Source organism: Typopeltis vanoorti, chromosome 7 (assembly GCF_054136105.1).
Source record: "Typopeltis vanoorti isolate ZY-2024b chromosome 7, IOZ_Tvanoo_1.0, whole genome shotgun sequence".
NCBI classification, from domain to species: Eukaryota; Metazoa; Arthropoda; class Arachnida; order Uropygi; family Thelyphonidae; genus Typopeltis; species Typopeltis vanoorti.
In genome coordinates this window covers 41,237,269-41,525,626 of record NC_143555.1, presented here as the reverse complement: position 1 = coordinate 41,525,626, position 288,358 = coordinate 41,237,269, and the positions used below count along the sequence as shown (strand labels likewise).

The 288,358-nt window shown below is 34.3% G+C and overlaps 9 protein-coding genes across 10 annotated transcripts; all 9 read left to right on the top strand.

The window, feature by feature from the left end:
- The first annotated feature begins 16,390 nt into the window (after positions 1-16,390).
- On the top strand, positions 16,391-23,770 carry LOC150104619 (aldose reductase-related protein 2-like). Its single transcript, XM_090395596.1, has 6 exons — positions 16,391-16,496; positions 20,640-20,807; positions 21,151-21,267; positions 22,709-22,831; positions 23,425-23,537; positions 23,623-23,770. The coding sequence occupies exons 1-6, from the start codon at positions 16,431-16,433 to the stop codon at positions 23,768-23,770; spliced, it is 735 nt and encodes a 244-aa protein (XP_090251722.1). The 5' UTR covers positions 16,391-16,430.
- LOC150104618 (1,5-anhydro-D-fructose reductase-like) lies at positions 22,710-27,844 on the top strand. Its single transcript, XM_090395814.1, has 6 exons — positions 22,710-22,831; positions 23,425-23,537; positions 24,518-24,590; positions 25,258-25,341; positions 25,820-25,911; positions 27,257-27,844. The coding sequence occupies exons 3-6, from the start codon at positions 24,558-24,560 to the stop codon at positions 27,297-27,299; spliced, it is 252 nt and encodes an 83-aa protein (XP_090251940.1). The 5' UTR covers positions 22,710-22,831; positions 23,425-23,537; positions 24,518-24,557; the 3' UTR covers positions 27,300-27,844.
- A 17,860-nt stretch (positions 27,845-45,704) lies between these two features.
- On the top strand, positions 45,705-77,112 carry LOC150104617 (1,5-anhydro-D-fructose reductase-like). Its single transcript, XM_090395813.1, has 10 exons — positions 45,705-45,775; positions 53,256-53,423; positions 53,769-53,885; positions 55,050-55,163; positions 55,539-55,655; positions 60,636-60,748; positions 66,911-66,983; positions 67,694-67,777; positions 75,781-75,872; positions 76,631-77,112. Exons 1-10 carry the CDS (start codon positions 45,710-45,712, stop codon positions 76,671-76,673), a joined length of 987 nt encoding a protein of 328 aa, XP_090251939.1. The 5' UTR covers positions 45,705-45,709; the 3' UTR covers positions 76,674-77,112.
- Positions 77,113-87,360: 10,248 nt separating this feature from the next.
- Positions 87,361-114,757, top strand: LOC150104616 (1,5-anhydro-D-fructose reductase-like). The gene is made up of 10 exons (XM_090395811.1): positions 87,361-87,458; positions 93,517-93,684; positions 95,180-95,296; positions 99,009-99,095; positions 99,447-99,563; positions 100,381-100,493; positions 103,977-104,049; positions 109,677-109,760; positions 111,613-111,704; positions 114,027-114,757. The coding sequence occupies exons 1-10, from the start codon at positions 87,393-87,395 to the stop codon at positions 114,067-114,069; spliced, it is 960 nt and encodes a 319-aa protein (XP_090251937.1). The 5' UTR covers positions 87,361-87,392; the 3' UTR covers positions 114,070-114,757.
- Positions 114,758-116,899: 2,142 nt separating this feature from the next.
- LOC150104615 (aldo-keto reductase family 1 member B7-like) lies at positions 116,900-137,884 on the top strand. The gene is made up of 10 exons (XM_090395810.1): positions 116,900-117,039; positions 122,755-122,922; positions 123,272-123,388; positions 126,888-126,974; positions 128,238-128,354; positions 130,268-130,380; positions 131,233-131,305; positions 133,766-133,849; positions 136,270-136,358; positions 137,377-137,884. Exons 1-10 carry the CDS (start codon positions 116,974-116,976, stop codon positions 137,417-137,419), a joined length of 957 nt encoding a protein of 318 aa, XP_090251936.1. The 5' UTR covers positions 116,900-116,973; the 3' UTR covers positions 137,420-137,884.
- A 5,821-nt stretch (positions 137,885-143,705) lies between these two features.
- LOC150104614 (adipocyte plasma membrane-associated protein-like) lies at positions 143,706-164,097 on the top strand. Its single transcript, XM_090395809.1, has 9 exons — positions 143,706-143,914; positions 144,642-144,772; positions 145,545-145,660; positions 146,453-146,545; positions 147,717-147,836; positions 148,367-148,529; positions 153,864-153,998; positions 156,500-156,764; positions 163,816-164,097. Exons 2-9 carry the CDS (start codon positions 144,666-144,668, stop codon positions 164,005-164,007), a joined length of 1,191 nt encoding a protein of 396 aa, XP_090251935.1. The 5' UTR covers positions 143,706-143,914; positions 144,642-144,665; the 3' UTR covers positions 164,008-164,097.
- A 15,872-nt stretch (positions 164,098-179,969) lies between these two features.
- On the top strand, positions 179,970-198,303 carry LOC150104613 (adipocyte plasma membrane-associated protein-like). Of its 2 annotated transcripts, none has more exons than XM_090395808.1 (9): positions 179,970-180,076; positions 180,728-180,858; positions 182,195-182,296; positions 182,635-182,727; positions 187,275-187,382; positions 187,608-187,773; positions 187,939-188,073; positions 192,081-192,345; positions 198,018-198,303. In XM_090395808.1, the coding sequence occupies exons 2-9, from the start codon at positions 180,834-180,836 to the stop codon at positions 198,207-198,209; spliced, it is 1,086 nt and encodes a 361-aa protein (XP_090251934.1). In that variant the 5' UTR covers positions 179,970-180,076; positions 180,728-180,833; the 3' UTR covers positions 198,210-198,303. The 2 variants fall into 2 exon arrangements, with proteins under 2 accessions (XP_090251934.1, XP_090251933.1); XM_090395807.1 differs by having other exon boundaries at positions 182,181-182,296.
- Positions 198,304-205,029: 6,726 nt separating this feature from the next.
- LOC150104612 (adipocyte plasma membrane-associated protein-like) lies at positions 205,030-248,855 on the top strand. The gene is made up of 8 exons (XM_090395594.1): positions 205,030-205,179; positions 215,826-215,914; positions 219,996-220,111; positions 220,454-220,546; positions 225,784-225,943; positions 226,109-226,243; positions 241,760-241,946; positions 248,673-248,855. Exons 1-8 carry the CDS (start codon positions 205,030-205,032, stop codon positions 248,853-248,855), a joined length of 1,113 nt encoding a protein of 370 aa, XP_090251720.1.
- A 27,492-nt stretch (positions 248,856-276,347) lies between these two features.
- On the top strand, positions 276,348-287,163 carry LOC150104611 (adipocyte plasma membrane-associated protein-like). Its single transcript, XM_090395889.1, has 8 exons — positions 276,348-276,390; positions 279,755-279,870; positions 280,256-280,348; positions 280,454-280,567; positions 283,311-283,479; positions 283,663-283,794; positions 284,748-285,021; positions 286,707-287,163. The coding sequence occupies exons 1-8, from the start codon at positions 276,362-276,364 to the stop codon at positions 286,917-286,919; spliced, it is 1,140 nt and encodes a 379-aa protein (XP_090252015.1). The 5' UTR covers positions 276,348-276,361; the 3' UTR covers positions 286,920-287,163.
- Positions 287,164-288,358: the final 1,195 nt, after the last annotated feature.

Here is a 288,358-nt window from a genome sequence, read left to right as displayed (position 1 = left end):
AAGTTTTCGCGAAGTCATTTCACAACTGGACTACTCGCGTATTAAAGGCTGATGACTTCTCATCAATTGCCTTAGTATCTCATAATTGAGCGTACATATCCTTATGGATATGCCCAATACTATGCATTATGTGAAGAGTCACTACCCAGATCAGTTTCGACGTTTATTGAGGCCGGCCTCAGGGAGTCAAGTCTGAGATGGGAACCAGACGCAGAAGTGATTCCAAGGTTGCAGTAATTCAGAAGTCATATTTCCATAAACAAGTAGTTAAAAGAGGTCAAAACTTATTACTAAAATTCTCTGGATTAGAGTCAGATATTGAAAGGGTTTTTTTCTCTTATTTATAATATAAATTAAAGATGTCAAGAAATTATATTCTTCGTTTCATCCTTTATCTAAGTGTAAGAATACAAAGTTTGCGACTGAAGTCAAATGAAGATGTCATTTGACTTCAGATCAGATAAAACCAAGAATATGATTTCTTGGAATCTTTAATTTATATTACAACCAAGTGAAAAAAAATTTCAACATTATGTTTCAGTTTCATGTTAGTGATTTTAGACAATTTTCATATAAAAGAAATTTGTAGACAGTTTTTCAAAAGTTATAATTATTTCGGAATAAGTCACAGTAATAAGCCAAATTCTGCATTATTTATTCGATGAATTATAGTACTGCTTATTCAGTTACACTATTGACAATATCTTTATACTTGTGAGATATTTTAAATCATTTGTATAAATAAATGCCATGAGCTTTCTTCTAATATTAAATTTATTCTATAAAACTGTTCTTTAGTGATGAAAATTTAACATTTTGATGTTTATCAAAGGGATCATGTATATCAATGGTCACCAGGCGATTGTGATATTCTGTATTTCGAAAGTAAATGATGAAGAAAATAAAGATTCAGTGCCTAATTGGTCTCATAATTTGCGTTCCTTTCACATCTTCCACTAATCTTAGAAATCGATTAAATGCAAACAACAAACTCGCTGCATGATTTACAGATTAAGATGGTTTGTACAATTAAATAATTTTGTATGAATATTTAACCTTTGAAATTTCAAACAATTCGTTCCTTCTCTTTGTTCTTCTGGAGAAAAGAATCTTCTATCAAAGTATAGGACGTGGCTGCGGGTATTGAGACAGAATAAACGAAGAATGGATGATAATTAACCATTGCATAACGAGGGTAAATGCACAAAAAATATTTTATACATGCATGTAACGGAGGAGGGGTGGTATGTATAAGCGTATATAATAGTATACGCTTATATTGAATTTGCTACTTTACAGGCTTTTCCAGTTACTCTCAACGGATAGTCCTGGTCACAGGACAATGTATTGCATTCAGAATATGACTTCACACTGCCGAAACTATTTGTTGATTTGCTATATATATATATATATATATATATAGCAAATAAACAAATAGTTTTCGACAAATATATATATAAAGCCGAAAAGCCTCCCTCAAAGGGTGCAGGAGGTGATCGAAGCCAAAGGTGGACATACCTGATATTAGGGTTCAAAATTTTAAAATTGGTGATTTTTGTCTGTTTTTGTTTTTTCCCTTAGAAAATTAGTGTTTTATAGCATGGCTGGCATCGGTTTCTCTTTCAGTCGTTTCCGACTCTAGGTGACTTTGTAGGCATTTCTCACAAAGTGTTCTTTGTGAAATTTTTTACAGAGTAATTCACCATTGATCCCCCCCCCCTCCAATTTTATCCAGGCTCGGGATAAAATTTGAAGGAGGAATGGAGATAAATTCCACCTCATGTTAGCCGCATATTGGAGAAAAGCCTCCCTCAAAGGATACAGAAAGTGATCAAAGCCAAGATTGATATACCTGATATTAGGGTTCGCCTGCTGGTATCAACTGTGAATTTCTAAAGTGTCCAGACAATTATTGGTAGATAGTGTATAGTTTAAATAGCTACAAAAGGTACAAGAAACGTAACTAAAAAAACCCAGCGAACTCGAGTTATAGAGGTTACTGAATATATTGAGAAAGATATTAAAAATGGTTTAACTCCTCAAAAATTGAGAAGTTAAAGCGGATTATTCGTCAGAGCATGCGGGAATTACAAAAAGTCGAGAGGCGTTTAAACGAACATAGGCAAGATAACAAAATTAAGCTGCAAAATAAGAAGAAACAAAGCACGGAATCAGGAAAATTAGATAACGTTAATAAATTTAGTTTAATCCTTTATCCAGTTTAAAGGATTAAACTAAATTTATTATAGTCTAACCAAGTGAAAAATAAACTTTCAACATCTTTCTCTAAATCTGGAGTCAGGCTAGAAATACCAAGATTTTCGTAATACAGAGCTTATAAGTATTTTACCAGAACAAGTTACCATAAGGTGTTTTAACCTTATTAAATAAAAATCTCAGGAGAAGATATAAATGTAGAAAGTATTTTACCTTGGGTCTAACCAAGTGAAAAATAAACTTTCAACATCTTTCTCTAAATCTGGAGTCAGGCTAGAAATACCAAGATTTTCGTAATACAGAGCTTATAAGTATTTTACCAGAACAAGTTACCATAAGGTGTTTTAACCTTATTAAATAAAAATCTCAGGAGAAGATATAAATGTAGAAAGTATTTTACCTTGGGTATAATAAATGTTAAAGATACCAAGCTATTTTAAACCTGGTTTTAATCCATTTCCCAAGTAAGCAAACAGACAAACAAGTCAAGTTTGCGCCTACAAGTGTTGCAAGTCTGTTCTGGCAAAATATTTATAAGCTCTGTATTACTAAAATCTTGATATTTCTAGCCTGGCTCACACTGATGAGACCTCAATAAAGATCGAAACCGGTCTGGGTAGTGGCCCCTTGCTTTTAATACAAAGCATCATACATCTCCTCCAGGAGATGCGCTTTGCATTATGGGTAAATATTAAGTATAATATTAAGTCTAAGTATAAAAATATAAAATATATATATATATATATATTGTGATTGTTCATTTTTACTCGGTAGAAAATATTACTAATTTTATACTCATATATATATATATATATATATATATATTGCTGTCTCATCCCATACAGATAGAAAGCATCGATGATAACAGGCTCCTTTTCTGCAAACTCTTTAAAAATAAATTTAGGTTTTATATTTAATAACAGTTCTATATTTTCGTTTTTAAAACACGAATATATTATAATATATTATAATAATGTTTTAAACAGTGCAGTTTTCATAACTGCATTTTTCATAACTGGTATGATAATATCAACATAAAAATCAAAAACTATGGCCTTTAAAGGACAAGATCCAGCAAGAACTAAAATATTAATAGATAACAAGATCTTAGAACAGGTGAATTCATTTAATTACCTAGGATGTATGATTACATATGAAAATGAAAAAGATATAAACGTAAAAATTGCAAAATATTTAAAAATAACAGGTGTAATTATCTATATTTAAACCAAACTTAGTTCAAAAACAAACCAGGCTAAACGTATACAATACATTAGCCCTACCAGTCTTAATGTATGGAAGCGAAATCTGGACAATAAAACAAAAAGACAAACAAAGGTAACGACAGCAGAAATGAAGTTTATGAGGAAAACTGCAAGATATACCCTATTTGATCACAAAAGAAACGAAGAAATTATGAAAGAATTAAACCAAGAACCAGTAATAAAAAAAATTAAAAACTATAAACATAAATGGAAGGAACACGTTCAAAGAATGAAATCAGAAAGCTTACCAAAACAAGCCTTAAAGTACAAGCCATTAGGGAAAAGAAAACCAGGACGTCCTCTTCAACGATTCAACGATGACTTCTAAAGCAGGAACAGGCCACACTAGGCCTAAATCCTTGATATGCATGATGATGATGATGATGAGTTTTCATAACACCGAACTTTTTCGTCGCCTATTAACCGCCCTCCAATACCTATTACTGTAAGAGGTATTGCGAACATATTACTGTAATACGAATAATAATTATGGAACGAGATGTTTTCCAGGTCTTTCTTGCAACATAGTAAACAATTACGTCTATAGACATATGTCTGTGTGTTCACGAGGCTGGTTTGTCTATTTGCATGATGAAAAACCCTTCCACTTCTCATGATACTCACTTTCAAATGAAGAGCCCGGATAAAACTTGATCGCGTCCTAGACGAGAACAACCGGTTGAAAGGTAGGGTCAGTTTTTTTTTTTTTCTGACCTCACCTTTCATCTCATAAAATACTACCGTTTCAGGGTTAAACTATACCTTGAGGAAGTTCAAGGTACGTTCATAAAAATGACGTGCGTGTTCTAGAAACAAATTCATTTTAATTCTTTTTTTAAACCCAACTCTGTGTAAATTTATATTTTTAGTGGTTAAATTGATTAGTTCTGTGCCTGAATGAGTATGCTAAATTTAAGTAAGGGAAATTTATTCTGTCGGACCTTCAATACTGATCCTCTTCAATTTCCTGCGCATAGTTTGGCGAGATATGGGTCGGGAACAGCCTTCTTTAAATACTTCGGTCAAGTGCTGCCCGCAGAAAATTCTGTTAGTCCGTACAAGAGTATCCAGAAGCCGGCATTCTCGCTCTTGAAGACTGTCTTAGGACCACAGTTAGGCAATCAAAGTGGGTTATTTTTCCACTGATTAACCCTTTTGATAAACCACGTGCATTTCATGACCACCGAATGCTGGTCATGAAATGCACGCTTGCTCTTGTTATCATTCAGGGAGTGAGTGAGTGATTTAAGTCTGATTAGCGGAATAATGAATTACTGACCATTTAAAACTATATAGTTAGAAATTTATGTACATTTAATCATATTTGTAAAATAAATACAACATTTATTTTACAAATGATATTCTATCTTTTTCAATTTAGCTTCTTGAATACAAATTCTACCCTTCGGTTCTTCTTTATGAACTGGTCAATAACAGCGTCATAAAAAGTTAGTTGCAACTTAAATTTCCCAAGCAACACGCACACTTGTAAGGGTTGCTAAACTCACTGGCTACAGCTACTTTGACTGCGTATGGCCTGTGTTTAAGACGACGTGAAGGGAACACGAAATGGCTATGCGCGCGCATGAAATCACAGTGCTGATGTGAGGACCTGGAAACTCTTACAACCGAGCAAGCCAAGGTAGCTTTGATTAGACGAGCAAGCATCGCCTTCGATACACAACGCAAAGCTCAATTATTGCCGCGTAAGCTTAAGACGTCTTCTCTCTACAAAAATTAAAGCCTAAATGGAATGCTTATGGATGCATGCATTTATTAACAAATAAATATTACTTCTTTCTCAATTAATGAGAAAGAATTAATATTTGGTGAAGCACAACAGTGATGGAGAAGACAGGAGCAGATCTGAAGGGAGGACAATAATACTATTCTTTAAGAAATCACGCAATATAATATTGAGAACTTTAATTGCTGTAATCAAAAAGAAGAAGAAAGAAAGAAAGAAAGGAACATTCTGTTAAACATTTTCAAGTTATAATATTAACATGATGATATCAGTAATGTTCCCTCTAATCTTTGCCAGCCCCTGTGCGCGATATATAATAATAATAACAATACTTTTTTTCTTTTTTTTATTAGAGTCCGAATTGTTTACAAATAGAATTTTGAATAATAATAATAATGATAATGATTACAAAAGAATACTCATAATAATAGCAATGAACAAATAAAAATAAATAAATGATAATAATAACAACAAAAACTGAAAAATAAAAATTAAATAATAATAATAATAAATAAAATTAATAGCGCTAAAATATCTTATATGTAACATTAATTTAGAAAAAAAAAATTACCCAATAGACGAATTAAATCAATGCGATAAAAATAAGAAGAACCAAAAAATTTTCAAAAGGTAAAACATAATAAAGAAAGCAAAAAATGAAGGAGAAAAGGAAATACAGGAATATCAATATGATTAATATAGAAATCAGGAGAAGGATAGGTTCCATAAAAAGTTCTATATTTGAACCATCCATAGGCAGTTTACCATTCATTGTTTTCCGATCATCAAGATCAACTTCTTTTCCATCCTCATCAGGAAGTTCTACGCTAGGGATATTAATATCACTCAATTCCAGCAAATCGCTGTCAATACATTCTATTTCTGGTAAAAAAGCATCAATAGAAAGTCCCAAATTGTCTTCTTCACATGACTCCTTGCGATATGAGTCGCCAGTAGTTGATTCTGTCTCATCGCCGACTTGACCTTTGCTTCCTAGCAAAAGAGCATCAGGAAAATGTCCCAAATTGTCTTCTTCATATGAATCCTTGCAACGTGAGTCGCCAGTAGTCGATTCCATCTCATCGCCGCCTTGACCTTTGCTTACTAGCAAAGGAGCATCAGGAAAATCTTCCAATTTGTCCTCTTCATATGACTCCTTGCGACGTGAGTCGCCAGTAGTCGATTCCATCTCATAGCCGCCTTGACCTTTGCTTGCTACCAAAGGAGCATCAGGAAACTCTTCCAATTTGTCTACTTCATATGACTTCCTTGCGACGTGAGTCGCCAGTAGTCGATTCCATCTCATCGCCGCCTTGACCTTTGCTTGCTAGCAAAGAAGCATCAGGAAAATCTTCCAATTTGTCTACTTCATATGACTCCTTGCGACGTGAGTCGCCAGTAGTCGATTCCATCTCATCGCCGCCTTGACCTTTGCTTACTAACAAAAGAGCATCAGGAAACTCTTCCAATTTGTCTACTTCATATGACTCCTTGCGACGTGAGTCGCCAGTAGTCGATTCCATCTCATCGCCGCCTTGACCTTTGCTTACTAACAAAAGAGCATCAGGAAACTCTTCCAATTTGTCTACTTCATATGACTCCTTGCGACGTGAGTCGCCAGTAGTCGATTCCATCTCATCGCCGCCTTGACCTTTGCTTACTAACAAAGGAGCATCAGGAAAATCTTCCAATTTGTCTACTTCATATGACTCCTTGCGACGTGAGTCGCCAGTAGTCGATTCCATCTCATCGCCGCCTTGACCTTTGCTTGCTACCAAAGGAGCATCAGGAAAATATTCCAATTTGTCTACTTCATATGACTCCTTGCGACGTGAGTCGCCAGTAGTCGATTCCATCTCATCGCCGCCTTGACCTTTGCTTGCTAGCAAAGTAGCATCAGGAAAATATTCCAATTTGTCATCTTCATATGACTCCTTGCGACGTGAGTCGCCAGTAGTCGATTCCATCTCATCGCCGCCTTGACCTTTGCTTGCTACCAAAGGAGCATCAGGAAAATATTCCAATTTGTCATCTTCATATGACTCCTTGCGACGTGAGTCGCCAGTAGTCGATTCCATCTCATCGCCGCCTTGACCTTTGCTTGCTAGCAAAGTAGCATCAGGAAACTCTTCCAATTTGTCCTCTTCATATGACTCCTTGCGACGTGAGTCGCCAGTAGTCGATTCCATCTCATCGCCGCCTTGACCTTTGCTTACTAGCAAAGGAGCATCAGGAAAATCTTCCAATTTGTCCTCTTCATATGGTTCCTTGCGACGTGAGTCGCCAGTAGTCGATTCCATCTCATCGCCGCCTTGACCTTTGCTTGCTAGCAAAGTAGCATCAGAAAAATCTTCCAATTTGTCTACTTCATATGACTCCTTGCGACGTGAGTCGCCAGTAGTCGATTCCATCTCATCGCCGCCTTGACCTTTGCTTGCTAGCAAAGAAGCATCAGGAAACTCTTCCAATTTGTCTACTTCATATGACTCCTTGCGACGTGAGTCGCCAGTAGTCGATTCCATCTCATCGCCGCCTTGACCTTTGCTTACTAGCAAAGGAGCATCAGGAAAATCTTCCAATTTGTCCTCTTCATATGACTCCTTGCGACGTGAGTCGCCAGTAGTCGATTCCATCTCATCGCCGCCTTGACCTTTGCTTGCTAGCAAAGAAGCATCAGGAAAATCTTCCAATTTGTCTACTTCATATGACTCCTTGCGACGTGAGTCGCCAGTAGTCGATTCCATCTCATCGCCGCCTTGAACTTTGCTTGCTAGCAAAGAAGCATCAGGAAAATCTTCCAATTTGTCTACTTCATATGACTCCTTGCGACGCGAGTCGCCAGTAGTCGATTCCATCTCATCGCCGCCTTGACCTTTGCTTACTAGCAAAGGAGCATCAGGAAAATCTTCCAATTTGTCCTCTTCATATGACTCCTTGCGACGTGAGTCGCCAGTAGTCGATTCCATCTCATCGCCGCCTTGACCTTTGCTTGCTACCAAAGGAGCATCAGGAAACTCTTCCAATTTGTCTACTTCATATGACTCCTTGCGACGTGAGTCGCCAGTAGTCGATTCCATCTCATCGCCGCCTTGACCTTTGCTTGCTAGCAAAGAAGCATCAGGAAAATATTCCAATTTGTCTACTTCATATGACTCCTTGCGACGTGAGTCGCCAGTAGTCGATTCCATCTCATCGCCGCCTTGACCTTTGCTTGCTAGCAAAGTAGCATCAGGAAAATCTTCCAATTTGTCTACTTCATATGACTCCTTGCGACGTGAGTCGCCAGTAGTCGATTCCATCTCATCGCCGCCTTGACCTTTGCTTGCTAGCAAAGTAGCATCAGGAAAATCTTCCAATTTGTCTACTTCATATGACTCCTTGCGACGTGAGTCGCCAGTAGTCGATTCCATCTCATCGCCGCCTTGACCTTTGCTTGCTAGCAAAGTAGCATCAGGAAAATCTTCCAATTTGTCCTCTTCATATGACTCCTTGCGACGTGAGTCGCCAGTAGTCGATTCCATCTGATCGCCGCCTTGACCTTTGCTTGCTACCAAAGGAGCATCAGGAAACTCTTGCAATTTGTCTACTTCATATGACTCCTTGCGACGTGAGTCGCCAGTAGTCGATTCCATCTCATCGCCGCCTTGACCTTTGCTTGCTAGCAAAGAAGCATCAGGAAAATCTTCCAATTTGTCTACTTCATATGACTCCTTGCGACGTGAGTCGCCAGTAGTCGATTCCATCTCATCGCCGCCTTGACCTTTGCTTGCTACCAAAGGAGCATCAGGAAACTCTTGCAATTTGTCTACTTCATATGACTCCTTGCGACGTGAGTCGCCAGTAGTCGATTCCATCTCATCGCCGCCTTGACCTTTGCTTACTAACAAAAGAGCATCAGGAAAATGTCCCAAATTGTCCTCTTCATATGACTCCTTGCGACGTGAGTCGACAGTAGTCGATTCCATCTCATCGCCGCCTTGACCTTTGCTTTCTATCAAAAGAGCATAAGGAAAGTGTCCCAAATTGTCTTCTTCTTCTTCTTCACATGAATCCTTGTCACCTGACTCGAGTTTAGTCGATTCCATGAAATCCTGCACTTTCAATTCGTCTTTAAAGGGGTCCCCATTTTGTACTTTCAAGGTGTGAGAAGAATGTTCCTTTGTACTTTCGTCCGAGTTTTCAATTTCTGATGGTGACTCACATCTTGAGCAAATGCCTGCATGAAAAATGAAAAGCCTTTATATTATCTCCGTGTAATAACATCAGTCGCATTTTTTACAAGTAATTTTTTCAGAATGAGAGACTATTACACTGAGCTAAAGAGTAGAAAGTGATTAATAGATGCTGCGTGTATTTTGAAACTTGATATGAAATGATGGAGAAATCCGGAGATGGTAATTTGTCTGCAATATGTAAACGATTAAACAGAAAGGAGAAGTTTTTATGTGGAAATGACGAATGTGAGTCATTGTAAGAAAAAGTCCTGCGAGGAATGCAAAATGAGAGCCATTTTAGTGTGCATCATATTGTAAATTTTAAATATCGTATAATGTGACCTTTACTTTCCAGTTTGTGTGTGTGTGTGTGTGTGTGTGTGTGTGATGAGGGGCGAGGGTGATTTGCAATTATCCAATGGCACAGTCAACTTTTCATATATTGATATAATCCGGTGGAGGAAGCAATGCGGAACTGCTCATTTGCATAGCCGATAACGCATTTATATTAATCAAACAGTTAACTTTAGTTGGTTCTCTCAGAGGTAAAACAAATCAAAGTTTAGCCTTGATTTGTTAAGTTTAAAGGTTTGTTAGGGTAGATCAATAAAGAATAATTTTCAGGCGTTGGTTAAATAAATTCACACAATACTCTTGAACCATGTTTCATGGCTAAGATTGCACATGAGAAAAAAATAAATATTTCGTTACTAAATACAGCACTTAAAAACCATCAAGTAGTCTGTCAAATACTTACGTCTTAAAAATGTCAACACGGCCCCCATATTACATGATTCTGGGAGCAAATGGCACTGTCTTTATATAAAATCTTCAAATTAATCTCTTGAAAATCGTACGCTTCAGTATAGCTGAAAAAAACACTTCTGTTGCGCATAGAAGTAGTCAAGGAAATGACACTGTGGCATTGTTACAAATGATAAAGTAAACTACAGACTGACAATAAACATTTGTTTAAACAAACATCGCAACCATTCATTCATTCTATTGTTGCCCCACTGGATTCGAAATCTGTTTGAATATCTTTGTTAGAATAAATTCAGAAATATGTGTTTTTATCTGAAAAGTATACAGAAATTAATATGGACCTGATAGCAATCTAATGATATTTTGATGTTGCTTTTTATTTATGGAAAAAAAAATAGAGATTTTGATTTGAATTTGTTCATGAAGTTTCAGTCATATTTTAACGAAATAAAATATAATTAATTATATCTATATAACACTGAATTTTAAATCCTATTTCCGTTTGGCTTGTATCCATTGTCCATCGTTTTGTGTGTGTGTGTGTGTGTGTGTCTCAGCATCTCACCGCACATTGAAGGACATCCCACGGCAGCGAATCGGTTGATATCCGCCGAATTCACCTGCCATTCAAGTTCGGTGATATCCTACCGAAGTGTTTCCTTCATTTTCCTCAATTTTCACATCAGAAGGCTGTTCGTGCGTGTGTCTATGTGCAGGTATCTACTTTGAGCTGCGTACTACTACAGAGTAGTAGTACGCAGCTCAAAGTAGCAATACCTTGCATCGTGGTTTTGAACAACGCAGGTTTCGCTATAGCACGATTTATAACTTTTAACCATTTGAAAATTGATTTTGATTTTTTTTAATTAAAAAATTTGGAGAGTCGTTCGGTACTGTACTGAATTAACATTCCGACTCCACGAACACAACACCGTAGTGATTTAACACCGCACAGTTAGCCTAGTGGCTGTGCACTTCACAACCATATGACTTTGGAAGGAGTGTCACAGGTTCGATTCCCGTCGAAGACGTGAGGAATTTGAGGATCTTCCTCAGCCATAGCCAAGTTACCGGTTTTGGGAGAGTGCAGTAGGGTTTTTTCCACCAGTGTATCTGGCGTTTTTCATCCCGCAAGCAGGCAAACCGGCCCTGTGAACACACACGGATCTACAGCCATAAATATTTAGCCCCTCATGAGGGGGGGCTCAACGCGCCCTATTAGGGACGGGGAAGAAAAAGGGAGGAAACTCCATACGAATAAATAAAGTGATTTAACATATCGCAGTAACGCCCTTAGTATTATTTCAGCTTTGGTGCAGCAAAATTGCGGTCGCTCGAAGAAATATTTATTTTTTATTCCATACGAGTAACCTTCTTGACGCACTTATGAGGGAAGAGGAATTGGAACTAACAAACGTAAATGGCTGACACTAGAACTAAATATGAAGTAGGTGAAGATAAATTAGACCAAGCTTTCGCTGAAGCGCCCACAAAAGAATTCTCATTAAATGAGCTTTTTGACACGAGCAAATAAAAGCTCGTGTTCAGCTGACAATAAAAAAATCTTTGCTATTTCATCGTTTCATTTTAACCCTTTTTAAATTTTCTGTGCACGTTAATTAATATTTCTAATGAGCTTGCAGTAAACAAATGATGCGTAATTATTATCCTCTCCCATCACCAATACTGTAATTGCACAGAAAGTGTCACACTAATATATTATAATATATTATAATAAAATATATAATATAATATTTTATAATAATGTTTTAAACAGTGCAGTTTTCATAACACCGAACTTTTTCGTCACCTATTAACTGCCCTCCAATACCTATTACTGTAAGAGGTATTGCAAACATATTACTGTAAAACGAATAATAATTATGGAACGAGATGTTTTCCAGGTCTTTCTTGCAATAGTAAATAATTATGTCTATAGATATATGTCTATGTGTTCACGAGGCTGGTTTGTCTATTTGCATGATGAAAAATCCTTCCACTTCTCATGATGCTCGCTTTCAAATGAAGAGCCCGGATAAAAGTTGATCGCGTCCTAGACGAGAACAACCGGTTGAAAGGTAGGGTCAGTTTTTTTTTTTTCTTTCTGACCTCACCTTTCATCTCATAAAACACCGCTGTTTCAGGGTTAAACTTCACCTTGACGAATTTCAAGATACGTTCATAAAAATAACGTGCGTGTTCCAGAAAAAAATTAATTTTAATTCTTTTTTTAAACCCAACTCAGTGTAAAATTATATTTTTAGTGGTTAAATTGATTAGTTCTGTGCCTGAATGAGTATGCTAAATTTAAGTAAGGGAAATCTATTCTGTTGGACCTTCAATACTGATCCTCTTCAATTCCCTGCGCATAGTTTGGTGAGATATGGGTCGGGAAGAACAGCCTTCTTTAAATACTTCGGTCAAGTGCTGCGCGCAGAAAATTCTGTTAGTCCGTACAAGAGTATTCAGAAGCCGGCATTCTCGCTCTTGAAGACTGTCTTAGGACCACAGTTAGGCAAGCAAAGTGGGTTATTTTTCCACTGATTAACCCTTTTGAGAAACCAGCAGGGGCGAATGCTGGTCATGAAATGCACGCTTGCTCTTGTTATCATTCAGGGAATGTGTGATTTAAGTCTGATTAGCGGAATAATGAATTACTGATCATTATTGACCACTGATGTTATTGACCAGTTCATAAAGAAGAACCCTTCGGTTCTTCTTTATGAACTGGTCAATAACATCGTCATAAAAAGTAACTTAATTTTCCCAAGCAACACGCACACTTGTAAAGGCTGGCTGAAGCTCATTGGCTAGAGCTACATTGACTGCGTATGGCCTGTGTTTAAGCAACAGAGTGAGACGACGTGAAATGGCTATGAGCGCGCATGAAATCACAGTACTGCTGCGAGGACTTGGAAGTTCCAACACCAGAGCAAGCCAAGGTAGCTTTGACTAGGCGAGCAGGCATCGGCCTTCGATACACAACGCAAAGCTCAATTATTACCTCGCAAGCTTAAGACGTCTTCTGTCTACAAAAATAAAAGTCTAAATGGAATGCTTATAAATGCACGCATTTATTACATATTACTTCTTTCTCAATTAATGAGCTGGCAAAGCAAGCATAGCAAGCATGGAGAATTCGCCCCTGCTGTGTGTGTGTGTGTGTGTGTGGTGTTCTACTGTTCCACTAATTCCATTCGGAGTACAAACGTAAAGCGGAATAATTTACATAATTACACAGAATAGTTATTAGCCATCTGACCTCTGTTTCGAGATTTCATAAAGAGTGTTTCACTTGGCATTCTCGGTATGCAACGAATAGATCAGATTGGGTTTATGTGGAGCATAAAAATATCTCTTACAATGTGATGGCTAATATGACACTACTTGTTACTATGGCTGCTCTCTATTGTTTAAATATATTTTTATATGGATAAACCAATAATCATATTTTGCAATGCCAGCTAATTTAGTTAAAATTAAGTTGTATTACTAAGTTGGTTTACGTATCATGCATATCCTTCTAGTACCGAAATGTACATTTGAGTACCATAACGATACCTATATTGGCTATCAGTTATATCACGACTGCTTTATGAGGTATGTGAGAACGATTAAGATGGCTGTGTGCTCATTTGGAATTCTCCTCAGCAATAATTGGAAAAACCTATAATGATAACCTATTACGAACTCATGACAATGACCTACGAAGAATCTGTGATGATGATTATAAAGATGATAATCCTGTCTTTTTTTTCTTAAAAAAAGAGACCGGGTTTATCATCATCATCGGTTTCTCCAACTATTGCTAAGGAGATTTAAAATAAGAATACAGGCAGATTCTAATGTCCCTTCTCGCATACATTATAAATCAGCTTTTATACGACTATTAAATAATCGTCTGTAGCGGTTAAAACTATTTGAATACTTGGTTTAGACATACAAGTCTGTTCATATCTAGATTTAGCGACTGTTAGAAGCTGAAATTGTGCACACACACACACACACACACACACACACACACACACACACACACACACACACACACACACACACACACACACACACACACACACACACAGAGTGACACAAAAGCCAGCCTAATTTACCAGGGAGATGCAAACTGCATAACTTTTTTTTTCTGCTTGATGTAAAAATGTAAACTATTACGTTAATTATTTTTGTCTGCGTCTCAAACTATTGTTATTAATTAGGATTTCTTATATTTCTTTAGAGTCAAAGCACATCATGACTATCCTTTCTACAAACCGTATTAAGGGTTGTTAATCTATATTTGAAGTCATTTTTCAACGAATCTGCACAACACGTTTGAAGCCTAATTATCTTCATTCATATGAACAAATTTGCGCATCTGCACTTAAATTATTTGCCGTTTTCATCGCTTTTGTTTTAATGGATTGATATTGAAGTTTCAGATCAGTCATTTCAAATGACATTTAAATAACGTGTGTATTATAATGAATTGTTATTCAAAGCTTATTATAATATACAGTACATTATTGCCATGTACTTAATTAATAATTTTCCCTTTCAATCATACTGTTGATAATATATTTGTCTTTATGCGATATTTTGAATCAATTGTATAAATCGTTGTCATTACATGTCGTGTAATATGAAATCTATTCTATAAAACTATTCTTTAGCTGAGGATTAAAACTGAGATTTGTTTTTATTTATATAACACAGGTCTCCAAATTGTTCTGATATTCTGTATTTTCTAATTAAATTTAAGAGAATAAAGATTGAGTACAAAATTGGTCACTTTTGATCTAATCTGATCACTTTATATCTCTTTTACGCGTTCCACTAGTTTGAAAAATTGTACCCATCCAGTGCTGTTCCCATGGTGATGAAACACGTACAACATACTTGAAGTATGATGTACATGTAGCGATGGTACTCATGTACTCTGTGTGTGGAGGAGGTGGGGGGGGGGCAAACGGAATCTATCGTGTTGTTGCAAACTGTTATGAACCTTTCTGAATTTCTGCTCCTGATGCGCATTCCACATTGTTCTCATCAGATTCCTGAGTCACTTCGTTTCAGTTCCTTTCCTAATTCTGCACCAGAAGTTCCTCATTAAATTCACTGAAATAAAACGAACTGTCACAAAAAATTCTAACGAAGTTTCGTCACGTTTCATTTTGTCGAATGCATGCCGACTGTTTCTTTGCTTTGAATGATGTTTTAAAGTACAAAGTGCCTGCCAAGGAAGTAATTGTGCAAATATATAAAGTGTGTTTGTTCTTATCTAATGTCTTGTTATGATTTAAGAAATAATAATCATTCGTAAGTTTGATTGTTTCATGCCTTGCTTGCTCACTACTCAATCAATTAACAGTTTCCCTAAGTTCAGAGTTAAACTGTTGGACAAGAACCGGATTAATAGGCTTCGGTTCTGATTTGGGAACGGGGAGGACGAAATTGGTCCTTTTTTAAATTATTATTTTTAATAGCCTAAGCTCGAAGAAGGAAGCGCCCATAGTAGCAACACTTGACTGTGGGAACATCCCTTATTAAAATAATAGTAATAATAATAATAATAATAATAATAATAATAATAATAATAAACATCTTGGGCTTTAATTGTATATTACGCAATGTTGTTAAACAAGAACAAAAAGAGACTTTTTTGGTAATAATTTGGAACCTATTATGTGAATTATATTTCCATAGTTTATACAATATAAACAGCCGAAAGTATACAAAAATTCGACGAACAGCATTATGTAATATACTCGCGAATTCCTTCAATTAAAGACAAGTAACAATATACTCATGAATATGATCAAGAATATTTTCTGTCCATATTAATTAAACAGAAATTAGATAGCTAAAATTCTGGCAACCATATCAATAACGATTTAAAATACAGTTTCCATATTTTATAGAACAAGAATTCATTTCAGGGATCGTTAACATGTATTAAACTGGTTCTTGTTTCAATTAGTTCAACTATCACAGAAGAATTGAAAAACATTCTATCGGTATTATTAAAGAAGAAAAGAAAAGTCAGGGGAGGCGGATTCGAGATCATAGCGATAGACAATTGCAAAACTTGACAGAAAGGTCGTAGTAGAGATAACTGCGAACTCCCGCTTCAAGGCCACCTAGAAAAGCCAACTCTACTGTTGGCATTCTGCTAAAGCTTCCTGTTCGTTTGCCAGATAGCTACGATACACACAGTTCTAGTTCGACATGGCTACATCTGTTCAACTTAACAATGGAGCGCAAATGCCCATAATTGGAATAGGAACCTGGCAGGTATGAACAATGTTTTCTTTTGGTCTTGATATAGTGGATTCGCGATCAAATGTTGCGTTCTACATTTTGCACATCATTTTCATGTGGTTGTTTAGTGAAAGTTGACTGTGATAAAATGACAAGAATTTATGAAAGATGTTTTTACATATTACTTTCAATCTGTGTGTTTTATAACTTATTCGCAATTCATTTGTAAAATAACAAACCCGTTCCGGCTAGTGGACAGTTTTATGAAAAGTAATGGAGGAAGTGCTGGGATTGTATTAACGAAAGATAGTGATAGGCAATTTATAGACACCTCTCATTTAAAAATTATTTTGTAACTTTCTTATATCGCGCGTGGAAACTATTTTAAACCACTTTAAAGATGTTACTTCAATTTCTGACGAAAGCAAACAAGAAAATGTTATTATCATTACATCAACTGCAACATTTTTTAACAATAAATTCACCATGACCTTTTAGCACCCTCCCCCTTGTAATACATGTACTCATGAAATAATGAGTGTGTGTGTGTGTGTCTGCATATCATCCCATCCCTGTTCTACATTAACACGTAGACACACACACACACACACACACACACACACACACACACACACACACACACACACACACACACACACACACTCATTATTTCATGAGTACATGTATTACAAGGAGGGGCTGCTTTTCCATTACTCATAAATGTAGTTTCTGCTCACGAAGTCAATATATTACTATGAAAACATGACTCGTCTGGGTGCAAAGATTTGCTCTAATTATTATCTAGACTGAAAGACGCATGTTTTGCATTGTTGGAGCATGTTCTCGATGGGACTTATATACTGGATAGATCCTAAACGCGCGCTATAAAGTATAAAATTATAAAGGTAAAAAATTATAAAACCTTTTGAATGCTGATGGAGGGTAGAAGACGGGAGGGAAATTTCCTTATTGAAACTAAAATCAGCAATGCAAGCCGCTGTTATTGGCGAACTGTGCTATCGTCTTCACTCGCATGCTCAAACAGGAAGTATTATGTTAACTCATAGATTGTTTGTGGTTATTCAAAAGTAAATTAACAAGGTTAATTGAACAGAAACGCTTTATCGTCATCATTTTCTTTTTATTTTTTGCTTTCTTTACTCAGAAACTTGTTTTACGACTACACTGCCAAAAGAAAACATTCGCTGTTTTTTTATATCGATGAAAACATTGTTTAATTATAATAAAATTCATAAGGAAATGGTATTTTCATATTTAATTCTAATAAATCGAAGATAGAATTTTTTATCTTATTAAAATATGTTATAATTATTCTATCAAAATAAAAACGTATAAAGACAAAAATTGTTTATTTATGCCTAGCATAATACTTGAAAATAAGTTTTGCCCATATCGTATAGGTTTAATGGTTAATTTAGCATCAAGATACTTCAGTTCCACTAAACCGCAAAACCAAAATTTGCTCAACCAAGGTTAACTGAACAGAAACGCTTTATCATCATTTTATTTGTATTTTCTGCTATCAAATGACAACTTATCATTGGATAAGTTGTCATTTGATAACTGGATAAGTTGTCATCTGGAACCTTTATTTTTAATTTAAAGTATTATATAATTTAGCCCTATGTTGTTTACCTGTTTCCTATTCTATCGCATATTTTTTAGTTTAAAATTTTTATTAGAAAAATTAATTTGGAAAAAATCATAGCAAAACTGCTTTGAGTGCATTGAATTGAATTAAATTTGATATTCAAAAATAGCTTTTTGACGTCTTTGTGTTATAGATTCAATTCTTGTAATGATGAATTTTATTGAAATCGGTGAACAGATGCAAGATGCACCTTTTCATGAATCTTTCCATATTTTTTAGTTCAGCAAATGATCTCCAAAGTTGGTATAAAGATCCTTATTTTTCATGCAAGCAAATGCAAATAAAAATTTACACAGAAAGTTCGTTTCTCTGAAAGTGATTATTCTGTATATGAATAAATATTTAGTTTGCAACTAAAACTTAACTCGAAGCACAAGGTGATCTGTTGTTAACGTTCCGCCACATGGACTTGGAATATTTAGCAAGTCATGGTTTTAGCGTATCACTTGGGGATTATAGTTATATATTAATGGCGCTGTTTTAAACAAAAGATGACGTTGTCATCTACATAATTCACATCCATACAATCCCATTCTTCATTCCTGAACTGTGTAATAAATTATTTGACTGTCTCAAGGTCGCCTTTATAATAAATTCAATTTTAAATGTAAATATATACTCTATTTGTAAAATTAAAAATTTTCCTTTCCCCCTCTTTTGCCTTGCGGTGTCGAGGGTTTATTAATCATCGGACCTAAACAGTTCACAGGATAAGGTGATCAGTCTACACCTCGGTATATCCTATGTCCGCAGTGGTGTTGAGTTCTCAAGGCTGGTTTGCTTGCTTTGCGGGATGAAAAACCCCACATAAACTGCGGAGAAAAACCTTACTGGCCACGCCCAAGAGCAGCTAACTTGACTATGGCTGAGGAAGATTCTTCAGCTCTTCACGTCTCCGACGGAAATCGAACCTGGGACACTCTTTCCCCAGGCATATGGTTGCGAAGCGCACAGCCACTAGGCTAACCGCGCGGACCGGTTTGAAATATTAAATATAAAAATACAAAACAAAACTTTCATTCACAAGCTGCATCTATGTAGTTATCTATATGCACCTGCAGATGCTTAAATGCAGGTTTATGTTTATATATGCATTTAAAGGTCGAAAACCGTTTCTCCTCCATTTTTACAAGCACTAAAATATAAAGGATATGACGATATACATCAAAACCGTGGTTGATACAGGTCTTAAAGGAAGCATACTATGTTGTAATCTTCCATGATTTTGATAGACAAATATTAATAGCAAAATGGACCGAAATGAAGAGCTTAGTGACTCAACGTGTCACTATCACAGAACGCCACCTTTACAACAACTCGTTCGGAATATTTCTGCCTACTACAGCTGTCCCGATCACATGTAAGTGGTATTATTATGAAGTAGGAACGTCTAAGAGCAACACCATCACGGTCTGGTTGACCATGTAAAATCACGGAGCGGAAACGCCGAGTGCAGAAGCACGTAGCAAGAAAAAATTGACCTCTGTTGAAACACTCGCGACTGAGTTCCGAAGTGCCTCTGCAACCAATGCAGAAACAACAACTGTTCGTCGGGAGTTAAAGTACATGAGTTTCCATGGTCGAACCTAAAATGAGCAAAAGCAACGCCAAGCGTCGCGCGGACTGCTTTAAAATTCGTCGCCATTGGAATCTAGTGCAGTGGAAATGCGTTGTCTGGAGTGAAATCAGTCTTTCACCATTTGGCATAATGCTGCCTGCTCGAATTTAGTGTGTCAAATATACAGTTTTTGAAGTGGTTTGAGCTGGGTCCCTTTGTTCCAGTGACAGGGAATCTTAACGCTGCCGCTGCAATGACATCCTAGACTCCTGCTTTCAGCTTTATGGTAACATTTCGGTGAAAGCCCTTTCCTGTATGACAACGATAATTCGCACCTCCACAAATCGAGGTCTATGCAGGAATGGTTTGATGAGATCTGTGTTGAAGAACTTGACTGGCTACACATAGCTCTGATCGAATACCTGTTAGATGAATTCGAACGGTGATTATGAGCTCGTCCCTACCACCTTCTTAATGCTATTCTGGAAGAATGAAAAGGGAATTACCTGAACAACGTACTAAAACCTAGTGGAAAGCTTTCTCAGAAAATTAAGGCTGTTATAGCAGCAAAGGGATGGACCAACTCCATATTAGAGTAAAAGTAAGGATGCTCAGGTGCAGCATATTTTTTTTATTAGATAATATATTTCTCATAGTGACTGTAACTTTAACTCACTTCTCAATTTCACTGAAATGCTAATTTAATGAGTATGGACAGTGACCAATGATGAAGCGGAAGTTTATATATCGAAAAGTATGTTTTATCTTTTAAGAGTTTTTTTTTAAAGCATTTAAACAATTATCTTATATAGAGTGACTTCATTACTACGCTATTACTATAACTCTAGATATTTGTTTGAGATATCTTTAATCTATTTTGATATATTTGCATTATTATTATTATTAATATTATCATCGCATTTAGTAACTTTATTCCTTAATTTAGTCAACTCCCCAAGAAATAGATGAAACCATTGAGGCAGCTTTGGAAGCAGGTTATAGACACATTGACACAGCTTATATGTATCAGAATGAACCCGACATTGGAAAAGCTCTAAAGAAAGCTTTCGATCAGGGGAAAGTCAAGCGTGAAGACCTTTTCATTGTGACCAAGGTAAGTCTTCACAATTTTCATGAGTAAACGAATGTTTTTCTCGCAGTGCAGTAAGTATTATAAGGTGACTGTTTTCTCTGAAAGGGACCTCAAGGGAAATAAATATACGAATTTAGTTGTTTTTTTTGGGTGCTTACTTCGAGAAATAACATATTTAACTGGTTTGCTTAAACTGATTTTTACAAAAGAATTTTCAAATATTTCCGTATTTATAGTTTTAGCAAGAATACTGAATTATATATCTCATTGCTCCTTCCATGCACTCTTATTAAAAAGGAGATAACAGTATCTTGCTAAAAAAGAATTGACATTGATATAAAAACAGTGTTTTTCTTTCCCACAGCTTCCATTACATGGACATCGCCGACATTTGGTGAAACATTTTCTGGAGAAGTCTTTAGCGAATTTACAGCTTGATTACGTTGACCTTTATTTAGTTCACACTCCGTTCGCAATGCAGGTACGTCATACGGAAAGGATTTAGGCTCGTATTTTATTTATATTTCTGTTATGTTATGCAGAATGCTATTGTTGCTCGAATAGGACGCCATCTACAGATATAAACTGCACATTTTATAAACACACGAAACGAATTTATATGTCAATTTAAAATCACGATCATCGAAAATATTCATCCTTATGTGTCTATCAGAATATTCACCGAACTTCTTTTCTCCTCTTTTCCTCTATCTTTCTTTCTTTCTTTCTTTCTTTAAAATAGTTTCGTAACGGCTTTAAGATAAGAGATAACTGTTTATATAGATTTATCGTACCTTACGGTGTAATAATAATAATAATAAGCTTTATGGCTTAAAAATCTCAACATTAAAGCAAAATAATAATAATAGTTTATATTAAATATAAAAGCTAAACTTATTTTAACATAACTTGCGGTGAAATTTTAATACATGCAATATAATGCATGCATTCAAATTCGATCAAACCAAACTGAATTATTAAAGCATACAGGACAACACTTACGCACAGCCCTGATAATAATGTACTCGACAGTCTCTTTAAATAAAAAAATCTACACCTTCTCTCTCTCTTTTTTCCCTCACTTCTTTAACGCAGTAATTGCGTTTTTTTACATTTTAATGCTACTTTCATACCAAATTGCAACAGGTCCTTCTTAAAAAAACGATATTCGTAGTGTGTGTGTGTGTGTGTGTGTGTGTGTGTGTGTGTGTGTGTGTGTGTGTGATGTAGCGTTTCATTACTGATCGTTGTCTATTAATTGTTATTCTTCTGAATTTTTTATATTGTGATGACCAATGTTTCGATTTCGATATCCTACAAAAATTTTGATACCATAAAAGTGATGAAAAAATAGAAAAATATTTCAATTATTAAATAATTCAAGGATAAAATATGAATAAGAGCTGACGGTGTTAATAATTTCTCCCCACTAGCATATGAAGGATAGTGAATTCTTACAAATAGTCAATACTGGGCAGGTAAAATACGATATCTGACCTATTGGACGTATGGAAGGTGAGTTTACTTTCAGCAACGGCTGCACTTTTTATGTTAATATATTCTATCCATTATTATACTTTCAGGTATAGATAGCGCTTGATCCGCTCATGAATTGTGTGAGCGGGTCAGGAGTTTTGTTGAGTGTTAAGGATAACCACAAAAAAATCTTTTCTTTTATATTAAAAGCGATCATAATCTAAAGTAAAATGTTGTATCTACTTTCTGAAGTAGATACAACATTTAGTTAAATGTTGTATCTACTTCAGAAAGATTTTTATTATTTTCTGGTTCATATTTTTATATAAATATACATAAACCTTCAAAACATTTAGAAAATGATCACTAGTTTTAGAACAAAGAAACCAGCTGTTTTCTGGTAGCGCTAGATTCTTTTTTTATTTATATTATATTTTAATTTTCAGGGTATGGAAGACATGGTAGATGCAGGAAAGGCTAAGGCAATGGCAATTGGAATTTCTAATTTTAACTATAAGCAGATTCAGAGAGTTTATGATAATGCTAGAATCAAGCCAGCTAACATACAGGTAAATATATGTTGAATTCGTTTTAAAAAAATGTAATTGAAAAAGAACATAAATTAAACATTATAATAAAATATCAGTTTCGTAACGTAAACGTCGCTTTAGTTTTGCACCACTTAAAATTCATTCGAATCCGATGATTTAAAAACTACGAACACTTCTAAAATTTCTTAGTTTTCCTCAGGAAGACAAATATCAATTTGAGAACTTAATGAGAAACTGATATTATTTTTTTCTTCCTATGACACCTTAATCGCTAAGATGTCAGAGTGTGATCAAAAGCATAATCAAGATTAAAAAAAAATAAAAACTTAAAATTTTTATTATTCTAATATTTGAAAAACATTATATATACATTTTTAAATTTTGAGGTATTATTACACGACTTCATTTTAAGTACCTTTGGACAGCAAACGTTATTCCAACTCAATTTATTCTGCATATACTTTATACACTATTAGTACAGTAATACTATTTGCCAACTAATGAATTCAGCAATTTCGGTACAAATCTGTATAATTAAGATCATATTTACAGAGAACAAATCAGTATTATCAGCGGAAAAAATCTGATTTACCTTCACTTTTGTTTTCTAGGTTGAATGTCACATATATTTCCAACAAGGCAAACTGTTCGATTTCTGCAAGAAACTTGGAATAACTTTCACTGCATATTCTCTTTTTGGTTCTCCAGGAAGTCCAATTATCAAGTACGTCTAGTAGATATTAGTCATTGTTTGCACTACTGTCAATGATAATAATATCATTTTACAATATTTAATGATATTTTTGTAGAGAGTTAAAAGTTGAATACGAACAGCATTCTAGCAGTGAGCTTGCTTTTCATTTTACCTCATTACTTGAAGCAGTCATAATTCATTCCTCCAGTAAGCGCATATTTGCTAGGGATAGGAAAGTTCTCGTTTTCATAGCTCAGTATTAGGACTGTAACTATGAGGATAATTTGTGCATGCTGATAAGTAAACTACGGTCGTTGTGCTTAATTTGCAGTAGTAGTTGTAGTAGCATATTTTAATCGCTGAACAAGTTAGGAATGGGCACATTTGTCTCTCATATACCTGGTATTTGTGGTGTGGATTCGTTTTCTATGGTTTTGTTTAGTAACGGGATTAAAATTTCCCAGTTTCTTCCCAGAGTAAAACATGTGACTGCCTTAATGATGAACTGAAAACTGAGGATTAGAAAATATCCAGTCATGAACTAGAATCAAATCTATAAGGGACACCCATCCTTTATAGATTCGATTTTCTTCATACCTGTCATGTTGAAAATCATTATAATCACGAGACAACGTAGGCATTTTTTGTAATTATTTAACAATACTTACTGAAAGAAAATAAATATAAATTTTAAAATTAAAAAAAAAATAATAATTTCAACATTTATTAATGTTCAACTACTAAATGACCCACCGCTAATAGAGATGCTTTACCCCCTAATATGTATTCTGAGGAAAAGTAATGGACGATATTTAATAAACATAATTAGGTGCGACTGTTTATTAAAATGTCCTTATTCGCTTAACAAAACTACACGTTAACCATCTGTTTTGTAAAATTATGAAGATTCATTTCAACCATATCCGATAATTGTAGATGTGAATCCGAATATCATTTCTTTAATTTCTGGAAAATATTGGAGTAAACATGAAGAATTTACTGTTTTTCAGAGACAAAAGTAATCCTTTATAAGAACCAGCTTTACAACCCATGTGTAAGAAATATAACAAATCTCCAGCACAAGTAAGTATTTTAAATTATATGAAAATTAATAATTTCAATCTTTTAAATTCAAAAAGAACTGAAATTGAACATTCATTTAATGATCTATCGTTTTGAATGATAAAAATTTATAAGAAAACAGAAAACTTTGATTTAAAATGCTCAACTTTCATTTTATATATCAATACGTGACTGTAATTTGTGTCAAACCTCAATTTTATCTTCGTAAAGAACATTGAACCCAAGGAATTAATGTTCTTTAAGCAGAAAATCATTAGGTCTGAGGAAGTAATAAAAGATTTTGAAGATATTCTTAAATATACGAGTATTGTATAAGTCGAGTATCTCCCATCGCATTTGCAGAGAAGCAGCAACCATTGGAAAATGACTGTTTTTAATTTTTGTTATATTCTAGATAGGGTATATTAAAGTATACATTATCTGCCTACGTTTAGTACTTTTCTCACTATAGTATATATCTGATTACTGTTCGTATATTTTTATATCTTTAGAAAGTGAAATATACTATTGTAGTTATTTCATACATTTTGTTTTTCAATAAATACATATGAGGGTGAAGATTTATAGAACAGAATATTGTGTCAACATAAAATTAAAAATAAATAAACATTTATTAAATCATTATACCACTTATATAAGAAACATCGCCACATGTTTTTAATTCTAAATTATTCTAAGATGGTTCATCCAGAGAGGAATAATTGCTATCCCTAAAAGTACCAATCCAGGAAGGATAAAGGCCAATTTCCAGGTACGGATCTGTCCCTCTTTTTCTCTTTAATAATTAAAAATTATTTTAAATTTTCTCTCTCTCTCTCTCTCTCTCTCTCTCTCTATCAATCAATAAGTAATTGAATCAATCGAAATTGTCTATTGTTGTTTCGTTGAAGTTTGCTATAAATTTATAGAAATACACTTTCTAAAATTTGCACATCTAACACTTTATGTGGAAAATTTTAATTCTACGCAGCATGGCAAAATATTTACATTTTCTGATATTTGTGTGACAAAAATAACCTTTTGATACTCATCTACAATGCTGCCATCCACGGCTCCAAATGTACAATAGGCTTTTATTCTGTTAGAAATTTGGTTCTGGGATAGGTATGGATTATATAACTTCAGAATCCTACTATGATATAACTACTTTGGTAGTTATATCATAGTAGGATGATCGCAATATTATATTTTAGGAGTAATTCTAAAAAAATGTTTGTTTATTTTTACAGGTTTTCGATTTTACATTGACTGACAGCGAAATGAGCACCATCATCAATTTAGACACTGATTTACGTTTTATTGATATGAAATTTTTTAAAGGGTAAGAATTATATTTAAATATCCTGAAATGTTTAAAAGAAATATGTATGAGTGTGTGCGTATGGTGTTATATTATTCCATTAATTCCATTCACACTACAAAGCATACAACATAATACTTTAGATGATTAATAGAATGAACCTTATCTGTCTAGCCTGTTATTTAGGGTTTCGAAATGAAAGATTATATTGAGCATTCTCAGAATGCAGCGAACAGATAAATTTAACTGAACGAGAGTGATCTGGAAAGTTCTGATAAACACCTAGAAGAAAAATGTTTTTACTATATATTTTGTTTTCATATAAAATGCTTTCTCAGAAAATATCTTTTCTTTTAGGATATGTAAAAAGTTATAAACACGAAGAACAAAAATTAATTAATTCGATCAGAAAATTTCAGATCCCCTCTATATCTGCTGAGTAAAAATGTCTGTTAGAGTTTAGCCTATGACGATGAATGTGACCATTTCTGAGAAATGCGTATTACATTTTTTACACATGGCTTCAATCAACGATTTAAATATATAAGAAAATATTTTTCATTGTCAAGTTCTCTACTTGTTGAAGTTGTAAGATCATGCTGAAAGCTATTTTCTCAAGAGTGATGAAAAACTCACAATTGCATATAACCAAGACTAGTTATATAATATAATTAATATTGGTCACATTTATGTGCGAATGTTATATTCATATTTAATTTACAGCTTTTGTGGCCTACTAACCATAATCATTTCATCTTCTTTATAAAGTATGTGAAAACAGATGTTACATGTTGCTCTGTGGTCATTTGGTCATTCATAGAAATAATTAGAGAACACTTTCATGATGTAAGTTCTCTTTTTTATTTAAAGACCGGGTATTTTTATAAGTTCATAGGTCATAATTATCATATTAGTAATAGTTGGAGAAACCTATGATGAACTTATGATGATGAATACAAGTACGTATTTCAAACTCAAATAAGTTTTCTCTAATTACGGATATATATGATGGTGATAACCAATAATTAATCTGTGATTATGGCCTGATACTTTTCAAAAAAAAAACTTAAAAAGCACCGCTTTTAATATAAATGAATAAGATATTTGACTTCTCTAGTTATGGGTGAGGAGAATTCCAAATTAGCACACAGCCGCGTCTAATATTCGTTCTCATGTAGCTTATAAAGTAGTCTTGATATGACTGTTAAAGAGTGTATATCTATTAAAAGTTATTCCCATATTAGATATGTTTAAACGAATCCGTTCAAGTAGATATAATGATCTTTGATAGCAGAATATTTGCACGATCAGGCATGCACGCAATATACGTAAAAGGAATAGTTGTTAATCTGCATTTTTTTTCCAGAATCGAAGGACATCATGAATACCCTTTCAACATCCCATATTAAGTTTTAACACTTAATACACCAGCTGCCATTCTTCTACGAGTTCGCGCAATCTGAAGCATAATCTTCATTCACTGAGGATGAGAAATTTGCATATTCGCTCATGAATTATATGTAGTTTTTATCGCGCTTGCTTCAATAAATCGATCTTGTACTTTCAGATGAGTAATATCAGACAATTTTTGTATAAAAGAAATTTGTATATACACTTTTTCAAAAGTTATCGTAATGATTTTGGAATATGTCTAGAGGAGTAAGTTAAATTCTGCATTATTTATTCAATGAATTATAGCACTGCTCATTCGGTTACACTAATGACATCTTTGTACTTGTGAGATATTTTAAATCATTTGTATAACTAAATGCCACGAGCTTTCTTCTAATGTTAAATTTATTCTATAAAAGTATTCTTAAGTGAAGATAATTTAACATTTTGATATGTGTAATAGAGATTATGTGTTCTTTTGTGTATCAGTGGTCATCAAACTATTGGGATATTCTGTAATTTGAAAGTTAATGTGAGAAAATAAACATTCAGTGCATAGTTAGTCTGATAATTTCTGTTCTAATGGTATTAAATGCAAACAACAAAATCACTGTGTGATGAAAAGATAAAGATGGTTCGTTGAATTAAAATTTTTCTTATGATATTTAAACTTTTAAATTTTAAACAATTCGTTCCTTCTCTTTATTATTCTGGAGAAAAGAATCTTTTGTCAAAATATAGGACGCCACTGCGTGTATTGAGACAGAGTAAACAAAGGACGAATTATAACGCTTGTATGGTGGGTGGATGCACAAAATAGATTTCATACATGCATGTAACGGAGAAGGGGAGGGATATACGCTTGTATAGAATTTGCTGCTTTACAGGCTTTTGCAGTTTCTCGCAAGAGAAACTCCTAGAAAGTCCCGTTCGAGGCTACATTTCGAGTGGTAGGTGTATTTAGAGCTTTTTTAAAATTGGTGATTTTTATGTATTTTGTTTTTCGTCAGAAAATTAGCGCTTTATACTATATTAGTGTAAATTTTCGGTTTAAAGAGTATTCCATCTTTTATGAAATTTTTATTAAGATATTGCAATAATAAATACAGTTTAAAATGACGACGCGGGAATTGCAGAAATTCGAGCGGCGTTTAAATGAACATATCCAGGATAACAAAATTAAGCTGAAAAATAAGAAGCTACAAAACACAAATTTAGGTAAGTTAGTAAATACGGCGAATTATAAAAAGAAGGATATGATTTGGTATGTTGACTCTACCATAAAACATACTACTGATGGGCTAGTTATAACTTAAAGTTTTCCGGTAGCAAAAGTTAAATACATAGCACATGTAAGTGTTCAGTATAAGAGAAGATATGAAATGATCGTAGGAAGAAGCGAGAGCGAAGAGTGAGAAAGTGAAAATCGTGAGTATACTACGTCCTCCTCCTTTCACGTAGGCTTAGTGGCCCCTTACGTTCGTATTAGGCATGATCTATTACGATTTGAAACCGCGACCACTTCGAGGACAAGATGGTTAGCCCTATGCCTCCCGGTTTGTCCTATGTCTAGGTGCGTGTGTTAACGCAGCCAGTTTGCATGTTCTGAAGACGAAAAGCCAGTTTTCGGGTTTAAAAATCCCCCTACCTCCTTATGAGAGACCGGCTAACTCACCTTTAGTAGAAAGAGACCAGATAAAGCGAATCGAACCCAGGACTTTCCTGCCCAAAGGACTTTACGACCAAAGTCCATACCGACTGAGTTACGGAGGCTCAAGTATGCTACCTAGATATGATATGATGCAAATAAATTGAGAAAATTAACCATAATGCAAACGATTCGATGCGTAGGCTGTGTAGACGGAATAGATGCGAGTTTTAGAATGTGTGGAGTGAGTTTGAGGGAAGATTAGATTTGTATAAGAGGGATGGCCTACGCTTGGATGCAGTTGGCGTCAAAGTGTTGAAAAACTAATAATTGGTATGAGACCTAACACAGAGTTAGGGAAACTAAATTATAATAGGAGGAATGGTGAAAATCTGGATAAGAGCGACCATGTTATCTAACAATGATAATAATTAGAATGGACATTATAATGGAAATGACTATGAGAAGAAAATGATTTCGATTTTGTCTTCGTCCGGTTTGGACCCATTAAGCATAAGCAAGTATGTCTGCGTAAACAAAACAACTAGATAATTAGATCTTGTGTGTACCTGCGTGACACATTTGCCAGGTAGGTACACACAAGAGTACACAAAAGAACATTCAGGTAGCTTATTGTCTGTACACAAATTCTAGGGGTATCATAAACAAAGGGGTAGAGTTTGCCTTAGTCAATACGTTGGTACATCAGATCGTAGACATTACTAAGACTTGATTATCAAAAGCAGAGATTTTGACTGGTATAGAGTGTAAAGAGTACAGTAAGTTTTTAGGAAGGATTGACGGTATTTAATAGCAGCAGTCGTGCTGGTAATGATACTAGATGACTTAAATTGAGTTGGTGTCGAGACCTATGAAGACGTGACTATTGAGTTATGCATTCATTGAATTTGAAGCTATCTGGTGTGAGGTGAAGGTTATAAAGTTCAAATACAAAGTGTGGTGTTATTATAGATATAGTGGATCGGTTGCTAGTAACGAAGAAATGCATTACCAAATGAAGACTATAGATGCAAAAAGAGTAATCATAATGGGAGAGTTTAATTAGCCAAATATTGATTGGGTAGCAAAGACAGTAGAATCACATGAGAAGAATGAAACTGAATTTATTGAGCTGTTGCGAATCAACCTCTTCAAGCAGCATGTTACAGAAGGAATTCGACGTCAAAGAGTGTTCGATTTGATTATAGTGTAAGAGGGGATTTCAGTTAAAGACGTGACTATTCTGCCACTTGTGGTGACAGTGACCATGCGGTACTCACTTGGGAAATAGCTGAGTTTATGAATGTTCCACTTAGGAAAGATTACATGAACTACAAAGCAGAAGGTTATCACCAACTGAAGACTATGCTGGATTCTTTTCCAAGGTGTCAGTTGTTGGATGGGTGCATTGGGCAATGTTTAAAAATACTTAAATGAGGCAATATCAGAATGTATCCCTAGAGTTCAAAGAACAAATAGAGTTTGAGTGAAATGGACGCGTAATTTTTTACTTGATAAGAGATTATAAGAAAAAGATGACGTGGAAGGAATAGCAAGCGCATAAGGATAATGTCCGTTATGAAAATTATAAGCAACATGCAGAAGAGTAATTCAGCAAGTCATTCAATGAGAAGATGAATACGAAAAGAAATTGGCTATGCAAGTTAAATAAAGGCAACCTCAAAGAAATCTATCTTTATGCTGCAAGTCAAAGAAAAAATGAATATGAGAGAATAAATCTACTAAATACAGATGGTGCGAGGGTGACAGATGCAGAAGAGGCTCTTCAAGACATGAATGAGCATTTTGATAAAAGTTATCAAAGTGATTTATGCAACACTGCGTTCACTGCAATGAAGAAACTGAGGTGTATGAGGAGGAGGAGGTATTAAAACTGCACAAACTGAATGGGAATTCAATAATAGGATCCGAATTATGAATTCCTAAAAATTCTGAAATCTGCTAAAAGAGTGGTCAGCTTAACTGGCTATTCCTTTGAATAAGCTATGTAATTTGAGTCTCAGAACAGGGAAGATTCTACAGGAGTAGAAAGAATGCATAATAATCCCATTGCACAAGGATGGTAAAAAACTGATATATCCAACTATATACCTACTAGTATCTTTGGCGTGGTGGGGAAGATTTTGGAAAAGTTGGCTAAGTTACTCATTCAGAAAACGGAGGGGGGGGGAAATATTTACTTTGCAATGAACAGCATCGGTTTACTAAGATAAGGTAATGTAAGAGCAACTTATTTGCAAAAGTATCATGGATACACCATGGTTATTTTGGATTTTGCTGAGGCTTTTGTCAAAATACATCAAGGAAGACTGTTGCATATAATATTAGCGTAGATAAGAGGATGGCTGACTGACAGATATCAAAAAGTGGTATATGGGAGGGGGTGAGTCTGAAAGAATTTAACTGACCACCGGTGTACCCCAAAGATCAGTTGGTCCATTGTTATTCAACCTATACATTAATTATATTGGGAAGATTTGACAGACGACATACATCTATTTGCCGATGACGCAAAGAGAGGCAGGGTAAACAGGAATGCGGTTCAGATAAAGCAAATCATTCTGCAAGACAATACTTGCAGAATGATTTGAGTAGGCTAGAATTGCGGACCTGGGAAAATGGCCATCAATTCAGTGATAGTAATTGTAAAACCATATACTTTGGTGAGATTAGATATCCAATGTCATATTATAGTTGTGAGATTATGCTAGAAGAAAAAAGACTGCCAAAAGAAAATGAATACTGAAATACAACTAAGAGGATATTTATAATGCTGAAACGAATTTTGACATGTAAATAAAAGGATGTCATTTCATATATACATATATACATATATACATATATATATATATATATATATATATATATATATATATATATATATATATATATATATATATATATATATATATATATACAGGGTGTTCGGGATAAATTTGACAGTTTCGTAAGGAAAAAGAAAATCTTCTTTGTTTTTTGTCTATTAAATTTAATGAATTGACAAAAAAACATTACAGGCAGAGTTAATTACAATACTATCAACAAGATTTACTCAAAATAACCACCATTAGCATCGATCACAGCTTCAATTCTGCTTCGGAACCTCGAACAAGCTGATGCTACAGTCTCCCTGGGAAGGGCCGCAAAAACTGTTTTAATTTTATCCATTAACTGGGCTTTTGTATTACTGGAAGTGCGATTGGTGTCTTTTTCAACTGCGCCCCATACAAAATAATCCATGGGGTTAAGGTCTGGGGAGTTTGGAGGCCAAACATTTGGACTGGTGAAGTCGTAGAAATTTTCAGACAACCATTTTTGACTTTTCCCGGAGGTGTGGCAAGGGGCCAAATCCTGCTGCCATACATACGGCCTACCATTGGCTACCCTTGTTATCCAGGGCTTGACTACAGTTAGCAACTCCACGAACAAAGCCCGAATTCCAATGTCAGGGTTCTTCAACACCTGTTCCTGCAGATTTGCGAGGAATTCTGCTGTACGAACGCAATCAGATCGTCTGCTAGGGATCTTTCTTCTTGCTACATCCTCGTAGTCACCATTGCAAGTCTCTAGTTCATGCCTGATTGTTTTTACTGTATTCAGGGAGCATTGGGCAGCAGTCGTAATATCCTTATTTTGATGGCGGGCACGAATCATCATGATACAAGTTATTCTCTTCCATGATTCAGGTGGGTTCCAGCTATCCATCCTTTCTGACATCTTGTATATGAATGAAGAAGGGTCCAAACTTTTAAATGAAGAGAAGTGTGTGTTAATACATGTAACTTACGGAAAAATATAATTAATTATAAATATGTCAAATTTATCCCGAACACCCTGTATATATATATATATATTTTTTTTTTTTTTTTTTTTTTCAGAATTCATTTTTACTCGGTTGGAATATTATGAAAAAGCTTTAATGACTGATACCGAGAGAAAAAAAGTTGAAAAGATACTACTAGTTTACTAGTTTCCTTGAATAGAGCAACATCTTCAGGTATCACAATCAAAGAAGTATATAAAGAATTACAGAGACTTAAAATTGTAATAACAGAACAAGTACAAAACGACAGCGTGTTTGAAATCAAAACGGAATTAAATGGAATTAATTCACTGGTTAAAGAATATCAGAAGAATCTCAGAGAGATTGGATTTTACATAAACAGACTTGTATTTCTCAAGAGATGTAAGTGCAATTCTATTATTCCACGCTTCCTTAATTTTAAAGAATCGATAAAAACTGCTAGAGCTGAAAGGATTTACAGGAGAGCACAACTGGATCTTTTATCGGAACGTATTTGTGATACCAAACGTTGTCTTTCCTCTTATTTCTCTAAGTAGACCTATCATGAAACACGTTTATCTCATTCTCTAGACAGTTCACCTCGGAACTATTTAAAAGAAATTAGCACTCTTAAAGCTTCTAAAATACAGAATTTAAATAAGATCAACCGCATTAGAAAATATTATTCTCTTAAATATATACAGGATAGTAAAACTTCTCATTTTGACTCTACCTATTTAAAAAAAATTGTTATCAATAAGTCTTCCCATCAACTATCTTTGGCAGCAGAAAGCATGCTTGCTAAAGGTCTCAACTTTGTCATTGCTCCTACATCCATTCCCAAAGAACATCTCTTAACAAAGATAGAAAAGGCAGCTTCTTTATTACCTAACAAAGAAGCTAACCTCCTCCGTATGGAAGCCATTTTCTCCATAAATAAAGCTAGACCTCCACCAGTAAGCATTTCGTACTCTGAAAGAGCAGCTATTAAGTCTTTAAAAGATAATAATAACATCGTTATTCTTCCGGCTGACAAAGGGAATGCAACTCTCATCTTAGACAAGTCTGATTACCATAATAAAATCGTGGAACTTTTAAAGTGATACTTACTCAGAAATTAATAGTGACCCTGCGATTGAACTACACAATAGAATTAATAATTTATTAAAACTCACCTTTGTGTTACAAAGAAACATTCGTCTTTCTCTTAGGTCGCTCCATCCCTTGATCTCTCGACTGTATAGTCTCCCCAAGATTCACAAAACAAACTGCCCACTCAGACCTATAGTTGAGGGCATACACTCTCCTGCCTATCTCCAAATATCTCGCGAGGTTTCTAAGAAATCTTTCTTGAATTTCCTCTTCACATATTAAAAACTCTGCAGATTTTGTTTCTAAAATCAAGGATATCAAACTTAAAAAACAGATTTAATGGCCAGTTTCGATATTGTTTCTCTCTTTACAAATGTACCTGCTCAAGAAGTCCTCGATCTTCTCAAGAACAAATTATCAAAAAAAAAAAAAAAACCTCTTTGCTCTATTCTCCCATTGCATAAAGTCAGGATACTTCAAATATGACAATAAGCTCTACTTTCAAAACTCAGGTCTGGCCATGGGCAGCCCACTCTCTCCGATTCTCACGGATATATTTCTCAACGATTTTGAAGAAAAAGCTATTAACTCCTTCCACCTTAAACCAAAATTCTGGTATCGCTATATATTGATGATATTTTCCTCATCTGGGGAGATGGTGTCAACTACCTCAATTTATTTTTAGACCACCTAAACAAGTGTCATGAAAAAATCTCTTTTACCTTCGAACTGGAATCCGATGACTGCCTCCCCTTTTTAGACCTGAAACTTACCAGATGTGCTGAGAATATTAACATCTCAATTTTTAGAAAGCTTACCCATACTGATAGATACCTTCATACTTCCTCCCATCTCTATCCCCCCCCCCACACAAAAAGTTGGTATTGTTTCCATCTTAGCTCACCGAGCAAAATCTTTACTTACAGAAGAAACAGAAATTGAAAATGAACTCCTTTTTCTTAAAAAAACTTTTATTAATAATGGTTTCTCTCCTAAGAAAATTGACAAATTTCTTTTCCCAGTCGCTCAACTACTTCTGAAGATCCCTCTTCCCCCAGAGCCTTCATCTCTTTGCCTTACATCAGTTCTCTTTCACCAAAACTGGCAAAAATTCTCACGAAGTTTACTTTAGAACTTGCTTCACTACGCTCTCAAAACTTCGTTCAATACTTAGTAAACCTAAACAGAAACATTATTTAAATTAAGGGGGATATTAAATCCCACATTGTTTTAAAACCGAATAAGAAACTCAAAGATTGGAATCAGAGAGTTTCATGCCGAATATAGTAAACTGTAACTTGCATTAGCTCGCGCTAGTAATCGCCGATACTTTTATAGTATACTATATTCGGCATGAAATTCTCTGATTTCAAACTTTGAGTTTCTTATTCGGTTTTAAAACAATGTGGGATTTAATATCCCCTTAATTTAAATAATGCTTATATCGCCGAAATGAAGCCTATTGGCTCTTTATATTTAAATAACTTAATGGGTGCACCTTTTTGACAACTCGTATAGCAGAGTATATAAGTTCTTTTCGCTATACCCTTTGGTATTAATTTGATCTAGCTGCTCACTGATGAAGCCTCAAAAAAGGCTGAAACCAGTCTGGGTAGGGACCTCCCACCATAATGTAATAACACATACATTTCCTAGGAAATGTGTTTTTACATTATGGAAAATACCAAGAATAGCGATCAGAACTTTACCACCTTTGCTGCGAGTTTCCCGGTATTGTACTACGTACTAGGACTACTTGCATTAGGACTACTTGCATGAGCTAATAATGCTAATTGCATTATTAGCTCACGCTAGTAATCGCTGATACTTTTATAGTTTACTATATTCGGCATGAAACTCTCTGATTCCAATCTTTGCGTTTCTTATTCTGTTTTAAAACAATGTGGGATTTAATATCCCCTTAATTTAAATAATGGTTATATCGCTGAAATGAAGCCTGTTGGCTCTTTATATTTAAGTAACTAATCAGTTTCCAGGAGTGTACAAGATTTTATGTGATTGTGGAAATCCATACTAAGGCCAGACTGCTAAATCCATCCTTATACATTGGGAAGAACACCGTAGAGATGTCTCCTATAACAGGACTAGAGCCAGTGCTCTCTCTAGCCACGTTCTCTTTTCATTTAACTCAGACGAAGGCCGCCAACACATTGTGAACTGGACTCAAACTTCTAACATCCAGGTGTGCTATGATGAACTCGAGAGAAAGATTGTCGAATCTAGAGAAATTTCTCTAGATTCTTCTCATATTAATAATAGCCTAAGTTTCAATCTCTCTGACTCACACGTTGCCTCTGTTCAGTATCGGCGCACTCGCGACAGCGCGTAGCACACGTTTGTTTGGAACCCAAGCTCGCATTTTGTTTTCAAACACGTTACTGTCTTTTTGTACTTGTTCTGTTATTACAATTTTAAGTCTCTGTAATTCTTTATATATTTCTTTGATTGTGATACCTGAAGATGTTGATCAATTCAACGAAACATAAACTAGTAGTATCTTTTCAAATATACCATATCATCTTTTTTTTTCTCTCGGTATCAGTCATTGAAGCTTTTTCATATATATATGTATTAGGGTCTTTCATTGAAGACGTGGATTTTAATTGATTTTTAGATAATTTTCGCAATATGACTTTAATTTCGTATTTTTCATTTTGGCAACATTGCCTAAATTTTGTACTTCACTTCGGGTATTGATGCACTTTCATATTAAAAAAGGTACTGAAACTATTCCACTAAAAGAGAACAGATGCTGATATAATATTCTTCCTTCTTGACAACAACTTTCTGTGCATGAACATCGTAGACATTTAGTGAAATATTTCTTACAGAAATATTTAGGAATTTACAGTTTGTTTACGTTCGCTTTTATTTAGTTCACAGTCCTTTCTTGGTGAGCAGGTAAGTAACCTAAGTGATTTATTCTTGCGTGTGTGTGTGTGTGTGTGTGTGTGTGTGTGTGTGTGTGTGTGTGTGTGTGTGTGTGTGTGTGTGTGTGTGTGTGTGTGTGTGTGTGTGTGTGTGTGTGTGTGTGTGTGTGTGTGTGTGTGTGTGTATTTCTTTGCTCTTTTGCAACATTTTTACGACACTATCTTCAGTCATAAAGTGCACATTTTACACACTCACATATATGGAATTTATAGGTCAATATAAAATAATCAGCATTGAAATATTCAGCCTTACGATAGATCCATTAAAAAGAGTCATGTGAGTTTCTCTTCTACATGTACATGTTTTTATCTTTTTTTTTTCTTCACAACGCAGTTGCAAGGGTAACTCAACAATTTTTAATGTGATTGAAATGAATTGGGTTCGAATTCCATCAATGATAATTATTTTCACTTATTTTTTTCTAAATACAAGATATACGGTTTCATACTACGGTAGCTGAATCTAATGGAGGATAGTGTTATCGCTGTCACCAAACATATAGCAAAACCGAGTAGAATTAATGATATAACGATGCTGCAATGCTACATTAAGCATTTTACTGCTATTTTTATTTTAATAATTTATTTTGGAATTCGAAGTCAAAGAGTGTTCTACTTTGTTACACTTTTCCTTCGAATGCAGAATTGTTCAGATATCTTTTACATGTCCTTCATATTTGTGGATATCTATTTCTCCAATTTTATTTTCTGACATTATTATCTTCATTTTATTTGATGTCATCCTTATCTTTTATGATATTATAAAAGACATCTCCATAGAGATCCGAAAACTTACCTTCAGTTGAAGAGTAATCATAAAAATTCTTCGCGTTATGCACGAGGTTCGAGTTCAGATCTTTCTAACTAAAGGGCTAATCTATACTGACTGAACTACGGAGACTCCATTATTATTAGTAGTAATAGTAGTATTAGTATGTGACGTCCGCACACTTACCAGTTATATGGAATGAATTTTACTCCGATTCCAAATCTGAAATTTGGTAAAGAAGTTTGGAAAGGATATTAATCATTTCGCTCTAGCTGGAAGAAATTTAATGAAAGTTTATAGATAAGATATGTATTAGATTTCAATCTGATGATTGTTGTGAAAAAATCGTGTAAAACGAACTTGGTCTAGAGATGAATCGCTATCTACACAATGAATTAGCAGGTACGCTTAAAGAATAATGTTGTAAAAAACAACATAATTATAAAGTCTCAATGACTACCTACATACATTGCTTACATCACCCAATATGTAAGCAACTAGGTATTCTTACCGAACTTAAAGTGTTCGGTAAGAATTAATGAATTTCTTCATCGAAAAATTATGGGTGAATTGTTTTCTCGATCAATTGCATTTGAGACGATTTGTCGTGCGATCAACTGTGGTTCGACGAATTGTTTATTTGATAAGTTGCTTTTTCGATGAATTGCCATTCGTTAAATAGTTGTTCGATTAATTGTTTATTCAATGAATTGATTTTGAGATGAATTGTCATTCGGTAAACTGTCTTTCGATGAATTTTAATGAAGTATCTTAGCACTTTTCATTTTCAATACCTTTTTCAACTGTGTTTCCAAAGGATTCTGGAAATTGTGAAATCATATTTCCTGTATATCAATCTCCAGTATACAGCTTTTGTACCCGATCATGCATTTGTATATTTTCTGTAATGGCAATCTTGCTGCAAGACTAATTAGATGATCAACTGTCCCTTCTTTATCTATGGACAGTCGGTATTTGCTATCCTTACAGATCCTTTCAAACTTCGCCTTTATTGCATTCGTTAGTAGCGCTGGTTCTTGAGCACTAGGTATCAGACTTTCTCTCTGTTTCTTGATGCTGCTCTGATGAGGTCATTGCCAAGTTAAGTGACTGTTGAATTTCCCTTCAATGTCTTTCAAGTAATTACCATGGAGTGCTTTATTTTCCCAACCTCCTGATCTTTTTGCTATTTCTTTCTCCTTGTCCTGCTTTTTTGAACTACTACATTCACAATATTGCTTTGCAAGCTTCAATTAATATCTTTTCTGTGCCTTCGCAGATGTAATCATTCAATACTCGCTATTCTTCTTCTTCTTCTACGGTTTGCTTCACTTGCAAAATACCTCGTCCTTCTCCACTTTTCCTGGCTATGTATAAGCGATCCACATCACTACGTGGGGGTGCAAGGGATGACTCACTGTCATTAATTTCTCTGTTACGATCAAGTTCATCTAAATCGACTTGAGTCCAGTCAATTATCATTGCTGTGTATCTTATTACTGCCTCCAATCAGCTTGGACTTTAGAACTTCTGTAACTATTTTCGGATATTGACACATCGTTTTCTTTTTGACTTCTGAACTTAAAATGTCGTGTGCCTCAAGAATTCCTAGATATGTAGAGGATTCGTGCTGTGGCAAGTTTCTAATTTTCCTTACATATGCAAATGTGATTCATTTGTTGACTGTTATTTTCCCTGAAATTATTGAGAGTGTTGTACTCACATTTCTCAAGTCCAAAGTCCATACAAATGTCTTCACTGAGAATTCGGACTGTATTGAGCAATGACTCAATTTTTCAGGATGATTTTCTGTATAGCTTGAGGTTATCCATGTATAACAAATGAGATCTTTTACCCTGCTTGCTTTGATGTTTGACATCCAAAGTTAGTTTTCTTTATAATTAATCTTAGATCAATTAGTGAAAGGTTGAACAATAGAGGTGGTAGTGAGTCACCTTGAAAAATTCCTGTCTTGATATACTATACCCAGATTATCTCTCCGTTGATTATTAACTGAGTTTTCCAAGTGGGCATGATAGCTGTTAGGAATTTTTTGATGTTTTTACTCACTGTAAAAATTTCTAAACATTTTATAACCCAGCTATGGGCAAACAGTCGAATGCTTTCTGGTAATCAATTGATGCCATACAAAAGTTAGCTATTCGTCATTTCGAATTTTTCGAAATCAGTTTGTCAGTTAACTGGTTTTTTGTTCCTCTCGATTTTCTGTAACAAACAACACCCCTTTTGTTTAATAGGAAGAAGTTGGTGCCGTGATAAATATTGACTAATCGAAGTAGCTAGGTGCCCAATTCAGTAATGCTACTAGTAGGAAAATCACTGAGCAGTAATTAATTGGAACAGCTACCTTTTCTTTGTTTTTCAAAATTAGAACTGTCCTTCATGTTGTCATCCACTCTTCAATTGAGTCTCTTTGCAATTATTATTATTATTATTACTGTACCCATTTTGTATTAAAATTAAACCAAAATTAAAAATATTATTATTATTAATTATTAAATATTATTATTTAATAATTATTAAAAATTAATAATTATAAAAAATTAATAATTATTAAAAATTAATAATTATTAAAAATTAATAATTATTAAAAATCATTATTAAAAAATTTATTATTATTATTACAAGAGAGTCTACTTTTTGATATCAGTCAATCAGCCATCTAGTATTTCATAATCCAATGACGTATTCTCCAACTTATGCACACACTTCCTTGCTGAATTCTCTCAAAAACTTTAGCAAAGTTCAAAAGTGTCATAGTGTGCCAACCATCACATTATTATAAAATATGAACACGTACCCAAACATGACTTTCCCTTATAAAACTCGTACTGGTGATTGCAAAGTATATATTCTCTGTTAGCCGAATTCTGAACGTGATTTCTTATCTACTTATCAAACTTGTCCCTCAGACACCTTAGTCTCAGCACAGGAAGATTTCACAGCAGTGCAAAGAATGTATGGTAATTCCATTGCACAAGAATGGTGCAATAACTGATGCATCTAGCTATCGACTTTGCACTATCTTTGGAGTAGCAGTTCTTTTAGTTTGATTCTTTTAGTCTTGCATCGCTTGAGACAGCCAACCCTACGGTTATGCAAGTTACTAAAACTCCTGCAATTTAATAGAAGTTTCCTTCCGTAAATCGAAAAAAGTGTTTGTAACCATTACTATTTATTTTTCATTTCTAATTTAGAGCACACAAGCACATACACGCGCGCGTCCAAGTATGCGAAAAAAAAAAAAAAAAAAAAAAAAAATCTACTAGTAAGACTAAATACCGAGGTAGACAAAAGTGATTCAGGAACAAAAAATCGAATATTAGGATCTCGAGTTTGACTATACTTGTAATTTCATTTCTTGAATTCGTTTAAAAAAATATCAATGTTCCAAACGAATTCAGTGAGGTAGCTCATTATCTGCCATATTATGTTTTAAAAAATGTTCTAATAATAATATTGACATTTTTTAATACAAAATTCTATGGAAAAACATAAATTTTCTAGGTAATGATATCTTCTGATCTAAAGAACTTTAAAAGTGTTAAGCGTTTTGTGTAAATAGAATTTTACGACTTTAAAAACAAACACACAACTACTAGCAGTGCGATTTCAGGAATAGTAAGACGTTTCCTGAATGAGAACCTGAAATAAACTTCAGTTCTTCGCAACTGCACGTACTCTCTGTTCGAAATAGCAATTACAGATGCAGCCGGAAGGCATTTAAGTATATACATTACTGCGTATATATAACTATACATTAAAAAGACCTTGAGCTCCGAAGCACCATCTTCAGATTAACTGCTTTATTATGTTGGGTGAGAGACGCTATCAGGATACAGGTTGTGCAGTTTAGATGCAAAATCACGTGAAGATGATTCGCTCTATGATTCAAATAGGCAAAATACACATTCACATTGAACCGAGACAATATCCATCACCTTTCGAAAAAATTAAGAATATGAAGAAAAAAGTAAGAATATAATAGCAGTAGTTGACTTATATAAGTTCTGTAGAAATTTCTGTATTTCATTCTTATGTATACCATGAAAATAAAAATTAATAAAATAAAATAAAATAACATCTGTTAAGAGTCCTATAGATCTCTTTTGGTTTTAATTTAGAAATATATTTAATATAGAATATTTGCAAATAATTTATAAATTGAACTACTTAGCAATGGATACCATAATTGTATAATCGAAGAAAATAGTATTTTATCTATGTAAGAAGATGTAAAATACATATATTGTACTTTGTTTTCCTATTCATTTTATACGTTAAACAGTACAGTATTAATAAATCTAGCTATCCATAAAATGATTATTAGGAAAGTAACGAAAAATCAAAGTATAATGCAAAATGCAGATCGCAATAATTCACATAAAATATTTCACATCACATGAAAATTCAGTATTTTTCATACATGAGATCTATGAATTTCGCTTTATTTTTGAACTATCAGTTGATTCACATTCTTCCCAGTGTTAAATTGTGAATGAAGATATTTGGGAATAGTAATACTTCATTCACATTTAACATAATCTGCCATAACTTAAGCAAGACTTGTAAATAGCATTTGTTGTTAGTCTCTTGCTTATAAATTATTATTCATATAATTACTTTGAGTTTGTTTATTATTGTTTAATTATATAATTTTGGAATATGTATTAGTAATGAAAGGACTCTGTGTTAAAATGTCATTCAATTTATTTTATTTATTCCTGTGTTAATTTATAAGAAGCTGTGCATATATATTATAAGAATTTGATTTATCATATTTAAATGTATTTTATGTGAACTACGGATTATTATTTTTTATTTGTTATTTCAAAGAGAATGTAAACGTGTGGAATTCTGCTGATCTTTTGATTGGTTACAGTCGGAGAACTGAGTTGTTTTTAGTTAGCGCGTGCTTAGAACGTGAACGGCTATGTGTATAGAGTAGGATGTAGGATGGCCAGTAGGATGTCAGCTGAACTGGTTAGAACCGGATTTTTGGCGGGAAAGTATAAGCATATTTGATTGGAAAACGAGAGTAAAGGGAAGAAGCGTTCAGGAATAGCAAGGAGTTAAGTAACTGATGGCAGTAAGGGGATTTGGAAATGCCGTAAATCGATTAAGAAAGGGCCGAGAATTAATAGGCAATTCGGAATATTTCTACCGAATTCTAATATTACGACGAATTCCAAATGTTTTGAGGAAGAATAGTGCAAAGCTGAATTTAATGCATAGAAGAAAGTAAAGAATTAGTAGATTACTCGAAACGAGTGTGTCAAGAATTGTATAACTCTGTGTCTAAAAATTCAGTTATTATAGCGAAGATTTCTTTTGAATAGTGTTACTTCAAAGTAATAGTTAACTACAGTTTTAAGTGCCTATAGTGAATCCAATGTGTAAAAGGTGTAACCTGGTAAGAGCAATCCTTTTTATATTTCAGCGTGAAGAAATAAAAGTTAGCTCCGCCTGATATATCTTAACATTAACTGTGGTGTTCTACTAAAAATAGCCGAAGTACGGAGCTTTAAAGTGTTTCCCCTTTGAAATAATAACTGTCTCATAATAAAATTAAGTGTTTGTTGACACTTAATTTAATTATGAGTGAATTAGAGAATTCTACTTTAAGAATAATTACTGTAAAATTCTATTCTGGAACATCGAACTGTGTGAACCATTTTCAATTATTCGGAAGAATATAAAATTGACAGCTGAATGTTTGATGCCTAATGCATTATGTTTGTTATGAGTATTTGAACTAAGCTGATGTATAAAAGAATTGAATTACCTCATTGAATAGAGTCAAGTTGTGATAATAGTATTTAACCGTAGAAGAATAAGATCTGTAAATTTTAACTTTAAACCAAACCGAGTGGCTACCAGTGTCTCAGAGATATTTGGAATATTGTTCGATTAGATTATCTTGCTTAGAAAATTATACTTAAATGTACATGTTTTATAACCCTGCATTAAATGTTTATTTTATTGAATTCAATTTGTTGTTTGCCTGATTTTTCTTCATTGCACTGCTCATAAAATTTATTCTAACCTTGCAGAAACCTTATATGATATTAGTAACCTCGGCCTGTAAAAGAAGATAATATATATGCAGTTGAAGGTTGATTCCTCTATTTTACTTAGACTAATCTGAATATAGGGTGGCGCAGTATAATAAAATTTCTCTATATTTGGATCAGTAATCAACCAACAATTAAATAAATAAAAAAACCGGATAATTTAAATAAGAATAACGTTCCAACAAAATGGCGGGTTCAAAGTCAGGATGTAATCCAACAGCAGTACTAAATATTGTTAACGAGCTTTGCGACAATGAAAAGTATAATTTGTTACATACTAAAAGTGCAAACTATTGTGAAGAAATCATAGGTACCTACTGAATTATTCTAGTTTAAGAGAAAGATTATTCGTTAATTTTTTTGTGATTGTTTCGATATGGGTTTACAATAAATATCATATACTGTTTTGTAGCTACCACTGGTGAAAAGAAAACAAATGGAGATGATCGAAGTTCTGAGATTTTCATAGTAATCGAGTCTGTATTAGCATTCTTGGCATTTCACTAACATTAATTGATCTGCAACCAAAACAATACAGAGAAGTATTGTTTCTTCACGAATGTAAAGAAAATGAAGCAAAGTGAAATTTTGGACTATAGTTCGCCCACAGTTTGTAGAGCTGCGCTTGGCTTGGTGCCAAGGATAGTCGATTCATGCTGAAGGGTAGAAAGAAATGAAGGAGGACGTACGAATTGGTTGCTAACATGCAAAACCAATTATTTTTGGTTTGCTTTATAGATAAAATTTCCCAACTGTTATACAAACAAAATAGTTACCACTTTAAAAACTACAATGATCATAAAAGAGAAGTTAATTTTCCGACGTGTAATAATAAAAAACTTATCCCAGAAGACGGAATGGATTCTCCATTTGTGACATGCGCAGAAGTATCGAAGGGTTTCGAATCTGTGGGCGTACTATAACTGCACTTAAAATGCAGTTAGTTATCATCCTTGAAAACAGTGTGTTATGTAATAAACGAAGTAAGGACTTCTCCAGTCTGTAATATCCTAATTACCCGAAATAGGCAGAAAAACAAGAAAGAAACAAAGAAGTATCGCTTCTGAAAAAAAATAACCAAAGCAAAAGTAAATAAATAATTAATTAAAATAAAAAGTCGTAAGTTTTAAATAACTAATATAAATAATAAAATCTATTCTAATTTCCACTTAGATTCTGGTGCAACACCTTACGAAGGAAGAAAAGTTATATCTTGGCAAGTTTGATCTTTTCCTGCACAAATATAATCATTTTCAATCGTGATTATTTTCCTGCACTAAAAAAAATTATGCTCATACAAAATGGTGGAAAAGGCGTGGCAGTTGGAATTGTATAGTTTGAAGTCGCCTAGGAAGTTGACCTCACTATCTGGATAGATTGGATTGCAGATGATCAATTTCCTTCATTTCTCGAGGACAAACCATACCATCGAATGGGACAAAAGCTCCATGCTCTATTTAGAGGAAGATTTCCGCTCCCGATTCATCATAAAGAAGTCATCCGTTCTAAACACAACCTCAATAGAAACCAAGGATTAATTCTAGCTGATATTTGGAAGGCCCTCATAACATCATTAAGCAGGCCAGTGTTAAATTTTGCTGCTAATTACAGAACGTTCTTACATAACAACAGTTGACATCATACACGCTCCATGTGTTTGATGTATGCGTTCTTCTGTATTGTAAAAAATACAATTGTATTCGGTTCATTACTTAATGGACAGTTTAAGTGTTTAAGTTGTTTTGTATGAAGAAACCAAACAGCTACATGTTGTATTTCTTATCTAGTATCAATTAAAATCCTTCGATAAATATAAAACCCAGTTTATGTCAATTTTCTTACATTCTATCGGTATTATTAAAGAAGAATAGAAAACTAACGAGTGGGGAAAATTTGATATGATAGCGATAGACAAGTGGGTAAACTAGGCAGAAAGGGCAGTCGTTTAGATAACTGCGAACTCGCGCTTCAAGGCTACCTAGAAAAGATAACTCTGCTGTTTGTATTCTTTAAAGCTTCCTGTTCGTTTGCCAGATATCTACGATACACACAAAGTTCAAGTTCGACATGGCTACATCTATTCAGCTTAACACAGGAGTGCAAATGCCCATAATTGGAATAGGAACCTGGCAGGTATGAACAGTGTTTTATTTTGGTCTTGATAAAATTAAATTAAGTGTGTTCTGCTAAGCTACGAGTACATTCTCCTCTCTGTTAAACGATTGATTACTGTTTAGCAGTTTCAACATATGGAAGTGGATGATTGATTGGCCAGCAAACGTTGCAGTCTATATTGGGCACATTATTTTCTTGTGGTGTTTACTGAAAGTTCATCATCATCATCAAATTCCTGACATGCATCCTCAATGGAGATACAGGATATGATAGTACTACATGAAAAATTTACATCATTACTAACTTTCTATCAACAGTTTTCCTCCAAATCAACCTCTAAAGACTCCCACATTATGAGATCTTATATTTCTGTCTTCTAAGGCACTTTTTAAAGCATCAATCTTATATCTTAGTCTTCCTCTGGATTCTTTTCCTGCCAACCTGGCAGAGAACACTTATTTTGCTAATCTTTCCTCTCCCATTCTGTTTATGTGACCACCTGAGATTAGCTCTGCTAACGCATTCCTGGATGCTGACAATGTCAAATTCTTTCCTAATATCTCGTTTGTATATGATATTCCCATTCATGCCATCTGTTTATGCCCCTAATCTTTCTCAGGAGTATCACATCTGCGATCTTTGGTCAAGTCTTTTACTTCTGATCCAGCGCTAAGATCTCAGATCAAGTTAAAGTTAGTTTGAACACTGTGTTGTATACAGCTAACTTAGTGTTTTGACTAATTTCTCTCTTATTCCATATAAATTTCTTCAGTTGACTTCCTACCATACCAGCTTTGTTCAATCTGTTGTCTATTTCCATATTTAATTTACCATCTTCACTAAAGATTGTACCTAAATAACTGATGACGATGATGATTACTGAAAGTTGATTATGAGAATATGACAAGAATTCATGAAGAATACTTTTACATGTTACTTGCTAATTTGTGTATTTCATAACTTATTCGTAATTAGTGCTTGGATCGTATTAAGGAAAAATAGTGATCGGTAATTTACACATACTTCTAATTTAAAACTATTCTTCCTTTAATATATTTTGTAACCTTCTGTATATCGCGCGTGGAAACTATTCTAAACCACTTTAAAGATGTCACTTCAAACTCTGACGAAAGCAAACCAGAAAGATGTAATTATCATTACATCAACTGTAACATTGTCTTCAAGAGCATTTTTTTATTTTATTTTTTTATTTTTAAGTTGTTTGGTTGAAAGAGTATGTTAAAAACCGTTCCAAATGGTTGAGCTGAGTATTTATCACTGTAGATCCGTGTGTGTGTTCACGGGGCCGGTTTGCCTGTTCTAGGGGAGAAAAACCTGAGTGTCCGGGTGAAATAAACCTTATGTGACCAGATGTACAGCATCTGGTATATGCTGTATTGTACAGCATTTACCGGTCCTGTACAGCATTAGTATGTGTACAGCAAAACGTACAGCATTTGAAATATTTTATTCACCTTAACAGAAAGAATAAATTACGAACATACATTAGTTGTTTATTCTGAGGATCGTTTTCATGTAAAATTATTTTTTGATTATATGCCAAACTTTTAAAGTTCGACAAAATTATCATCGTCAATCAATGTAATCTAAATTTATATAATACCAGCGTTTTATGTTTTGTTTTTACTACTATAATTTACATAGTGTATGTTTAATGCATGTAATTTGTATTCTGTTTTGTAAAACTATTTCCTATTTTTACTGTGCAATTCATAACCATCTGTAACAAATTGTAACTGGGATAATGCCTGTAATAAACGTTATTATTATTATTATTATTATTATTATTATTATTATTATTATTATTATTATTATTATTATTATTATTATTATTATTATTATTATTATTATTATTATCATAAAACAAAGTTTAGATATGATATCTTTTGCTCTTAAATTTCATTCATAAAATAAACAATTCCGCGTGACAGAAAAAGCTGTGTTTTCTCTTTTTTTAATAATAAAGACAATTTAAGTTATTGTTAGTTTGAGGTCTTTCAGTACTTCACTCATGTCGATACAAAATCGATTGTGGAGCAAAGGAAACCCGGAAACGATATATTGACCATGGTTATACTAATGGTAATTTAAAGAATGATATTTTGTTGTATGTTTCAAAATCAAAGTTTTACCTGTAGACATAGTATTACAATGTTGTTTTTGATATTGTTTTTGATATCATAGATCCCAGGTATTCGCAGAAGTGATACTTCGCTATATCTTTTTTATATGTTTAAAAATTGGAAAGTTTGTAATTATTTTAAAAAATTTAAATAATATTTAATAATCAAGTTTAAACCATGTCAGTAAAAAGAAAACGAAGGGATTGCAAACTGACAGATAATTTGAAAAAAGAGTATCCATTTATTAAGGAGTATGAACAGGAAGGATATGTTTCATGTACAATCTGTTTGGGAAAATTTTCTGTGACCTCTGGAGGAAAGCGCATTTAGCTTCTGATAAGCATAAGAAAGCTTTACAGGCAGTTTCTTCATCTGTAAAGATGACCAATTTTCTCCGTCAAACTGAATTTGGGATGAAAGAAAGAGAATTAGCTATTGCAGAGGCTGTGTTTTCTCTCCATACCATATATCACAATCAAATTTTAGATCAATTGACTGTACATCCAAACTGATCCGCAAATTATTTGACAGCAAATTCACATGTGCACTGACAAAAGCAGAAGCTGTAATCAAGAATGTATTAGCACCACATGCATTGAAAGAGCTTGATAAGGAACAAAATATAAACTTTATATCTGTGTTTTCTGATGCATCAAAACCATAAGATGTAAAACATTTTCCTACTATCATTCGTTATTTTGATTCAAAAAGTGGTGTGAAGAATAAGGACACAAAATTATTGATTTTGTGTCCCTACCTGGGGAAACTGCAGAGCTTATCAGCAATTCTATCTTAACTGTTCTTAAAAAAACAATTTATCTAAGACGGTTATTGCATATTGTGCTGATAATGCAAATACCAATTGTGGTGGTGTGGTATAGCTAGAGAGGGTATTAACAATGTCTTTGCTATACTGAACAGACGTTTAGAGCAAAATATTATTGGACTAGGTTGTGCAGCTCATATAGTTCACAATGCCATTCAAACTGCTGCTGATATTTTACCACTAGACATAGAGTCTCTTGTAACAAAAATTTATAGCCATTTTTACATTTACACTGTCAGAGTAGAATCTTTGAAAGAACTCTGTGAAGAAGCAGAAGTTGAATATCACAAAATACTAGGCTACAGTAAAACTAGATGGCTAGCTTTAATGCCTGTGATTGAGAGGATTCTGAAATTATATAGTATATTGAAGTCATATTTCTTATCCTTGATAAGTGTCCAAGAATAATTGAACTCTTTCTCAATGATAATACCTCTCGGTTGTGGTTAACATTTCTTCATAGTCAGGCATCAGTATTTGAGGCAGTAGTCAGAAACATTGAAGGAAATTATTGTACAATAACGGAAGTCTCAGAGGAACTTGATATGCTAAAAGCAAAATCCAGAGAATGTCTCGAATCAAACTACGTTCCTATTGGCATAAGAAGAGATTTAAGAATTTTAGAAAATAAGGGAAGCATAAAACAAAAATTGTTTATTTCTCATGTTAAAACTTTTTACTGTAACTGTTTGGAATATTTGGACATGTAGTCATCCCAGGTCCTGGAAATTAAGACATTTAAATGAGTGAACTTAAAGGATATCATGGCATGATTTTGAGGTATCGTTGGAGTATATAGATTCTAATTTTGGAAAAAATCATGGAATATATGAAAATAACCTTTTTGATAAGGTTTATTGTTTAAAGAAGTATATAATTGATTCAAAAATTGAAGAATGGAAGGAGAAAAATACTCCCACAGGAGATAGATGGGTTGAGATATTTGCGTTTTTTGAGAAACAAAAAGTGCCTTATGGTAATATAAAAAAACAGTGGAATTTGCCCTTTGCTTACCTGGGATAAATGCTGTTACAGAAAGAATATTTTCAGTTGTGAATAAATTATGAACTACAGAGAAAACAATTAAAACTTAAGACAATAAAGACCATTCTTATTGTGAAATATAATATGGTTGATTCCTGTGAAGATTTTATTAGTGAAATATCAGAGGATGATGAATTATTGAAAAGAATTCGTTCTTCCGAAAAATTTGTTTAAATTGTTCATTTGGAGAGTTTTAATAGATATTAATTGTATAAGATAAATAAGTTTTGTGTGATATATACTTTTGCATATATTATTAAGAATTTAAATAAAAGTTGCTTTTAATAAATATCTATTCATTGTATAAATAAAATAAATACGTTTTTTGGAGTATTTACTTTTGCATCCATTATTGAGAATTTAAATTAAAATTTCTTGATAGTTTAGCGGTAACAATATTATTAATTAGTAATAATAACAAGAATAAAACCAGAATATTTAATTGAAAAGGTATGATTATGTTTCTGTCGGGATAAGAAGAAATACAACAATTTTAGAATATACGCCTGGAGGGAAGGCAAATCTGCAAACAAAATTCATGTAACCAGTGGAACGTGTCCAGCATTGGTCCTTGGATAATCTGGGTACTATAAATAAATCCTACCTCCGTATGAGACCGGATAACTCACCTTATTCGTCGAAAAAGATCAGAAGGGGGTAGGGGAATGCTAAAAGTCATGATGAATTTACTCAGAAACTTGTTTTACGACTACATTGCAAAAAAAAGCAGCATTCACTGCAGTTATGTTTTTCTTGTTGAACAAAAATGTTATTGTTTAATTATAATAAAATTTATTAGGAAAAGTTACTTTCATATGTAATTCTAATAAATAGAAGATAGAATTTTTTATCTTATAAAAATCTGTTATAATTATTCTATTAAAATAAAAACTTATAAAGAAAAAATTTGCTTATTTATGCATAACATAAAACGTAAAAATAAGTTTTGTCCATGTGGACATATTTCTTTACTGATTTATAGGTTTAATGGTTAATTAATTTAGCTTCAAGATACTTCTGTTCTACTAAACTGCAAGACCAAAACTTATTCAACTGAAATTGTGGCAGTCTTGAAAATTCATCACAAGAATTATAAACATCTGCTGCCAAATGATACCACTGCCATTACAAAACATTGAATTGCAGCTCACTACACTATAAAAGTTTTGCATTTATACACCTGTTAATTCACATCGTCAAGACTGTACCATTCCCTAAATCTCTTTATAATAACCAATAAAAAAAAAAGAGATCAACAGAAATCAGGTCTTCTATTTCGTGGACCAAAACATAAAAAAGGGCAAACTATTTAATTATATACATTTTCAGTAATCAAAAATGTTAGTTGCATTTAGCAAAATGCATATGATGTGTTAAAATGGTTTCGTCCGTACGCATATTATTCCTCAGCTCTAGCTTGTCTAAATATTTAGTTTGCTACAAACATTTAACTCGAAACAAGAAGTGATCTGTTGTCAACGTTAATATGGACTATGTATCGTGAATATTTAGACAGTTATACGGTCTTAGCGAATCATTGGGGATTATCGTTATAAATTAATGACACTGTTTAAACAACAGATGACATTGTCATCTACATAGCTCACATCCATACAATCCAATGCTTCATTCCTGAACTGCGTGATAAATTATTTTACTCTCAAGGTCGCCTTTATAATAAATTCAATTTTAAATGTAAATATATATTCTATTTGTTAAAATTAATAAAGAGTTTTTCTTCTGGAAAACCTTTATTTTGAAGTGTCAGTATAATTTCACGATCTCACGGTATTGGTGTATCATAAAAAGATTAGAGAGCTTCACATGAGTCCTATGTTGTTTGTCTGTTTCCTATTTCGTAAGATTTTTTTCAGTTGGAAATATTCAATGTAAAACTACAAAACAAATACTTCATTCACAAACTGTATCTATGTAATTGCTGCATACACCTGCAGAAGCGTAAATGCTGGTTTATGTATGCATCGAAAGGGCGAAAACCATTTCTTTTTCCCATTTTTACAAGCGCTTACGTATGAAGGATATGACGATATACATCAAAAGCGTGGCTCATACAGGTCTAGAAGGAAGCAAACCGTCTTGCAATCTTCCAAGATTTTGCTTGGCAAAATGTTAACAGCATAATGTGCCGAACTGAACAGCTCGGTGACTGAACGTGGTGCTATAATAAGAAGCCACCTTTGCAACAAATCAATTCGGGAAATTTCTGTACTGCTGCAGCTGTTCCAATCAACTGAAAGTGATGTTATTGGGACAGCTGCAGCAGCACGGAAATTTTCCGAACTGATTTCTTGTAAAGGTGGCGTCTTATGATAGCTAGGAGTAACACCAGCACCATCACCACCTCTAAAACAACGTAAAATCACGCAGCGGAAATACCGAGTGCAGAAGCGCGTAGCAACTGAGTTTCGAAGTTCCTCTGCAAACAATGCAGGAACTCAACTGTTCGTCAGAAGTTGAAGAAAATGAATTTCCATGGCTGTGCAGCCGTACTCAAGCCTAAAATGAGCAAAAGCAATGCCACGCGTCTGGTGGACTGCTTTAAAACTCGCCAGCATTGGAATCTAGTGCAGTGGAAATGCGTTGTCTGGGGTTGAAAATCAGTCTTTCATCATTTCACAGTCTGGGTTTGGCGGATGCTAGGAAATGCTGCCTGCTCGAATTTAGAGTGTCAAATGTACAGTTTTTCAGGAGGTTTGGGCTGGGTTCCATTGTTCCACAGGGAATCTTAACGCTTCCGCCTATAATGGCATTCCAGACAATTTCTGCTTTCAACTTTATGGCAACAGTTCGACGAAGGCCCTTTCCTGTATCAACACGATAATTCCCACCTTCACAAAGCGAGGTTTGCGCAGGAATGGTTTGATGAGATCTGTGTTGAAGAACGTGACTGGCCTACACATAGCTCTGATCGAACACCTGTTAGGTGAATTGAAACACCGATTGCGAGCCAAGCTCTATAGCCCATTAGTGACGGACTAATGGTATGGGAAACCGGAAGGGAATTACCTCACAAATGTACCAAACTATAGTGGAAAGCTTCCCCAGAAGTTTAGCGGTGTTATAGCAGCGAAGGATAAACCAAATCCATATTGATGCCTTTCATATTAGACTGAGAGTAGGGATGTTCAGGTGTTAGCATATTTTTTATTTTTAAATCAGGTAATGTATTTCTCATAATGACTGTAACTTTAAGCCAGCTCACAATTCTGATTTAAATGTGCCATTTATTACGTTTGGTGAGTAGCCAATGATTAAGGGGCAGTTTATATATCGAAAACAATGTTCTGTGTCTTAAGAGTTTTTAAAAGCATCTAACTAATTATCTTATATACCGTGACTTCATTACCACGCTATTACTACAACTGTGAATATTTTCTGACATCTTTAATCTATTTTATTATATTTGCATGATTATCATTATTAATATTATCATGGCATTTAGTAACCTTATTCCTTAATTTAGTCAACTCCCCAAGAAATAGATGAAACCATGGAGGCAGCTTTGGAAGCAGGTTACAGGCACATCGATACAGCTTACAGGTATCAGAATGAAGCCGACATTGGAAAAGCTCTGAAGAAAGCTTTCGAGCAGGGAAAAGTCAAGCGTGAAGACCTTTTCATAGTGACCAAGGTATAGCTTCACAATTTTCATGAGTAAACGAATGTTTTTCCCGCAGTGTAGTAAGTATTATAGCAGATTGTTTTCTCTGAATGGGGCCTAAAGGGAAATAAATATACAAATTAATTTTTTGGGTGCGTACGTCGAGAAATAACTTGTTTAATTGGTTTGCTTAAACTGATTTTTACAAAAGAATTTACAAATATTTCCGTATTCATCATTTTAGCAATAATACTGAATTCTATATCTCATTGCTCCTTTCATGTACTCTTATTTAAAAAAAGGAGAAAATAGTATCCTGCTAAAAAGAACTGACGTTGATATGAAAGCAGTTTTTTCTTTCTTTCTTCACAACAGCTTCCATTTAATGGACATCGTCGACATTTGGTGAAACATTTCCTGCAGAAGTCTTTAGCGAATTTACAGCTTGATTACGTTGATCTTTATTTAGTTCACACTCCGTTCGCTGCGCAGGTACGTAATCGTGAAAGGATTAATATTATATTTACACAAATAAAGAGCCAAAAGGTTTCAGTTCGACGATTCAAAATTACATAAGCAACGTGGATATTAGATCCATCATTATTTCGAAGTCGAATGTAGAAACTATGTGAAAGTTTCGTAAAAGTTCCGTAAGCTATCGGGTCAACATATTTTTACGAATATTCCATAGTTTCTGCATTCGGCTTTGAAATAATGCTGGATCTAATATCCACGTTACTTATATAATTAATCTTCTATATTTATCTATATTTCTGTTATGTTATAGAATGTTGCTTTTGCTCATATAAAACACTACCCTGGATAAAACTGTACATTTGATAGACACACGAAATGATTTTATATGTCAATATGAAATCATCACCATCCAAAATATTCAACGACTATTGGAAAATTCATCGAGCTTAGTTTCTCTTCTTTTCCTATATCTGTCTTTCTTTCATTCATTTTTTCGTAAAAAAAGTTTCGTAACGGATTTAAGAAATGAGAAGACTGTTACTATGGTTTTCTCTTATATTTTGGTGTATTAATAATAAACTCTACGGCTTAAAATGTTTAACAGTGAAGCAAATAATAATAATAATAATAATAATAATAATAATAACAACAACAACAACTATAGTTTCTATTAAACATAAAAGCTAAATTGATTTTAACACAACTTTCGGGTGAAAGTTTATTGCATTCATTCAAATGCGATCTGTATTTGACGAATTATTGAAGCATACAAGACAACACTTAAGCACTGGTCTGATAATAATCTACTTGGCAGTAGTTAAATTAAAAAAAAAAAAAAAAAACTACTTCTCTTTCTCCCTCACTCGTTAACCCAGTACTTGCGTTTATTAACATTCCTTTTTCATGCTACTTTCAAAACGAATTACAATAGGACCTTCTTAAAACAAAAGCTTTTCGTAGTTTGAGTGATGTAGCGTTTAATTACTGATAGTTATCTTTTAATTTTTAATAGTCTGAATTTCCCATATTCTGATGAGCAATGTTTCGATTTCGATATCCTACAAAAATTATCATACCAGAAAAGTGATGAAAAAAATAGAAAACAAATTTCAATAATTAAATCATTCAGGTATAAAATATACATATGAAATGAAATCGTTAATAATTTTTCCCCAATAGCATACGCTGGAGAGTGAACTCATATCCAATGTCATTACTGGAGAACTCATATCCATAGTCAATACTGGACAGCTGAAATGGGATATGGAATCTGACCTACTGGACGTATGGAAGGTGAGTTAAATTTCAGAAACGGCTGCACTTTTTATATTAATATACTCCATGCATTATTTTACTTTTAGAAGTAAATAACTTGTGATGAGCTCACAAACAAATTTATAAACTGGTCAGGAGGTTTGTGTGTGCTAAGGATACTCAAAAAAATCTTTTCTTTATATTAAAAGCGGTCATAATATGACGTAATTTAGTAAAATGTTGTATCTACTGCAGAAAGATTTTTATCATTTTCTATTTCATATTTTTTATACAAATATACATAAACCTTCAAAAAATATAGAACGTAATCACTGGTTTTAGAACAAAGAAACTAGTTTTTTTATGGTAGGGATACATTCTACTTTTGTATTTATATTATAATTGAATTTTCAGGGTATGGAAGACATGGTAGATGCAGGAAAGGCTAAGGCAATTGGAATTTCTAATTTTAACCATAAGCAGATTCAGAAAATTTATGATAATGCAAGAATCAAGCCAGCTAACATACAGGTAAATAAATATTGAATTTGTTTTCAAATTAAACAAAATGTAAATTTGAAAAAGACATAAATTGAACACTATAATAAACGTATAATAATATCAGTTTCGTAATGTAAACATCGATTGCTATATGCTGTCGGAAATTTCGGAAGTGTCAGAAGTGATTGACACCTTATGGCATACAATTAGTCGCTTTAGTTTTTCACCACTTAAAATTCACTGGAATTTTAAGTAGTGCAAATAATTGAAAAACTACGAACACCTCCTAAAATTTCTTAATTTTCCTCAATAAGTTTTAAAAGAGGTAAACCGTGAGTAGACATAACTATACATAAAAATATAACGAAAAAACTCACGTAGAAAAATTATTTAATGGTATAATTTTCACCCGTGTGTCACAGGCATCTTCAGTACAATTAGGCACGAAAATTAAACATTAACTGACAATTCCAAAAAGCGCCACCTAAGTAGCTGGTGTAAGATAACTAAAAAGGTCAATAACTTTCCTAAAAAAAAAAAAATAAATAAAAAATAAAAAAAAAATAATAATAATAATAATAAAAAATAATACAATAAAAAGTTAGGAAAGATTAGCTGATTTGTAAAGTACTATCTCCCATAAAGGGGATAGACGTAAGCCGTCGGATCTGTTTAAGTTAGGAGAATGAAGTAGAGTTTCACATGCTTCTTTATAAAGGCGTTCCATGAGAAACTGACTTTTGTGAAGAACTCTTGTCTTTTTCCAATGAACTCTGTGTCTAGTGAAGATGGCATGTTCTGCAAGTCCAGACTTTTCAGGTTTAAAGTATTCAATATAAGATTGGTGTTCTTCTAGCCGAATGGAGGCAGATCTTCCCGTTTGTCCGAAATAACATAATCCACAAGAGCACGGAATCTGGTAGACACCTGGATGATTGAGATGTGGAAGCTTGTCCTTTGGAGAAGCGAGAAAGGTGGAGATTTTTCTAAACGGTCGAAAGGCAACAAAAATATTCAGTGGTTTTAAAATTTTTGCTATACGTTCACTGATGCCTTGTATATAAGGGATGGTAATGCGCGTTATTTCCTCTGTGTTTGAAGAGGGAGACATATTAAATCTACTCAAAGTTCTTTTAATGAAGCAATTCTTATAGCCATTAGATAGAAAGGAAGAAGTTATATATCGTATTTCTTTCTGTAAAAGATCGTCTGTAGAACAAAAGGAGTGGGCACGATGAACCAGTGTTTTAATAGTTCCTGCCTTTTGACTGGGATGGTGATGAGATTCCGCATGGATATAATGGCCTGTATGAGTCTTCTTTCTATAAACTGAGAAATGTAGGTTACCATCTGGTTGGCGAAGAATTAGAAGATCTAAAAAGGCTAACTGCTTATTTGATTCTACTTCTAGGGTAAACTTGATCCTAGGATGAAATGCGTTTAACTTATTGAGAAATTGTTGAAGTTCATCAGAAGAGCCATTCCATACAGCAAAAATGTCATCCCTTTATGGGAGATAGTACTTTACAAATCAGCTAATCTTTCCTAACTTTTTATTGTATTTTTTTTTTTTTTTTTTTAGGAAAGTTATTGACCTTTTTAGTTATCTTACACCAGCTACTTAGGTGGCGCTTTTTGGAATTGTCAGTTAATGTTTAATTTTCGTGCCTAATTGTACTGAAGATGCCTCTGACACACGGGCGAAAATTATACCATTAAATAATTTTTCTACGTGAGTTTTTCCGTTATATTTTTATGTATAGTTAATTTTCCTCAGGAAGACAAACATCGACTTGTGAGCTTAGTGAGAAACTGTAGTTTATTTTTTTTCCTTTTAAAATAGTCTCGCTCAGTCAGTATAGACGAAGCCCTTTGGTCGGAAAGATCCGATTTCAAATACCGTCCCGTCACTGATGGTAATTGAACTCGGGTAATTGAACTTCGGGACAAAAGTTAAGTTAGCCTGTTTCATACGAATGTAGGGGGTTTTTTGTTCACCTGTAGACTCGGGTTTTTCGTGTCCCAGAACAGACAAACCGGTCCCGTGAACACACGCTTCTAAAACATAGGTCACCTTCAGGAATAAGCATTGACCAACTTATTTTGTAGGATTTCTGTTGCGAATGCCTACACGGTAAATCGCGTGAGCGTAAATTAGGATAGGAGCCTTTAAAAGTAATTTAAAGGTACTAGGCGTGATCAAAAGCATAATCAAGATTAAAGGAAGAAACAGAATTTTTATTATTCGAAAATTTGCATAACATTTTATAAATTGTTGAACTTTTAAGGCAGCATTACACGATTTCATATATATATATATATATATATATATATATCTTAGATGTTAAACTCACCAAGACGCCTGAATCAATAAAAGTCTCTATATTTAGAAAGCCAACACACACGGAGGACAGATATCTGCATGCGTCCTCACATCACCATCCAGCGCAAAAGTTGGGTATTATATCAACTGTTGCGAATCGTGCAAGATCTGTACTGTCAGATGAAGAAGAACTAAAAAAAGAACTACAACATCTTAAATGGACCTTTAAAAACAATGGCTACTCTTTAAAAAGTATTAACAACCAATCATCCCACCGTCAACGTAGCAACGTAGAGACACAGGACGACTCCAAAGGTCATATCGTCTTGCCATATATCAGCACACTATCCAAAAAGCTGAGTATAATCCTAAAGAAGTTTAACATACAAACGTGCTTCTCGACTCTGCCAAAAATAAGATCACGTTTCAACAACTATAAACAATCTCACAACCTTCTACAATTCCCAGGTGTATACAAGGTCACATGTGAGTGCGGAAAGCCTTACTATGGGCAAACGGAGAAATCTATCCAACTGCGTCTCGAGGAGCACCAGAGAGATAATGCTTATAAGAGAACCAGAGCTCTGTCGGGCCATGTCCTGTTTTCAATAAACACGAACAACGAAAGCCGCCAACATGAGATAAATTGGACATCAACTTCAAACCTACACATTTGCCATGATGAGGTGGAACGCCGCATTGTGGAGTCAAAAGAAATCATCTTGGACCCGCTTCATATGAACAAAAATCTCAGCTATAATTTGTTGACTCTTTCAGCTCTACTATCAGATACTGGAGATCGCGTGGTTCCACACACACGCACAAGTGTATAACAATAGAACTTTAACACGGACTATACAACTTCATAATAACTGTAATTCACAGTCGAATATTATAACTTTATAATTGTATAGCTTTAGAGTGTCTCAATGTTATTTTCAGTGTCTTTTAATATCTTTCTATGTTCTTAACGCCTGATGAAGTCAATCTCGACGAAACATGTTGCGTTTTCAAATAAATCTCATTTTGTTATAATTCTCGGGTTTTACGTCAGTTAATATTAAAAATGAATATATATATATATATATATATATATATATATATATATATATATATATATATATATATATATATATATATATATATATATATACACGGTAATACCCCGATGATTCCTAGAAGAAAAAGCGCCATACGAAACAGCTTTAAACGGGATCATTTTAACACATAGTAAATAGGGATCGGGGAACAAGCTACCAAGATTAAACAAGTTTTACTTTAATTTTAAGTTATTCTTATATTATCTTGCAAAATATACATAGCACTTATACATACGTACACAGAAATACGAAGTTTAATTTTGTGCTGTCGAAGGTTCTGGCTGTTATGAAATTCTTGATTTGTTAATGATGAAGTCGTCCAGTGCCATTTGTCATCTGCTTTTTCTCTCATTAGCAAGCGATCGCATCACCTTGCTTTTCTACTTCTTTCAAAATCTGGATCATTCGCTACAAATTAATCAACGATTTCGGTTATCGTCACTAAACTTTTACAGATTCTGAAAACTTCGTTTTCAGAAAAACTATTTTCAGGTTCTGCATGAATCCCTTGTTCTATCTGTTCTTGGTCGTCGTCGGTGTTGAGCAACGGTTTTAATTTGAAAACACCGTTGGTGTTACTGCCCAGAGGAATGGTTAAACGGTCTTTTGCAGCTTTAAATCCTAGTGCTCCCTTTTGTTCGGGCGATATTTTTTGCGTTTGGCATTCTCTTCACGAAAAGTCTACTTTCATCAGCATTAAAAACTAGTTCGGGAGGATAATTGCCTCTTTCAATTATGGCTCTTCATGTTGATGGAAAGGCTGAAGCAGCTTCAGTACTCGCCTCTTCTCCGGTGATTCGAATGTTGTGGAGGTTGCTTCTTTTTTTTCAAATCTATCGAACCAACCTCTGCTAGCTGCAAAGATTTCGCTCGTAGTTTCTCTTTGTTTCTGAATATGATTAAAATACTTCTGGCCTTCTCCATTATTATTGCCTGACTTAATGGAATATTGCGTCCAGTTTCATCAGCAATCCAAATAGAAAGACGTTTCTCCATTTCCTCTAAAACATCGCTCCTGGATCGGGTTACCTTTGTAGCAAAAGGCGTTGTGGTTGCTGAACACGTAATTTTGTCCTTGTTTTTTTAAAATCGTTGGTATAGTAGAAGTAGATAAATTTAAAGTGGCTGCAATGTCAACTTTACGTTCACCTTTTTCTAATGGCCTCAGCACCTGCATTTTAATGTCGTGCGAAATGTTTTTTTCGTATCAATTTTGTTTTATCATCTTTACACCCACTCATTTTTAATAATTTAAGAAATGATAGTAATGATTAATTTTAATGAACAAATACAATTTTTGTTGATTTCCTTGGTTAATAATATCGATGATTACAGTAGTACCATTATAGTAAATTTAGCACATAAATAACGTTTTACGCAGCACTCTAAATCGTATTGATAGCGTGAGTATTATTTCACTGCCAATGAACAACTACACGATGTACGGAGCAAACAAATGCACGGGACAAACATAGATTTAGGATTTAGGGGAATTACAAACTTATTGAAATAAGAGCATATTTACAGAGAATAACGCAGTATTATCAGGGAGAAAATTCTAATTTATCTTCATTTTTCTTTTTTTAGGTGGAATGCCACATATATTTCCAACAAGGCAAACTGTTCGATTTTTGCAAGAATCTTGGAATAACGTTCACTGCATATTCTCCTTTTGGTTCTCCAGGAAGCTCAATTATCAAGTATGTCTAGTAGATATTAGTCATTTCTTGCACTACTGTCAATGATAATAATATCATTTTACAATATTTAATGATTGTTTTGTAGTGACTTGAAAATTGAATACGAACAACATTCTAACGTCGGAATCACGAGTCTGCTTTTCATTTTACGCTATTAAGGTTTTAATTCATAACTTAACGTAGTATTATCTCATACCTTAAGTAAGTGCAAATTTGCATTGTTAGACAGGAGAAAGATTTAATTATCATGGCCAGGGCCGGTTTTATCATTAGTCAAACCTAGGCAATCGCCTATGGGCGTCAAGACTTTGGGGAGCCAGATTTTGCTACATATAAAACTATGTAAAACTAACAGGAACTCCAGTATTCCATAAAATTCATGTATGTAAGCGTACCATTTCTTTGCTGGACGTATATGCACGTCCAGCAAACCTGGATAATATTTTGTCCACATGCTGAAAGAACATGGATAAGAAGTGTAGTTTGACAGTCATGGCGTACTGTACATGTTACTGCAAACTGAAACGTTTTATATTTATATTTAGATCCATGTTGTAATTCCATAAATATAATGATTTTTGCTACAATTTTTATTACCGAAAATTCAAAATTTTTATTTTTAGTGAGAATATCTGAACTTTACAGTTGATGAAGTTCCCATTTTTACCTTGATTAGCAAGCTTAATTTGATTGCATTTAAATTCTTTTCTTTTCTTTAAAAAAAGAAACTTTTATCCTTATACAATTATTTAAGAGGAAACTTGCACCAAAATAAAACAAATGACCTGTCGTTATTATGCATTGAATCAAATATAACGGACTCGATTAATTATGATGACATTATAGATATATTTGCTAAAACCAAAGCCAGGAAAAAAAAAACACTTTTAGTTATTGATTTTTTTAAATTTAAATTTGAACTGATTTATTTTTATACTTTTTTTAAAATGCAAATATATGTATACCAGTGTTGTATTGTGTTATTAAAATTAGTTATCATGGAAATGTTGACTTTTATTTTCAATAAACTAAAACAAGTGCTTATTTTTGAGGCCTCATAATGATGTTGCGCCTTGGGTCTCCAAAAGTATAAATGCAGCCCTGGACACTGCCTGTTTGTAATGCTAGCGGTGAACACCCATTTTCTGTACTTAAACGCTTTAAAAATATTTACACAATTCGTTAAGTCAGATGCATTTGAGAAATTTGTCAATTATGTTCATAGAAAACGATATTGTTGAATTATTAGATTATAAATGTATGATAGATAAGTTATAACTATATAACTTAAGGTAGATATAATTGATAAATGCTTCATTAAGTAAATGTATAAAAATTTATTTGTGAATTACTAAATAGTTTAAAGTCCATTTTTTTATAATTATGTTTATTTTTATTTATAAATATTTCTGTTACTGGATTTTGAAAATGGATAAAAAAATCCGGTTTTCAATATCGCAAACGTAAAGCGGAAAAGGAGAAAGTTTGAAAAAACAAGAAGGTGCATTTTTAAAATATCTTTGCCGATGAGATCGTAATCGCATACAAGAACACTACTGTCAGTGATAATAATATCATTTTACAATATTTAATGATTGTTTTGTAGTGACTTGAAAATTGAATACGAACAACATTCTAACGTCGGAATCACGAGTCTGCTTTTCATTTTACGCTATTAAGGTTTTAATTCATATTTCCGAAAGATAACAATAATAGATGATTTTCAATGACTCATTATACTCGAAGACTATTTAACGGCGAGACAATCTTCAAGATTATTCGTTGGATAATTCGTCTATAGTTTCGATTAATGAATTGGAGGAGAATTCTGCATATACCAAAAATTGGATTAAAACATCGAAGGTGAAATCTGTAGATCATGAGTATTGTTGATTCTGAAGCTGGTTGTTCTACAGATCCAATCATAAAAGGATTTGATTTTACAAATTTAAATTATAATGATCCAGCAACTTGGTGTCCTGTGAAATTTTCCAATATCAATCAATTACGTCAACTATTAGTTGAACATGGACCTGAACAGATTCATTTTGATTTTCCGAAAGATAACAATAATAGATGATTTTCAATGACTCATTATACTCGAAGACTATTTAACGGCGAGACAATGCAGCGTTTGTGGTTATTGTGCAAAATGTAAAATCCACGGATTCTGCATTTTGCTTCTGCTGTTTATTATTTGATAATTGGCGGATTAACCTTGCTGATTCTGGATTGAGGGACTGGAAAAATGCTTCTTCTATTTTAGCTGCGCATGAAAAAAGTCAAAGACACGTTGAAAATTACCATCAATTGAAAGAATTAGAAATTCGAATAAAAGAAAAGAAAACCATTGATGAAAAGAACTTGCTAGTTATTAGAAAAGAGGAGAAACATTGGGTGCAAGTATTAGAACGACTCTTTGCTTTAGTTCAGACGTTAGCTATTCAAAATTTGTCATTTCGAGGAACAAATGAGACATTGGTTTCGATGGAAACGGACATTTGATTGAAATTTGTCGAATTTCTAGCCAAGTTTGATCCAATAATGAATGAACATCTTCGAAGAATAAAAGATAAACATACATATGTGCATTATCTTGGAAAAGATATTCAAAATGAAATAATAAACATCTTCGCCAATGCGATAAAAAAGAAAATTTTAGAATCTGTTGTTGCTGCAAAATATTTTTCCATAATTATTCACTGTACGTCCGACATTGGTCACACGGAACAAATGAACATAGTACTTCGATTCGTAGACACTAGTAATAGTACGGTTTCCATAAAAGAACACTTTTGGGGATTTATAGAAATAATAAAATACCACTGGAGAATTTTTATCAAATGAAATACTAGGAACTCTAGACAAATTTTCATTACCAATACAAGATTTACGAGGTCAAGGATACGATAACGCCAGTAATATGAAAGGTGATGTAAAAGGTGTGCAGCGATGAATTTCAAATATTAACTCGAGAGCAATGTATGTACCCTGTAGTTCAGATGCATTAAATTTAGTAGGGAATTGCACTGCTAATACTTTAGATGCCACAGCATTTTTTGACTCTGTACATCGTCTATATGTATTGTTTTCCGGTTCGACTCGTCGATGGGAATACCTCAAAAGACACATAAGTAATTTTGTACTCAAACCAGTCTGTGATACACGATGGGAGAGTCGAATTGACTCATTAAAGTTCCCTAAGATATAATTTGTCCGATGTTTGCGAAGCACTGAAAGAAATATCTCAAGATGATAGTTTGTTGATTAAGTGGAAATACCATGAAATTAGACGCAAGTAATCTTCTTAAAACTTTAAGGAAGTTCAAATGTATCGCATCCTTAGTAATGTGGTATAATATACTTTTTGAAATAAACTTTACAAGTAAACAACTTCAGAATGCAAGCCTTGATATAAATGGTGCCATAAATTGTATTAATGATACAAATAATTTCTTAATGAAAATCCGAAATGAGGATGAATTTGAAAAGATGTTAACAGATCTGGAAAAAATCGCTGAGGTCAAGAAACAGTTAGACTTAGAAAACAAAACAGACCAATTTGTGTACGAAGCAGAGGATGAATTCATAAAAGATTTTAAACAAAAATGTAAGGTAGATTTTTAATTTTCAATTATTGATACTGCAATTACATATGTTGATGAAAAATTCTAGACATGTCTACAATTAACGAAAAGTTTGGTTTTCTTTTAAATATATATGAAATTCAAAAAATTACTTCAGCAGAACTGATTAAAAAATGTTTGATATTGGAAAATTATTTAACACATGATAATTCTAGAGATATTGACGGAACAGATTTATGTAGTGAATCACAAATAATAGCAAGGCGAATTCCAGAAAATACTTCCTCATTAGATGTCCCGTCATATATATGTAAAAATAATTTCGAAAATAGTGTTGCAAATGTGTTTATTGCTCTGAGATTTTTTTCGACATTGCCAGTATCGGTAGCAAGTTCAGAAAGGAGTTTCTCGAAATTAAAACTTACAAAAACTTACACTCGCTCTACGATGGCTCAGGAACGACTCAGTGGTCTAGCAATAATATCTATAGAACATGAAATTGCATATACAATCAATATAGATGAATAAATTCAAAACTTTGCCAAAGCAAAAGCCCGAAAGATTAATTTTTCATATTTTTTGTATTTAAGATATAATAATTTTCTTGCTATACAGATATTAGGAGTAATCATATATGTATACAAATGTATTGGTTTTGATTAATAAATTTTATATATAAATGTTCATAATGATATTATTTATATAAATATCCACATGTATAGGTGTACGTGTGCTTGTGTGAGTATGACAAAATACATATATATACAGCAATCCCTCGATTAGTGCGCCTAATGCGTTCTTTAAAACAGGCGCATTAATCGAATATAATAACCTATGGGAAAAAATATAATTCGTTCCTCAAATTTCTTTTTTGAACCTTAATTTTTTTATAAAAGAATTAAGGTATGTCTCAGGGCCTAGTTAAAGTAAAATCATGAAGCTGAAAGACTATAAAACATATTTAGAATATAAATATTATTATTCCTTCTTAACAAAGAATTGAGCTAACGTAGTTTGGCGGGCATTTTGGTTCTTTTTTTTTTTCATAAGACCGACGGTATGGCTTTATTGCCTCTTCTGCAAATTTTACTGCTTCTCTAATCATCAGGGTCGGCCTGTGCATTGCTGCTTAAAAACTTCGCTTGTACGAAAAATATTATACGCCGCCGATTGTTATAATCCGCTTGCAGGCAATTTTTATGATCAGATCATAAACAGCGGTATTCTCTTTCCCAAATGTTGAAAGGTTTCGATGTGAGAAAATTAACGATACATAAATGTTATTAGGCGTTCTGGGTCTGAGCTTTTCGACATATTCTCGAATATTATTCTCCTCAGAATATTTCCACTATAAAATATTTATTCATAAAAAATGCTTAGAAAACTAAAATGACAAATTCCAGGAACTTCCCGCAGAACACTTATTCACCTTCCGCGGAACACAGTTTGGGCAACCCTGGTATTCATTGTGTACATGGGAGTAGTGTAGTATGCCATTAAAAATAACTTTGTAAAATGTTTTAAATCGGTAACTAAATTATTTTATTCTGGTGAGTGATTTTTTAAAATAGTTACGTCCACACTTTTACGTCCACACAAGTTTTACGTCCACACTTTTACTATTCTGGCTTCGTAGAAAACAGGTCTTGATTACTGCAAACAGGTAAACATTTTTGACATTTATTAAAAAGATCCAGTAAAAATTTCATTCCATAGTTTTGGAAGAGTTACAGTGAAAATACTTACATTGCTCAAAGGTCTAATGGAAATATTGCAATTACCAAATCGAGTTGTTTTTGGAGCAGTTTCCATTTACAAAGGGGAGAAAAAATGCAGTACTCTTTTAGGTTTCTTTGGAAATCGCCAGGTAGTCTATTGTAACCTCTGAAAGAGTTAGGAAGGGGCACGCGATCCCTTATCTACCTGGTATCTGTTGTCTGGATTCGTTATGTTAGTAACAGGATTATAATTTCCAGTTTCTTCCAGGAGTAAGACACGTGATTGCCGTAATGATGAACTGAAAATTGAGGATTGGAAAAGTTCCAGCAAGAAATAGAATCATTTCTAAAAGGGATACGTTACCCTTGTAGGTTCGATTTTCTTCATACCTAGCATGGTGTACGTCATTATTATCATGAGGCCACGTAGGCATTCGTTGTAATTATTTAACTATACTTAATGAAAGAAAATAAATATATATTTTGAAATTAAAAAAAAAAAATAATTTCAACATTTTGTTAATGTTCAACCACTAAGTGATCCACCAGTAATAGAAATGTTTTTCTTTTTTTTTTCGCCTAATATATATTTTGAAGAAAAGTAATGGACGATATTAAATAAACATGATTAGGTGCGATTGTTTATTAAAATGTCCTTATTGACTTAACAAAAGCTACACGTTAATCTTCTGTTTTGAAAAATTGTCTAAATATTTATTCTGATTACTTTTAACTTCCTAGGAAATCACTAAAGATTCATTTCAACCATTTCTGAAAAATGTCGATGTGAATCCGGATATAATTTCTTTAATTTCTAGAAATATTCGAGTAAACATGAAGAATTTATTGTTTTTCAGAAACAAAAGTAATCCTTTGGAAGAACCAGCTTTACAACCTATGTGTAAGAAATACAAAAAATCTCCAGCACAAGTAAGTTTTTCAAATTATATGAAAGTGAATAATTTCAATCGTTCTTTTAAATTTAAAAAAAAAACACAATTGGAACTCGTTTAATGAACTGTTTGAAATGATAAACATTTAAAAGAAAACAGAAAACTTTGATTTAAAATGCTCAACTTTCATTTTATATACTTAGCTGGACCTAGTGTCTAATCGCAACAATTTTATCTGCTTAAAGAACACACCGAACTCAAGGAGTCCATGTTATTTACGCAGAAAATCATTAGGTCTTAGGGAATGCTAAAAGGTTTTGAAGATATTCTTAAATATACTGTATAAGTCGAGTATCTCCCATCCCATTTCGCAGAGAAGCAGACCATTGGAATACGATTTTAATTTTTGGTATATTCTAGATAGTGTACAGCATAGTTTAATATCTCACCAAAGTATAATATTTCCAACTGAATATTTCATGAAACAAATATGAAACATGAATAACCGAACAGTAATTTTCATGTTAATGAAAATTATTGTTCGGATATTTTTATATCTTTAGAAAGTGATGTACTATCCCAATTATTATTTTTTGTTGTTTTTTCACTAAATACGTATGAGGACTAAGATTTGTAGAACATAATATTGTGTCGAACATGAAATTAAAAAGAAAAGATAAAGATTTGGTAAATTATTATACTACTAAGAAATGAAACATCACCAGTTATGCATGTTTTTAATTCTAGATTATTCTAAGATGGTTCATCCAGAGGGGGATAATTGCTATTCCTAAAAGTACTAATCCAGGAAGGATTAAGGCCAATTTCCAGGTAATGGATCTCACTCTGATAGTCTTTAATCATTTAAAGCTATTTTAAATTTGCTCTCTCTCTCTCTCTCTCTCGCTCCCTCAATAAATCAATATGTTATTGAATGAATCGAAATTGTCTATTGTTGTTTCGTGGAAGTTTTCTATAAATTTATAGAAATACACTTCTAAAATTTGCACATCAAACACTTTATATGGAAAATTTTAACTCTACGCAGCATGACAAAATATTTACGTTTGCTGATATTTGTATGACAAAAATAACCTTTCATGACACTCATCTACTATGACATCCACGGCTCCAAATGTACAACAGGCTTTTATGAACAATTCATTGAAAAATGAATTATAAAGCATGAAGTGAAGTGTATTTATCAAAAGAGAAGTGTAGTTTTTATTGGATTAACTTCTGATGCAGTTAACTCTTAGCATGATATATGTGTGGTACTTTTTCTTTCTTTCTTTCTTCCGTTTTTTTTTTTTTTTTTTTGGAGAGATATAACTTTCAATGTGTAAGGGATATGAATATTTATATATCAGATAAACTCAGGACAATTTATTGCTAAATTAGAATAAATGTGTTAAAGGTTAATGCATTGCTAAATATGCAGCGATTTACTGACGTTCACTTTGGTTAGTCCAAAATACATGGTTTATATACCAAAATAATTTCTCTCTCTCTCTCTCTCTCACACACACACACACAAAATTATCTATCTCGCTCGCGCGTGTGTGGAAATCTAGAGAACATAAATCATTGAAGAAATGCATAAATTGATAACACATGTAAGCTTCTAGAATTGAAACGTGTGGCTGCAGTCAGATCAATCACACACACACACACACAAAATTATCTATCTCGCTCGCGCGTGTGTCTAGAGAACATAAATCATTGAAGAAATGCATAAATTGATAACACATGTAAGCTTCTAGAATTGAAACTTGTGGCTGCAGTCAGATCAAGTCTTTGTCGATAGGCATTTTTTGTTCTAACATAGTGATTATTTAAAGAGGATAACCAATTGACTTGGAAATGTTCAATGGTCTAGAGCAGCGCTTCCCAAACTGTGGGCCGTAGGTTTTGTTGAGGGGTGTTGTGTCGCTTTCTTCCGTATTATAACTATTTTCAACCTTTGTGTTATAGCTCCATAATACACTCTATCGGGTAACATGTGTTACCCCTGAGGGACAATGGAATTTCCTCGAGATCGAGGCAGTACCAGAGTATCCGAGATTTACCCCTCGTAAAATGCCAAGAAATTTATTTGTTTCACTGCACCACTTAGCGCTATTAGATTATCAATATTAACAACCAAGAGGTAATCTCAGGACAGTACTTAATGATACCTATCAGCTCTGCAGGTGGCCAAAATATACCCTTTTAATATCTCGCTTAGGTTCGCATTAATATTTTATAAGCGCTGCATCGGATACCAGAAATCACAGAAAGTCTTTGTTAGAATCAAAAGCAAGGTTTATTATACTCAAAAGTTGATACACATAATAACATAAATTAAAATCCCATCTTAAGGGAGTTCCAGACAAGGTATATAATAATCAAACACTACTATTACACTTATAAAATATTATACAGTAGCTTCCTAAAGTAAGAATTATATTAACCTTCACTAATGCATTAGTCATGTACTATTATCACAATCAATCTAAAACTCTGTAGTTCTGTCAGACTACACAAGATAACATTCATATCTTTCACAATCTCTTTATATTATGCCAATTCTTTACTCTAAAATATCCTAAACTTCATTCAATATAAAGGCGAAGTTAAACACAACGACAGATATTAAGATTAAATTCAATATCCCTCTAAACTGATAGCAATACAATCTTATCCTATATCATTAATGTTCCTATTCCATAACATATTAACATGGCACATATCTTTCATTCATATTCTGTGAAACACAAACAAAGTCTACTTATCTTCCTTTATGGTTCTTTATGGCATCATAGGTTCACAGGAAACTCGCCTTCCATGAACAGCCGGACTTGCTTCTTTTCGCGGGGAATACAGCCGCCGAGAACCTCGACTGCCTTAATCGGAATCTCTAAGGTACGGGGGGGAAATGGCACCCTTCGCCACCACGAGAGGGGAACACACAGGAGATTCAGGAACAAAAAGCCTTGTTTCAGGGTCGCATGACCCTTATATTTCCCTCTTTCCTTCTCGGCGATTTTCGCCCTTTTCGATGTCCAGCCAACTCACACGTGCTACTACGTCATAGCGTCCATATCTCTCCCCCGCTATCGCACGTACGCTGACGTCACATTGTTTGCTTGGGGTGAGCCGCTCCCTCGCGTACGTCTCCGTAACCTTTGGACTTGACTCCCCCCAACTTGAATTTCTGCTTACATTCCATAATTCTTTTATACATGTTAATTTATAAAGTTCTGGTAATGTTTTACATTTTCAATATTAATTTAACTTCATTCGCGAATGGCACAAAATATATACTTATTTAACCTTTTCATAACAGAACACACTTCATTTACATATACATATTACTTATTTTACACTTAGAGGCAATTTACTGTATTTATTTCCCTTTTTTTTGTTTGGAAATGCATGTTAGATTGTGATAAGATAGGAGTTCATAAAATTCCACCCTATCACAATCTAACATAGGCCTCCCCTTCCAATAAAATTTTTTCCAAAAATTTTCTTCCTCTCAAGTGTTCCTCCTTACTGTTTTAAAAAAGGGCCGGTCTCTCTTTTAATGGCATCTCATATCTTCATGTTGTGGGTCTCTCTTACTCTTGAAATAACGTGTGCCCCTGTGATAGTTTGCATTCTTACTTAGTCTAATAATATGCATTCTTACTTAGTCTAATAATATGCATTCTTACTTAGTCTAATAATATGCATTCTTACTTAGTCTACTAATATGCATTCTTACTTAGTACTAATATGATTTCACTCACTCCATCCCCTTTCAACCTTTTAGAGGTGTTCAGTTTGTCAAAAAATTGTCTTGTGAATTGGAGGCATCTAGTTCTGCCAATTTCTTTATCACAATGGAGACTTAGTTTTCTTGCCATTTTCCCTTTATCTCTTCTGTCTTCATCCTCCTCTAACCTTCGTATAGTTGGCCAAGGCTTGCTCATGAGTGGGTTCCCATTTTTCGGGTTCCTTTTTTCAAAATCTTGCTCACTCAAGGGGTATACTCTAGATCTGTGTTCCACTTTACCGTTATGCTGGGGTCTGAGGTTGTATTTACTTTGTCTTGATACTTCACCTTCACTCTCATTGTTACAATGTTCTTCTCTAATTTTGGATGAGGTTCTCTCGTTCAGGTATTCTTTATGTCTGTAGTACCCATTGGGGTGGTCACCTTCAACTAGACCTTTCTCACCCTCTTCTAGATCATTCTTACCTCTCCCTCTTGCTTTGGATTTCTCATTTGATTCTTGACCCTTCTGGAGGAATCCTCCCTTCTTTCCATAAACACTCTCTATGGAGTCTCCTTGACAGACCCGTCTCTCTGATCGAGTCTTATATAACTTGAGTCTGTCAGAGTGCACTATCCAGGTTCTTGCTCTGTCGGAGGTTTCCTTGATCTTAAATGTCACCGGGGATAATTTCTCTTGGATCACGAATGGCCCAATGGCACTCCTTCCAAATTTACCTCCTTTCTTATTTACAGAGCCATGTTCCATTAGGACTAGGTTGCCTGGGTTTAGATCCTTGTAACTCCTTATTTTATTGGCATAATCTCTGGCTCTTTTGGAACATGCCTTGCTTGACCTGGCTACTATGTCATAAGCTATCCTGTTGTTATTCACCAGATCCTTCAGGTAGATGTCAATATCAGGAAATCCAGAGTCCACGTGGGTATTCCTGACGTCACAGGGAAAAGCTGGCTCAAATCCATAAAGGATACAGCAGGAGCTTCTTTTATGGCAGTATGCAGGGCGATTCTGCATGCAAATAGGGTGTGATCTAGGAAAGTATCCCAATTTGATATATGTTCATCGACCAGTTTGGATAAAGTAAGTTTCAAGGTTCTGTTCAGGCACTCACACATCCCATTTCCCTGAGGATGGTACGGTGTGGTGAACAGTTTCTTTATCTTTAACAGCTTACACAGCTGCAACATTACTTCTGCCTTGAAGTTAGAGCCCTGATCAGAGAGGATTGTTTGGGGAGTTCCATACCGGGAGATTATTAGTTTAAAAAATTTATTGGCCACTGTCTGAGCTGTCTGGTCTTTGATGGCTACAGCATCTGGATATCGGGAAAACACATCCACAATCACCAATATGAATTTATTTCCTTTCTTGGTGACTGGGAGGGATCCCACAATGTCCATGGCTACAGCTTGGAATGGGCGACAAGGTGTCGGTGTCGATTGAAGTGGGGCTTTACCCAGAACACCTGACTTCTTTTGGCACAGGTGACAGGAAGACACATATGCTTCAATGTCACCCCTCATTCCTTTCCAGATGTATCTGCTCCTGATACGGTTCCATGTTCTCTGCACTCCTTGATGGCCTACCAAGCCGGAGTCATGGAAGGTGTAGAGGACCCAGGGGATCATGAGTTCTGGTACCACAATCTTGTCCCTCCACCTTCCTGTAAGATCCTGCCTGGAAAGTAAGAGCCCATCTTGATCGAGGTGCAGGGTGTGATGAAAAGACCTGGTATCTAGTGACTCCTCCCCTCTAAGGATCTTCTCATATAACTTTCCCCATATAGGGTCTCTCTTCTGCTCCTCTACGATGCGGAGCTTGTCCCAGATCTGGTTTTCAAGGGACGTACTTCGCTTCTTGCTCACTTCCTTTATCATACTTAATGGGAAGGACTCTTCTTCCTGACTAGCACCCTCTCTGCAAGTGGAGTCTAGAGACCTTGATAAGTAGTCTGCTACTACGGTGGTGGACCTGGGATATATTTTACTTCTAGGTCAAACGCTTTAATTTCTAACGCCCGCCGGATGATCCTCTGATTCCTGTCCTTCATTGATGATATGAAGGACAGAGGTTTGTGGTCAGAGTGCAAGATGATTTGTTGGCCCAGTAACCTGTGTTTGAGTTTCCTCAGGGAGAAAATGATAGCAAGCGCCTCCTTCTCAATCACCGAATAGTCAATCTCAGAAGAGGATAGCTTGCGGCTGATGAAGGCTATGGGCCTAAATCCCTCTCCCTCCTCCTGCTCAACGACCGAGGCAATAGTGTCCTTAGAGGCATCTGACAAAAGATAGAACACCTGACCTAACTTGGGATAGGTTAATACTGGTGATTGAGTTAGGGCTAAATTTAGGAGGCGGTATACCCATTGCTTTCCCCCCCCCAACACACACTCAAACTTCCCTCCCTTCTTTGTAAGTTTAATAATTGGTTGCATTAGACTCGAGCACTCAGGTATGAATTTCCGATAGAAATTTACCATACCCAGATATCTCCTAACCTGCCTGATGGTGGTGGAAACCTTAGCGTTCAATATGGCAGTTACATTGGCCTCAGTGGGATTTACCCCATTCTTACTCACTACATGGCCGAAATATTCCACTTCCCTAAGGAAAAACTGGCATTTTGAATATTTTAGGGAGAATTGGGCCTTGTCTAATCTATCTATGATCTTTGACACCAGCCTACAGTGCTCCCCTATGCAGGATGAGTATACCAGAAGATCGTCCTGGAAGCAGATTACCCCTTCCCCCAACAAATCAGATAGGACCGAATTCATCAAGCACTGGAAACTCATTGCAGAGTTTCTGGCTCCCTGAGGGAGTCGCACATCTGGTACTTTTGCCACCTTGTGGTAAAGGCAAAGTACTTTCTGTCCTCCTTCCTCAAGGGGATTTGGAAGTACCCAGAGTTTAGATCTAGTTTAGAAAAAATTTTGGCTCCTCCCAGGCCTATCAGTAGGGCCTCTATCCTGCACATGGGGAAGTCCATAGGCTTAGTGACTTTATTTATTTCTCTCAAATCTAGGACAAATCTTGAGCCACCACTTGGCTTTTCTACAGAATGAATGGACTATTCCATCTTGAATTTGATCTCTCAATAATGCCTGCCCTTTCATATTCTGATAGCAATTTCTTGAGCTCATCCGTGTGCTTCAGAGGCGTCTGGTATTGTTTTACATGTATAGGCACGTCAGATGTGACCTGAACTGAGTGCTGCACCTTACTGGTGCAGGAGAGTGAACTGATCTTTTCAGTAAACACACGAGGGAAGCGGTGAAACAGGGTCTCAAAAAACTCCTCAATTTGTCTCTTTTCTGTGCCCGACCTAACTTGTTTAGTGGCCTCTTGGATCAGTTTCCTCCTCCACTGGTTGGTATTTTCCTCACAATCTCTTATTCCAACTTCCATGGCTTCGTTCCGTTCACTGGTACCCCTTTCTCTGCAGTCGAGTTTGTATCTCATTCCACATAATGACAGAGTCCTGCTGCCAAAGTCACACGCGAATTTGTTTTTTTCCAAAAATTCAAGGCCCAGTATGACCTGGTCACCAGTGTCTGCTAATTCGGGAAGAACAAACATATCATGTGTGGTGTTTACCGGAAGCATGGTATATGGATCGCCACCTTTGCCTTCAGTACAGATGAGAGTTCGACTCTTGCTATCCCCATGATCCTTGTAGGATTGCACAAACTTGTAAAGGCATCAGGAGTAGTGTTCCGGAATGCTTTCACTAGTTGCATGGGTATGACAGATATATGGGCTCCTGTGTCAAGGAGAAACTTGCAGGGAACCCCTTCTATATAACCTTCCACTAGGGACAATGGTAGTCGTTTTCCTACTTGTGCCAAGGAAACAGTCTGCATTCTATGACCCTTTTCCACTATAGATTCCCTTCCTTTCAAATAGAGCAAGGCGGGTACCTTTTCCCTATAAGTGATTTGCTGTTCATGGTCTACAAGGATGGGGGTTAGGTGTACTGCTGGACTCATTGTCTAATGCAGCTCTCAAAGAGAGGTTTGGGTCATTTCCCTTATTCTCGTTTCCTGTTCTAGGGCGAGATTGAAACACCCTTCAAATTCCCTGGCTCCCTTCTTAAAGGTCACTCCCCTTCAGTTATCTTTTAATCCTATTTTAAATTGTTGAAAGGCCAGCCATCTTAGATCGGCGCCTTCTTCTGTATTTAATATCCTTACAGAATTTGAGATGGCCAGTACCCTGATGAAGAAGCTGGTCACTCCTTCATTAGGCAATTGTTTGCCTGTAACGTTTTCAAGGGTTTAAAAAGTCTTCTGACCATCTCCTCCTGGGTCTTCTTCTTGATCGGTGTCCTCCCTTTGGTTTATATTTCCAGGCAGTATTTGTTATGTTAATTATGGCTAGCTGCTTTTTTATTTCTTCGTTGCTTATCTTGTCTATTCTTTTATAGCCTGCTAGTGGTCTTAGGAATTTATTTCTGCAGCTTCCCCTTGTCTTTCATCTCGTTCTCTCCAAGTCCATGTTTCACTGCCATATTTCAGAATTGGTTTGGCTATTATTTTATATCGTTTTATTTGGGTTGTTCTGGACATCTGTTTACTGAAGTGTCCGTTCAAAGTTTCAATGACTGCTAGGAATTTTTGCTTTTTATATGCAATGTCGATTTCTCCATTGAGGCTTATGTAATTTCCTAGATATTTAAATTTTTTCATTTGTTCTATTACTTTGTTGTGGATGACTAGTTTGCACTCTTTAATTTGTTTACCGTGAAATGCTATTGATTTCGTTTAATTTATCGAGATCATCATGTCATACTGTTGTATTGTTTTGTTCAATACGTGTAGATTTTTTTTTCTGTAATCGGTCTTCATTTTCGAATAACCACATAATCTGAAAATTTTCAATGGTCTAGAGCAGCAGCAGAGAGAGAGAGAGAGAGAGAGAGTCCGCTATCTACAGACACTGCAAGGATTTGAAATATTTCAAATTGAATGATAATATTTTGTTATAATACATAATAAAATACAATAACTAACTTATCGCCAGATTATATTTAAGAGTATCTCTGAAAAAATTCTGCTTTCGTTTATTTATACAGGTCTTCGATTTTACTTTGACTGATAGCGAAATGAGCACCATCAACAGTTTAGACAAGAATTTACGTTTTATCGATATGAAATTTTTGAAAGGGTAAGAATTGTATTTAAATATACTGAAATATTTAAAACAAATATGTATGTGTGGGCGCGCGTGGTGTCCTACTATTACAATAATCCCTTTCAGAACACAGAGCGCTGAGCGGAATATTTTAGTTCAGTTTTAATAATAGAGATAATGTTTAATTATCTATATTACCAGTTTTACCATGTCTACAATCCACGGTTTAATATGAATAAACCAGCTATTATATTTTCAATGTCAGCTTATTTACTTGTCGAAGTTTAATATATTGCTGAAAGCTATTTTTGTGAAGCTGATTAACAAAAATCACTGCATATTTAGAGAAACCTGTGATGATGTCGACTCGGTTTTTTTTTTTTAAAAAAAAAGGTCGGATCATTATCATAAGTTCATCATAGATCATCATCATCATGTCAGTCATAAGTGGAAAAACTTTTGATGATGTATATGACATATGATTACCCAATGATGATGTAGATATGTGCATGTTTCAAATTTTCAAATAATTTCTTTAATAATGGCCGATATATATGATGGTCATGACTGATGATGACCTTAAAAGATGAAGAACTAGAACTATTTCCGTATTAGAATTATTTATGGAGTCTTTCAGCTTGATACAACGGTCGGAAACTGATTTCGTGTGCGAACAGGCATTCACGCATTCACAAATTTTCCACTTCTACTTACTGTGAATTGTGAGTTAATTATTTTCAAATACATGTATAAGATTAGTTAATATTCAGAATTTCTTTTTTTTTTTTCAGAATCGAAGGACATCATGAATACCCCTTCAGCCTCCCATATTAAGTGTTATTATTCTTCACCTGCAGTTATTCTCCAAAGGATCCGCGCAATCTGAAGCATAATCTTCATTCACTTGAAGAATTAGAAATTTGCAAATTCACTCATAAATTGTATGCAGTTTTTATCGTGCTTACTTCAATAGACTGACCTTGTCATTTTCGATGAGTAATTTCAGACAATTTTCGTACAGAAATTTGTATACACTTTTTCAAAAGCTATCATAATGCTTTTAGAATATGTATACAGGATGATTAGAAATTCTGGGTATTTATTAGGAATTATAGCACTGCTCATTCAGTTACAGTAATGACAATATATTTGTCCTTATGAGATATTTTAAATCATCACTAAATGTCATTAGCCTTCTTATACTATGCAATTTATTCTATAAAAATGTTCTTTAGTGAAGATAATTTAAGGTTTGGATGTGCATAAAAGGAATTGTATTCTTGGGATATCAGTGGTAATCAAACTACTGTGATAGTCTGTATTTTGAAAGTAAATGAAATAAAATAAAGATTCAGTTGGTCGCATCAATTTGTTTCTTTTTACGCCCAATCTATAACATTTATAACCTTCCGGTTGTCGAAACTATTCGTTTATTTGCTGAGACCTAGCTTTGTTACTACCTACATTGGATGAGACATGCTTTGCTTTGGAGAAGCGATGTTTTCGTTTATTGCAGGAATCTTCTGGAGGAAGGGGCAGGTTGATTTTATAATGCACAAATCCTATCCATGCGTTTTGGAAAAAAAAAGTATAAATTTATAAAATTATTAAAACACTTCTGCAAAGTGTAATTTTTGCAATGCAGGAAAGATTGACGTATTTCCTTACAAAAATAAGAAAATGTGCTGTTTTTGGAGAACTCTGCTATTGTCACCATTCCATTGCCCAAATAAGTCCTTTAAGTGCTATAGTATGTGTGTGTGTGTGTGTGTGTGTGTGTGTGTGTGTGTGTGTGTGTGTGTGTGTGTGTGTGTGTGTGTGTGTGTGTGTGTGTGTGTGTGTGTGTGTGTGTGTGTGTGTGTGTGTGTGTGTGTGTGTGTGTGTGTGTGTGTGTGTGTGTGTGTGTGTGTGTGTGTGTGTGTGTGTGTGTGTGTGTGTGTGTGTGTGTGTGTGTTCAGAAGTAATTTACCAAAGTAGTCAAAGAGAAACACTTCATCATCATTCTGTCCTATCTTAAATTTTTACAGTATGGAAGGAACAATGCGATCTCTTAAAAGCAGCAGTTATTTGTTATTCATTATGAAGAGAAAAAAAGAACGGTTGTAGGACCTGCACTATGTCAGATGTCTCGTATATGTTGCCCTATGGATCACCGATGGCGGTACTATCACTGTTTAAAGTTATTATCAGTTTGGGCCAGTTACTCTGATTGGCTAAAGGTGGCGATTGACTAACTACTAAATGTCTAAAAGATCCGGCTAAAATTTGTATAAAATTTATTTATATATTTTATTTTTTACTAGAATAAAATGTCTTCGGAAATATCACTCTCCATATGTGACTTTATAACTCGGAGATGGGATTTATATATCATAAAAAGCTATTATAATATTTTTTATTATTACAGAAATAGCTTACAATGTTCGCGCGGTTAGCCTAGTGGCTATGCGCTTCGCAACCATATGCCTGGGGAAGGAGAGTCCTAGGTTCGATTCCCGTCGACGACGTGAGGAGTTTAAGGATTTCCTCAGCTATAGCCAAGTTAACCGGTCTTAGGCGTGGACAGCAGGTTGTTTCCCCAGTTTATCTGGGGTTTTTCATCACGCAAGCAGACAAACCGGCCCCGTGAACACACAGGGATACAGTCAGGAATACTTAAGACAATCCCTCCAGCCATAGGTCTGAATTTTCAGCTATGCTGGTCCCGAGCCCGGATAAAAATAGGGAGGATTGAGGTGGTGCCGTACCTACCCGTAAAAGGGTAGGAACGGCACCACCTCACGGCCGTTGAATCACCATACGAAATAAATGAATGAAACTTATAATAACAGAATAAAGATAAAAAAATAATTTGCTTATTTAAAAAAATGGCTGATGCCTAACAGTCTTTTTGGAAATAAAATTTGCCAATATGAATGTATTCAATGATTTATAAGCTTAATGATTAACTAATTTAGTTTGAAGTGGCTTCAGTTTTACAAAACTGCAAAACAAAAACTCATCGCGAGAATTATGGACAGCTGATATCAAGTCCGACACTTCCATCATAAGACGTCAAATTGGCTAAAGTGTGACATTTTTACAATTACGCAGCTCTAATTCATACACCCTCAGCAGACTGGCACCATTCTTCCTCTTCAATTCCCGATGACTAATGAGAACACTTCAAACAACAATCAGATCACTCCATTTCGGAAAATCATAAATATATCAGACTATTTAATTATCGGATGCTGATCGACGTCTTAGATGCATTTAGCAAAATGTGTGTCGACTTATTAAATTATTTTTGCCACTTTTCGTACACATATATAATAGTCTTCAGTTTGAGCTGGACGAATTTAACTGAAATTCAGTATTAGAAAAGTAGTCTGCCCATCTGAAATTTTATTTCAATAGAACCACTTAAAATTATGACACTGGTTGGAAATTAAATTATATATTAAGAATTTACACTTTGCATCATCTCAGTTTTAGTTTAATTTTACGTTTATTTAACTGTACCTTTTCTGGCCTTACTGCATTGATAATCAATTATTTCATACATAAAATGACATATTTCCAGCCTCCTTTATACTTTATGTGCCGTCATAAAGTCGTATGGTTTTATATTAATACATTCTATTTTAATAACCCATTTATGGTTATTAAAATATTACATGGTTTCCTGTTCCCAACAAAGTTGGGAAATCGTATAAAGTGAAACATTCCGCATCTTTAATTTCTGTTTTTTTCCTTTTTTTTATCATCCACCAAAAGTACTTCTCTGCTTCCTTACGCTTTAAATACATCATTGACATTAAATTTATTTATGGAAACTTTATACTATTAACCGACTCGACTAATTGTTCGTAGAAGATTCATTATTGCTCATTGAGAGCTCAATCATAATTCGTACGAATATTGAAAATTTCTTCGGAAGGAATAATCTTATCATTAAAAAAAATATTTTATTTAATTTGTAGGGTATGGAATATGTGGTGCATTTTAACCATAAGCATATTCAAAGAGTTTATGATAATGCAAGAATCGAGCCAGTCAACTTGCTGGTAAATATATTAAATTACTTTGCAAAATGAAAGGTGTAAAATAAAAAGAAAAAAAAAAGAAAGAAATTAAAAAATATATATATATATATCAGTTTCATAGTGTAAACATCAGTTGATATTTACAGTACGAAATTTCTGAAGTGTCAAAAGTAATTCGCATGAGATTCTGTTAGTCTAGCATCAGTTAAAAGACAGCCGAATCCTATGGGTTTAAACATTACGAAAACACCTACTGCAGTTTAATAGAAATTTCCTTCTATTGACACTTGACTGCTCAACTGACACAGTAAAACATTAACTGCATCCACAGCTGCAATTGCATATACATTACACTATATTAAAAAGACCTTCAGCCCCTCAGGGCCATCTCTGGATTAACTGGTCTATTTTTTCGGGTGAGAGACACTATCAAGATATACGTTGTGCAATTGGGACACGAAATCACTTGAGAATGATTAGCTTTAAGGTTCAAATAGGCAAAATAATATTCTGAAACAAACGCGTATTCACATCTTTTTCGACAAAATCAAAATATGAATCTAATAACAGTTGTAAAACTGCTGTCTTTCATTCGTATATATGACATCAAAAATAAAATAAAGAAACATCTATTAAGAGTCCTATAAATCTGTCTTTTTTTATTTTAATTCGGAAATATTTTTAATATGGAATTTACGAAATAATTTATAAAGTGAACTACTTAGCTATCGAATTTATTTTATATGTAAAGTAGTCTTAATAAATCAAACTATTCATAAAATTATGCACGTCTAACTGTTGGACATTGGCACCATTACGAAAAACAAACAAACAAAAAACAGAACAAAATATGATGCCGAATGCAAATTGCAATAATTCCCATAAAAACATTTAACATAATATGAAAATTCAGTAATTTTCATATATGAGATCTAAGTATTTAGTTTTATATTTGAAATAACAGTTGCTTCGTATTCTTCCCAGTACATATTAAACATTATTCACGCGCCTTGCAACAATGAAAAGTCTAATTTGTTACATACTAAAACCGCAAACTATTGTAAAGAAATGATGTGTATCTGATGCATCTCTTCTTGTTTAAAAGAAGTATTATTTGCTAATTATTTTGTGACGGTTTCATTACTTGGTATACAATAGAAATGATATAGTGTTTGCAGCTGTCACTGGTAAAAAGAATGCTAATCTCCATATTAGCATTCTTAGACTTTTCTCCAACACAAAATGACGTACAACCGAAACCATTATATTTGTACTAAACATTCACTTTAAACAAACATTCAAACAGAAATGTTTATGTACTAAACATAAACATTTCTGTACTAAACATTCACGAATGTTTAGTACAGAAATGCAGTAAGTGAAATAACAAAATCTTTAGTGTTAGGACTTAATATCACTAAGGTAAATATATGGGGATATCTGAGCTTACTGAAAAATGGCTCTCCTCCAGCTTAACCAATCCTTTCTAAAAGCTAATAAAAAGATTAAATAGCTTAATTTTGATAAAATTTATTTTGGCAAGAATATTGATAAAAAAAAGTATACCTGGATATTCTTTGAAATGAAAGATAGTTTCTTTACTTTGAAATTAAAATTTAGTTACTTCTAGGATTTTATCATCATTATTATTATTTAAAAAGAACAAGAAATATAATTGAGCCTTCTACTTTAAATTAATTAAAATTTATCACTCGAAACTGGACTAGAACATATAAAAATACTGCCTAATTATGTTTGGCAAAATCCTAAGCAGAACGAACAAATCACAAAAAAAATAATAAATAAAATAACAGATATGTGGACTTTGACAAGTATAATAATCTATCAGTGGAAGAAGACTTGCGAATTGTAAGAGATATTAAAAAAGAGTGTCAACGTAATAATTGAGAAACAACACAATATAATCTAAAAAAAGAGGTCCGTGCACTACGCCAAAACTTAGCTCTTTAAAATTACTATTAAAATTTATATAAAATTTATTAATCGTTAAAAAATTAAACAAACAACAGCTCATGGAAGATCTTATCATAGATGTAAAGTTAGGTCACACTATTGGCGAACCTTTGCAGCTAATTGACATCCAATCCTTAAATCGACTACCCAAAATGAACAACAACAAAAAAGGCTTACCACGACCCGCTCCTGTTATAGTTCGTCTAATAAGTAAGACAACAAGAAACAGTGTCATAAGTGCCAGCTATCTGAGGCCAATCACTATAGATCTAAATATATCCATCAATGTAACCCTCCAGTCATCTTGTCCGAGTATTTAGCATCATTCTACCAACAGCTATAGTACCAAGTTAGAAAAGCAAAAACTATCAATTTTTATAGATCAGAGATGCAAAAATATACATCAGAATGTCACAAAACTCAAAGGCAATACAAATCAAGAGCTTCAACGACATAAACAAGCTACCGCAATGAAAGCGAAGTACTTTTAACAACAGCAAAAGAGAGCATGACTACTTTTAACCAAAAGGAACATGGGCTATCAAGCAAGCTTAACTCCTTCACGAAAGATAGCAATGCACTGACAGAGTGAAGGGGTTCTATTCTACACGGTAATATCAGAAGTATACGAACATATTGGCTTGTGCTACAAGCTTATATGAAATATGACATTGGCGTTGTTGGCATATCAGTCCTAACTGAAGTATCCGCTTCTACTGATGAAAATTCCAAACTTCCAACAACATACACACTGCCAACAAACAAGGCGAGGTGGTGGAATACTTATATTCACAAAACAAAAATTAATAGTGAAACAAATTAATGGTAAATTTAAAGATACTAAAAACATTTACATCCAAATAATACATGGAGTTCGTCGACAGCAGCTATTATTAAATGCTCCGAAATTTCTACAAGAATTAGATAGTTGGCTCTCATGCCTAGAACTGTTCGCAGCCGACAGATGAATATTGAAGATACAGATCACAACAATACTGCAAAATATTTAGGCCTGCTATAGTCTGATACCAGCATAATTGCATATATAGGGAAGAAATAGTTGGAAATAATATCACAACGTCCTGCATAGACTATATAAACACATACGAGCACTAACAAATAGCAACCCATAATATGTAATGTTACAGATTATTATTTCACGGGCCTAAATCAGCATAATAGTCTACAATCCTTGCAATGTTCTGAATCTGAAAAGAAGTACGAAAAAATAATGAATGAGGAAGGAATTAATCAAGAAATGATATGAAATAAAATAAAAACTGATTGTAAACAAGTGGCATTACGAGACTCTGTGCATTTTGCTTTTATTTATGGCTTTCTCATATATTTTCTCTACTGTGACTTTAATGTTTTGGTATAAAGTATGTACACACAGTAAAAAACCTTGGATAACACTAAAAGAAACTGCTATAGAGACGGATTGGTTTCTGCACAAAAGAATATGAAACAAGCCTGGCATCGTGAGATGCTGGATTGTATGTACTCCCGAACCTACAAAAATGGCTTCAAGAAAGTGACCAAAGCGAAAGTTTTGGTCGCTTTCGTGAATCAGTACTCGGTAGGCTCCATCAGTCCATCAGTACTCTGTAGGTTCCATCCTTGAATTGCAGAAAAAAATGTCCTCAATCAGTACTCTGCAGGCTCCATCCATGAACTGCAGAAAAATATGCCCTCCTCTCCTTCCACAAAACGTCATCGCCTACTTGATCACAACCAAATCAGACATTGCAGTTTCCAACAATAAGAGAAGCAGAACTGTCCTCTGCAGTCAAACAAATCAATCCAAACAAAAGGACAAGGACTCAGAGACATAAGGCCCAAACACATTAAGCAATACGCAGTTAGCCCAGGTCCGATCATACGATTATTAATGAATAATATTTTTGAAACTGGACATATACCCGACACATTAAAGAACTCAAAAATTACGCCTATTACAAAAAAAAAGGGAAAATATTTCAAACAGCATTTTGATTTTAGAGTCATAACCACACTAACAGTTCTCAACCAATTTATGGAAAGGATCGTTCTTAAAAACTTGCTACACATACAAAACATTTGATCTTCTTCTTCTTCTGCAGCTTTTCCCACTAATTTGATATCATTCCTAAAACATTCCAAAGTACGATTTCCAGAGTATTTCATATCAACACTGCTATAGTTAATAATGTTACGGTGGTCTTTATTGACCTGTCTAGAGCATTTGATACACTACAGCATGAAACACTTCTAGCAAAGTTAACACATATTGGAATAGGTGAACCTGTGTACTCGTAATTTAAAATAGGAAGCGAAGAATGCGCATTGGATCATCCCGTAGCCCGAAGTTATAACCTTTAGAGCTCTACAGGAAGCTGTTCTATCTTATTTTCTCTTTCATATCTATGTGCAGGCTATCAATCACCCAGTCTCCCAAAGGCAAGATCTGCCACATCGACATAAGCACCGCAGAAGCAAACATTCAACACGACGTCAATCTAAACACCAGGTGGCTCACCATAAACTCAATTCATTTAAACTGCTCTACATGAGGTCTAATGCAATTGCATTATACCTCATCTAGAACCAACATTATTAAAAAGGATATCACTTATTGTAAAAAATTAATTATTGTAAAGAAGTTTTTACCTACTATACATATAGCATTATAAAAACGCATATAATTTACAAAATGCAGCTTTGTTATCATTATTATTTATGTATATTTATATAAAAATTGTTACCTAGGGCCTAGGCTTCTGCTCTTAATCTGGGCTGTATATTTGTAAATATTTTGAATATATATGACGATATTAATCAATGATACTTGGTTGGAATGTTTTAAATTAATTTATTTAAGTTTAAATAAATCAAATAACAGCCGATGCACATATTAATACGTCTTTTTGAAGGAATAACCTCTTACAGCTCAAATCTTAGTGAAGCATTTAAAATATTTTAAGAAATAATTTTTTAATTATTTTTTTCAGCTTTAACTTTCCAAAAAAGATCGAAGTTCCGTATGCTGTTAATAAACGACTAAGCAACTGGGAAACTTTACAAAAGTCAAATTAATGAATTGCTAGTATTTTATCAAGGTACGAACTCGATATTGCTTTCATTAACAGTGTTTATTTCATGGATAAAAAAAATGGAAGATTAATTTCAATTATAATTGTAACATCTTAGATTTATGCAGTTGTGTTTTATTGTTTCAAATATTACAAATTTGATAACAAGGAATTGAACAGATTTTAGACTTCGGCAATGCGAAAGTACACTTAAAATGCACGTAGTCAGGAAAACATAATGTTATATAATTAAGGAAGTAAGGAATTAGCTAGTTGTTTAATGAGCACTTTCTTCTTCTAGCTCAGAATATACCAGCCTAATGATGTTAGCCAGTTGCAGAATTTCCACCAAGTCACGCAGGTAAATGAGAAGTTTATATCACGTTAAATAGCGATATAAGTATAGGGGGACATATCAGTATTAAAGAAGAAGCAAGGAAAAAGACCGTTTACAAAATTTGGAAAGTTCCCTCTAGGATGCTTACAATCCCACATTACGTCAACGTAAATGTAACAGGACTTTTGTATATCAAATTAGCGTGTACTGATGAAAGAAACGAAGTGAGTATGTGTATATGAAATATCGAAAAACAACTGATTTTAACGAAGCATGTTGGTAAGTTAGCGAGATATTAATGATAGCTTATTGCTTTCATTCATATTTCATATTCATATTTTATTGATAAGCGTACATTAATTATCTTTCTGTCGTCTTTAACAAGTAAATATATAATGCTGTAACACATAATACAATAATGTATAATTTAAGAATAATACTAAAATGTAATGTTTGGTTTAATTTTCAGGTTTTCGATTTCACGTTGTCTGACTGCAAATTGAGAATTATCAAGAGTCTGAGTAGAATTATATTATATTTTAAATATACTAAAAAATTTTTTAAAGTGTGTGTGTGTGTGTGTGTGTGTGTGTGTGTGTGTGTGTGTGTGTGTGTGTGTGTGTGTGTGTGTGTGTGTGTGCGTGCGTGCGTGCGTGCGTGCGTGCTGTGCGGGAACATAAATTGATATCTCTTTTACACCTTCCACGAGTTTTAGAAATCGATAACCAACTAGTGCTGTTGCCATGGTGTTGAATTGCAAACAAAAAACTCTCAGTGTGATGCACATGCAACGATGGTATTCATGCATTTTATGGATTTTAAAGTGCTTCTGTTCCTGATGCGTATTCCACATTGTTCTCATCAGATTCCTTAGTCGCTACTTTTTAACTGTTTTCCTAGTTTCTGCACCAGAATTTCCTCATTAAGCTATTTACTGAAACAAAACCAACTTCCTTACAAAGTTCTAACCTAAAAGTTTCGTCACCTGTCATTTACTATATGATGACAGTTTTATTGCCTTGCAGGATATTTCAGAGAGCAAAGTACCTGCTAAGAAATTAACTGCACAACATGTAGGGCTTATTCTTATCTCATGTTGTGGGATTTAAGAAATCACACAACAAACAGAGCAACATCATTCTTAAGTTTGCTTGCTCTGTCTTGCTTCCCCATTACTCAGACAAACAGCATTTGAGTCATTTAGCAATTAACTGAAGTTCTCAGATAAGGTGCTTAACAAGAACGGATTAGAATAATTATTTATTATTTTTTTTTTTTGGTTCTATTTTGGGAAGGACACCAAAGCACCGGTCCAATTTTAAAAAATACACCACCAATCTCGAAGCGGGGGATTCTTCGAGTGGCAATTTGGCCACTGCTGGAGCATCTCCCTTTTTGCGAAGAAATTAAAAAATAAAAAAAGGATAAAAAATCTCAGACTTAATCACATTTCACTTAATGATGTTAAAGGAAGAAATAGAAGAACGAGCGAGAGAAGAGAGAGAGAGAGAGAGAGAGAGAGAGAGAGAGAGAGAGAGAGCAAAGTACCATTTATATGAGCTATAAGCTGAGTCCCATTTTATATGCAACTCTTGGTGACGGTGGAAAGTATATAAAATACAATAAACAGCATTATGTAATTTACTGACGAACTCTTTCGGCTAAGGCAAGTAGCAGTATACTCAAAAAAAAAAAAAAAAAAAAAAAAAAACGAGAAAGGTTAAAGAAAATTTCCTGATCCGTATTAATTAAACACACGGAAAATAAATAGATAAAATCCTGTCAAACATATTAACAATGATTTAAAATGCAATTTCTATAATTTATATGACAAGAATTCATTTCAGCGATCGTTAACTGTATTTAACTGCCACTAATCTAACTTAGTTCAGCTGTCGCAGATGCATTGAAATATTGTTTTCCGTCGATATCCGGAAGGAAGGAGAGAAAACTGGACAACAACACCAGATTAATATCACAATGACAGGTGAGTGGTATTACCTTGACAGAAAAGGCGGCAGTAAAAACAGCTACCAACTTGTGTAGGTGAAGGTCACCGCGTACAGGTAACTGTACTGTTTGCGTTAGCCTAAAGCTTTTTGTTCGTTTGACAGCGACGAGACACACACACGTTTGATTCGACATGGCTACGTCTATTGAACTTAACACTGGAGCGCAAATTCCCGTAATTGGGATAGGAACGTGGCAGGTAAGTAAAATGTTTTCTTTCCGTCTTGACATAATTAATTAAATGTATTTTGTTTCTTTCTTAAACGATTAACAACTGTTTGGCACTTCAACATAAAGAAGCTGACGGCGGATCGGAGAGCAAGAATTGCGCCCTCTATCGCAGACATTATTTTCGTTACTATTACTTAATTATAATATTTTTTGTGATTTGTTAAAAGTTGATGAGGACAAACTGACAAAAATATTTGAAGAGTGCTTTTACGCGTTACTTGCTGTATTTGTATTTTGTAATTGATTTATAAAATAACAAAACTGTTCAGTCCAGTGGTTAGTTTTCCGAAATGTGATGGATGACAGGCCGAGATCCTATTAAAAAATATATTTATAGGCATTTAATAGACGTGTCTAGAGCCTCCGTAGCTCAGTCGATATAGACGAAGCCCTTTGGTCGGAATGACCTAGTTCGATTCCGGTCAGTGACGTGAGGAACTTTATGTGGTCTCTTTCGACTAAAGGAGAGTTAGCTGGCCTCATACGGTGGGGGAGGGGGTTCTACTAGAAACTCGGGTTTTTCGTCCTTCAGAACAGGAAAATCGGTCCCGTGAACACACATCTTCACGGGGCAGTCAAAAATACCCCCTTGGCGACAGGCCTGCTGTGGGTTGTACTAACAAAGTCGTAGCTATGTAACACGCGGACCCTGCATTGGAAGCAGGAAAAACGTGCAGAGGAAGAGGAGATTTGTCTCTAATTTTAAAACTATTCTTTCTTTAACATATTTTGTAACATCCTGTATATCGCGCATTTAAACAATTCTCAACACTTTAAAGTTGTGCGAAGAAAGCGAACCAGAAAAGAATGAACAGTGTAGTTTTATTATTGCAGCAATATGAAACATTATTTGTTCAATGAGGTGTTTTTTTTTTTTTTTCTGCTGTTTGACTGAAAGAATAAAAGTAGGTTCCAAGTCACAAAAATAATTCCGTGTTAACGTAGGCATGATGAGAGTTAATGTACACACATATTATTTCACGCGTACATGTAATACAAGAGGGGAGAGGGTGCATATAAGTCGTGAAGAATTCACTCACGGAATTTGCTGCTTTACGGGTTTTCCCATTTACTCATGACGAAAGTTTTACTCACGGGATAATGTATTAGTCTGAAAGAACGATTCTTCCGGTTGCGGAGACTGTTGTAATTATTACGTAGTTTGGAAGAGGCATGTCTTGAATTGTTGGATGCATGTTCTGGATGGGAAGAGGCACTGGACGTTTATAATTCACAGATTCTAACCGTGTGTTATAAAAAGAGTACAACATTATAAACTAAAAAAAAAGTATAAAACATGTGCATCCTTTTCAGCGTGCTAAAGAAGGGGATTTCCTTAGTAAAAGTAAAATCAGCGATGCAAGCCGCTGTTTCTGACGAACTGTGCTATTTCAACATTCGCTTCCTCAACCAGGAAGTATGACGTCCTAGTTTCGTGTGTGCGTATGTGTGTGTGTGTGTGTTATTCAGAAACAAATTACCACTGTTAGTCCAAGAGAAAAACGCTTCATCATCATCATTATTTCCTGTATCTTTTTTTTTTTCCGTGTTCTCAGAAACCTGCTTTAAGATGACACATCATGAAAGGTTTGATCCATTCTTAGAAAAGTAGCATTCACTACGGTCTTTTCAGTAGTAGTATTATTATTTTCATTATTATGGGAAAATATTATTGTGTCTATACAATAAAATCTTACTGAAACGAAGTACTTCAATATGTGACTCTTGTAACACAAAGATAGGAATTGTACCTTATAAAAACCTTTTATATTATTTTAAAAAATAAAGACAAAAATTTGCTGTTTTAAAATGACTGATGCCTAACAAAATATGTGAAAATAAGTTTTTCTCATGTGAATACATTTACTGATTTCTACGTTTAATGATTAATTAATTTAGTTTAGAGAGCCTTCGGTGTTAGTAAACTGAAAGATCAAAATCTACTCAACTGAAATTGAAAACTGATTGGGAGAATTATAAACAGCTGCTACCAATTCCACCATAAAATATCGAATAGCAAAAAAAGGTTTTTTTAAGTATTACCTTGTGCGAGATAAGGATTTTTTTTCTAATTTTTATTTATTTTATGTCTTTTTCGTATTTTATTGATATTCACATTTATTTTGTTTCAATTGCACAGTCTCAAATTATACCACTGTGGTTGAGAACATTTATTTTATTCTCATATAATCCAGTCCTCTGTTATTTGCGTACTTCATATTACGTCGCACTTTTTCTTAAAAATTTCCTGCTGAAAAAGTTGGAAAGTTTTACAAAATAAAAAGTTGAAATAATGATTAAAAATTATAGTAAAAACTCTGGCTTTGACTGGATCGAAATGAATCAAATTTAATATTGAAGATTGCTGCTAAAATTTGTGTGGTCTTAATTTCACTTTTAGTCGGACAATTTTAGTCGTTAAATTACATGAAAGAAAATTATAAGGAGATGATTGGAAACAAATCACGGGCCCTTAAGCGCCCATGGTAACTGTGGATTTCGTAACCATGATTCCAGGATAACGTTAGCCTTATGCCTATAAGTGTACTTTGTATGTCAAATGCGTGTGTTCTCTTATCCAGATTGCCTGTATACCGGATGAAAAACTTGAGTTTCCCAGAGAAACTCTGCTCCTACCGTATGAGACTATCTAATTCACCTTCACTTGAACAGGTCCTGATAAATGTTCTTAACGTCCTAGACGGGATACAAATACCGGTATTTCCAGTCGAATGGGATCGTTGAAACCGACTGAGTTATGTAGGCTCTATCTGAAATGCTGTAGGTTCAATTAACTTTTAATAAAATAGGAAAACAATTCAAAATTCGTCTTTTCATGAATGTTTCTATACTTGTTTATTTAGCAAATAATCGGAAATATTTTATTGAAATGCGATGGCTGTTTTGTTAGTTTTATATTGTTTTCTGTCAATTAGGACAAAGAGCTTTATTTTCTATACAAGCAAAGACAAGCAAAAATTTACACGAAAAAAAAAAAAAGCCTTATCTGTGGAAGTGATTATTCTATATAAAAATAGAGTCATTTAGTTCACTATAAAAACTTAACGCGAAGTAAGAGTTAATCTCTTGTTAATGTACAGCGACAAGAGCTACGGCGCAGTAGTTAGCAGGTTAAGATATTTTTGCGCGTCGTTTGAGGATTATTGTAATAAATTAATAACATTGTTTAAACAACAGATGACGTCTTCAACTACGTAACTCACATCCGTACTATCCTATTATTCACACTTTACCTGTGTAATAAATAATCCTCCCCCTGTCTATTATAAATTTATAAATGATCAAGTTCACCTTTGGAATGAATTCAACTTTTAAATTATTTAAACTATTTCTTAAATTAATTAAAGCGATCAATTTATTTCGAAAACTTTTATTTTAAAATCTCGTACGATTTCGAGATCTCACACGTATGACAAGGAGATTAGAGAGCTTTATAACCAGTACCGTCTTGTTTGCCTGTTTCCTATTCCGTCGCCATTTTGTTCCAGTTTGAAACATTACATGTAAAACCAGAAAACAAACTTTCATTAACAAACTGCGTTGTAGCTGTGCAGCTGTGGGTATGCATGAAAGGATGCATCTGTTCATAATTTCTCTCTAAGGACGCACTGTAAATGTAAGAATGCACTGCAAGATGTGCCGGTGTATGTGCATTTAACATTCAAGAAACTTTTTTTTTATTTTTACAAGCACTTACTTTTTTAAAATACGACTTTCTGATCGGTGTCCAATATATCTTTTTAAATATAAATAGTGCTTGGGATGAATTAGTTTTTAAAACAAACCTTTAAAAAACTAAATCATAAAATTGAGACTCATAAAATCAGATTCTTCGAACTGAATTGTCGAGTGCATTACCGCTTAAGAAGATCACGCATATTATCTGATCAAAAATATCCAAAGGCCTTCATCACAAACATGGTTCATACAAATATAAGGAAGTAGATGTTGTTTTAAGGATACTTGCGACATAAGACTGAATGATATAATCACGTAATCACAAGAAAGATATTTATTTAACCAAATATTTCGGTCTGGAAATAGCAGACCATCGTCGGTGGTATTACAAGAACAGTTTAAAAAATATACAAGCTAGAATACTAACAATAGATCGTTGAAATTAGAACATGCCGCGTGATGTTATATCACTAAGTATGAAACGAAATATTTTGAAGTAGAAACATGATTGAATTTGCTATTAAAAAAAAAAAAAAAAAAAAATTAATGAGTAATCTTGATTAGGCTTTCCCAGATTTTTGATATAGATATGCAGTCATTACGATTCAGGTTGGGATGATGGAGCAAGGCCTCCACGCTTTCCTTGAACAAACGTTCGAACCTGTAACGGGATCTATGTAAGAGGTAATTCACACAGGTCGTTATATTCTGAAAGAATCAGCCCATCATCCATGTCATAAAACAGGAATTATAAAATGTCTCATCAAAAGAGCCAAAACTAATTGTTCTACTTTTGATTATCTACAGAAAGAACTTTCTACTATCCAGCAACACATGAAACTCAATGGCTTTTCTGAAAAAAGTATTCAACGTCTTCTTACATCTTATAATCCTCCACAAAACAACAAAGATTCAATACGTCGAGTACCTATTCCTTATATCTCCGGTATTTCAGAACCTATCGCAAGAATTTTGAAGAAATATGATTTAACAGCTACGTATTCTCCTATTAACAAATTGTCTTCTCATTTTCCTTCTCCTAAAGACAAACGCTCAACTTTATCTCTTCCTGGAGTTTATCAAATTCCTTGCAACTGTGATCTCTCTTACTTTGGACAGACTGGACGTTCTCTTGAAAAAAGAATCCAAGAACATCAATCATCCATTCTTCACAATAAACCTGAAAAGTCTGGTTTGGCTCAACACGGGATTGAAACTGACCACAGCATCCTTTGGTCCAAGACGCGCCTCTTACATAGATCCCGTTACAGGTTCGAACGTTTGTTCAAGGAAAGCGTGGAGGCCTTGCTCCATCATCCCAACCTGAATCGTAATGACTGCATATCTATATCAAAAATCTGGGAAAGCCTAATCAAGATTACTCATTAATTTTTTTTTTTTTTTTTTTTTTTTTAATAGCAAATTCAATCATGTTTCTACTTCAAAATATTTCGTTTCATACTTAGTGATATAACATCAAGCGGCATGTTCTAATTTCAACGATCTATTGTTAGTATTCTAGCTTGTATATTTTTTAAACTGTTCTTGTAATACCACCGACGATGGTCTGCTATTTCCAGACCGAAATATTTGGTTAAATAAATATCTTTCTTGTGATTACGTGATTATATCATTCAAGGAAGTAGATGGTTTTGCCGTCTTCATAGACAAACATTAACACGAGCAATATAGTGAAGAAATGAGTGATTTTCGATGTGGCACTATCATAGGAAACCACCTTTACAACAATCAATTTCGGGTAAATTCTGCCCTGCTGGAGCTAACGTTATTTTCAAGTCGAAACTACTTGACCTCAGTGGCCTACCTCACTAATGCTTGTCTGAAGAATGGAAGGAAATTACTACAGCAACATACTAGCGGAAATGTAATGTGTTGTTTATGGCTGTTATAGCATGAAAACATGGACCAATTCCATGTGAATTCTTTTTTTTTTTTTTTCATATCAGAGTGAGAGTCGAGATGAGCAGGCGTCCAAATATTTTTCATCAGATAGTTACTTCAAGTCACTTTTCATTTCTCGCCGAAATCGTAAGCACACACACACACACACACACACACACACACACACACACACACACACACACACACACACACACACACACACACACACACACACACACACACACACACACACACACACACACACACACACACACGCGCGTGTACTGAAAAATATGTCATTAACAGAATTAGCCTATGCACTGTAACTTCATTACCTCCTTATGATAACTACTGTTAATCCAGGTTTTGTTATTATTATTAATTTTTAATATCACTGTAGTTAGTAACCTTATTCCTTAATTTAGTCAACTCCCCAAGAAATAGATGAAACCATTACGGCAGCTTTGGAAACGGGTTATAAACACATTGACACAGCCTACATGTACCAAAATGAAGCCGACATTGGAAAAGCGCTGAAGAAAGCTTTCGATCAGGGGAAAGTCAAGCGTGAAGATCTTTTCATTGTGACTAAGGTATGCCTTCACAATTCTTAAGAAATAACTAACGCTTTGCTTGCAATTTAGTAAATAATACAATATAAATATGAGATAAACTAATCTATCTTATATATAATTATGGATTCATTTTAGGTACTTGAAGAAATATTTGTTTGGTTTGCTTAAACTAAATTTCACAATACACTGAGAGTTAGCTTTGAATTAGAAAACCCCCATCCATATACATATTCGGTGCGATAACTATGTAACACGTAGTATCAACGTCACGTGTGGGGGCAAACCGATCCCCTGTACGTAATCAGTAAACGTTTACCAGTAATTGGGAAACGTGGCGACGTCAGCCAATATGCCCGATGGTAGATAGTTGGGGCCCAGAAGGCAGACGCCAGTATTTCGGAAACAGCAGCACTTGTTGGCTGTTCCCGTACTGCTGCATCAAGGGTGTATCAGAACTCGATTAACCATGAGCGACATCCAACAGAAGGGCTCATTGGTCAGCCACGCGTGGTTGATCCTAGAGGTGAGCGTCTGGTGTCACGACTAGTATCTCTGCAACGACGTGCACAGTCACACAGCTCACCCATCAGTACGACAGCCGAATAGTTTGGCCCATTTCCACATGCACAATGCGCCGTACCTTGCTTCGCCTGGGGGTTCTACAGCCGGAGACCAACAAGGGCACCCGTGATGACGGCCAGGCATCGCAAACAACGCCTACCATAGGCCAAAGTACGTCGGTATTGGACCACTGACAGATGGAAAAAGGTCGTCTAGAGTGACGAGTCCGTTTCCTACTGCATCATGCTGATGGCCAGGTTCGCATTTGGCATAAAAAACACTGTTGGGGATTAACAGGCTGCTGGAGGTGGTGTTATGGAGTGGGGAGCTTATTACTGGCATGACTTAGGTCCTTCGGTTTATCATCCTACACTGAATGGTGAAGCTGCAGGGACATGTTAGTCCACCATCGCCATCCATATCTGCAGGAGGTCTACCCCGACCACAGTGACATCTTTCAACAGGACAACGCACCTTGTCATCAGGCTCGTAGAACAGTGGTTGGAGGAACATGACAACGAACTTGCCATATTGCCTTGGTCCCCAAACTCCCATGACCGTAACCCAATTGAACATGTGTGGAATATGCTAGAACGGGATGTGAGAACTGTTGATCCTCCTTCACAGAATGAGCGTGAAATGACGGAGTTGCTGAAGCGGACATTGGTCGAATTACGCATAGAGGATGTTCTACACCTTGTGGAATCTGTTCTTAAGTGTCTGCAAGCCGTGATTGCACAGTCAAGTGGACCAACGCGCTATTAGTTGTGTGTTCCTAATGCAAAGCTAACTCAGTGTATACATTTGAAGCATTCCATATTTATTTATAATTTTTGGCAACAGTGACTAATTTCTGTAACTCTGTGCTCCTTTGAAGTACTCTCTCTCATTTAAAAGGAGGCTTGTGGTATTGGCATTGATATAACAACATTTCTTTCTTTCTTTGCAACAGCTTCCAATCCATGGACATCGTCGACATTTGGTGAAACGTTTCTTGCAGAAGTCTTTAGAGAATTTGCAGCTAGATTATCTTGACCTTTATTTAGTTCACACTCCTTTCGGAATGCAGGTAAGCAATCTTGAAAGTATTTAGTATCGTATTTTTATTTATATTTCTGTTATCTTATATAATGTTATTGTTGCTCATATAAAACGCCAATCTCAGATATAAACTGCATATTTTATAGACACACGAATCTAATTTATATGTGATATAAAATCATCACCATTGAAAATATTCAGCTTTACAATAGGCCCATTAGAATAGCCATCGAGGTTCTTTCTTCTTCTTTCTTTCTTTTCTTTTTTTTTAAACCAATTAGCGAGGATGACACAACAATTATAAATTGGGTTAAAAAGGCCTGGTTCGAATCCAGTCTACAGCGCAATGAAAGGAAATGACATATTAAACTGAAGGCGAGTTATCCTGACTCGTACGTAATTTACGGGATTTTCTTTTTGCAAAATTGTGTTTTCGCTGCCAAAGAGCAGACAGCAAAGCCTCTAGCGCACTCATGCAAGTGACAGACATAAAAATATGGTATCGTGTTCTTAGTGTGCGGTGCATCAGGTCCCTATTAATGATATAATAATGATGCTAGGCTCTACCGAGCATTTATTGCTTTTTAGGTCTTCATTTTATATTAATTTTTCTGGTTAATAATTTATTTTACTTCAATTTGCTTTCGGCTGTTAATAATATACTTTATAATTCTTGGTTATACTCGTAGTTTCATTTCCATGCAGGATTCTCTCTCTCTAGATATTTCAAGTGTTCAGCTTTCTTTCATTTGTTCTTCTTATATGCGTATATTTTGGTTTCCAATTTTTTTCTGTCGTTATTATCTTAACTTTCGTTTATTATTATTATTATTATTATTAGTAGTAGTAGTAGTAGTAGTAGTAGTAGTAGTAGTATAGTATCTCCATGGAGTCAGAAGCCTCTTTGTGGGAGAGCCATTGTTCACACAATACCTATTATACCTCTCCTAAAACTCATTCACCTTTCTAACCATATTCTTACACAACATCCACAGGTAACCCCCCCCCCGTTCTCTCTTCTTACTATGTAATGAAAAACGTCTTCAGTGCCAATCCTATAAAACCCCCTTTAAATACTTATATGCTTCTTTAATGTCTCTTTTTTTGTCTCTCACCTAGTTTTTGAAGCCCACAGACCGTCAATCTATTCTCATAGGGAGCATTCCATAGACCTGCCGCAATCTTTATCACTCACCTCCGGATACTCTCCGCCACTTCTTCATTACCACGAAATTCGGTAGTCCAGATCTGTCCGTAGTTGTCCAGATGAGGCCTTATTAAAACTTTATATACAAGGGAACAATAACCTCTCTATCCATGCTTGTTAGTGTTTTTTCAACAACCACACAATCTGATGTGCTATTTTGGTTATCTTCGCAATATACTCTCTAAACTTCCATTCCTTGTTCCACAATCACCACCATTAGCCTCATCAGTTTCTTGCAGTTGTTCCATTAATATAGAACACAGGTTTGATCTCTTCCCAAAGTGCATCACCTTACACTTAGTCACACTAAACTGGTAGCCATTTTAGTGTGACTTTACCTTTGCCCATACTGCTAGTCTGTTGAAGTCTTCCTGCAGGATCTCTGCATCACCTTCATTTGCCATTAATCTTCTCAGTTTAGCCTCATCAGTAAACAACTGAATATATCGTGTCAAATCATTTCCTATAACATTGATATACAAATTAAATAACAGAGGACCAAGTTCTAAGCCCTGTGATACACCACTGGTCATTTCCCTTCTCCTCGACTTCTATACGTCTCCATAAATCACACTTTGATATCTGTCCACCCTCTAATACAAGTTATCAGATTCATATCCATCCTCATTTTCTCTAATTTATGCAATAGAGTTCTATGTGAATACCAAACACTTTTGCAAAATCTAGCAATATTACTGAGTAGTCATTTTACTTATCCAACACCATTGCCACTTGATAATAAAAAGTAAGCAAACTCCTCAATTCTTTCCTTAGTTGTTGTTCCATGTTGTTTTTAAAGTATCCTATTCCTATCCACTCAGTCCTGAATTCTTTCTTTCGTTAATACCTTAACCACCACTCCTGAGATGTTGATTGGTCTATAATTTTATATTTCTGTCTTAGGGCTTCCTTTATGCAATGGAACTATTTTACTCCTCTTTCCACTCCATTGGCACCTTTCCAATATTGAAGCTTAAATCAAACAGCTTGGTCAGAGGAGATGGTAATTCCCTTGCACATTCTCATAATATACTGACGAATATTCCATCTAATCTCATGGCTGTGTTTGTATTGAGGTTCTGCAATATTTTGAGCACCTCCATTCTCCTATCAGTCAATGTCACATCTAACATTTCAATGTCACCACCTAGATGGTACACTCCTGCAAAATGCTCACTCAGTAATTCAGCTATTTGATTTGGTTCTGACCTTCCCATCGTCAGCACTTATCAAAGTCATCCTTCCATAGCCATTCGTCATTTTACTTGCCACATAGCGAAAGAATTATTTAGCATTTCGTTTGCTTTCATAAGCTAGTTTGATCTCATGATTATCTTTGACTTCCTTAACATACTGGTCACCCTTCTTCTCTGTGTCTTATATTGTTCACGGGCATGCTGATTACCTGTTTCTTTATAATCCCTCCACAACCTTCTCTTTGTGTGTAACTCCTGCTTAATGAAGCTATTCATCCATCTAACTCCTACCTGATTTATCCTTCTGACTGTATACATTCTGATACGACATCCTCCAAACACCTCTTGACAACCTCCCATACTCCACCTACTTTCTCCCTTACAAATTTTTATGGTGTGGCACTGCTGGACGCTGACTCCTCAGCTAGTCAAAATCGCCTACATTGTAATTCCCCCATATGCCCCTTTTTAGCAGGAAATTCTACATGTCTGGCAATCGCCCAGCTGAAGACTTCATGATCGCTTTCTCCAGGAGGGGGCAGCGTAGCTAGATTGGTTAGTGTTAAGTTCTCTGATGCAGTGAGTAGATCCAGCACTCTTGAACCTCGTGTTCTTTCCATTACATGTTGCCTTAGATAATTATTTGTCAGCAGCTGTATAAATTCCATTTCCTTCCCTGTCGAACCATGCCTTCTCCCAGTCCATGTCCCCATGCTTGAAATCCTCAGTAATAATTACTTCTCTAAACAGCTGGCTTTTTTTTAATACAGATTAATTTTCTTTAGACCATTGTTACATATTCCCATATTTTGGATTCTATTTGATTTCATTCTCAAAAATAAATTCATCATCGCGTTCTCATGCGTTCTCATCTGTCATTTCCAATTTAAATAATGATTGAGAACACAGCTGCCTTTTAAAATACCTTATTTCCATACGCGCGCGCGCGCGCGCGTGTGTGTGTGTGTGTGTGTGTGTTAAAGAAAAATTACTTGATTAACGCAGGCTTTTGTTTGTTTACATTACTTTACATACTTTAAAAATAAATTACAAGTCTTTCTCAAAACTCGAGCGATTTTAATTTCGAATAGCTGTTATCTTTAAATATTATTGGTCAGAATTTTGTTTATTCTGATGAACATTGTTTAGCCTTTATCCTAGAAATATTATCACTTAGAAAAGTAAAGAAATAATAGAAAAAACATTTCAATTACTGAATAATTCAGGGTACATATTTGAAATATTTCAGAACACATCATTCTTTGAAATATTTATGAAATATTATAAAATTTAAAATAAAAGATGTAGTATTAATAAGATTTTTGTCTACCCAATAGTATATGAGCGATAGGGAGATAGTGCCCAAAGACGAGAACGGGCAGATGCTCTGGGATTTGGAATCTGACCTATTGGATGTATGGAAGGTGAGCTAACTTTCGGAAAAATTATTGCACTTTTTATGTTAATGTGATATATTCATTATTTTAATTTCGGGTGTATAATATGTCTAATGGAAAAATATTATTTTTATATCCTGGTTCGTATTTGTGATATATATATATATATATATATATATCATATATATATATATATATATATATATATATATATATATATAGAGAGAGAGAGAGAGAGAGAGAGAGAGAGAGAGAGACCGTTAAAAATAACCAAAATATTAGACATCAATGATCAATGGTTTTAAAACAAAGAGAAACAAGTTGTTTTCGGCTATGGATCGACTCCCCTTTTTCATAATGATATAATTTAATCTGCAGGGTATGGAAGACGGGGTAGATGCAGGAATGACTAAGGCAATCGGTATTTCTAATTTTAACCATGAGCAGATTCAAAGAGTTTATGATAATGCTAGAATCAAGCCAGCCAATTTACAGGTAAATATATGAAATTATTTTTCAGTGATCAATTTCTTAATGTAAACAGTTGATATTTGCGGTAAGAAATGTTTGAATTATCAAAAGTGATTGATACCTTATAACATTAAGTCGCTTTAGTTTTGCATCACTTAAAAGTCATCTGAATCAAATAATTGAAAACTACGAACACTCCTAAAATGTCTTAGTTTTCCTCAGGAATAAAACATCGAGTTGTTTACATAAAGAATTTTATTTTTCTTTTTAAAATCGTTTAATCCCTAAGGTATCAGATCATAATTAAAAACATAATCATCCTTTTTTAAATACTGAAAAATTAGAATTTTTATTCTGTAAAAATGTGGAACGATTTGCATAAATTATTAAACTTTTTAGGTAAACAGTTTAAATTACTGCAACCCAATTTTATGTATACATATTCCGTATACAATAAGACTATTTGCTAATTAATGTATGCAGGCATTCCAATACAAACCTTTTAAATAAACAAATGCAGATTTAAGTGAAATATTCCTGGAAAATATACATATGCACTTATCATAACAATGATAATAGTAATTCGTCTATCCGGATTCTTCGAAGAATATGAAATATATTAATAAAATATTTCTGGTCCAACAAAGCAAAATTGCGGTTTTTGTTGAACCAGAAGTGTAAAGTTTGTTTTTATTTATTTATTTATTTTTTACTAAGGACATTTTTTTGTCCAAGGCAAGAAAATCTTATTGTTCCTTCCTTCAAAACTTTTGAACAAAATTTTTGTATATCGTATTATACCGACATAAAATCTAGTTCATGTCAATTTCTTTTTTCTTAGGTGGAATGTCACATATATTTCCAACAAGATAAACTGTTCGATTTTTGCAAGAAACTTGGAATATCTTTCACTGCATACTCTCCTTTTGGTTCTCCAGGAAGCAGTTTTAGCAAGTACGTCTAGTACATTTTCGTTGCACTATTGTTAATAGTTAATGTCGAGTTGCATGTGAAAATTCTAAGACTGGAATCATTAGCTTACTTTTCAGTATTTACAATTAAGTTTTCAGATTCATAAATTGGAGTCAGTATGACGCCTTTGGTCGGAAAAACCTGGGTTCGATTCCCGTCAGTGATGAGGAACTTTTATCTGGTCTTTTTCGACTAAAGATGAGTTATGAGCCGGTCTCATATGGAGGTAGGGCTTTTTTTTTCACTCAAAAACTAGGATTTTTCATACCCTGAACAGGCAAACCGTCCTGTGAACACATGGATTACAGTCATGAATACGTCCCTACCATATGCGGGTCCCGAGCCCGGATAGAATTGGGCGGTTGAAGAAGCAATGGTGAACTACCCTGTAAAAAAATCTCGCCAGGAATACTTTGTGGATAATGCCTACAAAGTCACCTAGAGTCGGAAACGACTGAAAGGGAAAAACCACCAGGTTCATAAACTGGCGCAATCATCAGTCCAGTAAATGCGCATTTACATTGTTACAGAGGGTAAAGTTATCATTATAAAAATGAGAACTTTGCTTATTATTAGCGATAAACCACGAGGAATTTTTGTGCACAGTGATCAGTAAACTGATCGATTGATGTTTCGACTAACATCTTCGTATACGTAATAAAGCTGCCAGAATATCATCAACCTGCGTCTATTATTCTAGGACAGGAGTTACCAAAATCTGGAAAGCTAACAGTATTTTAACGATCTGCGGCTTATTTATAATTAGGTGAATTATCTGTGTGTAAAAATTAATTTTTTTCTCGTAAACTTGCATTTGATTTCATTTTACACTAATTAGTAGTTCATTGATTTGATTGCTTTTTTTTATTCATTGAGTAAGCGTGAGGGTTTACACACTCTCTTGAATTATTTAACGTTTTTGTATTTAAACTTTACAAAGTTTTTGCCTTATAAAAAATAAGTTTGGATTTCTACTAAAAGAAAACATATTCAACATTTACTACAACAATCAATTAGAAATTCTATTCCATAATTTTTGAAAACTTGCTGACAAAAATAAGTGCGATTTTTCAATTACGGTATTTTTCCGTGCATAAGACGCCCCTATGTATAAGACGAACCCTACTTTTTTCGAACCCAAAATTAAGAAATCAATATTTTAAACATAAAACAGAACACATTTGATATTGTTTTGAATATTTAAAATATATTTAGTAATTAGGTAATATTTTTAAGATACGTAATAAGAAATTATGCATGACTCTCAGTTCCGGGCATATTATTTTCTTCATCACTATTAGTTCCAGACATATCACTTTCTTCAACCTCTACTGCATCACTGCTGTCTTCTGAGTCAGTCTGTAAATATGAGATCATCATCAGTTCCATCCATGGCATTACTGATTCCACATTCTTGAAGGACTTCGCAACCCTCTTGCTTGACTCCATTCCATGAATTTAGGACTCATTTTCATACCTCAGTAATTGTTGGTTTTTTCACTCTTCCTGTCAGTGTCAAGTTATTACCTGCTTTTTGCATTCATTCATTCATTCCATTCCTCTTTCAACAGTGCCTCGAAGGGCTTGTCGATAGAAATATCTAGTGGCTGTAATAGCTGACCTGTAAATCTACCAGGAATAACTGCTAGCTGTGTTCGCAAATCCGCTGCAACCCTTTTTGTCTTTTCTGTTAAATTTCCTCGGAACTAATCAAACGCGAGCAGAGCTGGCCTCTTCGAGAGCCCTCCAGGTCTTCTGGACCAAATCTTTGCAAACCAAATAGCCATGATCTCTTCATTCATCCAGCCGTTCTCATGAACGTGGACAAGAACGCCAGGTTGATGCTCTCTTTAGGATACTTTTTCCTCTTAAAAATGAGCATAGTAGGCAGTTTGGTACCATCTGCACAGCATGAAAGGACAGCAGTGTAGTGTGTCTTTTCATGATTTGATTGTCACTAGTTTGACCCCTTTCCTATTAAGAGTTCTGTTGGAAAGCACATCAAAATTGAGAGGCACCTCATCCATGTTTGCAATCTGACTTGGTTCAAAAGCATATTTTTTCCGAAGTTTTATGACATAGGAGTAAAACTGTTGGATGATTTTATCGCCACAAGCTGGTGATATTTTCTGGGCTAATTTCGTTCGTGTTCTCATGGCTAACCCTTCTCTCATCATAAAGTTGAAGCATCATTTTGCCTTTCTTGTGAAATCAGCAATGTTCATTTCTCTTGCAAACCCTTTTGCCTCATTATTGAATAAGTTTGGTTGACACACATATCCCACTCTGGCGCTGCTCCATAATCCAAGTCTAAAGCCTCTGCTCCGAGTCTGGCCATTTTGCTGGTTTTCCTCTTAAGGCCCTCTTCTTTTTTGGCATCTTGAGTAGTTGTTCTTCCTGTTTTCTCCACTGCCAAACATACACTCATTGGGAGGAGGTCCAAACTGTCTCTCTGAAGCTTTATTTCCATTTTCTTTTGAGTAATCAATTACGGTTTGTTTCCGGTGTATAAGACAACCCCCAATTTTTGGTTTAAAATTTTTAGAAGAAAGGTATCGTCTTATACATATTAATTAGTAATTAGTGCTTAAAATTATAATATAATCGAAATGTTAGAATTGTCAGATCGATCCTTTGAAGAATCAATTTGCTGGATATTCGATCGATTCACTCTCAAGAGGGAGGAGGCGGTACTCTTTAAACCGTTATTTGTATTTATTTTATGTTTTTATTTAATTTTGATTTTGAAAATCGTTAGACAGCTGAGCTTTAGCTTTAGACGAAGATAAGAGAAGATGTGACTAATCCTGACTAGTGTTTACTGTATGGATTCGTCATATTTCTACAGACCACTTTTCCTTAGTTTCAGGATTAAAATCCCGAGTTTATTCCTGGAGTAAAAGATGGCACTGCGCTAATGATTAACTCAAAAGAGGTGGTCAGAAAAGAGTTCTAGCGATGAACTAGAGTCGAACTTATAAGGGAAACTCAACCCTTATAGATTCGATTTTCTTCACACATGACATGGTGAAAGAAAATCATTATTATCAGGAGCCTACGAAGACATTTGTTGTAATTATTTAACGATGCTTAATGAAAGGAAATAAATATATTTTGAAATTAAAAAAACGAACTTTTATTATTGTTCTGACACTATGTGATCCGCCCTTCATAGATACGTTTTTCACTAATACGTGTTTTGAAGAAAATGAATGGACGTTATTTGAAAAACATGATTAAGTGCGACTGTTTATTTAACTGTCTTATTCGCTTAACAAAAACTACAAGTTAACCTTATGTTTTGAAAACTTGTCTAATTTCTAAATGTGATTACTTTTAACTACCTAGGAAATTACTAAAGATTCACTTCAACGATATCCGATAATTATAGATGTGAATAGGAATATAACTTCTTTAATTTCTCGAAAATATTCGAGTAAACATGAAGAATTTACTGTTTTACAGAGACAAAAGCAATCCTCTGGAAGAACCAGCACTACAACCTATGTGTAAGAAACACAACAAATCTCCAGCACAAGTAAGTATTTTAAATTATACTAAATATAATAATTTCAGTCTTTCTTTAAGAGAAGAAAGAACTGAATTGAAATATTCGAGGAAAATTTCATGAGAAACAGTTTTAAAAAAATCATTCAACAAATACAAGAAGTACATAACAGCTGTTATGCAGTATAAATCGCTTTCATATACAGTATACCTCTTCCTCAGGATTAAGACAAAAAAGTTATCGAATTCTTAGGACTTTCTTCGGACATTTCAAACTTGTTTTTTCCTTAAACTGATATACATAATTATTTTACCGAGGGGAATCTTTTAAATGACATGGTATTGATATTCATATGTGGTTTTTCTAGAAAGAAAGACAAAAGATAAAAAAACGTTACACGATCTTGAATACTTGATAACAAGAGTGAGTAAGTTTGTAAAAAAAAAGAATAAAAGAAATCACAAAAATGTAGAAATCGCATTTTAAAATCTATGATAAAAACAGCAAAAAAATCAGAACTGTAATACTATATCATAATATTCTGGGTTAGTTTTTCTTTGGCTTTCTTTGTAATATTTTGATTATAAAATTAATTTTATAAATAATATTTAACAATTTAGCAAAAGTATTAATTAAAAATAAATGATCTTGAAATCTAATAGAAGCAGTAGCCAGTAGTTTGGGAATTGATTCAAAGGGGAGGGAACTCATAAAACCACTGTAATGGTTTCATGAGTTATATTTAGTAGTGAGTATGGAAGACTTTTAAGAAAAAAATCAAATGATAAAAAAGCATCATGATCGTTATCAATTTTCTGATATATGCTCTCAAGGGGTGTTCAGGCTATTATGACAGCACTCATAATTAAGTGACATCTAACATTTCGTGCTTCTAAGCCACTTCTGACTGAATCAATCCAGCAATCGACATGGCCTTCCTCTTGGTCTTTTTCCTACAATCTTGGTTTCAAACACTTTTGCTAACCTTTCCTCTCCCATTCTGTTATGTGATATAGCATCTTACATTAGATATACGTACACATTCTTGACTGCTAACAATGTCAACTTCCTTTCTAATAGCGTCATTTTTAATATGAACCGCCATTGATGCCATCGGTTCACTTCCCTAAGTTTTCTCAGAACTCATATTTCTGTGATCTCTAGTCTTTGATCGAGTGATTAAATTCTAACCCAATTCTCATATTCGTAACTTTAAACTGATTTAAACACTGTCTTGTAAACTGCTAGTTTGGTGTTTTGGCTAATTTCTCTCTTACTCCATATAAATTGATTTAGTTGACTTCTTACCATATCAGCTTTGTTGATTCTATTGTCCATTTCCAAATTTAGCCTGCCATCTTCACTAAAAATTGTGCCTAAATAGCTGTAATCTTTTACTTGTTCTATAGCCTCGCCATTTAGAATGAAGTTAACGTGTTTTATATTTCTGTCTATTTTCATAGTTTTGGTATTTTTATTGCTGATTTGCATATAAAAAAATTGTTACAGCTAATGTTCTATTTAGTTAATAAAGGAGAAATCATCTTGTACAAAACCATCTGCATAATAAAGGCGAGAGCTGAGCTTGACATCACCAAATCTAATATCACGCCCAATTCCATTTTCTTTCATAATGTAATCCAGATTATGAATGAGAGTGGGAAAATGTGCGTCCTTATCTGACTCCTGATTTTACATGAAACCATCTTCCTGTATTTCATTCAATTCCAATTGCTGACTTACAACTTAAATATAGACTATGTATTGCTCTGCATAATGTTCCATCTATCCCATATAATTGCAATACTTTTAAGGTTTGCTCTGGATACCTTGTCGTGTTGACCTGTAAAACTTAAATACAGATCCTTGTTATATTCCCAAGATTTCTCAACAATTTGTGAAAATCTGATCTTGACAACCTCTGTTTGGCCTGAACCCATCTCGTTCTTCTCTAAGTTTCTCTTCCAGAATCTTTCTCAACCTCTTTTCAAGTATGGTTGCATAAATCTTATCTGGAACACTAAGTAGAGAAATTCCTTTGGAATTCTCAGATTAGTTTTGTTCCCTTTCTTATAGATGGGAACTATGATAACTCTACTCCAATCATCAGGAATTCGATCTTCGAGTAGTGTAGTGTATTATCATCTACTGCAGATGCCTTTCCGCATTTCTAGTTTTTGATGGCTTTTTTCAACCTCAATTATTTATTTATTTAGCGTATGGCTCACACATGGAAAGTTACATTATATTAATCCTTAATATACAGGGTGTTCGGGATAAATTTGACAGTTTCGTAAGGAAAAAGAAAATCTTCTTTGTATCTATTAAATTTAATGAATTGACAAAAAAACATTACAGGCAGAGTTAATTACAATACTATCAACAAGATTTACTCAAAATAACCACCATTAGCATCGATCACAGCTTCAATTCTGCTTCGGAACCTCGAACAAGCTGATGCTACAGTCTCCCTGGGAAGGGCCTCAAAAACTGTTTTAATTTTATCCATTAACTGGGCTTTTGTATTACTGGAAGTGCGATTGGTGTCTTTTTCAACTGCGCCCCATACAAAATAATCCATGGGGTTAAGGTCTGGGGAGTTTGGAGGCCAAACATTTGGACTGGTGAAGTCGTAAATTTTCAGACAACCATTTTTGACTTTTCCCAGAGGTGTGGCAAGGGGCCGAATCCTGCTGCCATACATACGGCCTACCATTGGCTACCCTTGTTATCCAGGGCTTGACTACAGTTAGCAACTCCACGAACAAAGCCCGAATTCCAATGCCAGGGTTCTTCAACACCTGTTCCTGCAGATTTGCGAGGAATTCTGCTGTACGAACGCAATCAGATCGTCTGCTAGGGATCTTTCTTCTTGCTACATCCTCGTAGTCACCATTGCAAGTCTCTAGTTCATGCCTGATTGTTTTTACTGTATTCAGGGAGCATTGGGCAGCAGTCGTAAGATCCTTATTTTGATGGCGGGCACGAATCATCATGATACAAGTTATTCTCTTCCATGATTCAGGTGGGTTCCAGCTATCCATCCTTTCTGACATCTTGTATATGAATGAAGAAGGGTCCAAACTTTTAAATGAAGAGAAGTGTGTGTTAATACATGTAACTTACGGAAAAATATAATTAATTATAAATATGTCAAATTTATCCCGAACACCCTGTATATGGACATAGTAATAGACATATATACAATAATAATAAATAATACAGTCATAAAAGAGACACTCAAGAATAGCTACAACTGAATGTCTGGGTTGATTATCCAGTCAACTGCACTTGGTGTAGCATGGATGAAGTCTGACAGGTTTCCACTGTATGCACGTAAGACACATTCTGCTGTAATATGATCTTATTGATATGTACTCCTCTTTGAATATCTTTTGAAAATGTTCTAATATGGTTCTGTCACTGCTTGTTTCGTTTAACAATCTTTCAAAGTAATTGCTCCAGACATCTAGGATATCTTTATCTTCCGTTTTCATGTCACCATTATTATCTTTAATTCCTTTTACAGTACTCTTTCCTCTATTTCTAAGCCTTGTACAATAACCTGCAGAACATTTTGCAACCTTCCTGATATTTATTTTTTTATATATTTTGATAAACCTGTGTACTGATAAAACTCAGTAGAAGTGGCGTTTGACCGCATGACGGAAGACTTGGGTTCGAGTCTAGTTGCCAACTAGAGAAACATTTTGCCGGCCTGGTTGGCAGAGTGGGGAGTGTATCCGCTCTCCAGTCAAAATTCTGCGCGTTCGAATCCCGCCGTGAGCATAGATGTTTGTGATTGTCTGTGGAAATATCAGTGGTGGTCGGCGGTAGATGGCGTTGGTGTAGTTGCGGTTATTTGGCGATTGAATGGTGGAGATGGAGTTGTATGGCAGGTGCCCTCCCTCGATGAGTCCTTGGACTCCCTGGCGGTGTCAAATAATAATAATAATAATAATAATAATAATAATAATAATAATATTCTTACCAAAGTCTTCCCATGACTTCTACACACAGCTTAGCTCTCCTACGTTTTTCTCTATATTCTTTTGGGGAACCTGACTCATTTGCAAGGAACTTTTGATTGCCTTCTTTTCCAATATTTCTTCTTTAACTTCTTGTGTCCACCATAAGGTTCTGATATTTTTATCCTGACTTCACCAAATATCTTCTTAGCTGAATCAATCAATGTTTTTCCAGAGTTTGACACTGAGACTCCAGTCTTGTTTTAAAACTGCTTCAAATTTTCTTCAATAGCGTTTGTTCAGTACCTAGTTGATACCGAATAACGAGGTGCATCACCTGAAGTTGAGGACATCAGGTCAGAAGCAACAGTCGGTTCTCCATATTCCTGAAAGGCGATGTGATCTCCTTCGAGTTATTTGGTTTTGGTCCATTAGCGACCCAATGATAAAAAGTCGTCCACATTTTATCATTAGTTGAGCGTGTCATCTCATTATTATTGTTTATATTTAGAAAATATCTGTCGTAAGGAAGTTATTATATCATATTTTTTTCATATTTTTTAAAAAAGATTATTACATTTGATATCTAATAATCATTTGATCTAATAAACATTTGATATCTTCAAATATAGCTAAATTCATAATGAAGGGGATACAAATCCTTTGATGTTTATCTGCCAGTAAGCGAAACTCTAAGAACTAGGACTAAGATCTATGAGTTTCATGCCGAAAAACTATCGGCAAATCCAAGTGTAAGTAACCACTTGGCAGTACAATACCAAGGCAACTGCCAGTAAGCGAAACTCTAGTTCTTAGAGTTTCACTTACTGGCAGATAAGCATCAAAGGATTTGTATCCCCTTCATTATTATTAAAGTTTGCCAGAATAATAGCCTTTTGGCTTTTATTCTATAGCTAAATTCAATTTTTTGCTCTAATTCTCTAAGTTTCAGGAGACTTCCTTTACGCTGAATAGCTCTGCAAGAAATATGCGGCAATTCATAGTGCTTCGAGACCAATCCGTGCTGCAATTCCAAGTCTAAAATATAGGTTTTTGATTCGTTTTTTTATTAATGACCCTATATCTCGATGTTCATTGACAGGAAAAGCAGAAACGAAAATACCAAGTTATCGGAATTAACTTGGTATTTTTAAATACCTTCAGAATGATGTCGAATAAGCAACAAATTCGAAATGGCATCGAATAGGAAACAATTTTTTCTAAATTTACCCGAATGGCAACACTTTTATCTGCTTAAAGAACGCGGATTACTTGGGACCCACATTCTTTAAGGAAAAAATCATTAGATCTTACAGAACATTTTCAAGGGATTTTCTAATGTATATTGCAACTCAGTTCCGAGATTTGTTTTTATAAATTTGTCTTTAATTTTGCTAAATTCCAGATAGGGATTCTTCTTATATTTAGCCCTTTGGCCTTCTACAAAATAATATCTGTTGCATCACATTCCGACATGAAAATTACTACTCAGATATTTTTATATCGTTAGAAAGTGATATACTATTGTAATTATTTAATACTTTTTTTTTTCACTAAATACGAATGAGGGTCGAGATTTGTAAAACATAATATTATATCGAACATAAAATTAAAAACAAATAAAAATTTCACAAATCAATATAATACTAAGATAAGAAACATCTCAGTTATGCATGTTTTTAATTCTAGATTATTCTAAGATGGTTCATCCAGAGGGGGATAATTGCTGTTCCTAAAAGTACCAATCCAGGAAGGATTAAGGCTAATTTCCAGGTAACATATCTGTCCCTCTTGTATCTCATCATCATTAAAAGTCATTTTAATTGCGCTCTCTCTCTCTCTCTCTCTCTCAACCAATTAATCCAGTGTTACTCAAACTGTGGTACGCGTAACCCCCGGGGTACGCGAAAGGTCTTCATGGGGTACGTGGTTATGCAATTTTCGGTTATGCATCATTAATGCATAATCATTATACAGTATATCTCAACAAATAGTACAATTAGAGACAACTAAGATAAAAACGGCACTAACTAATGAATCACATCTCCCCCAACAGAAACTGCTCTATAGATTCAAACAAAACCATATGCTGCCGGTGCAACATGGTTTTGCTTGACACCACCCCGTCGTGAACGTGTTAAAACTAAGAAATATATAGTGAATGTGTTTCAGATATTATGGAATTCAGTTAAAGAGAATTAGCATTTCAACTCAACTGTTGAAATGCTAATTTGTCTTTGGTTCGCGCGATCTTTTGTTAATACCGCACCAATCATATGCATTTGGGTAGATGACTTTTGACATTGCACACAAGGACAAGGAAACAGTTTTCGATGCCTAAAGTAGCAATAGCGAGTAGGAGCTTCTTGGTAAGTCACACCATTTGCATTTGTTCCCGAAAACTTCAGTTTACGAAACTCCCCGCATATATCTCGCAACACGATTTTTTAGCCTTAATTTTGGGAAAAAAGTGCGAGTTATATTCGAGTAAATATGGTAATTTTTTTTTTGCTTTCAAATTCGTAAGTATGGATCACTGGTTAAAGATTGGATTTATAAAACCCACAAAAGAGAGCAATAAAGCAATTACAAGTAGCTGTAAGCAAACATTGACATTGCATCTGGATCAAATGAAATTGATAAGGGTGTGTCGTCTGACATCTCTAGAGAACCAACTAGGAAGAAAATGAAAAATCTTCATAAGTATGATATGAATTACTTGAAATGTGGATTTTCATGGACGGGAAATGAAGAAGAACTTATTCCAAATTTTGTTCTATTAAAAATAAATCATATATTTTGTTTACATGAACATATAAATTCAAATAAAATAGACATTTACAATGAAATATACTTTATTTATTTATTTATTATTTGATAAGGGGATACTTGGTAATAATGAAAATTTAAGAAGGGGTACACAGATATCTGAAGTTTGAGAAATACTGAATTAATCAATCTATGTAGAAAAATTAAATTTTCCAAACAGCATTGCGAAATATTTTACCTTTTGCTGATGTTCCCAATGTTCTTGAAAAGATTCAGACCAAGATCTTGTTCTTCATGAAATGCTCGATAGTAAGTATGAATATTTATTTATTACAAAATTCATTACAATTTAATAATACATATAATGAGCATTAATACATTATTGGCATTGCTGGGTTCTATTTTGGTTCAGTCCAAAAGACTATTTTTGTTCCAAAATAATTATTTCTCTTTCTCTATCTGCCTCGTGTACGGAAATCTAGAGAGCATAAATCATTGAAAAAAGTCATAAATTCCTAGCCTATATAAGCGTCTGGAACTGAAACTTTTGGCTACACTCAGATCAAGTATTTACCAACAAGTCATCTCTTCTAATACGCGAACTATTTGAAGCGGATAATGACTCGATATGGAAATGTTATATGATCTGTAGAGCAGCAAGCGACGAACAGTCTACTGTTGTCCTACTGATGTACAGACTCAAAATATTTCATATTTTAATAATATGCTTATATTAGTTACTTTTCTGTCTTCCTTAATTTGTATATAATATAATGTTATAATACATAATAATAAAAATATATAATAGAATTCAACAATATAACCTGTATTAGATTTATGACTGATTTTCTTGCAGGTCTTCGATTTTACGTTATCTGACCAAGAAATGAGCACTATCAATAGTTTAGATAAGAATTTACGTTTCCTTGACATGAAGGGTTTTGCTGGGTAAGAATGATTATGTTATGTTTATACATCTTGAAATGTTTAAAAGAAGTGTGTTGTATGTGTAAATGGTAATCTACTATTCCACTAATCCCGTTCCGACTACAAAAATGTTCAGCAGAACTGCATATCACTTTGTTACCATGGCTACTACCCATGATTTAAATATACTTATAAATAAACGAATAATCAATTTTTCTAATGTATTTAAAATGAAATACATTAGAATACAGCTTATGCATTTAAAATTAAGTTGTAAGATCATACAGAAAGTTATTTTACGAAAAAAGATCTTCCAACTTGCAACTACTGAAAATGTGATTAACAAAAATCAAAGCTGCAAATTAATATAACAGTTTGGTTACATAATTTACCGTTAGTCGTAGTCGTGTCTGGTAAAAAGCAGTCATTAAGTCTACTTTATATGTTGTGCGAAAAGAAATTTTTTTTCGTTTAAAGAAACTTAGAGTTTAAAGAAACGTATATAATATCTTTCTCCAGAAGATGGAATGCAAGTGGAATTGTTTAAATTTGGAGGGAAGACAATGGCTCACTAAACTATTCAAGACTCTTCACTTAAAAAAAAAAAAAAAAAACAGAAAAAATCCCAGAATATGGAACAATACATTAATAATAATTGTTATAAACAAAAAGGTAAAAAGGAGAATATTAAATATTGTAGACACATTAATTTATTAATAACACTATATAAAACATACACGGAAGTCATTTATTTATATATATATATGTATATAGAAGCCTTGAAATATATCTAGTGATGTTATCGCTGTTATTAAACTGCTGAAGAAACGTGAAAGAAACAGGGTGACACAGTATTTTTCAAATTCTTTACATTTGCCTTACGAGAAGTTTTTTCATAGATTGAACTGGAAGAATAGAGAAATTAAAATTACCGAAAGATTTTAATTTCTTTGCCTATGATATAGTTCTCTTAGTAGAATGCGAAGATGATTTAGAATTACAATTAAGAGAATTAACTCATGTATCCAGATAACGTCAGTTGAATTTAAACAAAAAAAGTAATGATGATGACAATTTAATACCACAAAGAATGATACTTTTAGATAGAGTAGTGGAGAGGGTAGATTCATGTGTTTATCTGAAACAGATAAAAATTAAAGATGGACAAATAGAAGAAATAGAAATGAATATCACAGCTAAGCTGGATGGCATTTGGGAAGATGAAAAATATCTTCAAAGGCAGTATTCCTATTAGTTTGAAGAGGAAAGCTTTCGATCAATATATCGTGCCTTGAACTGAACTAAAATATGATTCACAGATTGAAAGTTACCAAGGAAGAATGGATAGGAGTAGATCTTGGTGTGACACTTAAACACACGACACCTTCCCATACGATAAGATCGAAAACAAATGTACAGGACATCATCATCATCAGTTACATAATACATTCTAATCGAAGACTGGCCGGATAAATTGCAAGATATATAACAACGTAAGTTGGCCTAATCATTGAAAGAATGGAGGCAGTGGACCAAGGGAGAAATGGCAAAATTAAATAGTTAGGATTGCTGGAATGTAATGAAGAAGAAAAGCTTGAAAAAGAATGGAATGGATAAAATTATGAGAGATGTTCGTTTAGCACTGAATTGATCCAGGTTCAAGAAGAGAACAGATGTTATAAGCTGTTTTGTGCTAGTTTCGAATTTTTCTTTGTAATAATTAAAGAAATGTATGGAGATCATGACTCCCTTCTTTTTTTTAAAGAATCGGGTCATTATCATAAGTTTATCATAGACCATCTTCATCATATCATCCATAATAGAGAAACCAATGATGGTGAATATACTGTATGAGCGTATTTCAAATCAAATTCTAATAATTTGTTTTTCTAATTATGGCCCATATATGATGATGACGCCGGCCTATGATGAGTCTGTGTTGATGATGACCCGATTCTTTTTTTAGAACAGTGTTTTCATCATCCTCATGAAACTATGAGGATGAAGAAAAATCCAAATGAGTACACAGCAGTTTCTAATATCCATTCTCCATTCGCACGGGCGGCCGCGCGCGCGCCGCACGCGCACGCACGCACGCACGCACACGCACGCACGCACACACACACACACACACACACACACACACACACACACACACACACACACACACACACACACACACACACACACACACACAGTGTATTTAATGTGTTGCCAGGATCACGTAAAATGGGTAACTTCTTTTCCTGCTTCTTCTTCGTGTGAATTGTTAACTGTAACAATTATTATTTCAGCATATGTTTAAACGTTTAGTTATTAATCAGAATTTATTTTATTTTTCAGAGCGCAAGAACATCATGAATACCCTTTCAACATCCCATATTAAGTGTTGTTAACCTGCATCTTCAGCCTTTCTTCAATGTATCTGCACAATCTGAAACATAATCTTAATTCACGTCGAGAATAAAAAAAATTCAAATTGTCGCTTAAATTACATGCGTCTTTTATCGCGCTTATTTCAGTAGATTGATTTTTTAGTTTCATATTAATGATTTCAGACAATTTTCGTGTTTAAAAACCTTCTCTAATGTGTTAAAAATTATAATAATACACAGTTTATTAAAGGGATAAAAATCCTATGTTGTTAAAATTCAGTAAGGCTATATAACAACATAGGATTTTATCCCTTTAATATCTATTAAGTTGCCAGAAAACTAGCCGTTTGGCTTTTCATTTTAATTACAAAAATACACAGTAGTAAGCGAAATTATTCACCAAGTATTATTCACCATGCTGTTAATGCACTACTCATTTAATTATACTGAAGATAGTATATTTGTCCTTAGGAGATATTTTAAATCCCTTGTGTAAAGAATGCTATTAGTCTTCTAACAATATGAAATTTATTTCATAAAACTGTTTTTTAATAAATAATTAAAATCAAGATTTCGATATGTGTGCACAAAAGGACTTATGTGTTATTTATATATATATATCAATGGTCACCAAACTATTGTGATATTCTGATCTTGTGATATTTTAAAAGAAATAACAAAATAAAGATTCAGTGCATAGTTGGTGTGATTACTTTTGCTCATTTCCACCTTCCAATAGTTTAGAAATTGCAAACCAACTAGTTTTGTTATTACGGTGGTGGTTAAATGCATACAACATTCTAGAAGTATGATGTGCAGATGGTTCGTTCACTTAAATCATTTTCATATAGAATTTTAACCTCCATTCATATAATTTTCAGTACTTCTCTCTGTGTGTTTAAGTGACACATAACTGACCAAAAATTACTTTGCTGACAGCATATCGTTGTTAGTTTCGAATGACTCGGACTTGTTAGGATTTAAATAAAGGTTTACCATAACTGGCTAATCTTATTCAAACGCTGTTGTTTTTTAATGTTTCAGCATTCGCAATGTGTTCATTTTTATTCTTTAGTTATGACAAGAATCTTCTGTCAGACTGTAGGGCGTGATTATATGTATTGAGGCAGAAAGAGAATGTTCTGCAGCTCAGGATCAAATCGATTTACAAATATTAAAAGAGAAAGATGTGCGTCTAACTATAACCTAGTATTCTTAACAGTTAGAAGAGTACAGAAATATTCGGAACTGAAAAATAGTGTTATCTCCTTTGAAATAAAATTTTTAATGTATGCAGCAATACCAGAGATTTGCAATCTTTGACCAACTGATAGATCGAGATTCAACTCCATTAGAGGCATAGATGGTTATGAATGCTGGTGAATTTCATTGGCAGGTGTGAAGTATTGATCTCTAGAGTACGTTTAGGATGATCTAACCTATAGTACACGCCATGGTGAAATATCTTGCAGAAATATCTCCACTGTATAATATCTTTCAAAATTATCCAGCAAAGAACTTTTTTTATTCATAAATATCGTTTTTGTGTGTGTGTGTGTGTGTGTGTGTGTGTGTGTGTGTGTGTGTGTGTGTGTGTGTGTGTGTGTGTGTGTGTGTGTGTGTGTGTGTGTGTGTGTGTGTGTGTGTGTGTGTGTGTGTGTGTGTGTGTGTGTGTGTGTGTGTGTGTGTGTGTGTGTGTGTGTGTGTGTGTGTGTGTGTGTGAATTCCATCATTACCCTGAACAAATTTCTTATTACGATTATAGGGCTTCAAATATAAGAACACGAATTTCCTCTTAAAGTTATTTACCTAAACTAAAGGCAACTCCAACGAAGTTATAAATGAAGGAGCTTCGCCACTCCTCCCTTTCGGACATGTTCCAAGTATTATGGTACTCTGGTTATATTTGCTTTGCGTGATAATTTAGAGAGAAAAGGACCGCTATGGATGTAACTGTGCAATATGTAAAGTGTGCGTTCTTATCTCGTGTTTTTTGGATTTTAGAAGTAATAATTGTCATCTTAATCATCTTAAGTGCGACTGTTTTGTGGGTTGATTCTCCATTACTCAGTCAAATAGTACTTAAGTTAATATAGATTAATATAGATCTTCGGATCTATATTGGCAAGGGCACCTTCGCTATGTAAAAATTGATCAATCTGGGAGAATAGAATGCTTCTGCACTGTCAACATGTGTAGAAGCATTCTGTTATTCAAAATTAAAAAAAAAATACTATCTCGGTCTTAATTATATTTCACGTAATACTGTCGAAGGAAGAAGAAGAAGAAGACGAAGAAGAGAGAGAGAGAGAGAGAGAGAGAGAGAGAGAGAGAGAGAGAGAGAGAGAGAGAAAGAAAGTACCGATTATGCAAAACACTTGGTGACAGCTCAAAGTATTTAAAAATACAATAAACAGCATTATGTAATTTAGTGAAATCTTCTTCCCGTTAAGGACAAGTAACAGTATACTAAAAAGTATGATAACGTAAAGAAAATTTCCTTATTGTGGCAAGTAGACGCAGAAAATAAATTACTAACGTCTGCCAACCATCGAGAAATGAATTTTAAATACAATTTTAATTTTGTATAGGAGAATAATTCATTTTAGGACCGTTATCTCACACTAAACTGGGACCTGTTTAACCTAGTTCAGATGTTGCAACTTCTCTCAATACTAGGAAAGTAAGAACGGGAAAACGTTGGGGGGGGATGTAACAGCATTAATTTAATATCACACTTATAGGTTAGTGTCATTACCTTATCAGAAAGAGTGATAGTACAGATTACAAGTACAGACTCGTGCTTCAAGGACACTTAGGAAAGCTAAGTATATGGTCTGCGTTTTGTTAAAGCTTCCTGTTCATCTTCCAGACATCTACGATAGACTTACGCACACATACAGATCCGATTCAACATGGCCACATCTGTTGAACTTAACACCGGAGCGCAAATGCCCATAATTGGGTTAGGAACGTGGCAGGTAAGTACAATATTTTCTTTGGATCTTGACATTACATAAAATATATTAAATGTATTTTGCTAAGCTACACGCATTTTTTTTTATTTTAAAAGAAGATGGATAACTGTTTAGCATTTCAACATATGGAAGTGGATGGTTGATTGGAGAACAATCTTTGTGTCCTCTACTGGACACTTTATTTGCGCCAGTACTTATAGACATTTGCTTATAGCATATTTGCTTATTGCACATTTACTTATTATTATTATTATTATTATTATTATTATTATTATTATTATTATTATTATTATTATTATTATTATTATTTAATGCCTACAGTGTAACAGATAGAGATGTGGGCATATATGATTATGATGAATTCATACACAGAATTGGCTGCTTTACAGACTTTGAAAGGAAAATGTCTCATATTGTCACGGAACAATGAATTACACTGAAAACGTGTTCCGGTTGCCGAAACTATTTGTTTATTTGAGAATTATTTGCTATTATCTAGATTGGAAGAGATATATTTATCATTGAAGGGGGAGGAATGTCTTCGATTTGTACAAAGATTCTATCCGTGCTTTTGAAAAAAAAAAATGTAAAAAAACGAGAGTAAAACACGACTATAGAATGTACACTTTTTTTTTTTCCAGTCAATTGCATTTGGGACGACGAGATGGAGGAGCTTGTCTACTGTACTCTCCTCACCAGATGCCGTTTATTGATAGTTTGGGCCAGTTATCCGATTGACTAAGGGAGGAGATAGATTTTTTTCCTGCTCTCAAAAAGTTGATTCGGCTAAGTAAAATATTTTACTTATTTTAAAAATGATATTTTCACTAACATAGTATGTGAAAATAAGTTTTGCGTTTGCATAATGACAGATTTAATGATTAACTAATGTAGTTCTAAGCGGTTTCGGTTGGGTGTCTTGAAAACTGACCACATGAATTATGGACCGCTGTAACAAATCCAATATTGCAGTGTTTCTCAACCTGTGGACCGTGACGATGAAACAGGTGGTCCGCAGGCAGGCGTAAATAAAATAAACAAATAAATATATTTTAATTATCCAAACAAAACAAATTAAAATTCAATAGGTACGAATAACTAAAAATTATTAAAATAAAATGGATATTAAAAGAAACCAATAAATAGCGGCAGAATGACGAGTAATAAAAGAGGGGTGAAGTGAACAAACAATATGATTTTATTGCTTCCTCCTTCCCTTGCTGTTTTGTCAGATTTGAAGTGAACATGTATTATCCACATTTCAACTAATTGCTTGTTATTTATTGATTTTTATTATTGAAGGTTTTCCTCCTTCAACCAAGGCTCAGTATATCTTCAGAAGTTCTAAGTGATACTTGGACAAAGTGTGTCGTGAGATAACCCCAGTATTTATATATTTTTCGGACACGCTTTTTTTAATAATGGAAAAGTGGCTTAGAACTAGGACTTTGAAAAGCAAAGCAAATGAAACAGGCGATGCTAACTCTAATTCTGATGTAACGGTGAGAAAATCCGATACTATTAAAGTAGAAGAAACAAGCAGTTCAAAGAAAAAATACAGTAGGAAATATAACAGTTCATATTTGGAATTCGGGTTTACTTGGTGTGGAGATGAAAGTGAACAGAAACCTCGATGTATTTTGTGTTATGAAGTGTTGTCGAACGAGTGCATGAAACCTGCGAAACTCCGACGACATTTAGAAACTAAACATTTTGATGTTAAAAATAAGTCAATTGAATTTTTTCAGAGAGGCTTAGGGACATTAAATCATGGCAAAGATATAGCTTCGGCCATGGGTTCGATTAATAGCAAGGCACTGGAAGCATCCTATCTCTTAAATTTGCGCATAGCGAAAACAGGGAATCCTCATTCCATCGGGGAAAATATACTACTTCCAGCCATAAAAGATGTGGTAAAAACTATTTTCGACAACAAGTTACTAAAAATGTTGATTTGATTTCTCTTTCAAATGACACTGTCGGTCGCAGAATTAATGATATGGCAGGTGACGTAGAATCTCAGTTAATCGAAAGAGTTAAGAAGAGCCCTTATTATGCGTGTCAAATAGACGAGACCACTGATGTTACTAATGATGCGCAGTTAATATGTATAATAAGATATGCACATGATAACAACGTTAACGACGATATTCTGTTTTGTAGAACTTTGTCATCCTGAACAACTGGAGAAGAAATATTTCACACTCTCAATATTTACATAATACATAAAGGGATCCAGTGGGGGGAAAATGTATGGGTTTCTATTCAGTTGGAGCTCGCGCCCTTACAGGCAGGCATAGTACGGTCGTTTCTAAGGTCAAGGAAGTAGCTCCGGATACGAATTGGGAAAATGTTTTCATAGATAGGGAAACGTTAGCCTTCAGGAATGCCACCAGAATTTAAAACTGTACTATACAACGCTGTAAAGCTAGTTATTTTTATTAAGGCTTGCAGTTAAATAACATGTTATTTGCGATGAAATGGGCGTTGAATATATACAACTTTTGCTTCATTCTGAAATTTTCTGGCTTTCCAGGGCAAAGCATGCGAAACATGGTTACCAACAGTATCCTATCTTTCAGACATTGTTTCGAAATTAAATGAATTAAATTTAATTAAAGAATCTCCCGTCAGGGAAATTCTTTAACTGTTCTTGATGCCTACGACAAAATAAAGGCATTCGAGAAAAAATTGCTGTTATGGATTAGTTATATAAAAGACAGACAATTTGCACCTTTTGCAACATTGGAACCCTTTTTACTGGAAAATGATATTTTTGCTGATTTCGAGTTTCTGGAAAGGGTTCGTGAACACCTCAAAACTCGGAAATAGAATTTTGAAATATATTTTCCCAATAACTTCTATAAAAAATTTCTGTGGCTTCGCGATCCGTTTCAGGCTTTCAGTTACGAGAACGACCTTTCGTTATCGAAAAAAGAAGCTCATTGAGCTTCCAAGTGACAGTGGACTTAAAATCCAATTCCGTGATCTTAGTTTTGGCTCGATTCTGGATCTCGCTCTCAGTGAGAAGAGAATTTCCCGAATTGACTGAAGAAGCATTGACAATTCATGCAGTTTTATACAACCTATCCTTGTGAGAAAGGATTTTCATCACTCCTTCAAATAAAAACGAAATATAGAAATATCCAGCAACTCTTCAAGGGCCGAGAAGCTCAATCATCTCATTAAAAGAAAGTAGTAACATATATATCATATTATTTATTTGTTTAATAAAAATTAAAACTTTGTTCAATGATGATACACTTTTAATCGTTTACTTCCAATTTAATTAATTATGTTTCCCTATGTATTCAAAACATGCTTTTAGATTTATTATGTTATAAATGGCACAGTTTTTCCCAAATGTTGGTAATTCCCACATAGCTTTTTTTAAAAATTACATAACTTAGTGGATCGTAGAATTGCTTCAGGCATTTTACTTTTTCTTGGGGTTAGAAAGATTGAGAAATTCTGCAATGCTGCAATCATAAGACATTAAACTCGCTAAAGTGTAAATTTTTTACGATTACACTGCTATAATTAACACCCGTTCGACAGACTGGTACTATTCTCTCCGTCCTCCTCACGATGACTAATGAAAACAGTTCAAACCACAATCAAATCACTCCATTCAATAACCTTAAAGCAAACCATAAAGAGAATCCCCTTAGGGGAATTTGTGAAAATGTATACAATATATTTGATTAATTTTGTCCACTCTTTCGCACACGCAGATAGTATTCCTCAGATCTACCTAGGAAATAGGAAAACAGATGCAAAATGCACTTTTCATGAATTTTTCCATACTTGTTTATGCTGTATTATGAAATAACTGGAAACTTTGGACTAACCATAAAGGATTTTTTCTTTTTACATCCTAATTACGGTAAATGTATTATAAACTCTCTCTCTCTCTCTCTCTCTCTCTCTCTCTCTGTTTTACACTTACGTTCAAACCAAAACCGTAATATAGGCCTTCGAAATCAGATAAGCGAATCATTATAACCATAATCTGTATAATGCGTATGTTTTTCTGGACGATGTACGTGTTTTTTTGGATGAAAAAGCCCAGTTTCCGGGAAGGAAAATCCTCAACCTCCGTATGAGACTCGATAATTCACCTTTAATTGAAAAGTCCTGATTGAAAAGTCTTAGCGTTCTAGATGGAAAATCTATGCAAGAAAAGTCGAAAAAAAAGTTTACACAAAAGTATTTTATTTAGAATTGAATATCCTCTGTAAAATAGTTTTTCTTATTTCTTTATATTAAAAAAAAAAAACTTAACTCGAAGCAAGAGGTGGAGGGGGCGGTGCTTTTTGTGTTAATGTAGAGCGACGAGGACTACGGCGCAGTGTTAGTAATTTATTTCAGTTTTTGTGCGTTGCCTGCGGATTATAGTTATAAATTAATAACCCTGTTTAAATAACAGATGATGTCTTCATCTGTGCAGCACACATCCATATAATCCTATTCCTTCATCCTTTCAATGTGTAATAAATAATTTTACTGTACGCTCTCTCCCTGATAGCTTTTTGTGTTTGAACAGTTTCTGACTTGTTCATTGTCGAATTTTATGTTTGGATTTCGGTTCCAATATATATGTATGCAGGATATGATTCTTCATTCCTGTTTTTGATTTTCTTTAGTAATATTTCGTTTAATTTCTTATGGGGGATCGCTTCAAATGCTTCATTGTAATTCATAAAACAAAGAGAAACATCTCCCTGCATTTCCAATTTCTTTCTGGCATCATTCTGATGTTGAAGATACTCTCTCTTGTTCCTTTCTCTCTCTCTCTTATAAATTCATTTTGAGAGGACCTTTTAATTTCTTGTTTATGATTTTATTCTTTCCTGTATAATTTGTAATAGTAATTTTATTACACGACTCTGATATTAGTCTTATCGGTCTGTAATCTTAACTGCATTAATCTTAACTCCTTTTTCGGTATATTTATAAATATACGATATAAATATAAATATATCTTTCATAAATATTTTTTTCTTAGCTCTTCTATTCAAGATACAGAAATGCAGGACTTTTTAGCATATTTTGAATATCATCTTGACGTGTTGTGTCTTTCCCGTCTTTGACTGAGGACCATGTTCAAGAATATAAACTCTTGAATTCCACAGTCTTGAAGATTGTAGAATTCAATGTTCTCAATGAATTTTCTAATGTGTTTAAAACAATTTCGTTGCATAATTATTTTTAATTGAGTCATTCTTTAGGTAACCGAAATCCAGAGGAGAATTTTTCCTACTCTTAATCCTTTTATTCTTATTAAGTGCAATAGATAGATAAATAAAAGGGAAAAAAACTGCAAAAATCTGTTTAACTTCTTTCTCGAAAAATCTTTACTTTTTTCCCTTTTTTTTCAAGCACTTAACTAAACTTTTTTGAAATTCTTCTCATTAGTCCCACTGTACACAGAAAATAAAAAAATCCCTTTGCAAATTTTGAAGATGAAAATACCGGAATTGCGTATCTAAATAAGCTCTTTAAAACCTACAACCTGAAAATCTGTGTCAAAATCATACCCTTAAAGTGGAAGAATCGGTGGATTAGCTCAATTCTGATTGAATTCCATAATTTACTGTACCTTATAACTACTGCTGTAGTCCTCCTTTTTTGCAATATATTTAAGCTATTTGTTATATCTTACATAATTATTATCATAATTACCATCGTAGTTAGTAACCTTATTGGCTATTTTAGTCAACTGCCGAAGAAATAGATAAAGCCATTGAGGCAGCTTTGGAAGTAGGTTACAGGCACATCGACGCAGCTTACGTCTACCAGAATGAAGATGCCATCGGAAAAGCACTAAAGAAAGCTTTTGATCAGGGAAAAATCAAGCGTGAAGATATTTTCATTGTGACCAAGGTATGTATTTCTCCACATTTTACATCAGGAATCAGTGCTGTGCTTGCAGTGTAGTAATAAAATAAATATTTTTTCTGGATTATATTACGAAGAACTAACATTCTTGGGTCTTATTGCAGATATATCGTTTTCAACTGGTATTCATAAGCTTATTTTGGCAATATAACTTGTTTTGTTAAAACAAGTCATTGTTGCCAAAACGTATTTTACGTTTTGGCAACAATGACTAAATTCTTTTTCTCACTTCTCCATTGATGTACTCTCGTGCTAAAAAAAAGTAAGTAAAGGTATTTCACTAAAAGAGAACTTAAATTAACGTCAAAACTTTTTTTTTCTTTCTTGAAAACAGCTCCCTCTGCACGGACATCGTCGACATTTGGTGAAACATTTCTTGCAGAAGTCTTTAGAGAATTTGCAGCTCGATTACGTTGACCTTTATTTAGTTCACAGTCCATTCTCACTGCAAGTAAGTAATCATGAAAGTATTTAGTCTCGTATTTTTATTTATATCTCTGTAATCTTATACAACATTTTTATATTTATTCGTATTCTTAAGACACCACCTTCAGGTTTAAACCACACATTTTGTAGAGTCAGGAAAAGAATTTATATGTCAATATAAAATCATTACCATCGAAAATATGTAGTCGTACAATTCGATTACCGTATTTTTTTTATTTTATATTAATTTTTATAGTTAATAATTCATTTGGCTTAAAGTTCTTTTTTAGCCCTAGATAACCAACGTTTCCATTCTCATGTAGCATTATTTCTGGTTGAAGAGTTCAGATATCTTTTATTTATTCTTCATCTACAGAAATCCCTCGATTAATGCGCCTAATGCGTTCTTTAAAACAGGCGCACTAATCGAATATATAATAATCTATGAGAAAATGTATATTTCTTTCCTCAAATTTCTTTTTCGACCCTTAATTTTTTTTATAGAAGAATTAAGATATGCCTCAGGGTCTAGTTAAAGGAAAACCATGAAGCTGAAAGACAATAAAACATATTCAGAATATAAATTTATTATTCTGCTTCTTAACAAAGAATTGAGCTAACGTAGTTTGGCGGGCATTCTGTTTCTTTTTTTTATACAACTGACGGTATGGCCCTATTGCCTCTTCTGTAAATTTTACTGCTTTTCTCTTCACCAGGGTCAGTCTTTAAGCATCGCTGCTTAAAAATTTCGATTCTACGAAAACTATTTTCAAATTGTTTCTGTGAAACCTCTTTGGGCTTGTCAGTGATTAAATTTTCTTAATGGTCTTCAGGATCTTCCCGCTGTGCATCTAAATTTAGCAGGTGGAAATCACTCAATTTCTCAGAATGAGATTTAATTAACTCAGATTCATTTGAAAAGCCTCTAAAATCATTTGCACAATGTGGAAGAATGTGCTTCCAAACGGCTCGCATATTGCTAGCAGTCATTTCATTCGACTTTGCGACTTATAACCTGGCTGAGATTTCTCTGATTTGGTTAGAAAAGTCTTGGAAGGCATTCGCTTGCAAACAAAAGGCCGGTTTCATCGACATTAAATATTTGTTGATCACAATTTTCTTCAAAATCTCTGGATATCTCCTTATCTGCAATTGCAGCTTCGCTTGTGATTAGAACATTATGTAGGCTATTTCTCTTTTTTGAAACGCTCAAATCACCCAGCACTAACATGGAATTCTTCTTCTTTTCCATCATTGATAGCCCTTTCTTTCCAGGTTACAAAGAGACAATGCTTTTGATTTAATAAGGCCAGTGTTTAGCGGGATCAGTTTTTGGTTACAATCTTCGATCCATGTAAAAAGACGTCTCTTTAATTCAATCATTATAATACTTTGATTTCGAGTGCATGCATGATGAACTTGAAGCTGCCTTACCTTTCTCTTTTTGTTCAGCATTTGATTCACCCATTTTTGTTTTCTTGTCCTATCTTTGCTCTGGACTCGCCTTGTTCATTTTTCTTTATTATTTCAAGTTTTTCTTCCAATCAGAATACTTTTCGAATCATTTTCACATTTCTGTTTTTTTTGCTCACTAATTCTTTTACTCATGATTAAAGGTTAGGAAAATAATTTAAAATAAAAAAGTAAGGAAAAAATTGTACGAGATAAGATCAACAAAATGCTATGTAAAGCAGACGACATAAATGTCGGCGGTAAATTTGGAACATAGTGTACATGGAAATAATGTAGTATGACATTAAAAAATAACTTTGTAAAATGTTTCAAATCGGTAACTAATTTATTTCATCCTGGTGAGTGCTTTTTTAAAATAGTTAGCCATAAAAAATGTATAAATCGAAAATTTTTAAAATCTGTAACATTTATTTTTAAGATGTATATAGGCGCACTAATCGAATTTGGGTATCGAAAAAAATGACGCGCTAATCGGGGACGCATTAATCGAAGGATTGCTGTATGTGTATAATTTTGGTTTCCAATAATATTCTTTTCTGTCCGTTATTATCTGAACCTTCATTTTGTTTGATGTTACGTTTATCTTTCATGGTATTATTAACGACATATTTATCTACTCAGTTCATTAAATGTATTGAATTACCAAGGTTTCTCAATATCGCTGAGACATCACATGCACATAAGAAATCGTGAATGATAAATTATAACACTCTCCTTGTTCCGTTGGCTCGTTCGTTCAGTCTCTCTTGTAAGCTTTAGAAATTCAATTTAATTATTTAATAGTATTTCATGAATGCATTCAAATTTCACTAAAGTTCCCTTAAAATAAATTCAGCTTTATATATATATATAAACCTTTATCAACAGGCTTCAATTTCATAACATGCACATTATCTAACACGAGCTTTACTCAACAGATTTCGTTTTGATAAAGAAAATGGGTAGGGGGAGAATCAGCCAAGTGGATCAATGGAAGAGATCGATTTCCAGTCTTACGGCTAAAATGAAGTGCATGCGATGTTTTCCCTTTCTTTAAATAAATCAAAAATAAATAAATAAACAAAATTGGTCGAAAGAGTTTTGTAGAAAAGTTGTAAAAAGTTTTAAAATCACACATGAAGTGTACAGAAATATGCTCAACAATACTGCAGTCTTCGAAAGAAAAAAAATCGATCTCCTCTCTCTCTCTCTCTCCCCTCTTTTTAGTAAGGAAAATTATTTAATTACCACAAGATTTTTGTTTGTTTACATTTTAATGTGACTTCGTAACAAGTTGCAATAGATCCTCAAAATCCAAATTTGTTTTTGTGATCTAGCATTTAATTATTAACAGTTGTTATTCATTAATTTCTATTGGTCTGAATTTTTTCTACACCGGTAACGACGAATGTTTTTACATTAAACTCCTAAAAATTCCATATTAGGAAAGTTATGATAAAAATAGTAGCTACTGTATAATTCAAAGACATATGCATAAAATATTTCAAATCATTTTTGAAATATCATCATTATCTTCATCATCCTTCTGATATATACCGCCGAAGGGGTGTTCAGGTTATTACGATAGCACTACATGATTATGTTTACATTATTGTTAATCTGCTATTCACAACTTTCCTCCAAATCAGTATATTATTGTCAGCACTCCAGTATTGTCATATCTGACATTTCTTTGTTCTAAGTCGCCTCTGACAGCATCGATTCACGTAGAGCTTGATGAATTGATCTAGATCTTGACCTTTGAGCCTCTTTCCTGCCATCTTGGCATCAAACGCCTGATTTCCTAATCTTTCCGTTTATTCTATTTAAGCCATTCCACCTTAGATTAGCTCTGCTGACACATTCTTGAATGCTAACAAAATATCAAGTTCCTTTCTAATATCTTGTTTTTAATATGATTCTGACATTGATGCCATCGGTTGACTCCCCTAATTCTTCTCAGAACCCTCATATCTGGTCATATGTGGTCTTTGAGCAACTGGTTTTATTTAAAAATATTTATGTTATAAATTTGTGAAGATAGTATCAATAATGTTTTTTTACTTTAATAGTATCAGAGCGATGGTGTGATTGTGCCCAAAGACGAGAACGGACAGGTGCTCTGGGATTTGGAATCTGACCTATTGGATGTATGGAAGGTGAGTAACTTTCAGAAACTGCTGCATCATATCATCATCATCAGACTTACATGGAGCCAAAGACTCATCATGGTGTCCCACTATCGTACAAGCAGTTCATCACACCGTTCCTTAAATGCATTTACATTACTCTGCAGACACTACACTTCCGTGCAATAGATTCCAAACATTCATTACCTTTCATGAAGAGAGAGAGAGAGAGAAACATGCTTTTCACTCTCTTGTTCACATCCTCCTTACAACTTCCAGAGAATACGTCTTCTTCAACCCATCTGTTAACATTCTTAAGAAAAATCTCTTCAGTGTTAATCTTATAAGAACCCATTACCAACTTATACGTCTTTGTCATATCACGTTTCCTCCTCCTCTTCCTCCCAACCACTAGACTATTTAATTGTACAAAGACACATAGAAAATCATTGCCTTTTTTCCTAACAATGAATGAAGCTTACTCTCACAATCTGATGGTTGTTAAAAGTGTGAGAAATTCACAACAAATCATGCTTGGAACTTAAAAAAATGGGAAGTAATTCTGAAGCCGTGGTCTCTCTCTCTCTCTCTCTAATAAGGAGGAAAACTATTTAATTACCGCAAGATTTTTGTTTGTTTAGATTTTTCATGTGACTTCGCAACAAGTTGCCGTTGGTCCTCAAAACACAAATTTGTTTTGGCTCAAATATGGCTCTTCCAACGTCCAAAGGACGTTATAGCGTTGCTATGTTTACTTTGTTAGCGTAAACATAGCAACAAGAGAGAGGCAGTCATAATATTTTGAGTGAACATCGTAATGTAATACAGTTGAATTTTCAATGGGTCATCGAAGAGATCAGTGAAAGCAAGCGAGTGATTTGAAATAAAATTTCGAATAAGGTATTAAACTAAACGATTCAAAATGTTTGGAAAAACAATTAACTGTAATTTAAAGATGATGCATTAATTTGGCAATTATAAAATGAAGAGTACTCATTAGTCCGTTGATGTAATAAAGCTAAAAAATTCAGAAGGGTTTTTAAATTTTATGGATGAAAATTATAATGTCAAACATCATATTTCACCTTGATAATTACCAAAGTTCATTTCGCTGTACCATCTCTAGCCCTACTGAAATTTTATTCGCTTACCTCACTGAATTTATTGTTCGTTAAAGATTTATTATTGCCCATTGAAAGCACATTCATAATTCACGCTCATTTTGAAAATTCGTAGAAGAGAATAGAAAATAATCTTATACTTGAAAAAAAAATTACATAATTTAATTTACAGGCCATGGAAGACGTGGCAGATGCAGGAATGGCTAAAGCAATCGGTCTTTCTAATTTTAACCATGAGCAGGTTCAGAGAGTTTATGATAACGCTAGAATCAAGCCAACCAATTTGCAGGTAAATATATTAAATTAATTTTCAGAATAAAATATGTTAATTAAAGAGAAAAAAGAATGAAATTTAAATGTAATAATAAAATAGCACTTTGTTAGCGTAAACATCAGTTGACATTTGAGATAAGAAATTTCGGAAGTGTCAAAAGTGAGTGACATCTTGTTGTTCGGCATGAGTTGCTTTAGTTTTGCACTACTTAAAACATCCGAATTCCATGATTTTAAAAATGATGAAACTGTTGAAATTTAACAAATGTTTCTTTCAGGAAGACAACATAGGAATTGATTACTTAATGATAAAATGATGCTTTATTATAATATACTGTTTAAAATAATTTAATGGCTAAAGTGTCAGAGATTAATCAAGAAATTGTGAGATTTCTTTGTAAAAAAGGTCAGAATTTTTCTTCTTTGAGTAATTTCATACGTTTATCTTTTGAGGAATTATTACATTGGCAATTATAAAATGTTACAGTTTATGTTAATTTTCAAAACAGTTTAAATATTTCATGTATTATACAGTTTGTATTATACACATGTATTATACAGTAGGACAAAGCCCTGTAAACATGAGTACTTAGAATAAAGCAATATTCATCGTCATCATCAAATCCCCGATATGTTCCCGCATGGGAAGTAAGGAACATGAAAAGGTTGCACACTACTAATTTCCTGTGCAGAATTTTCCTTCAAATTAATCTGTCAAGACTCCAATATTATCAGATCTTATATTTTTAAGGCACCTCTTACTGTATCGATTCACTTCGTTCTTGGTCTTCTGCCTGTTTGCCTGTATACCAATCTCTGATTCTTTTTGTAGTTATCTTCTTACACTTTTTTCTGTATTCTCTCAGAGCACCTACTGAAGAACTTACTTGTCAGGAATTTTGTATATGCGTTCTCCTTGTCCTTGACTGCTCCTTTAACTTTCTGACTCCACTATGGAGTTCATTTTTCTTTTCTTGCAGACAATTTCAGCAAATTCCTGTCTGGATGAAAATCAATGTTTTTTAGAGTCTGGAAATGAATTTCGAAATTTTGATTCTAAGTTTCAAACTCTTTAAATTTTCATGAATAATATTTTTGTATTTGAATCTACAGATTACTTCTGAAAGCTGCTCTACTTTGGTTCAAAACTTTCTTACACGTTTTTCTTTTCAGTATGATATTTAATTTTATCCTACTCAAAACTAGTTGTGATCACTTCTTATTTCAAATTTTCTGTATACTTCTTATATCCTGAACCAGCGAGAAGATATTACTATCAACAATGAAATACTCAGTGAGACTTGGCTTATTTTTTGCATTTTCTCTTCATGTACATTTGTGTGATGTTAATAATAAATTGTCCCTGTCCTTAAGGAACATCCAGCATGAGTTTATTATTATTAAAAGTGTTGTTCTTTACTCCAAAGTTTTCCAAAATATTCTTATATATGGTAATAATTTCCAAACTCCGCTGTTTTATTTTGATCTCGAACAGTTCCTTCTCTTGCAGAACTTTCAGTGGGACCATAGTCACAAATTAGTCTTCATTGTCCAATTCTCATTATGATGGTATGAATCATCACGCGCCTTGATATTTCCTATCATTTAATATGAAATTATCTTTGCCTTGAGTGTTGAATATTATAGCCACGTTTTCCTTTCTCTGATCATTACTGAATATAACATCTTGTATATTATGTGCTATTCGAGTGAAAATTCTATTTCCAGTGAAAGTAGAATTTTTCTTGAATTAGAAATCTAGTTTTCTTTTTTTCTTTTTAATTAATTAATTATTTTTCCAAATCATATTTTTCCCTTTGCAAAGCAAGAAAGACTTTTTTTTTTGCTCCGTAAAAATTTGCAGCAAAAATTTTTCATATCGTACTATATCTAAATTCAGTTTAATTTATTTTCAATTTTATTTCTTAGGTGGAATGTCACATATATTTGCAACAAGACAAACTGTTCGAATTCTGCAAGAAACTTGGAATAACTTTCACTGCTTATTCTTCTTTCGGCACTCCAGGAAGCAGATTTTTCAAGTACGTGTAGTAAATATTACATTACCCATTGCTTGTGCTATTCTTAATATTTCATTTTATTTGCGTAGTGAGTAGTTCAATGCATAGGAACACCTGAACACTGGCAGGATGAGCATACTTTTTTGGTTTTTGTTACTAGGGTTTCTAATTGATAATTTGATGCTGTCATATCTCCAGTAAATACTAATTGATTTGTTATAGATGCACGTGAAAAGAGTAGACTGTAGAGTTACCTCGTTCGTTTTCAAGTCGTAGTATTATCGGTAGATGGCCTACCTACCTACCTACCTATGAGGAATTTTTGTGCTTGCTTAATGTTAAAATGCGTAGTTCCATTTTTCAGCTGCCATCTTTGACCTAATCACTTAGTTGCTTGAATAATAATCAAATAGCATCTACTATTTTGATTATTGAACAATACTTGCTAAGATGAGGACATCCAACAAAGTTTCACGAACCACAAGTGCTTTGAGCGCAGCTCAATAACATGTACATTGCTTGAAAGAAGTCAACGGACACTATGTAGTGTGGAACAAACAGCTGAGGCGCCAACTTTTATAAGATGTAGGATCTCCTTTCGCTGCGATGACTGTAGAAATCCTACTTACGAAAAATTGCTTACGCTACGTATCCCTGTGTTGTAATTATTTAGCGATAATTAATAAATGGAAATAAAACGTTTTGGAATACAGAATTAAATTGAAGTTTCATTAATGTTTTGCTACTATGGGATCTGCTCTCCCCCCCCCCCGCAATATGTAATGTGAAGGAAAGTAATCAGTAATGCTTGACAATGATTATTGAAATTTGTGAAAATATTCGTGAAAACATAAACAATTTTCTGTTTTACAGAGAGAGCAGTGCTCCTCTGGAAGAACCAGCTCTACATCCCATGTGTAGGAAATATAACAAATCTCCAGCACAAGTAAGTATTTTATATGCTATTACAATCAAAAAAGCTATATTCGATTAGCTATTTGATAATACCCAAAAGTAATAATTAAAAATGAGTAATTTCATTGCAAAAGCTCGTGTCAGCAGAAAAACACTTACTGCATTGATAGTCACTTTTTTGGCTTAACAAATCCAAATATTTATTAAAATTATCTAAATTATGATCCAAATAATTATTTTATTAAAATGAAAACTACTGTCCCTTATAGAAATGACCGCTGGTGAAAACATGTGTGTGTGTGTGTTAAATATCTTCTTGAAGATGATCTTTGCCATATAGACAAAGAAACGTCGCATTACTTTATAAGAGAAAACTCTAGCTTTCATCTCCCTTCTTCACTGCATTCATTTTCAACTTCCAGGAATGCCATTTCGTCCTCTCTCTCTTCCTCTTCCCTAAATTGAAATATTCCGTCCACTGGTATCAATTTCCCATTTTCCCTCTCCATTGTATTAGCATATCATGGAAACCACGAACGAGAACAGATCTGTATGCAATAGTCCGCTTGAGTTCTTACTAAGGAAAGAGACAAAATGGCTTCCTTATTCTTGCACGTCAAGGTTCATTTCAACATTGCAATTATCTTGTGTGTTGTTTGAGGGAAGGCTAGAAAGTTCTGATAAACTTACCAGACTTCTCTCGAATAAAATTAATTAATTGTATGTCTTTTTATATATCCTAAAAGAAAAGATATTTTCTGAAAAAAAATTATATGAAAACAAATTATAAAAAAAAATTATATGAAAAACATTTTTGTTCTTGGTGGTTTTATCAGAACTTTCCAGATTCCCCTCTCCTCGTCTTTGCAATCATTGTTATATGACCTTTCACTTTATACTTCGGAATTAGATGTCAAAAATAACATTAAAAAAGCTGATGGATAAATCCTCATGAGCCAAAACATTATAACCACTTATCTAATAGTGCACTGGGCTTCCTTTGACTGAGATAATCACTTCCACCCTTCTAGACATTGACTTCGCCAGACTATGAAAATGTCCTGAGCTATTTTAAACAGAATAACGTTCTGGAGTTCAGAGACCGAGCCAGGCTGTCATTGACCGGCGGATACTCTCATCCACATGATCCTACTAATGGTAAATGGGATTCAAATCAGAACTCAGGAGATATGGAAGCACATGGAAGAGAATCTTCGGAAGCATAGTCTGAAGATTCTCTTTGGACTATGCTTGCATAATGCGAGCCTTGTGACTCGAGGTGTTTTCTTTCTGGAAGAGACCACGTCCATTGAGCACAGATTCCCACTGTCACCTTTTACATCAATACCAAGTTCAAAACAATCCCCAGGTAAGATTTAGCAATCGAAGTATATTCACTGGGGATGAGAAGACCCAGTGGTATCCATGATAGCAATCCCCATATGAGGATATCGCTATGGCAAACCTGTTTTCGGTCCAACCGTGTAGTTGAATGGCCGGAAACAGGTTGGTTGGTCATAATATTTTGCTCATAAGTGAGTATTTTTAAAATGAGCGGAATATACGAATGTACTAAAATTGGGCTTCATTTCAAAGTGGATTTAGCTACATTTATGTTTTGAATAATAAAATAAATAACTAAAAAAAGGGAAAGAACAATTTCGTTCAGAATTCGAAGTGTGGTTTCAAAATATAAGATCTTCCATTTCCTACAAAGGATCTGTATCATTTAAGAAGAAAATCATTACACCTTGGAACCCTCGATTGATACATTGATTAAAGTAAATTAAATATTTATTGTAGAACTATTGAAATGATTCTAACTACAGCCTCTCATTTTATATTTGTTCATTTATATTATGAGTCCTTGGACTCTAGAGTATAAAAACCTAACTTAACTTATCAGTACTGCCATTGTAGTGAGTTATGTAAAGGGATCACGGTTAAAAAAAACTGTAGTCTAAATAGCACTAAGGGATTTCGAAAATATTTTCAGATGTATCCACCAGTTGATACTAATGACACTGGATAATAGATTATTTTTTCTTTTTTTTAATTTTCGCTGAATTCCAGTTAAAGTTAAACATATGTTGTCTTCTTGCATTTGGTACTTGAGCACACTGCAGCATAATATCCGATGCTTGACACTAATTTTAACACGAAAATTACCGGTCTGAAATTTGCATGTCTTCAGAGAGTGGTATAGTATTGAAATTGTTTAATACTTTCTCATGTACTCACTAAATCCAAATTATAGTTAGATGGACAGAACCAAATATTATTCTAGATTCTTAGAACAATATTCTGTTCGAAAGATATTGTTCTAGATTCTTAGAACAATATTCTGTTCGAAAGATATTGTTCTAAGAATAGATATGTTAGAACACCTTTATCTAATTTATATTAGTTAGATAAATATGTTCTTTATCTAGTTTATATAAATTTAAGTTAAATAGAGAACATTATTTGTTATGCATGTTTTTAATTCTAGATTATTCTAAGATGGTTAATTCAAAAAGGAATAGCCGTCATCCCCAAAAGTGTCAATCTTGGAAGGATAAAGGCCAATTTCCAGGTAATAAATCAATCTATCACCCATGTTTTTAATTGTTAAAAGCCACTTTAAATTTGCTCTCTCTCTCTCTCTCTCTCTCTCTCTCTCTCTCTCTCTCTCTCTCTCTCTCTCTCTCTCTCTCTCGCTTAATCAGGCAATCAGAATTGTCTATCGTTAATTACATAGTGCATTTTCGCGTATGTTTATAGAAATACAGTTGTTTACAGTTGTTTCTAAATTTTTTTCTGAGGTCATATTGAAAGTTATTTTCTGAAATGTAAGTAGAAATATTGCCGAAATATCAAGACAAATATTTTTCAGGTTGGTTATGTAACACATCATTATAGTGCTAGCAAAGAATAGTCGTATTAAACTTAAACTATATCACCATGCTGCTCAGAGTTAACAGTTTTAACTCTGAGCAGTATGCCAATATAGTTTACGTTTCTCTGATATTTGTATGACAATAATAATATTTAAACCTATTGAAATGCATATTTCAATAAGAAAATTTGTACTAAAAACATAAAAGAAAATAACTATTTTTGTGATAATTGCATCTTCAAAGGGCTATTAATTCCACATTGGCAAATATTCGATTTCTACCTTTTTAGCCTATCTTACATTTGTTACAAATTGGCTGGGAGATAATACGGGAAACCTTCCCTTCTGTTATTAATTTACTGTTCCAATATAAACCAAGGATGATATCTTTCAAACCCCTTCAGGCCCTCATTATAAATAAACTGAAAATATGGCAACCACACAGGTAGATGAAATCATCTCCTATCTGGTGGCTTTCACACCCATCCATGTCACAGATAATCCACACTACAAATATCACTCTACTAGGAGGGGAATGATGTAGCATTTCGCAATTATTTCATCGGTTATATATTATCAAAAATGAATGTCTTCAGTTAGATTGTATGAAGAAAGCTGAGAGTTTCTTTAAGTAGAAGCCAAACCCCTTAACCTGGGAGCGAAAACTGAAGTTTGCGTAAAAATCATTAAGAACTAGTTCCCAATGTCCTGAAGAAGATTTAAAGCCAATATTCTTTCCACCATGAAATGCAAATTTAGTGAATGATGAGTATGAATATTTATTTTTTACATTAATTCATGTAAAATTCATTACAACTTATTGCTAAATTGGAATAATCAAACATTACTAAATTGCTAAATCCACAGAGATTATTTACTCCCATTGTGCAAGTCTGAAATATATATATATATATATCGTATTATATATATATATACAGGGTGTTCGGGATAAATTTGACAGTTTCGTAAGGAAAAAGAAAATCTTCTTTGTTTTTTGTCTATTAAATTTAATGAATTGACAAAAAAACATTACAGGCAGAGTTAATTACAATACTATCAACAAGATTTACTCAAAATAACCACCATTAGCATCGATCACAGCTTCAATTCTGCTTCGGAACCTCGAACAAGCTGATGCTACAGTCTCCCTGGGAAGGGCCTCAAAAACTGTTTTAATTTTATCCATTAACTGGGCTTTTGTATTACTGGAAGTGCGATTGGTGTCTTTTTCAACTGCGCCCCATACAAAATAATCCATGGGGTTAAGGTCTGGGGAGTTTGGAGGCCAAACATTTGGACTGGTGAAGTCGTAGAAATTTTCAGACAACCATTTTTGACTTTTCCCAGAGGTGTGGCAAGGGGCCGAATCCTGCTGCCATACATACGGCCTACCATTGGCTACCCTTGTTATCCAGGGCTTGACTACAGTTAGCAACTCCACGAACAAAGCCCGAATTCCAATGCCAGGGTTCTTCAACACCTGTTCCTGCAGATTTGCGAGGAATTCTGCTGTACGAACGCAATCAGATCGTCTGCTAGGGATCTTTCTTCTTGCTACAGCCTCGTAGTCACCATTGCAAGTCTCTAGTTCATGCCTGATTGTTTTTACTGTATTCAGGGAGCATTGGGCAGCAGTCGTAATATCCTTATTTTGATGGCGGGCACGAATCATCATGATACAAGTTATTCTCTTCCATGATTCAGGTGGGTTCCAGCTATCCATCCTTTCTGACATCTTGTATATGAATGAAGAAGGGTCCAAACTTTTAAATGAAGAGAAGTGTGTGTTAATACATGTAACTTACGGAAAAATCTAATTAATTATAAATATGTCAAATTTATCCCGAACACCCTGTATATATATATATATATATCGTATTATATATATATATATATAATACGATATATATATATATATATATATATATATATATATATATTCGTATTTCATATTTAAATAATGAGCGTATGTTAGTTACCTTTCTTTATTACTTAATATAATGTTATAACACAACATAGATATAAACATATATAACTTATCCCCAAAATTTAGAATAAATCGCAAAAAAATAAAAAATAAAATAATAATAATAATAATGTTTTGGTTTCTTTTATAGGTCTTCGATTTTACATTGTCTGAGAGCGAAATGAGAACCATTAAGAGTTTCAACAAGAATCTGCGGTTGGTTGACAAAGTTTTTCCAGGGTAAGAAAGGTTTATATTATATTTACGTGTTCTGAAATTTTTAAAAGTGGGAGTGCATGGTGTTCCATTAATTCCATTAATTCCATTCAGATACAAAGAGCACAGCAGAATACTTGGATAATTAAACAGAATGCAATAATCACCTACTTCTCCTCTAGTTTAGGATTTCATGAGGAAGCATTGGGATCTTTACGCAACTGATAGATCAAGGATTAGCTGTGTCTACTGCATAAAAATCTCAGTTTCATGCCGCTTGGAGGGCTATTGTGTAATGGATGGTTACTATCTACGATTTAAATATATGAGTAAACCAATAATCATATTTTCTAATACAAGATTATTTACTTAAAATTAAATTCTGAGGTCATATTGAAAATTATTTTCTGAATTGTAAGTAAAAATATTGCCGATGCATCAAGATAAATATTTTTAAGGTTGATTATGTAACTGTTCAATAAGTAATGTTAGAACAATAAGAGAAGTTGCTCATTTGGAAATCTCCTCAGCTATAACCGGAACCTATGATAATGATGATATCTTGAATTGAATAAGGCTTTATATTTCAAATCATCATCATAGTTATTTGAATGACTATGTTTCTGGTGACGTTTTATAATAAAGGTTATCAGAGACATCGTCAAATGTTCACCATAGGTCATCGATAATAATCAATGATGACCAATGATGAATCGTGGATAATGCCTCGTTCCTGTAGAATAAAATAAAAAGGACTGAGTCCCCATAATACATTTCTCCAATTATGGCTGAGGAGAACTTCTAATGATCATATAACAATTTCTAATATCTTCACATATAGCTTATAGAGTAGCTTTGATATGATGTGTGTATGTATGTGTTCGTGCGTTGCACGCAGAAAAGTGCGCACACACGCGCGTACTTAATTTTACCAAGGATAGCAAAATGTATAACTTTTTCCTCCACTTCCAATTCATATGAAATGTAAAAAATGTAAAAGAATATTGTTATTAATCAGAATTTCTTTTCTTTTATTTCTCAGAGTCGAAACACATCACGAATATCCTTACAAAATCCCGTATTAAGTGTTGTTAACCTGTACCTGCGGTGATTCTTCAATGGATTCTCACAACGGGACGAAGAACAATCTTCATTCAACTCTTGAGGAAACACTGTTTCACTTCTTGCATCAGTTATATGCAGTTCTTATAGTTTTTATATCAATAAATCGGCCTTGTAGTTTGTTTCAGATTCATTACTTTCAGGCAATTCTTATACTGTATTTATATTCAAGAAACATGTATTTTTTTTTTATCAAATACGAAGTAGTAGTAGTAGTAATCACAATTCTTCATCATCTAACCATGCAATTAATGAAGCAACCGTTCCTATCATTGATGATAATATTTTGTTGTATAAAATATTGTACGGTGAAGATTAAGATTTTGATGTGCATAAATGGACTTATATTTCCAAAGGTCACACCAGATTGTTTTGATATTCTGTATTTTCAAAGCAAACCTAAAAGAATAAAGATTCAGTGGCTCGTTTGTCTGAACACTTATGTTCCTTTCACGCCTGCCTCTATTTCTGGAAATTACCCTACTCAGTGTGTGTGTGTGTGTGAGAGAGAGAGAGAGAGAGAGAGAGAGAGAGAGCAAACAGAAGCTATATTGTTGTTTCCCAATGTCATGACCCGTTCTGTACTTCTGCCCCTGATGTGTGTATCCGCATTGTATTTCTCATCAGATTCTCTAGCCAATGCCTTTTCTAGTTCCCTCCACTCGTATTTTCTATTTTCTCAATAACACTCATTAATGAATATTAATAAGAAAAAACTCGCAGAAACTGAAAAATAACATCCACAGCGAGATCATGTGGAATCAGTTTTATCACCTCTTCTTCCTAACAAATTCCAGGTATTGCACGCTGAGAGTTCTTTGCATGATATTTCAGAGTGTAAAGCATATCAAGGAAGTAAATGCGCAACATGTAAGGTTTGTGTTCTTATTTAATGTCTTGGCGTGATTTAAGAAGTAATAATTATTCTTAAGTGCGACTGTTTAGTGTTTTGCCTCCTCATTCTTCAGTGAAATAGCATTTAAGTCGTTTAACAACTAACCGAAGTTCTCACATGAAGTGCTGGATAAGAACTTGATAGGAGTGATTATTTTCTCTTCTGTTCTGGAAAAGGTTCCGATGTATCACTATATTTGGAACAAGGTTTTTTCTTCAACCCCCCCCCCCCCCACACACACACACTTGTGACAGCCAGCTATAAGCTGGCTGTCACAAGTGTATAAACTCTATTTATAAAAATAATAATAAACATGATCGCCAGATTATTAGATGAAGTCTCAACTTACAACTTAACATTTTACTTTTCTTATAGACCATAATAAAGCATTTGACTCAGTTGAAAAACAAACAATCCTAACAGCAATGAAGAAATACGAATAAGCCAAAATTATATACAGCTAATAAAATATATGAAAACACAACTACAATATCCTTATACAGGGTGTCCCAAAATTCACGCAAGATTTAAATTTAGCGCCATTTGTGCGGTAAAGTGTTGCCAACGAGAAAAAAAGACAGCGTGACAGCTGACAGTTCAGGGTTATTAAAAATGACCACACACAGCGAAGAAAGTTCGTTGAATGGATTATGGAACAACAACAAGTGGATGCTTATTTTTCGAACAAAATCATCTTCAGCGATGAGACTCATTTCATCTTGATGGCTTCGTTAATCGACAAAATTTTCACATTTGGGGTTCAGAAAATCCATGAGTGATTGTTGAGATACAAATGCATCCACAACGTGTCACTGTTTGGTGCGGATTTGGGGCTGGAGGCATCATGGGTCCATTCTTCTTCGAAAATGCGACATGATAATCCAGTTTTTTGTGCCTAAATTACAAGATATGGATGTGGACGACATGTGGTTTCAACAAGACGGTGCCACATGCCATACAGCCCGAGAAACAATTCAATTACTGCATGAGTCATTTCCTGGTCGTGTAATTTCCCGTTTTGGTGATCAGAATTGGCCGCCCAGATCATGTGACTTAACGCCGTTGGACTTTTTTCTTTGGGGTTTTTTGAAGTCTAAGGTTTATGCCAACAAGCCCACGACCACCCACGCTTTGAAGGAGGAAATTGAGCGCTGTATCAACGAAATTCAGCCACATTTATGCAAAACGGTCATGGAAAATTTCGACAAAAGAGTGCGTATGTGCCAGCAAAGCCGTGGAGGCCATTTACCCGATATGCTATTCCATGCATAACCCTATACTGTATACTTTATGAATCAATAAGAAATTGCAATTTTTAATTAAAAACCTGTGTTTTCTATTAAAATTACTTCTTGCGTGAATTTTGGGACACCCTCTATAACCAATCGTAAGACGCTGGTTTGGACTTCACAGTCCTCTTGTTGCTTTGTCTGACTCAAGCATTGACAGCTGTTTGTAGTCACATTTCAAATGCTAACTTGATGCTTTCTGTTTATCAAAACATTCTCAGTATATTGGACCTGGCTCTCATAACAGGGAGACAATTTCCGATATAAAGTTATTGGCCCCTCTGATTTTCACTATCATTCTAGCTAACGTCATTTCCATCACACACACACACACACACACACACACACACACACACACACACACACACACACACACACACACACACACACACACACACACACACACACACACACACACACACACACACACACAGATATTGTCTCAGAGTGGCAGTCAACCGTCTATATTTGGATTCCATTTAACATGGAATATATTCAATCACTATAATAGTTAAAGGCATAACAAGGGACGAAACGAGGAACATCACATATTTGCATATCGCTAAGTTTAGAATCGGTGAAGAACCCAATAGTTGAACTATTTGCTCGCACGATTTCACCATTGCACATTGCTGTTAATGGGCTGTATATGGCTAGCAAAATATCAAGTAGTCCTTACTATGCCGGGAATAGCTGGAACTACAAAGAAGAACTAAAAATCTGTTGAACACGAGATGTACAGATTTTCAATTAAATGTGTATGTTTTCCGGGCAGTTTGTTTTTCATGGAGTAAAAACCCCATTGAGGGTTCGAACCTTTTTTTTTGGTTCAATTTTGTCGCATCATGCTTTCGATTGCATTACAAAAGCACTGACTCTGGCATGTTGGCAAACGTGTATATACAGAACTACACAGTTATTTATTAAGTTTATTTGACGTGATACTAGAACAGAGCTTGGGTTTGAGCATAGACTTGTAGGTGATCATACTGTCAGTTATATTACAGATTTAAATGCAATATTAGTTTGAGCAAATAAATTTTGCTTAGAACTAATACTTCTGGTTAACTGCTGAAAATCTCTCTCGTATTTAAAGGTTGATGATATTCGGCCAACTTACTTCATACAGTTAAAATGCTACAAGAATAACTTTAAGACGTTTTGTTTTCTTTGCAAATTCAGATTTTAGAGCTACTCAGTGCATGCAGAATGCCACAGAAATGAACGTCCGCACAAATGTTGAAACAAGAACCAGCTGACTGCATATTTTTAAAGAAAGAGATTAAATAGTATTTAGCCGATTAAATAATGATGCATCTACAACTACAGAACTCATAGAGGTGGAAGAAGAAAGTGAAAAGTTCAAGGCCATAATATATACTCAAAGAACATTGCATGATGAATTCAAGATGGCGTAAAAAACTGGTCAATTGAGGATATTTTCATTGAATAATTTTTTAAAATTCTATTTTACATGAGAAAGGGATTCTTCAGCTTAAACATCTCACAAACCACTAGACTACTTTTATGCTTTCTAATATAGACCAACAGCTTATTAATAATGATCAAAAATTAGTCATGACGGTGAAGAATAAAAATATTTGTGTGGATGTATTCACATATAGATATTTGAATAGTCGCAAACGCCCACTAATTTGATACTCAGCGATTCTAATGTCTTTGAGCATCGCTTTACAAATCACCTGATATCACTCATCCATTCGAAAAGCTAATCCTTTTTAAAAATATCCACGTGTTGGGCATTTTAAATAATGATTAGCATTTTAAACAATTAGAAATGTTAAAATGTCTAAAGATATTCAAGCATTATACCTGATAATACCTGATACATGATGCTATATCGCCAGCATCATTTAAGTGGCGCCATCTACCGTTATCTTCAACAGTATATGATCAGGAGAAAGAGACTAATGAAATAAAGTTCAAGATTAAATGTAAGTAACTGGTTACACAGACTTGAAAAGATGAATGTTTTGAAAATGACAAATTGAATCACCGAATATACCAATAACTAAGAAAATCTACAGATTCTGTAATTTTTATAACAAAAAACGAATTAAAATAATTGATAAATAAATAAATTATTAAATGTTTAAACCTCTTCGTGACATGGGCCACCCTGTATATAACTCGGGAGTTATCTATAATTCATTAGGTGCTGAATAAAAATTAAATCATGGCATTAACTGTAGCAAGAGATATAATTAGTTCAATAATTATAATATAGATCATGACCTTCAAATGCAAAAGAAAAACAACTGGCAATCAGGAAAATCACTCCCCCCCGACACATATCGTAATCTGCAGTAATGAAGGTGAACCGCATTTATAAAACTTCGTCGTAAGTTTCGGATCTTTTATATTTGCTGAAAGTTTATTTTTCTTTCTAAAACAATATGATTTTTTTATTGTAATGTTAATTTTGATTTTCTTTTAGCCTCTTTATTTATTCATTCGTATGGGGTTCCCCCCGCGCTTTCTCCTCCGTCCCTTTAGGCTGACGGGTTCACCCCTTCTAATGAGGAATTATATTGTAATTATATCCATAAAAATTACATATGTAGGAAAGTTGCGTTGTTGGATAATTAAAGAAGTACGACTGATGTTAAACTTGAGAGTTTTCTTAAGAGAAAAGTGAAATCCTAGTGGTGGTTGAATATCCGAAGTTTTCAACCTTGAACTGTGCTCTCGACTGATAATACAACGTTCATGTTTCCGGTACGGATTTAACCGACTATACTATGCTTCTCCAAGACAGTCAGAAGACTTCTCAGCAACCAATGAAGTCACCCAGATATGACATAATTAAGCAAGTTCAGCGCTTCGTTATAAATGAAGCCCCCAATCACTTAAGAAGCCAGAGCTCGAAGACTTCTGAAAAGGCGTGATCATTAATTATGTTAGTCAGATGAATCAAACGATTACGACGTTATTTTTTAATAACAATTAACTAACCATAGTTCTAATTCTTATCCTATTCACTGCACTAATACGAATGTAGTATAGGATTACAGCTCTTCATGTTTGGGATTTACATAAAAGACTCATCATCCCACTGATGTCCCACAAGACTGATCCACTGGATGAAGTCGACGATCCTCTTCAAGCGGGGAATTGATTATTGCTTAAAAAAGAGGCACCACTACATACCAAGCGTCTCTGAATATTATCCGATTAGCGCAACCTTCCACAAAAGCTCGTAGATGACTTTTAAGACTAATGGCTAATCATGGGTTGTGCAGAAGACAGTTCCGGTTTTTATGATAACATGCAGTATATCAGTACAGTTTACTGATAATCGGATTTCTAAGCATGAGTATTTATTAATGTTACTAATTTAGAAGACGAAAAGAGAAGAGAAAATCTATTGATAAGAGTAACCACTGACAGACGAACGCGATTCGGTGAGAAAAAAAAAAATCGAATACGAGGCTTTAAAGTTTTACTCTATTTATAATTTCGCTTCTTTATTCGTTTACGAAAAATGATTAGTCTTCCCAAAATAACTCTATTAAGTAGCTGATAACGGTCATATTACTTTCTGTAAAGTTTCAAAAATATTTAAAAAATAATAAAAATATTGCCATAGTTATCGGTCGAAAATTCTGGAGTTTGAGTACAAAACATGTGTTTCAAATAATGACTCCTTATGTAAAGAGTTTTGCGTTAGCATTTTGTGCAAATAGCAGTTTATTGACTTTAAAAACAAATCACACATACAAACAGTGCAGGTTCCGCTAAGAGAACGTGTAACAGACAGCCATTTTTTCGCAGCTGCACTTACGCTCTGTTCATTTTAGCAAGTATTGTAATACTTGAATCGGCTGTAGGGTTTGTGCAGCTGCGAGAAAATGGCTGTCTGTTACACGTTCTCTTAGCGGAACCTGCACTGTTTGTATGTGTGATTTGTTTTTAAAGTCAATAAACTGCTGTTTGCACAAAATGCTAACGCAAAACTCTTTACATAACGAGTCATTATTTGAAACACATGTTTTGTACTCAAACTCCAGAATTTTAGTAGTATTTTTTGTATACCGCTCAACTAAAAAAAAAAAAAAGACCTTGAGCTCCGTAACGCCATCTTTAGATTAACTGCTCACTATTATCTCGAGTGAGAAACGCCACGCGCGATCAGGATACACGTTGTGCAATTTAGACGGGGAATCACGTGGGAGATGATTCGCTATAAGGTTCAAGTAGGTAAAATAACTTTCTGAAACGTGCGAGTGTTCAACCTTTTTCAACAAAATCAGGTAAGAATGTAATGACAGTTATTGACTTAGAAAGAATTCTTGAGTAAATGCTGTATATAAGTAACAGAAATTAAAACCAGTATGTCATAAGAATAAAAATCTAAAAATAAAATAAAAATGCATCTATTAAGAGTCCTACAAATTTAAGCCTTTTTGTTTTAATTCAAAAGTGTTTTTAATATAAAACTTTTCCAAATAATTTCTTAACACTTAGCAGTGTTAAGAAATTAAGCTATCCATAAAACTATTATTATGAAAATGTACACGTGTAACTATTGCACAACAATCTCCATTGCGAGAAACAAAAAAGCAAAATATAATGCAGATCTAAATAATTCACATAAAAACATTTCACATACTGTTAAAATTCAGTAATTTTAATACTGGAGAAATATCTGTGAATTTTTTATTTTTTTATTTTTTAGCGACCAGTTGCTTCACGTTCTGGGAAGAACGTGAAGCAACTGTTAATACCAGTATTCAATGAAATTCACGTGCTTGGCAACATTAGAAGCTTAATTTGTTACACACACACACACACACACACACACACACACACACACACACACACACACACACACACACACACACACACACACACACACACACACACACACACACACACACACACACACAGCTAAAGCTTCAAAATATAGAACGAATGAATGATATGTATCTGATGCAGCTGTTTCTGTTTAATAATATATATACATGTAATTTTTTTCAGCTACCATTGGTAAAAAGAAAATAAATGGGGCTGATCAGGTTTCTTTTGACTTTTTTCACCATAATCTTCTCTGTATTAGCATTCTTGGCCTTTTCTCCAACACTTGTTGATGTACAACCGAAACCGTACAGGTAAGTCACGAATTTTTAGTACAAGAAATGTAGTAAGTGAAATGACTGTCTTTAATGTTAGGATTTAATTAATACAATGAACATAAATAAAAACAAAAACATATTTTGTAGAACTTCTCATGACTGGTTTTATCTTCTTCTATAATGTGTTTTTCTAGTTTCTAGTTTTATGTTCCTCATCAAGTACCATCTATCATTTGAACAACATTTGTATGTGTTTTTATCAATATTCTTTCCTAATTAATTAAACGTTTCAGCAATTATTTAAGTTAGTCGGTTTTTCTTAGAGTTGATTACAGTAGATGAAGTTATTGACTTAGAAAGAATTATATATATATATATATATATAATTTCCAATGCTTAATTTCCAATAAACTTAGTTATTGTTACTTTGTATCAAAATCTTATGAAATTGCACGAAACTTACTTTCAAAAATTCCAAAGATTATAAATGATTATAAATTAATTACTTACATATAAATTTAAACGCATTTAATTTAAATTAAATACATTAATTATTTTAATAGAAATGCATTAAAAGAATTAATAGATTAATATATTGGCATTTAATATTAACAAATTCTTTTTTTATTTCGGAAGATTTTTTATTGGTGTGGAAACGAGCCTCAAAATTACGTTATCAGCAATACATCAAGTAACTCGCAATGCACATATGAATGCGTCCTTGGGAAAACACCTCTTGGTACTCAAATCTTAGCACAACATTTAAACTATTTTAAAAATATGCATGTTTTTTATTACTTTTTTTCAGTGTTAACCTTCCGGAAAAGCTCGAAGGTCCGTACGCCCCTAATAACCGACTAAATGCAGCAGAGAAACTTTACGAAGGTCAATTTATCGGTCCTGAATCGCTAGTATTTCATGAAGGTAAGAATTTGAAATTCTTTTATTAATAGTGTTTACTTTAAAGGGGAAAGAGAAAGAAAATTTAAATTATAAATGTAACATCATCAGATTTTTTTTGTTGCTTTTATTGTTTTTAAAAATTACAAATTTTATAACAACAAATATTCGAGAACTTTTAGATTTCGACAATACTAAAATACGCTTAAAGTACAGTGAGTCATCATCCAGGAAAACAGCGTGTTATTATAATTAAGGAAGTAAGGAATTAGATGGTCCTTGAATGAGCACCGTCTTCTTCTCACTCAGATCTAGCCTAATGATGTTCGTGAGTTATATAATATCGACCAAGCCACACACAGCTAAAAGGAGTAAATGCACTGTATTCAATAGCGATACGAGGATACAAAATAAAATGTGAATCTTAAAAGTGGAAGAAATGGGACAGTTTACAAAATTAAACTGCTCGCCAAGAATCAAAAAAAAAAAAAAAAAGCAGACACCGGTTTTTGTCCACCGTGGCCCTTATGAAGAAATTGCTAACACAATAAGGCCTAATCCATTATAACTTACTGTCTTAGCACTTTCTTCACAGGTAATGAAGAAACTCTCCGTTGCAAACAAACCCGGCTTACTGAGCCGAATTACATCTTCAGAATGTAATTCTGAAGATGTAATTCGGCTTATTATTCGGCTTATTATTTGTTCAGTTAATTGTATTCTCATTTTCTGTAAAACAATAACAATAGTGATATTATATGATTATGAATTAAGACTTTTTCTGTACGGTTAATGCTTGTGGTCAATGTTTTTCAGGAAGTATATACAGCGGAGTGCAAGGAGGTTACATCGTACAAATGACGGGAGAGACAACTCGTCGCGTGGCTCGAATAGGAAAAAAGGATTGTGGTAAGTGGTCTCACAATATCCCAAATTTTTAAATATTTTAAAGTGGGGCCAATTTAAAATATCTATTGGGAGTACAATGTTCTTGATTTACAAGAACATTGTACTCCCAATGTTCTTGGAAATCTTTTTTTTTTTTTTCATGGTAGTTGTTTTAGCAGGATGAACAGTCCATGTTTCATGAACATTTATTATTTTTTATTATTTACTTTTATATTATTATTAGACCACTATGAACATGGAATTTAAGAGAAACGTCAATATAGATAAAGTTCATTGGAACTAATGCAATCGAATAGATTCTCTCGTCTGCAATACCTTAAATGAACAGAAAACCAATAAGGGAAGAAGCATTGTATGGAAAAAGTAACCAAAGCAAAAATAAAATAGATAAATAATAACAATAAAAAGTAAAAAAAGTCCCGAGATTCAAATACTAAATATAAATAATACATTTTATTATTATTTACACTCGTATTGTTTGTGGCGAATACCTCTCGCCGCTATTCTAGTTTCCTTAGAATTAGTTATAAGCATTTCAAGCTAAACTTTCATTAAGTAGTAACCTCTCAAATCATCTAATTATTTGGCGTTGACAAAAGTTCATAAGAATAACTAAAAAATATGAAAGCTGTCTTCAAGACTACTTTCAAATATTTGTTTCGTTTTTTTATGGCGCAGTGAGCTCATTTTGAAATTTCAAAGAAGGAATTCGTGTTCTACTTTGCAGGTACGTGCCCTTCAACGTCATCAGAAAAAGAACTTCCTTCTCGCAAAAGACAGCCTATGTCTTGGCAGGTTTTCATTAATCATTTCCTGGATAAATATAATAAATTTCCACTACTGGTTATTTTACTTTTTTACTGCACTGAAAAAGTTTTATTCTCATGAAAACATCGATAAAATCTAACATAGATAAAGGAGTACGTTCTCTTCCTGAAATGTCTCCGACAAGGAGACATTTCAGGCAGAGAAATTATATTTGATCTGTAATGAAAACAAAGAAAACAATGGCTTCTAATCCAAACAAAATCCTAATATGACGTTTACAATACCTAAAGCATATTATATATTATAAACTTTTACGAATCATTTTATGCTTTAATTTTATGCAAATATCGCTGTGTCATATATGATCTTCTCTTTTATTGCTTAATTGTTTTTCTAATCATAGATATAATGAAAGGTGAAGAACATCTCTGTGGCAGACCACTAGGCCTTCGCGTAGGAAAAGATGGATTGTTGTACGTTGCTGATATGTATCATGGAATAAAGAGCGTTGATGTAAAAACAGGTAAAATGAAAAATTTCAATTAACAATCTCCATTGTGTTTATAAAAAACAATTTTCTTAAATCAAAATATTTAATTAAATCCAGCAATATCACTATGAATATCATGCAGATTACTGATAACTAAAACAAGTTTCAAACTTCTGCTCATAAAACAAATTTCAAATTTCTATTCATCCTATGAAATGCTATTATTTTTTTTTTCATATCATAGGTATTTATTGATATAATTTACTATAAGTGTACATCCTCGAACAAGCTTAATATCCAAAGTATCTAAGTAATATCATTTTATAATAGATTTAATATTAAATCTCAACGTCCCCCCCCCCAAGATTTCTATGGTAACTGTTAACCTGGTAATTCTAATTATTAATTAGCCTTCGGTGGTTTATTATTTTAACTGGTTTAGCAATATATGTATACGTAGCTGTATGTTAAATGTCTTAATTTGTTGATCCAACGGTCATAGAGAATTGAGACTATGTAAACTTCCTTGTTTTTGAGTTAATAGTTTTCTGTTTACATATTAGGTAAAGTCACAGAGGTGCTGCCAAAGACAATAGTTGAAGGAAGAATGATAACTTGTGCTGACGATCTGGACATTGACGAGTCTGGAAATATTTATTTATCTGATGCCACACGTTGGGCCAACGATCACATAACATCAATGTTGGAACATGATGAGAGTGGAAGGTATGAATAATAAATATTAAATTTGCATAAATTTTAGTATTACACCATAATATATATATATATATATATAAAACACACACACACACACGCACACACACATATATATATATATATATATATATATATATGTGTGTGTGTGTGTGTGTGTGTGTGTGTTGATTTATTAAGTGTCTTCTTAGATTTAATTGTGTATTTTAGTATATTATTAGTATATTATTGTAGCGTTTTAGTGTAGTTATTGTACTAAAGCATTTTATAACATCATTTCATAAATATTATTAGTTTTTACTACTCTTAACAATGGCGCCGAAAACTCGTCATAACAAGGCAGTGACCAAAGCTAAAGTTGTTGCTACTGAGCAGAGCGTTTGTTCTGAACAAAAACACTGCTGCAGTGATGATAACCATTTATCTGAGGATACGCTGACATTAGAAATAGCTCGTTTAAAAGAAATTATTAGGAAATCCACTAGGGAATTGGAAAAGGTGGAAAAACGTTTGTCTAAACTTCGACATGATAAGAAAAATGATGAGAACAAGAACAGACAGGAAAATACCGAACATGGAAATCAAAATATTAATAACAACAAGGTAAGTCAGTTAATATCCAAGAAAAAAGAGGTAATGTGGTGACTCAATTTTAAAATTTGCGCGTACGAAGGAGTCGCCACTTCTAGTTTCTCTGGAGCAAAAATTAAAATATGACAAACGTAATTGAAAACCAAAAATGAAATGTAATAGAAATGGTAGTGTTGGTAGATACTAATAATTTAAATGGTGACAAACATAGTATTAGAGAAGATATGAACGGTCTGTTGGAACAAGCGAATAAAAAGAATAAAAATTGTAGGATTACCACCTAGATATGATAGTACCGAGTTAAGAAGGAGAGCGATGATAGCAAATGATTTCACGCGCAGGCTATGCAGAAGATATGGATGTGAATTTTTAGATGTGTGGAGTGTGTTTGATGGCAGAAAATATTTGTATAAGAATGATGGCTTGCACTTGAATTCATTTGGCATCAGAAACTGGAGAAATTACTTCTTGGTATGAAACCCAATGCAGAGAGTCAGGGAAACTTGATCATCAAGGGAGGAATGGGGAAAATGTGTGTGAAAGTTCAGCTATGATATACAAACGTGATAACGATATGAATGCCTTTGAACATGATTATGTATGTGGCGAAGGAGTGGAAAAATATGCTTTGGGTTCGGACATTTTAAGTATGTCTGGGAAGGAAAAAGAGAAAATTCTAGTATAAGACCAAACAGATTGCATATCTAATTATAAGAATAGGCTAGGTCGTAATTTATTATGTCTGTACACAAATGCCAAGAGCATTAGAAACAAAGTGGTTGAGTTTGTTGCTTTATTGAATACGATGTGGCCTAAGATTGTTGGTATTAGTGAAACCTAGCTATCAGAATCAGATATGGTAAGTGGGATCGAATGTAACGGATATACTATTTATAGGAATGACAGAAGAGATAGGAGAGGATGAGGAGTGCTATTAATGATATCAGATGATTTAAGTCCAGTTACGGTAGAAATACAAAAAAACAATGATGGTAACAATGTCCCATGTAGCGATGTGTTTGAGTCTATCTGGTCTGGAGTGGAGGGTTAACAAAATGAAATATATGGTGGGGGGTGTTGGTACAGAGCTGGAGGCTCATTTGTATGGGACGAAGAAATGCATCGCCAATTTAGCCTTATTGGTACCAAGTGAATGATCATTATGGGTGACTTTAATTTTCCAAACATTGATTGGGTAGAAGGGAAATCTCATGATCAGAAAGAACAGGAATTTATTGATTTGTTGAGAGATAACTTTCTCAAGCAGCATGTGAAAAAAGGAACTCGAGGTCAAAGACTGTTGGATTTGCTCATAGCATAAGGGATCTCTGTCAAGAATATGGCTATTTTACCATCAATTGGTGACAGTGATCATGCTGTTCTTTCTTGGGAAGTACCTACTTGTATTGAAGCTCCGATTAAAACAGGCTACATGCTGAATTACAAAGCTGGAAATTATGATCGAATTAGAAGAATACTGTCTTTGGTCACATGGTGTCCGTTATCGAATGGATAAAATGTCAGCAATGCATCGGAATCTTTGAAAAGTGCTTAAATGAGGCGGTATCGGAATGTATCCCTAGGGTTCGAAGAATAAATAGGTTGAGAGCGAAATGGATGTGCAGCCTCATTAAGCAAGAGATTCACAAGAAGATGATGTGGAAAGAATATCGTGAGAATAAGAGTGAGAGGAGTTATGAAATATTTAAAGTTGAGGCCAGAAAGTAAAGAGTATTGTGAGAAAGGCTAAAACGGAGTATGAAAAGAAATTGGCCATACAAGCTAAAGGCAATCCAAAAGAATTTTATCGTTATGTCACAAGCAAAAGAAAGAATGAATGTGGAAGAATAACTTTATTGAATGCAGATAGTACACGCGTGTCGGAAGCTAAGGAGATTGTTCAGTTAATGAGTGCTCACTTTGCTTAGATATATCAACCAGGTGTATGTAGCATGGTGCACAGTGCTACTGCTACGTGGGTTGCAAAAGGAATGTTCAGCTGACTTGGCTAGGCCTTTCACACATTTGTATAACTTGAGTCTCAGCTCAGGAATGATACCACAGGAATGGAAGGAATGCATGATAGTTGTATTTGTACAAAGGCGGTACTAAAACTGATATGTCTAACTACCGACCTATTAGTATCTCTGTGTGGTAGTGAAAAGTTTAGAGAAGTTGGTAAGAACTCGCATACAGAAATGGGTAGACGAGCATTCTATACTCTGCAGGGAACAGCATGGGTTTACTAAAGGAAGGTCATATTTTAACAATTTGCTCATATTTTATAACAATGTTACGACCGACTTGGATAAAGGGAATACACTATGGATTACATGGATACCACACGATAGGCTGTTGCGTAAATTGGAGAATATGGAATTGGAATATAATCTATTGACTTGGATGAGGGGATGGTTGACAGATAGATATCAAAAAGTGGTATACAATGGTGTGAATCTGCCAAATTTAAGGTAACCAGTGGTGTACCTCAGGGTTCAGTCCTTGGGTCATTATTGTTTAGAGTCTATAAATTGATAACATCAAGCAGGGTCTATCATCAGATTTGCAATTGTTTGATGATGATGATGCGAAGATAGGCAGGGCAATCGGGGATTCTAGTGATATTCAACAATTACAAAATTATTTGAATAGACTGGAAATCTGGGCAAACGAAAATGGCTCTCAGTTTAATGTTAAGTAAGTGTAAAGTTATGCACTTTGGCGTGATTATAGTTTCAGCAGCATATTATATTAGCGGGGTTATGCTACAAGAAAGTGAAGAGGCAAGGGATCTTGGTGTATTGGTGATAAGAATTTAAAATTCAAAGGTCACATAGCAAAAGTTGCGAATACAACTCAGAGGATAATTGCTGTGTTGAAGCGAACTTTGACAAGTAATTTTGCCTTTTTATAAGGCTTTGATAAGAATACACCTGGATTACTGCGCGCAGATTTCGTCTCCCGGGTTCCTAGAAGATAAAGAAGCTCTGGAAAGGATGCAAAGAAGAGTTACAAAGATTATATCCGGATTATTGGATTTAGATTATGAGGAGAGATTGCGAGTATGTGGATTGCAGATTCCGGTTGATAGGAGAAAGTGGGGTGATATGATAGAGGTTTATAAACTTTTCAATGGGTGTTATAGCAATTCAAATAGTGAAATATTTCGTTATTTGGAAGGCGGGGAGAGAAAACGAGGCCATCCATGGAAGTTAAGGTTGTTCTCACTCAAGAAAGAGGTATAAGCTAGGTTTTTTATCCCAGAGAGCAGTGAGTGAGTGGAATAATTTTCCCTTGAGGGTAGTAAGTGCATCTAGTGAATTTATTTAAGGGAAGGTATGATAGCTGGGTTGGGTGATTTACAGCCTCCCTCGATGAGTTCTTGACTCCCTGGAGGTCTCAGATAATAATAATAATAATAATAATAATACACTATCTGATCAAACGTATCCGGACAGCTACTCAAAACTGTATTCAGAATTTTCCTGTGACACACTTTCCTGTAGTGGATATTAATACGAAGTGGATCCACCCTTGCTTCTATGACAGCTCTAACTCTGCCGGGGAGACTTTCTACCAGGTGTCGGAACACCATAGCAGTCCATTCTTCCTGAAGAGCTCGTTGGGTCGTTGAGGTCTAATTCATCCCAAAGGTGTTCTATGGGATTCAGATCATTGCTCTGGGCCCTCCAGTCCATTTCTGGAACGTTATTGTCTACATTCCATCCCTCACAGACGTTGCTTTATGGCAGGTAGCATTGTCATACTGATACAGACAATAGTTATCACCGAATTGATCTTCTACCGTAGACAGTACGCAACGGGTCAAAATATCTTTGTACCCTTCCGCATTTAGATTTCCGTGTAGGGTTACGAGAGGACCAAGTCCATTCCATTAAAAATACCCCCCACACTGTAACGCCCCCTCCTCCAAATTTCACTGTTGGCACTACATACGCTAGCAGGAATCGTTCTCCAGGCATTCGCCACACCCAACCCTTTCATCGGATTGCCACACGAAAAAGCGTGATTCATCTCCAAATCACAAGTTTCTAGTTGTCTACCGTTCAGTGGCGTCGCTCTTTACACTACTGCAGGTGGCGCTTATTGTTCACAGGAGAAATGTTTGGTTTATGAGCAGCTGTTCGACCATGGAACTCCATTCCTCTTAACTCTCAACGCACAGTCATAGTGCTGGGTAGAGAGTTAGTAGCACTGCAGAACTCCCAGGTGATTGTTTCAATCGATGTCTGGCGATTTCCATGAACCACCTTCTTCAACGTCCCTGTCTGTCACTAAATGCGGCCTACCCTACAGTGGTTTTGTTGTGGTTGTGCCTTCACGTTTCCACTTCACAATCACATCACTAACTGTTGACTTGGACAATTTGAGGAGGGTTGAAATGTTTCTGACAGATTTATTACTGATGTGGCAATAACTAGTCCACGTTCGAAGTCACTGAGCTCCCTTGACCTACCCATTCTGCTCATACTTCTTATCACTGAACAACACACAGCTCCGTGCCACCTTTTATACCGGTAAGGGAGGTAGTGACGTCAGTTTCTGAATTTTAGAGGGATGTCCGGATACTTTGGATCAGATAGTATATATATATATATATATATATATATATATATATATTAAGGAAATTTTACGGGTTTCGTTATATATTTTTCTGCAAACTATAAATAGCTTTTACAGACTAATTCATTGATTATCACTAAACGTTTTTTTTTTTCTGTGCTTTAAATGCAGGATAATAAAATTCAATCAAAAAACAGGAGAAACAAGTGTTCTCATTGACAATCTAGGATTTGCGAATGGTGTCCAAATAACCCACGATGGAGCATCCTTGCTGGTAGCAGAAAGCCAGAATAATCGAATCATTAGGTAAAAATAGTTCTTTAATAGGGAAAGTATAAATATAAACAAATATAAAACAAAGAAATCATGTTTTAACTTTTTTCTTCAATTAGTAATTAAATATATTGAAAATTAATATTAATAAACAGTAAATCAGTAAATAATAAATAAATGCTGAATATAATAATAAATAAAAAATAAATGAGAAATATAAAGTAATCATATAATCTTAAAAAATTAATTTTTTTCCCAAAAAGTATGAACTTTATTTTTTATTAATTTACGCATTATTTATAAATTATTATTTATATTTTATTAAAATATTATTGTTAAATTGTTATATAATTTAATACTTATTTATAATTTTAAAAAAATTAACATGTATTCTCCTCTAAATATAAACTGCACTTATTATCAGTTATGCCATTTCTGTTGCACCTAAGTGGTAAATCAGCTATAAAATCTATCAATTAAAAAGTTTAGCTTGAACAAATTGAGTCATAAGATAATTTGCTAAATAACAGGTGCGTCTTCAAATGATAATTGTAGGTGCATTTTGAAACACATCACGGAATTATTAAAATATGATCAGCGACCAGGTAGTTGTAGTTGCTATGGCAACAAGTTTCCTGCGCGTGTTTTTACACCTTTATTTATTTATTATTTTTTGTAATAAACGTGAAAAGTTTTCTTTCACAGGCAATAAATCCCTCTTCATTATAATGCTGGCAGTGATAGATATTTATATATTCATAATAACCTCGATGATTCCGACAATTTATCCTTAATTTCTTGATATTTGATCAACTTGAGATTTTCTGTGGGTAGATCTTATACGAAACTCGCATATTATCTTAAGCAGTACCAGTTTGATGAAAGAGAATAAATTTTTCATACAAAGACACACCGTTCTCTGAAAATCGAGAGTCAAGTCTAACCTTAGTGCTGTAAAGCATCACCAGTGATTCTTCTATAAAGAGATCTGATGAAGATTCATTTGAAATTAGCAAAAAAGAAAGTGCCCAAAAGCTTTTTTTTTCTGATCCTTCTAATGCTCTTCAGACGCTTCTGCAGGTTGCTGTTCCAACGATTGCGATCGAAACCAGTCTGGCGGGTAGTGAATAACATCTCAGTACTCTCCAGGGTTGAACCCGTCTGTAGCTATTTTTAACAAGGGGATAGATGATTTTTATCACCAGGTGTAAGACCTTCATGCGATTATTGGAGACCTCAGTAGCTTCAAAAAGTCCCTGCTAGCATCTATAGAGAGTTTTCCGGATTATCGAATACTTCGCTCGCCCACATACTCACCCACCCATGGTATGGTACTAATGTATAATAGGTTGTACATTAGCGGAATTCACACAGAAAAAAAATCTCTATTTTTAAAGAATTTCTGAGAGTTTCCTCACCAAAATCAAGGATGTTTAAATGGCAAAGATTTTTCCTTTGTTGGCGCAGTTGTCTCTACATCGTTCAAATAATCGCAACTAATTTCGAGAGTATTGATTATAAAGATTCTTGAATATAACCAGAATGTGTTTTTAGAACATATGACGTGTTTATAGATATATTTCTTTTTTGTTTAAATGAAATAAGGTAAACGAATAAATCAGGTGAGCAGATGACATCAGGTAGCGAAATAATTGATATATTCTAAACACACATCTCATATGTCAAGTTCAGCCAAGTGTTGAAACATTGGAACCGTCCAAAACTGCAGTTTTGGACGGTTACTTGGCTGAAATTATAGTTGTATTGTTTAAAATTTAAATGTTATTCTGATATTTTAGTAACCAAAATCTATATATATATATTTATATATATATAATATATATATATATATAATAATATCTATATATATATATATATTTGTCATTACAAAAAGAGTACATCAGCCAAAAAATTGTAGATTAATACAGTGCTTTATAACTTTTGACACACTCCTTGAATTTTTATGAGGGCATTATAATGCAATAGAGTTCTTTATATAATCATCTTTTATTCTAAACACTCTGATAGTTTTCACGCAAAGAATAGAAATATGGATAATCGAAAAGTCTTCACAAAATTTTCAATAAGCGATCAGTAAGTCATTCGTAGAAATTAGTAGCGTTTCCTTTTGAAGTGGTCTTAGGTTCAAACCTACTTCCCAAGTAAAATTTTCACTATGATTCCATTTTTATTGAACTAATAATTTTGAAACGATTCGAAATGATAATAATATGATAATAATTCACTTCACTTCAATACAACACTGATCGATACAATTTTTTGTACAATTCTGTTTTCATAAGAAAGATGAGTTAAAATGATAGTGACAATTTCTACCTGGTTTAACGAAATTTATTCCAAAATTTTACCAAAGCAGGTTTTATTGGTTTAATAAAAGTTGAAAAATGTATTTCCATTTTATGAACTTGTTAATTTCACATCCCTTTTTGTTATTACAAACATTTCAAAAACTATACATAATAACTTGTACTTTTGATTCTTGTTTACTCATTTTCTGTTATTGATCACTGTAGGGTTCCTCTTCGAGGTCCAAAGAAGGGTCAAAAAGAAGTGTTTGCAAACTTGCCTGGTGAACCTGACAACATTCGAAAAAGCTCCAAAGGAGGCTACTGGGTGGCGATTGCAGGAGGAGCACGTGATATGACATCTTTAACACTCTTGGATAAAATGGCGAATTGCCCATTAGCGAGGAAGGCAATGGCTAGATTTATCCACGTTCTGCAGTCGGTTTCAGTTTACGTGTACCAACTATGGCCGCATCATCTATTTACTAATCTGGTAAGCAACATTATTTATTATGCGTTGTACATAATGGAATACTTGTGATTATCATATGCCATTAGATGAATCAATTTCACTCTTAAATTAACAAAGCAGATATTTATGATGGCGGTGGTGAAAAACTAACTTTTAAGCTATAAGAATCAATAGCTATGCATACATAGTTTTTACGACTGGAATCCAAACACAGCTCAGTACTTAGAAATTGCTTATATATATAGTAAGTAGAAAAGCAAACCAAGCCACATATCCATTCTAATTGGTTGCTTCACTGTACAGCGACAGTGCTATAAGAATCGCTGTGTGGAAATAATGTCTTTAACAAAAGATGATGAATTAGTATTTTTAGATCTCTCTCTTTCTCTTCATCGACGATGCTTGGTTCTTTGCTCCGTCTTTTTTAGAATACGTTTAGTGCTTCTTTCCATTTCCTCTTCCCTAGTTTCCATTAAGCCTTTCTGCACTTATAATACAACGCCCTATATTTATGTCCATATTCGAAGCATACTCTTCATACGTTCATTGTGATATTGTACAAAATGATATTTCCTTGCAACCATTAAATGAATCCTTGAAGGAATTAAGGAGATCAGCGAGACCATGGAAGTTAAAATCAACCATTGTAAGACGAAGATTATGGTTCTTTAATAAAATGAACAGGTAAAATCTTGAGAAACACGCATACCTTTAATGGAGAAATATTTGTGAGGGTCAACAAATGAGGATATCTGATGTCCATTGTCAGTGTAAAGAATTGCTATCCAGAAAACATCAGAAGAGTAGTGGCTAGGTCAACAGTCAGATATTTATCTAAAGTAAAGTCTGGAAGGATCTATCACTACAGGATGGATCCTGCTGAGGATACTACATGCACCTGTGGCACATCATCAAGGTACAAAGTGACGATATAGCATCTGCTGATGTCAGTGAAATTATGGATAAATGAATATAATTTATTTGTTTAAATTAAGGGATATTATATCCCATGTCGTTTCTTAATTTAAACAAGTTATATGTCGCCTTTGGCCCTTCATATATCTAATAATTTATTATTTTTTTAATTTTATTGCTCTCTTAATTATTTACATAAATACAATGATCATCTTGAGTGACATTCAGTATATTATTTTACAAGGTTCAGCACTAAATGCTACATATAATGAGATTTCAAGAATAATGATAATAACATAGTTTTTTTGCTATTTTTTAAAATAACAATCACAGTAATAATTTACAATTATATAGTTCAGAGTTACACAAGTTATATAATATTACATGTTGTAGTTTAAATTTTTTTTTTTCAAAGTTTGAGAAAGTGGGATTATACAACAGTATTTACACATATGCAATCTAAATATTATATTTCCTAATTATCATAACCATACAATGCAAACTCATTATTTACATACTTTTTTAATAATAAGAATAATTTATTACATTATTTTGTCATGTTACATAGTAATACTGAATTATATTAATGACATCATCACATAATAATTTGTATCTTCAGTAACTTCGTTATTGTTATATACTTTATTGACTGTTTTGTTACATAATCTTTGTAATTCTTATTCTTATCTCACCTACTTGGAAGCTTGGGTTAGCTTTTATAAAGAGAGTAGCCTTCACTATTGTTACTGTTTATGCAAGGAATGTAGGCATTGGATGCTGGTGATTTGTGATGTGTATATTAGTGTTAATGGTATATTAACTTTGTTGGTATATTTTCCAGAGTTCGTGTTTTAATGTTCTGTAGTTATCTATGTGTTTTAAATTTCTTGGTAGGTCGTTCAATTATGTGGGTATCTGATGTGATCTCACAATAGAAGTATATGAGGTGTTGAAGGGTGTAGGGATGTAGAGAGTTGTTGTAGGTCGTGTTATACGACATGTGTCTCCGTTGTTTCGATAGGTGATGTTGAAGTAATTACTTGTTAATGTCATGTAGTGTTTCAGGTTTTTAATGCTCAGGATTCTGTGTGTGGCCATGTGCTGGTCGGATATTGGTTGTTGCGTGTAAGGTGTCCAAATCACTATTGACATGATTTTCCTGTGTAGTGTTTCTAATTTTGTTAGGTGGCTGTTTGATATGTGTTTGCATAGATTGTTATTCCGTATCTGAGTAGGGATTCGCAGATACCGTGATATAGGTTTTTTTATGTTGGATGGAATAATGTCTTTTACTTGGAAGAGTTTTGCTGCGATGGTCCGGAGTTTAGTAAGTAGGTATTCTATATGTTTTGTCCGTTTAAGGTGGCAATCTATATAGAGGCCAAGGTATTTTGCATGTGTTAGAGGTTTGATTTCGGGACATTAGCAGGTATTTTTGTTGTTGATGCAGAGGTATGCATGACAGTGTATCGATAGTAGTGCGTGGCGCATGATTCTTGGGTTGCGTATTATCAACATCTGTGTTTTGGTGCCATTGATTAGAATTGCGTTTTGGTAGAAGTATGTTGTGATTTCATTTAGGTTTTGTTATGCTTTGCAGAGAGTCGTGTTGATGTCAGTGTGGATTGCTAGTAGTGCGGTGTCATTTTCGTACTGAAATATTTGACTTCTTGTGGCCATATTATGAACATCGTTAATGTATATGTTGAATAGAGTGGATGATAATATGGCACCTTGAAGAACACCGTGTTCTATTTGTATACCCCGGCTGTGACATGTACCTATTTTTGTTGCTTATGTTCTGTTTGAGAGGTAGTTCTTGATCCATGTATGTACCTATTGAGTATAGTTTGGTGAGTAATATGTCATGTTCAAGTGTATCAAATGCTTTGGTTAGGTCCAGCAGTATAAGGATGGCGTATTTGTTTTTGTCGAGAGCTTTGTTTATTGTGTCGGCGATGTCTTCTAATAAAGTGATGGTGCTTTTTTTTTCTGAAAGCCGTATTGGTTTTGTGAGATGATGTTGTACTTCTGTAAATACTTCTGTAGTTGGTCTGTATTATTGATATTGTTATTTTTCCTAGAATTTTTGAGATGACTAGTAGGGTAGCTATTGGTCTGTAGTTCTGAGTATCGTTTCTTTTACCGTGTTTGTATACTGGCGTAAGTATTGCAGTTTTTAGTTGTTGTGAAATAATGCCAGTGTCGAATATTATGTTCACGAGTCTCAAACGTATTGGATTTATTTGTTCAAAGTGTGTTATAAGGTCTGTGAGTCTTATTTTGTCTATTCCTGAAGCGGTCTTTGGTTTTAGTTGTAGGAGTGCTTCTTTCAGTTCCTGTTTTGTTACGGCTGGAAAATACATCGTTTGTTGTTGACTTTGTATCGGTAGTTTTTTGTTGATCGTTAGTAGTTTGTCTTTTTTGAGTTGTGTGATGTTGTTTGTGAAAGCATGGTCTGCTAGTTCCTCTTGGGTGTCCTGGCCGAAGCTTTTTGCAATAAAATCTTGTGCTGAAGTTTCCTTTTTTCGAGTTACTAATTCGTTGAGTGTAGCCCATGTTTGCTTCATGTTATCGTGGTATTCCATGAATTTTTGGAAGTAATAGTGTCTTTTTGCCCTACGAATTTTTGTTATTAGTTGATTTCTTGTGTTTTTGTATAAGGTTTGTAAATATGTGTTACTGGGTGACTTTTTGAGTTTGATTTTCTTTTACAGTAATACTATTTAGTGTGTCGTCATTTATCCTTGGATTGTTGCCTGTTTGTCGCCTCGTTTGTGCAGGCTTTGTTGACTTTTTGTATATTTCTGTGAACTTTAGTTGAAAATTGTCTATTCATTTATTTTAAGTAAGCAATTCCAGTCTGTATTTTTTACATAGTTATCGACAATGCTCTTTAGTGTGATCGAGTTTTGGCGACTTTTGTGGTGGTGGGAGAGGGGGGGGGGTAAGTAACCTAATAAAACAAAGTTGAGATCGGCAATTTTGACTTTAATTACTGATAATAATAATAATAATAATAATAATAATAATAATAATAATAATAATAATAATAATAATAATAGAAAAACAGGTATCGATTATAATTGTAATGATCAGTACAATTAGATCGATTCTAATTGTAATGATCAGTAATACTCATAAAAATATTTGTATACATGCAGCTGTTTGTATACAACTCTTTCTCTCCAGTTCACCAGTTCATTCCACACTCTTTCTGGTAAAATGAACTTTTATAAGAAAGACTGTGGAGTGAACTGGTAAGTGATGGGCTACTACAAACTGTATTTCGCCAGAGCCGAATTCAAGAAATCGAAGTTTTATTTTGGTTTGTATAAAGTGTGGGGAAATTACGTTTATGATACAAATCAGAAATGTTTCTTGTAGTACACACAATATAATAAGCATATGTTGTAAAGTCTGAGCTGACGGACAAGCTATGGACATCTTTCATGTAGTTGATGAATTGAAGTGGACCCGATGTAGATGATCCCTGCGACTACAGAAGACATATAAAGTTTACACTTCGTTGTTCACCTTTTCTTGTTTTGTTCTTTAAGATATGAGTCGAATGAACTAAAGTTGAGTCCTGTGAATCCATCACTGCAAATTTTGCTATGAAATATCAACATCTGAGGAATTCAAGTCCTTTAATAAGTCCAAGTAGGCATGAGACTTTTATCCAGTGATAATTGCATACCATTACAATAATTTATTAAGGAACTGGATAAGAATTTTTTATCTATGTAAGCAAACTGAATTTTCTCAGTAGTGTGACGTTAGACGACCGATCATTCTATGATAAGATATTGGAGGAACGATGAAAATTGCTCCACCATATACGAGGTGAATTTAGCATTTTTTGAAAACATTGACATGCCTGACCACAGTCATGTGGTCAGACATATCAGTGACCAGAATTCTAATTGGATAAAGCTAAGAATAGTATTAATAATAATCATGCATTTAATGTCTCTCGAGAAGTGTCAGACATTCGTGCCGTACTGATCACGGCACATTCCATTACTTATCCTGGAGTTACAAATCTGTTTAATGATAAGAATACAAGTTATTAATGACAATGTTTACATCTTTTTATGAAGAGACATAGAGCCATTCTCATATTTGGATGAACTATGACTACTAGAATATATTACTATTATTATTTATCATCGTTCTCCATACTTCTGCTGTTGGGTGTTAAAAAAAAAAGAGGGGTGGGGGAGTTCGGAAACTTGGAAGGGGGTGTTTGAGGCAAAGTGGGAAGATAAATTAGTAAATTAGAAAGCCCGGGTGTTTTAAAACAATATATATATATTATTATATTTAAGGGCGCTTCTAGGGGAAGAGTTATATGGGAAACAGGGGCGGGGAAGAGCGTTGACGGGGTGCGAGCCGTTTCGAACCTTTTCGAATTAAATGTTTCTTGAATGTTACTAACAATTTTGAAACCCTTATATCCCCAATCTCTCCTCACAGGGAGCATTCCACAGGCCACACACACACATCATCTTGATGAATCGCTTCTGGATCCCCTAGAAACCCAGGTAATCAGACCTGAGCACAGTAATCTAGATGTAGACGTATAGTAGTCCTATAAAGAGGAATGATAACTTTCTCATTTCTGTTTGTTAGTCTATTCTTTAATAATCAAGTAATTTTATAGCTGCTTTTCTAACCTTATCGGTATGCCCTATAAACTTCTATATTCTTCTATAAACTTTTATATTTACTACTACTCCCAAATCCTTAGCTTCACCGATTTCTTGGAGTACAGTTTCATCAAGGAGTACACACTTTGTCATTTGTTTTTATCCAAAATGTATAACTTTACACTTTTCCACATTAAATGACATCCATTGTCTTTTGTTCTATTTAAACCATTCTGCAACCCCTACGCATCGCCTTGATTCACTATTACTCTACCTAATTTCGCATCATCAGCAAACAACTGAATATTTCCTTTCAGGTTATTTCCTATATCATTTATGTACAAATTAAACAAGTGGTCCTAGCACTGAACCTCGCGGCACCCCACTAGTCACCAGCTTTCATCTGGATTCCGTCCGCGTAGTTAGCCTAGTGGCTATGCGCTTCGCAACCATATGCCTGGGGAAGGAGTGTCCCAGGTTCCATTCCCGTCGAAGACGTGAGGAATTTGAGGATCTTCTTCAGTCATAGCCAAGTTAGCCTGTCTTGGACGCGGGCAGTAGGGTTTTTTCCGCCAGTTTATCTGGCGTTTTTCATCCCGCAAACCGGCCATGTGAACACACACGGATCTACAGCCATAAATACTTAACCCTCCCCCCCCTCCCCATGAGGCGGCTCAACTCGCCCCAATAGGGAAGGGGGAGAGAAAGGAAGGAAACTCCATGCAAATAAATAAATCTGAATTCTGCTCCCTTGTAAACCACTTTTTGATATCTGTCCGGCAGCCACCCTCGTATCCATACAACCAGTGTCATATCCTTCCCTGTTTGTTCTAATTTGCATAATAGAGTTTTATGTCAAATGCCTTTGCAATATCCAGTAGAATGATCGTATAGTGCCTTTATCCGACTCGTTTGTCACTATTATAAAAAGTCGATTACTAAGGAGCAGCGTGACCTTTCAGAAAGTCACGCTGCTCCCCCCCCCCCCCACACACACAGAGTATCATATTCTTATCCGCTCTTTCCTGATTTTGCCAGATTACGTAAAAAAAAAAAGTAACAATACAAAAAAGATCTATTACATAAGATTGGAAAAAAAAAAAGATCAGGTTTCAGCCTGGTCTCTAACAAAACCAATGTGTTTGAAACAGCTGTCAGACCAGTGAAACCTTATCAAATAGACAAATAGGAGGCGAATATGTAGGCACTTTGAGTGTTCGTGTTTCCTATAAGGTTCGCGTAAGGCATCTCGTAGTATTTATATAACTTACGTCTATAGGTTTACAACCTTTCTTGGTGATAATCACGAAAACCTAAGATAAAAAATGAATAAAGAATTAATAAAAAAACTTTTCATTAAGTGATTTTCACACCGCAAGCTCATAAATGTAAATGTTTGGTTTTGTTTTTTTGTGTACTGTTTCATATGAATTTCATAATATGTAAACTTCGAATGCATTCTGAGAATGTTCATATGACTGTCTCATAAATCATCATTCTTTCAGGTGCCAGCAACGTTTCTGAATTTGATTTCTAACCGGGGAATGATAGTCGAACTGGATAAGGATGGAAAAGTTCTGCAAACACTTCAGTCTAATGACCAGAAAATATTTCATATATCTGAAGTTCTAGAGCATGAAGGCACCGTGTACCTTGGGTCATTTCTTAACTCTTACCTAGGAAAACTTAAAAAATAGAGGCAAAAACGGTTCGAGTTACGAGAAGTGATGAGCACTGAACTGTACAATAAATGTTTTAGAATAAATGACGTCTGTTTTCAAAATGACTGCAACGTCTTCTTAATATTATAATTTTAACCATTTTAATATAAATCGTAATAAATTAAAATAGTGAATGTGTTGAATACGAGCAGGGCAACAAAGGATTGGCACTGAATTGAATGCAAAAAAAAAAGTAAACCAATTAATAACTGAATACAAGAACATCGCAACAAGCAAATACAGATAGAAACTAGTTTTGAAATAAATCTAAAACTACTAGCTTTTAGACGTAATGTAACACGAAATATTACCCTAAACAAAAGCATTTATGCTTAATAGTACCATTATAAATGATTACTAAACCAAGCATACAAATCGGTTAAGCAAAATGTATCTTATAAACCAAATCAATATACTGGCCATTTAATGCACAAGCACAATTATTAATGACGAGAAATTTCGTTTGAAATTTCTTATTTTATGTTTAGCTTATTACAGTTTGGTTGGTGTTGAAAAACATGGAATTAATTTATAATATATTTTACATATTCCCTATTAATTTTATTTTATTTGATTACTAAATTAAAGTGATATGAAGTATGAATGATATGAAGTATACATAAAATTCATAGAAAATACATCTTATTTTGATCTGTAAATAACAACTAAATAGAACGGATGAAAATCATTTGTTTTATATTTCTTTTGAACATTAGAACATTCACCCACACCATGCGATCTTAGCTTTACTGACGATGTTGTACTTATTGATACAGAGCCAACAAATGCACAAAAACATCTCGGTCTACTGGAGACACAGGCTAAACTTATTGGTCTGCAGATCAACATCCACAAGTCCAAAGTATTCTCAATTGGTTATGAAAACTTTATTCTTCATATCAACAATAAACCCTTAGAAATATTAAAGTACTTTCAATACTTTGTATCGTACATTAGCAATACAGAAAATGTAAACAGCTGGCTCTAGTCTTCCATAACAAACTCCTCCACATTTGGAAATCATCGTTAATATCATTAAAGACAAAATTAAGACTACCATGCAACCAGTTGATCCATCTTCTAGTATGGTTCTAACATGGACAATAAGCAAACCAAAAAAACTACCGATCTAATTAACTCCTTTGGAACTACATGTCTCAGACTGAACCTTGGATACACTTAGATGGACCGTGTCACTAACTATGCTGTGCTAAATCTGGCTAAGCAAGAACCACTTGCCAATTTAAGTCAAAAACTACAACTCAGATGGTTTGGACATCAACTCAGACATCCTGACGTCTCACCCTTTTTGGAATCCCTCATCCAGTACAAACCAGAAGATGGCAATCGCAGTAGAGGAAGACCATGCAAACAATTTTGGCAATACATATGTGAAACCATCAATAGGTTGAACTGTAAAACTCCACCTGACATCTACCAGTTAGCTCAAGATAGAGGCTTGGAAGACCATAATTCTCAATATGTAATTTTTAATATAAATTTTTCCCCTTTTCACATTGTATCGTATTGTGAATAAACTATGAATATTTCTTTTGATTACTGAAATCCAGAATAACTTCATGACAAACTAATAGCTGAGCATGAAGATTCTGTTGGGTAGTTTTGACTATTTTTGGTATTATAACTTAATAATACCAAAATAATCAAATACATAAAATATATTCAAAATATATTTTATTTCTTATATTTGTACTTTCTAAGATATACTGTAATTGGATTACTTAAGGTATCCGCTCATAATTTCTGGGAGGTGGAAGATAATCATATAATCGTTAATAATGTTTATATTTTGGAAGATGTGATATCATATTGAGCACTTACAGACAATAGAATACAATTTTAAACCCATTCTATTTGTTTTATTTTTATTATTTTTTTGTACCAGCATGTTCCATAAAGAATAAAATATTAGGATACGATATATTTGGAAGATGATATTATATCAGTTCAAAGGAAATGGAAATATAATGTAAAAATATATGTTTTATTTTAAAAAAAACTAATTTTGAAGGAGATTTTAGTATACCTAATCGTGTTTCCTATTAACATTTTATATTCCCTCTCATAGCGATGCAGCACTAAATGCGTTTCACAGAGAAGGCTTGTACTTTCTAATTTCGGCATTTGTTTGTACATCTAGCTTAAGATATAGGTCCGATCTTAGAGTACAGAAATTTACCAGAATCTCTTAAAGTAAGAGGAATGGAAAGGAATCAGTTTTGGTTGTCTGGGATTCTGTGACCAATATTTTACTGAAACTATCCACTTGATATCATTTTCGTCTCTGTCTGTTGATGTTCTAGAAGTTATAATCGAAATATTATATGAGTGGAAAAATTTGTATTTTTTTTACCGCTACACAGGAAAATGCCATCTCAATTGTATAAGGGAGAAAATATATATCATAAGTGGGTGTCTGAGTCTATGTACAATATGCAAGACACTATCAAGTGTGTCAGATGTAGATCGAAAACAGAGTCTACTGATGATCATTGAGTGTTGATTATTTCTCTTTCCTGCCAGAATACAGTAGACAGTGATTACATATTTTGACACACGGAAAGGAATGTTCTGAGTTCGATTCCTGTCGCTGACGTGAGGAGCTTAGGATCTTTCTCAGACACAGCCAAGTTAACTAGTCTTAGGCGTCTGGGGTTTTTCATCCCGGCCTTGAGACCTCAAAGCTTCTACAGACATAGGATACACCGAGAGGCATAGGGCTAACCACCTTTTTTTTTCTAACCTGAGAATGAAACTTCTACTTAATAGGGATGAAAACATTCACAGACGCTTCAGTGAAATGACGAGAAAATATCTCAGAAGAGCCCCCTGTAGTCAATGCCCGTCTTGCTTAATGGTGCAAGGTGATGTCATTTCACTGATGTCCCTCAGGATGTGGAGGCGGGAAACGAAGATACTCTGAAGTGTTCGTTTCCTGAGTGTGATTCTCTGGTCGTGTGTGAGGGACGGGAATGTCTTCTGTGTCCCTTTGTCTCGGAGGGAGTGAGAGCAACAGATAGGAAGAGAGAGGTACGAGTTCGTTCCGCACAGGGTTTTACCGCCATAGAAGATAGGATTTTTTAGTATCCCTTGGACACGGAGGGTTCCCTGACGCTGGCAGGTGCATCTGTTTCGTGAGCGGTGGTGGTGGCGGCATATTTCTGTGCTAAGCTGATATTTTGTGTAGTGGGGTTTTCATTTTTCTTGGTATGGCATATTCATGTTGTGGTTGGATTTTGAGGGAAGTGTTTTAGTATTTTGTGTTTACTGGGGAGGAATGATGGTGGTGGTTATCTGTTATTCTGTTGGATATCTTGAGAGTTCAGTGATTTTTATTTTCCTCTACACAACATCGAATGATGTTTAAGATTGTGGAATAAGTGCTTTCTCTATTGCTGAGAAAGCATTTTCATGTATGGATATATTTTATTTTACTGAGCTCTCAGTTTTTAGTCTGAATATTCGATTTCTTGAGAAGTTAATGCTTTTCTGTGTACTCTAGATTACTGTACTTGAACCTAAGAAATACAGAACCATCTCCAAAGCACAAACAGGAACAAAACAAGAACAAACACAAAACCACCACGTAAACATAATTTCAACTCTTCCTTCTAATATGCAAAACAAAAAGAAGCAAAGTTCGTGAAAGGAAATCTTGATTCCTTAACACAAACAACATCTCCATCAGAAAGAAACAGTTCCATTCCACGGAGAATTGACTGCGACCCCCCGCATAACTACGGAAACAATATCAGCCAACTACAGCAAAAGTAAATATCAAAATATATTCTTTAAATGCAGATTATAATAAAAAACTGTTTCTCCATTTAGCATGAAGATGGTATGTGCCTGTTATCTGTGTATTCGCATGTTTTTCAACTAATTACCCTTAGAAACCACGTGAGCTGTTGATCTATTGTATGCTTTTCTTTAGAATAAGAAAAAGTTAAAAGTGTAAGCAAGAAGTACTTTTAACCTATCGGTGATAGGTAAAATTATTTATTTCGAATAGGTATGCTACCACCCCAATACGGAGCTAAGGGAATGATCCTCCCCCTTCCGTGTTCTAAATATTACAAGCAGTAGAAACTTCTTATGTTACTTGCTCCACAAACTTTTGAATATTCGTTTATGCAGCACTGCCGACATCCCAAAGACTTAAAAGCAACGCCATAAAAAACTTTTGTAATAAGATCACCAGCAATTTTTCTTTCCAAATTGCGGAGTACAGTTACGTTTTGGGTGTGTTTGCTTTACAAAGTCAATCTCGGTTGAAATTCATTTAAGGAAATTTATTGTTCTAAAAGCATACCTCTGTGTGAATGATCTTATATATTTCTCGTTCTATTTAAATATTTCTAATGCTAGATAGTCGGGAAAAAAGGGTTGAGTAGTGAAATAGTTTTCATGCAAGTTTGTTTCAGGTAGAGATTTTCAACAAAGTAGATAAATTCAAAAGCAAATAAACCACAAGAATTGACAAACATTACAATGTGGACAAATGCAGGTGATACCTCGCTTCTTAAATTACATAACAAGTTTCAATTACAAACAAATGTCTCAAGCAAAAATAATAATCGTGTACCAAACCACGCCAAGATATATTAACTGAATACTATTGGATCAAAGAAGTCATTCATGTCTGACATAAACTTGGATTCTGACTTTGAAAAGTAGTGAATTCGTGCTAGCTGAAATGTGTAAAAATCAAGATCAAAATACAAAAAATAATAAAAAAATCAGACTGCGTTAACAAATGATTTGTTTGTTGTATTTTAATATAACAAACAAATCTACTATATTTAGAAACAGTTGTAAGTAATTACATGGAAATATTTTTAGGAAAAAGAAAGTGAACCGTAATGAAGATCGGTGGTTATTTTTGAAGAAATTGAGTGAAAATATTTTACAGAATGAATTGCTTCTACATTTAGTGCCATTCATTGAATACAAATGATAAAAAAAATTATCAGAAAATCAATCCAATTTTAAACTACAGCTGATAAAAATCTTTAGGAATAAAAATAATGTTATCGATTAGGTTAAAAAGTAACTTACTGCATTCATACATTTGGATTCTAAGTAAAAAACGTAGAATCCAAATTGAAGCGTAGAATCCAGAATGATGCGATGACTGCAGCAATCCTACGGGTCATACTTTCCACAGTCGCACGATAGCGATCAATGAGAATTTTGGATCATTCTTTCTGTAGGCATGTAATGAGGACTTGGTTGAGGTCAGGGCTCTGTGGAGGCCAGTCAAGTGTGGTGACGTATATGCCCATTAACAACGCTGTTACAACAACAGCAGCCTTATGATACGGTGCATTATCTTACTGAAAGAAAGTAGTGCATTGTCCAGAATGTTCAGATACTTCTCGGGATTCATTGTTCGTGGTACCACAAACAGAGGTCGGTGGCCAAACTAGGAAAAACAGGACTATACTATCACACCGCCATCTGTGAATTTCATGGTCAGGGTTACCCACTCTGGTTCACACAGGCATCCACCACAATCGCACCCGTCGTAGAGGATGAAGCGTGATTCGGCGGCCATAATACAGCTTTCCAAGCTTCCTCGTTCCACTGTACACGCTCTTTGCACCAAAGACAACCTGGATGCTGGTTCGGATAATGTGGGACGTGCATGCTGTAGTCCTACCATGGAAACCCATGTTGCGAATCTTGGGTCTGAATATTTTTGGCAGATTCGTGTTCCAGTTGATGCGTGGAAGCATTCAACGTTCTGTTGACGTTTTTACATATTATCCTTCGTACTATCCTACGATCACGTTCGGTGAGTGTTGGATCAACGCTACCGGCAGCACCTGTAGTTGACTCTCTGTGCTTCCATCTCAGTATAGTATTACTGATTGTTGACGTGGAAGGGCCCAATTTGTTAACAATTTGGCGAACAGATAGGCTGTCACCATGACATCCTATCACAATGGCTCTTTCAAACTCGTCAGTTCTCTTCTCGTAGCCTTTTCACCAGGACACAGTTACAGTGACTTGAGAGCATCATATTTCGTCTAATTCATACCGGCTGCAAACACGTGATTTGTTGCATGACACAATTCACCTTGTCCACTGGGGTATCCGTTAACTTTTTTCCAAGCAGTCTATGTATGTATGTATATATATATATATATATATATATATATATATATATATATATATATATATATATATATATATATATATATATATATATATATATATTTTTTTTTTTTTATTTATATATATATATATATATATATATATATATATATACAAACTTTTACCGATACAAGAATCGTATTCTTTTTCATACAGGACACCAAAGATATATTATCCTGTGCTGTGCTTTTCGCTCATCAGCATGTTTACCAGAATCATAATAAATAATTATATGATAAGTAACACAGAAGGAGATAGATTTATGAAATTTCGAGAGAAGATTTTAATATTCTCAGAGCTCTTTCAAATTTAAGTATGATGATAAAACCTTATTTGGAGGAAAATTGTAGATAGGAAGTTAGTAATGATGTAATTTTTTCATGTAGTACTGTCATATCCTGTACACCCCTTGAGGGTACATGGCAGGAATTTGATGATGATGATGATGATAAAACCTTTTGAAAATTACGGCTTTGTGGTATTATATTCCCTCCAAGAGGAAACTTGAAAAGAATTATGTTATTTGATAGATAAAAAAGTACCTGACACTCTCTTAAGCGATATTAACAAATAAGAAAATCAAATATTAATTTACAAATCATAGACTGTATTTAAGTATTAAATATTGTTCTTGAGTATTATTCAATGTGTTCTGGTAATAGCATATACTCATACCAATAATTCCTTGTTACGAATAAAGAAACAAAAAAAAATTATATTAGTAGCTTATAAAAATGCTTACTTCTCATGAGTTAGAGACAAATTTGATGTCGAAACATGTAGACAAACCTGTTCCTGTGCAAAGTTGATCCAATAACAGAGTGCCATCTAAAGGGGAAGGTGATAGATGATTACACTCTAGACAGGTATCTACGCACGCGAAGGACATTAGTTTATGATGCTGTTGTCACTTTTCCGAAAAATCCGATGAGTTCAGTTCAGACAAAGACAGTTTAAATACCAGCTCCTTTTTCTGTTACTTAGTCATCCAAGAAAGTGCGAGTGTAGCTGGCAGAATAGAAATGAAGAGAAAATCGAAGAGAGAATGAAGAGAAGTATGCAAATATATCTCTTTTGCTAATAGTCTGTGGAGGTTTTTTGTGAAAAAAGGTTCGCAGGATTTCTTTTTTCTCTTTAGGTTAGCAACCTACCCAGTTCAGAACATACGGTTCTGTTCTGAATATATATATATATATATATATATATATATATATATATATATATTGTATATATATATATATATATATATATATATATATATATATATATATATATATATTCAGAACCACAAGGGAGTTCTGATAAAAAAAAATAGTTTTATTGTCCCCATACTTGTCTGTGTATGGAAGAGACACAATCATTTTCACCAAGTTTCGCGCGGACATATCTGTGTTTCGAATACTGGGGCAAGTCGGAATCAATTGCCTCTTGGAAAGTACTTTGTTTCTTCGTCACCCCCGTGTGCAGGAGTAGAAAATTCTGAATGTGCTGATTTTGTGCTTGCTTTACGATATAATTGAGTCGTTTTTCCCTTCCTACGGTTGAGTAGAAGCTGTTTCTGAATTTTTCGCTGTGCCATTCGTTCTTTAAGAGAATTCGTTCTTTTTCGGAAACCGTATTCGGAAAATTCAGCTATCAATGCTCCAATACAAAAATCATTAAATCCTCAAGAAATCAGACTTCATTGCATTAGAGGTTTGTTTTGTGAAAAAAAAAGAAAATCGGGATTTCGTTGCTGTTGTTTCTTTTTTACATTCAGAGTAAATTCGAATATATCGTTCTTAGTGTTGATATTGTTTCTGTAGCTATGCAGGGCTAGTCGCAGTCAATGGAAGTGGTAATTTTGATTTTGGATATGTTGTTTGCGGAAAGGAATTAAAATTTCCTTTCTCGAACTTTGACTTCTTTTATTTTGCCTCTGTTTGAAAGAAGAGTAGAAAATATGTTCACGTGGTGGTTTCGCGTTTGCTCTTGTTTTCTCCCCTCTGTGTATTTTGGAGATGGTTCTTTATTTTTCAGGTTCAGGTACAGTAATCTAGAGTAAAAAGAAAGGCATTAACTCCTCAAGAAATTAAACACTCAGACTACAAACTGAGCGCCTAGTAAAATAAAATATATCCATACATGAAAAAGATGCTTTCTCAGCAATACAATCTTCAATATCATTCAATGCTGCATAGAAGAAAATAAAAATCATTCACCCCTCCAAAAATCAAACAGAATAACAGATAACCACCATCTTCTCAAAGAACCACAAAACACTACAACACTTCCCTCAAAACCCAACCCCAATATAAAGAAGCCACACTAGGAAAACTGAAACCCCACTTCTGCCCCTACCACACAAAATATCAGATCAGCACAAAAATACACCACCATCTCAAAAAACTTACGCACCTATCAGTGACAAGGAAACCCCCTTGTGGCTATTGAATACAAAAACTCTTCGCTCCCTTACCGGGAAACAAACTGCCTTTCGGAACCAACACGTACCTCTGTCTTCCCATCTGTTCTTCCCCCAAGGTTAAGTGATACAAAAGCCATCTCCGGCTCCCCTCACACGACCGAGGAAATAACCACGAACAACGAACATCACAAGCTCTCTTTCTCTCCCTCACTGAACATGTTACCAAGCCCCCCCCCCCCCCATGCAAAACATCTGTGGCCTACGAGGCTCTTCTGGTGAGACGTGTCTGAACATATCCAGTGAGAAGTGTCCCCGTATCTTCTTATTTCATTTAAATATGATTCATGGAGGACACGCTTACCTTTGGGTCGTTTTTTTTTTAACTCTTATATTGGAAAATATTTTAAAATAGTAGGCAAAAACGACTGAAGTTAGAATTGTCGAAAACATCCTTTTGATCTCGCTGTGAGAATATAAAAAAAGGGAACACTGAACTGTATAATAAATGTTTTAAAATAAACTAAGCTAATTTTCCAAACAAATCGTATCGTATTCTTAACATTAGCATCATACACATTGTAATATAAATCCATAATTTCCAATAATAGCAGCGCTTTATTCACAGACCAGAGAGGTCAATTAAACACATAGAACAAACTCACAGTAAAGGTGTAATATTGAAAACGAACGGCTTATTTTTAAGATGAGAGTTTATCAATTAAGTGATCTGTAGCATTTTCGATGGTAAAAGAAAAATATGGAAGATATTTCTATCATATCCTCAGATATATCAGTTGTATGTAACTTGTTTCAGTACACAATTAAAATATACAAGAAATTTATAGAAAGTATATCCTTATTTTCATGTACATAATAAAATAAAGGAAAGAGCAGTGTGTGCACTCAATTATAAATAAATCAATAAAAATTACAGGTCCTGAAGATGATAAAAAAGCTATTAATTATAAATAAATCAACAACAATTACAAATCAATGAAGATTATAAGAAAGTTACACATTAGTAATAAATCAATAAAAACTAAATTACAAATAAAAGGTCATCATCCAGAAATCCCGATGGGTACGTTAACAAATTTCATTTATATCGAAATACATGTATAAATATAAATAAATAAAAATAGTATATAAAAATTAAAATATAATCGCAATATATATATATATATATATATATATATATATATATATATATATATATATATATATATATATATATATATATATATATATATATATATATATATATATATTTCAAAAAATAGATTTAATGACTCCAAGACCGAGATAACATATAAAGATTTTAATGATAAATACTACTAGTTTCGGCATATAGCAGCCTTCTTCAGGTATTTATAAAGGAAAGGAATACTAATAAACATTGAATTATTTATAAAAACGTTGTATAATACAACGTTTTTATGTATCGATTATGTGAGGCAATTTGTACCTGTAATTTCCAGTTTGTTTATTTAAATAATTCAATGTTTATTAGTATTCCTTTCCTTTATAAATACCTGAAGAAGGCTGCTATATGCCGAAACTAGTAGTATTTATCATTAAAAACTTTATATGTTATCTCGGTCTTGGAGTCATTAAATCTATTTTTTGAAATGTATAACAACCGAGTAAAAACTAATCGCGATATATATATATATATATATATATATATATAAAGGATTTTTGTATAAATTCATCAGTATAACTTGATTTTATAAACAAAATCTAAATTTCAAATGTTGTCGTATTCACACCACTCCCTTTTAATATTTAGTTGTTAATAAGTGACTAGAATTTAGAATTTCAGTAAATGCTAGTATTAATATATATATATATATATATACAACTAAAAAAAGAACTACAACATCTTAAGCGGACCTTTAAAAGCAATGGCTACTCTTTAAAAAAGTATCAACAAACAATTATCCCACCGTCAACTATGGTCAAACAGAGAAATCTATCCTCCTACGTCTCGAGGAACACCAGAGAGACATTGCTTACAAGAGAACCAGAGCTACTGCCTTATCAGACCATGTCCTGTTTTCATTAAACACGAACAACGAAAGCCACCAACATGAAGTGAATTGGACAACAACCTCAAACCTACACATTGCCCACGATGAGGTAGAACACCGCATTGTCGAGTCGAAAGAAATCACCTTGGACCCTCTTCATATGAACAATAATCTCAGCTATAATTTTCCGAACTCTTTCAGCTCTACTATCAGATACTGGAGATCGCGTGGTTCCACACGCGCACAAGTGTACAACAATAGAACTTTAACACGGACTATAGCTCAAGTTCACAATAGCTGTAATTTACAGTCGAATATTATAACTTTATAATTGTATAGCTTTAGAGTGCCTCAATGTTTTTTCCATTGTATTTTAATAGCTTTCTATGTTCTTAATGCCTTATGAAGTCAATCCCGATGAAACATGTTGCGTTTTCAAATAAATCTCAATTTGTTATAATTCTCGGAATTTTAGTCAGTTTATATTAAAATGAACATATCCAACCTTCAAGTTAATAGTAATAGTCATCATTTCCCTTCTGACGAGGGTAATTGTGCACTTACGAAAGCATATCAGAAGACACTCAACAGCATTGGAATTAATATCAATAGACTTATCTTCTTGAAAAGATGTAAGTTTTCCTCAATTATTCCGAAGTTCTTACAATTTAAAGAAATCATTACTACAGAAAGAGCGCACCGAAATTACACTAAAGCTAAACAATATCTTTTAACGGAGAGTATTTGCGACACAAAACGCAATTTATCTTTGCTTTTCACAGAAAAAAACATCATTAGAAAACCAATTAGCAGCCTGCTTAGACCTTGATTCTTTGAAGTATATTAAAGAATTAAGTACACAGCGCGCATTACGATCTCAAAACTTAAACAAACACAAGCTAACGGATCAGAAAGTTCAACTTACTCAAGTCAAGACAAGAAATGTCTACTCTAAATAATTGTCATAACAGACTTAAAAATTTGGTGACTAACAAATCGTCATACGTCCTAAGTCCCGATGAAGCAAAAATTCTCGAAAAAGGTCTAAATTTTGTATTGGCACCAAAATGCATTCCTAAAGAACTACTTTTAACTAAGATGGAGAAAGCAGCTTCGCTACTTCCTACCGCAGACGCGAGTTTACTTCGCATAGAAGCAATTCTTGCAATGAACAATGTAAAACATCCTTCTGATAATGTATCCCCTGGTGAGAGGCTTGAAATTAAGAAACTAAGAATTAACAAGGACATCATCATCTTAAAAGCTGATAAAGGGAATGCAACTGTAGTTCTAGATAAAACAGACTACCGAGAAAAAAACTGAACATTGTTAGAGTCAGATAGTTATTCGGAAATTGAGAGGAATCCAACAAGAGAAACACACAATAGAACCAATAATCTCCTACAAAAGACCACAGAAATTCCACGAAATACACAGCTTTCCATCCGTTCTTTACACCCACTCATTCCAAGGTTATATGGTCTCCCTCAGGGACATAAAGAAAACTATCCACTGGGACCTATAGTAGACAGCATTGACTCACCCACATACAGGTTATCCAAATATCTGGCGTCATCGTTAAAAGCTTATGCTGGAAAATCTTCTTCTTATATTAAAAACTCAACAGATTTTGTCTCTAAAATCAAGGACTTAAAACTCAGATTTTCTGACATCATGGTGAGCTTTGATGTGGTAGCACTCTTTACCAACATTCCGACACAGGAAGTTCTCCATATTTTAAAGAACAAGATTTCAAATAAAATGTTCTCTCTGCTTTCTCACTGTGTAAACCCTGGCTATTTTGAATTCGAAGATTGACCTGTTTATAAAGAACTTTATAAACAGGTCAATGGATTAGGGAAGCCCCCTCTCGCTTATATTAGCCAATATTTTTTTCGAGGATTTTGAACAAAAGGCAATCTCCTCTTTTAGTTTAAAACAAAGAATTTGGCTTAGATATGTGAACGATATATTCCTGATATGGGAGCATAGTATTGAGAATCTTCACAGGTTTCTCAACCACTTAAACAACCTCCATCAGGATATCAAATTGACCACGGAGATTGAAGAAAATAGTTCCGTCTGTTTCCTAGATGTTAAACTCACCAAGACGCCTGAATCAATAAAAGTCTCTATATTTAGAAAGCCAACACACACAGATAGATATTTGCATGCGTACTCACATCACTATCCAGCGCAAAGGTTGGGTATTATATCAACTCGTGCAAGATCTGTACTGTCAGATGATGAAGAACTAAAAAAAAGAACTACAACATCTGAAATGGACCTTTAAAAGCAATGGCTACTCTTTAGAAAGTATCAACAAACAATTATCCCACCGTCAACGTAGCAACGCAGAGACACAGGACGACTCCAAAGGTTGTATCTCCATGTCATATATCAGCACACTATCCAAAAAACTGAGTAGAATCTTAAATAAATTTAATACAAACGTGCTTCTCGACTCTTCCAAAAATAAGATCAAGTTTCAGCAACTACAAACAATCTCAAAACCGTCTACAATTCCCAGATATATACAAAGTCACATGTGAGTACGGAAAACCTTACTATGGTCCAACAGAGAAATCTATCCTCCTACGTCTCGAGGAACACCAGAGAGACATTGCTTACAAAAGAACCAGAGCTACTGCCCTATCAGGCCATGTCCTGTTTTCAATAAACACGAACAACGAAAGCCGCCAACATGAAGTGAATTGGACAACAACTTCAAACCTACACATTGCCCACGATGAGGTAGAACACCGCATTGTCGAGTCAAAAGAAATCACCTTGGACCCTCTTCATATGAACAATAATCTCAGCTATAATTTTCCTGTCTCTTTCAGCTCTACTATCAGATACTGGAAATCGCGTGGTTCCACACACGCACAAGTGTAAAACAATAGAACTTTAACACGGACTATAGCTCAAGTTCATAATAACTGTAATTTACAGTCGAATATTATAGCTTTATAACTGTATAGCTTTAGAGTGTCTCAATGTTTTTTCCAGTGTCTTTGAATAGCTTTCTATGTTCTTAATGCCTGATGAAGTCAATCTCGACGAAACATGTTGCGTTTTCAAATAAATTTCAATTTGTTATAATTCTCGGATTTTTAGTATATATATATATATATATATATATATATATATATATACGGAGGCTGTTCAATAAGTTATAAGACTATATTTATACAGAAAACAGATTACCTTTAATCGTCATCATTTACATGGTCTTTTTCGAAGTAACTACCGTGAGACGCGATGCATTTGTCCCAACTTAAATTCGTCCACTTCTTAAACACATAAGAAAGTCAGTTTTTTGGGAGTTCTTTGAAAACCGCCTCCGCAGCTTTTACACACGCTTTGTTGCTTTCGAAATGGCGGCCTCTTAGTGGTTTCATGAACTCAGGAAACAGACAGAAATCGGCCGGTGCAAGATCAGGACTGTATGGAGGGTGTGGTAGAATATCTATGTTATTCTTCTGCGAAACGTCCACTACACAACCAGCAATATGTGGCCTTGCATTATCGTGGTGCAATAAGAAGCCATTTCTCAGCAATGGACGCTTCCTTTTGACGTACTGTACCATTGTCCGTAAAACATCCGCATAGTATAAGCCGTTTACAGTATTCCTGGGTTCTACAGCGTTCTAACAATGCCTTCATAGTCAAAAAAAAAATGGTCATAACTTTACCAGCCGATTTTACAGTTTTTGCTTTCTTGGGGGTAGGCGAAGACGGATGCTTCCATTCACTGCTTTGTTATTTCATTGTAGGGTCATAGTGACACAACCAAGCTTCATCTGCTGTAATTATGCGTTTTAAGAAGTTGTCGCCTTCTTGTTCCAGTCTTTCTTTCCATTCTATGCACACATCCATTCAATGCTGCATTTGCTCCGGTGTCAAGAGTTTGGGAATCCATCGGGCGCAAAAACACGTTTCAGTCCCAAATGTTCAGCCATGATTGAGTGAACACTTCCCACAGAAACATTCAGGACAACATGCAGCTGGCGTACTGTAATTCTGCGATCCTCCTTGATGATAATCGCTGCTATGTTGATCATTGTCTCTGTGATGGACGTTGAAGATCTTTCCTCAAGTTCAAGATCTTCCACATTTTGCCTTCCTTCCTTAAAAGTTTTATGCCAGCGAAAAACACTTGCCCTCGACATTGCTTCATCGTGGAAAGCTTCGCGTATCATGTTACAAGTGTCCGATGCCGATTTTTGCAAACGCAACAAAATTTAATCGCAATTGAACACGGTTGTATTGTCCTTATGCAACTTACAGATCAGAGATTAGTTTTGACCGCTGCATAAAAATATTAATTTCATGCAGTTTGGAGGAATAATGTAACGACTAGTGTATGATTATAGTTACTATCTACGTTTAAATAAAACAATAATCATATTTTCTAATGGCAGGTCATTTACTTGGGATTCACGCAAAAGACTCGCCCCTCAGGTGTCTCACATTGATCCACAGGATGAAGTCGACGTCCTCTTCAAGTGGGGAATTGATCATTGCTTAAAAAAAGAGGTACTGCTAAATACCAAAGGCCTCTGAATATTATTTAATTGGTCCAATCCCCCACCCCCTTAAAAGCTCATAGATTCCGTTTAGTCTAATATTTAATCATCTTTTGTCAAAGGCCAAGTGTCCGTTTTATGATTACATCTGTACATTTATTATTAATCGGTTTGTAACCATTGGTATTTATTAAATATTTGTTATTTAGAGCACAGAAAGAGACCAATGAGTAGATACTGATAAACGAAAGTGATCCAGTAAAAAACACGTTTTCGATTTTTTTTCGATTTTCACTCCATTTATAATTTTATTTCTTTATTCGTTTAGGAAAAATGATTAGTGTTTCAAAATAACTCAATTAAGTAACTCATAACCTGCCATATTACCTTCTATGAAAGTGGGTAGTAAAATTTTGGCGTAAGTTTCCGTCCAAAATTTTATCGTCTGCATAGCAAAAAACATGGATGCTTCCCAGTAATTATCGTTTCATATAAGAGCTTAAAATGTTAGCCTTTCGTTCAAATAGCATCTACGAGTGTGCAGTTTCAGGTGCAGTAAGAAGTTTCTTCAAAAGCGAATATGAAATAAACGGCAGCCAATTTTCCGTTCAAATTATCAGTTATTGAAACACTTGAACGAGCTGGAAGGTATTTTTTGTTCCACTCAACTCACATAAAGCAAAAAAAAAAAAAAAAAAAAAAAAATCCTGAGCTCCGGAGCGCACTCTTTAGTTTAACTGCTCGTTATTATCTCGAGTGAGAAACGCCACGTGCTGTGAGGATACAGGTTATGCAAGTGCGACGGGAAATCAAATGGGGAGGTTCGCTTTAAGGTTCAAATAGGCAAGATAACATTCTAAAAAGTGCAAGTGTTCCCCTACTTTTCACAAAATCAGGTAAGAATTTACGTTGGAAATAATTCTTTAGCAAATGCTGTCTATTAATATAAGAAAGCTAAACCAGTATGCCATAAGAATAAAAATAATAATGGTATAAGGAAGTATATACAGTCCTATAAATCAAAGCCTTTTTGTTTTAATTTATAGATATTATTAATATAGAATTTTTTTGTACTTTGCTCCAAGAATACTACTATTAAGTTTGTAAGAGGATTTAAAATACATAACACCGCAATAATAAATCCAACTTAATAAATGAAGTAATTCATAAAATTATTATATATGAAAATATACAAGCATAAAGGCCATTAATAAATAAATAAATAAATAATGCAAAATATAATGCAGAATGCATTTCCCAATAATTCACATGAAAACGTTTTACATAATGTTGAAATTCAAGGAAGGATGTGAAACAGCAACAGCTACTTCACATTCTTCCCGGTATTAAAAACGTTATTCACGTACCGTGCAACAGTGAAAAGTTTTATTTGTTACTTAGGCAATTAAAATGCAAAATATATAGCGAATAAATGATATGTTCCCAATGCATCTGTTCCTGTTTCATAGAATGATTATTTGTTAATTCTTTTGTGACTATTCAGTGCTGGATACAAAAAAAAAAAAAACACATATATTGTTATGCAGCTGTCACTGGTAAAAAGAAAACAAATGGGGCTGATCAACGTTCTTCTGAGCTTTATCGTCGTAATTGTCTCCATATTAGCGTTCTTGGCGTTTTCTCCTACACTGAATGACGTACAACCGAAACCATACAGGTAAGTGATGAATATTTAGTACAAGAAATGTACTAAATATTAAAGATTTAGTTAAATAACTAAATCTTTAATATTAGGATTTAATTAATATAAGGAACATAAAGACGTAATACTATCCAATCTTATTGAAAATAGCACTTCCCAAGCTGAACAAAGCCTTTCGAAAGGCTAATGAAAGATTGAACACCTTAAAAGTATTTATTAAAATTTATTTCGGAAGAATACTGATAACAAATATCATTCCGGAATATTATTTGAAAGGAAAGATAGTTGTCATACTTTGTAGAACTTAAAATTTAGTCACTGTATAAGGATATTATTATTATTTTTAATCTAGTATTGAATTTATAATGGTGCAGAAAATAATACAGGATTGAAAATGATGTGAAAATAATGCAAATAAAATTCAAATAAATGCACGATGACATAACTAAAAAAGCTGGAATAATAGACTTGACAAGGCAGAGTGTTAAAAGAAGTGAGCTGCTTGGCCAATTCGAGAAATTAATCATCAGAGTATAGAAGAAGAGCGAAGTAGTTATTAAAATCTCATAACTTGTTTTATTTTCCTCTATAATCTAGTTTTATGTTCTACACGCAAGCGTCCTTTGAAGAATATTTTTAGGTTTATCTTTTATTCCTTCCAAATTAAAATGTAATTAATGGTTTCAAATTAGTTGATCTTATCTTGGCTTCCGGAGTTGATAACGCTAGGAGAGGGGGGGGGGGCACTTCATTTCCAACTTAGTTATTATTACATTGCATCAAAAATTTATAAAAGTACGAAATTTACTTTCAAAAATTTCAAGGATTATAATCAAATATTAAAACCAAACATTAACAAAAAAAAAAAAAAATTCATAGTTGTGGTACATTCGTAATAAACTGAGCCTTTTTGTTTTGATTTGAAGATTATAAATTAATTACTTACATTTAAATTGAAATGCATTTAACTTAAATTAATTACTTTTTTACATTTAAATTAAATACATTAATTATTTTAATATAAACAGATTAATATATTGGCATTTAATATTAACAAATTTTTTCGGAAGATTTTTATATCTGTCTCTTCACATACGCCCAGTAAAGTTAATCTAATTTGGTATTCTCTATGCAATAATTTTTTTTTTTAGTCGTTTAGGTACGGGTGTGAAAACTAAAGCTTAACAATTACGTTATCTGCAATCATCAAATAAGTTGCGATGCAGACATGAATGTGTGCTTGATGGGGGGGAAACACTTCTTACTGTTGAAAATCTTACTAGAATATTTAGACTATTTTAAGAAACATGCATGCTTTTTTTATTACATGTTTTCAGTCCTAACCTTCCAGAAAAGCTCGAAGGTCCGTATGCCATTAATAACCGACTAAGTGCAGCGGAGAAACTTTACGAAAGTCAAATTACCGGTCCTGAATCGTTAGTATTTCATCAAGGTAAGAACTTGATATTCTTACATTAACAGTGTTTATTATATGGAGAGGGGGGGGGGAGCAAATGAATTAAAACTGTAAATATAACATCGTTAGATATTTTGTTGCTTTTATTGTTTTCAAAAATTACAAATTTTATAAAAACGAATTCAAAGACTTAAACTTTTGTGATATCAAAATACACTTAAAATGCAGTTAATCATCATCCAGGAAAATAGCGTCTTATATAATTAAATATAATTGAATCTTGCCTCATTTCTGCAAACGTGTAATATTGATATCATATATGATTATGAATTAAGACTTTTCATCACAGTTAATGCTGTTTATGTGTTTTTCAGGAAGTATATACAGTGGAGTGCAAGACGGTTACATCGTACAAATGACGGGAAAGACAACTCATCGGGTGGCTCGAATTGGAAAAAGCAACTGTGGTAAGTGGTGTCAAAATATCCCATTATTCCCCAATATCGTTTTTTTTTTTTATTAGTGTATTAAACTAAGTTCAATTCATCCCATAATAATCATGGCAGCATGAATTTGGAAAGTTCCTATCTGGATGGTTGCAATCCCACGTTATTTTTCCACGTTAAATGTAGCAGGACTTTTCTATAACAAATTTAGTATGTATTGGTGAAAGAAACGCAAATGTAAGTAGTTTTAAATGAAATAACAACAACTGATTTTAATGAAGTGGTGGATAAATTATCGAGATATATTAATGACAGTGAGCTTCCGTAGTGTAGTCGGTATAGACGAAGCCCTTTGGTCGGAAAGACCCAGGTTCGATTTCCATTCATGACCTGAGGAACTGGCCTTTTACTCGGTATTGCTAACTCACCTTTAGTCGAAAGAGACCAAATACTTTTTCACCCGGAAACTCGGGTTTTTCTTCCCTCAGAACAGGCAAACCGGCCAACAGAACACACGTAATTTACAGACAAGAAGACTTGGAAGCATAGATGTAACTGCCTTATCCTCGTATTACGGTTTGTGGGCGCATAAGTGGCTGTTAGATGGATGGATATTAATGATAGTTTGTGGTTCGCTGATTGATATTTTACAACGGATGTATATCCGATGCTTATTTATGTTTCTCATACACTACCTCTTCCAGATTTGTTTCTCAGGTACCATCGAAGTCCTGGTTCCCTTTAATTCAAGCTCAGGTCAAAAGGCCAATGCCATTTTGTAGCGATCGACAACACTCAGAAAAAATATACGAACTGACTACTATCTGAGGCCTCAGAATTACACTAAGCCTCTGAGAAAGAAAGCATCAGCAGGACAGGTGTCAGAGGTTTGGCCATGCTTAACAACTATGCTGGGGCGACTTCAGGTGTTTAAAATAATGCAAAGGCCATCAGACCATCGCATGCACCAAACCGAGATCTACGCCGGCTAAATGGGCCAACTGCGGAGGTCCTCACCCTGCCAACTACAAGGGGTTCATCGCACACCGAAGAACCGCGGGGCAAAAAAAGCCGCCCTTCCACCTCCCCGTTGTGACACTCCGGGCAACCGGGCAGATCGCCATCAAGTTCAAACAACCTCTACTACGACAACTCATGAAGGAAAACAATCTGGAACCATGGCCAAAACATACACCGAGGATGTACGAGCTAAGAATACTTCTTTCCACGAATTCACAAGCTCTAATCTAACATCGGTACTAATTACCTCGCTAACTACCATGCTACAGGAATTCAGCAAAACAAATCCTTCCTCATACTCTACAAAGAGATTCCTGCAAGTTGTCCATTCAATTCTGACAGCCCTCAATCATGAATAATAGTAAACATAAACCGATCTCCCTCGTGATTTCCAGGACAATAACAATCCGGTTATTGTCCTGGTTAACGAAACGCATCTTAGGCCAGCTAATAGTCCTAAATTAAGGGGCTGTGTGATGTATAGAACAGATTTTTAATGAACACAGCCGTATTCATTAAAATCTATAACATCTTGACCAACCCACAAACCAAGAACTTATAGATAACAGGTATTGAAGTCCATACTAACAACACCGGCAGCATCAAAATCTACGTCGCATACAACCCTCCTAGAATTCCATTATTGATATCTGATTTGGACTCCATTCTCTGCTCCTGACTCCATTATTATGGCTGGATATTTCAACGCCAAACATACAGCTTGGTTCAGTTCCACAATCAACAATAAAGTTCGTACTTTAAACAATTATTCAACACAAAACCCTATAGTTATAGCTGTCCAACAGAGCCCACCCATCACATACCAGCTGGAAGCTCAGATGTACTTGACATAGTCGTCCTCAGAAACATCAGTAACCAGTATCAGCTAGAAACACTAAACGAGCTATCATCCGACCACAACCCCATCCTGCTTAAGCAACTCACTCCTCCGTACTACTTTGTACCTTGGGACAAACTCTCTAGAATTCTTCTAGAGAACATCGGTCCAGCTCCTGTTATTCACAATAAAGAGGAGATAATCATAGCCCGTAAATAACCTTACCAGTCTAATCAAAAAAGCAATAACATCAGTTATTCAAACCACTGTCATTCACTCGATCAGTAGGAAAGGTCCATGATTCCCTGAGGAAACCATGTCTAATAAGAGCAAAAAACAAAGCTAGAAATAGATGCCATAGCACTAGAGCACCGCAAGATAAAACAATATTGAACAGATTAAATCGGCAAGTCCGTGAAGCTCTTCAAAAACATCGAAACCATGATTGGGAAACCAAATTGACTAACTTGAACCCAGAGGAAAACTCCATCTGAAAATCGTTAAGAGCTTTCGGCACCAAAAGTCAGCTCATACTCGCAATACAGACAAATAATGGAATAACCCACACAGACAGAGAAAAAGCAGAAGCTCTAATTGACAACTTGGAATCACAATGTAACCCCGCTTATGAAAATTTAAACATCAACCTTATCTACGAAATCAACCGTCGTGTCAAGCAAGTCCTAAGACAACAAAAGGATAATACAGAACCTATTACACCTACCTCTCCAGCAGAAATAACAAGCATCATAACTCACCTGAACAACAAAAAGGTTCCAGGTCCAGATGGCATCATCAGTAGAATAATAAAATTACCACCCAGAAAAGCTATAATTCATTTAGTAAACATAATCAACACTATCCTTAGATTTCAGCACTTTCCCACAACCTGAAAGACTGCCGATATCATCCCTATTGGAAAGAACCCCCAACTCCTTGAACGCTACAGACCTATCACTCTCTTATCCAGTCTTGGTAAGATCGCTGAAAACGTTATCTTAATAAGGACTCAGTCAGAAACGAACAAGCTAGAAATTATTCAAAATGAGCAATTTGCATTCCGTAAAGACCATAACACTCATAGATAGTTGTGCATATTACAAAAGGTTATAACTGGAACCTCCATACAACTGCGCTCTTCATAGATGCTGCAAAAGCTTTTGTCAAGGTGTGGCATTCAGGACTTTCTTTATAAAGTCATAGAATTCAATGTACCAATCATGCTAATAAAAATAATCGATACGGACCTCAAAGGCATATATATGCAAATTACAATTAATGAGATTATATCAACCTGACGCAAAACCCTGGCTGGTGTGCCTCAGGACTCACTCTTGGTCCCCATTTTATTTTCAATCTACATAACTGACATTCCGCAAAACCCAAGTATAACCATCACTGCACTATATGCAGATGATACCGCTCTAATAGTTAGATCTCTCAGCCTCCAACTGGCAATCAGAAGACTCCAAAACAGTATTCATATTCTCGAGAAGTGCCTGATGGACTGGACGATTCAAGTAAACCCCCCCCAAAAGTTCAGCTATACTGTTCTCCAAAACGAAGGTCTTGAGCATGAAAGACATACATCTAGTAGAAGTTAATATTGCATGGCAAACTGAAGTTAAATATCTGGGCGTGCTGCTTGACGAAAAAAAACTCCAGTCAGCCATTATATAAAACACATAGGCTTGAAGACATCTAAGGAAATCGCGCAACTCTACCACATGATCAACAGCAGAAGCAAACTAGATAAACGTAACAAACTACATATTTACAACACAGTAATACGCCCAGTCATCATTAACGCATCTCCTGCACGGAGGCATACCTCAGATACAAACATTCAAAAACTGCAGAACAAATGCCTGAAGATGTTTCTGAATGCCCCGTGATTTATCAGAAACTCACAGATCCATATAGAAGTGAACATTCCTTACATCTCTTCCCTTTTCCATGATCTAGCAGAAAGGTTTTTCATCAAGGCAAGTAATCATCCAAACCCGTTGATCAAACAAGCTTTGGACTGAAATGAAGCGGAATACTACAAATATAAAAGACCCAAATCAATTTTATGTTCAGCCGAACACAAATAATATCACTGCCCCTCACACGACGAGCTTAGAGTTCAATAACACTCCCACTCAAAGAACCTCTCTTAAAGACAAAGGGGGAATATGAAAAGCATATGTGCTTCACCCATCAACCCAGTAATGTTCTGCTTGTACTCTCATTAAGTAGCGATTTCTCAAACAATGTAATTAAATCGTTCGTCTTTTATAAAGCTCATAAAAATAGCTTGTAGATGTCAACGCTGTCCTCAAGGCTACTTTAAAATATTTATTTCGTTTTTCTGTGGTATAAGTGAACTCATTTTGAATTTTCAAAAAAGAAATTCATGTTTTACTATGCAGATACATAGCCTTCCATGAGGAATATCACTAGAAATAAAGCTGTGTTTTGAAATATAATAAATTTCAAATACAGGTTCGAGCATCTACGAGAAATTATGACCTGTAATCAAAAAAAAAAAAAAAAAAAAGAGAACAATGGCCTGAACAAAATTCTAATATAATGTTTGCAATACCTAATGAATTTTATATATTATAAACATTTACGTATCATTTTATGTTTTAATTTTATGCAAATACGCTCTGTTATATATGATCTTCATTTTTATTGCTTAATTTTTTTTTTATCATACTGAAAGGCGAAGAAAATCCCTGTGGTAGACCATTCGGCCTTCGCATAGGAAAAGATGGATTGTTGTACGTTGCGGATGTGTATCATGGAATAATGAGCGTTGATGTAAAAACAGGTGAAATGAAAAATTTGAATTAACAATCTCCATTGTATTTATATAAAACTTATCCTATTGAATACTCATATCATACGTATTTATTCATTTAATATACTATAGATGTGCACCTCTAACAAGCTTAATATCTAAAGTACATAAGTAGCATCATGTTATAATCATAGAGAATTGAGACTGTGTGAACTGCATTGTTTTTGAGTTAATGGTTTTCTGTTTCCATATCAGGTAAAGTCACACAGGTGCTGCCAAAGAGAATGGTTGAAGGAAAGATGATAAGTTTTCCTGATGATCTGGACATCGACGAGTCTGGTAATATTTATTTATCTGATGCCACAACACGTTGGGCCAACGATCACATAACACCCAATTTGGAACACGATGAGAGTGGAAGGTGTGAATAATAAATATTAAATTTGAATATTTTAGCATGATATCATAATATATTAAAAAAGTAAATTTTACATTCTTCGCTATATATCTTTTTGCATTTGTAAATGCCTCTTATGGACTGATTCATTGATTTGCGCTAATTTTTGTTTCTGTGCTTTTAATGCAGGATAATAAAATTCAATCCCAAAACGGGGGAAACAAGTGTTCTCATAGACAATCTAGGATTTGCGAATGGTGTCCAAATAACCCACGATGGAGCATCCTTGCTGGTAGCAGAATGCCAGAATAATCGAATCATTAGGTAAAAATAGTTGTTTAATAAAGAAAGTGTAAAAATATACAACAAAGAAATCATGTTTTAACTTTTCTTCTTCATTAGTAATTAAATATATTAAAATTGATATTAATAAATATTAAATCCGAACATAATAAATAATTGTTATATAGAATAATAACTACATAATAAATAACAAATAAAAAATTAATTAAACGATTTCTTTAAAAATCTGAACTTATTTAATAAACCTATTCTAAATTAACCTCTGATGTTTCCTAATAATAAATTGAATCGATCACCTAAGCATGCCGTTTTTGCTGCACATAGGTGGAACATGATTGGGCCACTTAAATGACACACACAGAATAAACTTTAATTCTGTGTTATTTTTTATTATTAATTTTTTTAAAGTAAATGTGTGAAAATTTTTCTTTCACAATCTGTGTCGAATGGAATACTAGTCTACGCAAAAATATTCAGAACTGAGGCTTACAAGGTGTATTGTACAAATTAAGTGGATATTAAATCCAACATAATTTCCAAACGGACTACAGAAACTATAGAAGTTTCGTGCAAAATTTGACCAGAAAGCTTACGGGAATACTCCCCCGCCATACTACGAGTTGCCCTAGCCAAACCTAATGAGCGGCATGCACGGCAAAGCGTCCATATATTCGCCTCCTATTGGTTCATTTTGATAAGGTTTCACTGACTCGACAGCTGTTTCAAACTCATTGGTTTGAAATTTTGCACGAAACTTCCATAGTTTCTGTTGTAGGCTTTGAAATGACGTTGGATTTAATATCCACTTAATTTGTATAATTTTGCATCGCCGATGTGAAGCCTTTGTCTCTTTATTTTTAGTTATTACAACATGTTTCCATAGGAGGACCGCAATATGTAAGTCCCATACTACGGACATGCAATGTTGTCTTCAGTGGTGCAAAAAGCGTGTTGAGTGGGATATGGATGTTGAAACTGTGTTATGGAGCGACAAATCACGCTGCATTCTCTACCGAGCAGAATGAATGGTGTAGGTGTGGCGGATATCCGGTGAACGTCTCTTACAAGAGTGTGTAACCCTAAATAAAATTCGGAGGTGGGGGGGGTGATGGTATTGGCCTGTTTTTCCTGGTTTGGCCTCGGAACTCTCTTTCTATTTCCACGAACATGCAGTGTTCTCCAAGAAGGTATCGAAACTCCAAGAGGTATCGGAACATCCTGAACACTGCAATGCTTTCTACTTTGTGGCGTTTCTAAGGAACTGACCCTTTTCTCCTTCAGCAATGCATTCTTGTCATTGCTGCTATCGTGGTGATTTGTGGACATGAACGTCACCACACTTGACTGGCCCTCCAGATTTGTAATCAAGGATTTCAGTGCATACCTACAGGAAAAATGGTCCAAAATTTCTCTTGATCGCTATCGTACGCTTGTGGAAAGTGTGCCGTGTGGGATTACTGCAGTCGTTGCAACGAAAGGACATCCTAACCTTATTAACGTGGGCGCTATGCCTGTTTGTTCCTCACACTACGGTGTCCGTTGACTTCTTTCCATGCAATGTATTTATAACATTTGCAGTTACTTTTATAGGTCACATCGTTCATATAATTTGAACTAAATTCGACAGTATTGATTATTCTGATATAGTCAAAATGTGATTTTAGGACATACGCGTGTTTTTAGGATATATTACGTTTTTTTAGGATGTAGATCAAGTAAACATATAACATCATTGGACAGCGTCTGCCGGAAGGATAGGCGTTGCTAGGTCATTTATTCACTCGATTTAGCTCATGCAGTTTGGCTTACTTCACCTAAAGAAATAACTGACTTATCTAAAAGACATATCATATCCTCCCGGCAAACGCTGTCCAATGAATTTCATTAGCGTTTCTATTTATTATGGTATATTTTGTTACGAAAATTTCAGAATAACATTCAAATTTTAAACAATAAAATCATTTCAGCCAAGTAGCCTATTCGCAACTGCACATAATTTCTTAGTTTTCAATACTTCGAATCAGCTACTTGGCCGAAATGACTTTATTGTTTAAAATTTGAATGTTATTCTAAAATTTTAGCGACAAAATATACCATAATAAATAGAAACGCTAATGAAAGTCATTCCATCAAAGCAGCGGTTATAAATTAATTGTAGCTAATCCTTATTTTTTCTGTAAGTGCTCATTTTTGATGTGTTTCGCAAAATGCATAACCACATATAAATGCCATTTTATTCTTTCATATTTTAAGCAAAGCAATCCGAACTCTTTAGTCAAATGGATTTTACTGATATTTCGTATTTAGAATCCCTACAGAAGTTTAAATCCATTTCAGTTTGTGCATCAGTTGTACCAATTTCAAGAATACAAAGAAAAAAAAAAATGTGGCCAAATCGTAAATTAAGAAAAATCTCAGTTATGGCATGGGATGGAATTTAGAATTTTAGCATCTTACAGTAAAAATATGATATTACAAATGACAAATTATGCGATGTGTAACAAATATTAGTTCTTATAAGGACTGGCTTAAAGGGGCGAAGTAAAAATGCTTTTCATATTCCCCGTTGTCTGTAGAGGACAGTGTAAGGATAGGGTGTTATTGAGCTATGAAGCTCTGATCATGGCAAGAGGGTAACAGCAATAGCCGAGCCACAGTTATAACTTAATTGGCTACGGCATTGCCATCCATTACCCTCACTGGATGCCCATTTTAGTCTCCTCGTACGACATGCATGAGCTACATTGGGACTATTCTTATCCCGGCCAGCACACGGGAGTAACAAATGTTAACTGGAGAGAAAAAAATTAAAAAATAAATAAAAATAAAAATCTCGAGTATATCAATTAAAAAATGGTGGCTAATAGAGTGCTTTATTACTTACTTTTGATATTTTCATTAGATTTAATAAATGTATTATATCTCACTACAGAATTTTAAATAACCATCAATTTTATAAATATTATGATAGTTATTTAAAAAACAAAGGAAAATAAATAATCAAAAAATCCTCTGAGAAAAATATCCCAAGCAATAATTTTTACTATAATTTCATTATAGGATTAACAATTTGTGACGAGATTTTTTATTCTCGAAACAATTCGAAATTATAAGAATTCATTTCAATTCAATGCAATACCAGTTCCAAGTTGAACACTGATTGGCACAAAAGAGAATTACAATAATAATTCTCTTTTGTGCCAATCAGTGTTCACAGCCTCCCTCGATGAGTCCTTGACTGCTCGATGAGTCCTTGTCCTTGACTGGAGGTCTCAGATAATAATAATATTTTTAATGGTTCATTAGTTTTATTAGTTTTCTTTAGTACAACCGTTTGAAATTATAGAAATACTTCTCTGGGTTGAGGAAGTTTGTTATTTATGAGGGGTAGGTATGATAGCTGGGTTGGGTAATTTACAGCCTCCCTCGATGAGTCCTTGTCTGCCTGGAGGTCTCAGATAATAATAATATTTTTAATGGTTCATTAGTTTTATTAGTTTTATTTAGTACAACCGTTTGAAATTATAGAAACACTTCTCTGGGTTGAGGAAGTTTGTTATTTATGATAGCTACTGAAAATTTTGAATTTCACTTGTATTATTTTATTGATAAAAATTAGGCAAAATTATATTACCCCCCCTCGGAAAAAAACAAACAAACTCGGACGTTATCATTGATGCTATGACAATGCAGAATAACTTCCATTGATTACAGAAAAGCGAAAAAAATTAAATCTATACATAAATCATGAAGTCAGTTACAGTTTAAACTTCAAGTGCGGTAATTTAAGTGATTTCATCTTTCGTTTACCGAAGAAATGAAAACTAATAATTGTGATAAAGTGATATTTATCACAAGTATTTTTGATCTTGGATTTCAGAAAATATTAATGAAAAATAATTTCTCAAACTTTCATAGAGTTTTCTATTTTACAATGCAAATTTTAGTTGAAACGTTGTTTTCGTTATTATAAAAAAAATTACACTTCTGATTCTTGTTTGCTAATTTTCTGTTCTTGATCACTATAGAGTTCCTCTTCAGGGACCAAACAAGGGACAAAAAGAAGTATTCGCAAACTTGCCTGGTGAACCAGACAACATTCGAAAAAGCTCAAGAGGAGGTTATTGGGTGGCCGTTGTGGGAGGAACACGTGATATGACGTCTTTAACACTTTTGGATAAAATGGCAAATTCCCCATTAGCAAGAAAGATATTGGCAAGATTTATCCATGTTTTGCACTCGGTTTCCGTATACTTGTACAAGCTATGGCCGCATCCTCTAGTTGGTGATCTGGTAAGAAATATTATGACATTTTTTTGTACATATGTGATGTAATACTTGTATATTACAAAGATTATTTTGATTTACTGCCGAAGCAATTCAAGCTATGAGATGTTGTTTTTGTTAAGTCTGTTATTATATAAGTCTATTATGTCAATTACGTGTATTCTAATGGCCCGTTTGCGGGAAGAAAAACTAGTGTCCAGGAGGAAAACTCTACCGCCTTATATGAGACCGGCTAACTCACTTGTGTTAAAATTACAGGGTGATCAAATTTATGGTATATAATTTCCCTGTTTAAGGCATTGTGCAGCGTCGCCCAGTAATACAAATGCTGCGAAACTTTGCAGGAATACGTTGTGTGTTATAGAGAAGCGACATCTGAGGAAAAAGTAGTCCTAAAATTCACCACCAGGAGCACTGGACCTAATGTAGACGTAATTTTTCTGTGTGTGTGTGTGTTTAAGAGAGAGAAAAGCAACACAAGTGTTAATAATACATTTTTATTGACTTCTGTTATGCATACACGGCCTGTACTGTTCGATGCGCTTCCCTTTCCGGTATACCACAAACAGCATCTGTTGCACAGTGTGCTCAACGGCAGAAAGCAGTTGGTCAGGCCGCATTATTCTCTCTTTCAGCACTGGAAAGTTAATTGGCAAGGTTGATCCTGATAAACTTTGTCTTTGAGAAATCCCCAGAGCCAGAAGTCAGAGGAAGTGAGATCAGGTGAACGAGGCGACCATGAAGTGGAAAATGCGCGGCTGATCACTCTGGCTTCCATGAAATGTTCTCGAAGAACCTGTTGTACGGATCGACAGATGTGTGGAGGACCCCCCCCCCCATCCTGCATGAAAATGACTAAATCCATTCACAGACGCGCTGCTATAGCTGTGGCACAAAAAATTGTTTATCATATCACCTTAACTTTTTGGCAGTAGGTCACAGGACACGACTGGCGAATGTCCTCAAAAAAGAATGGTCCAATGATAACCGAAGCTGTATACCCGCACCAGAAAGTAATGCAAAGGAATTTGTTAGATTGTATACCGGTTTTGAGTAGCCAATATCCGGAAATTGTGGGTATTCACAGCTATATTCAGGTGAAAATGAGTACTCCCCCACAAAATCATCCAGCTCCACTCGAGCAAAGAATATTCTAGCGAATGTCAGTCGACTTTCAAAGTACTGTGTGCGCAACTCCTGAGTCAGGGTCATCTTAAATGGGAAGAAATGGAGAAATTTTTTTAGCATCTGTAATAAACATCCATGTGTCTCGATACAGCACGTGCACTGCAGAAACCAAAGCTGTTATTCATGGCTTGCTCCACGACGGCAGTAGCAACTACATTCACTTGTGAAGTGACTGGTTTGCGACCTTTGCCAGGTCTAACTTCCAACGATCCCGTTTCTTCAAAACGACTAATCATTTTTCGCAGAGCCCATGGAGATAGTGGACCTAGTCGAGATTTGTTCAGGTCACGAAATTCGCAGAGTGCACCAACAGCATTGCAAATGCTGTTGCAATTGGTCAACGGCATTGCAATAGGCACTAACGTTACCCCAAAGCACGTTGGGGTAAGGCTAGTTCCATCACTGTGGACGGTATTAACAACAGGAATAAAGGTAAAAATCCCTTGTCCATTTTTTATACCCTCCTGGCACCTGCCGAGTTGGTGCCAGGAGGGTATGCAAATTCAATGCATTTGGTGTTTACAGTGTCTCTGCTGGAATTTGGAACTACTTTTTTATTATTTTGTATTATGTATTACTGCAAAGTTTCACAGCATTTGAATCATTGGATGACTCTCTAAAAGGCTTTAAACACGGATACTTTTATTTTGATCGCTGTATTTCTTATGTATAAGAAATTTATACCAAACAGATGACTAATAACTATTTACAAACAATACAAGAAAATTAAGACATCGAGAAGGAATGGAGTAATATGAAAGAAATTAGTACATCATCAGCAAATGAAAGTCTAGTGACATAAAAATAACATAAAAATAAACAAATACGTGTATGGGGCATTGAAGTAAAAACAATAATTGAAAATAAAATGTGTATCCTTTAAAGGATGGTTAAAGCACACTCGTGTAGTAAATAATAGACGAAGATGAAATTGAATATAAAAAAGACGAGCAATAAACAAAAGTGAAGCCAAAAAGAGATTCAGGGAAAGCTGGTAAAATACGTATCGTATCTAGATAATGATATATACAAAGCAATACCCGATACCTATAAAATACTCATGCACGTGAATGCAGATGTAAAAGAAACTGCATTTAAAATTTTTTGAAGTAGATTTAAAAGCATTCTTAGATTACAGATCTTTTGATAGATAATACCAACTTAAACATTACACCAAAAAGTTACAAAACGATTTAAATGATATAACAATGAATCAATTAAAGGATAGCCTAAGTAAAATATAAAAAAATGGTAATTCAACAGAAGTTGTGATGAAATCGGAACAATATATATATATCTGTTGGGAAAACAATTTCATCAGAGATTATTAACATTTTTAAAAAAAATGTACAGAAATGGACAAATATAGAATGAAATACAAATATAATAATTACTATATTTAAAAAAAATACATGATAATTGCGAAGTATTATTTTATTGAATACATTATACAAAATATATAGTAGAATACTTAATGAAAAATTTTAAATATACAGTTTTATTTAATTTTAATAATAAAATATACAATTTTATTATTAAAATATACAAACAAAATACACAAATTCCAGTAATAAAATATACAATTTTGTTATTAGAATGGCCTTCTAATAATAAAAATTATTTTATTAGAATGTCAAAATGGATTTAGGAAAGGTTTCCTCTACAAGAGGAAAAATATTGATATGATATGAATTGATATGTTAAAGAAGAAATTTACCTACTGTAATATTTTACTACATACAATATTGGCAAAACAATCTATAAACCAACGAGTAAGACCAGGATGTCCACTATCTCGAACACTTTTTAATATTTATATTTATGGCATATTAATACGGTAGAACACTTCAAATAACCCTGCATAGAAATTTCCCGGAATAACAAAATAAATACTCTATTTGCAGATGATCGGATAATAAAGACAGTTTACAAAGAGCAATGTATAGTTTAAACATTATAATAGAACAGTTTGGAATAAAAATATCCATAGATAAAACCAAAACAATGGCATATTGCGGACAAACTCCAGATAGAAGTAAAATAGTTGTTACTATTAAAATAACAAAAGAAATAAATATTTATTAATTATCTTGCATGTGCTATATCCGTGTTTACCGTTATTATGATGAAAATAGTTGTGATTAGTACATGTTATTATATTCTTTGCACTTGATGGGATTATCGTCAGGTACCTGTGTATATCACTCAGCTGCATGTAAACTTCTTTCATTTGTTTATGTCAGAGAGGACAATTTCCAAACAAACAAACAAAAAAGCAGCTTTTCAACTGCCGTCTGAAGCTCATTTACTCTAACCTAGTGGAAAGATGTATCTGAGCGAGATTTCACCAATGTTCTTTTCATTCATACCGGCAAAATAGTGGAATCTATATCACGTTTAAGTGAACAAAGAAGACAGTTGTGATATTGGTTGAGAAAAACTAACTTTTAAGATAGAGAATTATTTGCTGTGCGTACATAGCTTTTACGACAAAAACCAACTCACTACAAAAAAATTGCTTTTTTTCCCCTTTATTCGATACTCTTTACAATCACTTCCATTTATTATTTTCTAGTTTTCATTTGTAGTTTTTCTACGATTATGACTCAGCGCGCTAGGTGACTTTTCAACTGTTCATTGTGATATGGTAATTAATGATATTTATTCGCTACAAGGGTATCGTATTCTTGGTATTTACTTATCCGATTATTTGAAATGTGGACAGATTGTCAATGGGTTAGCAATTATAAATACTCTGATATATTACAGGAAAAGCCTGGGAAAATCCTTAAAGGAGTTGTGGAGATCAGCGAGAGTAGAGAACATAAACTCAGCCGTAGTAAGACGAAGATTATGGTTCTTGAAGGAGAAGGTACAAACAGAGAAGGTCCTGAGAAATAAGTGTACTGTATGGAGAAATAATTGAGAAAGTCAACAAATCTGAGTATCTGGGGTCCATTATCAGTGTGAAGAATTTCTTTCAGAAGAAATTAGAAGATCGGTAATCGATAGGACAATCGTCACAGAATTATCTAAAGAGTGAACGGATTTAACACTACAGGAAAGAAAAGCTGAGGATAAGATATGCATCTTTGGCGTCACCCGGGTGCAGAATTACCATACGTCCTCTACTGATTTCAATGAAATTATGAATGGATACATTAGGCCTCAATCGAAGACGATGTGGCCACATTGTTTATTACCAATTCCATCATTCTCATACCCCAAGTCACCTCCGTCACATACTGCTTCAAGTAATTATTTCTGAGTAAGTGTATAAATGTCATTTCCTTTCTGCCATGTGATCTTTCCTCCTTAGGTTCTCTATGTCTCCGTAGTTGAAGCTTCTATAATGATTACTCGATTTGCACTTATTATGCTGATTCATGTTTTCCACATCATCCTTGCCACCCTATAGCCTGTAGCAGCATCCGATTCCTACTGACCTAAATATCACACCGAACTGCCATCCTCACATCTGTATCTTACTCGTTTGGGCTGCGATTCATCTGCTGTTCTCAGCACCACTCCTCCACCACAGTCACATCTTTTCTATCCTCCCTGAAAGTACTAACTCTTAACATTTTATCTGTGTAACTACATCGTCTGGTGTTAGCTAAGTCTCACTAATGCCTATAACATTTGGGCAGTTTCTACTAATCAATGTCAAAACGTCCTCCCATTTTTTCCCTGATACTTGTAGAATTAGTGCGTATAAATTAAAGTATTATAAATGTGTCCAGTGAAGGACTATGCCTATCAGCGCTCTATTTCCTTCTTGAGGTACTCGGGGTGGTGAAGTCAAGAAAACTGGACACGATTACACCCCAACAATTTGATCAACAACTAAAACTGGTACATTAACATTTAACGATTTTTGTCAATATTGTCTACTCTTCTATCACGTGATTTGTTCTCCCCACCCAGCCGGAAATCACTCTCAAAACTCTTACTATATTCACCCACCGGGCTCGTTCTCCTTCCACAAATCTTTCAAATTTCGAGACGAATACATCTCACACATGCAACACTGATCAAATTCTCGCATATTCAACTCATCCAACAGAGTCGCTTTGGCAGAAAGAACTAGCTCCATACTGACTTTAAGACATTGTTTTTCTTAAATCTAAATAACTGTGTCATACATGCATGTCAAACAGTAAACTAGTTTGATATACATGTAAATTTTAGTTAATAAATTAACCGAAGATTATTAACTAAAATATGAAAAAATACGGTACTTATCATTCAGTAGCGTTGTGAGGTGAGACTTTAGTCGGTTTAACCTCCAACCCAATTTAACTATATAAGCAAGTAGTATAGCTACTATGAAATTTGAATAGGAGATTGAAATCCCCCTGGGCATGGATTAATATTAATATATATTTCGGTTTTATGTATTGTGTCATGTGAATATCATAATAAGTTTTTAATGCATTCTGAAACTGGTTTATATGAATGGCTACCTCTCATAATTATCATATTTTCAGGTGCCAGCAACGTTCCTGAGTTTTTTTTCTAACCGAGGATTAATAGTCGAACTGGATAAGGATGGAAAAGTTCTTCAGACACTTCAGTCTAATGACAAGAAAATATATTTTATAACTGAAGTTCTGGATCACGAAGGACACCTTTACCTTGGGTCGTTTGTTAACTCTTTTCTAGGAAAAATTAAAAAATAGTGAATTAAAAAGGTTGGAGTTAAGAGACGTTATGAGCATTGAACTGTACAATAATTTTTTAGAATAAATGACGTTTATTTTCAAATGATTATAACTATATAATTATTAAAGTAAACAATTAAAGTCTTCTTAACATTATCATTATAACTACCGCAATATAAATCGTAATAAATTAAAATAATGAATGTGTTGAACACAGGAAGTGCAATAGAGGATTTGACACCACTTAACAAAGCAAAAGAGGGAAAAACAATAACTGAATACAAGATCATCACAACAAGCAAGAATAGATTGAAAAGTTTTGAAATAAATATAAATAAAACTACTAGCCTTTAGAAATCTTTATAAAACTACTAGCCTTTAGAAATCTTTATATAAATAAAACTACTAGAAATCTTTATATACATGGTATATAAAGTATATACCATATACCACGCATATACGTGGTATATCAATGCAAAAGTGCAATATTAATGTCCTTATAGTGCTTATAAGGACTGGCTTAAAGGGGAGAAGGAAGAATGTTTTTCATCTTCCTCGTTATCTTTAGAGGACAGTGTAGGGATAAGGTCTTATTGAGCTATTAAAGCTCTGATCATGGCAGAAGGGTAACTGCAATAGCCGAGCCTCAGTTAGAACTTCATTGGCTACAGCATTGCCATCCATTAACCTCCAAGGGTATTATATTAATCACCGCATCTCACAGTCGATTCTCCTTCTATTTGATATTATTAATGTAAAATTTTGTTTGAGATTTATTGTATTTTTAACATAGTGTAATTTTGTTGGTGTTTGAAAAACGTAGAAGTAATTTTTATCATATTTTTAGATATTTCTGTTAAATTTAATTTATATCAGTAAATAATTTAAGTACATATGAAATTTATGCACAGTAGATAAACATTATTCTAGAAAAAAAAAGTTTAAAAACAAGAACCACACTTTGGTGTCTCAGTGGCAAACTGAAGAAATCGTTGATTAATTTTGTTGGGGGGCAGGGCATGTGGTGAATTTGCCTAGAAGGATTGGAAAATAATAACATCATAGCGGACTCATGAAGTTAAATAGGAAACAAAGGATGAGAAATGTATCCTTGTTGATAGTTTTACATCAAAACTAGTTTAAAAAAGTCCCAGGATGACATTGGTAAGAACATCGAAAATAAATATCAGAAAGGTGGTAAAATATTCTGGATGCTATTAAAAAAGCTCAGAAATGAAAGAAAGGTATCGTAAAAAGAATCACAGATAAAGCTGATGAAAACTGAAGGTAAAGATATTCTAGATGCCTGGAAGCTATTACTTTGTAAGATTGTTAAATGAAAAAAACAGTGGGCACGATGATAGAAAACTGCCAACAGGAATGCGGTCAGAAATACATATGCATACTTGAAGTATGGACAGACAAAAAATCTAATGAAGAAGTACTAATGGAAGTAAATGAACATAGAACACTGACAAAGACATTAATAACAAGAAGAGTCAGATGGATTGGATATCTCTTACGACTTGAAAGTCTGACGAGAAGGATAATAGAAGGCAAAAATCCAAGGAAAAAGAGAAAGAATAAGACCAAGGAAAAGATACTTTGATCAAATAAAACAAAGCACTGGACTAAAAACATGTTAGGAAATAAAGAGGAATACTTAAATATGGGGGGGTATAAAAGTTTTGCTGTGGCTAATTCACTGCATAATTCAGAGAGGGCCTTTTCAAAAGGTCGAATTCCAGATGATTGGAGTAGAGCGCTTAATAAAAAGGAAAATAAAACAATGCGAGAACAGAGGTATTTCGCTATTGAGTGTTCCTGTTAAGATTTATGAAAGTGTACTTGAGAAACGGTTAGTAAAAATGTGGAGAGGAAGTTTGATTACGAAAAAACTGAATTCAGGACAAATAGAAGTTGTCAGGATCACATTTTAACTTTAAGACAAATATTTGAGAAATCATGGGAATATAGCAAGTATCTGTATGTAAGTTTCGTAGATCTGGACAGGTGGCACTTTCTTAAAGAGTACCTAGAGGAAAGCTCTTCAAAATGCTACAGTTGTATGGTGTCGATGGGACATTATACCAAGCAACACTTCATATTTATTTGAGTTGTAAGTCAGCAGTTAGAACTGAAGAAGACACAAGAAGATGGTTTGATGTTAAATCAGGGTGAGGCATGGGTGCACATTATCTCCACACATCATCTATATGGATCACATTATGAAGAAAAGTGGTGTTAAATCTGATACCAGAATGGGAGATGTTAATCTCATCTCTTTACTTATGCAGATGACGCAATACTTCTAATTAAATCTACTACGGATGAATTTAGAAGCATTTGCTCTGCAGGATTCTCCGACTAAATTAAATAAATACTGTAATAAATTTGGTAGGAAAATCAGCATTAAAAAGACGAAGACAATGAAAGTAGGCAGAAAATTGAAAACATCGACTGCATCCTGAATGGAGAACCTATAGAAGAAATAAAACATTTCAGCTATTTAGGAATGATTTTAGTGAAGATGGCAAATTAAATATGGAACTAGACACCAGAATTAGAAAGCTAGTATGGTAGGGAGTTAGCTGAATAAATTTATATGGAATAAGAGAGAAATCAGTGAAAACAAACTGTATACAAGACGATGTTCAAACTAAGTTTAAGCTACGGATCTGAGAGATGGGTTAGAAGTAAAACACTTTATCAATGACTGGAGACCACAAATACGAGAATCCTGAGAAACGGTAAAAGAACAGAAATTACTAAGATCATTCATCCCAACTGGAAGCAACAGAACAGAGTGTGGCATATATCTACCATAGGATATACGTCGATAGAACATTTATTATATCACATTATTTAGAAGAGCTCTTTGTGGATGATAAAATAGAGTATTTACAGTGAATGTGGTTTGGTTCGTGATCATAAAAGGTGCCTTTACTCTTATCGGGAAAAATTTAAGCAATTAGTATGCAAAAACAATTGCAGTTAGGAGAAGTGAAGATATCCTTTTGAAGATATCCTATCTGGCTATGAGAAAATAAAAAAAAAAGGAATATTGAACTGTACAATGAATTTTATAATAAATTCTCTAATTTTTAAAATAACCATAACTTGTTATTGACATTATCACTATCATAAAATAGCACGGCTTCATTCACGGAAAAGAGAGACGAATTAAACGCATATAGCAAAAGACAGTCAAACTGTAATATTTCTACCTCATTATTTTAAGACAGCAGTCTATTAATTAACTGATATATTTCTGATGATAATAGAAATAATTGAAGGCATATCTATCACATCTCGTTTGTATTAATTTATGTCAGTACAATTCATGTATACAGGGAATTTATAGAAAATATATCCTTATTTTCATCTACATAATAAAGCTAAAGGAAAAAGCAAGTGTGTGCACACAACTAGATTTTTTTTTATGTTTGGCCCATATACGATAGGTTGGCTGGTCAACGCATAGTACGTTAGTACCGTATATGGGTAGTGGATTGGGAAAGGAGACTTGTTGATATTTGATTTGAAAGCCTGTATGTTGTATTCCTTAGGAAATACTTGAAGAGGAAGACTATTCTACAGTACCGCAGTAGCAGGGATGAAGGAGGAGGAAAAGAAACTTGTTCTATGGGTTTTAAGGTGTACTGTGAAAGGATGTTGGGGCGGCAACTGTACGTGTTTTAACGGTACAGAGTGGGGTATTGATGATGTTTCAGTAGAACATTTCCCATGGAAATATTTATAGAATATGCAAGTCGCAGAGACCAAGGGTCTATGTGAAAATTAGGGCAGCGAGTTGGTGAGAGATAGGTCATTTATCAGTCTAATTGCTCTCCTCTGTATTGAGTCAAGCATTATGAGGGAGCGTTTTGGAGCCCCACTCCAAATATGAGAGCAGTATTCGATAGCCCGGCGGATTTGAGATTTGTATAATGTTAACAGCTGTTTAGAGGTGAAGTAGCGTCTTGAGCGATAGAAAAAACTCAGTTTTTTGGAAGCTGAGGATGCAATGGTTGTGATGTGTTTATGCCAGGAGAGTCTTGATGTCAGGGTAATTCCGAGAAGAGAAATCCCATTTTGTCTGGGAATTTGAGTGTTATCAAAAAACAATCTTGGGGTAAATGGTTCTTTTGTGTGAGAAATAACACAGAACTGGGCTTCGTTAGCGTTGAAGTTGACGAGGTTATCTGAGCCCCATTGGAGGATGGCTTGGAGGTCAGAATTAAGGACAGTGGTGGTTGATGTTCTGTGGGTTGGAGTGAGTTGTGTAGAGTAAGGTTTGTCAAATGAGAGGAAGGAGTGTAATGTGCTGTCGTCTGCAAAACTGTGTACAGTATTGGGTAGAGGTCGACTGAAGTAGATCATTGATATATAGAAGGAAGAGGGTTGATGAGAGAACTGAACCTTGTGGGACCCCAGTATTAGTTGGATGGTGAGAGGATAGGGAGCCATCTACGATCACACATAGTGTTCGTGCAGACAGGAAGCCGGCAATCTTGTAAGATGTAAGTCTTGATAGTAAAGGTAGTGGTATGAATATGATGGCATTTATAATTTAGATTGTTTATAAAATCAAATATAATTTATTATATACTAATAAATTTATTAAACCTCTTTATAATTAATTATTACTTTTACGGCTATTATAGCCTGTTTTTGTTTAGGAGTGTCCCTTATTTTAAATACATTGGCTTTTTTACTCAAGGAAAAATTTTAGGGCATTTTAAGTGTATTTTAAAGGAAATTATAGCAGAATAATTGAAGAAAATTTTGTGCATGCCTTGTTTAGATGCTAAGATGACTTCGTTCTCCATATGTGTCCGCTGTTAAAAAAAAGGGGGGGGGGAGTGTTTGACGCAAGGTGGGAAGAATAATTTTGAAAAACCCGGGTTTTTTCAAAAATAATATATATATATATATATATATTATACTTAAGAGCGCTTCTTTGGGGAAGGGTTTTTATGGTAAAACTGGGTCAGGGGGAGATTAATATATTTTAAAAGTTGACTTAAAATATATTTATATTCTATTTTATTTTATAGATGCATTTGGATATAACTTTGAGTTTACGTAACAATCGTGATTTATACAATATGAAATTTTATTTATAATTCATATTTGTCATAGACTGTAATGATAATGCTTGTGTTATACTCTTTAGTGATTTATATTTGGGTGATATAATATGATATTAAGCATTTTCATATCTAATATAATTTAAAATAATTTTATTTCTGATATATCACTTTCATTCTGTTTGGACATAACGCAAATTATATTTCATGATACGTTATTTTTGAAAGATGATATAATGCCATATGACAATTTTGTAATAACAAAAATCTTAAATTTTGTAAATGATAGATTTTTAAACCTAATAATATGTAAAAATAAGGTAATATGTCGATAATTATGATTCTACAAGTTTGCCCTTGTCTTTATCCAAGTGTAATAGAAACACCTGGATGATGTGTAGAAATTACGATTACAACCAATGGCCTTTAAGTATGTGAACAGAAGCACGCTTACAGTTGGGACAGCCCAATGTCTTCTGCGGATCTTGGCCTTTTCAAGATTGGTTGATATAAATAGAAAAAATATTAAATTAGAAGTTTCCTTCTGATCAGACTTGTAAGAATTATATTGACAACTCTACCAGCGCAGTCATTTAGCCAAGTCTAGAGTAAGAAAATTGTGTAAAAGATGAACAGAAATTGTTGAGATCATTCTTTCATTAACAAATAACAGGTTACAGAGTGGAAAAACTTTTGTAGCAAACGCTGCACTGGATTAGATTCTGAGTTCAAAACCCGTTATTATAATGAATTTAGAAGGTCTGTTTCTAGAGAAAATAGTGGGTTATTTATGGTGAGTGTGGTCTGGTATTCTTATTGGTATTGTATTGCTAATTTGGTGTGCGTAACTGGGAAAAGAGAAACAGCTTTCTGATGGACAGTATAAGTCAATGAAAACGACATTGCTCTTTGGTTCATCTTGAAAAAAAATATTTAGGCGCTGGTACAGAGGGATATATCGCAATACCCCGAGCAAAAAGAGTATGGCAATATCCCCTTTTGGATGCGTCAGATATAATACTATAGCTATGAAGGGAATCTCATAATGTTCGTAAGCATCCAAGCTGTACGAGGCTTCTCTATACTTTGCTAAAGTATTTTGAGCGTGTCGAAAAACAAAATAAAATTTTAGCGATATTTTGTCTTTCAAACTTTTACTTTTTTTTATATCTCTACACTTATCTGAGTATCCATTTTTCTTACATTATTTATAGAGATTTTCCCCTTGAAATAAGTTTCGTTTCTGCTCACGCAACTAGAGTCGTTTAAAACTTTGCAAAAAATCAGCATTATAATTTCCTTTTTTAAAAAAAAAATTTAAACCTGTCTTCGCCTGTGAGACACCAGAAATTTCTATTCCTAAATTCTCGCTTGTATATATTTTAATATATTCATATTTTTCCCCCTAAAGACATTATTCACACATTTTATCGTCGAACCCAATGAAGCATCCATATACTGGCCATTTAATGCACAAGCACAATTATTACCGACGAGAAATTTCGTTTGAAATTTCATATTTTATGTTTAGCATATTACAGTTTGGTTGGTGTTGAAAAACACGGAATTAATTTATAATATATTTTACATATTCCCTATTTTATTTTATTTGATTACTAAATTAAAATATACATAAAATTCATAGAAAATACATTTTATTTTAATCTGTAAATAACAACTAAATAGAACGGATGAAAATCATTTGTTTTATATTTCTTTTGAACATTAGAACATCCACCCACACCATGAAAATAAGTGATCTTAGCTTTGCTGACGATGTTGTACTTATTGACACAGATCCAACAAATGCACAAGAACATCTCGGTCTACTGGAGGCACAGACTAAACTTATTGGTCTGCAGATCAACATCCATAAGTCCAAATATTCTCAATTGGTTATGAAAACTTTATTCTTCATATCAATAATAAACCCTCAGAAAGAGTAAAGGACTTAAAATACCTTGGATCGGCAATACAGAAAATGATATCAGAAAATGTAGACAGCTGGCTCTAGTCTTCCATAACAAACTCCGCCACATCTGGAAATCATCATAAATATCATTAAAGATAAAATTAAGACCATGCCATGCAACCAGTTGATCCATCTTCTTGTATGGTTCTCAAACCTAGACAATGCACCAAAAAACTACAGAACCAATTAACTCCTTTGGAACTACATGTCTCAGACTGATCCTTGGATTCACTTGGATGGACTGTGTCACTAACTCTGTTGTGCAGAGTTTAGTGACACGGTCCATCTGGCTACGCAAGATCCGCTTTCCAATATAGTCAAAAACTACAACTCAAATGGCTTGGACATCAACTCAGACATCTTCAACTCTCACCATTTTTTGGAATCCCTCATCCTGCACAAACCAGAAGATGGCAATCGCAGCACAGGAAGACAATGCAAACAATTTTGGCAATATATATATGAAACCATCAATAGGCTGAACTGTAAAACTCCATCTGACATCTACCAGTTAGCTCAAGATAGAGAGACTTGGAAGACCATAATTTGCAATATTTAATTTTTAATATAAATATTTTTCCCTTTTCACATTGTATCGTATTGTGAATAGTTCTTTTAAAAAATAATAATTTTGAAGGAGATTTTGGTATACCTAATCGTCCTTCCCGCTAACATTTTATATTCCCTCTCATAGTGATGCAGCACTAAATGCGTTTCACAGAGGGGGCTTGTATTTTCTAAATTCGGCATTTGTTTGTATCTAATATGGTGGCGAACGTTTTTATGTGCGCGTGCCAAAAGTTTACAAATCGAGTTCCTGACGTGCCGGCGCTTGCCAAATATTTACAAATCAAGTTGCTGACGTGCCGTGAAGTTTTTAATAGGGGAAATATTAATACAAAATTAATTTCAGAATTTTATTGAGACAAGTTAAAAATTAACATAGAATTTCATAAAAATGAACTCATAATTTGACATACACATATGTCAAATGTGTATACAAATGTTGTATACAAATCAATATCAACCTATTATCAATTTATTAATTTATCAATATATCAATTTATTAATGAGATTTTTGCTGTTGTACATTAGATGCCAAATGCTTTATATCAGGTTCATATTTTGTCACTTTTAGTAATACACACGCCGAAAGAGATTCATCAGTCATTCTATTTCTTAAACTGTCTTTTATAAATTTCATTTCGAAAAATAATGACTCACAAGCATGTGTAGAGGAGAAAATTGATAATATAGCCATCCCTACTTTTTTTAAACAAAAGGTTTCAGGAATGACATTCCAGGTTTTCAATATTTCCTCTTCTGCATTCTTCTTAATTGCGCCCAATAATCGATCATTTTCCATTATTTCCAAGTCATTTCTCAAATCGACAAACTTTTGTTTCCATATAGAACTAGATTGAAACTCGATTAATTGCATTTCTATATCTTCCAAATTCAGCCTCTCGAAAATCTCCAAATTGAGTTTATCTGCTGATGTTGTGTCCGGATGCAAAATAAATTTTGATGTCTCTGCAAATTGCCTGAACTGCGTAAATCTTGAAGAAAATTCGTTGATTATCGACTGAGTAACTGTATAAAACTCTTAAATGAAGGGGATAAAAATCCCTTATTATTTTACAGCCAGTATGCGAAACTCTAAGATCGAAAATTACGATCTACGAGTTTCATGCCGAAGAACTATCGGCGAATCCAAGCGTAAGTGACCACTTGGTAGTACAACACCAAGGTGACTCGAAGCAAAGGTGGAGCAAGCTCCCTCACTATCATTGATAATTTCTCACAGCTCCTAGGAGATGTAATACTGCTTTACATTATGAGAAGAGGTCACTACCCATACCGGTTTCAACCTTATGTATAGGTGAAGCGGGCTATAAAAATAAGACGATCCCGAAAGATCGCCCAACTCAGCGTTGTTCCACTCGATGACAGGCTCACTCCGTCAATGAGAAGAACTTCTCAGCACTGGCTCTACCCAGTGGCAGGCTCACCCCTCCACCAAGCTCTGCTTGGTGGAGGGGTGAGCTTAGTTTTTCAAAGACAGGAAAAACCTACCTCCAAGCGGAGCCTCTCAAAGCCAGATCCTCCCCGCACCGGTTTCCACCCTCATTGGGGTCTCATCAGTAAGTAGGTTGAATGGGAGTTCATGTCTTTCATCATTGGCCTTTGGAGTATAAAGATTACTGAGGGTCAGCAGGTAGTAATAGGGGAAGTTAAAGAAAGGTAGAGTAGGAGGGAAAAAAGCCCTCAGTCAACCTTTTTAGCTGTATAACCCAGAGGTTGTGGTCTGTAAAACATAATCCCCTTACACCTGTTCTAAAAAAAAAACTTAAAATTTACACTTCACTTTACCCGAAAAACATAACTTTAGATTAGATTAATCGTGGTGTCTGGAGATGTCGTCTCGTAACCTCTAAAAAAATGCTTGTTAAAATTTGGAACTTAGATTATTTTTAAACTATGCCTTACAACTGTAAAAGACTGCGATAACAGGATTCGTATTGAGGTGGAGTTTATCAACCAGAGAACCGAGAGTAGGGGGAAGAACCCGGCCCGAGTAAGCCTTTGCAGCCCGGGTTCTCAGGTCTACCCCCCTCCTTAGTGGACTAGAGAACCAATAAGTTGCACAATAGAATTAAGTATTTAGTTGATCCTAAAAGGAGGACAAGTTTTTAGTTTGCCCTTAACTCTTTTTTTGTTGTATGTTTCTGTAAGATTTGAGAAGCTGCTGTTTTTTCCCGGCCATTTATTATTTGGTGAAGAGCTTTATACAGCCTCCTTCCGTTTCTTCGTTTAGTTCCGGGATTCCTTTTATCTGTGCTGGGTTTAGTTCACTTAATCTTTCTATGTAGAGGTCTCCCCATTCGAAACTTATGGTCTCAGGACCTGTGAGGATTAGCATATGCTCCTATTTTGTCTATTGCCCTTTGGAGAATCACCTCGGAGTCTTCTGGGATTAAGCGCATTAGAACCCTTTGGGCGTCCACGGCGGGGATGGATTCTTCCTCCTGTTCCTCGGCTGGGGGGGGTAATTTGCCTTTTCTTGATTCCTCAGTCTCTTCTTGGTTTTCTATTCTGATTTCCCTTTCTTCCTCTTCCTCAGAATCAGATACTTCTGGGCATCTGTAATCTGGTTTTATTCTCTTCGTTTCTCCTTCAGGGCTGATTGGTCTTTTTTTCTGTGTTGTTGCTGGCTTCCATTTCTTCTACTTCTGTGCTTTCATTGGTGTTCTCTTCCGTCTCGATGTGAGTTTTCCTTGTGTTACGTTTCTTTTTTTTTCTTTATTTTCCATTCTGAGTTTTTCATGGTGGCGGCTTGATTTCCTGTCATGATAGCTGGGAGTTGGATGACTGGAGAGGCTTCTGGCTCCGTTGTTTTAGGCTCCTCTGCTGTTTTGCCTATAGCTGAAATGTCATCCTGTTTTTTGGGTTCAGGTTTATTTAGTGGAGTGGTTGCTGGGTTGGCAATATAGCACCTCCTATTCGTTCTGCTTGTGTCCTGTTGGGACAAACGTCTACCTTGTGGGTTGTATTTCCACATTTCAGGCAAGGTGCCTCACACTGAGTAGGTTGAATGGGAGTTCATGTCTTTCATCATTGGCCTTTGGAGTATAAAGATTACTGAGGGTCAGCAGGTAGTAATAGGGGAAGTTAAAGAAAGGTAGAGTAGGAGGGAAAATATGCCTCAGTCAACCTTTTTAGCTGTATAACCCAGAGGTTGTGGTCAGAGGTTGTCGCAGAGTACCCCAAGAACAAATACAGTTCCTGCATTTGTTCTTGGGGTACTCTGCGCCTAGGTGTTCGAGTGATCCGCACCGAAAACATTGATTTCTTACACCAGGGTAGTTGACTACTACCCTGGCAGAGCCTAGAAATACAAAGTTGGGGACATCGGCCTTCATCTCCATAAGGAAGGCCACCTCGCCAGTCTTCCAGTCGGCATCGTCGGTGATTTTGACGTCACGTACGTCTCCCCATTTTGAAAAAACCTTTTTTATTATCTCACTCCCTCCTCGAGATATTCTACAGGGAACCTTTCTATTCGTAGAGTCTTCAGTAGACTTCCTACTAAGAAGGGATAGATCTTTTCCCCTTCACATTCTACACCTGCCATTAATTTATTCCTGGTTTCTGTATCTTTCACAACTACCTGGTATCTACCTGCTCCATAAGGGGTAAAACCAAATATCTTTTGTGCGCCTACTATGTCAGCGAGAGCTCTCGCTAACGTCCTCTTTGGTACATTGACGCCTGCCTCTATACCGAGGGTCTTCACTCGTGGCAGAAATGAAGTTATTTCGAAGAGAGAAAAATATCTCACTAGGAATTAAGTCCCAGAAAAGTGGATAGACCTTTAAACCAGGACCAAGCGTTTCCCGTTTGCCGAAATCTCCTACTACACTAGGTAGAGGCGGAAGACTACAACAGGCACAAGGCAAAAAGAAAGGACAAAAATAACTAAAAAAAAAGGTCTCACCAAGGTTGGAAGCTTCTGGCAGCAGGACTGGAACATGCAGCTCTCTTTCAGGTTCGCTGGATCGGGCACTCCTCACAAACTGGATCATGAACAGGTACTGCAATTTTGATTAGCACTCGAACTCATCAGAGGTAGACCTGGAACCTGGATGATATCAAAGTTTAAGTGAAAAGAACTTACATACTTTCACTATACAAATGCCAGAGTGGTGTGCCCATATATATTATATAATATATTATAATTAAGATGAAAAGCCAAACGGCTATATTTTCTGGCGAAGTCAATTAAATGAAACGGATAAAAATCCCTTATTTTACAGCCGGTATGCGAAAAATATATATACTTCGCTAGAAAATATAGACGTTTGGCTTTTCATCTTAATTATAATATAATATATAATATATATGGGCGCACCACTCTGGCATTCGTATAGTGAAGGTATGTAAGTTCCTTTCACTTAAACTTTGATATTATCCAGGTCTACCTACTCACTGATGAGACTTCAAAAAAGGTTGAAACCGGTCTGTGTTTTCACATTATGAGAAAATATCAATGATAGTGAGGGAGCTTGCTTCACCTTTGCTTGGAGTCGCCTTGATGTGGTACTACCAAGTGGTCACTTACGCTTGGATTCGCCGATAGTTCTTCGGCATGAAACTCGTAGATCGTAGTTTTCGATCTTAGAATTTCGCATACTGGCTGTAAAATAATAAGGGATTTTTATCCCTTTCATTTAATTGACTTCGCCAGGAAATATAGCCGTTTGGCTTTTCATCTTAATTATGTAGAAAACTCTATTTAAATTAAGAGGATATTAAATTCCACATTGTTTTAAAGCCGAATAAGAAACTCAAAAATAGGAATCAAAGAATTTCACGCCGATATAGCAAACTATAAAAGTTTCGATGGATTGTAGCGTACGCTAAGAACGTAGTTCAACACTAGGGCAACTCGTAGCAGAGGAGGATATAGTTCTGATGACTATTATCAGAACTTTGCCCTCCTCTGCTTTGTTCCCCCTCGTGAAAAGTTTCAGCGGACGCACGCCCACGGTCAAATTGAAGTGGGATTTGTAGTGCAGGTTGCATAACCCACACGACACACACCCGACACCGAAATCGGCACGTGACGCCACTGGTGTGTGTGTATGTGTGTGTGTGTGTATATATATATATATATATGTATATATTATATATACTGTATATATATACAGGGTGTTCGGGATAAATTTGACAGTTTCGTAAGGAAAAAGAAAATCTTCTTTGTATCTATTAAATTTAATGAATTGACAAAAAAACATTACAGGCAGAGTTAATTACAATACTATCAACAAGATTTACTCAAAATAACCACCATTAGCATCGATCACAGCTTCAATTCTGCTTCGGAACCTCGAACAAGCTGATGCTACAGTCTCCCTGGGAAGGGCCGCAAAAACTGTTTTAATTTTATCCATTAACTGGGCTTTTGTATTACTGGAAGTGCGATTGGTGTCTTTTTCAACTGCGCCCCATACAAAATAATCCATGGGGTTAAGGTCTGGGGAGTTTGGAGGCCAAACATTTGGACTGGTGAAGTCGTAGAAATTTTCAGACAACCATTTTTGACTTTTCCCAGAGGTGTGGCAAGGGGCCGAATCCTGCTGCCATACATACGGCCTACCATTGGCTACCCTTGTTATCCAGGGCTTGACTACAGTTAGCAACTCCACGAACAAAGCCCGAATTCCAATGCCAGGGTTCTTCAACACCTGTTCCTGCAGATTTGCGAGGAATTCTGCTGTACGAACGCAATCAGATCGTCTGCTAGGGATCTTTCTTCTTGCTACATCCTCGTAGTCACCATTGCAAGTCTCTAGTTCATGCCTGATTGTTTTTACTGTATTCAGGGAGCATTGGGCAGCAGTCGTAATATCCTTATTTTGATGGCGGGCACGAATCATCATGATACAAGTTATTCTCTTCCATGATTCAGGTGGGTTCCAGCTATCCATCCTTTCTGACATCTTGTATATGAATGAAGAAGGGTCCAAACTTTTAAATGAAGAGAAGTGTGTGTTAATACATGTAACTTACGGAAAAATATAATTAATTATAAATATGTCAAATTTATCCCGAACACCCTGTATATATAGACAGAGAAAATTAATACTTGTACTGACTAGAACCCGAGAAGTATAACACAAAAAAACTTGAATGAATCACGACTAGTTTCATCGGTGTTCCGACTTCTTCAGGTGAGTAAGAAATAACACTAAACTTATAAAACAAACAAGGTAAAAAACATGGACTTTTCAGCTTAATAAAAAGAAGAGGAATTGCAACAGTCATATTTGAAATAGTGACCGCGTGCTATTTTCAACTCACGTTAGCGTGAGTTGAATGTGAGTGACAGTTGATTTTAAAGCACCAGTACTGAATTACTGCGCAATCGGAATCAGGCAAACTGTAGCTCAGATTGTTGTTCATGTGTGAAAGATCCAGAACTGTTTCTTTTAATTCTACAATGCGTCTTTCAAATTCATCATTGCATATATATAAATTGGTCGTGCGGTCCCAATCAATTTGGGGTTAACGTTCTTCTAGGTTACAATTTGCGGAGAAAAGAATATGACTAGAAAGGGCGCTCGTTCGGGTTCTTCTGAAGGAGATGTCACGTCTATGTTCCACAAGACGTAGTGAAATAGATTTATCTGTCTGACCAAAATAAGGTCGATCACAGTCGCACCCAACTTTAAAAATGCAAATGATTGTGTTTTGGTTTTGGCCGACTCAGAAAAGAACGAAGTTTTGGCAGAGTTGTATAGTCGGTCTTTATGTTGAATTTCTTCATAATCTTAGATAGTTTTGGGGTAAGAGAGCTAATAAATGGTAACTGTATGTGAGTGATAGGGTTGGATTCATCTTCTTGTCGAGGTTGTTGGCCTGGTCTCAAACGTTCAGAGATGTTACGAGATGAATATCCATTATTTAAGAAGGTGCTTTTCAGGAAGTTGAGTTCTGTTTGAAGGTCTTCTTCTGTGGAAGTAAGACATCTTGCACGATAGGCAAGAGTGGAGATGATACCAAGTTTCTGTGGAGGGAAGTGATGAGAAGAGGCATGCAAATATCTATCAGTGTGGGTGGTTATTCGAAAAATCGAAAATTTAAGACAGTCAGGTAATCTACTGATCTTTAGATCCAAAAAGGGGAGAACGCCGTTAATCTCTAGTTCTGATGTAAATTTGATGTTCTGATGTTGATTATTTAAATGGCTTAGGAAGGAAGTTTTGTAGTTCCTCTAAACCATATTCCCAGATGAGGAAGACGTAATCAATGTATCGTAACCACAGTTTAGGTTTTAATGAAGCGATAGAAATAGCTCTCTCTTCAAAATCTTGTAAAAAGATGTTAGCTAAGACTGGTGATAGAGGACTGCCCATAGCTATCCCTCTGGCTTGTTTATATATTTTTTTCTTTGTAGCAGAAATAGCCGGAATTAATGCAATGCATTAGTAGAGCAAACATTTTCTTAGAAACCTTGTCCTTCAGAAGAGTCAGAACTTCTTCTGTACGCACATTCGTAAAAAGAGACACGATGTCAAAACTCACCATTCTGTCAGAGTCCATGAGATTTAAGTTTTTTATTTTTGAAATGAAATCCTCAGAGATTTTGATAAAGGAGGAGGAATTTCCAACTAGATGTTTTAAAGAAGCTGCAAAATATTTAGACAGAATGTAAGTAGGTGAGTAAATACCTTAAAGGAGTGTCAGCCTTGTGGATCTTAGGCAGGCCGTAGAAACGAGGAATGAGGGGATGGAGAGAGCGAAGAGATAGTCTTGTGTGTCTAGGAAGTTCAGACGCAGATTTCAGAAGGTTGTTTGTACGGTTTTGAAGTTCTCTTGTGGGATCACTTTCTAGGATAGAATTGGTATCAGAACTTACTAAGTCGTTAATCTTTGCACGATAATCAGATTTGTCTAAGATTACAGTCGCGTTCCCTTAATCAGCACGTAAGATAATAATATCATTGTTTTTACGAAGTAGGTGGATTTGCTTTTCTTTCTGTCGAAGATAGATTATCTGTAGTACGACGACCGTTGTTTATAGTGAAGATAGCATCGATCCTAAGTAGATTCGCAGTTTGTTTTGGTAACTGTGCGGTAGCCTTTTCAACTTTTGTAAGCAAGAGTTCTTTAGGAATGTAGGTCGGAGAAGGAACGAAGTTGAGCCCTTTTGAGAGCACACTAAGTTATGCAGAAGAAAGTGTGCGTGTGAGGATTTGCTGATCACAATATTTTATAAATTTTGTGAATTTATATGAGGTTGGCGAGTTTGCTCCTGTTTAAGTTGATTGAATTTTCCGATAAGAATTAATTTATTGGAGTGTTGAGATCTAGAAGCACGGAGAGAGCTCATGTTTTTAATATCAATCCAGGAACTGTTGTCTAAAGATGAACTTAGGTTATTCTCTAAAGAATCTCTTTTAGAGAAAAGAAAAGCTAAAGTGAACTTGGGGTTTGCGATTCTTTCATTTAATAAATCAAGTTTGGCCTTGCGGTAGATATTATACGCACGTGTAGTGCGAAACGATTCTTTGAAATCTAAAAATTTGGGGGGAATGGGGGGGATGACAGAGTGAAACTTGCATCTTTTCAAAAAAACTAACCTGTTTATGAAAAGTCCAATCTTTACCAGAGTTTTCTGATATTACTTGATATGATGTACATTGACCTCGTCAGAAGGTAGATATATATTGTTATTAGAATTGACTCGGGATTGATACAATCAAATATTAATTTTCTAAATGTATACATCCCGAGTCAATTCTAATAACAATATATATATATATATATATATATATATATATATATATTAACAACCAAATGTTAAAAGGGAGTGGTGTGAATATGAAAACATTTGAAATTTAGATTTTGTTTATAAAATCATAATATACTGATCAATTTATACAAAAACCCTTTATGATTTTATATTTTGTGATAAATTTACTTAAATATATTGCGAGTCTATTTTAGTTTTAGTATACTATTTTTCTTTATTTATATTTATAAAAGTACAGTATTTCGATATATAAATGAAATTGGTTAACATACTCATCGGGATTTCTGGAAGGTGATTTTTTATTTGTAATTTAGTATTTATTGATTTATTCATAATGTGTAACTTTTTTTATAATCTTCAATGAGTTGTAATTGTTATTGATTTTGTTATAATGTTCAATGGTTTATAATTTTCAGTGACTTCTTTAAATTCTTTGAATTATTTATAATATTGTTATAATCTTTAATGTCCTGGGTGATGTGATACGATATTGACTATTTGCATATCGTATAGTACAGTTTAAAAATCATTTTATTTCTTATGTATAATTTTCATTACATTTTATTTGGATATACCTTAACTTACCGCAGAATATATTTCATAATACTATATTTTTGAAAGATGATATTGTACATAATTACAATTTTGCAATCATTATAAGTCATTTTAAATCTCTCTCTCTCTATTTCGCTCAATCAGTCAATGCAGATTGTCCATCGTGAGCTGCATATTTTTCTCTTGCTACAATTTCGCATGAATTTATAGAAATACAGTTGCTTCCAAAATTTGCAGAGCAGACACAATTAAATATAAAAAGTTTTAACTCGGAACAGCGTGGCGATATTTGGGATTGACTTTCTCTTAGATTTATATGACAATAATAGCAATGAAACATCCTAAAGCAATGCACAGTTCGATAAGAAAAACAAGAAACATATATTAAGCACAATGAAAAATTATTACTTTTATGGCAATCTCGCCTACAAAGGTTATTCATTCGATGGTGCCAAATATTCCTTAGGTCTTTTTATAGCCTATATTATGTTCATTATCGTAGATGAAATAAGGGATAATACAGAGAACCTACTCTTTAACAGCAATGACAACGAGTAAATGAAATCATCTTACATCTAATGAGTTTACTTAGTAATGTAAATAATATAATGTTATAACACAAAATAGATAAAAAAAATATATAATTTATTACATATTTATAACTATCGTAAAAAATGTTTTTGTTTATTTTACAGGTCTTCGATTTTACATTGTCTGACAGCGAAATGAGAATCATTAAGAGTTTAAACAAGAATCTGCGTTTGGTTCAGAAAATTTTTTCAGGGTAAGAGGGTTTATATTATGTTTAAATGTGAAATATTTACAAAAAATTTGGATGTATGCGTGCGTGGTGTTCTACTGTTACACTGATCTCAGACTACAAAGAGCACAGAAAAATACGCAGAAGAATACTGGATAATTAAAAAAAATAATCATTAATAAGATGTCTAACCCTATTTCAGGATTTCGTATTGAACACGGTTGCATTTTCCTTATTCAAATGACAGGAGAGAATAGCTTTGACCGCTGCATAAAAATATCAGTTTCATGCAGCTTGGAGGATTAGTGTATGATTATGGTTACTATCTACGTTTAAATAAACCAATAATAATATTTTCTGATGCATTTACTTGGGATTCACGTAAACGACTCGCTCTTCAGGTGTCTCACATTGATCCACAGGATGAAGTCGACGTCCTCTTCAAGTGGGGAATTAATCATTGCTTTAAAAAGAGGTACCTAAATACCAAAGGTCTCTGAATATTATTTAATTGGTCCAAGCCTTCCCTTCAAATGCTGATAGATTTCGTTTAATCTACTATTTAATCATCTGTTGTCAAAGGCCAAGTGTCCGTTCTGTGATTACATCTATATATTTATTATTAATCGGTTTGTAACCATTGGTATTTATTAAATAATTGTTATTTAGAGTAAATGAGTAAATACTAATAAACGAAAGTGATCCAGTAAAAATACGTTTTCGTTTTTTTTTCGATTTTCACTCCATTTATAATTTTATTTCATTATTCGCTTAGGAAAAATGATTAGTGTTTCAAAATAACTCAATCAAGTAACTCATTACCTGCCATATTACCTTCTATAAAAGTTGAGTGTAAAATTTTGGCGTACGTTTCCTTCCAAAATTCTGTCGTCTGCATAAAAAAAACATGGATGCTCCCAATAATTATCATTTAATCTAAAGAGCTTTAAAAGTGTTAGCCTTTCGTTCAAATAGCATTTCATCGTCTTTGAACAAATCTCATCTACGAGTGCCGTTTCAGGTACAATAAGAAGTTTCCACAAAGGCGAACATGAAATAAACGGCAGTCTATTTTTCATTAAAAGTGTGAGTTATTCATGGGCGAATTCTTCATGCTTGCTGCGCAAGCTCATTAATTGAGAAAGAAGTAGTATTTATTTGTTAATAAATGCATGCATTTATAAGCATTTCATTTAGGCTTTTATTTTTGTAGACAGAAGAGTTTAAGTTTAGGCGGCAATAATTGAGCTTTGCGTTGTGTATCGAAGGCAGATGTTTGCTCGTCTAGTGAAGCTACCTTGGCTTGCTCGGTTGCAGGAGCTTCCAGGTCCTCGCAGCAGCACTGTGATTTCATGCATGCACATCGCCATTTCACGTCGTCTCACTATGTTGCTTAAACACAGGCTATACTCAGTTAACGTAGCTCTAGCCAGTGAGCTTCAGCCAGCCTTTACAAGTGTGCGTGTTGCTTGGGAAAATAAAGTTACAACCAACTTTTTATGACGATGTTATTGACCAGTTCATAAAGAAGAACCGTAGGGTAGAATTTGTATTCAAGTAGCTAAATTGAAAAAGATAGAATATCATTTGTAAAATAAATGTTGTGTTTGTATGATTAAATGTGCAAAATTTCTAAATATATAGTTTTAAATGGTCAGCAATTCATTATTCCGCTAATCAGACTTCAATCACACCTCTCACTCCCTAAATGATAACAAGAGCAAGCGTGAATTTCAAGACCAGCATTTGCCCCTGTAGTTATTGAAACGCTTGATTCGGCTGGAAGGCATTTAAGTAGTAATTTTTTGTTCCACTCAACTTACATAAAGCAAAGAAACATCCTGAGCTCCGGAGCGCCATTTTTAGTTTAACTGCTTATTATCTCGAGCGAAAAACGCCACGCGCTGTGAGCATACATATTGTGCAACTGCGACGGGATATCAAATTGGGTGGTTCGCTTTAAGGTTCAAATAGGCAAGATAATATTCTGAAAAGTGCAAGTGTTCACCTCCTTTCCACAAAATCAGGTAAGAATTTACGTAATGGCAGTTATTAACTTGGAAATAATTCTTTAGCAAATGCTGTCTATTAATATAAGAAAGCTAAACCAGTATACCATAAGAATAATAATGATAATAAGGAAGTATATACAGTCCTATAAATCAAAGCCTTTTTGTTTTAATTTATAGATATTATTAATATAGAATTTTTTGTGCTTTGTTCCAAGAATAGTACTATTAAGTTTGTAAGAGGATTTAAAATACATAACACGCAATAATAAATCCAACACTTAATAAATGAAATAATTCATGAAATTATTATATATGACAATATACAAGCATAACCGTCCGACGGTTATGCTTGCATATAGGCCACTAATAAATAAATAAATGATGCAAAATATAATGCAGAATGCATTTCCCAATAATTCACATGAAAACATTTTACATAATGTGGAAATTTACAGAAGGACGTGAAATAGTAACAGCTATTTCACATTCTTCCCAGTATTATTATTCACGCACCGTGCAACAATGAAAAGTTTTATTTGTCTCAGGCAATTAAAATGCAAAATATATAGCGAATAAATGATATGTTCCAAATGCATCTGTTCCTGTTTCATAGAATGATTATTTGTTAATTCTTTTGTGACTATTCAGTGCTGGATACACAAAAAAAAAAAAAAAAAAAAAAAAAACATATATTGTTATGCAGCTGTCACTGGTAAAAAGAAAACAAATGGGGGCTGATCGACGTTCTTCTGAGCTTTATAGTCGTAATTGTCTCCATATTAGCATTCCTGGCGTTTTCTCCTACACTGAATGACGTACAACCGAAACCATACAGGTAAGTATTAATTAATATAACGAACATAAATACATAATACTATCCATGCTTATTGAAAATAGCACTTCCCAAGTTGAGCAAAGCCTTTCGAAAGGCTAATGAAAGATTGAACATCTTAAAAGTATTTATTAAAATTTATTTAGGAAGAACACTGATAAAAAAATAATTCCTGAATATTATTTGAAAGGAAAGATGGTTATCATACTGCGTAGAATTTAAAATTTAGTCACTGTATGAGGATATTATTATTATTACTATCAATCTAGTATTGAATTTATAATAGTGCTGAAAATAATACAGAATTGAAAATAATGCTAAAAGTCAAAGCCAATAGAGTATATACAGAAACATAAAAAGATCAAGAATATGATACAAAACATATAATTTCAAATAAACCCATGACGCTGTAACTAAAACAACTCAGACTTGACAAGGCCGAGTGTAAAAGGAAGTGGCCTGGTTGGCTAATTCGAGAAATTAGTTATCAGAGTATAGAAGAAGAGTGAAGTAGTTATTAAAATCTCATAACTTGTTTCATTTTCCTCTATAACCTGGTTTTTTGTTCTACTCGCAAGCGTCCTTTGAAGAATTTTTTAGATTTATCTTTTATTCTTTCCAAACTAAAATTTAATTAATGGTTTTGAATTAATTGATTTTATCTTAGCTTTCCGAGTTGATAACGCTAGGAGGGGAAGGGCACTTCATTTCCAACTTAGTTATTATTACATTGTATCAAAAATTTATGAAAGTACGAAACTTACAAAAATTTAAAAGATTATAACCAGACATTAAAAAAAAATGAGATTTTTCATAGTCGTACATTCGTAATAAACTGAGCCTTTTTTTATTTGAAGGCTATAAATTAATTACTTACAATTAAATTTAAATGCATTTAACTTTAATTACTTTATTACTTTAAATTAAATACATTAATTATTTTAATATAAACAGATTAATATATTGGCATTTAATATTAACAAATTTTTTCGGAAGATTTTTATATCTGTCTCTTCACATACTCCAGTAAAGTTAATCTAATTTGGTATTCTCTATGCAATAACTTTTTTTAATCGTGTAGGTACGTCTGTGAAAACTAAAGCTTAACAAATACGTTATCTGCGATCATCAAATAAGTGGCGATGCACACATGAATGTGTGCTTGATGGGGGGAGGACACTTCTTACTGTTGAAAATCTTACTAGAGTATTTAGACTATTTTAAGAAACATGAATGCTTTTTTTTAATTACCTTTTTTCAGTCCTAACCTTCCAGAAAAGCTCGAAGGTCCGTATGCCATTAATAACCGACTAAGTGCAGCGGAGAAACTCTACGAAAGTCAAATTACCGGTCCTGAATCGTTAGTATTTCATCAAGGTAAGAACTTGATATTTTTACATTAACAGTGTTTATTATATGGAGAGGGGGGGGGGTTGATAAATGCATTAAAATTGTAAATGTAACATCGTTAGATATTTTGTTGCTTTTATTGTTTTCAAAAATTACAAATTTTATAACAATGAATTCAAAGACTTTTAAACTTTTGTAATATCAAAATACACTTAAAATGCAGTTAATCATCATCCAGAAATATAGAGTGTTATATAATTAAATATAATTGAATCTTGCCTCATTTCTGCAAACGTGTAATATTGATATCATATATGATTATGAATTAAGACTTTTCTTCACATTTAATGCTGTTTACGTGTTTTTCAGGAAGTATATACAGTGGAGTGCAAGACGGTTACATCGTACAAATGACGGGAAAGATAACTCATCGGGTGGCGCGAATTGGAAAAAGCAACTGTGGTAAGTGGTGTCAAAATATCCCATTATTCTCCAATATCGTTTTTTTTTTTTTTTAATTAGTGTATTAAACTAAGTTTGATTCATCCCATAATAATCACGGCAGCATGAATTTGGAAAGTTCCTACCTGGTTGGTTGCAATCCCACGTTATTCCGACGTTAAATGTAGCAGGACTTTTCTATAACAAATTTAGTATGTATTGGTGAAAGAAACGCAAATGTAAGTAGTTTTAAATGAAATAAAAGAACGGATTTTAATGAAGCGTGGTGGATAAATTATCGACATATATTAATAACAGCGAGCCTCCGTAGCTGAGTCGGGATAGATGAAGCCTTTTGGATGTCAGATGGATGGATATTAATGACAGTTTGTGATTCGTTGATTGCTCACTTATGTTTCTCATACACTACCGCTTCTAGATTTGTTTCTCAGGTACCATTAGTAGGAGGTAATTAAAGGGAACCAGTCCTGGTTCCCTTTAATTACCTCCTACTGAAAATTCTGTCTCTTTCGAGCTCTACACCTCCTAATCTTGATTTCAGCTTTTCGGATATTACACATAAGTCCCCTCTGATCAGGCTATTTATTCGATCAGAACAGTTCGTTTCAGCAGGATGAGCAATCCATATTTTATTATAGATTTGTTTATTTTATTTTTTTTAATTATTATTAGACCGCTATCAACAAGTCATTAAGAGAAACGTAAATATATTTCTTCCAAGGTTCCTTGGAAGAAATGAACATTTCTAGTCTACAATATCCGAAATGAAGATAATCAAGAAAATAAGAAGTACTGCATCAGGTTTCAATAAATAATAATAATAAAAATTAAAGGTAAATTTTAAAAAACAAATAGTCAGAGAACTTAGATACTAACAAATAATAATTGGATTATTATTTTACATCGTATTTTCATGCAATGCCTCTTAAAAGTTTAGCTAATTTAGCATTACTCATGAACAACTCGTGCTGTACTCTCATTGACGAAAAAGAGAGCATTGATTGATTACAGGGATTAGGAGTTTGACGAAGACAGACGTGTTTCCTCCCTTCTGATAGAAATCGCGCTCTCTTAGGCTGTATTTTACTACTTACGGAGGTATTCCGTGAATTTTGCATTGTACTGGCTCTAACCCTGTCTGAATTCCTACTGTCCCCCCCCCTACACGAAACGTATATGATGTTAATGGCCAAGTAGGCCCACCCGAAAAAGAGGACCATTGGGGGATGTATGGTTTTTGGGAGGCAGGTAATTCGAGCTGAACCAAGCAGTTTCACGGTCTCTTCCCACAACACAACGCCTCCTCTCGATTTCTGCTGGCTGACTTTTCCAGTCAACAGGATTGCGTTGGGAGGTCCTTAGGCCAGCGGGAACATACTTGTAGGCTCACAGTCCTACTTCATCGCTATAGTCTCTCACTGCTCTTCAATAACTCTAGACGACAGGTGACATCACACCGGCATGGAGGGCATCAAGGAACAGATCCGTAACCTAAACAAGGAGCAGGCATTAGACGTGCTGAAGTTTCTAATGACAAAATTTGAATCGGATTGGCCGAGTTTTTTAAACCTGTATGCCCAAACAAATGATTCAGACGGAGAGGATGAGAAAACTCAAGGAGAATTCACTACTGTTCTGGTGTCAAAAACTCACCGCCATAACAACTCACAATGGGAGCACTCAAACGGAACGCGCAGAACACCAGAAGATCATATGGAGTAGGACTCACTAACACAGGGCGTTCCAAGGAACACGGAAAAGACCCCCCCCTGTCATCTTACGGGATGAGGATAAATGGCCTTCAATCATATCAACCCTTAGGGAGCATAACATCACATACTCCTGGCTAGAAACTCAGATGAGGGAGACAACATCCAGGCTGCTATTATCACTGACTACAGGCAGATGACAAGGCGAATGTACAACAAAAATCTTCTCTACCATACCTTTCCTTTACCTAGTGAAAAGACCCTGAAGGTGTCACTGAAGGAATCACCCCTGAAGAAATCAGTTGATCTAATCAACCAGAGCCTGACCCCCAATTAAAGCGAGCACGATACTCCGGTCAAAAGGGTAATCCGTTAGTACTTGTAGAGATCGACAACACCCAGAAGAACATATACGAACTCGCTGCTATCTGCGGCCTTAGATTACTACTGAGCTTCTAAGAAAGAACGCGTCAGAAGGATAGTGCCACATATGTCAGAGGTTTGGTCATGTTCAAAAACTATGACGGGCCGTCTTCAGGTGTCTAAAATGCTGCAAAGACCACCAGACTATCGTATTCACTAAACCGAGATCTACGCCGGCTAAATGGGCCAACTGCGGAGGTCCTCACCCTGCCAACTACAAGGGGTTCATCGTACACCCAAAGAACCGCGGGTCAAAAAAAGCCGTCCATCCACCGCCCCGTTGTGACACTCCGGGCAACCGTGCACATCGCCATCAAGTTAAAACGACCGTCATTCCATTCCATTACTCAGGAAGGAAAACAACCTGCAACCATGACCAAAACATACGCCGAGGCTGTACGAGTTAAGGATACTTCTTCCCACGAATTCACAAGCTCTAATCTAACATCAGTACTAATTGCCTCGCTAGCTACCATGCTACAGGAATTCAGCAAAATAGACAGCCCTTAATCATGAATAAAAGTAAACACAAAGTAAAAACCTTAAACTTGGAAGACTGTCCATATCATCCCTATTGAAAAGATTGGAAAAATTCTCCAACTCCTTGAAAGCTACATACCTATCCCTCTCTTACCCAGTCTTGGTAAGATTTCTGAAAACGTTATCCTCATAAGGACTCAGTCAGAATGAACAAGCTAGGAATTATTCCAAATGAGCAATTTGCCTTTCGTAATACGACACTCATAGACTAGTTGAGCATATTACACAAGATTATAACTGGAACCTCCATACAGCTGCGGTCTTCGTAGATGTCGCAAAAGCTTTTGACAAGGTGCGGCATCAGAGCCATCTTCATAAACTCATAGAATGCAATGTACCAATCAAGCTATATATATATAAATTAAAATTAACGAGCTTGTATCAATCAGGCTCAAAATCCTGGCTGGTGTGCCTTAGGGTCTTGGTTAACCTTTTATTTTCAATCTACATAGCTGACATTCCTCAAAACCCAAGTACAACCAAATATGCAGATTATACTGCTCTAATAGCTAGATCTCTCAGCCTCCAACTGGCAATCAGAAGACTCCAAAGCAATATTCATATTCTCGAGAAGTGACTGGAGGACTCAAGTAAACTCCCCAAAAAAGTTCAGCTATACTGTTCTCCAAAACGAAGGTCTTGAGCATGAAGGACATACACCTATTAGGAGTTAAGATTCCAAAACAAACTGAAGTTAAATATCTGGGCGCGCTGCTTGACAAAAAAACTCCAATCAGCAATCATATAAAACACATAGGCTTGAAGACATCTAAAGTAATCGCGCAACTCTACCCCATGAACAACAGCAGAAGCAAACTGGATAAACGTAACAAACTACTTATTTACAACACGGTAATACGCCCAATCACCACTTACGCATCTCCTGCACGGAGTCATACCTCAGATACAAACATTCAAAAACTACAGGGGATACAGAAAAAATGCCTGAGGATGTTTCTGAATACCTCATTAGTTATTAGATACTCACAGATCCATATAGAAGTGAACATTCCTTACATCTCTTCCCTTCTCCATGATCTAGCATAAAGGGTTTTTACAAGGCAAGTAATCATCCAAACCCGTTGATCAAACATGCTTCGGACTACAATGAAACAATACTACAAGTATAAAAGACCCAAATCAATTTTATGCTCGGCCGAATACAGCTAATCTCACTGCCCTCACAGGGCGAGCTTAGAGCTCAACTCAAAGAACCTCTCTTAAAGACAAAGAGGAATATGAAAAGTATATAAGCTTCACTCATCAAACCAGTAATGTTCTGCTTGTACTCTCAAGTAGCGATTTCTCAAACAATGTAATTAAATCGTTTGTCTTCTATAAAGCTCATAACAATTGTTTGTAGATTTCAAAGCTGTCCTCAAGGCTAATTTAAAATATTTATTTCGTTTATCTGTAGCATAAGTACTCATTTTGACCTGTCAAAAAAGAAATTCATGTTTTACTGTGCAGATACTTAGCCTTCAATGAGGAATATCACTACAGTACTGCCACGTACACTGTGTATACTATGTTACAAATTTTTAAAGCCAAAATTTATGTCGTTTGCTATAGTACATTCACAGATTCGAGACCCTGCGACACTTCTGCGTGTCACAAAAAGGAGAATCCATTCCGATAATAGGTAATCAGTCCGTCTTCTCTGATGAGTTGTTTATTATTACACGTCGGAAAATTAACTTCTCTCTTATATTCATTGTAGTTTTTTTTTTTAAGTGGTACTTATTTTGCTTGTATAACAGTTGGGAAATTTTATCTATAAAGCACGTGATTTGGCGTGTTGGCGACCAATTCTTACGTCCTTCATTTCTTTCTCCCCTTCAGCATGAATCGACTTTTCTTGGCACCAAGACAAGCGAAGCACTAGAAAGTGTGAAACGAATTATACTTTTTCCCATATTCGATTACTGCGTTTTCGATTAATGCGCCTGTTTCAAAGAACGCATTAGGTGCACTAATCGAGGGATTGCTGTATAATAAATTTCAAATACAGGCTCGCGCATCTTAGGAAAATTATATGACCTGTAATCAAAACAAAGAGAACAATGGCACGAACAAAATTCTGATATACTCTTTCCAATATCTAATGAATTTTATATATTATAAAAATTTATGTATCATTTTATGTTTTAATTTTATGCAAATATCGCTGTGTCATATATGATCTTCATTTTTATTGCTTTTTTTATCATACTGAAAGGCGAAGAACATCCCTGTGGTAGATCGCTCGGTCTTCGCATAGGAAAAAATGGGTTATTGTACGTTGGAATTATGGAATTAAAAATGGGTTATTGTACGTTGGAATCATGGAATTAAAAACAAGTAAAATGAAAAATTTGAATTAACAATCTCCATCGTATTTATATAAAATTTATCCTATTGAATACTCATATCATACGTATTTATTCATTTAATATACTATAGATGTGCACCTCTAACAAGCTTAATATCTAAAGTACGTAAGCAGCATCATGTTATAGTCATAGAGAATTGAGACTGTGTGAACTGCGTTATTTTTGAGTTAATGGTTTTCTGTTTCCATATCAGGTAAAGTCACACAGGTGCTGCCAAAGAGAATGGTTGAAGGAAAGATAAGTTTTCCTGATGATCTGGACATCGACGAGTCTGGTAATATTTATTTATCTGATGCCACACGTTGGGCGAACGATCACATAACACCCAATTTGGAACACGATGAGAGTGGAAGGTGTGAATAATAAATATTAAATTCGAATATTTTAGCATGATATCATAATATATTAAAAAAGTAAATTTTACATTGTTCGCTATATATCTTTTTGCATTTATAAATGCCTCTTACGGACTGATTCAGTGATTTGCACTAATTTTTTGTTTTGTGCTTTAAATGCAGGATAATAAAATTCAATCCAAAAACGGGAGAAACAGGTGTTCTCATTGACAATCTAGGATTTGCGAATGGTGTCCAAATAACCCACGATGGAGCATCATTGCTGGTAGCAGAAAGCCAGAATAATCGAATCATTAGGTAAAAATAGTTGTTTAATAGGGATAGAGTAAATATACATCAATAAAAAAATGATGCTTTTAACTTTTCTTCTTCATTAGTAATTAAATATATTAAAATTGATATTAATAAACATTAAATCTGAACATAATAATAACTATTATATTGAATAATGAGTACGTAATAAATAGCAAATAAATACTTATAAAAATTATTAAAAATTAAACGATTTCTTTGAAAATCTAAACTTATTTAATAAACCTATTCTAAATTAACATCTGATGTTTCCTAATAATAAATTGAATCGATCACCTAAGCATGCCGTTTTTGCTGCACGTAGGTGGAACATGATTGGGCCACTTAAATGGTACAAATTCATCACTATTGGTTTTGATAAATAACATGCATCTTCAAATGTGTATGTAATTTGTAGGTTCGTTTTGAAACACATCTTGTTCTTCTTGAAATAAGATGGGCATCCAGGCAGTCGCTTCAGCGACGTGATTGCTGTGCTTCGTTAAACTGTTGTATACGTTTATTACTTTTATTCTGTGTTATTTTATTATTATTGATTTTTTAAAAGTAAATGTGTGAAAAGGTTTCTTTCACAATCTGTGTCGAATGGAACAGTCTACATAACAATATTCAGAACTGAGGCTCACAACATATACAAATTAAGTGGACATCATTTCCAAGTCAACTACAGAAACTATAGAAGTTTCGTGCAAACTTTGAGCAGAAAGCTTACTGGAATATACCCGCCGCCATATTATGAGTTTTCCTAGCCTAGGGCGTCTTCAACTTTTCATACAGTGCGACCGCATTAAAAATTTCAATGAAGCCCGCGGGCTACTAAGCTATACTGCAGTATTTAGACTTGTGAGATGCTTTCCAGATTCACAAGGAATGCTGTGCATTTGATACTTTACATAAAATCTTATAAAAATAAACAAACTCAGCTTTAAGGGCGTAGGTAGGAGTCGGGTTCATGATAAGTAAATACAATCAATACTTGAAAAAAGATAATTTAATTTAATGAAGAAAACATTCATTTTTTACAATGTCAATGGGAAACTTGGCAATGTTTTTCCTTGACCAGCTTGTTAGCATTGAGAGTATCTTGGACTTTACATGCTTCATCCTGCAGAAGAACTGCTCATATAAGTATGTGCTTCCTAACAAAGCGCACATCTTCAAAGCATGCCTGCGAAGATTAGGGAATACGTCCTCAGAAATGTTGTCTTTGTAAAATGTAAGCAAGGGCACATTGAATCATTTTTCTCTGAAAGAAGTGTTGTTTTGGAGTTCAAGTAGCTCCATTTGTACTGAGATTGGCATTTCGGAAGCATTGACACTGAATGCCATTGAAAATAAATCAAAAGAAGACTGTTGGTTGCAAAAATCACTACATCTTTCGTCGAACGCTTTCGGAACACGGCTAATTTTGTAGCGTATTCATCAAGAGACGAACAGTTGATCTCAGTGAAAAGCTGAAAATGAGTTGACTCGTTTTTGAGAGCTGTGCCTCCCAAAGTTTGAGTTTGGCCACAAAAGCTTTGATGTGATCAAACAGATTGTGGATTGTAACCGCGTATTTAGGTCATTCATATTCAACGAAATGTCGGTCACAAAGACAAAGTCTGTCATCCACTTCAGATCGTTAAATTCCCCAATCGAATTCTCCTTGGTTTGCATGAACTGCTGAATTTCGCTCTTTAATTCAAAGACTCTTTTAAGAACCTTCCGTGCGCTCAACCCAAACTCCAATAAACCACATCGCCATGATCCTCTTCGCACTCTTGGGTCAAAAACTCTTGGAATTGACTATGATTCAATCCTCTTGCCCTAATAATGTTGACGACACTCACAATAACTTTCATGACATTCTCAAATTCAATAGTTTTCGCGCACAAATTCCTTTCCTTTTCCGTAGCAGCGCAACAAACTCTTCATTCGTTCTCACCAATGTAGAGGCACCATCAGTTACCACGACCTCGAGATTGTTTAACCTGAGGTCGAAACGCTGGAGCTTTTTCTTGGCTGCTTCAAGAATATCAGTGCCTTTCGTCGTTCCCTTCATAGGTACGAGCGCTAGAAGTTATTCTGTCACATTGAATTGTTGATCAATGCCATGGACAAAGATAGCCAGTTGTGCTGTATCCTTCACATCTGTGCTCTCATCTAAAGCAAGTGAATATGACGTAAATTCGGACGACCGTTTTTTTAAAGTTCCTTCAATGTTGGCAAGTTCGCCGACACGTCGTGCTATAGTTATCCCAGAAAAACTCGGTTTTTTAAATACTTCCTTGTTATTTGGGCACAGAATATCCCCACCCGCGATGAGACACTCTTTCACAAACTCGCCGACTAAGAAGGCTTTTGAATTTTTAGCTATTACATTACTTTCAATTGTTTCAGTTATTACATTACTTACTTTGACGCACGCTTCGCTCTCTTTCCTCTGCCTTTTAAACGTGCCCTGCAGGCATTTTAAATCAATTTGGAGACGGTTCTTCGTGTGGCTAAAAGAACCGTCTCCAAATCAATTTGGAGATGGTTCTTTTGGCCACACGAAGCCACCCTTGAAAGGTGATCGAAATTGGACACATGCTTTGTCTCATAGTATCGTTTAATATTGTATTCTTTTGATACTGACACTGACTAACGAAAAATTAAACACACTGACTTATCGTCGATCGGCACAAAAAAGTACTGATTTACGCTTTTTACTCGTACACGCCATATTGATGGAAGGTGAACGCAAAAAATTATCCAAAATGGCCGCGTAACAGTTATTATCAATTGAATATGTCTCACACTAATGAAAAAAGTAGTATACTGGAAACTCTGAACCAGATCAAGATAAGGAATCGTGACAACATGAGAATGGAATGTTTGGAATTTCCCTGGGGGAACATCTGTGTGTGAGGTCACGTCGTGTTTTGGTTTGGATATGGAATTGTGGATGATGGTTAGAGATAAGGATTCGTGATATCATGGAGTTGAAGGGGTAAAGGAAGTTATCGTAGTGGTGAGGTGTGACTTCCTGAATTTCGTGGGTAGCAGATTTGTGTGAGTGTCCTGTTTTTTTGTTTGTTTTCAGTGGTGGCTTATAGCTGATGGTTGGCGTATGGCATTCTCAGATATGGTTAGAGATAAGATAGAGTATGGAATGTTTGGAATTTCGATGGGAAAAACATCTTTCATTGACGTCACATAGTGTGTTTTGGTTCCTGTATGGTATTCTGGGTAATGGTTTGTGTATAGAATTGTGGGTGATAGTTAGAGATAAGATAGAGTATGGAATGTTTGGTATTTCCCAGGGTGATATCTGTTATGGATGACTTTGGTTCGAGTGATGTTTAGAGTATGAAATTCTGGAGGGTATTTGCAGAAGCGTTGGGGTGTTTGGTTCGATTAAGTAAGTGTTGAGAAATATTTGTCTATAGGTAGCAGCACGAATTTGTTTGTGGTATTTTGTTCCTGTTATTGAGTATGGGAATTTTTAGTTTGGAATCAAGAGATGGCGGCAGGAATTCGACCTTTTCTGAATAATTAATTACAGGTTATCATTGTTGTCTCACACACACACACATTTTTTTTTCATGTTCACATATCTAAAATAATTAATTACTGGCTATCACTGGTCTCCATTCACCTCTCAAGCAAACACACTTTTATCCCATATACAAAACTCATCCGAATATGTTGATTTGTCTAACATTTTAAGATCTTAATGTTTTTTACTTTTTTCTAATTAAATGTTATCTTTATTACAAAGTTTTTGGCTATTGGAATTTTTAGTTTAATGTCAAAAGATGACATCAGCATTTAGAGTTAAAATGAGTTCTTTTTTGAATGGAAAACCAAATAGCATTTAAAAAATAAATAAACGGAATAAAAATGGATTACAAGAACTTTTGAATTTAGTCTGGAACAAATTCTAATGATAATTTAGATTAACTTACTTTCTCGCCAGAAAGCCTCTTCTTGGAACTAACGAACTTCTGAATACAAATAGACATTCCAAAATAGATGAATTATAACAATATATTCACAGCACAACATGCACACACAAACACAAGGCCTAAAAGAATGAAATTGCAGTAAATAACCTGAAAATGTAGTTGACTCTTGATCCTTATAGGTTCCTGTCCGTTCCGTTAATATCATTTGCACTGTGCCTCATGGCTATGTTTTTCCCACAGTTTCTGTCCAAAGTGACATCATGGAGTTGAATTGGAAATGCATTTTTGTCGTGGGTATGTGTGACTTTCTGTATTTGGGTTTGGAACTCTCTTAGCGATTTCTTTTTAGAAACTTCTTTTGCCAGCACAAATAAATAGTTATTTCTTATTTAAAATGAATATTAGCTCTGTAGTATAGTTTGTTAATTTCTATGGTACAAAGTTTCAAACATTTAAAACTTGAGACTGTAGTGATATGTTTAGGTGAGTGTAAAACTCAACGTGTCTAATCATGACTCATTCCTCCCTTTTGAGGTTTTAGTGAAGTCTTTCTGTGTTCTTATGAGACCAACGTTCTATTTGAGATTATCAGTTCAGGTTTCCAAGTATGTGAACGAAATGTTTACAGATGACTCAAACAATCCCAATAGGTAGCATTAGACAATTTTATAAATTAATTAATCACAAGATATCAGTTTTTCAGACTTTTTTGCATTCCCGGCATTAATTTCACAGTAGTAATATTTTTTTTTTTTGCAATAATTAAACAGAATTGCATTAAGGTATAAAGTTATGGATTTATATATCAACTTCTAAACAGAATAACTGAGTAAATATTTCACTGTGGAAAACACAACAACAACAAAGCACACATCTTTGTTCATTTTACAAATGCATATTTTATTTTGCTGAAATATGATTTACAAGTATATTTACAGAGAAAAATTTGAAACGTGTAATGACCTAAAAATATTTCACAATATTTAGTTTAGACTCTTAACATTTTCCAAAGAGATCAATAAGGAAAATGGTCGTTAATCACCGTTTCTTGGTTACATTACATCAAAATAGCTGGTCACGCAAAAGAGTCTTAAGATCTGATACCATAGTTATGAATTCATACCATTTAGTTATGAATGTGAAAAAACAAAAAATTTACGAGTGCAAAAAGCAATAAAAAGTAGATTTTGAAAAACATATTTGAATTTTTATGAGTGATGTATCTCTTATTAAGAAATGCGGGAAAGCAGGCTCAAACCTGCAAAGCAGTTTTCATAAATACAAGGAAATCGGGATTTTGAGGTTCAATGGCCAGATGTGATGCATCCTTAGAATTTGTTAATTCCATATCTCAACTTACGAAATATCAGTTGTTGAAATACACAATCTCTTTTTTCCTTCTTATTTACACCCTAGTGTAAATAAATTGTCCATCTTCTCGAAAACAAGAACTGATTATAAACTCTTAATATGCATGTGTCATTACAGCCACACATGGTCGGTACAAAAATAGAATTTCTTTTGGATAAGGGCTCAGCGTTATTTCCTAAGGAAATTTGTATTACTGATGGAATTATTGTAAGACATGCAATGACAAAATCACCATGTAGTTGGAAAGAATTACCTGAAAGAGTTAAAAAAAAAAAACAGAATTCTTGGTTAATAAAATATAATCATCAGCTGAACTGGGAAACTGGTTCACTATCTCTGGACGAATTAAGAGATTGAATAATAGAATCAACATGCAAATATCAAATATTGCTCGCCAAAGGAAGAGAAAAATCAAAAACATTAATGATTTAATAGGCAGACCTGTTCTTGATTTAAATGTTATTGGTTGTCCAAAACGTGAAAAAAATACCATGTACTTTTATACGTTATTGGGAACATAACCAAAGATTTCGTTCTTATATCAATGCTCAAAAATATATGTATTGGTTTAAAAAAATAATAATGTAACCCTGGATTTTATTACACTAACAAATTCCCACGATCACAAGTGAAAAAACTTTCGCAGATGAGTGTCACATTGTTGAAAACGGCACTTGTGGGTTCCATCATGGGAAAGCATCCACAACGTGGGAAATCATTCCCTTTGAAAAACAGTGCAAATTTAGCAATAAGAACATTAAGAAACAAAAAAATGGAGTGTATTTTATTTATTTCTTTACACTTTATTTATTTTCTATATGTTAGATTCAGTAAATACAATATTGTAAATAATATTTCACTCAAATAAAATATGTAAATTTAAAAGAACAACTTGGTGCCGTTGATGCATTGTGCAAATTTAAGTAAGACCACACAAATATATATATATATTTTTTTTAATTTTTTTTTGGAGTCACAGTGAATTCACTCACAGTTTATTTATTTATTTATTTTGTTCATTTATTATGGTTAGAATATGTAGTTAAACTGAATTTTAAAAGTAAAATAGACGAAAATAACCAATCAGTTTGAAAAAAAGATATAGAACCATATCAAAAGTCAGCATCGAGAGATGCGAATTTTCGGGTCGCGGGAGGGAGGATATTAGTCATGATAAGACACGTTGAGTTTTACGCTCACATAAACATATCACTACAGTCTCAAGTTTTAAATGTTTGAAACTTTGTACCATAGAAATTAACAAACTATACTACAGAGCTAATATAGAAATAACTATTTATTTGTGCTGGCAAAATAAGTTTCTAAAAAGAAATCGCTAAGAGTTCCAAACCCAAACATAGGAAGTCGCACATACCCACGACAAAAATGCATTTCCAATTCAACTCTATGATGTCGCTTTGGACAGAAACTGTGGGAAAAACATAGCCATGAGGCACAGTGCAAATGATATTAACGGAACGGACAGAAACCTATAAGGATCAAGAGTCAACTACATTTTCAGGTTATTTACTGCAATTTCATTCTTTCAGGCCTTGTGTTTGTGTGTGCGTGTTGTGTTGTGAATATATTGTTATAATTCATCTATTTTGGAATGTCTATTTGTATTCAGAAGTTCGTTAGTTCCAAGAAGAGGCTTTCTGCCGAGGAAGTAAGTTAATCTAAATTATCATTAGAATTTGTTCCAGACTAAATTCAAAAGTTCTTGTAATCCATTTTTATTTCCGTTTATTTTTATTTTTTAATGCCATTTGGTTTTTCATTCAAAAAAGAACTCATTTTAACTCTAAATGCTGATGTCATCTTTTGACATTAAACTAAAAATTCCAATAAACAAAAACTTTGTAATAAAGATAACATTTAATTAGAAAAAAGTAATGAACATTAAGATCTTAAACGTGTAGACAAATCAAAATATTCGGATGAGTTTTGTATATGGGAAAAAAGTGTGTGCGCTTGAGAGATGAAGGGAGACCAGTGATAGCCAGTAATTAATTATTTTAGAAACATGAGCATGAGAGAAAAAAAAAGTGCTTGTGTGTGTGTGTGTGTGTGTGTGTGTGTGTGTGTGTGTGTGTGTGTGTGTGTGTGTGTGTGTGTGTGTGTTTGAGGGGACAGCAATGATAGCCTGTAATTAATTATTCAGAAAAGGTCTAAATCCTGCCGCCATCTCTTGACTCTAAACTGAAAATTCCCATACTCAATAACAGGAACAAAATACCACAAACTTATATTGCAAAATTCGTGCTGACACCTGTAGACAAATATTTATCAACACTTGCACGATGGAACCAAACATGCGAACACTTCTCCAAATATTCTCCAGAATTCCATACCCTAAACATCACTTGAACCAAAGTCAAACCTGACGTCAAAAATGGATGTGTCACCCTGGGAAATACCAAACATTCCATACTCTGTCTTATCTCTAACCATCCCCCAATTCCATACGCAAACATTACCCATAATACCATACGGGAACCAAAAACACCCTACGTGACGTCGTTGACAGATGTTTTTCCCAGCGAAATTTCAAACATTTCATACTCTATCTTATCTCAAACCATATCTCTCAATGCCATATGCTAACCTGTACCCATAAGCCACCACTGAAATCAAACAAAAAAAAAACAAGACACAAGATATTCACACAAATCTGCCACCCACGAAATACAGGAAGTCACACCTCTCCACTATTATAACTTCCTTTTCCCCTTCAATGACGTCACGAATCCTTATCTCTAACCATTACCCACAATTCCATACGAGAACCAAAACCCACAACGTTGACCTCACACACAGGTGGAATGTTTGGAATTTCACGATTCCATATCTTATCTTGATCTTGATTTGGTTCAGAGTGCCCGGTGTAATACTAAAAACGTATGGCAATATAAAACCACAATAGACTATGGCTGACATAACGAACCTGCATGCGCTTATATACGAATATCACTGACTGACTGAGTGTGGATGAGATCCTCTTGTATTTATATGAAAATAACCAAGTATCGAAAACCTTTGAGGTGTACCTGGAAGACACTAGACAGTGCACTCGAACTACTGCTTCAGCTTAATTAGAAAAAAGTAATGAACATTAAGATCTTAAAAGTTTAGACAAATCAAAATATTCGGATGAGTTATATGGGAAAAAGTGTGTGCGCTTGAGAGGTGAAGGGAGACCAGTGATAGCCAGTAATTAATTATTTTAGAAACATGAGCATGAAAGAAAAAAAAGGCGCGTGTGTGTGTGTGTTTGAGGGGACAGCAATGATAGCCTGTAATTAATTAATCACCTGCGACATTACTACTAGTACTTAAGTACCGCTTGGCGCTGGTAATGGCTGAAGAAGCGTTTCTATATAATATTTATTTCTATAGCATTTTATGTAAAGTATCAAATGCACAGCGTTCCTTATGACTCTGGAAAGCATCTTACAAAACTAAATACCGCATATAACTTAGTGGCCCTCAGACTTCATTGAAATTATTTTTTATTTAATCGCGTTTTAATGTTAAGTAGTTATTTTTTCAAAATGGCTTGGAGTGGGGGGGACATGGCAAAGAGCTCCACGGACCATGCATTGAAGACCATGGTCCGCTGCCTAAGCCAAACCTTATAGGCGGCATGCACGGTAAAGCGTTCATATATTCGCCTCCTATTGGTTAATTTTGATAAGGTTTCACTGACCCAACAGCTGTTTCAATGTCATTGGTTTGAAATTTTGCACGAAACGTCTATAGCTTCTGTAGTGGTGTTCTTTGAAATGATGTTGGATTTAATATTCACTTCATTTGTATAATTTTGCATCGCCGATGTGAAGCTTTGGCTCTTTATTTTTAGTAATTACATCATGTTTTCATACTAGGACCGCAATATGTAACACCCATATTACGAACATATCTTCAATGGAGCAAAGAGCGTGTGGAGTGGAATATGGATGTTTGAAACTGTGTTATGGAGAGACAAATCACGTTACATATTCTCTACTGAACAGATGAATGGTGTAGGTGTGGCGGATGCCCGGTGAACGTCCCTTACCAGAGTGTGTAATCGTAGATATCAAATTCGGAGGTGGCGGTGTGATGGTATTGGTCTGTTTTTCCTGGTTTGGCGTCTAATTTCTCTTTCTGCTTTCACGAATATTGAACTCCAAGAGGTATCACAACATCCTGGACATTGCAATGCTTTTTATTTTGTGGCGTTTCTAAGGAACTGACCATTTTCTCTTTCAGCAAGACAATGCATTCTTGTCATTGCTGCTATAGTGGTGGTTTGTGGACATGAACATCACAACACTTGACTGGTTTTATTTTGATATAATATTTTTTTAAGATATAATATTTAAGATTAGATCAAGTGAACATATGACATTGGACAGCGTCTGCCGGAAGGATAGGCGTTGCAAGGTCATTGCTCTGATATCAATCCTATTGAACATCTGTGGAATCAACTGGAGCGTCAAGGGAAGTCCGCCCAAAATCAAGGATCTCATTACATATCTACAGGAAGATGGCCCAAAATTTCTATTGATCGCTATCGTACTCTTGTGGAAAGTATGTATGCCGTGTAGGATTACTGCAGTCATTGCAACAAAAGGAAATCCTACATCTTATTAAGGTGGTCGCTATGGCTGTTTGTTCCTCACACTACAGTATCCGCTGATTTCTTTTCAAGCAGTGATTTATAACATTTGCAGTTACATTTACAGGTCACATCGTTCAAATAATTTGAACTAAATCCGCAGTATTGATTATCGAGATTCTGAATACAGTCAAAATGTTTTTTTTAGGACATATCACGTGTTTTTAGGAAGTTTTTTTAAGATGTAATATTTAAGATTAGATCAAGTGAACATGTGACATTAGAGAACGTTTGTCGGAAGGATAGGCATTGCTAGGTCATTTGTTCACTCGATTTAGCTCATGCAGTTTAGCTTACTAAAGTTAGTTTAGGTTTCACCTAAAGAAATAAGTAAATTATCTAAAAGACATATCATATCCTTCCGGCAGATGCTGTCCAATGAATATGAATTTCATTAATGTTTCTATTTATTATGGTATATTTTGTTACTAAAATTTCAGAACAACATTCAAATTTTAAACAATAAAATCATTTCAGCTAAGTAGCCTATTCAAACATGCATATAATTTCTTAGATTTCAATACTTAAAATCATCTACTTGGCTAAAATGATTTTATTGTTTAAAATTTGAATGTTGTTCTGAAATTTTAGTAACAAAATATACCATAATAAATAGAAACGCTAATGAATTAATTGCAGCTAATCTCCTATTTTTTCTGTAAGAGCTAATTTTTGATGTGTTTCGCAAAATGCATAAACACACATAAATGCCGTTTTATTCTTTCATATGTTAAGCAAAGCAATCCGAACTCTAGCCAAATGGATTTTACTGGTATTTCGTATTTAGAATCCTTGCAGAAGTTTAAATCCATTTCAGTTTGTGCATCGGTTTTACCAATTTCAAGAATACAAAGAAAGAAAAAACGTGTCCAAATCGTAAATTAAGAACAATCTCAGTTATGGCTTGGGAAATGAATTTAGTATTTTAGCATCTTTATTAAAATTAAAATTTATTAAAGTGATCGAGTCATTCAGTATCTGTTACACATCGCATTATTTGTCATTTGTAATCACAAAATTAACGATTAACATTTCTGGCATAAAGGGTGAAGCAAAATGATTTTCATTCTCCATGCTATCTGAAAGGGAAACAGTGAGTGGAAAAATTTATGAACCAATTGTTCGCCGTGAGCAGGCTTGAAGATTAGACATCAGAATTGGGGTTTAAGATTGCTTTTGGTCTTTTATGTTTGAAGTAATCTGTTGCGTCGTAATTTGCAGCTAGTTGAACCAATTTGTTGGGGTGTACAGATACTTCTGAAAAGAGCTTTGTTGCTATAGTCTGCAGGAAAGTGTAAATATATGGGTCATCTGTGTCCCGATGGAGTTGCACATTTCTTACGAACCATGGTGCGTTTAGGATCATTCGTAGACATTTATTTTGCAAATGTTGTAACTTGAGAATATTAGTATCAGCGGTATGGCTCCAAGCTGGAGAAGAGTAAGTGAGCATTGGACGACGAGCCATCAGATTGTAGATAACTAATTTGATTCTGGTGTTCAGCTTACTGTTCCTGTTGATTAGGTAGAGATAGAGGTAGAGCTGCTGAGATAGAGGATAGAGCTTGGCAATTGCTTTTGATATCTTTACACAAGTCTTGGCATGGCAGCTGAAAGTCAACCTTCTTCCCAGCAGTACAACAAGGTATTTGATCTCTGTTTGCCACGGGAATTTTATGTTAAATAGGAAGATGTCTCCTTTAGGAAGCATCGGTCTTCTGTAGAATAGCATGGCTATACTCCTCTGGTGATTCACTTGCAATCTCCACTTGGCGAACCATTTTTCAATTAGTGGTAGATTAGATTTTCTTGCAGATTCTTGAAGATGCGGCTGTAGAGATCTAGAGCTAATACCGCTGTATCATCTGCATAAAGGGCTTTGATAGATGACAATGGATTATGCGGGATATCACACATGTACATGGGAAAACAGAATCGGTGTCAGTAATAATCCTTGTGGTACTGCAGCCAAAATGAGTTTCTGTGCTGATACCGCACTGCCGATCTTAACTTGCATACGCCTGTCAAAAAGGTATGATTTAATTACGTGAGCCATTTCCAATGGTATTTCAGTTCAGATTAATTTATGTAGTAGTCCATAATGCCAAATTTTATCAAATGCACTGGCTATGTCAAGGAAAACAGCCCCAGTGCATTGATGCCAATCGAATCCCGTGGAGATGTATCGACTAGTCTATGTATCTGGTGTGGTACTATGGTATGGACGGAACCCAAACTGCTCATTAGGAAGAATGTTTAACTTGTGTACGGAGGCATGGAATCTGTTAAGAATAACTTTCTCTGAAATTTTACCCAGATTTTAGATGAGGCTGATTGGTCTGTAATTTTGAGGCTGGTGCGGATCTTTTCAAGTCTTATGGATTGGAATTATAGCCGCCACCTTCCAGCAGGAAGGAAAGTGCTTGAAACGGAGGCTGGAATTTATTATGTTGGTGATGCCGTCAGGTCTAGGAGCCTTTTTGTTTTTTAATTTCTTGGTTATATCATATATTTCTGCTGGTGATGTGGGTGCAATTTGATTGGAGTTTATTAAAATCTTCTGTAAACAGAAGATTTTAATAAACATCTGCCATGTCGATGGATCTTGTAGATGTGAATGAAGTCTAGATATTCATATGAGGGTTTACATTGCTTATCTAAATTTACTACAATTGCTTCGGCTTTATCTGTATCAGTGTGGATGAGACCTAGATCCGTTTGGAGAGATTTGCTTTTGTTTTTTGATCTTTCTGATTAGGTTCCAAATGGAGTGATTATCAGGAGAGATAGAAGTCAATCTTTCTTCCCAAAGTTGATTTCTATGCTTTAAGGTCATCTCTGACTGCAGAGTTGAGTCTGTTTATGATTCGTTTGTCTTGTGGTGTGCGGGTATAATCACCAAATTGGAACTTGGAACTTCTTTGGTTGATCGACTGAGTCCCTCTTCATCCCTTCGTCTGTATTTTAGTTTGTTGGTGATGGGATTATTGTAGATAATTAACCCGCTCTCTGTAAGCATTGTAGACTGTATCAGCTTTCTCTTGCGATGGCGGATTTCAGTCTTTTATGTTTGAAGTGATCTGAGGGTTTGTAGTCTGCTGCCTGTCGAATTAGCTGATTATCTGTAATTGCGAAGAATTTCTTTACAATGCTTATCGTGTAGGTCTTGATATCTGAAAGATTGGCTTCTTGGTGTAACTGCGGGTTTCTGATGAACCCAGGGGCATTAACTGCCACTTTTAGGAATTTGTTCTGGATTATCTCTAATCTGTTGATGTTTCTTTTAGCTGTGTGTTCCCAGGTTGGAGAGGCGTAAGTTAGTTGCGGTCTGATCACTGATTTGTAGAGGAGAATTTTGTTGCTTATGCTTAGGAAGCTGTTCCTATTCAAAAGTGGATATAGCTGTGCTATGGTCTGACTTGCTTGTGGCGACACTATCTGTGTGTGTTTTGAAATTTAGGCGTTTATCAAGAAGAACTCCCAGATATTTAGTAGAATTGTACTAAGGGATGATTTTAGCAAATATTTGCATGCTTGTATTCGGTTCTGCTTTACGTATGGTGAAAAGCACTCCGGAGCTTTTTCCTGGGCTCATCGCGATACGCCATTTGGTGTAATAATCCTCCAATTCATTGACTACTCTCTGCAGCTGGTTTGTGGCTAGAGAAATCTAGCTATGATGATTGTGTCATCGGCATATAGAGCGGTGGTAGACGGGGAAATTTGGGGGAGATCTGTCATGCATATGGAGAAGAGCAGGGGAGATAACAGAGAACCTTGAGCGACTCCAGCCGTGATTCTCCTCTCTGTGGATCTGATCCCATGGAATCACAAAATTATCCTTATAGTCCTTATAAGGACTGACTTAAAGGGGCCAAGCAAGAATTCTTTTCATCTTTCCCGTTATCTATAGAGGACAGCGTAGGGATAAGGTGTTATTGAGCTATTAAAGCTCTGATCGTGGCAGGAGGGTAACAGCAATAGCCGAGCCTCAGTTAGAACTTCATTAGATACAGCATTGCCATCCATAACCATCTCAGAGTTTCATACATCTTCATTCATTCGACTCATGCTTTCAATCACTTGAATCACAAAATTCTTAAAGTTCTTAAAAGAACTGGGCGATGGACTGAGCCCTTGACTCTTTATCCCATCATCTGAATGAAGAAAATCTGTGTGGATGGAGTGTTATTGAGCTAAAAAGCTCTAGTCATGGCTGGGTAACAGCAATAACCGAGCCTCAGTTAAAACTTCATTGGCTACAGGATTGCCATTTGTTACCCTGGAAGTCCTCAATCACAAAATTCCTTACAGTCCGTCAAGTTTAAACTTATAAGGACTGGCTTAAAGGGGCGAAGCAAGAATGCTTTTCATCTTCCCCGTTATCTGTAGAGGACAGTGTAGGGATAAGGTTTTATTGAGATATTAAAGCTCTGATCATGGCAGGACAATAGCTGAGCTTCAGTTAAAACTTCATTGACTACAGCATTGCCATCCATTACCCTCCAAGGGTATTCGGTTTCTAATTGAATCACAAAATTCCTTATAAGGACTAGCTTAAAGGGGCGAAGCAAGAATGCTTTTCATCTTCCCCGTTATCTGTAGAGGACAGTGTAGGGATAATTCCAACCAAGCCTCAGTTGGAATTTCATTGGCTACAGCATTGCCATCCGTTATCCTCCAAGGGTATGGTGGATTTCCCATTCTGAATCACAAAATTAAATTGAGAAAAAAGAATACATCTCGAGTATATTAATTAAAAAATGGTAGACTGATAGAGTGCTTTATTACGTTTGATATGCTCATTAGATTTAATAAATATATTATATCTTACTACAGAGTTTTAAATAGCTATTAATTTTATAAATATTATGATAATTTTTTCAAAAACAAAGGAAATATAAATAATCAAAATGTCCTCTGAGAAAAATTTCCCAAGCAATAATTTTTACTATAATTTCATTATAAGATTAACAATTTGTGACGAGATTTTTTTATTCTCGAAACAATTCGAAATTATAAGAATTCATTTCAATTCAATGCAACACCAGTTCTAAGTTGAAAACTGATTGGTACTAAAGAGAATTATTATTGTTATTAGTTTTATTTAGTACAACACTTTGAAATTATAGTAATACTTCTCTATGAAAAAAAAAAACCAGACACAGACGTTATCATTGATGATATAGCAATGCAGAATGGTTTCCATTGATTACAGAAAAGTGAAAAAAAAATTAAAACTATACATAAATTTTGAATTCAGTTACAGTTTAAACTTCAAGTGCAGTAATTTAAGTGATACCAGCTTTCATCTACTGAAGAAATGAAAACTAATAATTGTGATAAAGTGATATTTATGACAAGTATTTTTGATCTTGGATTTCAGAAAATATTAACGAAAAATAATTTGGTAAACTTTCATACAATTTTCTATTTTACAATGCAAATTTTAGTTGAAACATTGTTTTCGTTATTATAAAACAAAATTACACTTCTGATTCTTGTTTGCTAATTTTCTGTTCTTGATCACTATAGAGTTCCTCTTCAGGGACCAAACAAGGGACAAAAAGAAGTATTCGCAAACTTGCCTGGTGAACCAGACAACATTCGAAAAAGCTCAAGAGGAGGTTATTGGGTGGCTGTTGCGGGAGGAGCACGTGATATGACGACTTTAACACTCTTGGATAAAATGGCAAATTCCCCATTAGCAAGAAAGATATTGGCAAGATTTATCCATGTTTTGCACTCGGTTTCCGTATACTTGTACAAGCTATGGCCGCATCCTCTAGTTGGTGATCTGGTAAGGAATATTATGATATTTTTTGTACATATGTGATTTAATACTTGTATATTACAAAGATTATTTGGATTTACTGCCGACGCAATTCAAGCTATGAGATGTCTTTTTTTTGTTAAGTCTGCTATTATATAAGTCTATTATGTTTGTCAATTCCGTGTATTCTAATGGCCCGTTTGCGGGAAGAAAAACTGGTGTCCCTACTGCCCTATGTGAGACCGGCTAACTCACTTGTGTTAAAATTACAGGGTGATCAAAATTCTAGTTTATAATTTCCCTGGTTAAGGCATTGTGCAGCGTCGCCTAGTAATACAAATGCTGGGAAACTTTGCAGGAATACGTTGTGTGTTATAGAGAAGCGACATCTAAGAAAAAAGTAGTCCTAAAATTCACCACCAGGGGCACTAGATGTACCTAATGTAGATGTAATTTTTCTGTGTGTGTGTGTGTAAGAGAGAGAAAAGCAACACAATTGTTAATAATACATTTTTATTGACTTCTGTTATGCATACACGGCCTGTACTGTTCGATATGCTTCCCTTTCAGGTATACGACAAACAATATCTCTTGCACAGTGTGCTCAACGGCAGAAAGCAGCTGGTCAGGTTATTGTTGCACACATGCTGCATCATTCTCTCTTTCAGCACTGCAAGTTATCAGGTTGATCATGATGAACCCTGTCTTTGAGGAATCCCCGAGCCATAAGTTCTCGAAGAACCTGCTGAACGGATCGACCGATGTGTGGAGGAGCCCCATCCTGCATGAAAATTACTGAATCCATGCACTGGCGCGCTGCTGCTGTAGCTGTGGAACAACAAACTTGTTTATCATATCTAGATACCTTTTGGCAGTAACTGAGCAGGTCACAGGACACGACTGGCGAATGTCCTCAAAAAATAATGGTCCAATGATAAACAAAGCTGTAGAATCGCACCAGAAAGTAACTTTGCAGAAAGTAATGCAAATGAATTTGTTAGATTGTATACCGGTTTTGAGTAGCCCGTATCTAGCAATTGTGAGTAATCGCAGCTCTGTTCAGGTGAAAATGAGTATCTCCCCACAAAATCACCCACGACCACGCAGCGGCCAGCTCCACTCGAGCAAGTAATACTGTAGCGAATGTCAGTCGACTTTCAAAGTACTGTTGGCGCAACTCCTGAGTCAGGGTCATCAAGATGACTCTGCATTTCTTCCCATTCAAATAACCCTGAATCACGGTCATCTTGAATGGGAAGAAATGTAGAATTTTCCGTAGCATCTGTAATGAACATCGATGTGTCTCGATACAGCACATGCACTGCAGAAACCAACGCTATTATTCATGGCTTGCTCCACGACGACAGTAGCAAGTACATTCACTTGTGTGTAGTGACTGGTTTGTAACTTCTGCCAGGTCTAACTTCCAACGATCCCATTTCTTCAAAACGACTAATCATTTGTCGCAGAGCCCATGGAGATAGTGGACCTAGTCGAGATTTGTTCAAGTCACTAAATTCGGGGAGTGCACCCACAGCATTGCAAATGCTGTTGCAATTGGTCAAGCAGCATTGCAATAGGCACTAACGTTACCCCAAAGCACGTTGGGGTAACGCTAGTTCCATCACTGTGGGTGTTAACAACAGGAATGAAGGTAAAAATCCCTTGTCCATTTTTTAAACCCTCCTTGCACCTGCCGAGTTGCCTGATATGCAAATTCCATGCATTTGGTGTTTACAATGCCTCTGCTAGTGAATTTGGAACTACGTCTGTTTTCTGAGATATCGCTTCAGCAGTACGCACAATGTATTACTGCAAAGTTTCACAGTATTTGAATCACTGAGTGATGCTCTAAAGGCTTTAAACAGAGATACTTTTATTGAAAGCCAAATGGCTATTTTTCTGGCATCCTTAATAATAATTAAGGGATTCAAATCCCTTGTTGTTCAACTGCCAGTAAGCAAAACTCTAAAATCGAAAACTACGAATCTATGAGTTTCATATATATATATATATGCCGAAAAACTATCTGCGAATCCAAGTGTAAATGACCACTGGGCCGTACAATACCAAGGCAACTCGAAGCAAAGGTGGCGCAAGCTCCCTCACTATCCTTGATATTTTCTCATAATGTAAAAACACAGCCCCTAGGGGATATAATACTGTAATTACATTATGAGGAGAGGTCACGACACATACCAGTTTCAATCTTTTTTGAGGTCTCATCAGTGAGTAGATAGACATGGAAGATAACAAGGTCCTTATAAGGACTGGCTTAAAGGGGCGAAGCAAGAATGCTTTTCATCTTTCCCGTTATCTGTAGAGGACAGTGTAGGGATAATGTGTTTATGAGCAATTAAAGCTCTGATCATGGCAGAAGGGTAACAGCAATAGCAGAGCCTCAGTTAGAACTTCATTAGCTACAGCATTGCCATCCATTACCCTCCAAGGGTAATGGATTGAATGACTCAATCACCGCATCTCACGCTCGGTTGATTCCTCTCCTCAACAAGATAACAAGGTTTAAGTGAAAAGAACTTATATACCTTTACTATACGAATGCCATAAAGGTGTGTTTGTATATTATAACATAAATTTAAAGCCAAACGGCTATTTTTATGGCATCCTTAATAATAAAGAGGATGCAAATCCCTTGTTGTTCAACTTCCAGTAAGCAAAACTCTAACATCGAGAACTACGTATCTATGAGTTTCACATATATGAAATATATTGCATACATATTTCGGTATATATGAAATATATTTCATATATACCGAACACCTTTGCTTCGAGTTGCCTTGGTGTTGTACTACCAAGTGGTCATTTACACTTGGAGTCGCCGATAGTTTTTCGGCATATATGAAACTCATAGATTCGTAGCTCTCGATCTTAGAGTTTTGCTTACTGGCAGTTGAACAACAAGGGATTTGCATCCCCTTAATTATTAGGGATACTTTTATTTTGATCGCTGTATTTCTTATGTATAAGAAATTTATACCAAACAGATGATTAATAACTATTTACAAACAATACAAGAAAATTAAGACATCGAGAAGGAATGGAGTAATATGAAAGAAATTAGTACATCATCAGCAAATGAAAGTCTAGTGACACATAAAAATACCATACAAATAAACAAATATGTGTATGGGGCATTGAAGTAAAAACAAGAATTGTAAATAAAATATCTATCCTTTAAAGGATGGTTAAGGCACGGTCATGTAGTGAATAATAGACGAAATTGATAAAAATAGCCAAAAGAGAAACCAAAAAGAGACACAGAGAAAGCTGGCAAAATTTGTATCGTACCTAGATAATGATATATGAGGGCAGTCTAAAAAGAATGGTGAATGGTCCGATATCTGAACGTCAACATGGGCCAGGTGCGCGCGCATTCACATGACTATCCAGAGACACATCAAGAAGCCATTTAGCGTGGAGTACACTCGACCGTCAGGGTAAACCGCTGCGGGTAGTTGAATGTAGTCAGTGTCAGAGGTAGGGTCACAGTGCAATGGAACAACGATTGAACATCGGTATGCTACAAATTGGGGAAAACGGCGAAGGAGATGCATGAAATGTTGGTGCAAGTGTACGGGACGGAGCTGTGAACCGAAAATGTGTTTACGACTGGTTCAAATGCTTTCACGATGGGAAGGAAACGACTGAGGAATAGCCACGTTCGGGTCGGCCGTTGACAAGCAGAACCCCAGACTTGATCGAGCGATTGCGACAAATGCTGACACGAGATCTGCGACTGACTCTACGATCGCTGGCAGAGGAATTGGGCATTAGCAAGGAGACTGTGGGCACTATCGTCCATGAAGATTTGGGAAAGCAGAAGATCTGTTCCCAGTTTGTGTCGCACAAGCTGACAGACGAACAGAAAGTAAAACGGATGGAAACCTCTGAAGATTTCATTACCATGTGTAATCAGGATCCATCCTTTCTGCAAACCATCTTCACCGGAGATGGGACCTGGTGCTACCAGTTCGATCTGGAAACTAAGCGGCAATCGATGGAATGGTGTTCACCGTCTTCCCTGCGAGCCAAAAAGAGTTGCATGTAAAAGTCCAAGGTCAAGACAATGTTGATCGCATCATCCATAAGGAATTCGTTCCTGCGGGTCAAACCGTTGTTAAGGATGGCGATTGTTTCGAAGGCCGATAAAGTAAATTTGTCTGTATTTTCTGTTTTGTTTGTTTTTTGATACAATTCGCCGAATTTTTAGACGCACCACGTATACAAAATAATACCAGATGTCTATAAAATACTCAAGCACATGAATGCAGATGTAAACGAAACTGCATTTAAAATTTTTTGAAGTAGATTTAAAAGCATTCTTAGATTACAGATCTTTTGATAGATAATACCAACTTAAACATTACACCAAAAAGTTACAAAACGATTTAAATGATATAACAATGAATCTATTAAAGGATAGCCTAAGTAAAATTTTAAAAAAAAATGGTAAATCAACAAGACAAGTTGTGATGAAATCCGAACTATAATTAAAATTTTTAAATAGAATGTACAGAAATGGACAAATACCAATTTAGAATGGAATACAAGTATAATAATTACTATATTTAAAAAGAAGATCTGCTAATTGCAAAGTATTATTTTATTGAATACATTATACAATTTGTATAGTAGAATACTAAATGAAAAATTGAAAATATACAGTTTTATTTAAATTTAATAATAAAATATTCATTTTTATTATTAAAATATACAAATTGTAATAATAAAATATACAAACAAAATATACAAATTCCAGTAATAAAATATACAATTTTGTTATTAGAATGACATTCTAATAATAAAAAATATTTTATTAGGATGTCAAAATGGATTTAGGAAAGGTTTCCTCTACAAACCTACGTAAGAGAAAAGAAGAGAATTTATTTAAGAAATTCACCTTTTGTTTACAGATGATGAAAAAGCATTTGAAGTAAAATAGGCGTTTTCTGTTTGATATGTTAAAGAATAAATATACCAATTGTTATATTTTACTACATGCAATATTGACAATATTGGGAAAACAATCTATAAACCAACGAGTAAGACCGGGATGTCCACTATCTCGAACACTTTTTAATATTTATATTAATGGCATATTAATACCGCAGAACACTTCAAATAACCCTGCATAGAAATTTCCCGGAATAACAAAATAAATACGCTATTATTTGCAGATGATCAGATAATGGAGACAGTTTACAAAGAGCAATGTATAGTTTAAGCATTATAATAGAACAGTTTGGAATGAAAATATCCATAGATAAAACCAAAACAATGGCATATTGCGGACAAACTCCAGATAGAAGTAAAATAGTTGTTACATTAAAATAATAGAACAAATATTTATTAATTATCTTGCATGTACTATATCCGTATTTACCGTTATGATGATGAAAATAGTTGTGATTAGTACATGTTATTATATTCTTTTGCACTTGATGGGATTATCGTCAGGTACCTGTGTATATCACTCAGCTGCATGTAAACTTCTTTCATTTGTTTATGTCAGAGAGGACAATTTCCAAACAAACAAACAAAAAAACAGCTTTTCAACTGCCGTCTGAATCTCATTAACTCTAACTTGGCCGAAAGATGTAGCTGAGCGAGATTTATATCACTGATAAGTGAACAAAGAACACAGTTGTGATGTTGGTTGTGAAAAACTAACTTTTAAGATAGAGAATCATTTTCTGGGCGTACATAGCTTTTACGACAAAAACCAAAACGCAACTTACTACAAAAAATTGCTTTTTTTCCCTTTATTCGAATACTCTTTACAATCCCTTCCATTTATCATTTTCTAGTTTTCATTTGTAGTTTTTTTACGCTTATGACTCAGTGGGCTACATGACTTTTCAACTGTTCATTGTGATATTGTAATTAATGATATTTAATCGCTACAAGGGTATCGTATTCTTGGTACTTACTTATCCGATTATTTGACAGGAATGTGGACAGATGGTCGATGGGTCAGCAATTGTAAATACTCTGATATATTACAGGAAAAGCCTGGGCGAATCCTCAAAGGAGTTGAGAAGATCAGCGAGAGTAAAGAACATAAACTCAACCATATAAGACGAAGATTATGGTTCTTGAAGGAGGAGGTACAGACAGAGAAGGTCCTGAGAAATAAGTGTACTGTAATGGAGAAATAATTGAGAAAGTCAACAAATTTGAGTATCTGGGATCCATTATCAGTATGAAGAATTGATTTCAGAAGAAATTAGAAGATCAGTAATGGATATGACAATCGTCACAAAATTATCTAAAGAGTGGCAAGATTTAACACTACAGGAAAGAAAAGCTGATGATAAGAGATGCAGAATTACCATACGTCCTCTACTGATTTCGATGAAATTATGAATGGATACATCATGCTTCAATCGAAGACGCTGTGGCCACATTATAGAAAGATCTTCTAATCCTGTTACGAAATCCATCATTCTCATACCCCAAATCCCCTCTGTCGCATGCTGCTTAAGTGGTTATTTCTGAGTAAGTGTATAAATGTTATTTCCTTTTTGCCATGGGATCTTTCCTACTTCGGTTCTATGTCTCCGTAGTTGAAGCTTCTATAATAATTACTCGATTTGCACTTATTATGCTGATTTTCTCATGCATGTTTTCCACATCATCCTTGCCACTCTTTAGCCTGTAGCAGCATCCAACTCGGTATTTTGTCCTACTGATCTCAATCTCAACACCGAATTACCTACCCCAAATGAACTGCCATCATCATCATATTCTGCTCTTACTGGTCTGGACTGTGATTCATCTGTTGTTGTCAGCAGCAATACTCTTCCACCCCAGTCACATCTTTTCTATCCTCCCTGAAAATACTAAACTCTTCACATTTTATCTGTGTAACTACATCATTTAGTGTTAAAGGCACTAACTATCTTACTAATGCCTATAACATTTGGACAATTTCCACTAACCAATGCCAAAAAATCATCCCATTTTTTCCCTGATACTTGTAGAATTAGTTAGTATAAATTGAAGCATTGTAAATTTGTTCAGTAAAGGACTACGCCTATCAGCGCTCTATTTCCTTCTTATTTGATGAACAACTAAAACAGGTACAGCATTTAACAATTTTTGTCAATATTGTCTACTCTTCTATCACGTGATTTGTTCTCTCCACCAAGCCGGCACTCACGCTCAAAACTCTTACTATATTCACCCACCGGTCTCGTTCTACTTCCACACATCTTTCAACTTTCGAGACGAATGCATCTCACACATGCAACACTGATCAAATTCTTGCATATTAAACTCATCCAACAAAGTCGTTTTGGCCGTCATTGGTTTCAAGTAAGAACTGAAGAACCGACTCCATACCGACAATGTCGACTTTAAGACAGTATCATAGCATGTCAAACAGTAAACTAGTTTGATATACATGTTTAATATGCATGTAAATATTCGAACACCACAACGTAGTCTACAAATTTCTTTGTCAAAAAGACTGTGACATCACCTACACTGGCTCTACCATTAGGTCTTTATGGACTAGACTACAAGAGCACTTCCGGGATTGCAACATCCCCATTCCAGAACATCTAAACACAAAAGAACATCGCAACATCAAAAAGAAAAAGAAAATACAGAGTACAGGGAAGACAGAAATTGCAGCTCACGCCCCTGAACTGAAACATATCCCGCAAATCGACAAGACCATAATTATAGACGAACAAGACAACGAAACAATGCTTGGAATATACGAAACAATTGCTGTCAAATGCGATGAAAACTCAATCAACGTCCACCGACCCTACTTAATCTCCGAATGTTGGATGATCCACAACTTGCAAATCAGGTCACGCCTCCGGCCATTTTGCGTTGAATATGCCCTTATTTGGCATATTCAACGTGCAGTCATGACAGCCCTATACTCAAGATATCCTAGTATCAAAGCAAAGTATGTACAAAATTTTTCCTCCTCTTTTATTCTGCTCTAATTGCCTTCAATACTCACCCATAATGCCCTAATATATATATATATATATATATATATATATTAAATAAAAATAGCCAAGTATTTAAAATAAGGGACAATCCTAAACAAAAACAGGCTATAATAGTCGTAATAATAATAATAGTGTTTAAGAGGAGTAGCATGAGAATTTTCCCAGAAACAATACCTAATGCATGTAAACTTTAGTTAATAATCTTCGGTTAATAAATTAACCGAAGATTATTAACTAAAATATGAAAAAATACGGTACTTATCATTCAGTAGCGTTGCGACGTGAGACTTTAGTCGGTTTAACCTCCAACCCAATTCCAAATTTAACTATATAAGCAAGTAATATAGCTACTATGAAATTTGGCATGGATTAATATATATTTCAGTTTTTTGTGTCATGTGAATATCATAATAACTTTTTAATACATTCTGAAACTGGTTTATACGAATGACTACCTCTCATAATTATCATATTTTTAGGTGCCAGAAACGTTCCTGAGTTTTTTTTTTTAAACGGGGGATTAATAGTCGAACTGGATAAGGATGGAAAAGTTCTGCAGACACTTCAGTCTAATGACAAGAAAATATATTTTATAACTGAAGTTCTGGATCATTAAGGACACCTTTACCTTGGGTCGCTTGTTAACTCTTTTCTAGGAAAAATTAAAAAATAGTGGATAAAAAAGGTTGGAGTTAAGAGAAGTTATGAGCATTGAACTACAATGATTTTTCTAGAATAAATGACGTTTATTTTCAAATAATTATAACTATATAATTACAACATAAAGTAAACATTTAAAGCCTTCTTAACATTATCATTTTAACTACCGCAATATAAATCGTAATAAATTAAAATAATGAATGTGTTGAACACGAGAAGTGCAATAGAGGATTTGACAGCACTTAACAAAGCAAAAGAGGGAAAAACAATAACTGAATACAAGATCATCACAACAAGCAAGAATAGATTGAAAAGTTTTGAAATAAATATAAATAAAACTACTAGCCTTTAGAAATCATTATATACGTGCTTCAATGCAAAAGTGCAATATTAATGCAAGATTTCGTTTCAGATTTATTGTATTTTTAACATAGTGTAATTTTGTTAGTGTTTGAAAAACGTAGAAGTAATTTTTATTATATTTTTAGATATTTCTGTTAAATTTAATTTATATCAGTAAACAATTTAAGTACATATGAAATTTATGCACAGTAGATAAATATTATTAAAGAAAAAAAAATGAAAGTTTAAAAACAAAAACCGAACTTTGAAGTCTCAGTGGAAAACTGAAGAAAACGTTAATTGATTTCATTGGGTGCGGCGGGGGGGGGAGTATGTGGTGAGTTGCCTAGAAGGACAGGAAAATAATAACATCACAGCGGACTCATGAAGTTAAATAGGCAATAAAGGATGAGAAATGTATCCTTATTGATACTTTCATTTAAAAACTAGTTTAAAAAAAGTCCTGGGAAGACATTGGTAAGAACATCGAAAATAAATATCAGAAAGGTGGTAAAATATTCTGGAGGCTATTAAAAAAGCTCAGAAATGGAGGAATGGTACCGTAAAAAGAATCACAGATAAAGCTGACGAAAACCGATGGAAAAGATATTCTAGATGCCTGGAAACAATTACTTTGTAAGATATTAAATGAAACAAACAGTGTGCACGGTGACAGAAAACTCCCAACAGGAATGCGGTCAGAAATACATATGCATACTTGAAGTATGGACAGACAAAAAATCTAATGAAGAAGTACTTAAGGAAGTAAATGAACCCAGAACACTGATAAAGACACATTAATAACAAGAAGAGTCAGATGGATTGGATATTTCTTATGATGAAAGTCTGACGAGAAGGATAATAGAAGGCAAAAATCCAAGGAAAAAGAGAAAGAATAAGACCAAGGAAAGGATACTTTGATCAAATAAAACAAAGTACTGGACTAAAAACGTTCTACGAAATAAATAAGAAAGCACACAGAAGAGAAGAATGGAAGGAAATGCTGCCGAGCTACCAGTCATAAGACTGATGTAATAGAAGAAGAAGAAACTTGAAGTATAAAAAGCTATCAAGAACCTGAAATGTGCAAGGACAGCTGGACTACATGATATTCCACCAGAAATACTTAAGTGCAGTGGCTAATTCACTGCATAATTCAGAATGCCTTTTCAGAAGGTCGAATTCCAGATGATTGGAGTAGAGAGCTTAATAAAAAAGAGAAATAAAACAATGTGAGAAGAGAAGTATTTCGCTATTCAGTGTTCCTGTTAAGATTTATGTACGTGTACTTGATAAACGGCTAGTAAAAAGGGGAGAGGAAGTTTGATTAAGAAAAAACTAGATTCAGGCCAAATAGAGGTTGTCAGGATCACATTTTCACTTTATGACAAATATTTGAGAAATCATGGAATATAACAAGTATCTGCAAATAAGTTTCGTAGATCTGGGCACGTGGCACATTCTTAAAGAGTACCTAAAGGAAAGGTCTTCAAAATGCTACGGTTGTATGGTGTCGATGGGACATACCAAGCAACTCTTCATGGAACTGAAGAAAACACAAGAAGATGGTTTGATGTTAAATCAGGGTGAGGCATGGGTGCACATTATCTCCACACATCACATTATGAAGAAAAGTGGTGTTAAATCTGATACCAGAATGGGAGATGTTAATCTCATCTCTTTACTTATGCAGATGATGCAATACTTCTACTTAAATATACTACGGATGTATTTAGAAGTATTTGCTCTGCAGGATTCTCCGACTAAACTGAATAAACACTGTAATAAATTTGGTAGGAGAATCAGCATTAAAAAGACGAAGACAATGAAAGTAGGCAGGAAATTGAAAACATTAACTGCATCCTGAATGGAGAACCTATAGAAGAAATAAAACATTTCAGCTATTTAGGAATGATTTTAGTGAAGATGGCAAATTAAATATGGAACTAGACACCAGAATTAGAAAGGTAGTATGGTAGGGAGTTAGCTGAATAAATTTATATGGAATAAGAGAGAAATTAGTGGAAACACTAAATTATCTGTATACAAGACAGTGTTCAAACTAAGTTTAACTTCCATAAGTTAAAATTAGTTAATATATGATCTGAGAGCTGGGTTGGAAGTAATCAATAACTGGAGACCACAAATACGAGAGTCCTGAGAAATATTAGGGTATTAAATTGTGGCATCAGCGCAGTGAAAGAGGGTAAAAGAACAGAAATTACGGAAATCATTCATCCCAACTGGAAGCAACAGAACACAGAGTTGGGCATACATCTACCCTAGTATATACGTCGACAGAACATTTATTATATGACATTATTCAGAAGAGCTCTTGGTGGATAAAATAGAGTATCATTACAGTGAATGTGGTTCTTGATCATAAAAGATGCCTTTACCTTGGGTAATTTTTTAACTCTTATCGTGAAAAATTTTAAACAATTAGTAGGCAAAAACGACTGCAGTTTGGAGAAGTGAAGAAGATACCCTTTTGAAGGTATCCTATCTGGCTATGAGAAAATAAAAAAAGGGAACACTTAACTGTATAATGAAGTTTCTAATAAATTCTCTAATTTTTAAAATAACCGTAACGTGTTAGTGACATTATCACTATCATACAATAGCACGGCTTCATTCACTGAAAAGAGAGACGAATTAAACACATATAGCCAAGACACACAGTAAAAATTGTAATATTGCTGCCTCATTATTTTTTAAGACTGCAGTCTATTAATTAACTGATATATAACATTTCTGATGATAATAGAAATCATTGAAGGCACATCTATCACATCTCGTTTGTATTAATTTATGTCAGTACACAGGAAATTTATAGAAAATGTGTCCTAATTTTCATCTACATAATAAAAAGCAAGTGTGTGTGCACACAACCAGATGTAAGTCTTGATAGTAAAGGTAGTGGTATGAATATGATGGCATCTATAATTTAGATTCTGTTCATAAAATCAAATAAAATTTATTAAATACTAATAAATGTATTAAAACTCTTTATAATTAATATATTTTAAAAGTTGACTTAAAATATGTTTATATTCTATTTTATTTTATACATGTATGTGAATATAAATTCGAGTTTACGAAATCATCGTAATTTATACAATATGAAATTTTATTTATAATTCACATTTGTTATAAACTGTAATAATAATGTTATATTCTTTATTGATTTATATTTGGATATTTAGTCGATATATATTTAGTAGATATGTCGAAATAAGGTAATATGTCGATTTCTTCTTTTATTATATCCTCAGTGGATTCAAATTAAATAGATACAACATGGAAATATATACTTTTTTACTAATTTTGAAGGAGAATTTGGTATATATAATCGCATGAAAAAAGAAAGCTGTACGAGGCTTCTCTATAAGTGTTTTGAACGTGTCGAAAGACAAAATAAAGTTTTAGCGATATTTTGTCTTTCAACGGTGATTTTGATTTTCTCGTTTCTTTTACTTTTTTATACCTCTACACTTATCTGAGTATCCATTTTTGTTACATTATTTATAGAGATTTTCTCCTTGAAATAAGTTTCGTTTCTGCTAAGGCAACTATAGTTGTTTACAACCTTGCAAAAAATCGGCATTATAATTTCCTTTTTGTTTTATTTTAAACTTGTCTTCTCTTGTGAGACACCGGAAATTTTTATTCCTAAATTCTCGCTTGCATATTTCAATATGTTCATCTTTTTTTCCCTAAAGACATCATTCACACATTTCATAGTCGAAACCAATGAAGCATCCATACATGTTGGATGAATCAAACATCTGCTTGGGTAGGAAAAGGAACTTCTACGTGAACTTGCAGTACTAAGACACCTGCCGTTCGGTTGCTTCACGATTTATGATATCATTAATCGTGTTCGTATTGGCCTTGGTAGGGACTCACAGAACACTTCCTAAATATGTATGGGGGAGAGCGTTTATTCAAGTATAGTTGGCGCCGACGTCGGAAGAGTATGTTCTACTCTATTTCTTTCTGCTGGGATTTTATGCAACATCAAAAATGAGAATATTACATAATAGCAGACTTCGAAGTCCCTCTCATTTATGAAATTATGGATTTTGACCTTTTCTATGGTGATGCCATCTAGCGAGAGACATATAAAGTATGGTAATTAGAACTTTGAGGATGAAGTAGAAAAGCTTCTGCAAAAACTTAAGATTGATTTGGTTTCTGGAAGTGTAAGAGTACAAGTGGGAAGAAAAGCATCTTTTCTCTCACTAAAGGATCTAAATTCGCTTTTCAGTATTGATCACAGGTATGCCATTATTTAGTTTTAAAATATAATTCTTAGTCATCTTTTTCTTACTGAAGTTGACTTTTCTTCTATGTGCATAATTTTTAAAGGAATATAGCAGTCGATTTCCTTTTGGACACTTAAAAATAACTAAAATAATAAAAAAAAACATGCCTTTATCCATTAATAGTATTAAAGGCAAAATATGACTTCCGTTCTGCAGGATGAATAATAAAATATTTGTCTGATAGTTTCTGTCATACATTACTTACCCTCCCCCTTTCAGTTTTGCAACATTAATGATACATTGAGAAAGAACCAATGAAGAAAATAAATTATCCATTTCAATCAATACCGACAGTGATTCATTCAACTCTAAAGGCGGAAAGAGACTATTAATTCTTGAAAATTTTGTTTAGGATTAGGTATAAGATCTATGAACCGCGCGTATTATCTGTTCGGGTTGTCTGTTATTCAAACAACCCTACAGTCTGTTTATTTAGAATTATTTTCCCTGTGTACATTGAATCGTGGAACTTATATTCTATCGATCATTCACCATATGATATTTCGTTCTTGGTTCACCGTTAACGCAATATACGCAACTACATTTAAATCTGGATTTACGGTCGGTACTATGGCAACTACTGGTTTATACTCATATAACCTTGACACACCTATTCTCAGGAGTACTGCATCAGAGTTTGCGCACCAATGTGGAATCATGAGAGATAACATCGTTTGCTTTCTTATAAACATGTATATTTTATACATTTTATTGTATTAATGTAATCAAAAAGAAGCCAGGAAGAACGTGAGTACTGTAAACATATTATTACTTAGACGTATTCTGAGGTGAGGGATTTTATCGGTGAATACTGGTCATGCATACCTGCATTTATCCGATAAGAGTATTGGATATTGATTCATTATAAGTTCAACTTGTAGCCATAATGTTTAGCTTACTTAATAGCACAGGATCTTAGAATAATATCGGGGTGGGGGAGGGAGCTACAAATTAATACTTCGCGTGAGCAGCAGAGAGAGAGAGAGAGAGATTAACTAATTTCATGGCAAAAAAGCATTGCGGTATAGAGCCTAAACTACTCATTTATCAAGTTTCATAAAAAAAAAACTTGATAAATGAGCCTGAGAATACAGATTCATATTCTAATACTACAAATTTGACTTTTATAACAGGCTTCACCCACGCGCACCTTTTGATATTGTTGTTGTAGATTTTAATATGATTTTTGGCTGATGACGAAACTAAATGCAAAAATATACCATTGCTGACTATTACCTCATAAATTACTATTTCATAAGTGAAGTGAATTAAATCTTTTTAGGTAGCACTTTAAGTTATATTTTATTTGAATAAAACGTATAATAATAGATGTATGATAAATAGAATTGGCACTGTCAGCAATGGAAATAATTTTTATTGGTCTTCCATAAGAGGGCCATGATTATTAATGCATTAAAATCGGCTTTACCCATTAATTCAAAGCAGGTCCAAATACTTTTACCATAAAAAAATTGATTTGATCCATAATTTTCAAGCAGTTTTACAAGATAATGACCACTCTGGGAAATGAAACTTTCATTTTCAGTACCATTTTCACGTGTTCTAGCACTTTTCCTTAATGATGTTCAATGCATGAAAATAAGCCGTATCATTACTATTTCAGCATATTCAAGCACTTCACCCATATCATACCCAGCAGATCAATGAGTATTATCAGACAATCATCAATACGTCATAATTAACTTTACCATACCAGTTCGACCAGTGGCTTAAAGCACTTGCACCATTAATCAATAGTGCAAGAAAAGGCTCTATTCCCAAATAGTTTTAACGATTCCTAGTAAGCTGAAGCACTGATCAGATGATCATCAATGCATAAAAATTGTATTTGCATATATCGTTCTCTGTGGGTAGCACCCCATTCCGCATATGAGTAGTACCATTCTGATAAAGAAATTTTAACAGATAATCATAAATGCACGAAAATTGGTTTCAGCTGCAAAATTCTCAGTCTAAGCAGTTTTACCTGATAATGATGATCAATCCATGAATTTAGCTTTATCTCCCTATTCCCAACTATAATACCCACTCATTTGAAGCACTTATCAGATGATTATCAAGGATGAAAATTGCATTTATATATGATATTTTCTGTGAGTACCAGTCCTTTTATTAGATGATAAGCTTCTTCTTCTTCTTCCTATCATGGAATATAGGCCATGTGGCCTGTTCCGGTCTCATGCCATCTCTTTCTTGGTCTTCCGATTCTTCTTTTTCCACTTATTTTGTATCTGTATAATATTTTTGGTAGTCTGCTGTTGTCCATTCGATTTAAATGTTCTAGCCATTTTTGTTTATACTGTCGTATGTAGTAATTAATTGGTTTGATTTTTAGGGATTGTAAGATTTCTTCATTTGTTTTGTGGTCCCACTTGGTATATCCAGCTCTTTTTCTGAGGAACTTCATTTCTGCTGTTTGAATTCGTTTTTCATCTTTCCTTTTCATGGTCCATAGATGATAAGCAATGCATATAATTAATTTTACCTTTACCATACCCAACGTTTTTGCAGGCCATCATCATGCAAAATTTGACTTGCCCATAATCTAAAGAAATTCAAGTACTTTTGAATTTATCTCAAAAGTATGATTTCGTCCAAAATGGTTTTCGAATTTCAGTTACATTCCCAGAGTTTCAAGCATTTTACATGAAAATCTATGACTTAAAATCTGAAATATCCGGACAATTTTGAGTAGGTCCATTTACTTTCAGAAGATAATCATCAATATATGAAAAGGAGCTTTATCTATACTATGCTGAGATGGTCCAAGAAATTAGCTTTATCTGTACAGTTCTGAGGGAGCTCAAGCAGTCTTTCAGATATTCATGAATGTATGAAAATTGGCTATATCTGTATCCATTCGGACTATTTTCAAACAGTTTTATCAAATGTCTCTCGTGCATGAAAAATAGCTTTATGTGTAACATTCTGAGATGGTCCAAGAAGTTTGTACCAATCTGAGTGGGCCCAATCAGTTTTATCAGATGATCATCAATGTGTGAAAACTGGCTTTACCTATACTAATCTTAATAGACCATGTGCAGTTTTCTATGTGATCATCAGTATATGAAAACTGACTTTATTTGTAAAATTCTGAGTTGCCCCAAGCAGATTGGCCAGCTGATTATCAAAGCATGAAATTTGGCTTCAGCTTAAGATTCAAAACTGATCATACTCATACTTGTAAGTTCAAACACTTCTCAGATGATCATCAATTCATGAAATTGCACTTTACCATTCTATTCCCAAGTGACTATACTCACTCCTAGTAAGTTGAAGCACTTATGAGATGATCGTCAATGCATGAAAATTGAATTTACACATAACATCTTCTCTCGGTACAAGTCCATTTTTCAGTTGATTAGCAATGCATTAGCTTTAGTTTTACAACACCTAACATTTTTCAGGCTATCCTCAGGCATAGTTGACCTGATAATTATGATTATATTATAATTATAATAATTATATATAGACGTGATAATTATGAATTCGTGAAAAATTGTTTCTGAAATTCCATTACATTATCATATTTTCCAGAATTTTTCTGCATAATTATCTATTCTTGAAAATTTACTTTCTCTGAACAATTCTGGGAGGGGACCATGAAGTTATATGAGATGATCATCAGTGCATGAAAATTAATTTATCTGCACCATTCTGAATGGGCCAAATGAGTTTTACCAGATGATCATCAATGTTTCAAATGACTTTAATTTTATGTGTCCAAGGAGTTTTCTAAATGAGCACGCATGAATGAAAATTGGCTTTATCTGTGCCATTCCGACTGAGCGTAAGTAATTTTACAAGATGCTCATCAATGCATAAAAATTAGTTTTATCTGTACCATTATGAGATTACCAAAGTGAATTTATCAGATATTCATTAATGCATGAAAATTGGCTTTATCTGTACCATTCAAGTTGGCTCAAGCAGTTTTGCCACGTGGTCATTAATGCGGGAAAACAGAATTAATGGGCTCAAAGGTTTTAGTAGATGAACAACAATGCATGAAAACTGACATTACTTTTCTCATCCCAACTAGTTTTATCTCGTCCTTGTAAGTTGAAACACATCAGATGATCATCATTGCATACAATCTGGCTTTACGTATAATGTTCTTTTTGGATACCAGCCTTTTATCACATGATTAGCAACACATGCAAATTAGTTTTCCGTTTACCACATGCAAGGTTTTTTTCAGTCCTATTTGAGACGCTATTTGAATTACCTACAGTATTCTGGAAAAATATATATACTTTTATCTGATAATTATCAGTTCTTGAAACATGATTTTCTTAATTCCGTTATGTTCTAGGTGTTTCAACCATTTTCTGCATACGTTTTCTGTGCCATTCTAAGTGAACCTATGCAATTTTACCAGATGATCACAATTGCATGATAATTGGCTTCATCTAAGCCATTATGAGTGGTTAAAAACAAATAAAATTTAATTTATAACATTCTGCAGAAATTCAAGTACACTTTCCTGATAATTATCATTTCGTGAAAAATGACATTCAGAATTCTGTTACACGCTTTTTTCTGCAATATTCTCTGTATGAAAAGTGGCTTTATATGTACCAATCTTGTTGTGTCCAAGTAGTTTACCACATGATCATCAGTGCAGGAAAATTAACTTAACTTTATCTGTACAATTCTGAGTGGACTCATGTCGATTTACATTTTTAGATTATCATTATGCATAAAATGTGGCTTTATCAGTGCAATTCTGAGCAAGTGCAAGACCTTTTTACTGAATGATTATCAATGCATGAATATTGGCTTTACATTACTATTCCTGACTGACTTTATCAACTCCTGGTAATTTATCTGATCATCATCGATGCATAAAAATTAACTCTGTTACTATTTCGTACTGGATTTTCCCACTCCTGGTAACTTGAGGCATATATCAGATGATCATCAATGCGTGAAATTTGAATTTACCTTTAACATTCTCCGTGATTATAAGGCACTTTATTAGATGCATGCAAATTACTATACCTTTACCATACCAAAGTGTTTTCAGGCTATCATCTGAAGACATTGGAGTTACTTTTAGTATTCTGCAGAAATTGACGTATTTTTTTCGGATAGTTATCAATTTCTGAAAAATGATTTTCGTAATTCTATTACACTCACAGTATTTCATGCATTTTTCTGCATGATTATCTATGCCTGAAAAATGGCTCTTTCTGGATCATTTATTTCATCGATGCATGAAAATTGCCTTTATCTATAGCATTCTGAGTGAGGGTGTCTAAAGATCTTTTCAGATGATCAATGCATGAAAACTGGCTTTATCCCTACCATAGTGAGCCCAAGCCCTTTTACAGGATCTTCACCAATGCATGAAAATTAGCTCTAAGTTTCTATTTCCAACTGGTTTTACTCACGCTTTGTAAGTTGAAGATCTTATTAGATAGTCATCAATGCATGAAATTTATTTTTGCATAAAACACTCTGTTTATCACCCCATTTATCAGAAAATTAGCAATACATGCAAATTACCCTTAACGTTTCCATAACCTGTTTTTTTTTCAGGACATCAACAACAAAATATGACTTGCACATAATATTCATCAGAGATTTTATTACTTTTACCTAATATTTATCAATTCGTTTAGAATGGTTTTCGTTATTCAGTTACATTCCTAGTGTTTCAAGCATTTTTCTGCATATTCAAATATGTCTGAAAATTGGATTTACCTGTATATCATTCCAATGAGCCATGCAATTTTACCAGATGGTTATCAATGCACGAAAATTGTCTTTTATATATTCTGACTGTGCCCAAGAAGATTTACCAGACAATTATCAATGCATCAAAATCAGCTTTATGTGTTCCATTCACAGAGGTTTAAACAGCTTTACCAGATGATCATCTTAATCTACTTTACTATTCCCAACTGGTTTTACCCACTTGTTATAAGCTGAAGCACTCATCACATAATGATCAATGCATTAAAACTTCATTTACTATTCTCTGGTTTCCAGCCCATTTATCACATAATCTATGCTCCTAAATTATTACCTTTTCCATAAGCAACGTCTTTACAAGCCATCATCATACAACTCTTCACTTACCCATAATATTTTATGGGTAAGTGAAGAGTTTTTATGGGTAAGTGAAGAAATTTAACTACTTTAACCTGATAAGTATCAATTCGTCAAGATGTTTTTCTAATTCCTATACATTCCTAGTGTTTTAAAACTTCCCTCTTTTTTATGCCAGAAAATTCGACTTTTTTCTGTACCATTCTTTGTGTATCCATGCAATTTACCAAAGGATCATCGTTGCATAAAAATTGGCTTTATCTATTCCATTCTGAGTTGTCTCAATCAGATTACCCAGATGAAAATCAATTACTTAAAATTTGCTTTATGTCCGTTTGAATGGGCCCAAGTACTTTTTTGGACGACTATCAATGCATGAAAATTATATTTAGATATAACGCTCGTGGGTATACCAACCTATTTATCAAATGATCAGAAATGCATTCAAATTAACTTTACTTTGACCATCCCAATGTTTTTCTAGTCATATTCAAGCGATTTTTTCCATTCTGCAGAAATTCAAGTACTCGTACCTGATAATTATCAGCTCGTGTAAAATAGTTGATAACTCCGTTACATTCCGAATGTTTGAAGTATTATTCTTCATGGTAATCTATACCTAAAGAATGACTTTTTCTATAACATTGTCACTTGACCCCTGAAAATTTTTACAGATGATAATCAATGTATGAATTAGTTTAATCTTCACTATCTTGTATGGGCCCAATGAGATTTACCAGATTATCTTCAGTAAATGAAAATTGGCTTTATCTGTATACTGAAGGCTTAACATATCAGTGCATGAAAATATCATTTATTTGTACATTTGAAAGAGGGCCCAAATAGTCTTACCAGATAACCATCAATGCATGAAAATTGTATTTATTTTGCCATCTAGAGAGGGCCCAAGTAGTTTTACCATATGATCTTGCATACATGAAAAATGTCATTATATGTACCATTCTGAGTGGGTCCAAGAAGTTTTACAAACGATTATCAATGTAGGAATCGCTTATTCTACTATTCTGAGTGAGCCCAAGCAGTTTTTCCAGATGGTAAGGTATGCATGAAAATTGGGTTTACATATAATGTTCTCTGTGGGTACCACCCCATTTATCATGTGATCTCCAATGCCTGCAACTTAGCTTTACCTTTACCATATCCAATGTTTTTCTAGCCATCATCAGGCAAAATTTTGATTTATCCATAACATTCTGCAGAAATTGAAGTACATTCATCTGACATTTTTGAATACGTCAAAAATGGTTTTCATAATTCCATTATAGTTTCAATAATTTTTTTCATGATAATCTCTATCTAAACTTTGGCTTTATCTGTACCAACTGAATGGTCCCCACGCAGTTCTACCAAACAGAAGAAAAATGGATTGATCTGTATCATTCTGAATGGGCCCAATCTGTTATACCAGATGATTATCAATTCATAAAAACTGGCGTTATCTGTATCATTTTTAGTGGGCCCAAGCAGTTTTACAGATGATCATTATGCATGAAATTTTGTTTTATCCGTGAAATTCTAAGCGAGCCCAGGACGCTTACTGGGTGATCATCGATGCATGAATCTTGGTTTACTATTCCTGACTGACTTTACCCACTGCGGATAATTTAAAGCACTTTATCACATGATCATCAATGCATTAAAACTGCGTTTAATGTTCTCTGTGTGTACCACCACATTTATCAGATGATCCGCAATACATGCAAATTAGCATTACTTTCCTGTATTCAACGTCCTTATGGCCATCATCAAGCAAAATTTGACTTACTGATAATATTCTGCAGAAACTCAAGTACTTTTATCTGGTAATTATTAATTCGTGAAAACTAGTTTTACTGGTTTTTTTTTTTTTTTTAGTTCTCAGTGTTTCAAGCATTTTTCTGTATGGTAACTCTACCTGAAATTTGATTTTATCTGTTCGATTCTGAGTGGGCACATGCAATTTTACCAGATCTTCATCAATGCATTAAAACTAGCTTTATCTGCACCATTCTGAGACTGCCCAAGCAATTTTACCAGATGATATTTAATGCATAAAAATTGGCTCTATTTGGACTAATCTGAGTAACCGGTTTAACAGATGATTATCAATGCATGAAAACATGAAAACATTCTGAGACTGCCCAAGCAATTTTACCAGATGATATTTAATGCATAAAAATTGGCTCTATTTGGACTAATCTGAGTAACCGGTTTAACAGATGATTATCAATGCATGAAAACTGTCTTTATGTATACCATTCTCAGTGGGTCCAAGCAATTTTAGCAGATGATCATCAATGGATGAAAGTTGATTTATCTGTACCACTCTGAGTGTTACCATACAGTTTTACCAGATAACCATCAATGCATGAAAATAGACTTTTTTGTCCATTCCCATAAGGTTCACACCCTTTAACAATATCGTTGTATAAAACTAGCTTTATCTATGCTTCCCATTAGGTTGAAACACTTTTATCAGTTAATCATCAATGCATGAAAATTTGCTTTCCTGATAATAATGACAGTGGATTTAACACTTTTGCAAGAGGATCTTCAATACACAAAATTTTTCTTTACTCACAGGTTCAAAAAGTCTTACCTTTTTGGGGTTCTCAAAGGGGTTCTCAACCTTTTCCAGTGGCGTACCACTATATTTAACTCAAGATATTAGATGTACAGTAAGCAAATCTGTTTTCGTACCACCCACCAGTGGTACGCGTACCACAGGTTGAGAATCCCTGACCTAGACCATTTCAAGCAGATTAACATATTTACAACTCAATCATGATTATATGAAAATTTGTTTTATCTATATCATTGCCGGTGGAATTCAAGAGCTTTTTAAAATAGCTGAACTTCAACGGATGAGAATTAGCAAGACCCAACCATTCCCATTTGGTCAAGCCTTTTTAATCGATCATCATCCGTGCACAAAAATTGGTTTCCCTGTCCCATTTTCAGTTCTTTCACGCACCTTTACCAATTATAAATACGTTCAAGTGCTATTATAAGAAGGTTCTTGGATTTTCGTATTTGGCTAATGGGCTTTACCAACACCATTCTGAGCATGTGGAGCATTTTACAGATAATCATCATCAGATGAAATTAATTTCACTGCACCATTCCAGCCGATTTAATAGCTCCTACCAAATAATCAGCAATACATAAAATTTAGTTTACATTATCATCCCTACAGGTTCAAATACTTCAAAAGACGACTATCAATTTATGACAAAAGCCTTATCGGCACTATTCCTAAGCAGGTACAGCTGATTATGAATACCTGAAAACTGCCTGTACACAAACCATTCCCTGTGGGTTTGAATACTTTTAAAATTGGTAATCAAGCCCTGAAAATTAGCTTTATCTCTTCCATCCTAATAGGTTAAAGCAATTTTAGCAGATGATCAAAAACGTGAAATATATTTTCCTGTACTATTCTACTTGGTTCCAGGAATTTTTATCGAAAAATTATCCTTGCATGATTATCAATATTTGCAAATTGGCTTCACCCATAGCATTCACTAGATCGTCAAGCAATTTACCACATGATCATCATGCATGAAAGTTGACTTTACTCTAACTTTTCCAACAGATGCATGCATTTAAAAAAAAAAAAATCAGTCCTTAATTTTTAAATTGTCCATACTTTATCCATACCATTCCCTTCCATTGGAGTTTCGAGCACTCTTGCCAGATGATAATGAGTATATGACTTTAGCCATACCATTCCCAGCTGATATACATTTACCAGATGATCATGAAAATTGAATTAAATCTTATCATTTCCCTTAACTTTCAATCGATTTTTACCAGATCAGATAATCATCAATGGATCAAAACTTGCTTTACATATATCGCTTCTATTAGAGTCAAGAACTTTTATTAGATATCTCAAAGCATGAAAATTGGCTTTACACATCACTTCCATTAGTATCATAAAAGCATGAAAGTTAGCTTTACTTTACCTTTTCCAGCATATTTAACCACATTAACCAGATGATCATCAATGCCTGAATACTGGTTTTACTCATACTGTTCCAATTGGCTTCTAGAACTTATAACAGACGATCATTAATACATGAAAATTGGCATTAGCTATGTCGTTTCCAGTGAAGTTCAAGCACTGTCTCCAGCTGATCTTTAATGCACAAAAATTGGTTTATCTCTTGTTTGCCAGTTGGTTCAAACACTTTTACTAGATAATGATCAATATGAAAATTAGCTTTATGCATATCATTTACATCCCGTTCAAATAGTTTTGTCCAATGATCATGAATGCATTAAAATGCATTTAAAAAAAAGCTTTATCAGTATTATTCCCTACAAGATCAAGTAGTTTTTACCAGATTATCATCAATGCACGAGAATTAATTCGATATCATCAATAAAGAAGAAACTGCCAATATGGCTCTTCGCAGAATGCTGTAGTGAAGGTATTTGAAGGGTAGAAGGATACTTGACAGAATAGCAGTCGTCCAGTCAATGGTGTGCTCCTACTTCTTATCGATGGTCTTAGTCTTGGCGCGCAAGCACGTTGTCTTCCTTGTGCAAGCTCGTGGATAAAAATGTTGTGAAATAGCTGACCATAGAATTTAACCAGGGCAAATGATGTTTCTATCATACGTCCATATACATTCCTCTGAGGTGGTCCCCTAGTTAAAGTACCAATACTTATGCCTGATCATCGATGACTGCCTCTGTGTTTGCATATGAGATATGTTACTGAACCTTTGATGACTGTAAAAATGTTGCCTTCTAATGTGAATTTCATTTTTCTATCTGTACCATGATGGAAGGTTAGGCAAAAAGATGAGGGGAGGCATCCTCCCATGTCATAGTCTAGCAGAAACAAGTAGGGATGACAGTTATGGCGTTGGAAATGTTTCTCCTGGGAATCTCCTAGAGCTCTAATATTCGTAGACCATAAGGATACGTATTTAGTTACTACAAAACACATGCCTATTATAGCAATTAATGTATGCCCCTTCCCAGATGACACTTATATTCCAGATCTGTTGTGTGCTGTGTCACGTTGCCTGTTGGAGAGTATCCGATCCACCCTCAAACAGGACAGCGACTTCTAGGTGTGTTATCGTCGTCAAACTCAAGCTTGAATTCTAAAGAACATCTCTGGGGTTGTAGACACACACACACACACACACACACACGCACGCATGCACAGAGTGAGAAAGAGAGAAATCCAGCATTTGAATAATTAGTCCCGAACATACTCCCAAATACTTCCTGCAGAGTTCAACCGTTTTATAGAGTCAATGCCACGCATTTGCAGTGAGACTGTTGGGTCTCACTGCAAATATGAGACCCAACAATAGTATTTCTTGCAAGAAGTATGTGGGGAAAGGGGAACTTACGAACCAATAGCACGGTGATCATGACAATTTGACCCTATTGTTCCTGTGTGTGTGTGTGTGTGTGTGTGTGTTAAATGTACATTTTCCCGATTAATGAATATCACGTCCACCTATGTTCACAGCGCTGCCATTTCTACTCATGCTAAAAAAAGAAATGACCTTAACAAGAGAGGGAAGCCTGCGGTATCGACGATTCCCTTTTGTCGGAAAGACGTGTTTTGTTTGAATCTTGACTGCGAAACGAAGAATCTATATACAGACTTTTCATGTGAAGATGCTCACACACAGAAGGACGCAGCAGGACATTCCCTCATAACTGCAGTTTTTCCATCCTGCAAAACAAGCAAACAGATCAAGAGAACACACACATAATTACGCTGACATGATGGTCTTAAATACTTCGACTGCAATTCTAAACATAACAAGTCTCAACAAGAGAATCACACATTCACTTGGAATATCCTCTGATAGAATTCGAAAAGGCAAAGAAAACTTGAAACATTACCCGTAAGATGCCACAAGTGATGGTTAATTGATGGAATTCTCAAAATAGGTTCATGGTTGAGTTGGTGCACTACAAATAGGAGACCCAACAGTTCAAAATACCTTGAACGCAATATTGATCAGTGTAAAAATGATTATTAATAAACAAATAGCAGTAATGAATGATCAACTAAAATGCTAAGGAGTTCTTACCGCTAGTCTTTTAAAGAGCGATCGGATCTTGTTAGTTATGGGTACGGATTTTAATGCTAACTTCTTCTTTGCTGTTGTATTCATTGTGGAGTTCATGTGTATGTGGATGTGTGTGGATGGAAAGTTATTAACTTATATCTGTATTATGATACACCTTTTCTCTAGCCCTTCAGTTTAATAATGATTAAAGATTAGCACTTGTCACTGTGTTCATGGAATTTTACCTCATTGTTCAATCTATTTGTTCTCTCGTTAATTGTTGAATAAAAGAGAAATTGTTGTTAACAATGTCAGAGTAACTTCAGTTATCTACTTCTAAAAATACTTTGTTTGATCACTAATGAAGAATAAATATACAGCGTAATATGGTCTAAACGTTAAGAAGCATGATTCAGATAAATAACAAAAAAGAAACCGATTTGTTCTTGATATAAAGTTATAATTCAGTTAAATTAAAAATCATAAATAAATAATATTAGGGAAACACTGAAGCAAATTATATTAATACCACAAAAATTAATATATGTGAATTATTTTCAATCTTCTCTCCTAAAATCTCTCTCCTCCTCCTCCCATTTCCTCAAATAAGTATGAATCCAACTCTGACTATTGTGCTCATCATAAATACTGATTTTAAAGAGAAGCCCTCCCCTACTGGCGAATTCAGAGGACGTTATGGTCACTCTGGGTGATGAATTGAACCTTATTGCTCCTAAAACCACAACCATTTGATCCCTAACGACATCGAAATAAATAGCTATCGTTCTTAAATCCTACTCTGCTGATGAATAAGAGCATCGGACTACGCTTTCCCATCAGCTGAAGTATAGAATATCTCACTCGTAAATAGGTCTGTATTTTCTCACAGAAGTATCTAGAAGACCGTATAGTTTCTGATGCCTTATTTATTGGTGTTATCTGTCAGCCTGTCTGCGTCTCCATCCCCCACAAAAGCTTTCGATGGGCCCCTTGAGAGTCAACTAGCCTGCTGAGTTTCCATACACTTTCATTGGGATGTTGGTGCTGCTCTCATTTACACTGTTCCTATGTAAGTTTTGCTTTTGCTTGGACTAATCTTATTTTATGTTGTACGATAGGGGTTAGCAACCTTTTATATACTTCCGGAAACCATTCAGATTTGGCTTTATAATATTCAAACGAAGGATAAGCTATTAGGATTAAGCCATCTTAGCAATCAAATAAATGTATAAAGGAAGTGAAATTGGTGTTTTTGTGCAGTAAATAACATCAGATCAGAATGGTTTGAGATAAGGACTGCTTCCAGAAAGAATTGTGCAATGTGTGGTTTACTATTTAATATGGTCATTGACTGAGTTATGAGAAACATTACAGGTGGAAGAAAAGGAACTAGATTATGCAGACAACATTGTCTTTATATCATAAAAGTATAATGATATACAATAAAAATTAGAAACATTGTATTAAACAGTTGAAAAGGTTGCTCGTAAAATAAATATGACTAAAACAACGTTCTTAAATTGAACAGTAAATTCCATAAAGGGATCAAAATCAATCAACATGCAATAGAACAATTTGAGAATTTTGTATACTTGGGAGCAAATGCAGGTACAAAAGGTGAAACTGACATGGATATAATGCAGAAATTGACAAAAGCAAATATTCTTTTTGGAAGATCTGGAAGAAACGGATCTCGGCCTGAGATCCGTTACTCATGAGGACGAAGAGGGTGAGTGGGTAAATAGGCATCTTAGCATTAGTACCGTGAGTGGGCTAAATTTAAATAACTAGCCAACCGTACTCTAGACGCCGAACATGAGACTGTCTCGAGTCACTTCGCACTTTCATTAAACATGACAAAAGACTAAATTTATCTGCCACCTAATTAGTTAATGATATTATTTAAAATAAGTTGTAAGTTAAGTTAAGCATCAGATCACTTTTGTTCGGTGAGCTGAATTTAACACGAGTTTTTATTTTCTTTTTTTCGCTTTTATTATTTTTTTAAATTCCCTTTGTCAAATGAGTACTTGAGCACGGGTTGCAAAATTCACTCTTAACCAAAATGTAAAATGCGCATCTCAGTCAGTTATAAAAATGTATTTCTATTTTAGTTGTAATTTATATCTTAGTGTCATCATACATTTAGGTGCAAACTTTCGCTTATATGAAACAAGAAATCACTAACTTCAATAGGACGAGCCGATATATTTTCGCCGTTTATTGTGAATTGGTGAGTCAATTTTGGAACCCAACCAAACACGCGTTAGAAAATATTTCAAGGGTGGTCATTCCAAAGTGTTATTTGTTCGAATGGTATAACACCAACAGACGGATCGGATTATTAAAACAGTTTATGTTTGTCAAATATAACTGGATCAAAGTCGATTCATGCCAAAATCGAATATCAGTCATATGAGCTCATAATATATTTTTACCAGCACCAAAACTGCAAGAATCATTTATTCTAGATGAAGTCAGTCATGCATTGAACTAAAACAAAACTGCCATTTCTGAAGTCCACAGATCCAGGCTTCGAATCTATAGCAATCTTACCATGTTTAATTATTCAGCCGAAATCCTAAAGAGTGACAAGATAGTATGCAATGGTATATTCAAGAATTCGACATGAAACTTGCTGCTTAAGTGGGGAGGGGGGGGAACACAAAAAATACTCTTGACAATTACATAATATATATGCAGAATATTTAAGAAAACGTTTAGTTATAATCACATTGTAATAATTTTAGTATGATTCTTCTCAGTGTCAGGCAGCTACACGTGTTTAGAATTCTCTGTTTATATCGAAATAAACTTCGGATTAGTCTTAATGACCAGCACAATATCTTCAGGCAAGATTGTCTACTTTTCCAGATATCTCAGACAAAAAGAAAAACGAAAAAGATCCTGCAGCGCCATTTCAGTGCTCTATCTTTATCTCTGTTAATGCTCAGAAATGAAAGAAAACGAGTCTGTTTCTTGGAGCCATAAATGATGCTAAGACATTATTCACTCTTACTTACACAGAGAGTGATGTTCTTAGCATTGGGGCTGGAATATTTGAATGAAAGTTAAAGTATTTGTGGGTATGTAGAATGAAATAGTGTTGATTTGTATGCGATAGGGATAACAGAATAACGGTTAATCTTGTTGTCAAAGAAAACATGGCGCAAGAATAAACTGAATTGAAGCTTCATTAACTTACAAACATTCTTCAACCCACAGCACCAAATCGGTTCAGGGATCCCGAAAAGAAAGTTAATTAATGCAATGAACAAAAAAATTAAATATTTATTTACTCAAGAAAGAAGTTTCCAGGACTTGGCGATTCTAATTAAAACAATAATTTTACGCATGGTTTTATAATTTTCATAAAACCACACGGAAAGCTCACAGTTGGTTTTCTCCGTTCTGTACCTGATGACGTTTTAAATGAAACTGCCCGCACACGTCATGTTGCTGGCTTGCCGTATATAGATCTGGCTTTTGGTTCGTTTATTCCTCATTTCCAATTACTTTAAATTCACGTTTTGCTTAATTCATTTTTTCATTTTTTTTATTATTCGTTCTTTTCTTTCTGTTATCTGGTAAGTTTTCTACGCTCAGTTATCGGTTCTATGTTCAACACTTCTAATTATATAAGATCTCTGATCAAGTTTTGTACCAGCTACTATGCCATCTTTACCTTCGAAAAATGCACAAATTATTATGTCAAATTAATAATTTGTCCTTAATTGCATAAATCTCGTTCAGTTAAGATCTCTTATAGCCTAGTAGTGATAGAGAGGATGCTCCATTATATTAACAATATAGCTTTGCTTTTAATTTAATATCTTAATATATATTTTTTCATCTCATTTTTTTTCAAGTTTTGAAATTATTTCTTGGTATAATGTTTATTTATTCTTCGGTATTTCATATTTTTATTATTTTTTTGTTAAGCATTTTTTTTTATTCTAAGCTTCATATTATAGTACAAATGGAAACGTGCCTATCATCAGTGATAAGTTAAAAATGCACATTAGGGGTTCCATAATGTACATTTGACATTCTTTCACAATGCTAGTGTGAATACCATCTTATCCTGTAGTTTTAGTTGTTTTCATGTTCACAAGTGGGGAAAGGATATATGGAGTTATCACTTCTCTTGGGAGTGCAATTCTGAGGGGAGGTTTTAGCATTTTTCAGAATACTTTCACTGACCTTGACAAAGTGGTTATTGAATTCTTCAGCTAATCCTCTGCCTCCATTTTCTCTATTCCTATCGATATCTTTAAGAGTGAGTAGGGTTTGTTTGTGTACATCTCTGCCGATTAATTTATTCACAAACTTCCACTGTTTTCTGGGGTTTCCTTGACATTTTAGAAATTCATTTCTGTAGTATTCGGTTTTACTTTCTTTTAATTTATGATGTATTAGATTTCTATAGTACTTGAAACTGTGCTCATAATATTGACTGTGCGAGTATTTTTTAAAAATCGCAATAAATTTATGATACAAGGTATTAATATTTGTTTCCGTCGTCATCTCTTCCCAAGAGACAGTGCTCAAGTTACCCTTCAATACTCTGCAGTCAATTGTTGTGTAGGGGATATTTTCGGCTGTACTATCTCTGTGCTGTACATGCAAATCCACTTTGATATGAAAGAGTAAATTGTGTTTCTTCCAGCTTTTCAGTTACAGTGACTCAGTAATTTATTTAAATTGAGGCCGGAAACAATCTAATGTAGTGCGCTAATTAGCTATTACACATATAGTTGCATATATGAAAGATCTGATAAATTAATTGGCTATTAGTGAATATAATTAGTTTCAAATCAATGTGTAAATGTAGATTAGAAGTGACCATAAGGGAGCTTGTTATGATGCTGGCAGGGTTTGGAATAGAATCGCGTAATGGAGAATGATCAACATTACCAGTGATGGAAACTAGACTAACAACAATTCCATGAATTATAAAGAAGGTTTTCAAAGTGGGTTTCATTTTTGGAAGCATTAATGATATTAATATCTATATATAAACTAACTGGCGACCTTATAAAGAGCAGTCTTCTTCTGGTCGGTTTGTTTGTTTTGAGGTTGAAAAATCCGATTTTCACTGAGGAAGAACTCTTCCATCAAATTATATGTTTAATAATTTAATAATTATTAAACATATAATTTAAAATTTAATAATTACATATGAAACAACCAGTTAGGATCGAACTGCTCTTTAATTGTGGTGAACAGTTTCTGCCACTTCAACTGCTTAAATGGGTGGTTGAGATCAAGTGAAGGAGTAAACAAGTGGGAGACGATTCCCAACTAGTATGCCTTGTGAAATGACACATTATCCTGCAGAAGTAACCAGGAAAATAAAGTGTAAGCATGAGGAGCAGTATTGGTCAAGGAGTGCTCTAAGAGTATATTACTGGAAATCTGAAACGTTGCCAAAGGACGCGATGGATTTATTGATTCATGCTGGTGCTGCAGCATAGCTGTTTATTCTCGGCTGACAGAAATAGAACCCTATTAGGTCGTTTGCTGCTATTACTGATCTGTGAGAGAACCCGACTCATTGATGTCGCTTGGAATTACAGCAAAGCAAATAAGAATTTCAGACTGGTATATTGTCTGTCAAGTGGTCTGAATTCCTTAGCTGCTTTTCAGAAACTCGGAAAACCACGCATCTTCGTACAACACTGGCTAATTTACCAGTACACTGAAAAAAAAATCTTATAAAGATAAGAGTTATTCTCTTATCTTTATAAGATATCACGGGGTCGAACCGAGATCTATCCAATCTTAAAGCATCGTAGATGCTGAGTGGGCTCCGGGGACTCCCGACGTATCTCGACCAATTCTCATTTTAAAAAGTGTCGTTTTTTTGTAAAATGAATTTTATATAAATACAGGCCTTTCGCCTGTATAATTTTGTGATTAGTTTATGTTTATTTTAACTTTGGAAATCACATGTAATAATACTTATAACAGTCGTATTTTGAAAATCATCACATAAAATGGGTGACTTGGTTTTGTTATTATTTAGAAGTTGAACTTTGAACGATTTTAAGATTCGAAATATTCTCAGCTTAAAATTACTTATAAATGCTTTTGGCTACTTGATCACGTGTCATATTGTTTATTTCAGACTTTATTCCAATGATGTAGTACAAAAATCGGGATCCAGTAGCACAAAACCCTGTACCCCGCCCCCCAAGCATTCGCTTATGTGTATACCATTGATTTGTTTTATTATTGATTATAGTGACGTTAATGCAGCATCTTCCCCCGTCGCTTTTCAAATGTTGAGCATCTCTCTCTCTCTCTCTCTCTCTCTCTCTCTTCCACAGATATTTGCATTATGAACTTTTCTGTTACAACACTGCCATATTCATATTCAGATATTCCCAAGAATTACTGAGAATTTTCTTTTTTTTTTATAGCAGTGATCTCAAAACGAATTTTTTTTTCTCTGATATTATGTTCAAAAGCATGCTCAGATATCTGATTTCGATATCATTCCATTCACATGTGGATATCACTATAGTGACCGTAAATTCAAGGTAACCTAATCTCATACTGCAATAGCATCACAATGTTTTCATGGTCAGAGATATCTGCTTGATAAAACCCAAGTGCTTTCTTTGTTTGATATTGTCTTTTTATTGACTGTACTTGCACCATTTGATTTTGTACCCCTTAGGTCTAACCACTACTCTAATGCAGGAATATTTTGTAAGTTTCTTTTATAGATACTCGCAAGGAAATTTAACCTTTTATGCTAATCCTTCTACAAAAGACTGCAAAAAAAAAATGAGGGGTAGTACTCAAATGAATTAGATTGCAGCAGTTCTCCACCAGATGGAAAAAAAAAAAATTCATGTACACTCTAAAGAAATTCACAAATGATTCGAAATTCATAAATTTTATTTTATTTTATATATTTTTATTATATATATTTAAGTTTCTTAAATCTGAAAATTGTCAATAATTCAGAAAACACGGAAAATAAGGACCACATTTCGTTAAGGAAACATGTCAAGGGATGCATGTGATCTGGGAGTTACCGACAACTGTTAAGCATTGATATAAATACGTACGTGTGTGTGTGTGCTTGGTTCAATCTGTTTAGGAAAGGGGTACTGCTGTAATGGATTCTCATGGAGCAGTTGATAAAGTGTCACCCTGAAAGATATAACCCTGAGGCGTCGTTGAAATTAACTGTCGTATAATGTCCTGAATGGAAGAATTATTTAAAAGAGATACCACAACTCTCCCCTTACACACTCCACCAGCATCGATCTATACTTTCGCTTATCAAGTTATCAAATGTTTTAAACACATGCCAGTAATTATAATAGGGGAATGCTGTGTCATATGGATTAATACCTTTATTCCGAGTCATGTTTGCCTTTTATGTTAACAAGAGCATATGTTAATTTAAAAAAATTAAAAATTAGCATATGCTCTATATAAATAATAAATAATATATAAATAATACAAATTCCCTCGTGGGTTTTTATTATTTATTTATTTATTATTTTGCAAGAATGGATATATCACATTAAGCTGATGACGATGCTCCCAAGAGTATATAGGAGCATCATCACACTCTTAGACAAATTTTTTTCATGCAGCGACATACAAATTTGATCATTTAAAAAAATATATGTAGTGAACATCATTTAGCGATATATATTACGATTATCTACTGTTTATAATAATCCCATATAATTTTCCTTGTATGCCTCCATTTCATGCAATATCATCACAAAAATTCCTCGAGGTTTCAGAATCTGCCGGCAGATGTCAGCATCAATCAACTGTTTGCCCGAAACAAAAATTGACTTTTTATACTAATTTTTATCTTTAATTGTGCCTAACCATAAATGGTATTTCACGTCTTCAGTTCTGAGTAAAATTTTCAACACGTGTCACACAAACAATTAAGAGCCCACATTGTTTTATATTAATTTTTGTTAAAACGAAAAAAAAAAAAAAAAGGAAGCCTTGAATTTTCCCAGTAGCTATAAATTTAATTAACATCACAGTACAAAAAATACTTCTTTTGAAATAGAGAATTAATAACAAGTAGTACACTCTCCCCACAGCGTCAGCTAGATGATTATAAGTAGTTCTCCCCTAATCATAGTGATAAAGCTTATTTGACCCTTGGGAAGTGAATGCATGTTGAATATAATTAATACACTAAACTTCATAATTATGGAAATGTCTAGGCTGCTCAATAACAGCCAAAAAAAAAAAAAAAAACTTGTTTCTTTTCTTTTAAACAGGATCTTAGGATGGATAAAAATTTCCATAAAGGTTTTAAAAAAAAATAATAAACAAAATGAATTAATTTTAAGCCAAGCTTTACGTCAAAATTTGTAGCTATGGAAACGCAAATCAGAGTCAGCATTCTGCGCATGCGATTTAAAGGAAGCAGAATAGATGCATTATTTTGTTTACCAAGCTATATTTTCTGTTATCTTTTATATATGAATATTTTTAATACGCATAAAAATTCTATTACTGTATTTATCTATTTTTATCAATCAAATTAGTTACTCGATGTTAAAAAATGCATACATTTATTTCTGTTAACATAGATTCATTTCTGAACGGAGCGAATGGCTAGACAATATTTACTAAATATTTTTAACCGATATTTTCACTATTCTGACTTCATTTCTATTATGTATTATTGAAATTTCTTTTACTTTATTTCACAGGGAATTTACCATAGCTTTGTTAGTGGTTTCCAAAAGTAAATAGCAGTGACAGCTGTATATGGGTTGACTTCTGCTAGTAAACGATTTTTGGTGTAGGAAGAAACCATCATAGAGTTCGTTATGGGAGTCTGTAAGCTGTTTTTCATGTTGATTTTTGTGTTCATAACAACACTGAGCTTCCTCGCATTTTCTCCAACTATGCTTGATATCAGGCCAGTTGCTTACAAGTAAGCAATAGCAAAATATACTTAATTGTTAAATAATTAATATATTTAGCTTTTAAAAATTATGTACAAATATTTAAAATAGTAAATTTTAAGTGAATTTTATCGTCTAGATTAAATTAATTTAATTTAATTAATCTAGATTAAATTAGAATAGATTCTTCCTTCTGTCTAGTACTTCATCGGATGCAAGTATAGAAAAACAGATTTCGATAAACACAGACAAACAAATACAGATTCCGACATTACTCTATAAAAGGCTGGACATTGTTGGAAACTATTCTGGATCTGTTGGTATTGTTGAGTGAGCATGCATGGTTTTAAATTGAATCAGAGTTGGATAACAGCCTGAATATCGCTCAACCACAAGCATGTGAATAAAATTCAAAACCTTAGCCCTGAACTGAGGTTTACATTAAGATGCTTGTGGATGATCATTATTTCTGCATATCATAATCTTTATTTCCGTCTCATGTTTACATCAGTGTAAGATCTCCGATGCGGTTCCAGTATACATTAAATGATAAACAAATATTATATTTCTTCAAGCTTCGCAGCGCTCATTGACCTGATTATCATTATTGTACTGCCTTATAATTCTGTGGAGTTTCATTTCTTCAATATCACTTTGATTTTGATATGTACATTTATAGATTTCTTTAAAGATGTGGTTTCTTTTTGATTTCTTTATAAATATTTGGCTTTTTTTCTTTCCTTTTACCTTTTTTTTATTATTTAAATTATAATCAATTTGAAGTTTTTCTTACACATAATTACACACATCTAGTTATTAAAATCGAAAGTAACCTGTTTTAAAATTTTTCAAATTTCTTGTTTTTATAATTTACTATCAAAAAAGAAAAAGGGTTAAAAATTAAATACTAATGTATTAAGTTAAAATTCATTAATTTAACAAAACCAAGAAAAAATTAGAGTTAATATTATAGTTCCATCTATATTTTATAGCCAAATATAAAATATTTTTAAAATATACTAAACAACTTAAGAGAATACAACCTTTATAGGTTACGTCGCTCTAATGAACTCTAGTCGATGTGCTAAAATTCCTTCTTCCTCGCTTTGCCCCAGGGTTCTACTAATCTTACAGGTCGGTTCTTCGGTTCACTGGCGACTTTACCGCTTTGTCGCCTCATAGATCGCTAATACTATGGCTCCGACAAGTCGACTTTGCCCCCTACAAATAAGCTTATGTGGTTTCAGGCAAAGCCGGGTCGAAGTTTTATCCGATTGATTCAAAACGCCAATCAACGGGGGACATGAGCTTTCGTAAGGCAGTTGACATTTAGTCTCGCTTGGGGAACTCACAAATGATAAGACACTCTCTCCTCTCATCCAACTTCCCTCAATTTTCTAATCCCAACTCTAAATCTGTTTTTTTTTTCATTTAATTTCTTCTTTTCCATAAACCAAGTTTATGGAAAAGAAGAAATTAACTGAAGAAATTAACTTTCTTTGCTTCCATAAACTTTTTTTTAACAATAGCTTTATTAAGAAATAATTAATGCAATTAATGAATGTGTTGTCAAACAACATGCAGAATAAGCAATCTAACAATATTTATGCATTGTTAGACTGCTATATATTATGTATTGCTCAATGTATTGAGCAATACATTGAAACAACAATGGTCAAACTTGGTGCGCAAAATCGTACATATTATCTCTCGTGCTCGTGATGTAATACTGTTTGATTTTTGTCGCTTCATGTTGTATTATGATCGAAACTGTGATTCCTGAATTGGTTTAACTAACAAGCGAACCAAATAGCAGGTAAAATAAATTCGTTATTTTTGCTCAGATGTCTATTTCACCAGAATGGTCTTCTTTAACAAATGAACCTGATCTTGATCTGAGGAAGACTGGCACATTGGCACATTTCTTCTACGAAGAAAGAGTTCGGTTTTGTCATTACATCGATTTGATGTGCCTTCTTCTGAACTGCCACCGCCCTTCTTGCCAGAAAAAGGGGGGGGGAGGAATCATTCACACCTTTCATTGTTTAAATTCTCAGTCTGAAGGAAAGAAAGAGGTTTTTTTTTTTTTTTTGGCTATTTGGCATTGTGTGTACGTGGTTCATGAGTTTAAATGGCACTTTGACTTTTCTAAGGAGTAACGATCTTGCCAACTTAGGAAGCGTGCCGTGATAGAGTCTGGTATTGTATCTATTCTGTAGCAGATTCGCTTAACCTCTGAGTGCAATAAAACCCAACTATCCGTATAATCCGACACTTTCTTTATATATTAACCGTTCAATTTTCTTTTTTCCCCCCCTCTTGTTAGCAATAAGATGGATGCTGTTTTCTTCTTTCTTTGTTTTTTTTTAAATAATACTGTAATGCTTTGCGATAATTGAATAAATAAGTAAGTCGGTCTGTTTCTTTTAGCATTACTTGTAATCTTGTAAAGTAAGTTATCTGTAAATTAATATATCACTTAAAACTCACAGATAGGTACTAATTACCCATCTCTGGAAGAAAAAAAAAAACTTTCCATTTCAGTATGAAACCATCTTATCGCTTTCATTTAGAAACCGTTATAAACATTCCTGACGTCCTAGATAGGAATCGAACCCAGGTATGTGCGATGAACGGATGTCGTTGCTACCGACTACGCCACGAAGACAACATAGAAAGCTACTCCTAACAACGCATCTCGGAAAGTACAATCTGCGTACATAAAATCGTCAGTAATCTTCTTTATGAGATTAAATAGAATTGATTGCAACTCTTGCAAGATCAAATTCAGTTGTACAATGGAAAAAAATAAAAATACAATCAAGGTCATAACTTCTCTGTTAACATCACGCGAATGGGAGAAACATCGTAATTCTATGAAATTCTATCTGCGCTTCCTTGAATGAAAACTTTGCGAGTGAAATACGCCCACGTGCCATTAAAATCACCATTGAAATTATTTAGCGCCAACCCACTGTTGACATTCACGTCTGCTTGCACTTCCAAGTGTGTTCGGTCAGCTTGGGGCCATTGACAAGCAGAAAGTCAACACGTGCTAACGAGTTCCTTCTCATTCGCTGGCCACGAAGGATTGATTTCTCCAAATAACCTCTCATTGAGTCTAAATTAGCATTTCCGTAATTCCCTTCGCTATTCAAGAATCCTCTGCACGATTTCTGGTTAGTTTGTGTTTCATTTCGTCGGTGTTTTGGTATCACTTAGGTACGCCTGAACGGCATAAATCTCGTACATTCGCATTCCGTTATTTTCTCCGCTAATTATAACAGTTGAGAAGAATGTTGTTTAAATGACAAATTTTTCGGGTTCTGTTATTATATGTTTAAAAGTATATTCTTCCGAAGTGCCCTTCTCAATTTCTCCCTTTTGATTTAGCATAACTCTGCCGTCCATTGTCGAAGGACCATTCGCTGCAAACAATCGCCTAAATGCATTAGAACGTCTTGCAGAAGGGCATCTCTTAGGACCAAGATCGCTGGTGTCCTACGAAGGTAATAAATTAGATTATTATACTGGTTCTTTTGTGTGCACGTGTTTACGGTACACTCCATTTTCTAGTTGATTAAGATTGCTTTCTGAGTTTATAAAATAAACACTTGAAAAAAGTTGCCTGACTTCCAAATTAAACAAACAAACAAATAAATTCTGAAATCATTCTTGTTTAACTGATTGTTATATTTCTATTAAAAAGTAATTGTTGATGCTTAACAATATAAACATTAATCAAACGATCCAATAAAAATGCTGGTACAACAATGAAGTGCTTCTACGTACAATTTAATTTGTCACATTGTAAAATAATAGATGTGTCTTATCTTTAAGTATTTTAGATTAGGGTCATGCGAGCAACGTAATAATTGACAGCACTCTTGTTAGGGGTTATCTATGCCGGTGTCGAGGATGGATCTATACTTCAAATCGCCGATGATAACATAAAGGTAATTGCCCGTATCGGACCCGAGGATTGCGGTGAGCCTTCTTAACTCTTCGTCTTATTTTATACTGTTACTATTATTTTAAACTTCATTTCTTAGTTAATATTTCCAGTTGAGTAATCTGTAGTTTTTTATGTAGGAAAACACAGTGAGGTTCATTGTGGAAGACCCTCAGGTCTTAGAATTGGAGAGGACGGAAAATTATATGTCGCCGATATATATTACGGCATCTACTGCATTGATATGGAAACAGGTAAGGTCTCAAGAAATGTTGCTTTCTTACAAGAGTTGACAGAGGTAACAAAACTTTGAAATATGTTTATGTAACGTGAACAAGCTATTAAATTTATCCATTAAAATATCTTTTTTATTATGTGCTCCTTAGTGGTGAAGTTTATGGATTTCCAAACACTTTAAGATAAAAACCGAAATATGTTTATGTATTCCCATGTACATAAACAGTTCTAAAAGGTACCGGTAGATGGCACCACAATATTTTTTTTTTTTTTTTTTTCGTTGTTAAAAGGCGAACAGCAGTGCATATTGAATTTCGATGCCACGTGGCCAAATTGTATGGATAACATGAAAGAAATAAGAAACTGTGTGATAGCGAATTGACGGAGGCTAGAACAGAGTGAGTTGCAACACACTGAAGTGACCATGCTGAAAAAAATTCCTGTTTGAATAAAGCTATAAAGGTAAACTGACAAGTGTGCCAACATTCTTATTTAATACATTTTGTACTATTTTTATAAGTCAAATAAGAATATTTTATGAACATTTCAGAATGTATATAAAAGAAAGCTTAATTGTTTCATAAATTCTCTGCTGATGGCAATGCTACAATGTTGTGCCACTCCACAGATGGTACATTTCCAGTCTCTCTGTGATGCGCGATTTTTATTGTTTCCTAGCATTTTTTCGCAAGATGGCAATTCTATGATACACGGGCTGGGGCATGTCGCGTGCTAGATGATACATTGGCGGTGTAAGTAGTTCATACATAGAGAAACTATCATTAACGATGTAGAAGGGTTTCGCCGAGTTATTCTCTTGAATAACTATGAGTTGCTGTCCTTAGGAGTTTATTCCAATGAGTAGAGAAAGAAAAACCTCCCGGTAACTTATACGAGGTTGATGACGTCATAGCTCTCACTCATAATTTTACAGATTTTTATTATTATTTTTTTTTTTTAGTGAGTTTCGAAGCTAACTTCTACGAGTTTGATGACGTAATAGCTCTCACTCATAATTCTACAGGTTCTTTGAGGGAAAGTGTGGCCGGTTAAGGATGATATTTAAAATGAACGGCGTATCCTTTGGGGGAAATGAAAGAAAGAATTTAAAGCTGGCTTAAATTTCCTCCCCCTAAAGTCCCTCTTTTAAAAATTGAAAGACCACATCAAGAGACACTTTGGGTTCCTTTTATAAAACTTATATTCTGTACACAAGTGCTTTTTCTTCTATTAAAATTAATTTTTATTTCCAGTACTTATCAGCTGATGGATGCTAGTCAAAGATATTGACTGTTCCTGAGAAGCTCAGGAGCGTCAAAACAGGGTTATCGGGTTATGAGAAAGCCAACTTTTTATTTTCCGCTTCTTCGAAGTTACTGAAACTGACCCTATCCGATTTTCGATACCCAAACTGGGCATTGGCCAAGTTTAGTTGTTTGCTCTTTTTATGGCCTTATTTAGTTGGCGCTTCCGTAGTTTAGTTGATAACGATGATGACCTATGGTTGGAAAGACCCGGGTTCGAATCTCGTCTAGAACGCGAAGAACATTTATAAGGACTTTTCATCTGAAAGTGAGTTAGCCTATCTCATACAAAAGTTGCAGGGTTTTCCTATAAGATACTCGTGTTTTTAATTCCTTAAAGACGGCAAATCGGCAAAAGAACACACATTTAGCACAAAATACACTGGAACCGGCCTCAGTTGCTTCGGCCGTAATTCTAGAAACACCAATAACAATAAATCAGTCTTATTTTTTCTCAAGGCAACACGGCCTAGCCTATCAAATTAGAAAATGCGTCAGTTCTTTGATTTCTTTTAAGTCGTGTAGGTTTAAAACTTTAATAAAATAATTTTGAGTTATTTTTTATTATTTTTTTAATTTATAGCTTAAATAAATGATTATAAGAAATTTGCCTTTTGAAATATTAAATTTCAGTGGGATTCTTATCCAAAGATTTCTTCTCGACTGTTTCTTGGCCAATCCTTTTCCTGCCTAATTTCTGCATAGATAAGTTGGTTGATCAATGTCGAAATTGGTTTAATGGTTGTGAAGGAAATAGTTCCTGTAGTAAGTAATTCAGATATTTCGTCTTGACACACTTGGGAACAGATTTTATCAAATATTCATTACCATATCGAATAGCACGACAACTTTATTTGATCCTTTCATAACAAAGTCTACCGATCTTTTATGCACGATCGTGTTTCAGCCTAATATAGCGTTAATAATAACTCGATACGGACTTTGAAAGAAATATTCTAATCCTTCTTAAAAATTCTACTTTGAGTAAAAGTTTAGGAGATTATAATTTGAGCGACAACACGGTTGACGAAAGAAGCGCCAGTCTTATTCCAAGGGGAAAAGGGATAACAAAGAAAAAACAAAAAAAAAAACACGTATAGGTCAATAGATCAGCCGTGAATACATTAGCGTCATGAGTACAAAGTAGTCGGAAACAACAATGCATTTTGAACTAAAGACGTGGGTTTGAATCCTGTCTACGACGCAAAGACCTTTTAGATGAGTTAACTGATCTCGTGCGGCGAAGAGGTTTTTCATCTCGCAAAATTTAAACATTTAGTTTCTCGTAAGGAATATAAACCGATAAGTTTAAATTACATACGTACGGAATTCGAACATTTTCTGCATTCATCGGTTAGATTACTTATCCTGTAAGTTTAAATTACATGCGTATATTATACATTAATCTATACATCAATAACAGATTTTTTTCCCCTAATGTACGCTGTCTTGCCAGGTGAAATAGCACAACTTATTCCCAAGTCAGGCATTGGAGGACGCAAAATTGGTCCCGCGAGCGACTTGGATATTGATAACCGCGGGAATATCTATTTCTCGGAATTCACCAGTAGATGGCGCGAAGAAGACGCCCTCTATAGTCACTTAGAGCATGATAGCAGTGGAAGGTAAGTTTTAAAATGATCCATACGATTATAGTTTTAAATTCTCATAGTCTGTTGGTGCTGTATTGTTGTCATTTTTATTCTTGATAATACCTCGGTGTAATAATAAAATTAAAATTACGTAACAAATTGTCTTTTTTTTTTAAATATTCAATATAATTTTCTTCTTATTATTTTTGCATGCAGAGTAATCCAGATGAATCCCGACATGGATCAAAGCCAGATCCTCGTGGAGAATATATTTCCTCATGGTATTCAACTGACTCACGATGGAGATTCTTTGCTAATAGCAGACTATGGAGAAAACAGGATTCTGAGGTAACGAAATCTACCAGATTGTAACTGAAAGGCAATTTAACCAATAAACAAGTATATGGAAATGATGGAAGAGAGTCATAAAATGGCGCACATAACAATTTTCATTGTTATGTGAAAACCTATTAATTCCATTCATTTTTTTTTTTTTTTTCTGGCCTCTTCTTCTTCATGTGCCTTTTCCCATCTATCTGGGGTTGGCCTTTTTATATGATGCGACTTTATGCGCGCTCCCAAACAACTTGCCGCAGAGCCTGATTCAGAGAAAAGGTATATATATCTGTGTTCAGACGAAAAACCTGAGTTTCCGGGAGAAAAAACCCTCTACCACCGTATGAGATTGATTAACTCACCTTTAGTCGAAAGAGACCAGATAATGGTTTGGATGGGAATCGAACCCATGCCTTTCCAAACCAAAGGGCTTCCTCTATACCAACTAAGCTACGGATTGATTTTTTCTGACTTACTATTTTAAAAACTCGAGTCTCCTGGAAGGAAAGGAACTATAAAATCCCTTAGTCGACGATTATAATTGAATCTACGATGGTGTTTTCTGGCAAGAGTTATGTGCAAGTGTAACTATCATACAAGAATGCATACATACGTCTTAAAATAAAATAATATAAAAATTAACAAATATTAGATTACACGATCAGTTTACACATAGTTTGCAGTAATTGCATGTTGTTTATTCCCCGATAAATAAAATTCACTATATTATGGCGAAACGTGAAATTTTATCGTTTTATGAGAAGCTGAGAGTGCACAATTGTTACGATATTTGTCATTGGTCAACAATTACAAATATCGTTGAGCAATACTTTCATATTTGGATTAAAATTGCCATTGCTGATCAAAAAGTCAATGTTTAAAATTACTCTTGTCATGTTATATTGGGATTTCCTAAACAATTTTGATGGCGCTTTTAAAAACGTAATTTTATTTTATTCCTTCAGATACTACCTGCATGGTTTCAAGAAAGGAAGACAGGAAGTGTTCATTGACAGTCTTCCTGGACATCCTGCTCATATCCGACCGAGTAAAAGAGGAGGATACTGGGTGGCGTTGATAGCAGTTCGTGATCGAGATTCTCTTACACCGCTAGACCACATGGCCCATTATCCATTAACAAGAAAGGTCCTCGCGAGGTCTATCCATGTGGTCGAATCGAGCACACGCTATTTATCTCGTTTATGGCATCATCCGGTGCTCGTTGAGTTGCCCCAAAAGGTGTGCCATGATATATTTTTTTTTCAATATATCAGTAACTTAACACGGTATTTAGTTTTGTGAATTCTTGAAATGTGTAAATTCAATTACAGAGCTCTGTTAAGCTTAATTAAGCCCATTTATTTATTAACCTCTAATTGTAAAGTATATTTAATCAACTTAAATATAAAGAGCTAATAAGCTTCATTTCGGCGATATAAACAATATTTTAAATTAAGGGGATATAAAATCCACATTGTTTCAAAACCGAAACAATGTGGATTCGGTTTTGAAACAATGTGGATTTTATATCCCCTTAATTTAAAATATTTAATCAATCTTTAATTGTAACATGTTCTTTATTTATTCATCTCTAATTGCAACAATGTATTGTTTATTAAACACTAATTCTAACAATTAATTTATTTATGAACCTCTAATTATAGCAATTATTTATTCACCTCTAATTGTAACAATTAATTTATTAACCAATTATTGTGAACAATTAATTTACCACTGATTATTTAACTTTAATTGTAAAAAAAAAAAAAAAAGTGAGAGAAATTTTGTAACAACTGTAACAAACGTCAGAGATTCTTGAACAGTCAGCCATATGGAAAGATTACTTTTGTTGCATGTGAGTTAACAATGCATGCAACAATTCTTTACAGTTTTACATTCTTGTCCTTTCAGCTGATCAATTGCATATTGTTGAACACTGCATGTATTTGTTACAGTTCTACATTTTCGTCTCAAACGGTAATTTCATTTTATTGAATAATCGTGATTTAGCATCGTGATATCAGTTAATAAAATATAATGCTGAATCTTATTGATATTCAGGATTTAATGAATCGTGAATATTTAGATTTAACTTTATCAAATGCAAAACGGAAGAGAATATAGTGGGAAAGAAAAACTTAATTTCTGTCGACCACTATATGAACTATTTTTGCAAGTGATTCCTTTTTTTTTCATACTTACAAGTATGATAACTATATCTTACTTAGAAAGCACATTCAACAAATTCATTGTTTTAAGGTTATTTATATCTCAAATCATTGAAATTATTATATTACGTTTTTAGAAATTATACATTATTTTAACGAACATAGATGATTGTTGTCTTGCATAATTTAAAGAAATAAGCAGTTGCCTATAAGAAATATTTAGGCCTGATATTTTAACGCTCGTCTGTTTATAGCAGAAACTTTGTAAAATACTAAACTATAAGATTGACATAGTGCAAGCTATTTCGAAAATAAAGAAGACAATTTAAAACAATAATTGAAAGAAAGTGCTGTTGTCATTGAAATAGTCTTGGCATTGGCGGCGCAAATAAATTATTTACGAATGCAGGATCCAGAGACTGCTTCCACAAATGTTCACAAGACAGTTAGTTTTCATCTCTCTGCTAACAGGTTTGTCTTTAACAAGCAAAAATAGCTTCCTGTCTTCTGACGTTTCCTGCATTAAACATGAGATTGGTATTAAATATTAATTTCTGAAAGCATGTATGGTTTCAGAAACAGAGGGGAGGAAAGAAACGAATAGATACTTAAAGAAAGAAAAGGTAAAGTTATACATGTCAACATCTTAAAAGCAATCGTGTATCATTGTGTGTGTGTGTGTGGTAAGTGGGCGGATAAAGAGGCGTCTGAGAGGCTTCTTTCTCACAGATCTAATTTTCTTTTCACCTTTTTCAGATAAAACTTGCTGTTTTTAGAAGTATTTCGTCACTCAATAGTATGATTATTGAATTGGACAGCGACGGAAAACTTATTCAAACTCTTCAGTCCAAATACAGGAATATGTCATTTATATCTCAAGTACTAGAAGAGGATGGGGATTTATACCTTGGATCTTACATCAGTACTTATTTAGGAAGAATTAAAAAGTATTTAGGGAGCAATCAGTGATGGGCATCGACTGCTGGTTAAACTAATGTCGCACTCATGCTTACAGGTGCAATTGATAAAAACCCAAAGCGCCATAGTCGGAGCATTTGGCGAATTTCAGGACTAAGGTTACGAAATGGCTGCTAATGTACTCAGCGTATATGGCGTATTAAAGTCTACGTGCCTAGGTTTGTGTCCTTCATGGGGAACATCAAGTGTTATTTAGGGATCGGTTGTATTCAGTTTTGGAATATTTTAGAAAAGGTATCTTGTGTTCAGGTAGTTATTCTTCATGTGTGTTTACATACATTTTATGTGAAACTATGTGACGTTGGTCTGGTTACAGAAGCATTACTATAAATCAATATTATTTATTCACGTTTTTATATTTTCAATATGTGATTGACATTAAATGTTGATTTCTGAAATAAAATGTATGTATAAAATACAAATATTTTTTACAATGACTTAACCTGGATGACTCATTATTCCAGCATTATGTTATCTAAATAACTGTATCTGTTCATCTTATCATTACTATAAATGATTGGATTATAAGATTTTAATATTAAGACACTTTTTTTTGAGTTTATTTTTTTAAAAAAAAACAGTTTCATCCTTTATAATAGACATTTTCTATTTTAATGCTGTTTATTTCAAAAACGTATCATAAACTCTAAAACTCCCTAACACACCTGTTCAATTAATATATCAATAATTATGATCACTTTTGTAAGTTATGTAGACCAGGGCTGTCCAAACACGCACCAAGAGAGGAATGCGGTCCGCATGTGGGTTTTGATTTTCACGAAAAAATAAAATAACAATTTGAATCGAATGCGTATTAGATATTTTAATTCTTTCACTAATCGATAATCTCGATGTTGGTAATTTTACTTGGTGTTTTTACATCACTCTATACCCACGTATTTTTCAAATATTAGATGCGTCAAAGAAGCGTACTTACGTTGTTCCAACGCGCATGCTCCGAGCGCTCACGGGAAGCGTGAACGCACGATTAGTGCGCAATTGGTGTTGTTCGTTTGTTCAGCTATCGAGGTTGTGCCACTGTTGCTCACCAAACAACCAAACAACCATGCCTAACAAGAAAATAAAAATTGAAGATGAAAAGCGAGTGTATCAAAGCCCATGAGAATCGGAGTATTTAATTACAAACAACAAGAATAAAATTCAATGTCTTGTTTGCATGCAAGTTTTGTCAGTGCCTAAAAAGTATAATGTGAAACGACACTACACTGCATAACACCGTAAAACATTTGAGATGTATATTGGAGAATCAAGAAGCACCATTATTGCAGAATGTAAGAAGAAATTGATGTACCAAACGAGTTATTTTGCAAAACATAGCACTAAACAAAGTTCAAGCCTTGCCGCTTCGTATACGGTAGTATTGGAGTTAGCAAAAGCAAAAAAAAAAGCTTTTTAATGATGGTGTGCTT

Bases quoted from the DNA above. Each gene is read 5' to 3' on its own strand.
- LOC150104614 (XM_090395809.1), top strand. From the start codon at position 144,666: ATGGGGCTGATCAGGTTTCTTTTGACTTTTTTCACCATAATCTTCTCT. The intron at 146,546-147,716 runs GTAAGTGGTCTC...TTCTAATCATAG, and splicing joins AATAGGAAAAAAGGATTGTG to ATATAATGAAAGGTGAAGAA. The intron at 156,765-163,815 runs GTAAGCAACATT...TCATTCTTTCAG, and splicing joins ATCATCTATTTACTAATCTG to GTGCCAGCAACGTTTCTGAA.
- LOC150104617 (XM_090395813.1), top strand. From the start codon at position 45,710: ATGGCTACATCTATTCAGCTTAACACAGGAGTGCAAATGCCCATAATT. The intron at 45,776-53,255 runs GTATGAACAGTG...TCCTTAATTTAG, and splicing joins TTGGAATAGGAACCTGGCAG to TCAACTCCCCAAGAAATAGA. The intron at 60,749-66,910 runs GTATGTCTAGTA...ATTGTTTTTCAG, and splicing joins CCAGGAAGCTCAATTATCAA to AAACAAAAGTAATCCTTTGG.
- LOC150104613 (XM_090395807.1), top strand. From the start codon at position 180,752: ATGGGGCTGATCAACGTTCTTCTGAGCTTTATCGTCGTAATTGTCTCC. The intron at 187,774-187,938 runs GTGTGAATAATA...CTTTTAATGCAG, and splicing joins GAACACGATGAGAGTGGAAG to GATAATAAAATTCAATCCCA. The intron at 188,074-192,080 runs GTAAAAATAGTT...TGATCACTATAG, and splicing joins CAGAATAATCGAATCATTAG to AGTTCCTCTTCAGGGACCAA.
- LOC150104611 (XM_090395889.1), top strand. From the start codon at position 276,362: ATGCTTGATATCAGGCCAGTTGCTTACAA. The intron at 283,480-283,662 runs GTAAGTTTTAAA...TTTTGCATGCAG, and splicing joins GAGCATGATAGCAGTGGAAG to AGTAATCCAGATGAATCCCG. The intron at 283,795-284,747 runs GTAACGAAATCT...TTATTCCTTCAG, and splicing joins GGAGAAAACAGGATTCTGAG to ATACTACCTGCATGGTTTCA.
- LOC150104615 (XM_090395810.1), top strand. From the start codon at position 116,974: ATGGCCACATCTGTTGAACTTAACACCGGAGCGCAAATGCCCATAATT. The intron at 117,040-122,754 runs GTAAGTACAATA...TGGCTATTTTAG, and splicing joins TTGGGTTAGGAACGTGGCAG to TCAACTGCCGAAGAAATAGA. The intron at 131,306-133,765 runs GTAAGTATTTTA...TTTTAATTCTAG, and splicing joins ATAACAAATCTCCAGCACAA to ATTATTCTAAGATGGTTAAT.
- LOC150104619 (XM_090395596.1), top strand. From the start codon at position 16,431: ATGGCTACATCTGTTCAACTTAACAATGGAGCGCAAATGCCCATAATT. The intron at 22,832-23,424 runs GTAAATATATGT...TTTGTTTTCTAG, and splicing joins TCAAGCCAGCTAACATACAG to GTTGAATGTCACATATATTT. The intron at 23,538-23,622 runs GTACGTCTAGTA...ATATTTTTGTAG, and splicing joins CCAGGAAGTCCAATTATCAA to AGAGTTAAAAGTTGAATACG.
- LOC150104616 (XM_090395811.1), top strand. From the start codon at position 87,393: ATGGCTACGTCTATTGAACTTAACACTGGAGCGCAAATTCCCGTAATT. The intron at 87,459-93,516 runs GTAAGTAAAATG...TCCTTAATTTAG, and splicing joins TTGGGATAGGAACGTGGCAG to TCAACTCCCCAAGAAATAGA. The intron at 109,761-111,612 runs GTAACATATCTG...ATTTTCTTGCAG, and splicing joins GGATTAAGGCTAATTTCCAG to GTCTTCGATTTTACGTTATC.
- LOC150104618 (XM_090395814.1), top strand. From the start codon at position 24,558: ATGTGTAAGAAATATAACAAATCTCCAGCACAA. The intron at 25,342-25,819 runs GTACGGATCTGT...TTATTTTTACAG, and splicing joins GGATAAAGGCCAATTTCCAG to GTTTTCGATTTTACATTGAC. The intron at 25,912-27,256 runs GTAAGAATTATA...TTTTTTTTCCAG, and splicing joins GATATGAAATTTTTTAAAGG to AATCGAAGGACATCATGAAT.
- LOC150104612 (XM_090395594.1), top strand. From the start codon at position 205,030: ATGAAAATAAGTGATCTTAGCTTTGCTGACGATGTTGTACTTATTGAC. The intron at 205,180-215,825 runs GTTATGAAAACT...TTTATTTTACAG, and splicing joins AGTCCAAATATTCTCAATTG to GTCTTCGATTTTACATTGTC. The intron at 220,112-220,453 runs GTAAGAACTTGA...CGTGTTTTTCAG, and splicing joins ATCGTTAGTATTTCATCAAG to GAAGTATATACAGTGGAGTG.